Here is a 288,358-nt window from a genome sequence, read left to right as displayed (position 1 = left end):
AGTATCTATTCAATCTCTTCAGTTTCCTGCAATATCTCTTCAATGTACTTAAAATGGTGTACTTGAATGGTGTACTTGCAGCTAATTGAATTAGGCCAGCTAATTAGTATTTCTCTATATATACACACTCCTTCACAGCTCCTCCCCCAGCAACAATTCTAACACCTTAATGGGCTAGTCTCATTAGCAAATGCAAATAGCAAACACCTGACCAAATTCCTTTCCCCTTCTCAAGCAATAGCCAGCAAAAAATACAGATGAGTCAGTTGCAAACTCCAAGCCAATCTCTTGCAGTATCTATTCAATCTCTTCAGTTTCCTGCAATATCTCTTCAATGTACTTAAAATGGTGTACTTGAATGGTGTACTTGCAGCTAATTGAATTAGGCCAGCTAATTAGTATTTCTCTATATACACACTCCTTCACAGCTCCCTCCCCCACAACAATTCTAACACCTTAATGGGCTAGGTCTCATTAGCAAATGCAAATAGCAAACACCTGACCAAATTCCTTTCCCCTTCTCAAGCAATAGCCAGCAAAAAATACAGATGAGTCAGTTGCAAACTCCAAGCCAATCTCTTGCAGTATCTATTCAATCTCTTCAGTTTCCTGCAATATCTCTTCAATGTACTTAAAATGGTGTACTTGAATGGTGTACTTGCAGCTAATTGAATTAGGCCAGCTAATTAGTATTTCTCTATATATACACACTCCTTCACAGCTCCTCCCCCAGCAACAATTCTAACACCTTAATGGGCTAGTCTCATTAGCAAATGCAAATAGCAAACACCTGACCAAATTCCTTTCCCCTTCTCAAGCAATAGCCAGCAAAAAATACAGATGAGTCAGTTGCAAACTCCAAGCCAATCTCTTGCAGTATCTATTCAATCTCTTCAGTTTCCTGCAATATCTCTTCAATGTACTTAAAATGGTGTACTTGAATGGTGTACTTGCAGCTAATTGAATTAGGCCAGCTAATTAGTATTTCTCTATATATACACACTCCTTCACAGCTCCTCCCCCAGCAACAATTCTAACACCTTAATGGGCTAGTCTCATTAGCAAATGCAAATACAAACACCTGACCAAATTCCTTTCCCCCTTCTCAAGCAATAGCCAGCAAAAAAATACAGATTGAGTCAGTTGCAAAACTCCAAGCCCAATCTCTTGCAGTATCTATTCAATCTCTTCAGTTTCCTGCATATCTCTTCAATGTACTTAAAATGGTGTACTTGAATGGTGTACTTGCAGCTAATTGAATTAGGCCAGCTAATTAGTATTTCTCTATATATACACACTCCTTCACAGCTCCTCCCCCAGCAACAATTCTAACACCTAATGGGCTAGTCTCATTAGCAAATGCAAATAGCAAACACCTGACCAAATTCCTTTCCCCTTCTAAAGCAATAGCCAGCAAAAAATACAGATGAGTCAGTTTGCAAACTCCAAGCCAATCTCTTGCAGTATCTATCATCTCTTCAGTTTCCTGCAATATCTCTTCAATGTACTTAAAATGGTGTACTTGGAATGGTGTACTTGCAGCTAATTGAATTAGGGCCAGCTAATTAGTATTTCTCTATATATACACACTCCTTCACAGCTCCTCCCCCAGCAACAATTCTAACACCTTAATGGGCTAGTCTCATTAGCAAATGCAAATAGCAACACCTGACCAAATTCCTTTCCCCTTCTCAAGCAATAGCCAGCAAAAAATACAGATGAGTCAGTTGCAAACTCCAAGCCAATCTCTTGCAGTATCTATTCAATCTCTTCAGTTTCCTGCAATATCTCTTCAATGTACTTAAAATGGTGTACTTGAATGGTGTACTTGCAGCTAATTGAATTAGGCCAAGCTAATTAGTATTTCTCTATATATACACACTCCTTCACAGCTCCTCCCCCAGCAACAATTCTAACACCTTAATGGGCTAGTCTCATTAGCAAATGCAAATAGCAAACACCTGACCAAATTCCTTTCCCCTTCTCAAGCAATAGCCAGCAAAAAATACAGATGAGTCAGTTGCAAACTCCAAGCCAATCTCTTGCAGTATCTATTCATCTCTTCAGTTTCCTGCAATATCTCTTCAATGTACTTAAAATGGTGTACTTGAATGGTGTACTTGCAGCTAATTGAATTAGGCCAGCTAATTAGTATTTCTCTATATATACACACTCCTTCACAGCTCCTCCCCCAGCAACAATTCTAACACCTTAATGGGCTAGTCTCATTAGCAAATGCAAATAGCAAACACCTGACCAAATTCCTTTCCCCTTCTCAAGCAATAGCCAGCAAAAAATACAGATGAGTCAGTTGCAAACTCCAAGCCAATCTCTTGCAGTATCTATTCAATCTCTTCAGTTTCCTGCAATATCTCTTCAATGTACTTAAAATGGTGTACTTGAATGGTGTACTTGCAGCTAATTGAATTAGGCCAGCTAATTAGTATTTCTCTATATATACACACTCCTTCACAGCTCCTCCCCCAGCAACAATTCTAACACCTTAATGGGCTAGTCTCATTAGCAAATGCAAATAGCAAACACCTGACCAAATTCCTTCCCCTTCTCAAGCAATAGCCAGCAAAAAATACAGATGAGTCAGTTGCAAACTCCAAGCCAATCTCTTGCAGTATCTATTCAATCTCTTCAGTTTCCTGCAATATCTCTTCAATGTACTTAAAATGGTGTACTTGAATGGTGTACTTGCAGCTAATTGAATTAGGCCAGCTAATTAGTATTTCTCTATATATACACACTCCTTCACAGCTCCTCCCCCAGCAACAATTCTAACACCTTAATGGGCTAGTCTCATTAGCAAATGCAAATAGCAAACACCTGACCAAATTCCTTTCCCCTTCTCAAGCAATAGCCAGCAAAAAATACAGATGAGTCAGTTGCAAACTCCAAGCCAATCTCTTGCAGTATCTATTCAATCTCTTCAGTTTCCTGCAATATCTCTTCAATGTACTTAAAATGGTGTACTTGAATGGTGTACTTGCAGCTAATTGAATTAGGCCAGCTAATTAGTATTTCTCTATATATACACACTCCTTCACAGCTCCTCCCCCAGCAACAATTCTAACACCTTAATGGGCTAGTCTCATTAGCAAATGCAAATAGCAAACACCTGACCAAATTCCTTTCCCCTTCTCAAGCAATAGCCAGCAAAAAATACAGATGAGTCAGTTGCAAACTCCAAGCCAATCTCTTGCAGTATCTATTCAATCTCTTCAGTTTCCTGCAATATCTCTTCAATGTACTTAAAATGGTGTACTTGAATGGTGTACTTGCAGCTAATTGAATTAGGCCAGCTAATTAGTATTTCTCTATATATACACACTCCTTCACAGCTCCTCCCCCAGCAACAATTCTAACACCTTAATGGGCTAGTCTCATTAGCAAATGCAAATAGCAAACACCTGACCAAATTCCTTTCCCCTTCTCAAGCAATAGCCAGCAAAAAATACAGATGAGTCAGTTGCAAACTCCAAGCCAATCTCTTGCAGTATCTATTCAATCTCTTCAGTTTCCTGCAATATCTCTTCAATGTACTTAAAATGGTGTACTTGAATGGTGTACTTGCAGCTAATTGAATTAGGCCAGCTAATTAGTATTTCTCTATATATACACACTCCTTCACAGCTCCTCCCCCAGCAACAATTCTAACACCTTAATGGGCTAGTCTCATTAGCAAATGCAAATAGCAAACACCTGACCAAATTCCTTTCCCCTTCTCAAGCAATAGCCAGCAAAAATACAGATGAGTCAGTTGCAAACTCCAAGCCAATCTCTTGCAGTATCTATTCAATCTCTTCAGTTTCCTGCAATATCTCTTCAATGTACTTAAAATGGTGTACTTGAATGGTGTACTTGCAGCTAATTGAATTAGGCCAGCTAATTAGTATTTCTCTATATATACACACTCCTTCACAGCTCCTCCCCCAGCAACAATTCTAACACCTTAATGGGCTAGTCTCATTAGCAAATGCAAATAGCAAACACCTGACCAAATTCCTTTCCCCTTCTCAAGCAATAGCCAGCAAAAAATACAGATGAGTCAGTTGCAAACTCCAAGCCAATCTCTTGCAGTATCTATTCAATCTCTTCAGTTTCCTGCAATATCTCTTCAATGTACTTAAAATGGTGTACTTGAATGGTGTACTTGCAGCTAATTGAATTAGGCCAGCTAATTAGTATTTCTCTATATATACACACTCCTTCACAGCTCCTCCCCCAGCAACAATTCTAACACCTTAATGGGCTAGTCTCATTAGCAAATGCAAATAGCAAACACCTGACCAAATTCCTTTCCCCTTCTCAAGCAATAGCCAGCAAAAAATACAGATGAGTCAGTTGCAAACTCCAAGCCAATCTCTTGCAGTATCTATTCAATCTCTTCAGTTTCCTGCAATATCTCTTCAATGTACTTAAAATGGTGTACTTGAATGGTGTACTTGCAGCTAATTGAATTAGGCCAGCTAATTAGTATTTCTCTATATATACACACTCCTTCACAGCTCCTCCCCCAGCAACAATTCTAACACCTTAATGGGCTAGTCTCATTAGCAAATGCAAATAGCAAACACCTGACCAAATTCCTTTCCCCTTCTCAAGCAATAGCCAGCAAAAAATACAGATGAGTCAGTTGCAAACTCCAAGCCAATCTCTTGCAGTATCTATTCAATCTCTTCAGTTTCCTGCAATATCTCTTCAATGTACTTAAAATGGTGTACTTGAATGGTGTACTTGCAGCTAATTGAATTAGGCCAGCTAATTAGTATTTCTCTATATATACACACTCCTTCACAGCTCCTCCCCCAGCAACAATTCTAACACCTTAATGGGCTAGTCTCATTAGCAAATGCAAATAGCAAACACCTGACCAAATTCCTTTCCCCTTCTCAAGCAATAGCCAGCAAAAAATACAGATGAGTCAGTTGCAAACTCCAAGCCAATCTCTTGCAGTATCTATTCAATCTCTTCAGTTTCCTGCAATATCTCTTCAATGTACTTAAAATGGTGTACTTGAATGGTGTACTTGCAGCTAATTGAATTAGGCCAGCTAATTAGTATTTCTCTATATATACACACTCCTTCACAGCTCCTCCCCCAGCAACAATTCTAACACCTTAATGGGCTAGTCTCATTAGCAAATGCAAATAGCAAACACCTGACCAAATTCCTTTCCCCTTCTCAAGCAATAGCCAGCAAAAAATACAGATGAGTCAGTTGCAAACTCCAAGCCAATCTCTTGCAGTATCTATTCAATCTCTTCAGTTTCCTGCAATATCTCTTCAATGTACTTAAAATGGTGTACTTGAATGGTGTACTTGCAGCTAATTGAATTAGGCCAGCTAATTAGTATTTCTCTATATATACACACTCCTTCACAGCTCCTCCCCCAGCAACAATTCTAACACCTTAATGGGCTAGTCTCATTAGCAAATGCAAATAGCAAACACCTGACCAAATTCCTTTCCCCTTCTCAAGCAATAGCCAGCAAAAAATACAGATGAGTCAGTTGCAAACTCCAAGCCAATCTCTTGCAGTATCTATTCAATCTCTTCAGTTTCCTGCAATATCTCTTCAATGTACTTAAAATGGTGTACTTGAATGGTGTACTTGCAGCTAATTGAATTAGGCCAGCTAATTAGTATTTCTCTATATATACACACTCCTTCACAGCTCCTCCCCCAGCAACAATTCTAACACCTTAATGGGCTAGTCTCATTAGCAAATGCAAATAGCAAACACCTGACCAAATTCCTTTCCCCTTCTCAAGCAATAGCCAGCAAAAAATACAGATGAGTCAGTTGCAAACTCCAAGCCAATCTCTTGCAGTATCTATTCAATCTCTTCAGTTTCCTGCAATATCTCTTCAATGTACTTAAAATGGTGTACTTGAATGGTGTACTTGCAGCTAATTGAATTAGGCCAGCTAATTAGTATTTCTCTATATATACACACTCCTTCACAGCTCCTCCCCCAGCAACAATTCTAACACCTTAATGGGCTAGTCTCATTAGCAAATGCAAATAGCAAACACCTGACCAAATTCCTTTCCCCTTCTCAAGCAATAGCCAGCAAAAAATACAGATGAGTCAGTTGCAAACTCCAAGCCAATCTCTTGCAGTATCTATTCAATCTCTTCAGTTTCCTGCAATATCTCTTCAATGTACTTAAAATGGTGTACTTGAATGGTGTACTTGCAGCTAATTGAATTAGGCCAGCTAATTAGTATTTCTCTATATATACACACTCCTTCACAGCTCCTCCCCCAGCAACAATTCTAACACCTTAATGGGCTAGTCTCATTAGCAAATGCAAATAGCAAACACCTGACCAAATTCCTTTCCCCTTCTCAAGCAATAGCCAGCAAAAAATACAGATGAGTCAGTTGCAAACTCCAAGCCAATCTCTTGCAGTATCTATTCAATCTCTTCAGTTTCCTGCAATATCTCTTCAATGTACTTAAAATGGTGTACTTGAATGGTGTACTTGCAGCTAATTGAATTAGGCCAGCTAATTAGTATTTCTCTATATATACACACTCCTTCACAGCTCCTCCCCCAGCAACAATTCTAACACCTTAATGGGCTAGTCTCATTAGCAAATGCAAATAGCAAACACCTGACCAAATTCCTTTCCCCTTCTCAAGCAATAGCCAGCAAAAAATACAGATGAGTCAGTTGCAAACTCCAAGCCAATCTCTTGCAGTATCTATTCAATCTCTTCAGTTTCCTGCAATATCTCTTCAATGTACTTAAAATGGTGTACTTGAATGGTGTACTTGCAGCTAATTGAATTAGGCCAGCTAATTAGTATTTCTCTATATATACACACTCCTTCACAGCTCCTCCCCCAGCAACAATTCTAACACCTTAATGGGCTAGTCTCATTAGCAAATGCAAATAGCAAACACCTGACCAAATTCCTTTCCCCTTCTCAAGCAATAGCCAGCAAAAAATACAGATGAGTCAGTTGCAAACTCCAAGCCAATCTCTTGCAGTATCTATTCAATCTCTTCAGTTTCCTGCAATATCTCTTCAATGTACTTAAAATGGTGTACTTGAATGGTGTACTTGCAGCTAATTGAATTAGGCCAGCTAATTAGTATTTCTCTATATATACACACTCCTTCACAGCTCCTCCCCCAGCAACAATTCTAACACCTTAATGGGCTAGTCTCATTAGCAAATGCAAATAGCAAACACCTGACCAAATTCCTTTCCCCTTCTCAAGCAATAGCCAGCAAAAAATACAGATGAGTCAGTTGCAAACTCCAAGCCAATCTCTTGCAGTATCTATTCAATCTCTTCAGTTTCCTGCAATATCTCTTCAATGTACTTAAAATGGTGTACTTGAATGGTGTACTTGCAGCTAATTGAATTAGGCCAGCTAATTAGTATTTCTCTATATATACACACTCCTTCACAGCTCCTCCCCCAGCAACAATTCTAACACCTTAATGGGCTAGTCTCATTAGCAAATGCAAATAGCAAACACCTGACCAAATTCCTTTCCCCTTCTCAAGCAATAGCCAGCAAAAAATACAGATGAGTCAGTTGCAAACTCCAAGCCAATCTCTTGCAGTATCTATTCAATCTCTTCAGTTTCCTGCAATATCTCTTCAATGTACTTAAAATGGTGTACTTGAATGGTGTACTTGCAGCTAATTGAATTAGGCCAGCTAATTAGTATTTCTCTATATATACACACTCCTTCACAGCTCCTCCCCCAGCAACAATTCTAACACCTTAATGGGCTAGTCTCATTAGCAAATGCAAATAGCAAACACCTGACCAAATTCCTTTCCCCTTCTCAAGCAATAGCCAGCAAAAAATACAGATGAGTCAGTTGCAAACTCCAAGCCAATCTCTTGCAGTATCTATTCAATCTCTTCAGTTTCCTGCAATATCTCTTCAATGTACTTAAAATGGTGTACTTGAATGGTGTACTTGCAGCTAATTGAATTAGGCCAGCTAATTAGTATTTCTCTATATATACACACTCCTTCACAGCTCCTCCCCCAGCAACAATTCTAACACCTTAATGGGCTAGTCTCATTAGCAAATGCAAATAGCAAACACCTGACCAAATTCCTTTCCCCTTCTCAAGCAATAGCCAGCAAAAAATACAGATGAGTCAGTTGCAAACTCCAAGCCAATCTCTTGCAGTATCTATTCAATCTCTTCAGTTTCCTGCAATATCTCTTCAATGTACTTAAAATGGTGTACTTGAATGGTGTACTTGCAGCTAATTGAATTAGGCCAGCTAATTAGTATTTCTCTATATATACACACTCCTTCACAGCTCCTCCCCCAGCAACAATTCTAACACCTTAATGGGCTAGTCTCATTAGCAAATGCAAATAGCAAACACCTGACCAAATTCCTTTCCCCTTCTCAAGCAATAGCCAGCAAAAAATACAGATGAGTCAGTTGCAAACTCCAAGCCAATCTCTTGCAGTATCTATTCAATCTCTTCAGTTTCCTGCAATATCTCTTCAATGTACTTAAAATGGTGTACTTGAATGGTGTACTTGCAGCTAATTGAATTAGGCCAGCTAATTAGTATTTCTCTATATATACACACTCCTTCACAGCTCCTCCCCCAGCAACAATTCTAACACCTTAATGGGCTAGTCTCATTAGCAAATGCAAATAGCAAACACCTGACCAAATTCCTTTCCCCTTCTCAAGCAATAGCCAGCAAAAAATACAGATGAGTCAGTTGCAAACTCCAAGCCAATCTCTTGCAGTATCTATTCAATCTCTTCAGTTTCCTGCAATATCTCTTCAATGTACTTAAAATGGTGTACTTGAATGGTGTACTTGCAGCTAATTGAATTAGGCCAGCTAATTAGTATTTCTCTATATATACACACTCCTTCACAGCTCCTCCCCCAGCAACAATTCTAACACCTTAATGGGCTAGTCTCATTAGCAAATGCAAATAGCAAACACCTGACCAAATTCCTTTCCCCTTCTCAAGCAATAGCCAGCAAAAAATACAGATGAGTCAGTTGCAAACTCCAAGCCAATCTCTTGCAGTATCTATTCAATCTCTTCAGTTTCCTGCAATATCTCTTCAATGTACTTAAAATGGTGTACTTGAATGGTGTACTTGCAGCTAATTGAATTAGGCCAGCTAATTAGTATTTCTCTATATATACACACTCCTTCACAGCTCCTCCCCCAGCAACAATTCTAACACCTTAATGGGCTAGTCTCATTAGCAAATGCAAATAGCAAACACCTGACCAAATTCCTTTCCCCTTCTCAAGCAATAGCCAGCAAAAAATACAGATGAGTCAGTTGCAAACTCCAAGCCAATCTCTTGCAGTATCTATTCAATCTCTTCAGTTTCCTGCAATATCTCTTCAATGTACTTAAAATGGTGTACTTGAATGGTGTACTTGCAGCTAATTGAATTAGGCCAGCTAATTAGTATTTCTCTATATATACACACTCCTTCACAGCTCCTCCCCCAGCAACAATTCTAACACCTTAATGGGCTAGTCTCATTAGCAAATGCAAATAGCAAACACCTGACCAAATTCCTTTCCCCTTCTCAAGCAATAGCCAGCAAAAAATACAGATGAGTCAGTTGCAAACTCCAAGCCAATCTCTTGCAGTATCTATTCAATCTCTTCAGTTTCCTGCAATATCTCTTCAATGTACTTAAAATGGTGTACTTGAATGGTGTACTTGCAGCTAATTGAATTAGGCCAGCTAATTAGTATTTCTCTATATATACACACTCCTTCACAGCTCCTCCCCCAGCAACAATTCTAACACCTTAATGGGCTAGTCTCATTAGCAAATGCAAATAGCAAACACCTGACCAAATTCCTTTCCCCTTCTCAAGCAATAGCCAGCAAAAAATACAGATGAGTCAGTTGCAAACTCCAAGCCAATCTCTTGCAGTATCTATTCAATCTCTTCAGTTTCCTGCAATATCTCTTCAATGTACTTAAAATGGTGTACTTGAATGGTGTACTTGCAGCTAATTGAATTAGGCCAGCTAATTAGTATTTCTCTATATATACACACTCCTTCACAGCTCCTCCCCCAGCAACAATTCTAACACCTTAATGGGCTAGTCTCATTAGCAAATGCAAATAGCAAACACCTGACCAAATTCCTTTCCCCTTCTCAAGCAATAGCCAGCAAAAAATACAGATGAGTCAGTTGCAAACTCCAAGCCAATCTCTTGCAGTATCTATTCAATCTCTTCAGTTTCCTGCAATATCTCTTCAATGTACTTAAAATGGTGTACTTGAATGGTGTACTTGCAGCTAATTGAATTAGGCCAGCTAATTAGTATTTCTCTATATATACACACTCCTTCACAGCTCCTCCCCCAGCAACAATTCTAACACCTTAATGGGCTAGTCTCATTAGCAAATGCAAATAGCAAACACCTGACCAAATTCCTTTCCCCTTCTCAAGCAATAGCCAGCAAAAAATACAGATGAGTCAGTTGCAAACTCCAAGCCAATCTCTTGCAGTATCTATTCAATCTCTTCAGTTTCCTGCAATATCTCTTCAATGTACTTAAAATGGTGTACTTGAATGGTGTACTTGCAGCTAATTGAATTAGGCCAGCTAATTAGTATTTCTCTATATATACACACTCCTTCACAGCTCCTCCCCCAGCAACAATTCTAACACCTTAATGGGCTAGTCTCATTAGCAAATGCAAATAGCAAACACCTGACCAAATTCCTTTCCCCTTCTCAAGCAATAGCCAGCAAAAAATACAGATGAGTCAGTTGCAAACTCCAAGCCAATCTCTTGCAGTATCTATTCAATCTCTTCAGTTTCCTGCAATATCTCTTCAATGTACTTAAAATGGTGTACTTGAATGGTGTACTTGCAGCTAATTGAATTAGGCCAGCTAATTAGTATTTCTCTATATATACACACTCCTTCACAGCTCCTCCCCCAGCAACAATTCTAACACCTTAATGGGCTAGTCTCATTAGCAAATGCAAATAGCAAACACCTGACCAAATTCCTTTCCCCTTCTCAAGCAATAGCCAGCAAAAAATACAGATGAGTCAGTTGCAAACTCCAAGCCAATCTCTTGCAGTATCTATTCAATCTCTTCAGTTTCCTGCAATATCTCTTCAATGTACTTAAAATGGTGTACTTGAATGGTGTACTTGCAGCTAATTGAATTAGGCCAGCTAATTAGTATTTCTCTATATATACACACTCCTTCACAGCTCCTCCCCCAGCAACAATTCTAACACCTTAATGGGCTAGTCTCATTAGCAAATGCAAATAGCAAACACCTGACCAAATTCCTTTCCCCTTCTCAAGCAATAGCCAGCAAAAAATACAGATGAGTCAGTTGCAAACTCCAAGCCAATCTCTTGCAGTATCTATTCAATCTCTTCAGTTTCCTGCAATATCTCTTCAATGTACTTAAAATGGTGTACTTGAATGGTGTACTTGCAGCTAATTGAATTAGGCCAGCTAATTAGTATTTCTCTATATATACACACTCCTTCACAGCTCCTCCCCCAGCAACAATTCTAACACCTTAATGGGCTAGTCTCATTAGCAAATGCAAATAGCAAACACCTGACCAAATTCCTTTCCCCTTCTCAAGCAATAGCCAGCAAAAAATACAGATGAGTCAGTTGCAAACTCCAAGCCAATCTCTTGCAGTATCTATTCAATCTCTTCAGTTTCCTGCAATATCTCTTCAATGTACTTAAAATGGTGTACTTGAATGGTGTACTTGCAGCTAATTGAATTAGGCCAGCTAATTAGTATTTCTCTATATATACACACTCCTTCACAGCTCCTCCCCCAGCAACAATTCTAACACCTTAATGGGCTAGTCTCATTAGCAAATGCAAATAGCAAACACCTGACCAAATTCCTTTCCCCTTCTCAAGCAATAGCCAGCAAAAAATACAGATGAGTCAGTTGCAAACTCCAAGCCAATCTCTTGCAGTATCTATTCAATCTCTTCAGTTTCCTGCAATATCTCTTCAATGTACTTAAAATGGTGTACTTGAATGGTGTACTTGCAGCTAATTGAATTAGGCCAGCTAATTAGTATTTCTCTATATATACACACTCCTTCACAGCTCCTCCCCCAGCAACAATTCTAACACCTTAATGGGCTAGTCTCATTAGCAAATGCAAATAGCAAACACCTGACCAAATTCCTTTCCCCTTCTCAAGCAATAGCCAGCAAAAAATACAGATGAGTCAGTTGCAAACTCCAAGCCAATCTCTTGCAGTATCTATTCAATCTCTTCAGTTTCCTGCAATATCTCTTCAATGTACTTAAAATGGTGTACTTGAATGGTGTACTTGCAGCTAATTGAATTAGGCCAGCTAATTAGTATTTCTCTATATATACACACTCCTTCACAGCTCCTCCCCCAGCAACAATTCTAACACCTTAATGGGCTAGTCTCATTAGCAAATGCAAATAGCAAACACCTGACCAAATTCCTTTCCCCTTCTCAAGCAATAGCCAGCAAAAAATACAGATGAGTCAGTTGCAAACTCCAAGCCAATCTCTTGCAGTATCTATTCAATCTCTTCAGTTTCCTGCAATATCTCTTCAATGTACTTAAAATGGTGTACTTGAATGGTGTACTTGCAGCTAATTGAATTAGGCCAGCTAATTAGTATTTCTCTATATATACACACTCCTTCACAGCTCCTCCCCCAGCAACAATTCTAACACCTTAATGGGCTAGTCTCATTAGCAAATGCAAATAGCAAACACCTGACCAAATTCCTTTCCCCTTCTCAAGCAATAGCCAGCAAAAAATACAGATGAGTCAGTTGCAAACTCCAAGCCAATCTCTTGCAGTATCTATTCAATCTCTTCAGTTTCCTGCAATATCTCTTCAATGTACTTAAAATGGTGTACTTGAATGGTGTACTTGCAGCTAATTGAATTAGGCCAGCTAATTAGTATTTCTCTATATATACACACTCCTTCACAGCTCCTCCCCCAGCAACAATTCTAACACCTTAATGGGCTAGTCTCATTAGCAAATGCAAATAGCAAACACCTGACCAAATTCCTTTCCCCTTCTCAAGCAATAGCCAGCAAAAAATACAGATGAGTCAGTTGCAAACTCCAAGCCAATCTCTTGCAGTATCTATTCAATCTCTTCAGTTTCCTGCAATATCTCTTCAATGTACTTAAAATGGTGTACTTGAATGGTGTACTTGCAGCTAATTGAATTAGGCCAGCTAATTAGTATTTCTCTATATATACACACTCCTTCACAGCTCCTCCCCCAGCAACAATTCTAACACCTTAATGGGCTAGTCTCATTAGCAAATGCAAATAGCAAACACCTGACCAAATTCCTTTCCCCTTCTCAAGCAATAGCCAGCAAAAAATACAGATGAGTCAGTTGCAAACTCCAAGCCAATCTCTTGCAGTATCTATTCAATCTCTTCAGTTTCCTGCAATATCTCTTCAATGTACTTAAAATGGTGTACTTGAATGGTGTACTTGCAGCTAATTGAATTAGGCCAGCTAATTAGTATTTCTCTATATATACACACTCCTTCACAGCTCCTCCCCCAGCAACAATTCTAACACCTTAATGGGCTAGTCTCATTAGCAAATGCAAATAGCAAACACCTGACCAAATTCCTTTCCCCTTCTCAAGCAATAGCCAGCAAAAAATACAGATGAGTCAGTTGCAAACTCCAAGCCAATCTCTTGCAGTATCTATTCAATCTCTTCAGTTTCCTGCAATATCTCTTCAATGTACTTAAAATGGTGTACTTGAATGGTGTACTTGCAGCTAATTGAATTAGGCCAGCTAATTAGTATTTCTCTATATATACACACTCCTTCACAGCTCCTCCCCCAGCAACAATTCTAACACCTTAATGGGCTAGTCTCATTAGCAAATGCAAATAGCAAACACCTGACCAAATTCCTTTCCCCTTCTCAAGCAATAGCCAGCAAAAAATACAGATGAGTCAGTTGCAAACTCCAAGCCAATCTCTTGCAGTATCTATTCAATCTCTTCAGTTTCCTGCAATATCTCTTCAATGTACTTAAAATGGTGTACTTGAATGGTGTACTTGCAGCTAATTGAATTAGGCCAGCTAATTAGTATTTCTCTATATATACACACTCCTTCACAGCTCCTCCCCCAGCAACAATTCTAACACCTTAATGGGCTAGTCTCATTAGCAAATGCAAATAGCAAACACCTGACCAAATTCCTTTCCCCTTCTCAAGCAATAGCCAGCAAAAAATACAGATGAGTCAGTTGCAAACTCCAAGCCAATCTCTTGCAGTATCTATTCAATCTCTTCAGTTTCCTGCAATATCTCTTCAATGTACTTAAAATGGTGTACTTGAATGGTGTACTTGCAGCTAATTGAATTAGGCCAGCTAATTAGTATTTCTCTATATATACACACTCCTTCACAGCTCCTCCCCCAGCAACAATTCTAACACCTTAATGGGCTAGTCTCATTAGCAAATGCAAATAGCAAACACCTGACCAAATTCCTTTCCCCTTCTCAAGCAATAGCCAGCAAAAAATACAGATGAGTCAGTTGCAAACTCCAAGCCAATCTCTTGCAGTATCTATTCAATCTCTTCAGTTTCCTGCAATATCTCTTCAATGTACTTAAAATGGTGTACTTGAATGGTGTACTTGCAGCTAATTGAATTAGGCCAGCTAATTAGTATTTCTCTATATATACACACTCCTTCACAGCTCCTCCCCCAGCAACAATTCTAACACCTTAATGGGCTAGTCTCATTAGCAAATGCAAAAAAATGCAAATAGCAAACACCTGACCAAATTCCTTTCCCCTTCTCAAGCAATAGCCAGCAAAAAATACAGATGAGTCAGTTGCAAACTCCAAGCCAATCTCTTGCAGTATCTATTCAATCTCTTCAGTTTCCTGCAATATCTCTTCAATGTACTTAAAATGGTGTACTTGAATGGTGTACTTGCAGCTAATTGAACGCTAATTGACGCTCTTTTTTTGTTTATAGCGCATGATCAAAAAATCGCACAGGTGATCAAATACCACCAAAAGAAAGCTCTGTTTGTGGGAAAAAAAGGACGTCAAATTTGTTTAGGTACAGCGTCGCACGACTGCGCAATTGTCCGTTAAAGTCACGCAGTGCCGAATCGCAAAATACGCCCTGGTCAGGAAGGGGGTAAAATCTTCCTGGGCTTAAGTTGTTAAAGTGACCTGTTAGACATTTTAAAGCTCAATTGAACTTTCAGTTTAAATGAGCTAAATACTTTCAAGGTGCATCCAATTGCAAAGTCGTACAATTAGTTTCTTAAAAATTAGCTACAACCTGAATAGAAAAGCGTGTCCCCTGCCAGAAAGCTTGGCAGCCTTGCCAACTTTCAGTAAATTTAGGAACAGTTTGGAAAATCCGTTATTTTGCATCAAATTCAATTTTAACTCTTCAGAATCTAATTTAGATTTCTGATAAACTGTTTGTTTTACCTTCACAGACAACATCTACAGATTCATCAGGAACATCAAAGCCAAAGAAAAGGAAACAACCCTTCAAGACAGGATTTTTTGGCAAAAGAGGTGTGTTTGGAAAGTTATACGAATTATCAGCCAAATTTCACCTTATTTCACATTTATTTTAAATATATACTTTACAATAGAAGGGGTGAGGGGTTGACTAAACGTATTAAACTTTTCAGAGAACAAACTGTTTGCATTGCTTAGTTGTTCAGATGACTATAAATATTTTGTTCACATGACATTTCTGGGTAAAACTTCTTGAATGGGAACACTGCCTGTAAATACCTAAAACAAAAATATAATATATTGCAGCTTTCCAGTCCTTAGGTTTGGTGACTGCATTAGTTTTCATTTTTCAGACTTTTTTTTTCCACCTGGTAATGCTGCAAATAAAACACTTCCTGTCCTACAGTGGCTACGCTCGCTCCTCCATTGTATCTATGAAAGTGCTATGGTTGTCACCCAGGTTAAACTTCAAACATGTGTCTGCCTTTGTTCCTCTACATTTCATAGGGAATGATAGGATTAGCATTTCAGAAAAGAAAACCAAGATTGTTTTGCTTCCTGTAACGTTTACAGGAAGTGGCAAGACAGGTTTCTGTACTTGCTAAAAAAATGTTCTCAGCCAGAAAAAAGGAAACTAATTCTCCCACCACATCAAAGGACTGGTAAGCTGCAATATACTAATTTTTTGTTCTTGGGTTGAGTTATCTTTTAAAGAAAATTTTCCACAAATCAGAACATATAGGTGGGAAGTAGTAAAGAGGTGGGTGGGAAGTAGTAAAGAGCAGCAAGTGTGTAGGTGCAGCATGGTGCAGCGACAGAAAACACTCAGAGGACTCCAGGTGCAGAGAACAGAAATATATTGTGATTGAAAAATTCAGCAAAATACAACAAGCCGGACCGGAAGACAACTTGACGTGGGACACTCACAGGATGTAACATCGATGAGTAGTAGCAGGAGATCTTAAGTGTGCTGACAGCATCAGTATCGAGGGGCAAAATGCAGCCTGGCCGGTCTGTAACTAATGGGCCATACACACTATAAGATTTTCTGAAGACTTTTTCCTTTAGACTTATCAAAACCATATAATATGAGGTCAAACCTAAACACTTTCAATTTGTATGCGATCTGGAAGGCCCTTGCACTACATAGAAAAGGTAAATCTGAAGGAAATCTAACCACAAAAGTTGGATAGTGTGTATCCAGCTTAAGTGGGGAGGATTCAAGATAGGATGGTGTGTCCCTGAACTTCCCCTACTCCTCAGGAACCTCTCCCTGATGTTAAGCACTGTCCCTGACTTTAACTACCTCAATACTGGGCACTTAAACCCCCTTCCTTCCCAGACCCATTTTCAGCTTTTAGCGCTGTTGCATTTTGAATGACAATTGCGCGGTCATGCAACATTGTACCTACACCAAATTTGTGTCATTTTTTTCCCCACAAATAGAGCTTTCTTTTGGTGGTATTTGATCACCGCCAGGTTTTTTCTTTTTTGGTGCACAAATAAAAAAAGACCGAAAAGTTTGAAAAAAAAAAAAGTTTTTTTGTTTAGGTTATAAAATTTTGTAAACAGATACGTTTTTTCCTGCACCAATGAGCACTGATGACGCCGCACTGACAGGCACTGATGAGGAAACACTGATGGTGTGGCACTGATGGGGTGGCACTGATATGCAGCACTGATGGGCAATGATAGATAGCACTGATATGCAGCATTGGTGGGCACTGATAGGCAGCGCTGATAGGCAGCACTGATGGGGACTGATCGGCGGCACTGATGGGCACTGATAGGCGGCACTGATAGGCACTGATAGGTGGCACTGATGGGCGGCACTGATGGGCACTGATAGGCAGCACTGGTGGGCAATAATGGGCACTGGTGGGTGGCACTGATAGATGGCAATAACGGGCACTGGTGGGCAGCACTGATAGATGGCATTGGTGGGCAGCACTGATAGGGGGGCACCACTGGCAGGCTCTCTGAGCCCTGTTTGCCATCCCTGGTGGCCATGGTGGGCATCCCTGGTGGTCATGGGTGGGCATCCCTGGTGGCTCTAGTGGCACCCCCTCCCCCGCAGGGCTGCACTGGTAATCAATGTTCTGATTACCAGCACAGACCCCCCCTGTGATCAGTGAGTAATTAGAAATACTCACTGATCCCCCCGGCTGCAGCACCGATCCTCTCCTCTTCTCCTCACTGACAGGATCTGTCAGGAGGAGAAGAGATCGAAGCCGTTACAACGGCTGTATTTACATTACATGACGGCTGTGATTGGACACAGCCGTCATGTGATCAGGAGGGCCAATCACAGGGCCCTCCTGCCGCATCTTGTCGCTCTGTGTCCGAGGGACACCGGCACATCGAGATCGCGCCGCTGCGCGTGCCCACGGCGGCGCGATCTCGCTCCTTCTGAAGGACGTTCCGGAACGTCCGATCAGAAGGACGAGACTCCCACCCGGCCGTATATGTACAATGGCCCGGGTGGGAGGTGGTTAACCACAAGAAAAATGCATGCCAAGCCTGGGAGTCAGGGTCTTAAATAGACTCTGACTGATTAAAGATGGCCACCAAAGTCACAGGGGGTGCAAACATCCAATCAGATAGTGGCCCCCTTGTGACCCAGAAAAACATAGAGGAACTAGGTTCCTCTTGACTTCCTCACACTGCAATGCCGCTGTTGTTGAGTGCTACCTGAAGTGGAGAAAATAGACTGCACCTGCTTACATGCGAACCCAGGTTTGTATCCAATTTTTCTTGTCTGGATGTTCAGCAAACCTCCAGAGGCAGCAGGAAGTGCAACATGGCTAAATGTGACAGCTTCCCCTCAGGCTAGTAAGACGGCAGCCACCACATGACTCATCCTCGCCCAGGCCATTCAGTTGTCAGCTGGGGATTCCCAGGACATATGCCCATGTTGATGAGGGCAAGGGTCTCTTCCCCACAACCCTGGTGGTTGTGGTGGTGTGCAGGTGGGGTTATCGGAATCTGCAAGTTCTCTTATAATAATGAGTCCCCCAGATACATCCCCATGTGAATGAGTAAGTAGTACACATCCCTACTCATTAATGCTGAAAAATAAACACACTGAAAAGAACACAAAAAGAAAAGCAAAATAGTCCTCCAGTTGTACATCCACCATCAATTACATCATCCAGCAATGCAGATGCACATCAGTCAATATAAATGATGCCCACCAATCCCAGTGATACGAGTGACCAAATATAGTATTGCCCACCCTGCCCCTTTAGTGTCAATAGGGTTTGAATTTGGCACATGAACTTTAATTTTATACTAAACCCACATCCAACCAAACCCACGTACATTTGGCTGATCCTTATTGTGAAGCCTCAGATGGTTCCTAAGCCAACTTTCCAGGGAATTAAGTTCTGTTGTTCTGAAGGCTTATCTGCTCTAGAACCAATATGTGGCCCGAGGACACTGAGGAGAGCAAATTATCACACAGCTATTTTGCGTATGATAGGCTCTCTTTGATTGTATATTGTCAACTCTAAAATGTGAATATTTGTTTTGTTTCAGCTGTCTACCATCTCTACTCAACTCAAGATTCAACTGAAACATCTGGAAATTCATACTCGGTTCTCACATAAAAGACGACAGCTAGATAGTGCGATGATCTTGGGGAAGTGGATCATTGTTGTACTAATGAGTAAAAAAAGTCAAGACAGGGGTCCATTTATCAATTTATTCATGCCAGATTCCCACAGATTTTACAAACTTTCACACAAGATTCAATTAGAAAAATGTGGGTATCTTTGGTGAAAATAAATAGTCTCTCCAGATGGCAATGTTATGTTGTACACTGATCTACAATGTAATTTTTTTATAATTACCAAAAATGTGTGTATCTTAGTGTGTTCTTGGTAGAGGGGAAATAGCAGGCCAGTATGTGAAACATTTTATTGTGGGCTCTGACATTCTCCACTTTCATTTCAATTTTATTAATCCAAACATATATTTTAGGCTATTTCATACATAAAGTTGAATTTCTGTTACACTAAATAATGTTTCGTATTCCACCAATGTGTAGTGATACAACATGCCTGGAGTGCAATACAATGAAAAGTACAACATGCTAAGCTGAACTCTCAAAGAAAATTTAAAAAAATGAGAAAATAATGAAAATTAAAATTTACCATAACTATGGGTTCTGCTGGTGGCCAAAATGGTGTTTTTCATATTTTATGATTTTATGGCGAGGGGGTGTTGTTTCGTTTAGGTTGATATTTTCATTTTTGGTAGATGCTAAAACGACCTAAATGTTTTTTATATATTTTGCGGACTGTATTGGTGAATTGGAATGGTAATTTTTTAGTTCATGAGTTCATGAGTTCATGGATAGGAGTTGTTTCATACAGGTTGAAGTGTCCCAAAACTGATATTTCTATGTTTAGTAGATGCTAAAGAATAAAGCTACCCAACAGTTTGCTATATCTCTCAGGGACTACAGCGGTAGGCCAGAATGGTGTTTTTTATTGTTCATATATTATGGGGTGGGATTGCAGCTGTTTCATATAGCTTGAGGTGATCTAAAGCTGATATTTCTATGTTTGGTAGATTCTAAAGAGTAAAATTACCTAAACTTTCTATATACTTTACATTAAAGAGAACGTAATAGGAGGAGCTGGTGCATGGAAATACCCAAATCTCCCAGGTAGACAGGAAAAGAGTCATGAATTATAGCATGTAAAATTTGTTGGAGTATCCAATACCTAAAGGAAACCAGGGGCTTCTCCTGTATGTAAAGTATGACTTTTGGGTCACTTTAAGGTTAGCCCACCTACTTTTTGTTCTAATAATGTTTCACTTAACTTGTTTATTTTTGTATGATTTCATTAAAGTATGCTGTTTTAGTTTGCAGAACCAATAAAACACCTTTGCTGTTCTCTTTTCCTGAAATCCATTGTATATATTAATTCTGTATGAATGTAAAAGTCTCCATAAAGGGTGCAGATGAAAAGTCATAATTTGATAATGGAGCATTGCCCAGTTCAATTTCTTTTTGCAGTGACCAGTATCATTCTCACTACAATTTTGCTTCAGTCATGCATAGCTGGTAAATTGGTTTCTAGCACCAAGAACACATTGCTACTGTGGGTTCTTAGCTTCAGGTAAAAGAACATAATCTAACTCCGAAATGTAACCCTCAGAAAACACTTACCTGCATGTAAAACTTAATCCTAAAGCAGAACTATAGTTGTGCACCCTCCTTCTCTGGTAGACTCTTTCCTCACTAAGCATATATTTATAGTGAATCTGTTGCAGAAAAAAAATGTAAAAGAAGAGATGTTACAGTTAACTGTTCCATCACCTTTGCCTTCTATATATGCTCTCTGGAAGAGCTATGCAAATAATCTTGCAACACACATTGTCTAATTCCCTAACTGTACGCTGTGATTCCACCCACTGGCTGCTACTTTAATTCATGGCCGCCATATGACTTTATAGGTCCAAATAGAACATGCCCCTCTCTGCAAAATGTTAGTCTTGCAACAGAGAACTAGGATTGTGTAATTATGCCTGTTCCTAATTCCCAGATCTGATGTAAATCAGAAAATGTAGTCAGAGTTATTGTCAAGGTAATTTGAGGTAATTGTTTTTTGTTGTCAAGTTAATTGATGCATTGCCAATACCAAATCCAATTTCAAAAAACATTTCAATCCATTTTGCCCAAGGTGTTCCCAGTTTTAGTAACAATTTAGAAAGTCAAGGGTCCCCAAGTCCCCTTTAGGATTAGGTCATAGGGTACAGACATTGAAGACTAACTAAATTGTTTAGTAACCTGCTTCTCCTTAAATCGTCTTGTTTGCTCTTGCAAAGAGGCAATCTATTCCCAGAACAGGTGATGTTGCTTAGTGTGGGTAAGACCAAAGTGTATTTGGATAAACAGGCTGTGTGTAGTTAGCAAGTGGCATTGAAAAAGGTGGATCATTGCTACTTCTCAATGCTAGTCACAGGAGAGTTGGAGTGAAATTTGGTGATATAACTATTGCGCTGCTCACTGTTTTCTTTACCAGAGAAGAGAGACTATCTGAGAACCTTTTAGAAAGGATCTCCCTGTTTTAGCTTCATACATTCTGGGTCTTTATGCTTCCTGGATCCTTCATGCTGCTCTACCCTACCAGTCATCAAATCACCAGTCACCAGGGGCAGCTCTACCAAGTTGGCCACCTAAACACAAAGACACATTACAGAACAGGGCTTGGTAAGTAATTGGTAAAAGTTGAGCTGGACATAGACCACGACCACAACAACATGTGTGACTAGTCCTGTGCCCTCTGTTGACACTTTTCTGGACACATATTCTACAGTTCTTAAAAAAAGAAGAAACCAAAGTTAAAATTAAAGAGCCAGTGCTCTGCCACACCAGGCACTGCTAGGTGTCTGCACTTCAGTTTAGTTTTGCTACTGAGCATCCGAGGATCCCCAAAATCAACAAGGCTTTTGAATGAACATTTTAACTGTAGCTTCCATCTCTGCTTAACTACTGGACAAACAGGTGACCAATTACAGTGATAGAATGAGACTGGTGCACCTAATGTTGTGGGGGGGGGGGGGGGGCAGGCTGTCATCCAGAGGCATACACACATTATAAATAAACTGATATACAAGCACCTAAGTTCGCTATGGCATTGCACTGCCCATTACCTCACAGGGGTTGTAAAGACAGAAGGTTTTTTTTTAATCTTAATGCATTCAGATTAAAAAAAACTTCTGTGTGCAGCACCCCCCCCCCCAGCCTCCTAATACCTGAGCCCATCCTTATCCAGCGATGTTGCAGGAGTTTCTCAGCTGCCTGGGACTCCCCTTCTCATTGTAGGAGACAGCAGCATGGCACGATTGGGAGCTGTGACTCCCCTGCTTTCAATGGGGGCACTCAACAGGAGGGAGGGGCCAAGAGCACAGAAAGACCCAAGAAGAGGAGGATCTGGGCCACTGCACAGAGCAGGTAGGTATAACATGTTTTTTATTAAAAGAAAAAAAAAAAAAACTAGACATTACAGTCACTTTAACGTGACTTGGTCGCTTTTACAGTTATCCAGTTTGTGGATGTTTCCCACATAAATATACTTTGCTACTTTTACAGAGTCTGTTAAGTGACTTTTGGTGAACATGATATGTCACAATTCAATTTCCAAAGTTTTTGCAATATTCTTTTGGATACAAGTTGTGTGTTATGTCTGGTCAGATAATTAAAAAAATAACTTGATGATCAAGATGGACTGGAACTAAAAGAGGAATCAGTGGGGCTACTGTAGAGTGTGGAAGAGACAGGGCTGGCCCAAGATATTGTGCTGCCTGGGACCAAGAATTAAATGCTGCCCCCCCCCCAAAAAAAAACAATCATGCCCACCAAAAGGCCCCCCCATCCATTATTTTATATAAATATAAAAGGTAGAAAATATTATATACGTATACTGTTATCCTCTTCCATAACTCACCACCGGCCTGGTCCACCAAACACCCACTGTCTGTCCTCAGTCCTAATGTCCCTCCTGTGTCTGCCGCGCCCATCGCCCTAGAAGATCCAGCCTGCCCTGCGTGAGATGGAGTGCACTGATGTCTGAAGTCATTGCGTACACCACAATCATGCGAGAGACGTTCCCTGGAGGAGACACTCGGCCTCCTCATACTCATCAGTTTGCACTATGGGCCGCAGTATGAGATGGGAAAATACCGCCCATAACATGCCACAAACTGATGACAAACAAAACTGCTGGAAAAAAAAATCTTGGGAGTTAATTTGCTGCCCTTCTACAAGTGCTGCCTGGGTTCAATGGACCCAGCAAGACCCATGGTAGGGCCCTGGGTAGAGATTTAACATTTCTGTGAGGTTTGTTTTCTGTCTGTGACACCCTAAGGTGGATTTTCCTTTCTTTCTTCTCTGTGGCGCCCATTCAAAGAATGGGGAGTATGGTTGTCACTATGACATAAAGATACAAGCAACAATAAAAACACTAAAAAAGGTTCTGTGGGAAGCACACACTTGCTCAATTTGGGGCACAATGATTAAGCTAGGTGCATGTGTGAAGCGGAAAAGACAGACTGCACTGTCTTCCCTGTTAGACCAGGTAGGGGCCTTGGAAATATTGCACAAACAAACAATCCCTGGCCGCCCAGGCTGTTGTTGATCTCTGGATCGCGAGAAGTAAAATTCAGGCTTTGTTGATGGACAAAGCAAAATCTAAACTGCTCTATACTAGGAGTTTCTATGATGAATTTGCGAGCAAAGTGGGATGACCATTGGCAAAGTCTTTATGGAAGAGATTTTTTCTCGGTTTTATTTTCCTTGTATACTTTTGTTTAGAGCGGTGAAATGACACAAATCTCTAGACCTTGCTAATTGCTTTGATGAATATCATAGTAAACTATACAATCGGATAGGAACCATTGCATCCCTTCTGATCGATAGTCAGCAATCGAGGCCTTCTTGGCCCAATCGCATGCCTAAATTGTCCACATAGGTAAGGAAAGGTCTGTTATCCCTGCACTTCATGCAAGCCTATAATTTCCTTCTGAAGGATGTTCCTTTTCCCTGCAATTCTTTTTGGGCTCATATCTCACATATCCCCAAAGAGGGGAAGGGCCCCCTGAATTGTGATATCGCCCAACTCATTGCTAAACATAGACCTTAAATCTTTACCAGGATCCTAGCAAATCAGGCGGGATCTGTCCCCTTAAGGGATGCTAGGGACAATACCTTTAGGATATTGAACCTGCTCCACTTGGCCAGATTGAAAGACGTCTCAAAATTTCTGATTTTTACAGATGTGAAGAATGCTGTTTTTTATTTTTGTTTATTTATTTTTTTTATGCTTGAAATTTTCCTTTATTAATACATTTTTCTTTCTTACAGCAAAGACCAGTGTTATAATTTCTCTAAGCACTCTGTTCCAGGGAGAGACAGGAACAGTTTAGTAAACTGCAACAGTTCCTATTGCAACTATATAAGCATTTCCAACATTTAAAAATGTAACACCTTTTCCAATTGTTAAGGCACAATGCTGCTATATGCACTGACAATAAATAATTTATTCTGACTGAGGTAAGTAACCCAATTAACCAACCCTGGTTCAGAGATTTTTTTTCCATGGCAAGTACATGCATAGTAGGCCATTTGAGAGTTTAAAGCTTGAAATCTATTCTGACCTTCAGTCTTGCACAGTTGTACAACTTCCTCCCCTGCTTACTCTGATTTGATTTGACACTGCAAGCTTTTCACATTATATTGGGTGAAGTAACATTGCGGATCGGATGGACAGATTATTGGGTGGGGCTGGGGAAGACCCAGCTGTCATGGTACACGTGGGTACCAATGACATAGGCAGAGGAAGACGGAGAGTCCTAAACGATTTCAGGGACTTAGGCACTAAGTTGAGGACTAGGACCTCCAAGGTAGTATTTTCCGAAATACTACCTGTACCTCGAGCCACACCAGAGAGGCAGCGGGAGATTAGGGAAGTTAACGAGTGGCTAAGGAGCTGGTGTAGTAAGGAGGGTTTCGGGTTCCTGGAGAACTGGGCTGACTTCTCAGTCGGTCACCGGCTCTTTGGTAGGGACGGATTGCACCTAAATGGGGTGGGTGCAGCCGTACTGGGTGCGAGGATGGCCAAAAAGTTAGAGGGGCTTTTAAACTAGGGAATGGGGGGGAGGGTACAGATGTAGAATTAGCCAGTGGAAAGCAAGTTTCAGAGGGCAGAAATGGGGGCATTAGCGGTAGGGTGTTCGGAGCTCCTATACCCAGGGTGGGTATGGGGAAAAATCAAGAGAGCAGCCTAAAAACATCAAATGAGGATAAATGTAACCGATCAAAATTAAGAGGTTTGTATACCAATGCCAGAAGCCTGGCCAACAAGATGGGAGAACTGGAGCTGCTGATGTTTGAGGAGGACTTAGATTTTGTGGGGATAACTGAGACTTGGTTTGACAGCTCTCATGATTGGATGGCGACCATTCAGGGGTATTCCCTTTATCGCAGAGATAGAGAGGGTAAAAAAAGGGGGAGGGTTATGTCTGTATATTAAGAACAGCATACAGGTAAATATGAGGGATGATATTAATAATGGAGCTATGGATGAGGCAGAATCCCTATGGGTAGAGCTTCAAAGGGATGAAACGGTGGGGAAGTTAATATTGGGCGTATGCTATAGGCCCCCCAACCAGAGGGAGGAGGGTGAGGCAGCCCTCCTTTTACAGATAGGATTGGCAGCAAGGATGGGAAATGTCATTATAATGGGGGACTTTAATTATCCAGATATAGACTGGGCAGAAGGAACCGCACACTCAGCCAAGGCTAGGCAGTTCCTAAATGTTTTGCAGGACAATTTTATGGGTCAGATGGTGAATGCACCGACAAGAAACAATGCGGTACTTGACCTACTGATTACCAACGATACAGACCTGATCACGGATATAGAAATACGGGACAACTTAGGAAACAGTGACCATAGGTCAATAAGTTTCAGTATTAATTACAGTTATAGGAAGCAGAGGGGTAATATAAGGACACTGAATTTCAAAAGAGCCAATTTCCCTAAACTGCGCTCGCTGCTAGAAAATATCAATTGGGATAGAACCCTGGAAACAAAGAACACGGAGGAAAAAGGGGAGTGCTTCAAGAGCATACTTAACAAGGGGATTGGCCAGTGCATTCCAAAGGGAAATAAATTTAAAAGAGCAAAAATAAACCCTGGATGGCTAAACTCCAACATAAAAATGTATATTAGCGCTAAAGAAAAGGCCTTCAAAAAATACAAGACTGAGGGGTCATTGGCAGCATTTAAGCATTACAAAGAGTGTAATAAGAAATGTAAAGATGAAATCAGGGCGGCTAAAATAGAACACGAGAGACATATAGCGGAGGAGAGTAAAAAGAACCCCAAGAAGTTCTTTAAGTATATAAACAGTAAGAAAGCGAGGCCAGAACACATTGGCCCCATAAAAGATGATAAAGGAAATATGGCCACTGAGGACAGAGAAAAGGCGGAAGTGTTAAATAATTTCTTCTCTTCAGTCTTCACAAAAGAATCGGGGGGCTACACGAACCCAGCTTGTAAGGCCGATAATACACCTCAGGAAGTGCCGCCATGGTTAACAGAAGATAGACTTAGAGCTAAACTAGAAAAACTTAACATAAATAAATCCCCGGGACCGGATGGCTTGCACCCGAGGGTTCTTAATGAGCTCAGCCAGGTGATTGCCAGACCATTATTCTTGATCTTTAAGGATAGTTTACGGACGGGTATGGTGCCAGCTGATTGGAAAAAAGCCAACGTGGTACCAATATTTAAGAAGGGGCCGAGATATATCCCGGGTAACTATAGGCCGGTCAGCCTAACATCTGTAGTCTGCAAAATTTTGGAGGGGATGTTAAGGGACCACATACAAGATTTTAGTAATAAAAACGGTATTATAAGTAGTAATCAGCATGGATTCATGAAAAATCGTTCTTGCCAAACCAATCTATTAACCTTCTACGATGAAGTGAGCAGCCACCTAGATAAAGGTAAGCCTGTGGATGTGGTGTATCTGGACTTTGGAAAGGCCTTTGACACCGTTCCCCACAAACGATTACTGTACAAACTAAGGAAGGTAGGTATGGACCATAAGGTGAGTACCTGGATAGAGAACTGGCTCCAGGGGAGAGTACAGAGGGTGGTGATTAATGGGGAGTACTCGGATTGGGCGGGTGTGGAAAGTGGGGTCCCCCAGGGTTCTGTCCTGGGACCAATCCTGTTTAATTTGTTCATAAATGATCTAGAGGAGGGGATATTGAGTACAATCTCAGTATTTGCAGATGATACTAAACTAGGCATGCCAATATCTTCTATGCAGGATGTGCAAGCAGACCTGAACAAAATAACGGGGTGGGCAACTACATGGCAGATGAGATTTAATGTAGAAAAATGTAAAGTAATGCACTTGGGGGCCAGAAACCAGAAAGCAAGCTACTCACTAGGGGGGGAACCTCTGGGTGAGTCTAGGATGGAAAAGGACTTGGTGGTACTGGTAGACAACAAGCTTGGCAGTGGCATGCAATGCCAAGCCGCCGCAAGCAAAGCCAACAGATTACTGGGATGTATAAAAAAGGGGATTCACTCCAGAAATAAAGAGATTATTCTCCCACTCTACAAGACTCTGGTCCGACCACATCTGGAGTATGCTGTCCAGTTCTGGGCACCGGTCCTCAGGAAGGATGTGCTGGAATTAGAGAAAGTCCAGAGAAGGGCAACAAAAATAATTAGGGGAATGGAGGACATCAGCTATGAGGAAAGACTACAAGCACTGAACCTTTTCTCTCTGGAGAAAAGACGATTGAGGGGGGATATGATATCAATGTACAAATACTGTACTGGTGACCCGAGCATAAGGAACAAACTATTCAGAGAAAGGAGATACAATAAGACACGTGGCCACTCACTAAAACTAGAGGAAAGGCGGTTTAACCTTAAAGTGCGTAAGGGGTTCTTCACTGTAAGAGCGGTAAGGATGTGGAATTCTCTTCCACAAGCAGTCGTATCAGCAGGGAGCATCGATAATTTCAAAAAACTATTAGATGGACACCTTAAAGACCACAACATACAGGGGTATACAATGTACGGTTAAAAGCAAACACACACACGCATCATAGGTTGAACTGGATGGACTGATGTCTTTTTTCAACCTTACTAACTATGTAACAAGTTCACTTTATAGAAGGTTGTGTAGACAGGTGTAGTCTATTTTCTCCACTGCAGGGGGCACTCAACCACAGTGGCATTGCAAAGCGAGAAGGAAGTCAAGAGGAACATAGTTCCTCTATGTTTTCCTGAGTCACTGGAGCAGGGATTTGGTTGGATTCTGGCCACCCATGTGACTCTGGTGGCCATCCTAAGTAAGACAAAGTCTATTTAAAACCCTGGCTCCTAGGTTTGGCGTGCATTTTGCTTGTAGATAGTGTAGGGAGAGGTCACCGTCTGTCAGTGCAGAAGAAGAGGAAGTCAATAGGAACATGGTCCCTCTATGGTTTCCTGGGTCACTGGGGCAGCGATCTGATTGGATACTTGCCACCAATGTGACTCTGACTGCCATCTTAGGTCAGGCAATCTTTTAAGAAACTGGCTCCTGGGTTTGGTGAACATTTAGCATGTGGTTAGTGTTAGTTAGTGTAGGACAGGTCACCCGTTTGCCAGGGACAGTAACAGTGGCAGGGAAAAGTTCCAGACGAATAGGGAAAGTGTAGGGATCCACCATTCTTTCTGGAAACCTCCCTGCTTGGGCATAGACTGGCCAGGCTGCATTCTGCCCCTCAAGAGTGACACTGTCAGTTTTGCTGAGATTATCTCTCCTACGATCTGCTGTACATCCATGAGTGTTTCCAGTTGGGCTTCCTTCCCACAGGCTTTTTGTGAACTGTTATACTCTAACTACAATAAAAGCTTTTTCATTTGCATCTGGACTGTGTGTGTGTGTTACTGCTGCCACACCACGCTGCACCCACACACAGATGTACTTTCCTTTCCTGCCCTCTTTAATTGCCTTGTCCCACTCCCACTCCTATAACAGCCTGATATCCCTCTACAAACTTGCACAGGACTCAGTAAGCTTCTTCCTACCTACATGCGACATCTTTCAGGCCTGTGATTGGCCTCTAAGACACCCAGTACTGCCCTATGGAAATGCAGATGGGATGGGAGTTGTGAAATTACTAAATATTTGCTTGGAGTCATGTTGTGGTGGATCAGGAAGAAGTATGTGTAAGGCCCAGCCTGCCTATGATACTTTCTATAAAGTGAACCTAATGCCTAGTATTGAAGACTGCAGCCTTATTCTAAAGAGGAAGTAAACTCTTCCTTTTTTTTCTTTTTTCCCCCCTGCAAAGTAAATGCATAATGTGCTAGTATGCATCACATACTAGCACATTATGTGACACTTCTGCAACGAAGCCCGCGATGTCCTCACTGCCGGCTGCGCCCATCTTCTCCCGTCTTCCTTCCCGGTCTGCGGACTCTGGCTGTATTGCTAGCCGGAGCCGCGTGACGTCACTCCCGCGCATGCTCGAGGGAGCCGCCGGTCACGGCACATGACTCTGAAGAAATGGCACGAAAGGCCGTTTCTTCAGAGCGCATGCGCCAATTATGTCATCGGCTGCATGCAATGTAAATATCTCCTAAACAGTGAAGGTTTAGGAGATATTTACAGAACCTATAGGTAAGCCTTATTATAGGCTTACCTATAGGTAAAAGTAATCAAAGTGGGTTTACAACCACTTTAAGTTAACCATTCTGGCAAAATGAAACTCTTAATAACTGGCCTCCTTGTAAAAAGTGAAAAGTTATCACTGTTGCTGCCCGTGTCCTGTAGTAATGTCGATTTCAGCAGGAAGAAGCAGTGAGCACAGAGGGGGAATAGGAGGTGGATGCTCCCGAAGTGTTAGCTTCAGCCAACAAATTTCTCTTTAGTGATGTGGCAGTCAGTGACCTAGGCATGGTTTACTGACACTCTGATGAATCAACTCCATTGAGGTTAATAGAAGTAGAACAGGGTTGAGTGGAAGTAGTACTGTATCTTTGGAAGAGCAGTGTTGTAAAGTAAGTACAACAAGCAACACCCACTCTCCTGATTTTCATTACATATAGGGGAGCTGCTCTGTAGTTCACAGAAGATAACTAGAAAGGCAGATATAATTGTTTGAAATTGCACAAGGACCCAAGGAAAGCAAAAAAGGAACAAGGGAAGTAAAACAAATGCAGCCACCACATATAAGGACTTCTAAGCTGCAATATATTACATTTTTGTCCTTGGGTTCAGCTATTCTTTAACTTGCTACTATTCTGCTATCCAGCTCCAATGCATTTTATAATAAACAAAACCACATGGTAAAAAATGTATTCTGAGTCTGCAGCGTTTTCATTTGTTCTACTTACAATTAATAATGAATATATTTTTCATACAACTGTGCATTCCAATTTAATGTTTCCTACCTGTGTGGTATCGGTCCTCCCGTCTTCATTCTGGTGGGGTTGCTCTTGCAACTGTTTCCCTTAATTTTAAACCAGTGATAGACTAAAGTGTCCGTTCACGAAACATGGAGACAAAAAAATACACAAAGGTGAATTCTTTGTGTAAGTGAGGAATTCTCATTGTTTCTGGTATCCACATATTATTTCATAAATACAGTTTGGGGCAGCACTTGTGTGAGTGAGGAACTGCAGGAGACATGGTACATGAACATGTAAGTAGTGACTTATTAGAGATTTCCTATGGCAGATAGGGCAGATGGGAAAATAGTAACTAGTTCTGCTAGTATTATTAATATGGATTCCCCCTTAATGTACTGCAGCTCCTCCATCCATAGCATGAATATAAACTGATCATACCATAGCCACGAGACAATTCAGAGGGTGGTGACCTTAACATACATCAGTCCATTATTAAAGACCTGCCCAGACAATGTGCAATTTATAAATTGTAACCTTTTTTAAAACTTTAAGTCAGGCTAGCGAAATAACTTTAGAATAATGAAGCTCTTTTTTATTATTATAATTTTAAGCCAGGTACACATGGACAGAAAACTCCATGAGGAGGTTGCTTAGTTCTTGAAGCTTGCGATGATCTTTACTACCTATTTTTGGAAAGTTTTGCAGTCTCTTGAATAGAGCACTTTCTATGGCTTCAGAACTACCATAGGTTTGTTCCAGTCTTACCCATGCAGCAGCAAGACCTGCATCTGGGTAGTCAACATGTACTGCTCTCAGTCTTTTAACATGATTTGCAGATTCTGTCCCCAGCCACTTTATGAGCAAACCAAGTTCTTCCTTGGCAGTAAGGTTTAGATCAACAATAGCAGTGTTGAAGGTTGATCTCCAAGCCCTGTAGTTCTCTGAACAGTCACCTAACTTTGAGAGGCTAATGTTAATGAGTTCACTGCAAATCATATATCTGGCAAAGTCAGATAGGTCTGAGCTCTCACTCTTTGGTGCCAAAGTAACTTGTAGGACTCCTCAGGTGTGAAAGTTCTCTGGTGAATAAGGGTGAGGTTTACCAGGATACAATGAAGTTGCAAGAGCATTTGTCTTAGTCTCTAAGGCTTTTGCTGGCTGTTGCATGAACTGTGGCTTGTCGCTTGGAGTGACCTTGTCATTGACAGGAGGTGATGTGGTTTGCTGTGTATTAGATGCTTTGTGGACTTGAAGAGGCTCGGGCTTTTGTAGGTTGGAGATCTCTGTGCTAAGAGTCCGAACAGTAATGTTAGCAGGCGGTACAGGAGATGATTCTGTATCATTGCAAACACTATGTCTTAGTACGTATTCACTGGTGCGTTCAACTGGATCTTCCATTTCGGCGGGAATAGAACAGTCCAATTAGTACTCTCCCATCTCCCATTGCTTGTTCAAGGACTATTAGCCTTGCTAGGGCGGCTGCTTCTTCTCTTTCCATTTGCAGAAGATTCCACCTTCACTTGGCTAGCTGCCATGTCTGCTTGGTGAGCTTCTATCTCTGCTTCCTTTCTGGCAAATGAACTTTGCACTTTATTTGCTTCAAGACTTGTATAGGCCTCTATTAGCTTGTCACTGAATGTTGAGCTTCTAGAGCGAGAAGATCTAGAAGAACGTGCTGTAAGCTTTGTGGATGTGGATTTATGATATCTGGTCTCTTGCAGTTGAGCGATGCAGAGTTCTGCCTTATCCTTAGCATCTTGCACTAAGAGATCCCTTTGCTGGTTTAGTTCATCTGTCTTAGTCAGTTCTGCTAAAGAACCCTCTATATTAGAGTCCTTTAGGAAAGCTGTGCATTTAGCAGACAGTTGCTGGTAGCGTTGGTACGCTGTAGGTAGATGATCTATAGAGTCTCTTAATTTAGCCAGTTGATCATTAAAGCACGACAAAACTGACATGCGGTATATAGTTCTGTTCCACAGATCTGACAGATGGCTGGAGAACTCATCTCTAGTGGTTTCGTAGTTTTCTCTAAGTTTCTGTGTTGGTATTATTGTGCATTTGGGTCTTACACTTTGCTCTGCAATATCTGCAGAATCTTATCCCTGTACATCTGTGTGGTCAGAGGAATGATGTATCTGTGTTGATTCAGCGATAAAGGAGTGCTCAGAGCCTTGTGTAGACATTTTTCAAGTTTTGCAAAAAATGGTTACTGTCTCTTTAAGAAGACAGACAGCAGTTTAGACATGTGGTATAACACAACCAAAATGGTTATGGCCCCTGTGGGGAGCCTACAGTCATAGAATCACCAAGAAATGGGACTTTGAAGGCAGTGATTTATCTGGCAAAAATAGATAACAGAGACCAAAACAATTAAAAAAGTATACATTTTATTACATATCAAATTGATCAAACATTAAAGCCATAGATGCAAAGGGGCATCAGATAATAAAATAGTGTACATGGATTACACATAGTAGTAATCTGAACCAAGAGATACAATGTACAGTATCTCTTGGTTCAGATTACTACTATGTGTAATTCATGTACACCAGAGGCGTAACTAAAACCTTCAGGGCCCCGGTGCAAGAAACCATGAAGGGCCCCCCGGAACCCTGACCGGGGCCCTTCCCTTCAAGTCTGGGGCTCTTCCCACTGATCCCGTTACTCTCATTGCGAGGCCCCTTTATTACTGTCCCGCAGCGGGACCCTTTCACAAGTTCTGCAGTGGGCCCCTTTCCTGCCATCTTGGGGCCTCCCCACGGTGGTGGAATGCCCGGGCCTGGTTGCAAGTGTAAATTAAAATGTGACGATTGGAATTGGCGCTACCTTACGGTGATAAAATGTACAATGCCCAAAGGGGTGAGTGAAAATAATAAAACACACAAATGTCAGAGTGTCACCAATTATTGTGAGTGAACTCCATCAGACTTGCATCCTTCCTCTGTCTGTCTCCCAGCAGATCTCACAGAACAACTACAAAGCTCTTTCTTTAAAAACTTGGCACCTGTGGTCAGCCCCGCCCACCAGCACTTTCACCCTTGCATATATTACAGTCCATAGCGCTGGTCACCTTTCTTTACTATTCTGGTTGCAAGTGTGACCTTTGCGACCCTGGAAGTTCACCCACTGGTGTCAGTAGTTTTTATTTTTTGGTTATTTATAATAGTTTTTAATAGTTTTTAATTGTTATATAATTGTATTATTTTTTATCATTTTATTTAATTTTTTTTTACAATGTCACTGACTTTGACTCTTTCTATTCAGAAAAGGATGGAGCTGGTAAATTACATATTTACTGACCCCTTCCTGGTTCTCTATTGTGACACATCCCCTGCAGCAGCCAGCAGGAGAGGGGAAGGAGCACAGTGGGGGGGGGGGGGGCAGCACAGTGGGGGGGGGGGGCCAGGGGAGCACACAGGGGCCCAGAGACAGCAGAACACAAGTGAACTGGATAGGAGGAGAGGTGGGGGCAGCATACAGAGGACCCAATCTCCTCCATTTTCCTCCTGCAGCTACAGGAGGAAAAAGGAGGATAGTGATTTCTCTACATAATGCCCCCCGCCACCCCTCCTATCCAGGTGTACAGGGGAGCCGCACGGGCCCCCTGGAGCATAGGGCCCAGTTGCAATTGCAACCCCTAAAACCCCTGTAGTTACGCCCCTGATGTACACTATTAAGTACGATAAAACCTAATTATACTATCTGGTATAAATAGGTTTTATCATACTTATTTACACCTTGCACTTTATATTTACATATTACATTTTTTGTATGGTCACACCTGAGCACATTTGACACTTTATTATTATTATTATTATTCAGGATTTATATAGCGCCAGCAGTTTACACAGCGCTTTACAATATAAAAGGGAGACAGTACAGTTACAATACAATAAAATACAAGAGGATTAGGAGGGCCCTGCTCATAAGAGCTTACAATCTAATGGGGTGGGGCAGGTGTTACAAGAGGTTGTAACAGTAGGGAATGAGCTGATGGAAGATTAGTGATAGGCTTCCCTGAAGAGATGAGTTTTCGGGGATCGCCTGAAAGCAGCTAGAGTAGGAGATAGCCGTACAGGTTGAGGTAGAGCATTCCAGAGGATAGGAGAGGCCCTGAAGAAATCCTGGAGACGAGCATGGTGCAGGAGGTGCAGGGGCTATGGGCATGATGCAGGGGCTGCGGGCATGGTGCTGGAGATGCAGGGGCTGCAGGCATGGTGTAGGAGATGCAGGGCTGCGGGCATGATGCAGGGCTGCGGGCATGGTGCAGGAGAGGCAGTGCTGCGGGCATAGTAGAGAAGATTCAATGCTGTGGGCATGGTACAGGAGATTCTCCTGGAGAATCTCCTGTACCATGCAGGCAGCACTGCATCTCCTGAGGTGATGCAGGGGCTGTGGAGGGGTCTCACTTACCATTTGATGAGGTGCCTTGCATTTAAAAATGGTGCTGCCCAGTATCAACACGTCACCACGCATGCACCGTCTGCCGGAGAATAGCCCAGCGTGTACAGGCTTTCCCAAGCGGCGGTGGTGCATGTGCAGTGTACCTGTTGGGCCGGCCGCGGCCATTTTTTTTTCAGGTGCATTGATCTTCAGCTAGCCCCATCTTCAGACAATCCTGCTGTGACTCATCCTGGCTGTGAGTAATTGACTGCTGCGAGCTGTGATGGCCGCATGGCGCCCCTGTTGCCCATGGCGCCTTGTGCGGCTGCACAGCTCGCACACCCCAAAGCCCGGCCCTGCACACACACACACAAGGATGTGTACATATATTTATCTAGAGCTAGAAAACGTATATCTATGTATCAATTAACAGATGTAGAAAATTATATCTATAAAAAAACATTATTAATAGTAATAGTAGAGGTTGTAACAGTAGGGAATGAGCTGATGGAAGATTAGTGATAGGCTTCCCTGAAGAGATGAGTTTTCAGGGATCGCCTGAAAGCAGCTAGAGTAGGAGATAGCCGTACAGGTTGAGGTAGAGCATTCCAGAGGATGGGAGAGGCCCTGGAGAAATCCTGGAGACGAGCATGGGAGCAGGAGATAAGGGAGCTTGAGAGAAGGAGGTCCTGAGAGGAGCGGAGAGGACGGTTTGGGTGATATTTGGAGAAAAGATTGGAATGTAGCTCGGGGCAGAGTTGTGAATGGCTTTGTATGTTGTGGTTACTATTTTGAATTTATTCGCTGGGCAATCGGGAGCCAGTGTAGGGATTGGCAGAGAGGGGAGGCAGACACTGAGCGGTTGGTAAGGTGGACAAGCCTGGCAGCAGCATTCATGATAGACTGAAGAGGGGATAGCCAATGGAGTGGTAGGCCTATGAGAAGGGAGTTGCAATTATTGAGAAATAACAAGGGAGTGAATGAGTACCTTGGTAGTTTCAGTTGTTAAAAAGGGGTGAATTTTAGAGATTTTGCGGAGGTGAAATCTACAAGTTTTTGACAATGATTGGATTTGGGGCTGAAAGGACAGGTCAGAGTCTATTTTGTTCTATTCTACTTTATTCTCTTTACAAGAGACATAAAGACAATAGACAATACTTTACTGTCTATTCTACTTTATTCACATGTCTTTTAATTCAGCCCTCTGTAGGGTGATACTTCTTGTTTCCAACAAACAATGTGGCATCCTTTCCTTCCTAACCCATTACCCAGTCCATACCAGTATAGATCCTAACACACTACCCAGTCCATACCAGTATAGATCCTAACACATTACCCTGTCCATACCAGTATAGATATCCAGCATGAGATTCTCCCCATTGAGATCTGTTTTCAAACTGTTCCTTTTATTGTTTTGAGCAGTGTATATACTGTATATATATATATATATATATATATATATATATATATATATATATACACACACACACACACACACGCACAGGGCTGGCCTTAAGTGTTCAGGCGCCCTGTATGAGCTAATCTTGTGGCGCCCCCCATCCTCACCCCTTGCCCCTCGCCCCCTGGTCACCTAAACATACACAAAGAGGAAAAAAATATTTGTAACAAATGAGAGAGCGATGCAGGGGCTGCAGGCATGGTACAGGAGATGCAGGGGCCGCGAGCATGGTGCAGGAGATGCAGAGGCTGTGGGCATGATGCAGGGGCTGTGGGTACAAAGATGCACAAAGAGGAAAAAATATTTGTAACAAATAAGAGAGAGATGCAGGGACTGTGGGCATGGTACAGGAGATGCAGGGGCTGCGGGCATGGTACAGGAGATGCAGGGGCTGCGGACATGGTACAGGAGATGCAGGGGCTGCGGGCATGGCGCAGGAGATGCAGAGGCTGCGGGCATGATGCAGGGGCTGCGGGCATGGTGCAGGAGATGCAGGGGCTGCAGGCATGGTGTAGGAGATGCAGGGCTGTGGGCATGGTACATGCAGGGCTGTGGGCATGGTACAGGAGAGGCAGTGCTGCTGGCATAGTACATAAGATGCAGAGGCTGCGGGCATGGTGCAGGAGATGCAGGGGCTGCGGGCATGGTACAGGAGATGCAGAGGCTGCGGGCATGATGCAGGGGCTGCGGGCATGGTGCTGGAGATGCAGGGGCTGCAGGCATGTTGTAGGAGATGCAGGGCTGCGGGCATGATGCAGGGCTGTGGGCACATGGTGCAGGAGAGGCAGTGCTGCGGGCATGGTACAGGAGATTCTCTTGGAGAATCTCCTGTACCATGCCCGCAGCACTGCATCTCCTGAGGAGATGCAGGGGCTGTGGAGGGGTCTCATTTACACACTGCATGCCATGTAGAGAAGGAAGAGTCAGTATGAGAACAGCATATCATGCACCTCCAGCATAACAGCTCCCCTTCCTTTATCACTTTTCTCTTTGAGAACTGCTTGGATCTTGATGAAGGCGACATACCCCGAAAGCTTGTCCTGAAAAATGTTATGTTAGTGCAAATAAAAAAAGTATCACGGACAGTACTCAATTGTCTCTGTCGCAAGTGCACTAATACGGCTACAATGACCTCAAGCATTAATTTTCTCTTGTAATTTTGATTAAAAAAAAGGTAATAGTCATACCCTCACTTCGCTACAAGATGGCGCTCGGTTCCAGACCACAGGCACATAGAGGCTGTGGAGTGTGGGGCCTCCAGCTTGTTGGAAGGTGCTCTGCCTCCCCCTGCTGGCAGATTTTGGAAAGTGCGCCTTACTGACACCCTGCCAGCGATGACACATTAAATTTGCGACAGGTGGGAAGAGTGAGTGGGCACCGGGAGAGGGTAAGATGGGGAGGGGAGCACCGGGAGAGGGGGAGAGACAACCTGCTGCCAGAACTACAACTCCCAGCTGGGGTGAGAGCGACCCGAGGCATGCTACACTGTGTGGAACAAAATACAAAAAAAAAAAAAAACAGTAACGGCTCGGACAAAGTAAATTACCTGGGACAGGCTCCTATTTGCCGTAATTGTCCCGGGAAAAACGGGACAGTTGGCAGGTATGGGAAGGCTCCAGGAAACAGGTTTGCAACAGCTTTGCTGGAATCAGAAACAGAAGTACTCACACAACTTTCTAGGTGTTTTTTTATCTTTTCTTCCCAAGCAGCAGGCAGTGTGTTGTGGGACTACAGGTCTCAGCAGCTCCAGCCACATTGGCAGGCTCCTCAGGCAGACAATCTCCAGTGAGGACAGCCAGAATTATAAGTAAGCTGAAAGCAGAGAGGGACAGAGCCTATTGGTGGCTGCTGGATGATCAGGTTATATCTCAGCTGGTAGCCTTTCCTTCTCCCCATGTGGCTGGGACTAGTCCGGGTAGAGCTTTCTCTTGATTTTATATACAGAGGAAGGTAGGGCAGAGCCAGAAGCCCACCAAAAACAGACATACAGTCTGGGATGCAGCTAACTTGCGCTTTAATCTACTTACAGGCAGAACAAGGCGAATCGAATGCGCCAAATTCAAAATAAAATACAGACAGCTCATATCTTATGAAAGACTCAGTGCTGTATCTTGGCCTAAGCCAACAAGGCCCAGGCCTAGGGCAGCACTTTGCAGGGGGGGCAGCAAAAAAGCTGCACCCCGCACGAAAAAATAGTAGCCTCCTCCTGGCTCCCACACAAAAAGGGTCCCTGCACTACACTTTTAGTATAGTGCAGTACTATGGAGCGAATTGGGCCGGAGGGCAGGGTCCAGGAGGCAAATCAGTCTGGCATCCCCATAAAGCAGTCACACTGCTACCTGCCAGTATGATAATACTGGCCGGTGAGGACATTCGGCAGACCGCAGGCTGGCAACCACACTTAATACAACTGGACCGACGGCCGCCAATGCTAATAAGTGTGGCACTTAAGCCTAATGCTCCACCTGCCCTGCCGTGTTTTTCTTGCTGTGTGGCCCCATTTCAATTAAATATCTACCTTAAAGGCTAAGTTCACTTTTTTTTTGTAAAATCCAGCTCCCTTATGTACCATTACACCATTAATGTACCTCGGTTGCAGAAAAATAAAAGCTTTCTTTGATTTTGAGAACAAGGCCCTGCCTTAGCCTTGCTGTATTTCTTAGAAAGCTTTATCACTTGCTGATATGTAGATTTGAGACAGATAAATCAATAAGACACAGGAAGATGTTTGACCTCATTAGCACACACCCTTTGACTATTAACTATGTTTGCACAGCATCTCCTGCATCCCGCCATGCGTGCATTTGTCTGGCTTTCCTAGAATCCCTTCAGATGGGCTCAAGCTGCATACAGCATGACCGCATGCCATGTGGGCTGCATGCAGCCTACAGGACACCCCTAATGTACTGCAAGGGCTTGCCTGATTGGATACAGAGTGATTGGATAGATGGTGTGTCCTCCTATTATATAGTTTTTGGTAAATCTAAAGGAGATTGTACAATCAGATTGTATAGTGTATGGCCACAGTTATACACCTCTAATTATCTAGTTGCACTTTCAGTGTCATTAATTGTTAAGTAAATACACATTTTGCCACATGAAAAAAAATGAGTGACAAATGCAGCAAAGCACACAGTACACAACGTGCAACTCCTACCATGCCAAAATGTCTCATGAAATCAATGGTCTGCCCTATGTGTGTCACAGGAAAAACTAGCCAAAAAAACATGCGCTCCCACTACTATAGGTGTGAATAGGGTCTGAAAGTGAAATTGGTGCGTTTACAAAAAAGCAGTGATGCTCCATTCACATCTGTGTGTTCCCAACTGCATGGCAAACCGCACATAAAATGCACCCTTTGCCATGCAGTTCAGACATGCTGCAAATTTGTACCATGCTTGTGTTATCATCATTACATGTTACATTCTCCCCAAGTGCAAAAAGGCATCAAAAACTGCGGTAACGCACTCGGCTTTGCTCTAAAAAAAGTTATTGAGCTGCTCTGGGGAGATTGTTAAATGTAGGGCAGCCCATTCAGGTGAATGGGCTTCTCCATGCGTGATGAGTGAAAACGCTAAAAAACACACACAAAAAACGCATGCAGGAATGTGGGTTTTCGCTACATGGTGATGTGAACGAGGCCTGTCTCTCTCCACTCCCTCTAATGTACTTGTATAAAGATGGCCATACACTATGCAAGCTGATTGTATATACCCTGTACAATTTACTTTAGATTAACCAGAACTATGGAATAGGCTAAACCACCTAACCAATCCATTCAATTTGTATCAAACCAAGCAGGTCTTTGGACTACATAGCTGATGGGAGGTCTAAATGAGGTGTGGTCCAGAGTGGTAACACACCCTTTTATACCCTCTTCTGTGATGCAACAAGGAAGTGAAGGCTTCTGGGAGATGACGTACAGGAAGTGAATGCTGAAAGACGATTGTAACGGAACCGACCCACAGTGTGCTTGTGTGCCCCCATCAGTATACCACTTCCTCCAGTCTTGAACATAGGTTTCGGATATTCTAGCATTATACAAGCCTAGCCGAGAATATCTTGTATAAGATCTGGAACTGTTTATTGAACCAACTCTCACAGAGTATATACCCCACCAGGTCAGATGAGCCTGATTACATTATCATATGCAGATGAAATTGTATACAGAAATATCATTAACATAACTAAGGAACACCAACACAAACAGTATTCTACTTCCCCATTAGCAACTAATAGCTAAATGTGATTTAATTAACATGCTAATTAACTCAGCACTTAAACCAGCTTGGGTGACCAGTCTGGCCGGGAAAAAGGCTAAAACAAGGTACATTACACATTATCCTATGTATAAACACAGAACACCTTATTAAACAGACAATAGCAGGAGACCCCAGTAGCAGACTGTCCGGCTCCAACCTACTAATAGTCTGTGAGGCAAAGCTCATGCAATGTTCCATCATTCTGATACAGTGGAATTATTTGTATCATAGATTTCTTGAGGGATAAATATTACTGTCCCATCCAATCACATTCTCAGTGCCCATAAAGTAGCTGTCCATTATTTTCTCGGTCACCCTGTGCCCCTAATAGACACAGGATGACTTACACAAAAGAGGGGTCTGGGGAGCGGAAACTTACCTCTCTTAGGTAAGCTGGGTTCCATGGGCCCCTCAACCAAAGTGACTCCTATCACAACGATCTACAGGAAGTGATGGAATCTGAAAATCATTTTAAAAATTAAAATAAACTGACAAGATTTTAAATGTCCTGTAGATATGGTTTACAATTACAAAGAATTTAAATCTGACCTGCGTGTACCAAATACCTTGGCGAACTCAGTTATTACCTTTTAAAAGTAATGGTGACATCATCACTAGGCTGCACAAAGCCTGTACAGAGAGCAAAGCTGTGAGAGGGGCCCAGCAACTCCACCCACTACAGGCTGCCCGCAGAAAACTACAGGAGGGGCGGAGACAAGACCAGTCATCCTGCACATAGAGAGGAAGCATCAGTGACAGATCTCCAGCACAGCAGCAAAGTTTTACACTGGATTACTGCACATATCTGGAAGAAATATACAAAGCACACCAAGATTCAAATAGTAATACACATGCCTCTTGGATTTATACAATATTGGTTTATCCCTCCGTTCAGGTCTAAGTCTTCAGAATCATATTTAGATTTCTGCTAAACTACTTTACCTTCACAGACAACATCTACTGATTCATCAAGAACATCAAAGCTGAAGAAAAGGAAGAACCCCTTCAAGAAAAGATTCTTTGGCAAAATAGGTGTGTATGGGAAAATGTACAGAGATTTACAGCAACATTTCAACTTATTTCACATTTTCTTCTAATACTTAACTTTGTTTGTGTGGAGTAGATTTACTAAAACTGGAGAGGGCAAAATCAGGTGCAGCTATGCATAGAAACCAATCAGCTTCCAGCAGAGGCGTAACTAGAACCTTCAGGGCCCCAGTGCAAGAAACCATGAAGGGGCCCCCGGACCCCTAGCCGGGGCCCTTCCCTTCAAGCCTGGGGCTCTTCCCACTGATCCTGGGGCCCTTTACTCTCGTTGCGGGGCAGTTTATTATGGTCCCGCAGCGGGACCCTTTCACAAGTTCTGCAGTGGGCCCCCCTTCCTGCCATCTTGGGGCCTCCCCACAGTGGTGGAATGCCAAGTGTGACCTTTGCGATCCTGGAAGTTCACCCACTGGTGTCAGTAGTTTTTATTTTTTAATATTTTAGTATTCAATAGTTTTTATTGAGTTTTAAAAAAAACAGCAACATAGTAAAACCTAGAAAAGAGGGTAGCATACAGAAAAGTACCACGCACCACAACAGTGCTTGGCAGTATATGAAAAATAACATTATCGGCAACAAAGAATTCAATATTAAGATGTTTGACATTATGATATACCAAGTCCCAAAACTGAAGTTCTTCAAAAGGAGGTACAGCTAGAGTCCAAAGGACCAAACAAGCCGGAGAACAAACTGGCAAGCAGAGGCCCCGTCCCACCCCAGACACCCCAAATGGGCACAAACTGTGTCCACGAAAGGGCGTAGCCTCCCCCAACTCCCCCCCCCCCCAAGAAGAAGAAAGCAATGGGCTCCCTCCAATAGCCAATAATATATTAACCCAGACCCATATTTGGGAACCTAAACTAGAGTACCGCAATCAGAGCAGATGGTGTCTCTCCTGCAGCCAGACCCCCAAAAGAGCAAGCAAACAAAGGAAAGTAAGACAAGAGAAAAGAAAAGGAGAATAGCCCGCACCACGATGGGCAGAGAAAGAAAAGGAAGAAAAAAGAACAGAAGAAAAAAATAAAAAAGACCAGAACAAAAGCAATACAAAGTAAAGTAATCCTATGTCCTCCCGCGCCAGACCCCCATCCATCCGACCGCAACTACGGAGCCTGCAAATACGCAATCCAGGGGTTCCACACGCGGTCAAATCTATGTTGCCTATTCAAACGAATGCTAGCCAACTTCTCATTAAGCATAATCCACGACATTTTATGTTTCACCTGCAATATATTGAGTCCAGGCGTTTTCCAAGCAAGCGCTATAGTAATTTTTACCGCCAGGAGAATAAAAAATATAAGGGAACGGATATATTTGGGAATCTCAACTGGCAAGTCCGAAAACAGCACCATCTTGGCATCTCTATCAATCCTCTGACCCGTCGCCGAGTGTATCAGGTTAATCACCCGAATCCAGTATCGCCAAACCTTCGGACAGCTCCATCACACATGGTACATATCCCCGTGATGCCAACATTGTCGGAAACACAGGGAGGAGGTGCCTGGAAACAATTTAGCTAATCTCGTTGGCACCAAGTACCACCGGGATAGCACCTTATAATTCGCTTCAACTAAAGTGGTGTTGAGTATACCCCTTTGCACCATGGTCGACCACCTGTCCCAATCCTCCTCGTCAATAGTTAATCCCCAAGTCAGCCTCCCATGCCAGCTGATAGGAAGGTTTAGTAGTCAGGTTGGCAAATAGCCCGTACAGTTCAGTGATTCCCCCCCTTATCTCAGTTCTCCCCAAGCATCTATTCTCGTACAGAGTTCTAGTCGTGATGTCAGTGTGGTCATCCTTGAGGGTCCGAAGAAAATGGGTAATTTGGAGGAGGCGATAGGACTCCCCAGGAGGCATCTTAAGTGTCTCTCTGAAATAGGTAGAAGGCCGTACCCCCTTATGGTCTATAAAGTGACCTATTCTATAAAGTCCCTTGTCAATCCACCACTGAAATTGAGAAACCTGAAGCCCCGGGGGGAAGCGGGGATTATTAAAGAGGGGAGCCACCGGCATGTGAGGGGACCAAAGAGGATATATCTTACATGCCACGTCCCATAGTCGTAATGAATGGGACAGAGCAGGGCAAAACACTGCCCTCCTTTCCCTGGCGGGAAGCCACAGCAGAAGATCCAAAGGTACGGGCCGACAGATCCACCCAATGCGGCCTATTAACGGTAGAAAACACCTGATATAATTGTGCCAGCTGGGCCGCCCTGTATTATTGCAGGAAGTGGGGGACTCCCAGCCCCCCCCTTCCACTTAGATCTGTACATAGTGGAGTGGACCATTCGGCTCCCCCCTCTATGCTAAATAAATTTGTAAATAAGGGTCTGAAGCTGCCGCAAGAATGCCATTGGCAATGGGATCGGGAGAGTCCTAAAAAAATAGAGCACCTGCGGAAGGACCGTCATCTTGACGGCCGCTATTCTGCCCATCCAGGAGAGATCATGTCCCCGCCATTGTGTCAGATTTTGGGACATAGCATCAAAAATAGGTGTATAATTGATGCTGAACAGCGAGGTAATGTCGGGAGTCAGCCGAACCCCCAAATAGGGAAGCGCCCGCGAACTCCACTGAAAGGGGAAGGAAACCTGCAGAGCCTCCACAGTCGCGGCCTCCAGGTTGATATTTAATGCCTCCGACTTGAGTTGGTTAACCCTGAGGCTAGACACCCCCTCAAATCGCGATAAAAGCGCAAACAGATTGGGCAGGGTGGTGACGAGATAAAGAGCAATAAACCATCGGCAAACAAGCCGCACTTATGATGCCGACCAGAGCTCTCCACTCCGTGTATATTAGGATCAGATCTAATGGCTATCGCCAGTGTCTCAATAGCAACAACAAAGAGAAGCGACGATAGAGGGCAACCTTGCCTAGTTCCCCTCGCTATCTTCAATGGACCAGAGACACCACCATGCCCAACTATATTAGCCGACGGACTAGAATACAACGCCTCCAAAACATTGAGGAAAGACTGGCCACAATTCCACCGCGAAAGAACCCGAAAATAAACATCCAGGACAAAGAATCAAAGGCCTTATGAAGGTCCAATGATAATAGCATTCCCTTGCAGGGGGAGCCCCCATCCCAATTTGATCTGATCCACCGCTTGTCTCCCGGGTATAAAACCCACCTGATCAATATGAATATATTGTGGCAAGAAAGTATTAAACCTGTTAGCATAAATTTTCGTTAAAAATTTAAGATCAGTGTTGATCAGGGAGATGGGCCTATAATTAGTCGCGTTGGTATGATCCTTGCCCGGTTTAGGTATGAGACATATGTTCGCTCTGTTGGCATCTGCGTCAAGAGGCGTCCCCTCCCGCAATGCTTGGAAAAAAGTAAGTAAGTGTGGGGCCTATTTTTTAATATTTTAATTGTATTATTTTTTATCATTTTATTTTATTTTTTTTACAATGTCACTGACAATGACTCTGTCCATTCAGAAAAGGAAGGAGCTGGTAAATTACAAATTTACCGACCCCTTCCTGGTTCTCTATTGTGACACATCCCCTGCAGCAGCCGGCAGGTGAGGGAAGGGAGCACAGTGGGGGGGGGGCAGCACAGTGGGGGGGGGGCAGGGGAGCACACAGGGCACCAGAGACAGCTGAACACAAGTGAACTGGATAGGAGGAGGGGCGGGGGCAGCATACAGAGGAACCAATCTCCTCCATTTTCCTCCTGCAGCTACAGGAGGAAAAAGGAGGACAGCGATTTCTCTACATGCTGCCCCCGCCGCCTCTCCTATCCAGGTGTACAGGGAAGCCGTACAGGCCCCCTGGCATGGGGCCTGGGACCTGGTTGCAATTGCAACCCCTGCAACCCCTGTAGTTACGCCCCTGGCTTCCAGGTTTTAATCTTTCAGCATAAGTTAGAAGCTGATTGAATACCATGCACAGCTGCACCAGATTTTGCACTCTCCAGTTTTAGCCCCGGTTCACACTACCGCAACTTTTCATGCGACTTGAGAGTTCAAAGTTGCATAACAAGTCACGCGCCAATTAACTGCAATGAAACTGTTCTAATTGGTGCGACTCAGCTTGCTCTGACTTAGAAAAAGGTTTCTGCACTACTTTTGGTCCAACTTCAAAATGATTTGCATTGACTTCTGTTAAAGAAGTCGTATGCAAGCCGCGTTAAAATCACACAAAAATGTTGGATTCAAAATTGCAGCAGTGTGAAGTCAGGCTTAGTAAATCAACCCCTGTGTTCTTTGGACTTCAAGTGGACCTCCCTTCCCCCCCCCCCCAAAAAAAGTCTACCCCCTGAGATCTCACAAGATTCCATTACTGTAGACCATGGAAGAAATGGGTGCAAACATCCTTGGTGTGCTGTAAGTTTAGCCAGCCGGCGATACATTTTTTAAAAAGAGCAGTACTGGTTTCTAAACCAGCGAGAGGTCAGAGTGAAAAGACTGAGGAAATAGAGCAAGAAAGAGGCAGGTAAGTATTGCTAACTTCATTATTTTTAATAAATATTTCATATTGATGTAAAGTATTTATCAAATAGAGGGGTGAGGGGTCAGTTTTAACTGAACTTTCTAAGGCCACTTTCACACTTGTGCGACCTAAAAGTCACGATATTTTGTTGCATTTTCTGAAAGCAATTTTGCAGTTATTTTGCCGCTATTTTGACTGCACTTGAAGCAATGCCTATGTGTATGGACCTCAAAACGCATCAAAGTTGGACCAAAGTAGTGCAGGGGCTACTTTAAAGTCATTGCAACTTGAAGTCGCACAGATATGAATGGTACTCATTGGAAATCATGAAGTATGACTTGTCATGCGACTTACAGCCCCAAATCACAGAACAAGTCGCACAAGTGTGCAAGGGGCTTAAAACCTTTCAGAAAACAAACTGTATTGCTTAGATGTTCAGATGACTATAAATATTTTTGTTCACATGACATTTCAGGGTAAACGTTCTCAGATGGAAACACTGTCTTTAAGACCCCGTTCAGACAGGGGCGACACGACTTGGTGGGGCGACCTGTGAAGTCGCGGTGCACAGCGTGCACCGCGACCTCGGCGCGACTTGCACGGACTTCATATCATTGATCGCCCCAAAGTAGTACAGGACCCTTTTTCTAAGTCGGAGCGACTTGTGTCGCTCCTATTAGAACGTGTCCTGTACTATTCAATGGCGAGTGACCCACCGCGACTTGTCAGGCGACCAAGTCACCTGACAAGTCGCGCTAGTGTGAATGGGGTCTAAATCATACCTAAACTCAGAAAACAAAAATATAATATATTGCAGCTTTCCAGTCCTTAGGTTTGGTGCCTGCATTAGTTTTCTTCTTTTTTTTTTCCTGTCGATTTTTTCTGTATTTTAACCTGGTAATGCTGAGAATAACACACCTCCTGTCCTTGGGTGGCTACACTCACTCCTCACTGTATCTATGAAGGGGGCCATGGTTGTCACCCAGGTTGAACTTCAAACGTGTCTGCCTTTTTTCATCTACATTATATAGGAAATTACAGGATTAGCAGTTTACAAAAGAGAGCCAAGATTGTTTTTCTTCCTGTACAGCTCACAGGAAGTGACAAAAACTGCATTTCTGGCAACATCAACAGGTTTCTGTACTTGCTAAAAATGTTCTCAGCCTGAAAAAAGGAAACTAATTCTCCTACCACATCAAAGGTCTGATCATTTGTGAACTGCCGAAATCGCCGGGACCTGCGTCTTTGTATTGGTCTTATCCACAGGAGTAAGCTAGGCATAAGATTTGGTTAGAAAACATTCACAAAACCTTTGTATAGACACACCTACAGGGGGCCGTCCCTCTGGTCCAATACCCCCAGCTAGCTTCATTCCCAAATCAGTTTTGTCTATACAATTAGGGATCGGGTTCCACCTTTTCCCTGTCACAGCGCACTCTACCAGAGCGGTTAGTGCGTCTTGGGCCTTCCGCCATCAGGCGTCGGTGTCCCAGGTGTGCAAGGCGGGGACCTGGTCGTCCGTGCATACCTTTACTAAATTTTACAAACTTGATGTTCTGGCATCAGCGGATGCCTCTTTTGGCCGCAAAGTTCTGAGTGCGGCAGTGCCTTAGGGGAGACATGGCGGTTTTTAGCCTGTCTCCTCCTGTTGGGGTTTTTTCCCCCTTGGTTATTTTGCTTTCCTGGGTTTGTTTGCTCCTGTAGAGCTTTCCTGTTACCCAGTGTGTTACCTTTCTGGTTCAGATAAGGTTCTTTTCTCTGACCTGGGTGCTGCGTTGCCTTTTTTGACGGTTACGTTTCCCACCCCTCACATCTACACTGCTTTGGGACGTCCCAGAAGTGCAGATTGTATGAGTGGGCGGCGACTGTCAGAGGACGTAAGAGAAAATAGAATTTTTGTAAGAACTTACCGTAAAATTCTTTTCTCTGAGTCCTCTGACAGTCGCCGCCCCCACCCCTCTTTTGGGGTTCATGGATCTCTATACTGCTTGCTACCAAACTGATTTGGGAATGCTGCTAGCTAGGGGTATTGGACCAGAGGGACGGCCCCCTGTAGGTGTGTCTATACAAAGGTTTTGTGAATGTTTTCTAACAAAATCGTATGCCTAGCTTACTCCTGTGGATAAGACCAATACCTGGTATTAGTACATTACATTTTTGTTCTTGGGTTATCCGTTAAAGAAAAATTGTCACAAATCAGAACATATTGGTGGGAAGAGCTGGGAACTATTGATCGACCAATATTGTTTTTTTAGTGCCAATACCGATACTGATATTTTGGTCATCGGATATCGGTATCGGACGATATTTTCTGACATTTAAAAAAAAATTATTTTTTATTTTTCACAGGTACTCTGGTGGAGGGATCTGGGGGACCCCAAACCTCTCCTCTGCACTTAAAAGCATTTAAAATGCCAAGTTTGGCTGGTTTGAATGCTCACATTTTTTTTAATTAGGCTCCGAGTACCCGGAAGTGATGTCATGTCATTTTTTTACATGGAGAGCTAATGCGGCTTTGATCTGGTCTTCTCTTCGGCGGCCGTGCAGTTAGGATGCCCGGGCGAGCTGCGAAAGGCGGCGGGATAGGGGAGGGGGGAGACGTCCCCTCCCGCTCCTTGTAATGAGCTTCTCAGCCACATAGGTTGTCCTTACAAGACAGCCGACCGTTGGCTATGGACGCCGGTACCGGGGTGATACCTCTAGCTGCAGGCATCACTCCGGTACAAGCATAGTATCGGTAACCTCAGGGGCCGATTCCGATATATCGGGGAAAGTGCATATCGGCCTCCGATATAGTGGCATTGCTGATAATCGGTCGATCCCTACTGGGAACCCAGGTTTAGACCAAAATATTCTTGTCTGGAGGTTCGGCATCCCCACCTGCACCATACAGTTGTCAGCTGGGAATTCTGGAGGCTTATCTGCTCCAGAACCAATATGTGGCCCAGGATGCTGAGAAGAGCAAAGTCTCAGACAGTTAGTTTGCTGTATGATAGGCCCTCTTTGATTACAAAATATAGCGTTTACCATTGGAAAAAAAAAAACCCAGCTATCTAACATCTCCACAAAACTCAAGATTCAAGTGAAACATGGAAATTCATACTCAGTGCTGACATAAAAGACAACAGCTGGATAGTGTGATGACCTTGGAGTGTGGACCATTGTTGTACTAATGAGTAAAAATAAGCAATAGACAGGGCTCTACTTACCAATGTAATGGTGCAAGATTCCTGTAACTTTCACACATTTTTGTTCACATGACATTTCAGGGTAAACGTTCTCAGATGGAAACACTGTCTTTAAGACCCCGTTCAGACAGGGGCGACACGACTTGGACAGCTGTCCGTGGGGGTTGAGCTTCTCACTCCCCCCCCCCCCCTCTCTCCAGCCTCTCGTCTACATCTCAGGCATCGCCCAGCCCGGAGGCACAGCTGCAGAGAAGGTTCCCGGCTCGATTGAGGCTGCCAGTCCATCCACAAGTGTCATACCGTCCAGGTTCCACAGGTGGTAAGGCGTTGCTTCCCCGCTTCTGGGTCCTCCTTGCTTTGGAGTTGTCTCCTCCGGTATCACATCCATCTGCTGAGTGCTGCACTCTGAGCATACCACTGGCTTTTCCTGTCTAGGAGCTCACTCTCATTTTAATTGATTTTAATAAACAAGTCCAATGATTTAAGATCCCAAGCAGCATCCAAGTTATTTTTGTGCCATTTTGTCCGGGAGCGCCATCATACCCGTTTTTTGTGTTGCTACAAGAAAAATATAAGCAGCTTCACCCATATATATAATAGGAGCAAGAAAATCACTTATAAATAAGTAATAAAATCTCACTCACCCAGTGCTTATAAACAATATTCATATAAAACATATTCCATAAAGGCTGAAGCTGCTGCTATAGAACACAAATGTATAGAGAAAAGGTGTGACAGATCAAGCAGGGAATGTATTAATCTGTAACACTAGCAGCGCTAACAGATATCCAATAATCATATACTCATATAATTATCTTATAAAAATGTCCACTAAATATAGCATGCAATCGCTGGAAGTAGATAAAACACTACACCCAATGATACAGTCCAAATTTAGGTGCAAATGACGAAGATTGGTGAGAAAGAAGTGCAGCTATCTATATAATCAGTGCGCCTCCACCATCAAGCTGTGTCACCCCATCAAAATGGACACTCACCAAAAAGATGATCAGTAAAAGCTTGCATTTATCAGAAATGATCTCCACCAATGGACAAGTATGCACCCACAGCTTGGCTCTCAAAGGGACTCCGTATCTCGAACACCAAACAACTCATGAAAGTGGAAGCAAAAACGGGACACATAGTGTAATTCCGTACACTTTTTATTGTAAAATACAGTAAAACCTTGGTTTGAGAGTAACTTGGTTTAAGAGCGCTTTGCAAGACAAGCAAAATTTTCAAATAAATTTTGACTTGATATACAAGCGATGTCTTGATATACAAGTAGCCTCAAGTCACAGCTAAGTATAAAAGAGAAGAGAGGCGCCTCTAAGTGTAGCAATATGGTTACATTTAATGAAGGTACAACTTTTAGCAATTCACATGGTTGATGATTGGAACAGGCACATCTAAGGATTCAGGCATCCGGGGTAAAGCTGTCCACATAGGACCATCCTCCGCACCGCCATCTACGTCATCCCTTCCATGCTGCCCCTCGCTTTCAGATCTCTTTACTGCAGGGTGGTCTTCCCGGTCAGGATTACAGACTGTCAGCTGGCGGTGCAGAAAATAGTCTATGTGGACAGCTTTACCCTGGATGCCTGCATACTTAGATGTGCCTGGTTTATTCATCAACCATGTGAGTTGCTACTTGTTGTACCTTCATTAAATGGAACCATATTGCTACACTTAGAGGCACCTCTCTTCTCTTTGATACTCTATAGCTCCTGCTGGATTTTGCTTCTAATCCCCTTATGGAAGTGGCTATTTGTGGATGGACATTTTATGCAACCTATCGCAATGCTATAATCTTTTTATATGGACTATAAACTGAAGGACTTATTTATGAATAAATGGTTGTGGAACGAATCATTTGAGTTTCCATTATTTCTTATGGGGAAATTCGCTTTGATATAAGAGTGCTTTGGATTACAAGCATGCTTCCGGAACGAATTATGCTCGCAATCCAAGGTTTTACTGTACTAATAAAAACAAGTCCCCCATTCCCAACAGAGTGCTACTCACAAACTAGGAAGATATTCAAGCATTGCGAATGCATAGGAAGAAAGTGAAGCCCATCCACCTCTGTCCTCACGAGCCGACCGCTCGGTACCTAGCAAGCTGGAACTGACAGCGTGGTGTGGCGTCTCACGTTACTATGGCGACCGCGCACTAATGCTCTAACACGTTTCGTCATCACGGACTTCAACTGAGGGCGTGGGTGCGCGGCGCGGTCACCTTGTATTGTACTCCTCCGTGCGCAGGCGCAGCTGGTCGTGCTCTGCAATCAAGAGAACGGAGCACTGCCCTTACTTCCGCCCTTACTGCATGGGGAGAAACCACGTCTGCATGACACCACTATTTTAAAACGGCTATAAATTTAAAAAATGCATTAAAATAATACTATGCATTGACAAAATACCGGTATATACTAATGACAGTTATTACTGATAATTAAATTAACTGTACTACCTCATCAGAGAATATATATGAATGTATATTAAACATATATACAAACCATGTACATACACATAACATACACATAAAAATTATACATAAACAATAGGACACCAAATGTCTCTATATAATTAATACAATATGTGTATACAATAATGCATTAGCCTTATAAAAATAAAATACATATACATCAAAAATTGGCAATTGCAAGAAAGCTAGAATCAGAAATGAATTGAAAAATCTGATGACATACACCATATGTGGCAACACTAAAAGAATATATATACACAAATAATAACCATATGCATATATACAGTATATATGAACCAGAAATAAAATTAAATAAAAATTAACTCAGATACAAAAGAACACTCAATAATTGCTGATAAAACAATTTCCTGACAGACTCCATGGCAGCACACGTATGGGTAGGCTCCACCTCCTCTCCTACCCTATAGGACCCCACTCCCATAAATCTTTGCTCCATACCAGGAGCCGTGTTCCTTTTTCGTCCTCCTCCTGCGAGAAGGAAGTCTTACCTTATAGGACGTCTATCGGTTTCAGGCGAGCTGGTGGCGTGTGGACCTTGTTGATGTCGGATGCCTCCTGTTTTATGTCCAGCAATCTCGATATTTATCGGGTGGACCCGGGCAATATTATTTTAAAATTCTGAAGATGCCGTAAATCCTGAATGAGAGGTGGGCTGCATTGATGGCCAATACGTCCTTGCTATTGAGCGGATAGGCCCTGGTGCCCTGTCACACACGCATGATTTCATCCAGGCCTGAGACTGTTCGTGTATCGTCATGGTGGTAAAGTATAAAACTTTCTTTTGGTTTCATTGCATTTCCTGTTTGTGCGGTGGAGCGCTCCTGCGTTCCAGATCGTCGCTTAGGCTCCTCACCCTGCCTCGCTGGACCTTCAATTGGTTGTCCAGGATGAGGCTTGGCCCTGGTATCGTCTGCGCATGCGCGCGCATCGCTCCCGATCTCCTATGACGATAATGCGTCGTTTGGGGCGTGGCTTTGCGGTGCCCGGGAGATTTAAGCAGCTGTCATTCCTGTTTACAATGGGATGTCTGCGGGCGTTGCGGTGGCTTCCCCGTGCTGTTTCTCTGCTCTTCAGCGGTGAGTCATGCTTTGATCCAGGTGCCATTTGGGGTAAAAGGGTTGGTGTGGAGACGAAAGTCAGTACATGTATGCTTACTTTCTTCCTGTGCAGGCTTTTGCTTCTATCTGCAAATGGATGCTTCACCACCCCCCGGTGGCCAGTCCCTGCGCAACAGGTGAGCTAGTTTTTCTTAACCCTTACCTGCTTGCGTTGGCTGGTGGAATGGAGCCTAAGTGTGTTTTTCTTTCCCTATTTAGCCCTTTTAGGTCTGACCAACGCCCTATTTCTGGATCAAAGGATCGTTCTCCTTCAGCCCATCGGCATTCTTCATCAAAGTCTGGTCATAGGTCTAGCTCCAGGTCTAAACGACATGAGCACACTTCCAGTTCAGTCGCTCCGCGGCAATCCCGCCATTCTGACCGCAGTTCAGGGAAATCATGCTGGGGCTGTCGAGCCCATATCCCTGAGGATAGATCCCTATGTGATACCTGTTATTCCAGGGTTTTGAGGGAAAAGCAAGACACTGCACAACCAGTGGAGGCTATGGTCAGGCGGATTGTAAAAGAATCCCTTAGAGATTGGGATTCGAGCAGGCTTTCGGGTCACTCTTCAGAGGCTCCTGGTTTCCTCCCAAGGGATGAAGTGGAGCCAGGTACCTCACAACCAAGTCGTCTGTCAGAAGATTCTACAGACAGTGAAGATGATTTGGCAGACCAGAATGTAGGTTTTGAACTTGCTATGGTCCCACCGCTAGTTAAGGCGGTTAAGGAGGCATTAAAATGGGAAGATCCAGCTGAGTCCCCAGCTAAACAGAAGAAATACTTCAAACATCTCAAAAAAGAGCGTTCCCATTTTCCCCTCCTAGGGGAATTGGGAGAAATTATTACAGACGAGTGGCAGGGAGTTGAAAAGAGAAACTCTTTGTCATCTAAGGTCTCCAGAATGTATCCCTTTAAGGATGATAAGGTGAAACATCTAGACTCCGCTCCCACGGTGGATGCGGCCTTGATGAGGTTGGTGAAACACGTAACCTTACCATTGGAAGACTCAGTCTCATTCAAAGACGCTCTTGACAGGCGGATTGACACAGATCTTAAGAAGATTTATCTCTCCGCAGGTATGGCGTGTAAGCCGGCTCTGGCTTTGGCAGCCACATCCAAGGCAATGGAAGCCTGGGTAGACAGCGTGGAGGCTACACTTCAGAGTGTCTCCGAAGAGGTGGCCAGGAGTTCAGCCATTCAGGAGTTGAGACTGGCAACGGCTTTCTTGGGTGAGGCATCCATTGATATAATCCGCTTGGCGGCGCGGGTCATGCTGTCCTCTGTCACGGCCAAACGCGCCTTGTGGTTGCCGACCCTGCCTCTAAGCAGGCCTGGTGCAAAATTCCCTTTGAGGGTTCCTCCCTCTTTGGTAATAAACTGGACAGTGCTATTACCCGTGCCACTGGTGGTAAATCTGGTTTCCTTCCCCAGGATCGCCGGTTGATAGATCAGAGAAGACCTCAAAACAGACAAAATCCTGATCGTGCCAGAGAGGCCCGTTTTTACAGGCCCGGTCGTGAGTTCAGGAAGAACTGGAAGCGCCCTCAGTCTACAGGGCAGAAGTTCTCCAAAGGAAAATCTTCAGCAAGCCGAGAGGCGACGAAGTCTTTTTGACATCGAACCTGTCCAGACGGTGCGGGTAGGCGCACGCTTGCTTCAGTTTGCGCACGTCTGGGCAGCCTCGATCGAAGATCAATGGGCCGGCAGAACCGTATCACACGGACATGTGTGGATTTTTGACAGAAGCCCCATTCTTCGCTTTATTCCTACGGCCTTACCCCGTTCAGAAGAGAAGAAGTCAACTCTTCTTACATATGTAGAATCCCTGGTTGCCCAGGGTGCGGCAGTGCCTGTCCCAACCGAGGAACGGTTCCAAGGCATCTACTCTCCGCTCTTCATGGTCTTGAAGAAAAGCGGCTCTTGGAGGCCGGTTATAGACCTAACACACCTAAACACCTTCATCAAGAAAGAGAGGTTCAGGATGGAAACACTTTTTACAATTCGGCAAGTGGTACAGCCAGAGGATTGGATGATATCCATAGACTTGAAAGATGCCTACTTTCACGTCCCAGTCGCAGCAGAAATGCAAAAATTTCTCCGATTCGCAGTGGGTCAGGTGCATCTTCAATTTACCTGTCTCCCTTTCGGGCTTACCACATCACCTCGAATCTTTTCCAAAATCTTACTGGCTGTAGTAGCCCTGATCAGAGCAAAAGGGATTCGTCTTTACCATTACTTGGACGACTTGCTCCTTCTGTCAGAACATCAGGATCAAATTCTGCTTCACAGATCTCAAGTAATTTCCACCCTTCAAGAGTTCGGGTGGCTCCTGAATTTGGAAAAAAGTCATCTGGAACCCACGAAGTCGTTGGTCTTCCTAGGGGCCCTCTTCAACACTTCCAGAGGCACTATCTCCCTTCCATTAGAGAAGATTCCGACAATTCGCAACAGGATTCGTCCGGCATTATCAGCCTCTCATCTCCGGGCGTCCCAGTGCATGAAGATAATTGGGACCATGGTTTCCACGGCTCCCATGGTGAAGTGGGCACAGTGGAAGATGAGGCCCTTTCAGATGGGATTCCTCCAACAATGGAATTTCGAGAATCCAGAAGTCCTCATTCGGATAACTACGTCCATGAAGGACAGCTTAACCTGGTGGCTTCAGCGAAAGAATCTTTTAAACTGCCATTCAATCGTTCCAGCGTCCTGGTTGGTCATGACCTCGGACCCCAGCAGGACGGGATGGGGAGCGCATTGCCTGTCGGAGGTGGCCCAGGGCAGATGGGACTTCCCTACATACGGGGTGGTCTCGAATGTGCTGGAGCTTCGGGCAGCGTTCTGTGCTCTCCAGGCCTTTCAGCATCTGGCGACCGATGCCTCGGTCCTCCTAAGACTGGACAGTACGACAGCCGTCGCCTACATCAAGAGGCAAGGGGGCACCCGCAGTCCTTCTCTTCTGAAAGAAGTGAAAACTATTATGGATTGGGCTCAAAGACATCTGTCCAACTTGTCAGCCGCCTATCTTCCGGGTGCCCAGAACGTCCAGGCAGACTTCCTCTCGAGGTCTGCTCTGGACAACAACGAGTGGTCACTCCATCCAGAGACCTTCATATGGGTCATGTCTCTAGGTTACCATCCAGAGGTAGATCTTTTCGCATCTTCAAGCAATGCCAAACTGGAGAGATTCTACACGAGGTGGCGTTATCCCCAGGCCTACGGGGTAGACGCCCTGACGGATCATTGGAATTTTCAAACGGCCTATGCGTTTCCTCCAGTGCCAGTCATCTTCAAGTTTCTTCACAGACTCAGGACAGAGAGAGTGCAGATCATAGCGATTCTTCCCTTCTGGCCAAAGAGACCGTGGTTTCCTCTGTTGCTCCAGCTGAGCTGTCGGGACCCGATACCTCTGCCAGTCAGGCCGGACCTTCTGTCCCAAGGGCCTATTCTTCACCCCTGCCCAGCACAGCTTCATCTCATGGCATGGCTGTTGAGAGGGAAAGATTGAAAGCGCTCGGTTGTCCAAACGAGGCAATCGCTACAATGATGAGTGCCAGAAGACCCGGCACGAACAAGGTCTATGAAAAAATCTGGTCCAAGTTTAAGGATTATGTGGATAGCAGATCTAGCTCTGTCTCTGACCCAGGAATCCAGGATATTTTGGGCTTCCTCCAGTCCGGTCTGGACCTGTCATTAGCAGTAAGCTCCCTTCGGGTCCAAATTTCAGCCATTTCGGCCTTCACTGGGACTGCATGGGCGAAACACTCCCTGGTTCGCCAGTTCTTCAGAGGCGCTACTAGGTTAAGACCTCCTAGAAAGCCCAGGTCCCCTAAGTGGGATCTTCCTACGGTCTTGGAGTTTCTTTTCTCACTCACCTTGGATCAGAAGGATCCATTCTTCCTTAAAAACATCTCCATGAAAACAGCCTTTCTGGTGGCTATTACTTCGGCCAAAAGGGTTTCTGAACTCCGTGCCTTGGGTTACAAGGAACCATTCCTTACGTTTTTCCCTGATCGGGTAGTATTGGTTCCGATGCTTGGCTCCAATCCGAAAGTAATGTCGGTATTCCATGTCAACCAGGAAATTGTCCTACCCACGTTCAAATCTCAAGATGAAAATTCTGTCCATCCTTTGGACGTGGGGGAAACTCTTCGGCTATATCTGGAGACTACAGCTCCTTTCCGCCAGTCAGACCATCTTTTTGTCCTCATCTGTGGAAAAAACAAGGGCAAACAAGCTTCCTCAAGATCTATAGCAAGTTGGATAGTTCAGACCATCCAGTGGGCATATAAAGCCAAGGGACTGGCTCCTCCAGAGGTGGTGACAGCTCATTCCACTAGAGGGATCTCTACGTCGTGGGCAGCTTCTCTTCATGTAGCTCCTGACGTGATTTGCAAAGCGGCTTCTTGGTCATCAATTCATACCTTTATGTCGCATTACTGTGTTGATCCGGCTTCTTTATCTTCGGTCAACTTTGGTTTAAAAGTCTTGTCTGTTGACGGTGCAAATTAAACCTTTTTCTGTTAAACCAGCAGTTACCCGCCCGGGTGTGTATGGCTAGTTATTTCCCATACGTGTGCTGCCATGGAGTCTGTCAGGAAAACGGAAAATTTATATCAATACTTACCGTAATTTTCCTTTCCTGATGGACTCCATGGCAGCAGGAGTCCCCTCCCATCTGCTGGAGTAGTTCTAGTTATGGAACACGGCTCCTGGTATGGAGCAAAGATTTATGGGAGTGGGGTCCTATAGGGTAGGAGAGGAGGCGGAGCCTACCCATACGTGTGCTGCCATGGAGTCCATCAGGAAAGGAAAATTACGGTAAGTATTGATATAAATTTTCCGTTTTATGTCCAAGTTGATATTTAACCCTTTGGGGTGTAACAAGTCAGTTAGAAATATCCAATAAGTCTCTCGTTTGGAGAGTTCTCTAACTCTGTTAGACCCTCTCCAAACAAGGTCAACCCTCTCTATACCCCAAATTTTGAAGTGAGAGGGGTCCCTGTTATGATATTGGCGAAAATGCAGGGATACGTTATGATCTTTGAAACCCTTGCGAATATTCGCAATGTGCTCAGAAACCCGAATGGCTAATGTCCGTTTGGTCCTTCCAATATAAATTAAACCACATGGACATTGAAGGCCATAAACTACATGCGTACTATTACAGGATATAAAATCCTTTATATCAAAAGTCTGGCTATTCGCTGTGGATGTAAATTAAGTGAAATTCCTCAAGTGGGCGTGGACTTGTTTGCAAGACCTACACCTGCGGCAAGCAAAAAAACCAAAGGTGTTGTCCCAAAACATCTTTGGTTTAGTGTGGGGATCCAAGATTTTATGTACTATTTGGTCTCCAAATGTAGGGCCTCTTCTATAAATGAAGGATGGAGTGGGAGGTAATACTTTGCCCAGAATTTTGTCCATACATAGGACTGACCAATGTTTCTTGATCACCCCCTCCACTTCCTTAAACTGGGCATTATATTGGGTAATGAAACTGAACTCATGATCTTTATTGGGTTCCCTGATACGTTCTCTTAAACAATTGTCTTGGGACAGAGTATTGATTTCTGCTATGGACCTGTCGAGTACTTGGGAATCATAACCCTTTTCAACAAATCTATTTTTAATGACCTGTGCTTGAACTCGAAAATCCGTATCGGTGGTACAATTTCTCAGCCTTTAGAAACAACTAAAAGATTGGTTTAACATGGGGGTAAGGTATCTCCAGCTGAGCCATTTTGTGAAATCTCTACCACAACCGATAAGATCGGAAAAAACATTAAATACTATTGAAAAATTGTGTAATATAAAAACTAAATTAAAACATGGAATATCTCAAATATATAAGATGTTAACGGAGTGGCACTGTCTGGAGAGGCCTCCATTCATAGCAAAATGGGAAAAAGAAATTGGGTCACAATTGTCAAAACAAGAATCAGATGTTGTATTAAGGGCGGCAGGTTGCACGGCCATAGACGTGGGTACCATAGAACTAAATTACAAATGTTTGTTAAGATGGTACCTCACACCTGTATTAGCACATAAATATCAATTAGATAAAACAGATAAATGTTGGAGGGAATGTGGAGGTATTGGGTCGATGTACCATATCTGGTGGGACTGCCCCAAAATTAGAGATTTCTGGATAAAGGTGCGGCAAATCATTGGGGATATTACCGAAATAACGATTCCAATCGATCCATGGGTTTGTTTATTTTAACAAAACAAATACCTTTAAAACAATATAAAACAACTCTGGTCCCAACCTTGCTAAATGCAGCAAAGGGAACAATTCCGAGGAAGTGGTATGAAGCAGAAGGTCCAAATCTAAAAGAATGGTGTAGCAGAATTAACCATGTTTTTAATATGGAATATATTGGTATAAGTCAGGAGGAAAACCCAACATATATGAGAAATAAATGGGAAAAATTAGTTGACTTTAAAAATCAAGTAAGTACGCAGGAATTAATATTTAAATACCAATGAAGAAATAGGAACAAAGGATCCATAAAAGAGAAGGGCGTAAGATATAATAGGAGGAGAAATAGCGAGAGAGTGGGCCATAAATTTTAATAAATTTTCACGCTTTGTTAAGATTATAAATAAACAGAGGAAGGAAAGGCAGTAGAGTAAATCAAGAATAATGGAAGGAGATATATAGGGAGGGTCAGGGGGAAGAGGGGGGAGGGGGAGTGGGGAAATATGGGAAAAATGTTTTGTAATGTAATCATGGTTTTCTTTAACCACTTAAGCCCCGGAGGATTTGGCTGCTAAAAGACCAGGGGGTTTTTTGCGATTTTTTACTGCGTGACTTTAACGGACAATTGCGCGGTCGTGCGACGCTATACCTAAACGAATTTGACGTCCTTTTTTTCCCACAAACAGAGCTTTCTTTTGGTGGTATTTGATCACCTGTGCGATTTTTTGATCATGCGCTATAAACAAAAAAAGAGCGTCAATTTTGCAAAAATATCAATATTTTTCACATTTTTTTATATGAAATTCCCCCCAAAAAAAATGTCAAAATCAAAATTTTTTAACATTTTCGGCCAATTTGTTTTATGCTACATATGTTTGGTAAAAAAAAAAATCGCAAAAAGCGTATTTTGATTGGTTTGCGCAAAAGTTATCGCGTTTACTAACAAAGGAAAAGATTTTTGTCATTTTTGGTGGGTTTTTTTTAACGCGTAATGGCGGCGATCTGCGATTTTTTTTGCGCTACTGCGACATTGCGGTGGACAGATCGGACCCTTGACTGACATTTTTGACACTTTTGGGGTTACCAGTGACATTACTGCAGTAATCAGTGCTATACATATGCACTGTTTCTGCAAAAATTACACTGGCAGGGAAGGGGTTAACTGTATTGGAGAGGGAGGGGTTAAGTGTGTCCTAGGGGCGTGGTCCGCCGACATCGGGTCCGCCGGTCACACGCACTGACTTGTCAGTTAACGAGCCGCGGCGGGCACGCGCCTCGGCGGGCGCACTCCCGCCCGCAATTGGCTCTCAAGTCAGTGACAGGCGAGTGACGTACCCATACGTCACTCTGCCTGGCCGGGGCTGACCGCCGCAGTATATAGTCGTGCGGCGGTCGGCAACCGGTTAATTATCAAGGAACCTCTTCCTTTTTTCTTTTTTGAAATGTTTTGTAAAGTTTTTTCCTGATGGAAAATTTAATAAAAAAAATAAAAAAAAGAAACATGGGGGTAAGTGTTTTTTTAGGGGGTTACATTTCAGAGTTAGATTGTGTTTTTTGTGAAGCTGAGAAATGCTAGCAATGTGTTCTTGGCGCTAGAAAGCAATTTACCAGCTGTGCATGACTTAAGAAAAATGAAAAAGTGAAAGAAAAGTGAAAAATTATACGGGGTCACTGCAAAAAGAAACAAATAGAACTAGGCAATGCTCCTCTACCAAATTATGGCTTTTTATCTGCACCCTAAGGCTAGCCATACATGGGTTTTGAAATTTTGAAAGAATTTTACTTCAAAAATCATACATTTTGTGCGTTTTGTGATTTGATGATGCCACCATTGATTTCAAAATTCGACCAACCAAGCCTTCAATTTCACCTCATAATGCTACAGAAAAGAGCTTTCATGGCTGGGAATCTTTCTTTTCTTTCTGGGAATTTTCTTTTCTTTTCAGAAATTTTCTTTTCTTGTATTAATGAGAATTTCTTTTTTAACATATTTCTCACGCAATTCTCCCATCATTGATTAGAAAATCGTTCCTTTTTCAAAAAATTTCCAACATGCCTGATCACTAAAATTCAATGGCTACTCAAAAATCAGTCTTTGCTGCAGCTCAATAATGGTGCGAAATTCAAACAAAAATTCTTAGATAAGATTTTCGAAAGAAAATTCTTTCAAAATTCGTCCCATGTGTGGCCGGCCTTACACTGTTGTGATGTTAGGGTGTGCACTGAATTCTTTAAGGCTGGGTTCACACTGGATTGTGGAGCGGCTCCCAGCAGGAGGTCCAGTGCTTCTCGTTCGGTCCGAATTTTTGGCTGAATTTGGACCTAAACCGGACCAGAAGACGCACACTAATTTTCTGCAAACTGCTGTCCCGAAGCTGTGTGAACCAGTTCTATTGAGAGCCAGTCACAGTCTCCTGAGATACAAATTGGATGCGGAAAACCCACATCCAATTCGCACCAGTGTGAGCCCAGCCTCAATCAAGTTTTTCTACTTTCTATCAGCCTTAACATACCCTTAGAAAACATTGAAAAAATAAATAAAGAAATATTTTTTTCAATCTGTTTAAAGCCAAATTTTTTTCAAATTTTTTTTTTCAAAATTTAAAAGAAAAAGCAACACAAGGGACAGTACTTACAATCAATATGGTGTCCCTTGTACTTATGGCTGCAAATTTAGTTTACATTTTCCATCCTCTGACCCCCCAACCTGCAGCTGTAATCTACTGAGGCACTCCTCCATTCATAGAAGCTGTATAATAACCTCTTGGAAGTTGTAGACTGGCACACGCCAGTGGGATCACAATACTTCTTTATATAAGATAGGATTCCATCCTTCTTTGCTTACATGTTTCAGCCCTGTGTGGGCCATAATTAGAGCTATGATTACGGCCCACACAAGGCTTCAAACATGTTTCACTCCCTGGAACGCTGGCGGAGAAGGACACGTTCCCCATACTCCCACCCTATCCATAATACCCTGTGAACCTCATCAGATACTATCAGTATCCTTGCAATATAGACAGGTGTGTTGTCCCCACATGGTGAGCCCCAAGTGTGACTCCTTGCAGGCCGTTGTGCATTCTGCCTGCTCTTTGTGGGAGTATGGGAAACCCTTTCTCCTTTGGTAGGATCCGTCGAGCCATGGAAATGGCTTCTGGTTGCTAGCTACATATCACCCATAGGACATCACATACCCCCTGAGGAAGACCTTACCACAGAGGTCGAAACGCATTGGGGTTCCTTCCATTTGGATGTGATGATCGTGTGATATTGTCCTTCACTTGTAGCTATGTGTGGGAATTGATATGATTTTGTAACCAGAGCTCATATCTTACGCTTTTGTATTTTTAAGATTTTTATCATCACAAAACATTTTTCAATAAAGATTAATATTTTTATACATCTATAGTCACATTGATATTTGCTGCTAAAAACCCCCTGGGGGTTTCTTCCTTTTCTCAGGCTTCAAACATGTAAGCAAGGAAGGATATACGATTTAGTAAACCCGGGGCACTCAGAATCTGGTGCAGCTATGCATGGTAGTCATTGGTTTCTATACAGAAGTGAGCCTGATTTCGCACTCTCCAATCTTTAGTAAATAATCCCCGCGGCGTTTTAATGCTGTGTTAAATAAGAGAGTATTGTGATCCCACTAGCGTGTGCCAGTTTACAACTTCGTATTGCTATTGTGGCTCAGTAGCCTCCCGAGCACTGCATGCTTGCACCGGACCTGCATGGACCTTCAGGTTGAGCAGTGGCTGCTAATACGTAAGTTGTGTTACAATAGCTTCTATGAATGAAATAGAGGGGATGGACCTTCAATGAATCTACCTGCCCTCCATTCATAGATCATTTCCATTCATGGAAGCTATAGATATACTGTAGATATACTGTGCTTTAAAGTGGAACTGAACTCAAAAAGTAACGTTCATCTTGAAAAATTAGAGTGTACTTGCTGCTATGACTCCTGTGTGAGATCTATGGCACTGCTGCCTCTGACTGCTATTCTGGGGAGTGAGATTTCACTACTGTGCTACTCAATGTTTTTCTCGTTGGAGGCTCTGACAAGCCCTATTCCTACCTCTACCTTTGCCTCTACCCACACAGGGACACCATGCAGAACAAGACATAGTAAGCCAGTAATTTGGAAAGATCAGCTGCAGGAAGGCCACGGGCAATACTGCTGACTGGTCCTTTGCCCACTTGACTTCAACAAACTTCAGGAACAACTTCCTTAAAACAGTCTCTATATACAGCCTCCTTCTTCTTCAGCCTCCTGCACACACTTGATTTCAGCTGGCTCACTCATTTAGAGGAGCTGACATGGCCTAACTGTCAGCGTCAGTAATTGCCCATTACAGGTAGGAACTTGCAGTCCCTAGATGATAGCACTCAGGAGTGACACAGCTTTAGTCTTTCCACTACTTCCTCCAAGTGGTTACTGAGCGCAGAACCACATCCCCAGGCAATGCCAACCCACCTGGTTGCATCTACCCCTTTGCACCAGTCCCCCTGACTGACTCTTCAGCAGCCCATCCAGCAGACTCTCAGGAGATCTCCCAGGGAAGGAATAAAGACTTGGCACACTATGGTCTTCAGGGAGAACTGACTACATATGGCAGTCTACCCCCTTGTAATTCTCCAGTAGTGTTAGCTAGTAGGTAGCTATACTCACACTGTCCTCTCTCTTTCTCCTATGCTTCGAGGAATGGCTTCCTCCGTGTGTAATGGCAGGTTCCTTCCAGCACCCGGCCCAAGGGCACCCCCCTCCCCCAGACTAGAGGGCACCGCACAGGGCAACCGACAGTCTCCACAGCTCTCCATCTTCCACCCGACTGCCCCTGCTGGCGTGGCCCATGTCTATTTATGAGGTCATCGTAAATATGCATGGCAGCCCCTCCTTACTCCTACCCTTCAGTTCTGGAAGTTTCTACCATTTTACAGACAAGGGGAGCTGCCAGATGAGTCATCCAGCCCTGAGTCACTGAACCCTGACCCAGATGGGAGAGGGAGCAGCACGCTGTCACTTGTAGCACAGAAGCCGGGCTTCTGTTTTTAAAAGTGACAGAAAATAGCGGTGACAGTAAATCTGGCCAACCAGAGCCTATGTTATGGTAGGGGCCTGGTGCTGCAGCTCCAATAGCCCCTACATTAATCCGGCCCTGAAAAGGAGACTCATCAAAGTCATAGGCTGAACCTGATGCGCATAAAGTGGTAAAGAGGGAGAGGGCCAGGCTGTTGACCATAGCCATTCCAGACATCATAACTAAACTGACATACAGGCGCCTATACATGTCCACTAGAACATTGCACTGGCCATTACCTTAACCACTTCTGGACTGGAAAGTTTTACCCCCTTAATGACCATTTGCAATTTGGCACTGCGTGACTTTAACTGGTAATTGCGCACTCATGCAATGGTGTACCCAAACAAAATGTATGTCCTTTTTTCCCATGAATAGAGCTTTCTTTTGGTGGTATTTGATCACCTACTGTGCTTTTTTTGCGATTGAAATGAAAAAAGACCAAAACTTTTTAGAAAAAATTACATTTTCTACTTTTTCTTTCTATAAATATCCAATAAACTCAAAGTTTGTCATACATTTATTTAGGGCAAAATGTATTAAACGACATGCCTTTGATGAAAAAAAAAACTCAATAAGCATGTATTTATTGGTTTGTGCAAAAGTTATAGCGTCTACAAACTATGGTATATATATTGGAATTTACGCAGCTAACTGCCTATCTCATTTCTAAAAGTGATATAATGGTAGGGCAGCACAAAACCCCCCAAATTACCCCTTTTTGGAAAGTAGACACCCCAAGAAATTTCCCGAGAGGCATGTTGAGCCCATTGAATATCTAATTTTTTTGTCACAGGTGTTTAAAAAAGGAAAAAAACAAAGTTGTCATTGAAATGATAGATTGCTCACGTATGCCATGGGTATATATGGAATTACATGCCAAAATACATTCTGTTGCTTCTCCTGAGTATGGGGATACCACATGTGTGAGACTTATTGGCAGTCTAGCCGTGTACAGGACCCCAAAAATCAATCACCACCTTCAGGCTTTCTAAGGGCGTAAATTGTTGATTTCCCTCCTCACTACCTATCACAGTTTCAGAGGCCATGAAATGCCAAGATAGCACAACCCCCCAAATTACCTCTTTTCAGGAAAGTAGACACTCCAAGCTGTTTGCTGAGAGGCATGGTGAATCCATTAAATATTTTATATTTTGCCACAAGTTTTCTTTTACACGCAGTTGTCACTTATATAATATATTGCTCACACATGCCATGGGTATATGTGGGCTTAAACCCCAAAATACATTCTGCTGCTTCTCCTGAGGACGGGGATACCACATGTGCTTGCTTTTTGTCACAAAGTTTTGAAAATTGAAAAAAAAAAAAACATTTTCCTTTTCTTTCTTCATTTTCCAAACAAATGAGAGCTGCAATATGCTCACCATGCCTCTTAGCAAATACCTTGGGGTGTCTACTTTCTGAAAAGTTGTCATTTGGGGGGTTTTTACATTTCAGGGGCTCTGAAACTGTGATAGGTAGTGAGGAAGTAAAATAAGCAATTTACGCCATTAGAAAACCTGAAGGCGGTGATTGGTTTTCGGGGTCTCATATACAGCTAGGCTCCCAAAAAAGTCTCACACGTGGTATTCCTGTACTCAGGAGAAGCAGCAGAATGTATTTTTGGGTGTCATTCCACATATTTTTATGGCATGTGTGAACAATATATCATTTAGTGCCAACTTTGGGTAAAATAAATAAATAAATAAATAAATAAATTGTAATTTTCCCGAAACTTGTGGCAAAATAGGAAATATTCCCAGGACTCAACATGCCTCTCAGCAAATAGTTTAGGGATGTCTTCTTTCAAAAAAGGGATAATTTGGGGGGTATTTGAACTGTCCTGGCATTTTATGCCCAATATTAGAAGCTTATGCCACACATCACATACTCTTCTAACCACTTGAAGACCAAGCCTTTTCTGACATTTTTTGTTTACATGAAAAAAATTATTTTTTTTTTTTTACTAGAAAATTAGTTTTAACCCCCAAACATTATATATTTTTTAGAGGCCACACGGAACATAATTGTGGGTGTTGCAGTTTTTTATGTCACACGGTATTTGTGCAGAGATTTTCCAAATGCAATTTTGTGGGGGAAAAAAACATTTTTTTTTAAGTTTGAATACACTATATTATGTCCAATTGTTTGGTAAAATATAGAAGATGATCGTATGCTGAGTAAATAGATACCAGACATGACATGCTTTAAAATTGTGCACGCCCATGAAGCGGCAACAAACTACGTACATTTTTAAAAGCCTTTACAAGTTACCACTTTATATTTTCAGAGGAGGTCTACTGCAAGAATTACTGCCCTTGATCCAACGTTCGCGACAATACCTCACATGCATGCTGCAATTGCTGTTTACATACGACACCTGACCAAGCCTTCGTGTCCAAACATTTTGGGCAGGGGTGCTTGAATTTTTTTTTTTATCATTATCTATTTTTTGTATTTTATTTTGACACCTTCCCTTTCCTTTTTTTTTTTTTAATCATTTTTATTGCTATCACAGGGAATTTAAATATCCCCTATGATAGCAATAAGAAGTGACAGGTACTCTTAAAAAAAAAAAAAAAGGGGGGGGTCTATTAGACTCTAGATCTCTCCTCTGCCCTTAAAGCATCTGACCACACTAAGATTGGTGTGATAAGATGCTTTCCTAATTTCCTAATGGCACTGTTTATATCTGGCAAAACTGAAGTCATGAAATGCTGGTAGCTTCCAGCATCTTAGGCCATAGAGATGATTGGAGCCATTCTGGTCTCCAATCAGCTCTATGGTCACCTAATGGAACCACTAGCTTCAGTCTCAGGTTACCTGGTGGGACAGGTGAGCCTGAGAAAACCGTGGAAGGCAACGGAAGGGGGAGGGGGTGGTCCCTCCCACTGCTTGTAAAAGCAGTCTAGAAGTTAATTATGGGCTGAACGAAAAAAAATAACATAGCAGAATTCTCCATTCACATTGATCAATGTGGTGTGAGGGATTAGCTCGGTGGCGGGTGTGGATGACCCCTTGGGGGGTGCGTTTTCCCAGAGAGGTAGCCGACAAGTGCTTGCAAACAAACAGTGTGGTTTATTAAATGGTGTTTTCTTCACCAGGCTGTATGCAGCAAAACATCCAAAATAAAATAAAACAGAAAATAAATCCTTGCCTCTGTGGGCGGCTACCTTCTCACAACTGGAACCTGCCTAAGTGTCTGTCTCCAACCTACCGTCGGGCAGACTTCCTTGTCCTACAGCGGACACTCAATAGTCCTTTTATAATAGCTTCACAGGGCAACACAGTCCTTTTGTTTCTTTCACATCAACAGTTCGTCTTCTCACCTTTGAGACGTATTCACCCTTGGTTACCGTCCCGGGCACACATCACTCCGGGGGGTCTTCTCCCAGGCCCACACCTCCTGTCGGGAGGCACACGCTGACTGTCCTCCTGCTCCCAGCCCACATGGCTTCAGGATGCAGCTTCTGGAGGCAGCAAACAATAGGACTTTCTCTGAACAAATTATAGAGCCTTAACTCCCTCATTCTGAACAGGTGAAGGCCTTTCAACTTCCTGCTGGCTAGCTCTGTAGCCAACACCCTAAATTAATTAATGGACTTTCTAAATCAGGTGGAAATGTATCTCCTTCCTGTGACTACATTCCCAGATTTAGCTGACTTCCTGTCACATACCCCCCCCTCTTGTTTCAACCCTAGGGTTGGGACACATATTTCCAGGCACGCATGTGTCAGGCACTGCTGACTCACTGATAAGCCTCCTATTATCCTCAAGCTTCCGGATGAAACTGTTTTGTCATCTTCATTGACGGATTTCTCATAAATGCCACACAGTTTGTCTCTCATCTCATATACACATTCTTCAACTGCATTTTTGGCATCATTTTGCTCCTTCTCATTTCTGTCATCTTCATTGACAGCTTTCTCATAAATGTCAGACAGCTTGTCCCTCATAACCGTCTGTCCAATCCACCATGGAGGACCGTGATCCATAGGCAACTCAATTGGGCTAGTCTTAATGTCTTCAACATTCTTAAGGACGCCTCTCTCTGCAATCCATAAATGTTTTCCACAAAACTTTGAGAACCTTTGCTTCACTAAGCTTTGTTCCAAGTAGGGACTCTTGACATCCCTCTGTGACTTGAGTTGCCTCTCCATACATCTGTACACAATCATTGACTTTTTGTTGTAAAAGGGAATGATCTTCCTTCTTGAGCTTTGCTTGCTCTAAGATGCTGTGCAGAGGATTTTCCAATTGAGACAACAGGCTGTCACACATTTCTTCAAAGTGACCCCTGTTCCTTTTCCCAGAGATATCAATATCATTCACCAAACATTTCATATTCATAGGCAGATCTGAAGCATTTGCACTCATCAACTTCTTAAACTTTTCGCCCTCCTGAGCGAGTCGCAGTAAAGGCCTACTATTTGATTTGATATTCAGTTTATATTTCTTGCCAAACTCTTCACAGAAGAAGCCAACCAGAACATCATCAACTTTCCTTCCACCAACATAGGGGTCAAAGGCAACAACACAGTTGAACCCAGCGATCTGGGTGGTATCCATTATAGACCTCCTCTCTGCATCAGTGAAGAAGCATGGAACTGCAACACATTCTTTTACAGGTTTCTTCAATGCACTTTCTGCTGAACTATTTGACCGCTCAAGGTCACCTAGTTCTTTTTCTCTATCTGAATTCCACATGGAATGCATCTCAAGATCACGATCAAACTTCTGCCACCCGTCTTTCACCAGTTCCATTTTGGAAACACTCCCTGAAAGGCACTTATTCATTTGCTTCACGTTTTCACCAACAGCCTTAGTTTTCTCCACTAGGTTTTCAGCCTGAACTGAGAAATCACCACATTTCTTACTCAGCTCCTTTGTTTGCTGAAGTTCTAATGATACATTTTCCAATGCTTGAAGTTTTTGAAGGAACGGTTTATTCCAAAGGGGTGATTCAAGCCACATGTCGTCACATTTCTGAGGCTCACTCAGGACAGACCCCAAAACACTGATCCTTTTAAAAACTGCATCAGGCACACTATCCCCTCTTTGGGACAGATCCTCTGTTGCCTGGAATTCCTCTTCCAGTTCCTGCAACGGAATCTTCATCTCTTCTACTTGCTGTTCTAAGGCTCGCTTAGACTTTTCTAGCTCCTGAACGCTTTTCACAACATCATCCTTGGAGCTGACCAATTCTTCCATTTCTGTACGCAGCTGTTTAACACTTTCTAGTTCAGCCTTACCCTCTAGAGCTTCCTCCAAAGAGCGAGCCAAGAACAGGGCTTTGCTCTCGTTATCACGCACCTCCGTTTCTGCACGTGCGCGTTCTTCTGCATATTTTGCAGACACAGTCTTCTCTTCACCAAGCATCTGATCAAACTTCTTTTTCACATCTTCAACACACTGTAATGAACCAACGCTTTCTTCCATGCGTTTTTTCATATCCGCTATCTGAGCTTGCAATGTTGCGACTTGCTCTGATAGGTTTTTCTTTGCTTCCGCCTCCTCTTTTAATTGTTCCAGGAAGCCATTTTTCTCATCTTCCATTTGTTTGAGCTTTGTGCTAAAACTCAGCCTTTGACACCTCTCTTCCTGTAAGAGTTCCTGCGTGTCTTGCAGCTGCGATTCCAAGATAGAAAAATCTTCCGCAATTTCTCTAGATTTGCTGTCTGCTTGAGAAAGCTGATTTGTAACATTGTCCAACTCAACCTGCAGTCGGTTTGCCTTCTCTGACAGCTTAGCACACAATCGGTCACCTTCTGACACCTTGACTTGCGATTCCAGAAGCTGTGCCTCTACTTTTTCCCTCTTATGTTCACAATCTCCTTTTCCCTGCATAAGAGCCTTCACCTCATTGGCTAGCATCTGGGAATAAGAATGTAATTCTGCCACACAGGCTTCTTTCTCCTTTAACTGCTGCTGGACACGTTGGGCTTCCCCTTTCCAACTTTCACAGTCCGCACGCCATTCATTTACCACATTGCTCAAAGTAGTGAGCTCATACACAGTACTCAGTAATTTAGCCTCTCTTTCACTTTTCTCGTTGTCGCTGAGAGACAATGTCGTTTTCAGAGCGACATTCTGTTCCTGCGACTCCTGCAGGTCTATTTTTGTAACTTCCAAACACTGAAGACTTTTTTCCAGCTGATTACGCAACTCCAACATTTCACACATGCTTTGCTTCTGCAAAGTCTGAATTTCACTTTCCTTTTCCATGAGGATGGTATCTTTCTCCATTATAGTCTCTCTGCGTTTTTGCAACTCGACCAAAAGAAGAGCAGTGGATTCTTCCCACTGTGACACATGAGACTTGAGTAGTTCATTCGTTTCCTGCAAGTTTCTATGCTCCATTTTAAGCAATTCCAAGGCTTGTTCCTTTTCTTCCATTTTCCGTTGCAAGGCATCCAACTCAGCCCTGCACACATACTCGGTTTCTTCCAAACCGATGGCCTCCATTGGCTGCTGGCGTCTCTGTTTCCAGCCTGCCATGCTCTCTTGATGAGCCTTTTGTTGAGCTGCAAAGCTCTGCTGAAAATCCGCATTTGCCTGCTGTTGAGCTGCATTTGCTTGCTGTTGAGCTGCATTTGATATAATCAGATGTTTCAACATCTCCTCCATTTTGAGTTTACTTTTCATCTGAGCACACTGCGTCTCCATAGCGGTTTCATCAGTGTTGCTAGGGACAACAACCTTCCTCTTTAGTAGACTCTCTTTAGGCATGGATGGGGCTGGTTCAGACGGCAACATCCCCTCCATCCATAGAATCCGGTCTCTCATTTCATCTATCTTTGCATTCTTCAGGCGTTTTGAACGCCCCATCTTCAATAACTCCACAAACAAATTTTTCACAGTCCAGCAAAAATTTTTCAGACCACTGTCTCTTTAACACATGTAGTTTTTCTCTCTCTCTTGCAAGATCTCTTTTCCTGCACACACAGTTTGTGCAGTCACTTGCACCAGACACAACAAAGTTCATCAAATAATTTTGAGACCGCTGTCTCTTTAAAACACTTTTTTTTTTCTGTCAGGATCTTCTCTCCTGCACACATAGATTGTGCAATCTCATGCACCAGATAAAGTTCATCAAACATTTGCACTTCCTTGCAGGGATCTCTGCTTATGCCCACTGCATACCTCCACCATATGTGAGGGATTAGCTCGGTGGCGGGTGTGGATGACCCCTTGGGGGGTGCGTTTTCCCAGAGAGGTAGCCGACAAGTGCTTGCAAACAAACAGTGTGGTTTATTAAATGGTGTTTTCTTCACCAGGCTGTATGCAGCAAAACATCCAAAATAAAATAAAACAGAAAATAAATCCTTGCCTCTGTGGGCGGCTACCTTCTCACAACTGGAACCTGCCTAAGTGTCTGTCTCCAACCTACCGTCGGGCAGACTTCCTTGTCCTACAGCGGACACTCAATAGTCCTTTTATAATAGCTTCACAGGGCAACACAGTCCTTTTGTTTCTTTCACATCAACCGTTCGTCTTCTCACCTTTGAGACGTATTCACCCTTGGTTACCGTCCCGGGCACACATCACTCCGGGGGGTCTTCTCCCAGGCCCACACCTCCTGTCGGGAGGCACACGCTGACTGTCCTCCTGCTCCCAGCCCACATGGCTTCAGGATGCAGCTTCTGGAGGCAGCAAACAATAGGACTTTCTCTGAACAAATTATAGAGCCTTAACTCCCTCATTCTGAACAGGTGAAGGCCTTTCAACTTCCTGCTGGCTAGCTCTGTAGCCAACACCCTAAATTAATTAATGGACTTTCTAAATCAGGTGGAAATGTATCTCCTTCCTGTGACTACATTCCCATATTTAGCTGACTTCCTGTCACAGTGGATAAAGAAATCTCTGCCAAGAAAAGTGTTAAAAAAGTGTTAAAAAATATATGGCGAAGCATAGGTGAGAAGCATAGGTGAGATCCACCCTCTGTGTCCACCCCATCCCCTATGCTTCACCATATGCTCTTTTTTAACTGCGGTGGTGAAATCACCTTCTACAGCGTTGCAATGCTGGGGGCAAACGCTGTTGCAGTCAGAATGAACAAATCAGTGCTGCAGCTGATGGGCGTACATGCAAAGCCAACAATGGTTAACAATAAAACACAGTAACAATAAAACATTACAGTGCAATATAATAGTATACAGTGCAGTAAATCAGAAGAATGGAGTTATCTGCAAAGAAAACTATGTTTAACAATGAAAAACAGTAACAATAAAACATTACAGTGCAATATAATAGTATACAGTGCAGTAAAACAGTAAAATGGTGGTATCTGCAAAGAAAACTATGTTTAACAATAAAAAACAGTAACAATAAAGCATTACAGTATAGCAGTATATTATAAAGTACAGCAAAAGAGTAAGGGCTCTTTCACACGGTCCGCTCCGTAGGCGGATCCGTGTTGCTCAGCGGGGATCGATCCGCGATCCCCGCTGAGCCGGGCGGATGACAGCTCCGTCTCCGCTTGCAGAGCGGAGAGGGAGGTGTCTCAGCCCCCACTGCCCTCTATGGGGGATTGGATGAGAGCGGACCGCTTGTCCGCTCTCATCAGATCCGATCCGCTCCGATTACTGAACGGATGGAAAAATAGGGTTTCCATCCGTCTAGATTTCAAGCACAGGATCGGATGCGGATGGCAGCGGGTGTCAGCGGAGGTGTCTCCGATGACATCCGCTGCCCCATAGAGCTGCATGGAGGATCTGATCAGATCCGCCTAAAAAACTGACAGGCGGATCTGATCGGATCGCCCGTGTGAAAGAGCCCTTAGAACAGAAAATTAACTCAATAAAATGACAAATATTTTTTGGCTTGTTTATTTTAAAAAATTTTTAAACAATTTAAAAAAAATGTTTTTTTTACATTTTTTTTGTAACTGTAAAAAAACTTTCCAGGCTAGGGTCTCTCAAAATGTGATAGCCATCTAACATCTTTTGAGACCCTATGTGAAAGTGTGCTCTAGACTGTGCCATGCTGTACCCTATACTAATACTCCACCAGTGTGTGGTAGCGACAGAAACAGTCCCAGATGCAGAGACCAGGTTGTCCAGGACAGTAGGGACAAAAATAGCGGGTGTCACGCCTATATCCGCGTTTTCTACAGACACAAAATCTTCTTTGGGGTGCTCTTTGGGTAGGGGTACCAGGGAGGACATCCGGAAAATGCCTCCCATGCAGCCGGCTCACTGCCCCTGGATGTGAATTTGGGCCACAGCACCTCCTGGTTACAGAAAGACTGTGATAATCTTCCTGGAATTTTAGGAAGGATCCACTTCTTCCTTACACTTTGTATAGCACATAAGCGTTCAGCAGAGACAATGGGAATAAGTATACAGACACTTTCTTGTACCAGCATCTGGCCTTATGGGCAATTAAGTACTGCGCCATCATCTGGTCAATGAAGTCCACCCCTCCCATGTTAAGGTTGTATTCGTGGACACAGAGAGGCTTCTCAACAACACCAGTCGCGGTTGCAAATTGGACTGTCATATCAGCGTGAATGCAGGACAGAAGGAAAACATTCCGTGTGTCCCTCCACTTCACTGCAAGCCATTTATTACACTTCAAGCAGGCTCTATCACCCTGTCTATGCCGAGAATCTACAAGCCAGGGAAGGTGACTAAAAAGTGGCACGTTGTGTAATAATTGTCCACGTATAAATGGTACCTTTCGCGAAAAGGGTGACACCAAGTCCCAAACAATCTTGCCACTGCTCCCCATGTAGTCTGGGTAGTTGGGGGGCTCCACATTGCTAACTTTTCCCTCGTAAATCCAGAAACTACATGTATAGCCTGGGGCCCGGTCACAGAGCTTATACATTTTGACCCCATATCTGGCACGCTTTCTGGGGAGAAACTGTTTGAAAACAAGGCGGGCAGAAAATTAAATCAGGGGCTCATCAAAGCAGACAGCTTGTTGGGGTGTATGCAAGGCTGCAAACTTTTTTTTTTTAACAGAAAAGTTTTAGTGATAGAAAACAGCAAAATATCAAACACAACCATCAAGGTACATTTTTACGAGGGGCTGAATTTTTTGGAGCCGGTTCTATTCAGGGTCACCCCAAGAACAACAGAGTTCATTGTCACTGAAGTGCATGAACCGCAAGATTTGCTCATATCTGGTCCTGGCCATGGCAGCAGAGAACATGGGCATATGATGAATTGGGTCAGTGGACCAATGTGACCACAACTCCCTCTTTTTAGTAATGCCCATGAGGAGGGATTGGCCCAGAAAGGTTTTAAAATCAGAAACAGTGGTACGTTTCCATGCAAATTCTCTGGCAAGGGTCAAATATGTATTTGCGGCTATGAATTTATCGGCATATAAATCTATTTGGTTCACAATAGATCTGTACAGATCTGTGGAAAAACAGCTCATAAAACCAAGGGGAGTAAAATCAGCTTTTTCCACTCGAATTCCGGGTTGGCGAGTGAATGGGGGAAGTACGGGCGCTGCAGAAGTGGTGGGCTCCCAATTAGGATTTGCAAGCGCATCAGGAAGGACTCTATGGGTTCTACAGGCCTGTCTTCAAATTATTGGTGGCTGCAGGACTTGTGCTACCCACTGCACCAGCTTGAACTGCACTTGTGGGACTCACCACAACACTAAGTGCTACTGCAGTGCTGGTTTGACTATGATCAGGATTTACTAGGCCGCTGGTGCTTGCCAGTTTACCAGAAGGTTGAGCGGCACTAGTACCGACACAAGAACCCTGCAATTGTTGCACCTCAGCAAAAGAAGAATGGGGTTGGGTACTCCTGACCTTAGCAGGGACCACTACTCTGTCATCAGAGCTATCTGTCAGGGTGCCGCTGCTCTCTACAGGTTCGAATACTGAGCCTGATTCTGACAGTGAGGCTTCCCCATAGCTCTCATCGGTCATGCTCAGCATTGTGTAGGCCTCTTCACTAGTGTACATCTAATATAGTAAAAGCAGTGCCAATTTTTAAAAATATATGTAATATAAAAAAGTCCCAACAGGCAATGAACTTGCAGTCCAAAAATTCTTAACCAGAAGGAGGTAAATGAACACTTGAGATAGAGTCCCAATCACCGGTGACACAGCAGAAGATGGATGAGCACCCAAATGTGACAGCCAAAGGGAACTCTTACCAAACTGAATCAGGTAACACAGGATCATCCAAACCGCAGGGTAAATCCTCCTGAGCCAGTCATAGAATATCCTATAATCCCTCAGGCTGCATATCAGTGACACTGTACATCCTCCGTTTTCTCAGTCACCAATTACCTCAGAATAAAATGGACAAGCGATAGTGCAGATTGCATAGGACTTCAATATTTAATCATAAGTAAAAGTTGCACTTACATAAAAACAGCAAACAAACAGCATATAAGATTCAAAAGCAGCGGCATAGAGTGTGCTTAGGCGTCCGGTGTCTACTTCCACCTTACGCGTATCGTCACAGGAAATGACATCATCAGAGGCCTCTCTACCGTAGCTTTATCACCAATCTTTGTTTCCACCACAACCAAAATTTTTCAAAATCCAAATGTCACAGGGACAGAAAGTGAGGGAAAATCTTCTGAACAGGGGTACAGACAGCAAAACAAACATCCGTTCCACCTTACATACAAATTCAACTTAAGAACAAACCTACAGAACCTATCTTGTTTGTAACCCTGGAACTGCCTGTATACAGATTTCTACATACCACAATGTTAGTGGATATTATTTTTATTCACATTGAAATGTTATTCTACTACTGACGCATTCGTGCACTCTGTCTTTTTTCTCCTATAAAAATAAAAACACTATCAGATGTTCTAACCCTTCGTTGCTTTGCTATAAATGTTTTATCTGTGTCCTGTTCAGTAGGATTTCTCATCCCTTCCTGTTCTTACCGGAAGTAAGGGAAAAAGTCCCCAGTAGGGACACAAAAAGCAATGAAACCTGGAGGAGGCTCTGGCCCATTGATTCCCAACCCTAGCCCTCAAGTGCCCACAAGAGGTCATTTTTTTCAGGATTTCCTTCCCCTTCTACGTGTATTTAAATCAGTGCCAATGGCTTGGCATTTATCACAGCTATTTTATCTAAGGGAAATTCCCAAAACATGGCCTGTTGGGGGTAATTCAGGAATGAGGTTGGGAAACACTGCTCTAATCCTTCTCCAATCTACCCAAACTAAATAAAAATGTTTTGGGTGGGGTTGGCCTTTCACCCTGTAAGTCTTGACAGTTACCGTCCTCTTTTTCATGTTATCTGCCCAGATTGTGTAATTGTAAGAAGATGATTCACTTTTTAGTCACCAATTGGCACAAACAGTTATGTTTAAGGCTTGGTTCACACCTATGCAGGTTGCTTTTGATCTGTTTCTGCATTGCTTTTTGCTGTGCGTTTAACGTTATTGCACACACATTTTCCACTCGTTTTTTGATGCGTTTTTTTTTTCTTTTTTATTTTGTTTTCATGCAGGTTAAAAATGCACATTGCATCAAAAACTAGCTATATGTGTGTCCATTGAAGTCTATTGAATCAAAAATGCACCGTGTTGCATTTTTATAAAGTCCCTGACCCTTTTCAAAAATGCTGCGGCTGAAAAACACATAGATGTGAATGTAGATGTGAATGTAGATATAGGAAACAATAGTAAATGGACTGTAGTACCTTTTTTTCTTTTTTCTTTTTATGCAAAATGCAATAAAAATGCATAGGTATGAACCAGGCCAAAAGGAGAACTTCAAAGTACAAGAATAAGTGTATAATGTGATAACTGTCTTGCCAAAGTATTTATTTTCTCTTAGTCTTGTTCCACAAAGTTTGGGGCCTGCAATGAAAAACTTGCCGCAGAGCGCCCCAGGTTTTCGTGTGTGATCGGCGAACACCCGATGTTCGATTTGAACATACGTTCGACTCGAACATCCAGCCCATCCCTAGACACCTCTCATATTACCCCTTCACAGGAAGATAACACCTGTGAGAATTTTTAGAGGTAGGGGACTTTGCATTTAAACACGGCAGCTGCCAGTACATGAGACACGCTTCACTCATGGTTAGTGCCATCCCAGGTGCTATATTTCTAGATTGTAAGCTCTAACGAGCAGGGCCCTCTAGTTCCTCCTGTTTTGAACTGTATTGTAACTGTATTGTCTTCCTTCACATTGTAAAGCGCTGCGCAAACTGTTGGCGCTATATAAATCCTGTATAATAATAATAATAATATTTTAAAAAAAAATCATCAAACTTCAGCTTTAAGGGGGAAAAAAATAAGATTGAATAGAGTGTTGAGAAATTTGTGTATGATGAAACTCCTATTCAAAGAAAAAAGAAGGAAACAAATACTGGTGTGTCAGTAGACTAAAAGCCTGTGGAGTGGGTGGCAATGAACAGAAAACCCATCTTTACTAGAGGCTCCTTCAGTGGTAGTCTTACACACCTCTATCCTCATCAATACAAAAAAAAGCTGCAGTCCTTCCTGTGTTCTGGCATTCTTCTGTAACTCTTCACTGAAACTATTATATTGCCTTTGCCCTTGTCTTCACAGCTCCTTGAGCAGCTGCAGTTCCCCTTTTCAGCCCTTCCCTAGTTATGCCCTTGAACCAAATGAAGCAATGGTACACCCTGTTCTGAAATGTACAAACCACAAGGTAAATTCTTGATGCTGTGACGACAAAACATGTCAGTTGTCTAATTCTGATTGAAATAATTCAGGTCAGTCACAGTCACACTGAAACAATGTGAACGAAGAACAGTTGGAAGACGCTAAACAAGTGAGTACTATATTATTATATGGGTGGAAACATAAGCAATAGGAAAAAAAGAGCAGCCTGTGAAGTCAAGCTCAGGTAGTCAACATTCTCCTTTACATCATATTCCTTTGTCATTTGTAAGCTTATTTCTTTATGTATGTCCAGAATACTGATAAATCTACTTTATGGGGGGGTGGGGGGGGGGGGGACTAACTAAATACTGATTGTCATCATGTAGACTCAATGGATATGTAAAAGCTTGTACCTGCAATGGACGATCTGTAGACAGCTGTAGATGAATGTAGTTGTTGATATAATGCAGTTAAAGAATAAGTACATAGTTACATAGAAGTTGAGGTTGAATAAAGACAATAGTCCATCCAGTTCCACCTGTGTAGGTGTGTGTGGACGTGTAGAATATGTAAACCCAACATTTCATATTCCTGATATGTACCTGTTGTACCATGTATTTGTATGAAAAAGTTTCCTGTTTTCTTTGTGTTGCATTCTTTGTGTGAGATACCTTGTGTTCCTGCCAGTCCCTCTGCTCGCCTATTAAAAACTGACCACACTAGGCGTTTAAGCACAGGGTGGTTAGTTCTCTAGCTGTTCTGAGAATTCAGCCTGCTCTCCTCCAATGATCAGACTTGTCCTGACACCCCCTGTATTGCTGCTGTTTCTCCTACCCCAGGCAAATGTTTTTTGCCTTCTATTTCTACGAGGGGTGTTCAAGTCAAACCGGGACTTTTCAGTGTATATAAAAAAGAACCCATTTCAAGGAGTTGAAACTGCATTTTTTTCACCTACTCCCCTGCTACAGTTATACACTTATCTTAGCATTTAACTAATAAAATAAAGCAGAGATGGGGTGCTACTACCAAATAAGGTGAGAACATTTTCAGAGTGACCTGGGTTCGGAAAGGTAGTTGCACGGCTTTCAATCGTGAAAAGAGATAGCCCGTAACTCCTTGTTTGCTCTTTAAAGTCTTCAAACTTTATTTGTTCCCCATAAAAGACACAGTATTAGACAGCAAATGTAAACATGTTTCAGCCGTTTGGGCCTTGTTTACCAAATACATTTAACAAATGCCTGTAAAGCTTTGGCATTAAAAGATTTGTCAGTACGCCTGAACCACCCAAGGACACCTGCCTCACTTTGTCATCAGGGCTGAAATGCCCACCTCCGAGGAACTCATTTAGGGGTCCAAACAGGTGGAAATCACTAGGAGCGAGGTCCAGGCTACAAAGGGGATGTGGCAATACCTCCCAGACAAGTTGCTGTAATGTGCATTTAGTGCGGTGAGCAGTATGAGCTTTGCTTTGTCCTGGAGAAACAGAACCCCCCTTAGTGATCAAACCAGGCTGTTTTTTTCCACAGACGGTAATGAACATTAAGGATGATCGAACTTTTGAAAAGTTCGGTTCGACCAGAACACCCGAATTTTCCAAAAGTTCGGCCCGGATTTCAGAACCCCATTGAAATCAATGGGACCCGAACTTCGGTAATCAAAAAACACCATTTTGAAGCCCTAAAACCCAATAAATGCCCCTAAAAAGTGCCTAGGGTTCTGGGTCATGCCCCATTAACTGTTAATCACACAAAAAAAGTTCTTAAAAATTGTCATTTTTGATAAAAAAGCCAATTATTGAAAAAATTAAAAAGAGAGATTTTTTTATTTTTATTAAAATTTGGATTTAGTATCTGGGGGGTCTAAAAGGTGTGAATGTGAAGTTTTAGCTCTGTAGCATGTCCAGAACCATAAAAAAAAAAAGATAATTTTTCAGTACAACAGGGATGTGGGTCGGGACCCTCCTTTAACTTTAACACCTATATGATCTTTTTTTCTGGTTCTGGACATGCTACAGAGCTGAAACTTCACAGGTACACCTTTTAGACCCCCCAGACACAAAATCACACAAAAAAAGTTCTTAAAAATTGTCATTTTTGATAAAAAAGCCAATTATTGAAAAATTAAAAATAAAAAAGAGATTTTTTTTGATTTTTACTTTGGATTTAGTATCTGGGGGGTCTAAAAGGTGTGCATGTGAAGTTTCAGCTCTGTAGCATGTCCAGAACCATAACAAAAAAAAAGATATTTTTTCAGTAGAACAGGGATGTGGTTCGGGAGCCTCCTTTAACTTTAACACCTATATGATCTTTTTTTCTGGTTCTGGACATGCTACAGAGCTGAAACTTCAAAGGTACACCTTTTAGACCCCCCAGACACAAAATCACACAAAAAAAGTTCTTAAAAATTGTAATTTTTGATAAAAAAAAAGCCAATTATTGAAAAAATTAAAAAAAAAAGAGATTTTTTGATTTTGGCTTTGGATTTCAGATCTGGGGGGTCTAAAAGGTGTGCATGTGAAGTTTCAGCTCTGTAGCATGTCCAGAACCAGAAAAAAAAAAGATTGTTTGTATTAGAACACTTTCTGACAGGGGGTTAGCTTCGCTGCTGTAACACCTTGCCGGTTTAATAGAAGGCATTTTTTTGAGTTCTTTGCAGTCAGGAAAAACATCTGAACTTGTGTATAGTGGTACTGTGCACAAGTTCTGATGTTTTGCCTGCCTCCAAAAACCCCCCAAAAAATGCCAGCAAAAACACACCTGGGCATTTTTTTTTTTTAACGCTAGCGTTTTTTTTGGCATTTTTTGGGGTTCTTTTGAGGCAGGCAAAACATCTGAACTTGTGTATAGTGGTGTAAAAACACACATACATATATTTATATACACACCTAGACATATATAGGTGTGATAGTAGCAGAAATATATGCTTGCGCTAATGAAATCATTTACAGTAATATATATCTGCTACTATCACACCTATATATGGCTAGGTGTCTATATACATATATGGATGTGTGTTTGCTCTTTAAAAATAAATACTCAAAATAAGTATAATGACTAAGTCCCTCCCCTTCATGACATTGTTGAAAAGGGGTGGAACATGCGTGACCTTAAAAATATGCCCCCCCCCCCCCTGAAAAAAAGTTCTGCGGACACCCATGCTTGCCATCACTTCACCTGCATGTGCAATCGTTCAAACTGTTTTTGGTGGTGGTGAGTCTGTGGCAGAGCTATTCCATGCACGCAACATTTCTGCCATCTTGATTATTGGTCTCTGGACTAGCCCTCGACATGTACACAGCCTATCAGTAATAGGACACACTTGACACTTACTACTGCATGTAGTACCACCATGCTAGCATCCCTTTTTATACTTGTAAAGTTAAAAGTCCTGGTTTGACTTGAACGCCCCTCGTATTTTAAACTAAATGGGTTATTATACAAGATAAGGGACATGAGGCACACAACAGAAAAATTACAAACAGTTCAGGCATTACAAAAACACAAATTCTATCTACTAAAAAAGGAATAAAATTGCTACAACTAAATTATACTTGAAAAAAATATAATCTGCGTTAGTAAAATTCCTCAAAAATATGACATCATTAAAATAATTTAAAATGTCTTAGAAAAAGTGTTATAACATCCGATCCCCTGGGAACATGTATGCCCATAGAACTTCCTGCAAGGGGAGATCTCTCCTCAGTGGTCCAGACTGGGTTCTACAAAACTTAAAATTAAAAGTTGTTACAGCTAATAACAACAATCCATAACTACAAGAATCATTACCCAAACATAATAACTCTTTTGCTTAATGACAGTATAAAAAGCAGCTCATATAGTGATATATATATATATATATATAAACATGTACATATACAACATGGAATAATAAACAAGATCAAAGCAATCTAATAAATAGTTTATTTAAAAAAAAAAAGCATTCATATACAAAATGTTCTCCTCCCATAATGTCTCATAATTTATTCTTTAGGCTGCATTCACACTAGCACAACTCCAAAGTCACATCATTTCCAGTGCGACTATGGAGCGATATTTTGATGCGACTTTGAGTGTGACTTTGATCTGACTTTAAACTCTCTGGATCAAAGTCGCATCAAAGTAGTGCAGGCACTTTTTCAAAGTGCCGCTGGGGGGCTTTGTTCTAAGGTAAGTTTCACATAATATTCTAGTATAAATTTGCCTTGTAGGTTTGCAAAAACAAAACAAAAAAGAATCGCATTTAGAAATTGATGGCAGCAACACCTTTCAAAAAAGTTGGGACATGGCAACAAAAAGCTGGAAAGTAAGTGGTACGAACAAGGAAGAGCTGGAAGAACATTTTGCAACCAGTTAGGTTAAAGTGATTGTAAGGTCTCTTTTTTATTTTCTCCATAAAAATAAAAAACGTGGTATACTTACCTGCTCTGAGCAGTTGGTTTTGCAATGAGCAACCTGGATCCTCCTCTTCTCGTGTCCCTGGCTGCAGCTCCTGGCCCCACCCTTCTGTTGAATGCCCCCACAGCAAGAAACCTGCTATGGGGACACCAGAACCGAGCTGCAGCTCTGTGTATCAATTCAGAGATGGAGCTGCAGTTTGGTCCCGCCCCCTTTCTCCTGATTGGCTAACTGAGTTTGAGTCCCGGTTCACACTACCGCGACTTGTCAGGCGACTTGTCAGCCTGACATGTCGCGGTCCATTCTGTGCTACGGGAACCATTCTAATAGGAGCGACTCAAGTCGCTCCGACTTAGAAAATTGTTCTTGTACTACTTCGGGGCGACATCGGAGCGACTTGCATTGACTTCAATTATGTGAAGTCTGTGCAAGTCGCGCCGATGTCGCGGTGCACGCGACTTCACAGGTCGCCCCCGAAGTCGTGCCGTGGTAGAGTGAACGGACAGTGATTGTCTCAGCCAATCAGGAGAGAGAGTTCCGGACAGCTGAGGTACTTGTGGACATCGCTGGATAGCAAGGGGGCTCAGGTAAGTATTAGAGAGGCTAAGGGGGGTTGCTACACACAGAAGGCTTTTCATCTAAATGCATAGAATGCATTAAGATAAAAAAACCTTCTGACTTTACAACCCCTTTAATTGGCAACAGGTCAGTAAGAAGATTTGGTATAAAAAGAGCATTCTAAAGAGTCAGAGTGTCTTACAAGTAAAGATGATCAGAGGTTCACCAATCTGTGAAAAGCTGCATCTAAAAATTGTCAAACAATTTCAGATTAACTTCACTAGAATAAACTAAAATTGTTTTCTGTGTTGTTTCAGCAATCTTAATCGGAATGTCTGTGCTATCATCAATTTTGTACATTGTTATATGCCTCCCTTTGTGGCAAACATCCAGTAGTTTATCAGAAGAAGATTTTGAAGACAGTTTAACTCCATCTGTAAGTTAACAATGCAACTGAAATATTGTATGCTAGCAGACCTAACTCTTCTACCAAGAATAAGGTTCAAAGGAGGCGCTAAACCAGGATCCAGGAAGATGGATGAAATTTGATGACTGAAACTAGGCAGCTCTACCACAAATTAGGTTCCACCCAAATATTGGGAAAGAGCCTTCACTAGGAGATCCAATTGAGATAAACAAAAAGAGCGCCAATTGGTCACCTTAAGAATCCATACACATTTTATTGTTGTTACAAATCAAACCACTAGAAAAAAGCATCCAAACACGTTTCAGGAGCCAAACCATCCCTCTTCATCAGGGCTTAAATCTGCCTGCCTGTTATTTGGTACACATCCACTTAAATGCATTGGCTACCTTTTTCTTGTGATATGAATTATAACAAAAATAAGTAACTTCAAGGTGCCTAAGAATCTTTGACCAAGAACAGGAACTCTGACTTCAATTGCAGCATGCTTGTTCCAGTCAGAGACAGACAGACATCAATCATTTTTAAAACAATGTTGTCAGCAATAAAAATTCACAAGTTTGTCTCAGATCTCTTTTAAGATATTTATTTTAGAATGTTTTTAGATACAGAAATTGGATTTTGTAAGTTCCAGACAAAACTTTATACCAAGATATTTAACCACTTTACCACCGGAGGATTTTGCTGTCTTCCGTCCAGGCCACTTTTTGCGATTCGGCGCTGTGCGACTTTAACTGACAATTGCGCGGTCGTGCGACGCCGTACCCAAACGAAATTTACGTCCTTTTTTTCCCACAAACAGAGCTTTCTTTTAGGTGGTATTTGATCACCTGTGCGATTTTTACTTTTTGTGCTATAAACAAAAAAAGAGCGTTTATTTTGAAAAAATAACAATATTTTTCACATTTTTTTATATGAAATTCCCCCCCCAAAAAATGTAAAAATCTAATTTTTTTTAAATTTTTGGCCAATTTGTTTTCTGCTACCTATGTTTAGTAAAAAAAATCGCAATAAGCGTATTTTGATTGGTTTGTGCAAAAGTTATTGCGTTTACTAACTAAGGGAAAGATTTCTGTCATTTTTGGTGTTTTTTTTTTAACGAGTAATGACGGTGATCTGCGATTTTTTTTGCCGGACTGCGACATTGCGGCGGACAGATCAGACCCTTGACTGACATTTTTGACACTTTTGGGGGTACCAGTGACATTTCTACAGTAATCAGTGCTATATATATGCACTGTTACTGTAAAAATGACACTGGCAGGGAAGGGGTTAATTTTATTGGAGAGGGAGGGGTTAATGTATGCCTGGTGCTTACTGACGTGTGGGGGGGGAGGTGACTGTGTGACAGAAGGACAGATCGGATGTCCAGCTATGCTGAACACTCCGATCTGTCAGTCCCTGTCACTATGGAGATCCGCCCGCTGTGTTTACACACAGCGGGCGGATCTCCAGACTCGATCCCCGATGATCGGGGCAGAGCAGCGGCAATCACCGCTGCTCCTCCGCTAGCCCGACTCCCGCTGTGAATGAACACAGCGGGAGCGAGCCTCCGGCGGCGCGCGAGCGCCGCCCACAAGGGGCGGAGTCCAGCGACGTAGGTCTACGTCGCTGGACGGGATCGCGGCACTTTGCCGCAGTAGCCTCCATGTGAGCGGAGGTAAAGTGGTTAAATAATAAAAACACATAAATGTTATTGTACATATGTAAAGGTTCATAAAAACAATCATAATGAAAGTCATGCGGTCATAATATGTGTACAGTAGTTTCCGCTTAACATGTTTCACCATTCAATGGCTTCCTCAGGAGACTTGTGAAGCACTGGACAGAATATTATATCTTTATGCGTAAATAAGAAATATCACATTATAGACAACATGATTAACCCCTTGCCGACCACCCCGCGCAGATTTACTGCGGCAGGGTGGCTCGGCTGCGCAAAATCACGTAGATCTATGTGATTATGTGCATGCAGTCCTGCTGTGATTAGACACAGCGGGAGTTTGGCAGTGGAAGGAGAGTGTCGGCGATCGCCGTCAGCCTCCCGCAATCGTCACAGAAACTGACAGAAGACCCGTCTGCTTATGTAAACAAAGCAGGCAGCTCTTCTGTCACACAGGCAGAGAGAGATCATTAGTTTCAGACACCGATCTCTCTGTGCCTGTCACAGAGCCCCCCCCCACAGTCAGTAAGCATTGCTAGGCATACATTACCCCTTTGATCACCCACAGTGTTAACCCTTCCCTGCCAGTGTCATTTATACAGTACCAGGGAATAATATTTAGCATTGATTACTGTATTAGTGTAAAAAATGCCGTTCTGTCCGCCGTCCCGCTAAAAATCGTTGATCGCTGCCATTACTGATAAAAACGAAAAAAAAAAAATAAAAAGTCAAAAAATCTATCCCGTAGTTTGTAAATGCTATAACTTTTACGAAAACCAAATTAAATACGCTTTTTGGGATCTTTTTTTAACCTTAAATACATAGCAGAATACAAATTGGCCTAAACTGATAAAAAAGTTTGATATTTTAAAATTTTTTATTGGGAATGTTTTATAGCAGAAACTAAAAAAATATGGTGTTTTTTTTTTTTTTCAAAATTGTCGCTATTTTTTTGTTTATAGCGCAAAATGTAAAAAAGGCAGCGGTGATCAAAATCCACCAAAAAAAAGCTCTATTTGTGTCAGCCTGCCATGCGCACTACTGTAGATGGCTGTTGGCCTGTCTATCTTATGTGCCCAATGTCACAAAAGGCACAAGCGCCTGATCACATACATAAAGAAACATAGTCCCCTTTTGATCTAACTTCTAGTCCCTTAAAAGATATGATTCAGTATTAACAAGTAGATTCATCACTTTGTTCTGGCAACAAAATTATTATTTTAGTCACCAAGCTCTTCTTAACCACGCACTACCTTCAGGTCTTTTACTATGACATTCTATCTAATCTAGCTATCTGATTTCTAGACTAGATATAGTTAGTATGAGTGGTCAGTAAAACAAGTGACTTCCAAAGAGAGCAAATTGTTGGTGGCATTTCCTTGGGGCATCTGTAACTGTAACTGCAAAATTTGTGTTTCAGGAGCAACAGTCTCCACAGTTATGACTGCATACACAAAGCATGGAAAAAATGAATCAGCAAAAAATATTGACCAAAAACTAAATTTTGGCATTGTTACAGTGCCTTGCGAAAGTATTCGGCCCCCTTGAACTTTGCGACCTTTTGCTACATTTCAGGCTTCAAGCATAAAGATATAAAACTGTAATTTTTTGTGAAGAATCAACAACAAGTGGGACACATTCATGAAGTGGAACGAAATGTATTGGATATTTCAAACTTTGTTAACAAATAAAAAACGGAAAAATTGGGCGTGCAAAATTATTCAGCCCCTTTACTTTCAGTGCAGCAAACTCTCTCCAGAAGTTCAGTGAGGATCTCTGAATGATCCAATGTTGACCTAAATGACTAATGATGATAAATAGAATCCACCTGTGTGTAATCAAGTCTCCGTATAAATGCACCTGCACTGTGATAGTCTCAGAGATCAGTTTAAAGCGCAGAGAGCATCATGAAGAACAAGGAACACACCGGGCAGGTCCGAGATACTGTTGTGGAGAAGTTTAAAGCCGGATTTGGATACAAAAAGATTTCCCAAGCTTTAACCACTTAAGCTCCAGCCCTATTTCGGACACTTTTTGTTTAGAAGTTAAAACCAGTATTTTTTCCTAGAAAACTACTTAGAACCCCCAAACATTATATATATTTTTTTAGCAAAGACTCTGGAGAATAAAATGTCGGTCATTGCAAAATTTTTTGTCACGCGGTATTTGCGCAGCGGTCTTTAAAACGCCATTTTTTTGGAAAAAATTAGAAAAATCACATTTCACTGCATTTAAAAAATACTAAACAGTAAAGTTAGCCCATTTTTTAATATATATTGTGAAAGATGATGTCACGCCAAGTAAATAGATACCCAACATGTTACGGTTTAAAATTGTGCCCCCCCCCGTGGGATGGCGACAAACTACGGTCAATAGAGATCTCAATCGGCGACGCTTTACATTTATTTAACGGTTACCAGTTTAGAGTTAGAGTGTAGCTCTTTTTTAAATTATTGCCTACGCTCTGGCGATCGCGGCGATACCTCACATGTGTGGTTTGAACAGCGATTTCATTCACGGCTCGACTTGCGTATACGTTTTTTTTTGTGCGCGAGCTAACGGTGACGGGGGCGGCTAAATTTTTTTTAGATTTTTTAGACCCCTCCACTACACTTCCATGTATGCAAAACGCAGAAAACTGCGTTTTTGCATACAGCCGTTTTTTAAATTTACCGCCTTTTGCAGCACAGTAACCCGGAAGTGATGTCATGGACGCCGCCTCCGGGTTACGTCATTGGAGACCCGATTGATGCCGTTTCCGGCATTCATCGGGACTCCATCCAGCCGGCGGATGGGACGGGACGGGAGCCTCGAGCAAAGCCACGGAAGGCGGCGGGAGGGGGGGGATGTGCCCCCCCCGCTCATCCGGGTGACGATCGAGCAGCTCCCGAGCCGCGTCGGTCGTTACCGATGGAAAGCCGACCGTCGGCTTTAAACCACGGTACCGGGATGATGCCTCTAGCTAGAGGCATCATCCCGGTATAACCCCGCAAAGTCTGCCGACTTACGGGTACGTCAGTATGCGGTAAGTGGTTAAACATCCCAAGGAGCACTGTGCAAGCGATAATATTGAAATGGAAGGAGTATCAGACCACTGCAAATCTACGAAGACCTGGCCGTCCCTCTAAACTTTCAGCTCATACAAGGAGAAGACTGATCAGAAATGCAGCCAAGAGGCCCATGATCACTCTGGATGAACTGCAGAGATCTACAGCTGAGGTGGGAGACTCTGTCCATAGGACAACAATCAGTCGTATACTGCACAAATCTGGCCTTTATGGAAGAGTGGCAAGAAGAAAGCCATTTCTTAAAGATATCCATAAAAAGTGTCGTTTAAAGTTTGCTACAAGCCACCTGAGAGACACGCCAAACATGTGGAAGAAGGTGCTCTGGTCAGATGAAACCAAAATCAAACTTTTTGGCTGGGACGGAGATTTGTCTTCCAACAAGACAATGATCCAAAACATAAAGCAAAATATACAATGGAATGGTTCACAAATAAACATATCCAGGTGTTAGAATGGCCAAGTCAAAGTCCAGACCTGAATCCAATCGAGAATCTGTGGAAAGAACTGAAAACTGCTGTTCACAAACGCTCTCCATCCAACCTCACTGAGCTCGAGCTGTTTTGCAAGGAGGAATGGGCAAAAATTTCAGTCTCTCGATGTGCAAAACTGATAGAGACATACCCCAAGCAACTTACAGCTCTAATCGCAGCAAAATGTGGTGCTACAAAGTATTAACTTAAGGGGGCTGAATCATTTTGCATGCCCAATTTTTCAGTTTTTATATTTGTTAACAAAGTTTGAAATATCCAATACATTTTGTTCCACTTCATAATTGTGTCCCACTTGTTGTTGACTCTTCACAAAAAATGACAGTTTTATATCTTTATGTTTGAAGCATGAAATGCGGCAAAAGGTTGCAAAGTTCAAGGGGGCCGAATACTTTCGCAAGGCACTGTATAAGCACTTCTGTGGATATTGGTTTGTGAAGTTCTCTGTGGACTGCTGGGGTTTGGGTTTTGTGGTTAATAAATCCCAAACTTTTTTTTTTTTTTTTAACAAAATGGGGAAAGGGTTTTACTGCAATCAAATCTTTGTTAGAAAGATTTCCCCTCACTCTTTGAACTGGGGACTAACTTCTAGCAAACAGAAAGTGAGGGAAAATCTGCAATAAGGAAACAGGCAACTACAAAACACTAGCATTCCCCTGCTTAGATAGCAATTTTAGTTCTGCCTGTGTTGCTGATGTTCCCTCACTTCCTGTCCTGGGGGACAACCTTTTTACAAGACAGGAAATGAAGCAATCTCTATAAAGTACCTTTGGACTGCATTAAACCTGACAAAGTTTTAGTAAAAACTTAATCTGAGTTTTAATACTTCCACACTCTATCCAAAAGTAAATAGAGGTGGGAGAGGACTGGAGTCTGGTGGTAGTTTTCATTCTCTATGAGCAATAAAGCTTTTTCAGTTTGATGCAAGAAAAAAAGGACAAAGCAGTGAGCAGCTATTTTCAATTTGTTTTGGGAAATGGTCGAGTCTTCCTTGACCTCATACCTGAAGCTGGCAAAAGGAATCAGTAGGCACTCCTAAAGCAGTTCCACTTTTGGACATATTTCACTTTTGATACAGTCGTTTTTTTCTCTTTTCTCGTTCAATACTTTTATTGAGTTTTATAAAACAGCCATAAAGCAAGTTACAAAACAAAAACAGAAGTAGAAATACTGTTATTGTTACAGAAGTATTATAAATGTTATACTGTATAGTGAAGTTTGCACAAAAGGAAGGAACAAAAGAAAAAGGTAGAATTATTAATATGATATTTTGAGATATTAAGATTTTGAGAAGGTATTCAGAACATGGCTGTGGGGGAAAAAAAAAAAAAAGAAAAGGATGAAGTCAGCAGGGTGTGGGTAGGGTATAGTGGGTAAAGGAGAGGGCATCGAGAATAGAACTTGTACCACAAAAGTTAATACAAAGTAAATAAAATATAAGTCTTAACTAGCAAGCATTCAGAACCTGTTCCTCAAAACCCGGTGATAGGCCATGTTTAATCCAAGGGTCCCAAATGCTTATAAAAGTACTAAATTTATCGCCATCCATGGCTTCCATTTTTGCATGTAATAATGCATTATTCATCCTATGTTTAACTTCTACAAGATTAAAATTGGTAGTCTTCCAAGCTTTGGCTATGGTTTTTTAGAGGCATTAAGAAGCTGAAGGAATCATTTGAATTGTTTTCGCGTCAGGCATGCAGATTTTAAATTTAAAATGGCAATCACCAGATCTGGAGTAATATCTATTTCAAACATTTTAGATGCTAGAGAGAATATTTCTTTCCAAAAAACTGTAGCAATTGAGCAATTCCACCATATATGAACATGTGTACCTATTTCCGTACAACCTCTAAAACAAAAGGCCGGATAGTTTGGTGTAAACTTGGCGATTCTAGCTGGCACCAAGTACCATCGTGAAAGAATCTTGTATGATGATTCAATTGCGATAATATTTGAAGAAGAATATTTCGTTACAGACCAGATTTCAGACCATTCTGATTGGTTAAGTGTACGGCCAAGGTCTGTTTCCCATTTTCTGACATAGTTTGGTGTATCTACGTCTGGATTGTTAAGCAATTGAGAATATATGCTAGAAATTAGACCTCTGGAGTGTGGGTTCTTGATACAAATACGCTCAAATTGAGAGAGCTGATTCAGAATGGTACCATTTGTTATATATGGGGTATAGAAATGTTTAATTTGGAGATATCGAAAAAGTTCTGAATGTGGTAAATGATATGATTCACAAAGTACAGGAAAATTTAAGATAGAAGAGCTAGAGACCAGATTAAATAACATTGACAGGCCTGACCTGGACCATGCCCGAAATGAATTTGGGAATTCCCAAGCCGGATAAAAGGCTGGATTTCTCAGAAAAGATTGTAGTGGATTGTGTGTAGACTGTAAATTATAATTAGTCTTTAGTTTATCCCATAAAGAGAGAGAATGCTTGGTAATTGGGTTAGTAATATGTTTTCGATCTGATGGTTGTAACCATAAGAGAATGGAAATTGAGATGGGGTCACATTCAATAGATTCTATCGCAACCCATAAGGGAATTTCATTAGTGGCATGATACTTAGTTAATTGTGCCAATTGCGCAGCTTTGTAATATGTGGCAAAATTGGGGAGACCCAGTCCACCCCTTGTTTTGGGGAGAATCAATGTGGATTCGGGCAATCTAGGTTTGATTGGACCCCAGGTGAATTTAATTATTTTACGTTGTAAGATTCGAAGAAAATGTGCAGGTATATGAATTGGCAGGACCCTAAATAAATATAAAAATTTGGGTAGAATAACCATTTTGATTGTGTTTATCTTCCCAAACCACGACAATGGAAGTGTTGCCCATTTCTTCAATAGTTCAGTAACTTTTTTCAATAGTGGAGTAAAGTTGGCTGCATAAAGATCAGAATGGTTGGGAGTAAATTTTATACCCAAATATGGAATGCGCTTCAAAGACCATGAAAATGGTAACGCATTTTGCGCTAAATTTAACTCAGATTCACTCAATGAGATATTAAGGGCCGTGGATTTTTGAAAATTTATATTTAGTCCTGAAATAGCAGCACATTTATTAAGGGTAGCAATGATATTAGGGGCTGATATATGGGGAGATGATAGAAAAAGAAGAATGTCATCTGCAAATAAACACAACTTATGATGGTGACCACCTAGTTCTATGCCAGAAATTGAGGGATTACTTCTAATACTGTGTGCTAGAGGTTCTATGAGAAGGGCAAATAAGAGAGGGGAGAGAGGGCACCCCTGACGCGTGCCTCTCTCTATGTTAAACAAGTCTGATTTATAGCCTGCGTGTTTAATATATGCTTTAGGTTTGTTATAAAGCGCAGAGATCCATTTGAAAAAATTTGGGCCAAAACCCCATTTACTAAGAGTATATTGCAAATATGGCCAGAATATGGTATCAAAGGCTTTTTTAATTTCTAGTGATAGGAAGCACGAGGGGATGCAAGTTGCACGTTTAATGTTGTCAGTAGCTTGGCGAATAGGTATGAAACCTACTTGATCCCTATAAATGAGTTATCCTATGAAGTTATTTAGTCTGGAAGCTATAATTTTAGCTAGAATTTTAATATCTAAATTTAATAAGGAAATTGGTCGATAGTTCGGCCAAATCGTGTCATCAGTTTGAGGCTTCGGGAGCATACAGATGATTGCTGTTAAAGTTTCCTGTTTAAAGGATTGGCCATTAAGAAGTGTATTGAAAGCATTAGCTAGGATAGACGAAAGGGAATCGGAAAAAAAACGGTAGTATAATGCCGAAAAACCATCAGGGCCTGGTCTTTTATTTAATTTTAGTGATTTTATAACTTGGGACACTTCATCTGGTGTTATTGATTTTTCCATAAATTCCATCTGAGACTGAGAAAGAGTCGGTAGGGATAGTTGAGCAAAAAATTAATTTGCCGCAGAAAAATTCAAATTGTTTTCAGATGAATATAGAGTAGCTAGGTGTGTTTTAAATTTCTTAAGAATTTTTATAGGGTTGCTGGAAAATGTATCTCTCGAGATTTTAAGACATATGGGTTTAAATGGTTTATGGAGTGACGCGAGCATGCGGGCCATGGGTGAATCTGGTTTATGTGCTTTAATGTAAAAATTGTGACGCAATCTCTGAAGTGTCTTATCTGCAGACTCTGTAAGAAACAGATCAAATTCAAGCCTAGCTTTATCAAGATTATTTTTATTAGAAGAAGTAGGATTATTTTGATATACTGTGTAGCATGTATTAAAGTTTGTTTCCAATTTCTGGCTAAGTGTTTTACGTTCACGTCTAAAGAGTGCAGCCTGTCTCAAACAAATACCATGAATAACTGGTTTGTGTGCCTCCCATAAAGTAAGAGGAGACACATCTGGCGTTGAATTATGTAATAGATATTCAGAGAGAGCATTTTTAATATCCAGACAATGAGATGTATTTTTTAATAAAGAGTCATTAAGGCACCACATAGTGTCATGTGCTTTAGGAATAGTTGAAGCAATAACTGTGCATACTGCATTATGGTCAGACCATGTGATTGGTATGACCATAGATGCAATCGTTTCAGGTATGAGACCTATAGTGAGAAATATATGGTCTATGCGGGAGAAAGTTTTTTGAGGGTGCGAGTAATATGTGTATCTACGCTTGTTTGGATTCACCTCTCTCCAAGAATCTACCATATTATGTTTTGCAAGCAGTTGTGAGAATGAGAGTTTATTAGGGCTGCTCGAAGAAGATATAGGGGATTTATCCAGCAATGGTTAAATAACTTGATTTGAATCACCACAAAATTCAGAGGCGGCTCTAGGCTTTGTGAGGCCTAAGGCAAAACTTGGACATGAGGCCCCACTCACGCCCATAATGGGAAAAATAATTAAAGCGATAAAAATTAACTGTATAAATTGAATATATTTAGAGCCTTAACCTTTGTACTATGAATTCACAGTTTCTAGAATTTTCTCTAACCAATTCTTCTTTAATCAAAGATCATTAAACATCGGGTATATATATATGTCTGCTCTTACATCACAGTCCCCAGCATTTCCCTATAGGTCATGATTCCCTGAGGAGTCCCTCCTTACATCACAGTTCAGTGTCCCCCCTTACATAAGAGTTCGCCTTTAAATCAGATTACCCCCAGCATATCCTCCTTACATCTGAGTCCACAGAATTCCTCTTAACATTAGAGTCCCCCTCTTAAATCATATTTCACAGAGCCCCCTTTACATCAGAGTCTCCAGATTTCCCCCCTTACACTGTAAGAGGGAACTCTAAAGACTCTGATGTAAGAGGAGTTCTGGGAAACCTGATTTGAGGGGGAAAGATGGGGACTCTGGTGTAAAAGGGAACTCTGTGGTCACCAAAGCTCCCTCTTGCATCAGAGTTTCCAGAGACCCCCTTACACTTCCCTTCCTCAATCCGCCACAGTCTAGGGCACAACAAGTCCCACTGCAGAAGGCTGCCATACCTGAGTCCCCTCGGAGGGTACTGTAAATTCCAGTATAGTGCACTGCCATTCCTCCCTGAGTTAAACATCTAAAGGGCAACTCCAACCAAAACTACTAATAATGTACAGAGTCCATATGCTATATAATGTCACAGCCCCGCTACCCCTCACCTTCCACCCCGGGTGCTGTTATTGTGTAGGGCAAAGGGCTCCAGCTCCACCATGTTTGGCTTTGATGTCAGATATGCAGGACTGGCTCAGCTCCACTCTCTTCCCTGGCAACTGACTCTGGCATCACATCCTCCTCCCCCAGCCACCCAGAGGCCCTCTCCTTCTTCCCCAGCCACCAAGGGGCCCCTCTCCTCCTTCAGCCACCCAGGGTCCCTCTCCTTCTTCTCCTCCAGCCACCCAGGGTCCCTCTCCTTCTCCTCCTCCAGCCACCCAGGGTCCCTCTCCTCCTCCAGCCCCCCAGGGTCCCTCTCCTTCTCCTCCAGCCACCCAGGGGCCCTCTCCTTCTCCCCCAGCCATGCAGGGGCCCTCTCCTTCTCCCCCAGCCACCCAGGGGCCCTCTCCTTCTCCCCCAGCCACCCAAAGGCCATCTCCTTCTCCCCCAGCCACCCAGTGGCCATCTCCTCCTCCATCAGCCACCCGGGGCCCTCTCCTCCTCCCTCAGCCACCCAGGGGCCCTCTCCTTCTCCTTCAGCCACCCAGGGGCCCTCTCCTTCTCCTTCAGCCACCCAGGGGCCCTCTCATTTTCCCCTAGCCACTCAGGGACCCTCTCCTTTTCTCCTAGCCACCCAGGGACCCTCTCCTTCTCTTCCAGCCACCCTCTCATCCCCCAGCCACCCAGGACCTTCTTCTTCTCCTCCTCCTCCACCAACCATTCTAAGACTCTTTCAAATTCCCTGGGGCTACTCACCCCCTTTGCGTAGTAGACACCACAATTCTATGACCAGCCTGCAGAGTGACAAGTCTGGCCTGGTTACCTGTATGTTCCTGGGCCAGGGCAGAGCTCTCCTCCCAGAGCAACAAACGATGATAGCAGAGTGACCTGACCTGGCAGTCACTTCCTACTGATGCAGGTACACGCCCACCGATTCCTCCACATCTTAGGATTACATGATCAGACCGCCAATCCCCAGGCAGAGAAGGTGGGGTAAGTGTCAGCGGACAACAGACACCTGGCAGCCGCAGTGAAGGGACTGCAGCACAGTGCTGCAACTTTTATATCCGAGGATTTAAAACAATCTTTTACTTGGGAGATTTCCCTGACAGCACCCTTCCAAATGTTGTCACTCCGCCACTGGCCACGAGGCTCCTGTAGGTGCGAGGCCTTAGGCGACCGCCTAATTTGCCTAATTAGAGAGCCGCCTATGCCACAAATCAGAACTGCATCCATTCTATGAGAATCCACAACCTGAAAAAGATGCAAAAGAAATGGAATAGGATTTTTTTTGGGAGCATAATATGACACTATAGTGATAGCAGAGTCAATAAGGTATCCCGTGAGAATCAGATACCTGGCCTCAGGGTCCTTGATTTCATGTACAAGAGTAAATGGAGTAGACCGATGAAAGGCAGCTAGCACACCTCGTTGTATTGTAGACGCAGAGGCAGTGAAAATTTTAGGATATTTAGGACTAAAATATTTGGGAGTGGATTGTAAGGTGAAGTGTGTCTCTTGAAGACACAAAATGTGTGCTTTTAATGATGCAAAGTTGCGAAAAGCTTTAGTACGTTTGTTTGGGCTATTTAGTCCCTGAACATTCAAGGACATTATATTTAGGGGGGCCATAAGATTGTATATAAACGATGTCTAGCATACCATACCATTGTGGAATTTGTCGATTGTTTCATACTCGATGTGGGAAGGGGGAGGAAATGTGTAGAGAAAAGGGAAGAACTAAACAGAAGGGACAATTGTGTGCTTAGCATAGAAGGTAATATATAAAACAAATAATTAAGGCACAACCAATAGGAACGTATGGCCGTTGATGGGAGATGGAAATCCCCCAACAAAGGCTAAATCGCTACCGTCAGTAGTCTCTGAAAGGGAGAGGCCACCGAGGATAACAAAGTGAGGATGCACGGAACAACCTAGGAAGGTACAGAAAACCACAAGTTAATAATCACTAAAAAATATACAGTAGTATAAGCGACTTATGCCATAATAACGAGCAGAAATCACAGTACTCCTGCCAGTAGTAGCTGTGCAAGATACTGCGAATCTAAGAATTCATTTCATAGGAATGAGTATCAACTATAAAGAACTTTATAGAGCTCTAAAGGAAGTTATCCATGTCTTCTAGCTCATATTATAGATAGGAAAGGATGTAGCACAGTGAAACTGAATAATAACCATATTCAAAAAAAAGAAAGATTGGTTTGAACCAAGCAACAGGGATTGATCTACAATAAGTAGAACTAAATGGAATTCTGTGCCATAGTGTAGTTTGCTATAACATGTATGAGCTTGAGCATTTAGCTCAAAAAACAAATTAGAAGTATGTGGCAAAAAGGGATTAGATCCATGAAATATTATACTGGCAAGATAAAGAAAGACACTGAAGTCTTTTCTAGGAAAAATAAATTGGATGACCAAAATGGGACACATTGGCATAAGACAGAGGAGATAAAATAATTATCTGGTCCATCAGTCCATGGAATCTTCAGCAGATGGAGAAGGAGAGATGAAGTGACCACGTTTATGTGAATCACGACGATTTTGTTTCCCAGAGGATTTTGAAAAAGTGTGTGGTGAGCAAGAGGCAGATCTGCGTTGAGCATTTTCTGAGCCTTGCAAGTTCTGGTGTTCAGTTAGGTGAAGGTCTTGAAGGGTGTTTTGAAAATCTTCAGATGAATGACATTTGTATTTAGTACCTTGAAAAGTAAAACGCACCGAAAAAGGAAAACCCCACTGGTAGGGGATATGTTTTTTGCTGCAATATTTGTAATAATGGTTTAAGAGCTCTTCTTTTATTTATGGTGATAGGAGACAGAACCTCGAAGATTTGGTATTCGTGACCCTGAAAATTTAAGGATCCTTTTTCTCTAGCAGCTGATAAGAGCTGTTCCTTTGTATGGTAATAATGGAATTTAATGATGATGTCTCTGGGTGGACCCTCTGATTTTTTATGAGATAAGGCGCGATGGACTCTGTCCATTTCCAGGCGTTCGACTGGAATAGCAGGTTGTAATTCCTGAAACAAGGCTAACATTGTCGCTTGTAAGTCAGTTATGGATTCAGGAATGCCTCTTATGCGCATATTGGAGCGTCTTGCCCTGTTTTCAAAAACTTCTAGACGAGACTGAAGTATTAAGTTTTCCTCTTTAAGATTCTCAATTTCTGTATTTTGGTCCTGTGTAAAATTCTCAAAATCCTCTATCCTTGTTTCAAGATTAGCTATGTGTGTGCCCAGCTTCCTTATCTCTTTAGTCAGGCTATTAGTAATATGGTCAGAAGTCTGTTTAAGTGCCTTTTGAAACATATGTTCAATATGTGATAATATATTGGGAGAGACTGACTCAATGTACTTTTCATCCTGTGAAACTGAGGTACTGCGGACTGTTTCAGTTTGATATGTGAGGAGAGGAGGGAATAGTTTCACTGCTGTGTCAGCGCTGTGAGGTGATTCTGAGGCGGCTGAGGGAGAGGGAGCCGACGCCATTTTAATTGAGGCTCTGGACAGCACTTCCTTGCCACTTTTGGACTTAAATTTAGTCCAAGACCCGCTGAAAACCATACCCTTATGTACAGCACAGTTTCCTGTACTAATGCTGTAAAAACTGAGCGGATATTCGACGGGCAGCCGCTGCTGTATGTGGTTTTCTGTCCCCTTTGAGTGGAGCATCAGCCAGACATGTCTGCGCTTGAGGACTCCCGTTTTTTTCTCTTTTCAATATGTTTATTGAAAATCTTGATAAAAGGTACATACAGATAATAAATTAGTCTGCAAAGCCCAAAGGTGTAAATGAACAAGTACAGTAAAAGAAATCAAAACCTTTTAGAGTGGTTTGTGTAATTATATGGAGACAGAGAAAATATAAATCAAACAAAATGAATGACCACAACAAGTAGCCAAAGCTTCTTACACCCTCTAAGCTTCTAGTTGTAGAAGGACCAGGGGATTTTGGGCTAGGGGAAGGGAACATCGCCAGGGCCCCTCCATCTCGGTGGGGAACAGACACGCCACCCCCATGGGATCAAACTGTGGACATGGAGACCCCATCACGGGTATCTGGAGACCCGGAAGGCCCCCTCCATCCCCCGTCCAAAGCCACCGGTATAGCTAATGTCAGAGCCAGGGCCACTTGAATCATATAGAGAGGGATAACAGAAATGAAAGATCCACTCTTGTGTCCAGAAAAAAAGTAATAGTAACATGAGAAGCGGAAAAAGCGTTTCACAATTAGGGATAAAAAATAGATGAAAATTTAAGAGAGAGAAGAAAGGGGGGGAGAAGCCAAGTGGCTTTTAGAGAAAGAAAAGTCAATGAGAAAGAGGAGAGGAAGTAGGTCTGCCGGGAGGGTCCTTTTGGAGGAATACCATGCTTGGGTACAAGGGAACTCCAACATAAAGGTGTCCAGACTGCATCAAACTTTCGCACTCTATCTGGAAGTTTAGCAACAAGTTGTTCCTGGAACATGATCCAGGAGACCTTCCGTTTTGTTGCTGATATTGAGACTGAGGGTTTCTTCCAGGCTCCGGCTATCGTAATTGTAGCTCCCTGTGGTTCCAGAGGGCTAAAAATGGATCCTGAGGAACAACATCCCCAGTTACTTTCCGTATTAGGTGGAGATTTGTGTTCCAATAACCTCTAATATGGGGGCAAGACCAACATTGTGAAACATGGAGCCAACTAGATTACACCCTCTGAAGCACAGGGGAGAAGCATCTGGGCCGAATCTCAAAAAATGGCCTCATCATTAGGGGGGCAAATCCTTCCAGTCCAGAAGTGGTTAAAACATGGAAGGAGTAGGGCCTGAACAGTTGTCGCTAAGCTGCCCCCTATCCCCTGTCAAGCAATCAGACAGCGAAGATTTCTTTGTTACACACCGGGAGCATCAAGAAGCCATTTGCACAGGGTCAATCATAGTATTCCATAGAGCAATGTATCCAATGATTATAGCGAGTCCCCGAGTTTGCCCCACCAAAGGGGAGAACCCTAGGAGCCACCCTTTGATGACATCTCAGTTGTATCTTAACAACAAACATGCCTAAAGGAAGGTGTAGGAAAAACCTTGGAAAGTTTAAGACAATTTAGACTTTGAACTTGTCAAACATTGGGGAATAGGACTACCAGTCCCCTCTCCCCCCCCCCCCCCCCACCTTGGAGGAGTCCCCAGTAAACAAAGAAGTAAGCTCATGCTAAAAGCTAGCATGAATTGTGGGGAGAGGAAGGTGGTCTGAAAAATCAGTTCCAGAAAGTGCTAAAAAGGATACAGTTGTCCTGAGTTGTCACCTCCTGAGAATGATGAGAAGCTGTGGGCCTTCTCAGAATGATGAGAAGCCAGAACTTGAAGGAGGGGTTTCACAGAACGACGTCTTTGTACGGTAAAGGGAGAGAGGTCCGCAAAGTCCTAGACCTGATGTCCCTGAATATTGAGCCCATCTGAATTTCTGGACAATTTCATTGCCTCTTTCTTAACAGAGTAAAAGTGGGTTTTAACTATAATATCTCTGGATAGACCATCAGATCACATTGGTTGCAAGGCTCTGTGCACTCTGTCCAATTGCAAACGGTGTTCTGGGATGTCTGGGATTAAGTCCTTGATGAATGAGCGAATTGCATGGTTAACTTCTTTCACTGATTCAGGGAGTCCTCTGTCTCTGAAGTTGTATCGTCTTGAATGGTTTTCAAGGTCATCTATTTTGGACAATGCAGTTTGCAACTGATCCTGGATGTCCTGTATTCTGGAAGTGTTTTGGTTAATTCTGGCTACAGATTGATCAGTCTTCTTTTCCATGACTTCCATCCCTGATCCCAAATGCTGCAGTTCACCATGGATGAAGGAGGTGATCTGTGCAGCTGTTTGGGCCAGACCCCTGGACAGCATTGTGGAAAAAGCAGCTATCAGCGAAAGGAAATAAGTAGGAGTGATATGTGGATTGTAGGCCCCCTTCTCACATGCATCTGGGGTAGCCAGAAGGTCACTCATGGGTGTCAGGATAAGGTCTTCACATGTACTCCAAATCAATGATTCAGTAGATGCTAGGGAAGGGGCAGCATGGGGCTGATTACTCACTGTGACATGTTATATAGGAGTCATTGCAGGGCTACAGGTGTCTTGGTCAGCAATTGAATCCTCTGTATCACCGTCTGTGCCTCATGTGACGGACCGGCCGCGGGATGTGACTGGACAGATTTCTCCTGGCAGAGCCTCCGGACATCAGATTATTCCCTGGGTATTCCCAAGTCGATCGCTGGTGGACCGGGTCAGGAACGAGTGCTCTGAAGGCTGTGGTGGGGCTTAGAGGACCAGAGCGGTGCGGAACTCCAAAGCTAAGCTGCCATCTTGGAGTCCTCGGGGCATGCACCTTGCTGCTCCAGTCATTTTATGTTGTTTGGCCACAATCCTTATTAGAGTTCGGCAGTCTCTGTCAATCAGGTTTGGTTTTGGCCACTATTTTTCTTTGATGAATGAAGTCTTACCATGCTTTGTGTATGCAGTAATAACTATAGACACTCTTTGTCTTAAAATAATTTCCCTTTATGTGTAAAGATGCTCCAGCTACTCAGGAACTAATTGTTATTCCTCCTAAAAATCTGACAAGCCACCCATTTTACTCACCACTCTTACTAACCGCTGCTAAACACAATATTGTATAATACACTGGCATACAATCCATTGAGCGTAAAAAAGAGAAAATAAACAAAAGATATTGCAACTGTCAAGCGTCTGTGGTAGTGAGGCCTTGTAGCTTGCCAACTTGGAGTTCCCCAAGGCGTGGATTCTAAGCCCCAGCTTGCTTCTTCACCAGGGACCCTGATGGTGGGGATGGACTTGCAGCAAGCTGGAACCAGGTCGTGGCCCCCAAGTATGCCCAGCTGAGGATGCAGAGACCACTCGCTTGTGCAGAGTACAAACAGCAAGAGACAACAGGAAATCCATGGGACAAGCCAAGGTCAGGACAGGCAGTAAACAAGCACAGATGTTGGAAGATGCCGAGATTAGTACATAGGTGTTCAAGCAAAGTATACACAAGTAGCAAACAACCAGGAGCTCAGAGAACTGTGAAGTTGCTCAGGCAACGTGGGCTAAATTGAACATGTCTTAGGCTGGCCATGCATTATACAATTTTTTTGTTCAATGTCCTTTAGATTTACCTTCAATTATGTAGTGGAAGGGCCTGCCTGATTGCATACAAATTGAAAGTTTTTAGGTTTGACCTCATATTATATAGTTTTGGAAATCTAAATGAAAATTGTACAAGAAAATTGTATAATGTATGGCCAGCCATATATAGGCGTACAAGCTAGGAGGAAGACCAGGAAGTGATGGAAGGGAAGGAAAGGGCAGGGAAGGAAATTAAACCCACAAGGTGAGCACAGCAAAGTCACACATGTGAAAGGAATCAGGGTAGAAAAAGCATAACAGCAATTAGGTGAGAATACACAAGCAGGAAACTGCAGGCTAACTTGTTGACAGCAACTTTTGATTTTTTTTTAAGTGTAGCTTACCTATTCAAAGAAAATAAAGCTAGTCAGTGTGACCTGTTTCAGGTGACTTAATACATTTTACAGAGCCTCTGTTGGCTCTTAGAGCCTCTAAATATGGACTTCCTTTCTTTTGTTATTGTTAAAATACTTATGAGCAAAAAACTATTTACAAATAACAAATGTTGTTTCATATTTTCCAGTTGGATAACCAAGTTTACTTACACCGGGGGGGACGTGCAGGTAAATCATTTATTGCTCTTTATGTGGGTCATTTCTGTATATATTTGTGCTAGACTAGACATTCACCTCCATTCATATCTATGATAAACAGAGGTCTCACAGGACACACCGTATCAGTGAAAGTTTACAGACTTGAGGACTGGTCTGTCATGGTTCCCAGGTGTGGCTGTTGAGACTGGGGTGTCTCCCCACTGTGCTCAATGAGGGCTCTCTCATAAGGCAGTGGAGGAAACCCAGCCAATGGCTCACCCAGGCTTGTATCTACCCGAGAAAGGCAGATTCTGCCGCACAGCATTCTGGGAGTGGGTATAAGTTTGAGGGAAGCGCATGACGCAGCGTCTTTGGCGGGAAGCAGAGTCCCAGCAGGGAGAGGACGGCTGTCTCTCCTCCTGTCAAGAGGAATCAGGTGTCCCAGGCGGCTGGCCTGAGGGGACAGAGGGCTGAGCTGAGCTGCAGAGAGGATCTGGTGTTTAGAGGACCAGCGGAGCTGAGAGGGGTCGAGTTTCAGGAAAGCGTTCCCATTCGTGAGTAGTGCAAACTACCCCTGGGGGTCTGCCTAGTGAGAGGGGACCACTCTGGAGAAGGTCAGAGGGATCTGGGAGCTAGCTAGCCGGTGCAGGAGCAAAAGGAAAGGGGGTGCCAGTGTTGACCCTGAAGAGTAAAAGAGGGTGCCAGTGTGGACCCTGAAGAGTAGAGAGGGTGCCAGCAGGTGGGCCCTGAAGTGGTAAGTATACAGCGTGCAGTGTGCAGTGTTGAGAGTTGCAGCAAAAACAGTTTACAAAGGCTACCTCAGTCAGGAAGGACTGGAGGGAGCAGTGCTAGACTTTTGAGCTAACTAGAGTGTCAGAAGTCAGTCTTCAGTACAGTGCTTGACTTTTGAGCTAACCAGAAGTGTCAGAAGTTACACTCAAGTTCACAGACAGCAAGTCAGATTCACAAGCCTCAACGGACAGTTGACCGGCATTCAGCCAACGTCAAGGCAGCATCAGTAGGCATTTTTCTTCAAGAGTCCCAATTTGTACCTAGTTGAGCCAGAGGAGAATCCCACTCATTCCCTTCTCCCATCCTCATACAAAATAAACAAAACAAAATAAAGATGCCAGACTGTTCATTGTCTCAGATCTCACACGTGGGTGTTCAGCTTAAATGGGCTTCTGGCGTTACCGGTAACCATGGCAGACTCACATTAGGCCCAATGCCTGGAAATTCTGCTACATAAACTATCAGATTAATGGGAAAATTTGATGTTTATTTTGGGCCTCCTTCATCTAGTTGCTCACCTCCCCCTTGACCCCTTGTGGGATTTTGGCTCCACTGCCTTTATTTGGGACCCCTCTGTGATGGGCTGCAGTAACTGTATACACCACCTATCTGGTCTTTTAACTCATGTGAGTTCCACCTGATATTCCCTGAAAAAGATTGTTCACAATTGAAGCATGTCGGGAACAACCGGTGGCAACTAATCAGATTATTATGTATGGTATACAATTTCAGTAGCAATTGATTTATTCACTGATGCATGTTGTATACTATTTTTACTCCCGATGGGAGAATAATAGACTGTATTGTCAAACCAATAGACCACATCATTTTATGTTAATAAGGAATTTTAATCTTTTTTGTACAAATAAGCTTTTTTTCTTTTAAAAGTGTGTGTTATAGCTTTTTGGCTGCAGTAATGTCCCATGGGAGATGAATTATTTTGTATATTATTGAGGGACATGGGGCAGCCTCTAATCCATGATATACTCACCTAAACCCATTGTATCCCTGGGTAGAAGTCATAGTAAATTGTCAATCCTATGTGGTTGATATCAGGAGGACTAACTAAACACACCCACAGGGAAATGACATGTGTTTCATGATAATTGGTGAGTTCACTAATTTGTGCTGCCAAGGAATATTTAGAGATAGGGAACCACCAACCAACCATTTAACCAAGGGGGTTCCAAATCAAACAACTTATTTGGTTTTGTAGAATTAAGAGAGTGTAGCATGGGACACAATAGGAAATACTCTAAAGAGAGATTATATTTCCCTTACGTCATAAAGAGCTCTTAAAGAATTTGTCAGCTATGCACCAAAATAAGAAGAATTAACATCAACCCATTGGAATTCAAAATCATGTTTGAGTATGAGGTAGTATTGAAGGTGGGAGAGAAATGTTGATTGCTTTAGACCTGGCGTTGTTTAGAGACAGAGCAAAAAAATGTAACAGATAAGCAAGACAGGTGGTAGGATTTGTGAGAAACAGCAGAGCATCATTTGCAAAAAAATTCAAAACATCATATATCAAATAGTGACTGCGCCAGCAAGATAAAAAAAAAAAAACAGCTGATGATTCAGTCCATTGAATCTAATAGAGATAAACACAGTCTGGTCACAAGGGGTAAAAAAATCACTTTCTATAGAATTCAGCTCTTTCAATACCAGCGGGACCCCAAACATGACTTAATCATCATCAAAACCACATCTCAGTCTTTAACATCCACCTGGATGGAAATCCCACTCTGGATGTGATGATCCCTCTGAACAGTACTGAACTGGTGAAGCAAGCCTGACAGGGAAAGCAGCAGCTGCAGCTGTAACCGGTCACTTCCTATATCCTTCACATCACTGTCAGTTCCTCTTGGCATTCCCTAGTGAGCGGTGTGGGCTTGTGTTGAAGTTCTTGTGAATTCCTGATCCATCCGCCAGCCTGCTTGTGTGATACATGTGGCAGCTGCTGCTCTCCCTGTTAGGCTTGCTTCACCATCACCAGTCCCGCACTGTGCAGAGATCATCACATCCAAATTAATGTTAAAGACTGAAGTGTGGTTTTGATGAGCCTAGAGGCTGGTTACACACTAGTCGAATTGGATGCAGGTTTCCCTCATCCAATTCGCATGATAGGAGAGTGTGCCCAGCCCTCAATGGCGCCGGTTCACACATCTCCATGGCAGCTGTGGAGCGGACTGCACAGGGGCCCAGGATTAAGGTAAAGATTCAGACCTGATTCATCCCTAAAATGGAGAACAGGGACAGACTTGACCCCTGCTGTGAGCCAAATCAGTATTAAGTGTGAAACCCAGCCTTAAGCATCTTTTTTTTAACTTATTTATTGAAAGGATTAATTGCACTAGGGTGGTTTGTGCTCATTTGCAAGCAAGCATATTTTGTGTGCCGTTCTAGCCAATTTCAAGTCAGTAATGTTTGCATTGTCTCCTATCATTTGGACTAAAGGCTCTATAGCACCTTGTGCTGTATCATGTCATTATATCAAAGGAATCTCATTTAAAACCTAAATATCACACAAAAGCTTTCAGAAAGATGCTCCAGTTGAGAATATAGGGACCAAAACATCACCATCTTAGGGTATAAAATAAATAGGGTCATGAGATTGAATGGAAGGCTTTCTAAATATCTAAGGAAAGCAACATGGTAGGTATAATTCTATGCTTAGCCAAATTTTTCAGTAGTAGGGATGATCGAACTTTTGAAAAGTTCGGTTCGACCAGAACACCCGAACTTCCCAAAAGTTCGGCCCGGATTTCAGAACCCCATTGAAATCAATGGGACCCGAACTTCAGTAATCAAAAAACACCATTTTGAAGCCCTAAAACCCAATAAATGCCCCTAAAAAGTGCCTAGGGTTCTGGGTCATGCCCCAGGGACTATTAATCACACAAAAAAAAGTTCTTAAAAATTGTCATTTTTGATAGAGAGCCAATTGTTGAAAAAAATAAATAAATAAAAGAGATTTTTTGATTTTGACTTTGGATTTAGTGTCTGTGGGGTCTAAAAGGTGTACCTGTGAAGTTTCAGCTCTGTAGCATGTCCAGAACCATAAAAAAAAAAAGATTGTTTGTATTATGTCACTTATAGAACAGTGATATGGCTTCGCTATTTTCACACCTTGCCGGTTTTGTAGCAACGTTTTTTTTGGGCATTTTTTGGGGGTTATTGGAGGCAGGCATTACATCAGAACTTCTGTGTAGGGGTATATATACACACACACTTATATGTATATATACCCATACACATATATAGGTGTGAAAGTAGCAGAACACTATACTTGCGCTAATTAAATAATTAACACCAATATGGTTACGCTCCTATCACACCTATATATGTGTATGTGTAAACTACATATAAGTATGTGTGTATATATACCCCTATACAGAAGTTCAGATGTTTTGCCTGCCTCCAAAGAACCCAAAAAAATGCCCAAAAACCGCCTGCACCAAAAAAAAACGCCCAGGTGTGTTTTTGCAGCAGGCGTTTTTTTGGGCATTTTTTTGGGTTCTTTGGAGGCAGGCAAAACATCTGAACTTCTGTATAGGGGTATATATACACACACACTTATATGTATTTTACACTTACACATATATAGGTGTGATAGGAGCGGAGCCATATTGGTGTTAATTATTTCATTAGCGCAAGTATAGTGTTCTGCTACTTTCACACCTATATATGTGTATGGGTATATATACATATAAGTGTGTGTGTATATATACCCCTATACAGAAGTTGAGATGTCATGCCTGCCTCCAAAGAACCCAAAAAAATGCCCAAAAAAAACCCTGCAATAACACACCTGGGCGTTTTTTTTGGCGCAGGCGTTTTTTTGGGCATTTTTTTGGAGGCAGGCAAAACATCTAAACTTCTGTATAGGGGTATATATACAAACACACTTATATGTATATATACCCATACACATATATAGGTGTGAAAGTAGCAGAACACTATACTTGCGCTAATGAAATAATTAAAACCAATATGGCTCCGCTCCTATCACACCTATATATGTGTAAGTGTAAAATACATATAAGTGTGTGTGTATATATATATACCCCTATACAGAAGTTCAGATGTTTTGCCTACCACTGGAGTTAAGAAAGGCAAGAACAGAGGGCACCACATAGTCTCCTGAGAAGGGGCGGAAAAGTTGCAGAAAGCAATGGAATTGTTCCAACCGGTTGCTTTCTGCAACTTTGCAGCCCCTCCTCAGGAAACTCTGTGGTGCCCTCTGTTCTTGCCTTTCTTAACTCCAATAGAATTCCCTGAAGAAGCTGCAGAGTGAAATGCATAGCGATTCCTTGGGTATACCTGCATATAAGAACCCTATTGCTCCAGGCACAAGAGGTTGACCATAATTTTAGTCCCTAGATATAGACCCTGTGTATTGTTGGACCACACATGGGTTCTTTTGGTATAGGAGTATATCGTTGTACTGCTGTGTTTTCATCATCTGTGATGATTTTTATGTAATTTTATACTAATACATTTTTTATGTATTTACACTATCTAAGATTGTACATTTTTGTGAGATTATTAAGAGGTTGCGTATAAAGTCCTACTATCTTTGGGAGCTAGCGTCTCTTCTTCTCCCTTTCTTTTTGTGCATTTTTCTTATGGGATGTGGCACCACTATAGTTTGGATCACGTCTCAATTTTTGCATACATAAAATATTTAGGGATGATTAAAAAAGAGTGGGTTTCTTTGAGGCACAGTATATCAACATGAATCAACCTAGAATATCTCAATGCTTGAGTTGTTTTTTTTTTACCTGCATTGAGGCCCTGTAGATTTGAAGATACCAATCTAAGAGCCATACCTTATAGGAAAGGGTAAGCTGCTGGCTAAGTTTAAAACAGAACATGAGTGGAAAGGTAGCCTCTTAGGTATCTGTTTCTTAGCTATGGGCAGGGAAGGAGACAGAAACTTGCAGAAGGGAGTGCGAGAAGGTGTAGGAAAAGCAAACTGTAGAAACTAAAAAGGAACAGCAGGAAAACTCTTGACACATGCTGTAGAGTAGAGGGGTAGCAATGACTTTTTTGCCCCGGCAACCAGGCATACAATTTATAATAGTAACTTACCCATACAAGGGCATAGGATCAGTAAATAAAAAACATTTAGATTTGGGTGACAGGATGCATAGATATCTACGGATAGTTGTGTTGTATATATAAAGTTTGGGTATTTAGCACAGAGCTTACAATGGGAAATGTATTTAGTGATTGGGGTTCAATTAGGAAAAGGAAGCTTTTTGGCAAAATGGGATTAAGTATAACAGTCATTGATTTGAAGCTTTACCCAACAAGGTTTATACTATCATAGAAGAACAAAAAGTAAGCAGCATCCCATAAATAACACCGAAGAGACTGTCACACATGCACATCAAACAGCTTTTGGGCAAACAACAAGCAGGTAAAACAACTAAGTCAGATATGCAGAACCCCCCTTACTAATGAGAGGGCCAAGGATGGGAAATAGCAAAACTGATGTGTGGCCAGACTGAGATCAGGAGACGGAACACAGTACTCCAATTATGTGTACCAAAAGGCACACCCTTAAGAAATAGCAGCACCTCTTCTTTGTATATACAGATCAAGAATAGAGGTAGATTTATAAACAACCAAATAAGTAAAATTAGTACAGCATCTTAAGGCTGGGGTTAAACCATCCCATTGGAAAAAAAAGTGGAAACAGATTGGTCATTGAAAAAATTCCAATCCAGCATTCATAAAACATGACTGGCAGTCGATGAACCAACAGAGCCAACTATCTGTTGGTCATCCTTTATTTGGTGAGGCTTGATGTCACCCGGATTACATAAAGTGTTCGTTTTTCGTTCAGTGACCTTTTCGGTCCTCATACAAGACACTCGCTTCTACCATAGTCCTCCAGCTATCTCTCTATATATTTGGCGCAAATATTTTACCCTTGTGAAGGGGACTCAGCACCTCCCATTTTGAGGTACCTTGGAATTCCTGGGAATCCTCTGTCGTTGGTTGCCTGTGGTCACCTGCAGCAGTCCATTGGGGCGATCACTGGCCCGATCCGCATAAATGTGTCAGTTTGTTTATACAACATTGTTTTCTGGTCCTAAAAAAAGGGTCTCTGAGGAAGCAGAATTTGAACTCAAATGTTCAAGCGAAACACGTCAGACCTTTCACATCTTGGTTATATATTTACTGACCTTGTTTGCCTGTGGATCAGCTATCTGTATCAAGTATGATCGTACTATTGTATACATTGTTTGATCAATTGATCAATGAATTTTAATGTAAAAGCCAAAAATATTATATTTTTTTATATACATGTCCTGTTTTGGCTGCTAACTATTAATATTGCACCTTCACACCCTTTAAAGTCCATCACTTTTATTAGATGTTGTTGGGACCAACCAGTTTGGACCAATTCACATCTGTATTTTATTTATTCTGTAAGCAGAAATATATCTCCATATTTTGCATGTGACCCAGAAATAAGCATGATGTGCCGCTCAGGCTCTCTAAGCGGGGTACAAGTTCTGGACATCCACCACTGTAAGTGCTGGCATGGAAGGGAGTTCTTCCCAGCGACTGTGAAGAGTCGAGGTAGAGAAGATCTCTCTATGGCCGCATATCCATGTCATCCCTGAGTTGAGTGTGCGAGTGGCAACCTCAGCCTGGACTCTGACCAATTGGAGGGGCGGAGCAAAATGCATTGGGGGTGTGGCCTGGTCTGAGTCCAGGCTGAGGTTGCCACTCACACCTCAGGGATGAGACCTTCTTGACCTCCATATATTGCATAGTGCAGTACACTAGTGAACGAACAGTACAAACATTGGAGACATACACTATGGCAAAGTAGATAAGGGAGCCCTTTGTAAATTATAGACAATGAAAAGAAAAATGTCAACCTCCTAGACTGTATTTTTGTAATGGGTATTAGTAAGTTGTCAAATTAACAAAAAACAATTGCTGATATAGATAGGAAAGCACATGGAATTTGAAAAAAAAACATAATGGGTGTAGGAGGTCAACAATAGGTTTTAAACACAATAATAAACCATGTAGTGGGTATACCTTGGGTAATTTACTGGAACAAATTACACAATGTCAAAGTGTAAAGGAGCAGTAAACTTACTGGAGCCAGAAAGTTTTATAGAGAATGCGGAGTGTAAAAAGGAAATGATGCGCACTGACTCTACCTGACTTGGATGACAGAGCTCTCACACTTTGAGGGGCGCTTGCTGGGGCAGAAGAATTGTCATTAGAAGGATGGGAGAAAAGTAGGCCTGAGGTCTTTCTAGTCATGTAATTTATATGGATTAGTACAATCAGTATAAATTTGTTTGCCCAGAGAGTAAAGTACTTTTACAAATTGAATATCAGCTCTGTTAAAAAAAAAAGCCAGGTGATTATTTGCTTCCTGTCTCAATAAAGTTTTGGCTTTAGATACATTTTAACCAAATCAAAAGTGTAGCATAAAAGTTACAAATTAAAAAAAGTTTTTGTAATTTAAAACAAAAGATCATTGGAACCTGTATACTCATTCCATGATAGTTGCCCATTAAAGACCAGATACTATTTATCTTATTATCTTATCTTGCAGCCAGTGGTGATCTATCTAACTATGAAAGCAACATTGAGATAAGTTTCTCTGATCCTAATCTGGAAGCAGAAATCAGACGTTCTTTGGAGGATCTAAATATATATACCCCACTCTCGGCTACAACTACAGTAACCTATGGCAACCTTGCTCCGGGTAAGTGTACCATTATATTGCCACTGGCCACATGGAGAAGAAACCATTCATTTATTTGTTTCAACTTTTTTCTTTTTTTTTTTTATCTGAACTTTCGGGTATGATCTTGTCATATTCCGGGAATGATTGTCAGCTTCCATAGAAGTCCCCTAGGTATGAGATGTGCATACTAACATTGGTCCAAACTGGATCAATTTAAGTATGCAATTAATATTTTACCTCCTCCCCACTTCCCACCTGGCTTTTATGTTTCCTGAACTGTAAAGATCATTCTGACTCAATCTAAGAGTTCCTTTTGGCCACTTGGTCAGGGCAATGAAAGTTGGCAAGGTTTAGCTACAGTCAAGAAAAATCAGAAACCAGTAACAAACTGAAATTAAATCAGGGGGTACAGGGAAGGACTTTTCAGACTAGTTTGGGCTTGTGTTCATGGGTAGAGACAGCGTGCATTCAGATGCATGCCACTTAGATTTGAGATAAGTTTGAAATACTTAGATCATTCAGAGTTCATTGACAAGTTTATTTCACCTGCAGTTGACTTCTCTCTAAGCTGCATCAACCTGCTCCAAGCTGCTTTTGAATTTTTATTAACTTGTTCAGGGAGGGAAGCAGTTCTGATCTGAATAGAAACCCAAGCTCACAGGCACTAATAAAGGTAATAGTGGTGACTGATCTTAGAAAGTTGCTCTACAGTGTAAAACAGAGCACGGGTTTGTACTTTAAATCTCGACTCTCTGGTTCACCTTTTCCAGAAAAAAAGCAGCAGAGGCTACAAAATGTCTTTCTTTAGCCTGGAGCTGTCTCCCACAGTATATCTTCCTTACAACAAGATGAGGAAGACTGAGGATATACTGTGAGTAAAGGGCATCTTGGGCCCACCCCCTAAGGGGATGTCACCCCAGTGCCCATTCACAGTGTACTAATGCAGAAAATGACACTCTCTACATCAGTGAGAACTCCTCAGCCCTCAGAAGGTATGAAGGGAAACAGACCCTTTAGGGTCACATGACCAGCCTGCAGACATCCGGGAAAGGTAAGTATAAAATTTTTTTTTAAAAAGGGGCCAAAAAGAGTTTGGTCTTTTGTGGGAGAGGGGGAGCAAGAAATCTGGTGTTGAGCCTTAAGATCTTGCTTTGCCCAAACTGATCAGCCTTCTGAGACAAATAACTAAATTGGACATCTTTTAGAATACAATATTTAGGCAGACTATAATGTGTGGAAAATTATTATTTAAACCATTTTGACCCATGGCTTATTCGTAATCATTGCTTTTCTTTTAAGCTAACATTTGAAAATAGCAAACAGAATAATTTGAAGGTTAGATGGAAACCGACCTAAAAAAGGGACAAGGAGAGAAGACAGAGGGATTTGAGGGATTTGGTTCTAACAGAGGGAAAGTCTCCCCCAATTAGGGAAATTTGGGAGCTATGCTTCGATTTTAGTAGAAGAGAGTTGTTTAGGTTATTGGCAGGCAGAATTATTTTTTTTTCAAATATAAATTTTATTCAGGAATTCAAAAATATACTGTATACAATAACATTTTGATATAAAATACATCACCAACTTAACATTTATTATATCAACTCTTTTATACTTTACTTATCTTATATTGCTTCATTATTTTCTTTTTTATACCCCCCCTTTCCCCCTCCCCTCCACCCCTCTTTAACCCACCCTCCCCCCCCCAAAAAAAAAGGCAGAATTATAGGCCCAATGCAGAACACAGGGTGGATGACCAAATGACAGGTCTGTGAAATAAAATGCCTTAATGCATAGAAAAATCAAACCAGATGTATACTTCACATTTAGATGTTACAATATCTTGCCATCACTTTTTTTTTCATCTTTTAGTATGTCATCTAACTGAATCACAAGCAAAATGTTCCTGTTATAAGGATTACGACTGTCTAGGAACACTTGGACCATGTACCGATACAGGCTGCTTATGTATCACCAACCTTCCACTGCAAAAATACTGCGATTGTAAGTCAACCCCCCACCAAATTCACTGACATTTGTATCTTCTTGTCTATTTACTCTTCTGAGACTAGTTAGTCACAATCAGACTAGAGATGATGGTCACCCCATTATCATTACTATTTTTAAAAATGTGGTTCTTTTAGATTGCTGTTTTGTATGTGGTTTTTAACTATATATTATATTACTGATTTGGAAATAAATATTCAATACTTGATAAAGTATGCAAAGAACTATGGGTTAGCTAAGAGACAGCACAGCAACAATGCTTGCTTTGAGGCTCTATTTGTCTAACTAAAACCACAACTAAGCTGCCTGCAGGCTCCGGGCTATTTTTTTTTTTTTTTTTCAAATTGTCTCTCTGAAGATGTGAAAGAAATTGCAACTCAATGTCCTCAATCTTCCAGGTTCAATGACTCCCAGTATAATTCAACCCAGATGGTCAAGGACATCTTGTAAATGCAGGACATTATGGACCTTTTGGCCCTGCCCACCAAGGTGCCCTGCTTTCACATACAGTGTTGCAGGCTGTTGTACTGACATCATCACATCAGTGCCATTCTCTTCTTTAGGAGGAATATTTCCATTTGAGCTCTCAAGTGGAACAGGACCCTGCCTGCCAACATAAGTTGTCCCAAAGTCCTTAGGAAAAAATAAGTATGAATAAATAAATAAAAACAAAACACTGATTATAAAAAATAAAAAAAGTGACTCTTTTAATTTGTATCCAATCAGGCTGACTTTTCACTACAAAGTTGTAAATGGATCAAAGGGGGGTGCTACCATCAAACTGCCATGGTCAGCGACAGCTTTGTATGGTCAGCTTGATGCTCCTCATCAACCTCAAACCACTGCCCAGCAGATTCTCCCATCCTATCTCCTGCTACCAGCTTAGCTGGAACAAATTACTAAGATATAGTTAGCCCTCCTAGATCCTACCTCCTTGCCAAAGGGGTCCTGTCTCTACTTTACATAGCCACCTCTATGACTGTAATATAGGATGCACTGCAGCTGTTAATATTTCAGACAAATTTTCTACATAGTTGGTTTGACATCAGAGATAAGTAATATGCCTCTTGCCTTGATCCGCCCATCAGAAATATGATGTGTAACTGCATACCTAAGGAGCTGCATGACGGTTATTGATGTACACAGCATGAAAAGCCCTGGGGGATTTTGACCCAATTCACAAAAAAATAAACTAAAGTACAAATTTAATTCTACACCTGTATGATAATGTCTACTTGCAATTAAAGAAAAATGCTGGTGTCATAAAACCATACATTTTTTTTAGAATATTCCTAACAAAAAGGTATGAAAACTTGAATCTTGGGGAGATTTCCCTCACTTCCTGGTATGTCCACCAGTAGGACTTCCATGAGCTGAACTTCATATTTTTCTTCTCTAAAATGCATTCTTCATATGTTCTTTTGGAGAACCCAATGGGGGCTAGGGACATCAATAGAAACTTGACACATGATCCAAACTTTCCTTGCTCTATTCACAAAAACTAAAAAAAGTTTCACATTTAAGATAATTTTTAAGTACTTCTAATATGGACACATGCACTGAGATAACTATTATAAATTTATTTATTTATATGATGGGGTTTTTTCTCTGTTATATGCCATTATTGTGAGTGCAAGCCCATTAGCAACCCATTGGAATTTCTTTTATACTTTCTTCAAACTGTCTCTATTTTGTGTCTAGAGTCATAGAGGGGCAGTTCAGCCAAAAATAATAATCAATTGTAGGCGAACTTTGGGGAGGATGGATAGTCACTTGCATTTTTCTGCCATAATTCTGTATTAGGCTATCTTGAAGTCTCATTCTTCCTTCTAGCACAAGCTGTGTCCCTAATGTCACAACTTTGGTTATAAAGAATAAAGCGAGAACCAATGCGCTACTTCAGGGGTCTGACTCTAGAACCACTAAATGGTGTAGGGATGCGTAAATATGCAAGTCTGCAGTGCTGACTAAGATAAATAACTAAAAACCAGTGTAATCATAAAAAGTAGCCAATTCTATTCAGTGTCCCCACTGTGAAATGACAATGTATAAATAAGTTAAAAATCGGCGCTAATTCATGTAAGGTTTATCTTCCAGAATAATCCATAAGATCCAGGTGTAAAAAATGTGTTAAAATCTAAGATAAAAAGTGCTAAGCTAAAAAATGGTGCAGATGGATAAATATACACTTCCGTACAGATGGATGATTTATAAAAAGCGAATGGAGTGTATCTTCCAATAATTGAACCCTATGTGAAAGAAATGTGAAAAAAATGTTAATTCATATGAAGATATAGGTGAATGGTACAGATGGATAAATATGTGCAAGTCAGTGCGGGATGGATCAATGATGAAAGTAGAACGTCAGTATTATATAGTTGAACTGTGTTGTAAGGATCAATAGATAATATTCATCAAAAAAAGTAAAAATAATCACAGTGGTGTGTAGTACAGATGGAGACAAACGTCAATCACTCTTCTCATAAAAAATGCATAATAGTTCACATGATGTAACAAAAGAAATTATGTTACATCATTTCTTGTAAATGTAAAGTGGCAGAATCAGCAACAAATACAAATAAATATATAAAACTGAAATTAGTCCATATAGTGAATAATGTGAATCAATGGTGACTCCCAATAGGTAAAGTGACTTGAGCAAATAAAAACAATAAATCAAGTGACTTCCTTATGAATAAAACCAATAAAGTGCAGAAAGTGTTGTCTGATGACAGTGATGTGTCACTCCAGTGAAAAATATAAACTGTGTGCAATGGCCGCTCACCTCACTGCACACTCAAGCGAACGTGTTTGTGATCAATATCACTTGGATCTATGGTAATCTTTAGGGTGGGTGGATGGATGGATAGGCAATTTCCAAAACTCATCTATCTTCCCAATACACTCTTCAATGATAGATGCTGAAATAAATGCTAGCTGCCTCTCTCCTTTCTCCAAAAACAGTGAACACCCCGCTGATGGTGATCAACAGCCTCCCATCTCATGTGGATCAAAAATCGCCACTAACTCAGAAGTAGAATCCAATGTAGTTTATTCCAACTTTGAGGATTACAGAGGATGGTTTTCTTAGAGGTGAAAGGACATTCTTATTTGAAAGCCATGGGAGGCTGTTGATCACCATCAGCGGGGTGATCCTATTTTTCGGCACTGCGTGATTTTAACGGACAACTGCACGGTCGTGCGACACTGTACCCAAATGAAATTTTTTTCCCACAAACAGAGCTTTCTTTTGGTGGTATTTAATCACCTGTGCGATTTTTTGATCATATGCTATAAACAAAAAAAGAGTGACAATTTTGCAAAAATAACAATATTTTTCACATTTTTTTATATGAAATTCCCCCCAAAAAAATGTAAAAATCTAATTTTTTTCACATTTTAGGCCAATTTGTTTTGTGCTACATACTGTATGTTTGGTAAAAAAAGATTTTTGTAATTTTTGTTGTTTTTTTTTAACGCGTAATGGCGGTGATCTGCGATTTTTTTGCGGTACTGCAACATTGCGGTGGACAGATCGGACCCTTGACTGACATTTTTGACACTTTTGGGGTCACCAGTGACATTACTACAGTAATCAGTGCTATACATATGCACTGTTACTGTGAAATTACACTGGCAGTGAAGGGGTTAACTTTTTTGGAGAGGGAGGGGTTAAGTGTGTCCCTAGGGGCGTGCTTCTAACTGTGATTGGATGTAGCTTGAGGTGTAGGAACAGTGATCAACGGTCCTACATAGTAGAACCGTATGATCACTATTCTTACACAGGGGAGAATGACAGGCGGCTTGTTTACATTAGCCGCCTGCCTTTTTCCTGCTCTAATGGACGATCGCGAGTGACCGGTGGACATCGGGTCTGCCGGGCACACGCGCGGGGGGGTCCGTGACCGTGCGGAAGCGCGCCTCCGGCGGCGCACGCTCGCTCCCTAGACCCTCACAGGCTAGCGACGTAGCCCTACAGCCTTTGCCTGTGAGGGGCTGACTGCCGACGTAAATAGTCGTGCGGCGGTCAGCAATCGGTTAAGCAGTACTAGAAAGTGGAAGACCCCTAACCCTTCCACATTGCTAAATGTATTAGACCTGACTCAACTCCACTGTTCTTACAATGATGGCTTACTGCTCTGGAAGAGCAAACAACATGTCTCAATTGTGGCAACCTTAGAATAGATGGCTTTCCCCACATTTTTAATCCATATTTGCTTTTACCCAGCCTTTAATGTTTTTGGATTCCTCCCTTTACAACCATTAAGTGGAAATCGTTTCTTCTACAGACACTGAGTTCATATGCCTGATGATAAATCTATAGTTAATTTTTCTTTAGAGTGACAGCTGTACTGTGTACCTCATGTTCTCTTTGTATATTATGTCCTATATTGTTTATTTATACAGTAAAACTAAAAAATTATTGAAATGAGAATGTGGTGCAGCTGTGCATGGTAGCCAATCAGCTTCTACCTTCAACTTGTTCAATTAGGCTTCGACAAAAAATCCTTGAATATTGGCTTCTATGCAGAGCTGCACCAGATTTTGCATGATGGAGTTTTAGTAAATAACCCCAAGAGGTTTTGTTCACCACTTGTGAAAGCAATAAAGTTAATAAAAAAATAAATAAATAAAAAGTGTAAAAAAATAACAAAAAACATTCAAATAAAATAAATAAAAAAACATTTTAAAGCAACCCAGTCCCCCGACGCTCACACGCAAATGCAAACCCACACATAAAACCGGCACGCAAATATAAGAGATAATTGTACCACACATGTGGGGTATCGCAATGAATGTTAGAGTGAGAGCAATAATTCTAGTGCCATAGATCATGCTTAACTCTGAATGGTTAACCTGTAAAGACTTTTAAAATGTTGCCCATGGACAATTTAGGTACTGTAGTTTGTTGCCATTTCACAGGCATACACAATTTTAAATCTTGACATACTTGATACCTATTTACTCAACACAACATTGTCTTTTATATTTTACCAAAACAATAGGTATTACATTGTGCTTATACTGTATTGTGTGCATTAAAATTCATCTACGTGTATTTTTTTCCTGCAAATTTGCATTTAAATAATGGCTGCGCAAATATCGTGTGACCCACAAACTTTGCAACAGACACCATTTTATTCTCCAAGGCCTCTGCTTTCAGAAAATAAGTAATGTTTGGAGGTTCTAAGTAAATTTAGCTTAAAGTGGATGTAAACCCTCACATATACCCGGGGAAGTGAACCGCCTCAGATGATACACAGAGATGAGAAAAATCTCCCTACATACGTTTTACATGTATATCTGCTGTCTTCGCCTTTCTACACCCTTTCAGAAGGGCAGATTGTGTTCCAAATTTTGTTTTCTCATTCAGCAGTGGGAGGGGAGTCTAGGCATACACTGTGTGTGAACTGATTGAAGGAAAGGCACAAACCCCCTCCACATAGGCAGAGGAATGAAGAAACTTGCAGAGCTGTGCTGTGAATAGATAAGCTCTCTCTTACCTGTCTCTACGTTACCTCCCGACACAAATTTTCAGCTGCTTTTATCTCCTGTGTCGGAGAGCTTGTCAGAAGTTATCATGCTGAATGGAGGAATGGAGCAGTAGAAAGACATGGGACTTTTGGAGAGAGATGGGTAAACACTAGGGCTGCACGATATTGGGGAAAAAAGTACATTGCGATATTTCTCTGGGTGGAATGCAGAAGACACTGACAGTGTGGATTAGGCAGAGTCGGGACTCACAATGGTGATAGGAGGTAGAAGAAGTTAGAACACAGCCCGACATGAGTGGAGCAGCCACAGCTCCTCACTGTTGTCCTGTCTGGAGCTCAGGATCAGATGGTGACCCGTCAGACACAGGGTCCCGCCCACTGGCGGGTGGAAGGGTCAGTACAGGACCACCTTGTCCACCAGGGGGGGGTTTTGATTAGCTCTGCGAACTCCATAGCGGACACCGGAGGATCCCCGTCACCGTCCTCTCATCACCGGTACTACACCTGACACAGCGCTCCCCCTCCCTCAACGGAGACGAGTTTCCCCTTGCTTTCGGCTGTGTTCCCAGCTCTGCCTCTAGTCTCCAGCCGACCATTACTCTGCCCTGCTCCGCCCATTGTCTCTCCATTGACTCTATTTACAACACGTTACAGCCTGATCTCGCCCCCATGCGCGCCCCCGATGCAGCCAGGAGAGACAATGGGCGGAGCAGGGCAAAGTAATGGTCGGCTGGAGACTAGAGGCAGAGCTGGGAGGGCTGTATTGCATCGGGCTGGAGAGGCGGAGTTCCGATCACAGCCGAAAGCAAGGGGAAACTCGTTTGTGTCGGCTGCCTGCACAATATCGTGTCTTCGGTGATATGAATATCACCCACGCCGGCAGAATGATAGTCGATATCACATCGACTATCGTTCAGCCCTAGTAAACACTACAGATATATGTGCCCATGTGAGATTTCATGAATGGGGTTTACATCCACTTTAAAAATGCAGATTTTGAAAAATATCAAAACTGCTAAGTTAAAGGAGAGCAAAAAGTGTCAAATAACTTCTGAGGCTAAAGAAACACCTTTCCACTCTCCTGGACCTGATCTTGGACCAATAAATGGCTTCTCATTAGCTGAAAGCAGAATGTTAGATACTGAGGAACATAGAAACACCAACTCTATCCCAAACCCTAACCTTTTACTTTTTTCACTTTGTTTGAGATTTTCCTTCATTGATCACATTTTTTTTTTTTTTTTATACAGCTAAGACAAGAATAATAATTTCTCCGAGCACCCTTTTCCAAGGAGACACGGTAACAATTGATTGTCTGTTTAGAGAACTCGGCAACATTTCCTGGTATCGCAACTCCATAAAAATTTCAGACGTTCAAAAATATAACACCTCTTCCAACTGGCAAGGCACATCGGTACTATATACACTAACAATAAATAGCTTAACTAATTCTGATCAAGGTAAGTGAACCATGAAACCAAACCTGGTTTCCAGCTGTTTTTCCATGGTAATTACATGCATGATAAGCAATGTGTAAGTTTAAAGCTTGGACTCCAGTTGTACAGTTGGACAGTTGTACAGTCTTGCTTACTCTGCACACAGTGAGCTTTTTACTTTATAATGAGCAAAGTAACAAGTTTACTTTATAGAAGGGTGTACTTACCTTGCCTGCCCTCTTCCACGGTCCTGTCCCACTCCTGAAACATCCCTCTACCAACTTTTACTTTCTAAAAGTCAAAACATGCACAGGACTCAGTAAGCTCCTTCCTGCCCTCATGTGACATCATTGAGGCCTGTGATTGGCCACTAAGACACCCAATAATGTCTTATGGAGATGAAAATGGAATGGGGTGTCAAGTGTTACCCCATGAAATTACCAAATATTTGCTTGGAAACCGAAACTCCTAGAGAAAGGTCTCACTGTAAAAATATAAATACTTACCTCTCTTGCCTCCTGTGTCCTGTAGTGATGTGGATTTCAGCAGGAGGAAGCAGTGAGCATTGTGGGGGACCAGGAGATGGACACCCACAGAAGTGCCGGCTTCTGAAGAAACTTCAGCCGGCAAATTTCTCTTTAGTGATGTGGCAGTAAGGAGTTGTAATGTCAGAAGGTTTTTTATCTTAATGCATTAAGATAAAAAAACCTCTGGGTGTAGCAGCCTCCCCAGCACCCCCCCCCCCCAAAACGTACCTGAGCCCATCTCTGTCCAGTGATGTCCATGAGTCCCTCAGTATTCCGGGACTCTCCCTCCTGATTGGTGAGGCACACCAGTGGTGCCATTGGCTCCCGCGGCTGTCAATTAAAGTTAGTTAGCCAATCAGGAGAGAGAGGGGGCGGGGCCGAACTTTAGCTCTGTGTCTGAATGGACACACGGAGCTGCAGCTCGGCTCTGGTGCCCCCATAGAAAGCTGCTTGTTGTGGGGGCACTCGACTGGAGAGAGGGGATAGAAGCTGCAGCAAGGGACCCAAAAAGAGGAGGATCCAGACTGCCCTGTGTCCAACCAACTGCACAGAGCAGGGAAGTATGACATATTTGTTATTTTAAAAATATAGAAAACGAGATTTTGCAATCACTTTAAGTGACGTGGGCAGCAGGAGAGATGGAAATTGACTCTCTTCTTACAGAGAAACCTTAATTGGGAGTTAGTTTGTCAACAAGATCACTTTAAAGCAGAACTTTACCCACTTTTGGACACATTTATTGGGTGCTAGTAGCGGGTACCTAGTTTTGATAGGTACTTGTTCCCACTCCTGTTTGGATCGCCTTTGCGATCAGAGCGTTAATTTGGCCCCCCTCCCTTTGCCTGCAATCTTCTGGGACACGTCACAGTTCCTAGAAGGCTATGGAACCATCTGCACATGTGCAGTGGAAAGATGGCTGTGAAGTTGTAATGAGTTTGGGAAAGAACTCGGCCCAGGAGAGGATAGCACTGGATCCTTGGACAGGTACTGTAAGTGTTCTTTTATTAAAAGTCAGCAGCCACAGTATAAATAGCTGCTGACTTTAAAAAAAATTTTTTTTCGGGGGGGGGGGGGGGGACTAAATAACTTAGTGGGACTACACTGCATCTGAGCACCACTAACCAAAAATGCTGTTTAATTAATTTTTAATATTTAAAGCAAACTCCCCCATCCAACAGTGTCTCCATGCTTTATTTTGCTGAGAGATCACTTTGAAAAAACACCTCTGGCATTTATGGCAGTGGCCATCTTTAGTAAGGGCAGATGCATCATGTAGCATTTACTTCCTGGAATCCATCTTCCCTTAGCTCAGGCATGCAGGCAGGAAGGTGGACTTATCTGAGAAAACCCCTCCTCCCCACCTGAAGACTCCTGGGATGTATGACATTGTTTGCCTAGGCCTGGAAGCCAGGAAGTTACTGAATAAATGTAAAAAACATGTTTATAACAAGTAAATATAATATACCTCCCTATCTATTTAATAATGCTAGCAGCATAATCAAAAAAAAATAATGAATGAGAGGGTGACGTTCCACTTAAAGCTATCTGCCTCCTCACATGTAGAAAGAATGTAAACACAGGATGAAAGCTCAAAGAGACAAAGAGAGTGAATAAAATCTGTACCTGCATTATGTACAGTGCATTACCAATAATATTTATTTAACCAGAAAGATTAAAGCCTGTTTACATGGGATTTGGCTTGTATAAGAGCAGTGAGAACAGCAAGCATTGACAAAGCATTTGCAGAGCTTTTAGCAAGCTTTGTTGAAGCACTTAGGCCCCTTTCACACATGCAGACCATTCAGATCCGCCTGTCCGTATTTTTGGCGAATCTGAACGGATGCCCCATGCATCTCTATGGGGCATCGGATGTCAGCGGAGACATGTCCGCTGACATCCGATCCGTCAAATCTGGACAAATGGAAACCCTTTTTTCCATCCGTCCAGCCGATTGGATCGGATGGGATCGGATGAGAACGGACAGACGGTCAGTTCCCATACGATTCCCCCATAGAGAACAGCAGGGACCTGAAAGCTCTGTCTCCGCACGGAGACAGAGCTGCCATCCGCCTGCTTAGCGGGGGATTGACTGATGGATCCCCCCGCTGAGAAAAACAGAGTCCGTTGACGGACTCCCCTGTGTGAAAGGAGCCTTAAAGTACCATTCAGCTCCAGTGTGTAAATGTTGAACGCAGATCCTAATGGGAGTGCTGATTGCCACTTTAAACAAGCTGCTAGCTTGGAGCTTGTTGAAGCCTGCTAACAGCTTGCTTAAAGTGGCAATCAGCACTCTCATTAGGATCTGTGTTCAACATTTAATGTACAAACCTGAGATGAATGGCACTTTAACCACTTGCCGACCGTCGCACGACTATTTACTGCGGCGGTCAGCCCCTCACAGGCAAAGCGACGTAGTACTACGTCGCTAGCCTGTGAGGGTCTCGGGAGCGAAAGCGCGCCGCCCGGAGGAGCGCTCCCGCGCGGTCACGGACCCCCCCGCGCGTGTGACCGGTGGACCCGATTGTCCGCCCGGTCACTCGCAATCTTCGGTGGAGAGGGAGAAAGGCAGGCAGCTGATGTAAACAAGCCGCCTGTCATTCTCCCCTGTGTAGGAATAGTGATCATACGGTTCTACTATGTAGGACCGTTGATCACCGATCCTACACCTCAAGCCACAGCCAATCACAGTTAAAATCACGCCCCTAGGGACACACATAACCCCTCCCTCTAAAAAAAGTTAACCCCTTCACTGCCAGTGTAATTTTACAGTAACAGTGCATATTTATAGCACTGATTACTGTAGCAATGTCACTGGTAACCCCAAAAGTGTCAAAAATGTTAGTCAAGGGTCCGATCTGTCCACCGCAATGTCGCAGTACCGCAAAACGCAAAAAAATCGCAGATCGCCGCCATTACGCGTTAAAAAAAAACAACAAAAATGACAAAAATCTTTCCCTTTGTTAGTAAACGCGATAACTTTTGCGCAAACCAATCAAAATACGCTTTTTGCGATTTTTTTTACCAAACATATGTAGCAGAAAACAAATTGGCTGAAAATGTTAAAAAATTTTGATTTTTTCATTTTTTTGGGGGAATTTCATATAAAAAAATTTTAAAAATATTGCTATTTTTGCAAAATTGATGCTCTTTTTTTGTTTATAGCGCATGATCAAAAAATCGCACAGGTGATCAAATACCACCAAAAGAAAGCTCTGTTTGTGGGAAAAAAAGGACATCAAATTCGTTTAGGTACAGAGTCGCACGACCGCGCAATTGTCCAGTAAAGTCACGCAGTGCCGAATCGCAAAATAGGCCCTGGTGAGGAAAGGGGGTAAAATCTTCCGGGGCTTAAGTGGTTAAACACTACCACAAAGCTTGTTGAAAGCTCTGCAAATGCTTTTTCAAAGCTTGCTATTCACACTGCTCTTATACAAGTTGAAGCCTGTGGGAAACAGGCCTTAAGTGACATGTGCATTGTCTTTTGTACTGTTTGATTGGACAATCCCCAGCGATGGGGGTAGTGAGCACAGACTTGGAATTCTCCTTTCTGGTCCCTAATACTCCTTAACCTCTGGGCACATTCCTTTTCTAGGGAATTACACCTGCTCTCTGAACAGTAATGGAACACTGCAAGCTCAAAGCACAATCCTTGGTAATATTAAGACGCTACAGATCAGTTCATCAGATGATGTGGACTCATTCAGTGATGGCGCTGAATTTACCCTGACATGCTGTAGTCCTGATACTGGGGAATTTAATGTAACCTGGACTGCGAGTGGATCCGCAGGTAAGCTCCTTACATTGTTTTCATTTCAATGGGTCAGTAAAAACACAGCTGGACACCAGGCCGACATAAAAGGACCACTTAAAGCATTAAAAGGCTCATGCACATGGTCACATGTCCCTGTGTAATGTAATTTGCAGGTATATTTCCACATTTGGAATTCCCGCATACAGACCACCACCAGTAATGAATGACTGTATGAAGCTGTACGCGGGTAACCTGCACATGTGAACAATCCTGGACACAGACTTAAATACAGGACTACAGACTAAATGATAATAAAATATTAAAATATTAAACTCTTCTAGAGTCCACTAGCGGCGCTTGTCAGTCTATGTTCACCATATACTGTGTATAGGTAAATGCAAAGAAGAGAGTCCAACACCAGATGTGTAAGGGTAATCCAAATATTCACAGTCCAGACGACAGCCAGTTGCAGTATGACTGAACTCCTGAGGGGGATAAGATGACAAGACCTCCACCTCACCACGGTGCACACCCTGAAGGAAATGCACTTACCAGACGTGACTGAACAACAGGCTCGTAGTGATAAAACCCTGTCAGGTCCTCCTCAACCCGAGATCTCTCCGACTGATAAGTAGGCTGGTTCAACCACTCACAAGGTGTACATGCAAAAATAAAGCGTCATAGGCACATAGCGTAACCCCGTTTTCACTTTATTGTAAAGGTATGCATGACATCAAACTCTTAAGACTTGCACTCACATGTTAAAACTTAATCATACACATAATCATCATAGATGTGTGTCCGTTACCGTGCAGTCGTTCGTCCAGCACCGATCGTGGAAAAGCCGCCGGGTACCGAGGCGGGGAACTTCCGGGTGCGGCGTCTGACGTGTACTGGTAACTATGGAAACCGCATGCTCACAACCTAACGCGTTTCGTCATCACGCCCTCAGTTGAAGTCCGTGATGACAAAACGCGTTAGGTCGTGAGCACGCGGTTTCCATAGTTACCGGTACACGTCAGACGCCGCACCCGGAAGTTCCCCGCCTCGGTACCCGGCGGCTTTTCCACGATCGGTGCTGGACGAACGACTGCACGGTAACGGACACACATCTATGATGATTATGTGTATGATTAAGTTTTGACATGTGAGTGCAAGTCTTAAGAGTTTGATGTCATGCATACCATTACAATAAAGTGAAAACGGGGTTACGCTATGTGCCTATGACGCTTTATTTTTGCATGTACACCTTGTGAGTGGTTGAACCAGCCTACTTATCAGTCGGAGAGATCTCGGGTTGAGGAGGACCTGACAGGGTTTTATCACTACGAGCCTGTTGTTCAGTCACGTCTGGTAAGTGCATTTCCTTCAGGGTGTGCACCGTGGTGAGGTGGAGGTCTTGTCATCTTATCCCCCTCAGGAGTTCAGTCATACTGCAACTGGCTGTCGGCTGGACTGTGAATATTTGGATTACCCTTACACATCTGGTGTTGGACTCTCTTCTTTGCATTTACCTATACACAGTATATGGTGAACATAGACTGACAAGCGCCGCTAGTGGACTCTAGAAGAGTTTAATATTTTGATATTTTATTATCATTTTAATACTTTTAAAGACTGCACCTGATTTTTGATGTCAATACATTTATAGTGGCAGCTATTTGACATTTATTGTCTCGGAGTACACTTGAGTGTGTATTTTAGGGTATATGGTATGTACCCAGTGACAATTTATTTTATTCTGTTTTTATCTTTTTGTGCGCTGGGTGAGCAGAATTTTATTCTTCTCTTAGTATAGTAAGGACTACAGACTACCTCTCCCTCTCCTCTTTCCCATAATATATTCAGCTGAAACTTGGTGGAACTCAGTTCCACCACCTCTGGCTCAGGCCCTCTGCCCCCTGCTCACCATTATCACTTGTAAACACAGAGGTCTGGCTTCCTGTGATTTCCAAGTGCAGTATGGAGACAAAGGAGATGCCGGTTCCTGGGGTGCAGTGTGAATGCTGACACCCCCACTGGATGATCTCCCTGCAAGTGAGAGAGGCGAAGCCATCTACAGTGTGAGGGGAGGTACTAGAGAAGAAGAGGGGTAAAAGTGAGATGTGGATGGGGGATGACAAGCTATACAGCTGTGGAAGAAGGCTGAACTCTGCACTATGTGTGTAGCGCACCCCTGAACTCTGCACTATGTACACATAGCACACTCCCGAACTCTGCATGTAGCACACCCCTGAACCCTGCACTGTACACGTAGCACACTCCCGAACTCTGCATGTAGCACACCCCTGAACCCTGCACTGTACACATAGCACACTCCTGAACTCTGCATGTAGCACACCCCTGAACCCTGCACTGTACACGTAGCACACTGCCAAACTCTGCATGTAGCGCACCCTGAACCCTGCACTGTACACGTAGCACACTCCCAAACTCTGCATGTAGCACACCCCAGAACCCTGCACTGTACACATAGCACACTCCCGAACTCTGCATGTAGCACACCCCAGAACCCTGCACTGTACACGTAGCACACTCCCGAACTCTGCATGTAGCATACCCCTGACCCCTGCACTGTACACGTAGCACACTCCCGAACTCTGTATGTAGCACACCCCTGAACTATCCACTGTGTGTGTAACCCTGCCGAACTCTTCACTCTGTACATAATGCACTCCTGGTATTTGATGCCCCATTAAGACCCTCTTCTTGTTAGTGAAATTTTGACCAGTTTGGGGAGGGGGTTTTGGGGGGGGGGTTTGTGGTTGAGTTCCTGCACCCTTTTTCTGAGAAAAAAAAGCCCTGGAAAAACCTTTATTTAGTTTTGGATAGAGTGGAAAGGGATTAGAACTCCTGTCAGGTTTTTGTCCCGGTTCACACATATGCGATGTCAGACATCGCATGTGATTCGGAGCGCACTGCTCTGCAAGTCACATGGGATGTCTGTGCATTGCGAATTCAGCCATACAGATTGTATGGTCGCATTCGGACCAAAGTCGCACAGGACCCTTTTTTTGGTCAGCACCAGAATCAGATCGCATGGGTATTCACACCTATGCAATCCGATTCATGTCCGAACTGACAATTCGCACTGCGATATGCAAACTGATCTTCAGGGTTTCGTTAACTTTGTATTGACGCCCCCAGCAAATCGCATATGACAGTGTGGACTGCCTGCGAGTTGAGTGCAATGCGGGAATCTGCAGTGGATTTGCAGGGTTCCCGCATCGCATATGTGTGAACCAGCCCTCAATTGCTGTCTTTACCCCCATTAGGGAGAATCACCCTCTCTGTTTATCTTGTTTACCATTTTCATCAAACGATAAAGTAAAAGAAAATCCCAGATTTTGGGTTGTCCCCAGAACAGTAATAGAGGGGAAATCTTCCAATAGGGACACTAGTTCTAGTGGCAACAAGGAATTCCCTCTATTTACAGGGTATTTCTTTTACTTCCTGTATTGGCTATGGAACAGGAAGTGAAGGGAAATATCCCCAATGGGACACAGATGGCAAACATAACTCTGACAGGGGTTATAACCTTTACTTTATCCAAAATTACAAAAAAAAAAATGTTTTGCCTTTCTACTTTGAGAAGTGAAATCTAACATTTACATGGGGTTTTCTTCTTTTTTTTTTTTTTATTTCATTGCAGTGATCACTCAGAGGGAGGTGGGAGGGAGGTATGGCCGGTGGCTGACATCAATCCCGGAGTGTGGCTTTAACTACCATTAAGGGACGATGTATGGTTTGTTAATGTCTTCCAACACACCGCAAGGGGCAAACACTGCACAAGACCCTTTTTTTTTTTTACGGCAAGACTTTCATGGTATGTGCATTGTGGACTACTGCTTTGTGCATTGCACTCTACGTACAGTATGCTGCAATGCACTACACATAGACCAAATGTGTTTCTGTGCCCCACATTTTGCCATGTGTTACCCCAACACACAAGTGTGAACAGGATTTAAAGCATATCTATGGTCAAAATGTAAATTTGTATATTCATTTCCACATTATAATTCAATTGTTTCTAGCCTACTCCTATGAATCTGACCAATCTCTTGCTGAGAGGAGGAGTTTCAGGAGGCAAGGTTGTTTCCCTCCTCATTGGGCACTAAGCAAGGTCCACATGAGAGGCCTACCTCGGGGTGGGTTCTTCTGGGCTACGCTAGGCACTTGGATATGGTCCATATCTTACACAGGGGTTACCTTTACTTGAACAGATATCTGAACTCTAATAAACTCTCTTGATATAATGTACATCACCACAGTTACTTGTGCATTTAGGAGGGACACGCAGAGCCCTTGCCCTCTCCACTTGTCCAGCGTATCACCACTTCCCTTCTCTCAGTAATGGTTTGGAGCCCTGCCATGCACCTAGCGCTGACTCCATGCACACACTTCACCTAACTCTTCCTCTTCCATACCTGTGTACAGGTTGAGGGCCCCAGCGGTGTAGATCTGCTCCTGTTGCTATAGGAGACAGATAGCCACTGCAGGGATGCCGACACCATCTCCCTCATTGCAAGAGGCTATCTCACTTTCCACATGTACAAGCTTAATGATAGTCTGCTAGAGAAACTTTCATTACCCCTGGTAACCACTTGTATCTTCACACTGTATTAACTCTTGTACAGTACCTTTATCTTTATACACCGATGTGTTCAGGGACTTGAGCTGTAACTACATGTGTCGGTTACTTGCATTACACAGCTTTAGTAACTTCAGATCAAGCAAAGGCAACGTTTCAAAAGCTTTACTTGAATAAATTAACATGATCACACACATAGACAGACGATAGTTCAGAAAAAAGGAAAACATTTCCCTAACATTTCTAGTCCCTAGCTCAGATTTGTGGCTGCCCCAGCATACCTGCATAGAAAAAAGTCCATCTTTGGCAGAGTCCATAGTTGGTGGGGCAGGAGAGACTGAAAGCCCCAGCAATCCTCCTAGGCAGTGGAAACTCCAACTTTGGAAATCCAGACTCCGGCGACGGCAGAGAATGGGTCCAACCAAATTGAACTAGCCGGAACCAAACTAGCAGGACAGCAACAAGAACTCCCTAGGGCCCAAAGGTCTGGACCTTCATCCTTTTTATAGCTTACATACAGGACCAGGGAAGGGGGGAAGCAGAAAAACCTGCAATGAAAAAACTCAGGAAACCCAAGTAACTCCCAACTTATCTGCTGGGGCAGCGTTAACCACTACCTGCCTACAAGGTCAGTACAGGAATCACTGCTTGTAGGCAGCAAGGTACCATGGGATATTTAGTCCTTATAAATTAAAATAAACAGCAGAGGAGAAGTTGCAAAGGATGCACGGAATGCAGGAGGTTGTGTAAAAAGATGGTCAGCAGACAGACAGCACTTATAACATGAAAGGAGATTTTTCAAGTAACCTTATATTGGATTGCCAATCATAGGTATTGTTTGTATTGTTATTACTAGGGATAGACTGATACCGATATGGATATTTTGATCACAACGCATCGGTACTGGCCGATATGGGCCGATATTTTGTACATTTAAATTTTTGAAAAATAAAGACAATTTTTGGCACAAATCTGGTACTGAACATGTTCGTTTTTGTTCAATGCTTAATGGCTGGGTTGCTGGCACCCTGTGGTGGGTGGCTGGCTGTCTGGCATGCTGTGGTGGGTGGCTGGCACCCTGTGGTTGGTGGCTGGCTCGCTGGCACCCTGTGGTGGGTGGCTGGCTGGCTGGCACTCTGTGGTGGGTGGCTGGCTGTCTATCACCCTGTGGTGGGTGGCTGGCTGGCTGGCACCCTGTGGTGGGTGGCTGGCTGGCTGGCACCCTGTGGTAGGTGGGTGGCTGGCACAGGGGCTGTGGGTGGCTGGCTGGTACAGGGCCTGTGGGTGGCTGGCTAGTACAGCCTGTGGCTGGCTGGTACAGGGCCTGTGGGTGGTTGTCTGTCTGGCACCCTGTCTGTGGGTGGCTGGCTGGCACCCTGTGGTGGGTGGCTGGCACCCTGTGGTGGGTGGGTGGCGGGCACAGGGGCTGTGGGTGGCTGGCTGGTACAGGGCCTGTGGGTGGATGGCTGGCTGGTACATTGCCTGTGGCTGGCTGGTACAGGGCCTGTGGGTGACTGGTTGGTAAAGGGCCTGTGGGTGACTGGCTCACTGGTACAGTGCCTGTGGCTGGCTGGCTGGTACAGGGCCTATGGATGTGAGTGGCTGGCTGGCACAAAGCTGCTGTGGGTGGGCGTATGGCTGTGATACACTCCCGCGAGACTAGTCCAGACGAGGCTGTCCAAGGCAAGGGAGGCGGCCTAAGAAGGCAGAATGACATCACAAAAATATCGGCAATATCGGCCAGTTGTACAACAGTGTAGTACCAGTGTGAACCCAGGCTAAATGTACACATTCACTCTGCATTAGAGAAAACTCTATAAAAGTCTAAACTATGTAGCACTGTCCCCGTAGGGGTTGCTGTGTGATGGCTTCTTGGGCCTCCTCTGATTACCTTCAGACAGTCACTTAGGGACAGTTCATACACGCATCCTTACTCCAAATGGCTCGTTACTCGTTACTCAATAAACAGTCAAGGGGTTTTGGTTTTTGGTATTTATTGTGGAACTTGGATGGGAGAGGGGAATAGTGGGATACTCTAACTTGAACTATTTACAGTTGATAAGGACAACTCTCACTTGGCCTCACCAGGTTACATGTGGAAGCAGTCACACTGCTTTGACCATACTGCCACTTGTATGGAAGGGGTTAAGTCTTCTTGCTCTCTCCAGCAACAGACGTGATGAACTACATTATCTTCAGGACACTCTCTAGCATCCCCTTGACTGACACCCATCCACTGACTCTTCCACTGAAGGGATGCCCTCTCAGAACAGGTCCCTTGACACAGATCTGTACTCACTGTATGCAGAATCAGATCCTTTACAGGGTCTCCCTTCCGTTCAGCTCTGCAGGACCTCCGGGTTCAGCTCTTCTCTAACTCTCAGGCCCTCAGGTCGATCACCTGAGGTCTCATGGCAACTTCTACAGAGGAGGGGCAGCCACCCCCTCCCTCCGAGACTAGCTCTCCAGCTGAAAGACCCCAAGCACATGTGCCATTGGCATTTATACAGTATCCCAGCATGCACCAAAGCACTTTCATCTGCCAATTACCGAGATTGTTCTAAATGCCTGTGCACTCATTTGTCAAGTTTCCTCCCACTGTCCAATATGCCCCCCTATTGATGTCCAGTGTGAAACACTTCAGACAAACTGAGCTGCACCTGAGCACAATGAGCAGACCTCACTAGCAGATCCTGCTGTCTGGTAGGCAAAGAACAATATAGATTTACCTGGCAATCTTTCTGGTAAGCAGAAAATATCCAAATCTATACTCTCTCTCTAGCACTTGCCTAGGAGGGTGCTACAACTAGATGGCATTTTACACCATCTCAATTACATACCATGTTTTCTGAGACCTCTGATTGCTGTTTCATAAGCTGTAAAGTCACAGGGTCCTTTTTTCATACATTTTGGAGTTGAGAACAGCTACAACCAACATGGAAAACCTTGGCCTCTCAGTTATCCGCTAATTCTATGATTCTTACTCCACCTATGTGTTTATTTTTTGCTCTTATTCCCATTCATCCTTAGACTTGGTTCACACCAGTACGACTTGTCAGGCGACTTGTCAGCCTGACAAGTCGCGGACCGTCGCGGTCCATTTTGTAGTACAGGAACGGTTCTAATAGGAGGGACACAAGTCGCTCCGACTTAGAAAAAGGGTCCTGTACTACTTCGGGGGGTGACCTGGAGCGACTTGCATAGACATTCATTTTATGAAGTCTGTGCAAGTCGCGTCGAAGTCACGGTGCACGGGACTTCACAAGTCGCCCCTGAAGTCGTGCCACTGCAGTGTGAACCGGCACTTAGGAAAATGTATCCACACACTATCACGTGTAGCAAAACTTTCAGGTTGATTTACTAAAGGCAAATATACTGTGGACTGCAAGTGCATTTGTTCCAGATTGGAGGGGAAGCTCTGAAATTTAGGGAAGATCTGCTGATTTCTAGCATCCAATTACATACAAGCAAAAATGCTGTTTTTTATTTTCCTTGCATATGATTCAGTATTTTTAGCAAAGTGAAACTTTACCTGGAGCAGGTGCATCTGCATTGCATGGTATATTTGCCTTTAGTAAATCCAATCAATGCTATTCTGCTGACCGGAAGAATATTTCACACGCTTTCTGATTCCATGCATATCTTTCATGCAAAATGGAATATATGCTCTTCTATTTTTAGTACATTAGAAGACTCTAGAAGATAATTTTTTTCCTATAAATTTCCTATTATCGCAATGTTGGTATGAACATACAGTAACTGATATGTCTCATGTACCCTTATTTTTGTTTAGTGTTTTGTTTTTTTGTTTATTTATTCTTGTTTGTTATTTTATGAATACTGTATATTATAAAAAAATTACTCCATTTGATGTATGTTTATTATAACATTGTAAGCTAATCAGCCTTGGTGCCTACCAAAGTTATTCTATTTTTGTAAACCTGGATGTTTATATTTTGTAATATTATTAGACATATGATATTTCTAGATTTGTTCTAAAGCGGTTTGTAAGCAAACAAAAAAAATCAGTTTAGGCCTTAGGCTCCATTCACACTACCGCGACTTGTCAGGCGACTTGTCAGCCTGACAAGTCGCGGTCCATGCAGTGCTACAGGACCCGTTCTAATAGGAGCGACACAAGTCGCTCCGACTTAGAAAAAGGGTCCTGTACTACTTCGGGATGACCTCGTAGCGACTTGCATAGACATTCATTATATGAAGTCCGTGCAAGTCGCGCCGAAGTCGCGGTGCACGGGACTTCACAAGTCGCCCCCGAAGTAGTACAGAGTCGTGCTGCTTCAGTGTGAATGGGCTCTTAAGATTATTTAAAATCCCCAAAACATTTTATATTTTCTGAAAGCAGACAACCTACAGAATAAAATAGACATAGTTCCAATCTTTTATGTAACACGATATTAGTGCAGCGATTTTTGAAATGCAAAATGTCTGTAAAAAATACACTAAAGTTAATTTTAGGGCACACAAACAAAATATATTTCCACATATATTACCGTATTACCAAATTTTATGGTAAAATATAAAAGATAAGGTTGTGTTGAGTATATAGATACCCAACATGTAAAGGCTTGACATTGCGCGTGCCTGTGAAATGGCAATAAACTTCAGGACCCTATCTCTTCCATCAATAACAGTTTAACCCCATTGCCGACCAGCCACTGTAGTTATCCTGCGGCAGGTCGGCTCTGTTACGTGAAACGTTGTACAGGTATTTCACTTCATGTAGCAGATAGTGGGGGCATGCGTGAGCCACCGGAGGCATGTGCACGCGCCAATTGGCTAGAGGGGGAGCCAATCAGCGGGTCCGGCGGAGGCTATGTCCGCCAGGCACCAGTGATCGCTCCCCATTGAGACAGAACGCTGTTCTGTCAGTGATAAACACAGGGATCCTCTGTTCCTCCTATTTATTAACACAGGTCTCTGTGTTCATCCCTTGAGTAAATCTCCCACACAGTTAGAAAACACCCCCTAGGCTCACATTTAACCCTTTGATCGCTCCTGGTGTTAACCCCTTCCCTGCCGGTGTCATTAGTACAGTAACAGTGCATATTTTTAGCACTGATTACTGTAGTAATGTCACTGGTCCCCTCAAAAGTGTTGGTTAGGTGTCCGATCTGTCCGCTGCAATGTCACTTTCCCGCTAAAAATCACTGATCGCTGCCATTACTAGTAAAACATTTTTTAGAAAATAATAAAAATGACATAAATCTTTCCCCTAGTTTGTAGATGCGATAACATTTTTGCAAACCAATCAATATACACTTATTGGGATTTTTTTAACAAAAATATGTGACAGAATACAAATTGGCCTAAAAGGATGAAAAAAAAATAGATTTTTTGATTTTGTTTTTATTGGGAATCTTATATAGCAGAAAGTAAAAAATATTGTGTTTTTTTTTTTTTCCAAAAATTGTTGCTTTCTTTTTGTTTATAGCGCAAAAAAATAAAAAACGCAGAGGTGATCAAATACCACCAAAAGAAAGCTCTGTTTGTGGGACGAAAAAGAACATCAATTTTATTCGGTTACAGCTTCTAACAACGTAAAAACCTCCTGGTGCTTAAGTGGTTAAAACCCCTTACAGGTCATCAGTTTAGAGTCAAAGGGATTGTAAAGTCAGAAGGTTCTTGATCCTAATGCATTCTATGCATTAAATTCAAAAACCTTGTGTGTGCAGCAGCTCCCCTTAGCCCCCCTAATGCTTACCTGAGCCTCCTCTCGATCCAGTGATGTCCACGGCTGTCTCAGGCGTCCCCCTCCTCATTGGCTAAGACACAGCAGTGATGCCATTGGCTCACGCTGCTGTCAATCAAAGTCAGTTAGCCAAGGAGGAGAGAGAGGGGGCGGGCCCAAACGGCAGCTCCGTGTTTGAATGGACACAGGAAGCTGTGACTTGGCTCAGGTGCCCCCCTAGCAAGCTGCTTGCTGTGGGGGCACTCAAAGGGAGGGAGGGGTCAGGAGAGCCCAACAGGGAACCGGAAAGAGGAAGATCTGGGCTGCTCTGTGCAAAATCACTGCAACAGAGCAGGTAAGTATAACATGTTTATTATATTTATTGAAAGAAAAAAAAAACTGAGACTTTACAATCACTTTAAACGCGAATAATGGGGGTTTGTAGGGGTCAAATGCTTGGGTGTAACTTTGATTTTTTAAACATTTTTTAAATGTATTTTCTCTAAACCTTTTTTTCATCGCATACAGGACAAAATGTCCCCATAAGTGATGATTTATTTTGGTGACAGGTTCTCCTGGATGGGGCATGAGAGATCTAGAAGACCCCAGGGTGCTTTTTTTACCTCTAGTTTTCCTTTATATTGGCTTTTTAACCACTTTCCGACCGCCGCAAGTACATATACTGCGGCGGTCAGCCCCTCACAGGCAAAGTGACGTACCGATACGTCACTAGCCTGTGAGGCTCTGGGGAGCGAGCGCGCGCCGCCGGAGGCGCGCTCCCGCTCCCGCGCGGTCATGGACCCCCCCCCCGCGCGTGTGAGCGGCAGACCCGATGTCCGCTGCTCACTCACGATCGTCCGTGACAGTGGGAGAAAGGCAGGCGGCTAGTGTAAACAAGCCGCCTGTCATTCTCCCCTGTGTAGGAACAGTGATCATAGGGTTCTACTATGTAGGACTGTTGATCATTGTTCCTACACCTCAAGCCACAGCCAATCACAGTTAGAATCACGCCCCTAGGGACACACACAGCCCCTCCCTCTCAAATAAAGTTAACCCCTTCACTACCAGTGTCATTTTACAGAAACAGTGCATATATATAGCACTGATTGCTGCAGTAATGTCACTGGTAACCCCAAAAGTGTAAAAAATGTCAGTCAAGGGTCCGATCTGTCCGCCGCAATGTCGCAGTAGGGCAAAAAAAATCGCAGATCGCCGCCATTACGCGTTAAAAAAAAAAAACAACAAAAATGACAAAAATCTTTCCCTTAGTTAGTAAACGCGATAACTTTTGCGCAAACCAATCAAAATAAGCTTTTTGCGATTTTTTTTTTAACAATCATATGTAGCATAAAACAAATTGGCCGAGAATGTTAAAAAAATTGTATTTTTACATTTTTTTTTGGGAATTTCATATAAAAAAATGTGAAAAATATTGTTATTTTTGCAAAATTTTCGCTCTTTTTTGTTTATAGCACATGATTAAAATCTCACAGGTCACGCAGTGCCGAATCGCAAAATACCCCCTGGTCAGGAAGGGGGTAAAGTTTAGTGCAGCACGACGCTTTGGACAGTAAAGCGGTACATTTTGCATAAGGATGTTCACATCAGACCAAAGAGAAGGATACCTGAGGCTGAACAAGGGGATAAGAGTGTCAGTCCTTCAAAATGAGGGACAGTTGGGAGCTATGGCTTTGGTATACAAAAAAGTTGCTGTTTTGTAATGAAAATGTAACTCTACTAATTTCTATATAAATGATCTCAATCGAATCTCAATAGGAGGTACAGGGAACTCAACAAGCAACACAACATGCAGCATATACAATGTGGCACCCAATGCCATAGAATTCCGCCCATCGGTCACCAGCTATACATGTAGCTTTCAGCGAAATAAAGGGGCAACAATTTCGAAGACAATCAAAGTAACCTACTATAAAAAAGGTATGTTTTCTTTCTACATTTATCAGAGGTGGCTGCTCTCCTTAGTACCTTCTACACTCGGGTCTACTACCACTATTCCCCCAACCTTTCCAATACATCATCTCTGCAACCATGTCTACAGCTCAACCTTCAATCTCTTACCTCCACATTTTACATACTTGGACCCTGATTTTGGAAGCTGCCTTTCACATACTGCATGCTAAAAGCGCAATTTAAACCAATCACGTGATAATAACTTACCAGAGAAAAGTTTTGGACATTTTAAACCACTTAACACCCCATTATATATATCAGAGACCTTGTTGCTAGGCTATTCATTTCAACAACAATCTTTCCATAAGTTTATATGTGCATTTAACCAACTTTAAAAACATTATTTACCTGTAAAAGCCTGCTTTGTGCAGACATCCAAAAGACAAGATTGGTGCTGGGTGCCACCATCTTGGATGTGATGTCAGCAGTCCCAGCAGACTCACTGCTGTCACTCAGTGACACTTTAATGCATTCCAATTCACTCTTCCACCTACTGTACATAAAAGGTTATGTAGGTAGGTGACGGAAGTGGCAGAGGAGCTGGGCCAGCTCAGACAGTAATTAGACACTCCCAGAAGAGGAAAAGGCTTTGACATCCAATGAGGGTGAAGGCTGTGCTAGGGAATTCACAATGGAATTTTCTAGTAAGATCAAAGGCATATTGAAAGTAAATAAAAACTATGTATGGAAAGAAAAACACTGAGCATTTATTATATTTGACGGGATCTCTTCAAGTACAGTTACCCATGCCATGGAAATGTTAATTAAAGTGTAAAGCCAAAATTATTTATTTGAGTTGGATAAAAAGATGAGGAGTTAGAATCCCTGTCAGGTTGTTATTGCTGTCTGGGTTCCCAATGGGAAAATTCATCCTTACAATTTGTCTTGGTGATTATTGTCACTAAGAAAGAAAGTGATGGAAAATCCAAAATAAATTTTAGATTTAGAATTCATCAGAAGAAGAAGAGATGGTAAATATTCCAATGGGGGCACTTGTTTTGGTGTTAGCTTTCTGGAGTGGAATTCCCCTTGCTTTGTAGAGATTTCCTCCCACTTCCTGTTGTGGCTCTGGGACAGGAAATGGGGAAAGGGTGTACGGGGGGGCAGAGTATAGAGAGGGCCGGACAGTATGTACAGTGCTTGAATTTATTTTGGAATAATTCTCAGATTGTGCTTATTCGTTTTTCTAATCAGAATATTAAAGTAGTCATGCATTCTATGCATGAAGGTAAAAACCTTCTGTGTGCAGAAGACCCCCCCCCACCCCAATACTTACCTCAGCCCCATCTCAATCCAATGATGAGCATGAGAGCCTTGGCTCTCCCTCCTCATTGGCTGAGACAGCAGCAATATAGCAATATCAATTGGCTCCCGCTACTGTTAATTGCAATCAGTGAGCCAATGATGGGAAGAGAGTAGGAGTCGTGCCGAGCCGTGCTCCATGTGTGAATGGACACACAGAGCAGTGGCTCAGAAGCACGTCTGCTCGGGTGCCCCCATAGCAAGCTTCTAGGCAGAAGCCAGGGGCCAGGAGCACCAACGTGGAACCCGAGAAGAGGAGGATTAGGGCTGCTCTGTGCAAAATCATTGCACAGAGCCGGTGAATATAACATGCTTGTTATTAACCACTATAACCAAAAAACAGCTACAGCGCAGCTGGCTAGTTCTGGGAGGCTGTCTGAGGTGGCATGCTCTGTGATCACAGTGTCCTCCGAACACTGCTGATCACAGATTGAGGTAAAGATCCAACCAGCGGCTCTTTACCACGTAATTAGCTGTGTCCAATCACAGCTAATCACAGACGTAAACAGAAGCCGGTTATCGGCACTCCTTTCCTCACGCTGACAGCGTAAGGAGAGAAAAAGAGAGCCAATAACTGGCTTGTGTAAAAGGGACACGTACACTGATAAACAGGGCACTGACTTATCAGTGTCCTGATTATCAGTGCAGTCCCAACAGTGCCCATCAGTGCCTCCTCATCTATCTGTCACCTATCAATGCCCATCAGTGCCACCTATCGGTGCCCATCAGTGCCGCCTATCAGTGCCCTTCAGTGCAGCCTATCAGTGCCCATCCATACAGCCTCATCAGCGCACATCAGTAAAGGAGAAGAATTACCTGTTTGAAAATGTTATAACAAACTATGAGAAAGTTGTTTTTTTTTTTCAAAATTTTCAGTGTCTATTCGTTTATTTAGCCAAAAACTAAAAACCGAGTGGTGAATAAATAGCACCCAAAGCTCTATTTGTGTGAAATAAAATTATAAAAATGTTGTTTTGGTACAGTGTTGCATGACTGCGCAATTGTCAATTAAAACGAGACAGCGCTGAAAGCTGAAAATTGACCTGGGCAGGAAGAGGGTAAAAGTGCCCAGTAGGCAAGTGGTTAAAAAAAAAAGGCTTTACTATCAATTTAGGCCTCGCTCAATATTTACTGTTTTTTAACCCCACTCACTTTTTGCCCCAGTAGCCATCTACCCAGTGGCGTAGCGTGGGGGGTGCTGCCGGTGCGGGCCGCCCCGGGCGCAATGTTCAGGGGGGCGCAGTCACGGCGGCTGTGCTGTCCCTGAAATCTCAGTTACGGACATCCTTTCATGGAGAAGATTCAGAGTCTATAGCTGCTCCGCCCCTTCACTGCCTTCTCAGCCTATGGGATCACAGTGTGCACGCCCCCTTCCCCAGCGCGCCTTGTTTGATAAAGGAGCAGGAGATGTGGACAGCTGGAGAAGAGAGGAGAGGACGGGCTGCAGCCTCATAGAAGAAGGTGAGCTGGGGAAGATAAACCAAATGTATTCTTGTCAGTACTTACCCTGCTGAGGAGGGGGGAGGGGAGAGGGGAGAGGCTGTGTTTCCTCTTGCAGGGCTCCTCCTGTCTCTGAGGCTGATCGATAGATTTCATGTGAGGAGCAGTGCACTGCTTCTGGAGGAAGGACATGCCCTAATCTTCTCCCCCAATCTCTGCTACATCTCCCTACTCATTACCTGCCCACCCCCTCCTGTTCTACATTACCACATCCAATGTCTGTGAGCTGCTGGAGCACTACAAGTACCAGCATGCCAGGAAATGGGGGCAGCAGCAGTGTGTTCAATCAGGCTGATATTTAGATATTGTGTGTATACTTTATATATACTGTGTATATACTGTGTGTATGTGTATGCTGTATATATACTGTGTGTATGTGTATACTGTGTGTATACTTTGTGTATACTGTATATATACTGTGTGTATACTTTGTGTATACTGTATATATACTGTGTGTATAGTGTATGTATACTGTGTGTATAGTGTATGTATACTGTGTGTATAGTGTATGTGTATACTGTGTGTATAGTGTATGTGTATACTGGTGTATATACTGTGTGTATAGTGTGTATACTGTGTGTATAGTGTATGTGTATACTGTGTATATACTGTGTGTATAGTGTATGTGTATACTGTGTGCATACTGTATGTATACTGTGTGTATAGTGTATGTGTATACTGTGTGTATAGTGTGTGTATAGTGTATGTGTATACTGTATGTATACTGTGTGTATAGTGTATGTGTATACTGTATGTATAGTGTGTGTATAGTGTATGTGTATACTGTATGTATACTGTATGTATACTGTGTGTATAGTGTATGTATACTGTGTGTATAGTGTGTGTATACTGTATGTATACTGTGTGTATACTGTGTGTATACTGTGTGTATAGTGTATGTGTATACTGTATGTATACTGTGTGTATACTGTATGTATACTGTGTGTATAGTGTATGTGTATACTGTGTGTATGTGTATACTGTATGTATACTGTATGTATACTGTGTGTATAGTGTATGTGTATACTGTATGTATACTGTGTGTATAGTGTATGTGTATACTGTATGTATACTGTATGTATACTGTGTGTATAGTGTATGTGTATACTGTGTGTATAGTGTATGTGTATAGTGTATGTGTATACTGTATGTATACTGTGTGTATACTGTATGTATACTGTGTGTATAGTGTGTGTATACTGTGTGTATAGTGTATGTGTATACTGTATGTATACTGTGTGTATAGTGTATGTGTATACTGTATGTATACTGTGTGTATACTGTGTGTATAGTGTATGTGTATACTGTGTGTATACTGTGTGTATAGTGTATGTGTATACTGTATGTATACTGTGTGTATAGTGTGTGTATAGTGTATGTGTATACTGTATGTATACTATATGTATACTGTGTGTATACTGTGTGTATAGTGTGTGTATACTGTATGTATACTGTGTGTATAGTGTATGTGTATACTGTGTGTATAGTGTGTGTATAGTGTATGTGTATACTGTATGTATACTGTGTGTATAGTGTATGTGTATACTGTATGTATAGTGTGTGTATAGTGTATGTGTATACTGTATGTATACTGTATGTATACTGTGTGTATAGTGTATGTATACTGTGTGTATAGTGTGTGTATACTGTATGTATACTGTGTGTATACTGTGTGTATACTGTGTGTATAGTGTATGTGTATACTGTATGTATACTGTGTGTATACTGTATGTATACTGTGTGTATAGTGTATGTGTATACTGTGTGTATGTGTATACTGTATGTATACTGTATGTATACTGTGTGTATAGTGTATGTGTATACTGTATGTATACTGTGTGTATAGTGTATGTGTATACTGTATGTATACTGTATGTATACTGTGTGTATAGTGTATGTGTATACTGTGTGTATAGTGTATGTGTATAGTGTATGTGTATACTGTATGTATACTGTGTGTATACTGTATGTATACTGTGTGTATAGTGTGTGTATACTGTGTGTATAGTGTATGTGTATACTGTATGTATACTGTGTGTATAGTGTATGTGTATACTGTATGTATACTGTGTGTATACTGTGTGTATAGTGTATGTGTATACTGTGTGTATACTGTGTGTATAGTGTATGTGTATACTGTATGTATACTGTGTGTATAGTGTGTGTATAGTGTATGTGTATACTGTATGTATACTATATGTATACTGTGTGTATACTGTGTGTATAGTGTGTGTATACTGTATGTATAGTGTGTGTATAGTGTATGTGTATACTGTATGTATAGTGTGTGTATAGTGTATGTGTATACTGTATGTATAGTGTGTGTATACTGTATGTATAGTGTGTGTATAGTGTATGTGTATACTGTATGTGTATACTGTATGTATAGTGTGTGTATAGTGTGTGTATACTGTGTGTATAGTGTATGTGTATACTGTATGTATAGTGTGTGTATAGTGTGTGTATACTGTGTGTATAGTGTATGTGTATAGTGTGTGTATACTGTGTGTATACTGTGTGTATAGTGTATGTGTATACTGTGTGTATACTGTGTGTATAGTGTATGTGTATACTGTATGTATACTGTGTGTATAGTGTGTGTATAGTGTATGTGTATACTGTATGTATACTATATGTATACTGTGTGTATACTGTGTGTATAGTGTGTGTATACTGTATGTATAGTGTGTGTATAGTGTATGTGTATACTGTATGTATAGTGTGTGTATAGTGTATGTGTATACTGTATGTATAGTGTGTGTATACTGTATGTATAGTGTGTGTATAGTGTATGTGTATACTGTATGTGTATACTGTATGTATAGTGTGTGTATAGTGTGTGTATACTGTGTGTATAGTGTATGTGTATACTGTATGTATAGTGTGTGTATAGTGTGTGTATACTGTGTGTATAGTGTATGTGTATAGTGTGTGTATACTGTGTGTATACTGTGTGTATAGTGTATGTGTATACTGTGTGTATACTGTGTGTATAGTGTATGTGTATACTGTATGTATACTGTGTGTATAGTGTATTGACTGCGGGTGACGTCAGACTCTCCTCCCTCCCTTCCGCATGCGTTACGTCCCTCGGGGCGGGACTTCCACAGGTGGGGGGGGCGCAAATTACATGCCTTGCCCCGGGCGCTGACAACCCACGCTACGCCACTGCATCTACCTAATTTGTCCCTTATACTCAAGTCCAAAAGTTGGAAGGTATAAATTAGTGTCTTACAGTCAGGAGCTACTCTCACAGAATGCTGGGTCAGCTTAAGAGCTTGTTCACACCAGGGGTTGCCTAAGAATGGAGCCGCTGGAGTGCTGTAGGATAACAGCAGTGCAGATGTTCCAGTTGCGGCTCATCAAACTATTTACTTTTTTAATTACCTTTATTGAAATGTCACAAAGTGAGACTGTGCTGAAATAAGTACATAACCTTGCAGTCGTGTGAAGTAGCCAGGTATGAGACAAGGCATTTTGAATTGTCTTGTGGTGGGACTGCGCTTGAATAACTGCCCAACGCAGTCCTACTGCTACTGAATAAGCCCAAAGGTATATTTAACTGCAAAGACTATAATTACTTTTGTCCCCTTTTCTGGAGTTTGCCGAGTCCACGGGTGCCCTGTGCCCTCTTCCTCTCCCATTCCTCTCTATTTCAGAACTCTGCATGAGTTTTTACCAACTTCCATTTGCTTTGTATGGGTATTAACTAACTCTCTATTTCTGCTTCCTGCAGCTATTATCACAGTACCATCATCCTTGAAAATTTCAGCAAGCAAAAATCTCAATGTGAATTGCCAGACGAATATGAATGTTACTAAGATTGTATGGGCGAAAGACACCATCAGCAACATTGTGGCTAACAGTAGCATTTTACAGAAGAATAGGGTATCCCCTTCTTGGGCTGGTGGGTAAAACAATCCTATGTGACATAGGACATGAATAATTCTATATGATTACATAAATGTAATATGGATAAAACTTAGTTAGTTTACCTTTATCAAAAAACTGCCTATGCAGGTAGGGGGCACCAAATAGATAAAAAAAACCGTAAAGCTTTGTCCAAAATTGAATAATGGCTCTGATATTGATGTAAGCCATCTACATCCTTCTCCCGAAAAGCCTGGCCAAGATACTTTACAGAAATGGCATCATCCCATTCTAACTTGTTGCTAGGCTGTTGCTAAGACACTCACAGACTTCATGAGGGTGGCTTGAGGGCCTGTCATCCTCTAGAGGGCCCTGTGCTCACTGCCTGGCACCGTGGAGCTCGATTGGCAATTGCCGTTGAACACCAGAATTGCCAGGTCCACCACTGACGCCCTGTGCTTTTCACAGATAAGAGCAGGTTCATCCTGAGCACATGTGAAAGACATGAAAAGGTCTGGAGAAGCCATGGAGAATGTTATGCTGCCTGTAACATCATTCAGCATGACCGGTTTAATGGTGGGTCAGTGAAGTTCTAGGGAGGCAATCCATGGAGGGACACACAGGTCTCTACAGGCTAGACAATTGCACCCTGACTGCCATAAGTATCGGGTTGAAATCCTTGGACCCATTGTCAGACGCTTCACTGGTGCAGTGCAACCTGGGTTCCTTTCGGTGCACGACAATGCCCTGTCTCATGTGGTGAGAGTATGCAGCCAGTTCCTGGAGGATGAACTAATTGATACCATTGAAAGTGCCTCATGCTCACTTGACCTAAATCCAATAGAACACCTCTGGGACATTTTGTTTCGGTCTATACGACACCGCAAGGTGCACCTCAGTCTGTTTAAGAGCTCAGTAATGCCCTGGTCCAGATCTGGGAGGAAATGCCCCAGGACACCATATATTATCTCATTAGGAGAATGCTCTGCCATTCTCAGGCATGCATACAAGCACTTGAAGGCCAAACAAACTACTGAGTACCATTTTGAGTTACTGCAATTAACATTCAGCAAAATGGACTAGCCTGCTGCATTTTTTCACTTTGATTTTCAGGGTGTCTTTGAATACAGCCCTCTGTAGATTAATCATTTTCATTTTAATCAAACGATGTGGCATCCTTTCGTTCCTAACACATTACCCAGTTCATATCAATAAAGATATCCAGCATGATATTTTTCCCCATTGAGATCTGATGTGTTTTCAAAGTGTTCCTTTAATTTTTTTGAGCAGTGTATATAACCTAACTTTGGATTTTTTGTGTTTAGTGCTATGACCCTAGTGGGAGTAAAAGATGAGGGGAATTTGCACAGGTGTGATGCAGTCTGACCGTGCATGTCCTGATTGGTTAAGGTGCGATTTATATCCTAATATGGGGATTTCATGTTTGCATGTCCTGATACCATTTATATTGTAATTTTGGATTTTCATGTTTCATGTGTCTATAGCCGCAGTAGGGGAGGACTTTGCAAAGGTGGGGTATCGTATGACTCAGCATGTTCTAATTGGTTGAGGGGCTATTTATTTCTTAATTTTGGTAATAATTAGTTTAATTTATATCTGCCTGCAGTTTAGCTTTAAACTGTCCTGCCAGCAACCAGTTCTAGAGTAGCTGCGGTCTTTATGAACCAAACATGAGCATTGCCACTTTTATGACTCTTCTGGTCTTGATCAGTCATGACACTGAGAAATCAGGGTAGTTAGTGAGGAAACCCTGTACCAATCAGGTCATACAGGGTTGGGTGGAAGAAGCATGGGGTGGCAAGACATAACGTGAATTGAGTGGAGGAGTTATATATGTCCTAACTTTGGATTTTTTGTGTTGAGTGCTATGACCCTAGTGAGAGTAAAAGTTGGAGGGAATTTGCACAGGTGTGATGCAGTCTGACCCTGCATGTACTGATTGGTCAAGGTGCGATTTATATCCTAATATGGGGATTTGATGTGTCAGATGCTATGGTCCCAGTGGGGAGAGAGCAAGGACTTTGCGTAGGAGTGATGCAGCGTGACTCTACATGTTCTGATTGTTAATGGAGATATGTATATCTTGATTTTGGATTTTCATGTGTCAGGTGCTATGGTCCCAGTGGGGAGAAGGGGGTGGGGGGGGAACTTTGCACAGGTGTGATGCAGTATGACTCTACATGTTCTGATTGGTCATGGAGATATTTATATGTTATGTTTTGATTTTTATGTGTCAGGTGCTGTGGTCCCAGTGAGGAGAGTGGGGAACTTTGCGTAGGTGTTATGCAGTATTGACTGGATTGATTCTGGATTATCATTGTGACAGTACTCACCGTCACTGGGAGTGAAAGACAGATACTTAATGGTTTGGATTGCTGCAAATGGGTTCTGTGTTTACAATTATGATAATGTGTATTGAACTTCAATGTCAGAGACAGGCTCTCCCTATTGTCTGTCAATTGAGGTGGGGTGTGGATTCTGTTGAGCCTGTCTGTCCCATTGTTAATTGTTAATGAACTCACATGTTTCTGTCCAGATGGCTAGATAATTAGTTCAGGTTAATTCTATTTCTGTATACAATTTCATCTGCATATGATAATGTAATCAGGCAACCCCTGACCTGCGTGGGATAATCTGATCAGGAGGGGTATGTCCATGCTGTAAAAACTGTGTGACTGTTCAATAAAGAGGAGATTCCAGTACAAGCTAAGTTGTTGACTAGCTTTGTATGGGGGGTTTCTGGAAAATCTAATATCTATGTTCACGACTGGGAGGAAGCCGTATACTGACGGAAGTCCACAAGTACAGTGTGGTTTGCAGTTCCGTTACAATCATGTGTCAGGGACTGTAACCCCAGTGGTGGGTTGAAGGGAACTTTGCACAGGTGGAGTACAGTCTGACCTTGCATGTTCTGATTTGTCAAGATTCCATTTATATTCTAATTTTTATTTCTTCATTTTGGATGGTGTCGAGTGCTACGGTTCCAGTTTTGGGGGACTGTGGGTAGGTAGGGTGCAGGCTGACCCTGTATGTTCTGATTGGTCGAGAAGCTAGTTAGACCGATTAGCCATAACATTATGACCATCCAACATAACCCATCGAGGCATGGACTCCACTAGACCTCTGAGGGTATGCTGTTGTATCTGGTGCCAAGCTCTCAGTAGCAGATATTTTAAGTCCTGTAAGTTGTGAGATGGATCCTCTGTGTATCCTAATTTTTGTTGTCAAAGCATTACACAGATGCCCAATTGGATTGAAATCTTGAGAAGTTGAAAGTCAAGCCAACGCTTCAAAATCATTGTTGTCTTCCTCAAACCATTCTTGAATTCATCAGACTAGGCCACATTCTTCCATTGCTATTTCCATTTCTGATGCTCACATGCTCAATGTAGGTGCTTTTGGGTGTGAACATGGGTCAGCATGGGCACCCTGACCAGCCCCATAAGCAACAAACTGCGATACACTATGTGTCCCAACACCTTTCTTTCAGAACCAGCATAAACTTTTTTTAGCAATTTGGGCTACAGTATTTCTTCTGTTGGACTGGACTACACAGGACAGCCTACTCCCCACATGTGCATCAATAAGCCTTGAATGCCCATGGTTCACAGGTTTTCCTTCCTACCACTTATAGTAGATCCTAACCACTGCAGACAGGGCCTGCTGATAGGTGGGACCACCGGTCGTCTTGTAGGGGGCCCAAGCATACAGGGGGGCCCACACAGGGAGGGGGATCAGTGACAGACAACAACTGTGTCTCTCTTCCTCCAGCAGATCAAAGCTGGTCTCTCCCCTTCTCCCTGCTGCCTGATTTCAGCTTCTAGAGGAAGAGAGACACAATTGTTATCTGTCCCTAATCCCCCTCCTTGTGTGCCCCCCCCCCCCCCTCAGCGCTGGTTCTAATGTTAGCTCTGCTAGGTGAGTTTGTTATCTCTGTAACTTTGTTTCTATCCCTGCAGTTCTTCCTATACTCCTTGTCCCAGCCTGTATATTTTTTTCATCTCTCTCCCCCTTTGCTCTGTCTCCCTGACAAAGTCACAGCGGATTAGCTGCATTCCCATGGGGTGAGGACTTTACTGTTACACCGGTTCCATAGCTGCCTTTTATCTTGTCCTAGTGCACTTTAGTGTGCTTTATGTAGCTGGGCTTCCCACTCCCCCAGACTTCCTGACCTATGCAGCTTTGCTTCATCTTCTCTACACTGTCAGTTCCCTGTGCAAATCCATGTATCAACTCCTTCTATTTAACCATTTACTAACGGTCTGGCAGTAGTAAACTCCATTTTTTATCTTGTATCTACAGGTAAGCCTATAATAGGGCTTACATTTAGGTACAGTGAATATCTCCTAAACGTAGCAGCCAGTGATAGCACCGGTGCATGTGCACTGTGCTCCCAATGAAAGGCATACCATCCGTTGAGAGAGCTGCACTGTGACTATGACTCCCGCGTGCATGCGTGTGAGATACATCATCGCAGTTTTGCCAAACAACTGGAGCCCAGAAATAGAGAGAAGACCAGATGCAGATGGAATCCCTCTAAGTAGTGACAGCACACCGCTGGAGAAATCTGTTTTTTAAGGTAAGTCTGTCATAATAATATATCACCAAATATATCTATCAGCAGCTCTGACTGCAGACCTGGAACATCCCATAAGTACTGCCGTTTTGGAAATGCTCTGACCTGTTTATCTAGCCATTACAATTAGGCCTTTGTCAAAGTTGCTCAAATCATTACACTTGCCCAGTTTCACTGCTTTCAACACATCAACTTCAGGTACAACATGTTCACATGCTGCCTAATATATCCCACCGACTTTCAGATGCCATTGTAACAAGAAAATCCATGTGATTCGCTTTACCTGTCAGTGGTCATAATGTTATGGCTCATTGCTGTATATTTTATATCTGACTTGTGGATTTTCATGTTTTGGGTGATATAGCCTCAGTGTTGGGGGGATTGTGGGCAGGTGGGTGCAGTCTAACCCTACATAATTTGATTGGTCTTTTGTTCACAGGTAACTACTTTTGTGTCGTCTACCAGGGCAGCCTAAGTACATACGCCAGTCTCACTGTGATTTTTATAACTTTGCCTCTCACAGAAGAAATAACAGTTTTCCCTCTGCAAACATATCTGACATGTGAAAACACAGCAACGGTACCATTAACATGCTGTGTAAATGGCTCTGGCTACACTCGAAATTTCACAAATAGTTCTCCACCTATGCATGGTAAGTATGACCTTCATAACGAAGTAGAGGATTTGACCTTCTGTAAATCAGTTAATCAATATGCGAAATAACTTTAGGGATGGTTGAGTCAAGCAGTGCACATCATTTTAAAGAAAAATATAACTCCTTTAGCTTTTGCTTCCACCAGTATATGCATTCAGTGTTGAGTGTTGTAAAATAAGTGTTGTGGTAAAGCCAAATGAAGCCCTGGTATAACTGTAATTCAGTTGCATATGTCGCGCTACCTCCATAGGAGCAGCTAAATAGAATGTGTCCTCTGTTCCTTGCCTCGACCTTTTCAAGAACCTCAGCCCCTCTGACACACCAGGTTGAGTGTAAAAACATACAATATCACATGAAACCACTAAAAGGAATACTTAGTACCCAGTAGTGGAGCTATATCAAAGAAAACAGGCACTAAACCAGGTAGTAAAGGCAAACAACCATATATTGTAACCCAATATGGTTGGTAACTAGGCAATCATAAAATGGAAAAACAATGGTAATAACACAGTTTAGCATTCAGAGGTGATTAACATTAAGGACTAGGCATAAGATGACATTTGGCGTCCAGATCCGCATAAACAGTAGCAAGGCCACCTCAAGTGCAGAAGTGGGCAGTAGTAAATTTTTATCTACCGAGTGCTGGAACTATACCACCAGTGCCCATTTATGATGGCAATACTAGCCCTAGACCAACTGGGTATGCACTGTCCAGTAGAAAAGGTGGATGTAGAAGAGGGGGCAGGGGAACAAAGGGGCCTGCAAAACAATTATTACAGGAGGGGTAGTCCTTTGAGATGTACTTCTGCTGGCTATGGTCGAGGTCATTTAAGAGCATTGGTGCACTAAACGACCCAGTTAACCTACATATAGTATAGGTACAGTATAGGTACGGTACAGCCTTGGCCCAGGTGCAAGGTAGATGTGGTAAAGGTTTGATATAATGCAGTACAGGGTTTGTAAAGGCACAGTCTAGCTTTGGAATAACTGCAGTATCGGTGCAGTGTGGATTGAGTACACTTGGTGTCCTGCTCTGAGTGGCTCAGTCCCTAGTAGCAGTATCAGCAGTGGGCGAATAGTTCCCGGGATGTTGTGGTGACCTCTTGCTGTAGAAGGTAGTGATCATAAATGGGAAGCACAGTGGGCACTCCAGTTTCCCTATTACAGCGGTGCAGGTGCTGTGATGTGGGCAGTGCTTCACTGCCCCCTGGTGTCCTCACTCCCAATCTCAGGTTCAGATCACTGCTGTAAATGTACTCTCTCTATAACTCCCTCGGTGCCAAGAGGAAACACTTTTCCAGGCAGTTTAATAAAAAATAATTTCTTCATTCCTCCTACTGCACAGTGCATATTGGGATCTGTAGAGTAACCATTATAGTGTAGCCATTTTATGGCTGCCATCTAAAACTACAACTCTCAGGATTATCAGTGCTCTGCATAGAAGACTTTGAGCTTCCTTGGCTTTAGCTCTCCTCCTGCTGACCAGAGGAAGATGGTTCAGCATAACCTGATCAGTATCTCAGTAGAGAAAGAATGTCTCCAGGGCAATGTCTCCATCTCCAAATTGCTCCAGCACCTAGCTATATGTACATGAAAAATATAGAGCAAAAAAAATTGGCAGGACTTCAAATACCCCTCCAGTGAACACCAAAATACAAATATGTAAAAAAATACAAAATTGTATTATTTCCTAACAATAAAATGTATTAAAGCATACAAAATGTGGTAAAGCTTGCATATGAATCCCAACAAACATCAACCACTATAAGGAATACGTGGTTATTGGTCAAGATATCATTTTTTTGGTCTATGCATTTCGTGGAAAATTACCGCTTCTTCAGGACCTGTATCTTTCGGCTGACCATACAATTTGTTTCTAGAGACAACAAACGAAGTCAATAACTTACAACATATAACACAATCGTGTCAATTCACAATAATCATTCTTATGAAAAATTCACCAAAAGTCAGAGAAAAAATAACAAGTAAAAATACACAATATATGGATACATTGGGTAACTATCCCTTAAAATAGGGATGGAAGAGGAGAAGAATAAGGAGAGAAAAAAAAAAAAAACATATGTAATACCTTATCTGGGACAAATTTCAACCAAATATTGTGTGTAACAGTTGTCTCGGCTTGTTTATGACGATGCTGGGATAAGGGCACACCAAAATGGTCCCGCCTGTACATGAATAAGTCAAGGAGTTTTTGGGGAAGAATATATTGTCAGTGTGTATAATAGATTTATCATAGAAATGTTCTTCAGCCTATTGTCACTTTTAATTATCATCCAGCCCACTATGGCAGCTAATACAGAACAACAGAATGTCCAGATAAATGTTAAAAAATGTTCATCAGTTCATTTATATACATATTCTTATTACTGCTAGTGTAACTGCCGTTAAATCCCACGATACCATTCTGCCACAATCATTTTTACAGCAGAAATCGGCACAGGTTGTAAAGTACTGGGTAGCACAGTGGTGTAGTGATTAGCACTTCTGTCTGGGGTCACTGGTTCAAGCCACAGCACTACCTGCCTGGAGTTTGCATGTTTTCCCTATGCTCATGTGGGTTTCCTCCCACACTCCAAAGACATGCTGGTAGGTTAATTGGCTTGTATGAATGTGAATAAGGGAGCTTTGATTGTAAGCTCCTTGAGGCCAGGGACTGATGTGAATATACAATATGTGTAAGGCGCTGCGTAAATAGTTGGTGTTATATAAATACTACTATGAAGACAATTAGGAATATACTGCATTGTGTAATAATGTCAACCTGATGGTTTCAGACCCTGGAGGCAAAAGATGAGCTGTTTAACCAGTTCCAGCCAAACGTCACAATTCTCTCATACATGTAAAAATCAGATTTTTTTTTGTTTTTTCCTGCAGGAAAATTACTTAGGACCCCCCAAACATTATAGTTTTTTTCAAGCAGAGACCCTGTAGAATAAAACGGTTGTTGTTGCAATTTTTTATGTAGCACAGTAATTGCGCAGTGCTTTATTAAACACAAATTTTCAGGAAAAAAATACACTAATGAGTTTTAGTGAACACAAACACAATATATCACCCAATTATTTTTGAAAACATATAGGATGATTTTAGACAGAGTAAATAGATTTTAACAATAGTACAAGCTATGCACAAGGTAACAATATCTAACTGAAGAAGTATATAGATTTGAATGCTGTAACAATGCAATTCCTCTTATAAATGTATGAGAGTGACAATCAGACGTCTGATTCTATATTAATTTTAGATTAAACAATTAACTCTAACTAACTCAGCTGCATATATCTATATCTCAATGGAATACATTTCAATCTTAAATATAACCTGAAAGAGTGCACTCTGTCACCTATAGGGGAGGCCCCCTTATCCATGGATTAAATGAGTCTCTTACTGGCAAGGCCTTGCTAATCTTCGCCGGCAGTAGGGGCCCTAATCATTCCATGAATGATATTTGTAATCCAAAAAGAAAAGGACGGGGGTATTTGTAATCCAGATTCTGTCTAAGATGAAGTCAGTGTAAATCGCTGTATGAATACAAATGCAGCCTCCCGGATTGTTACACACTATATAAGATCTCAGAAGTGTCCTAAAGCACTTGCTCCGCTATATTGAGGTTCTTCCTGTGTCTGTACTGCGTCACAGGCCCTTTCACTCTGTCCGTGAGCCACTACGCTCACTATAAATCAGATGCCTCTCACCCAATCCTCCGGCCTCCTCTCCGGCAGTCCTCCGCACCAGGCTGGTCACTCCTCCGTGGTGTCCGCCACCTCAATAAAGTGTCTCGGCACTAGATCAGTCACTCCTCTGTGACATCCGCCACCTCTCCAAGGTGTCTCCGCAATAGGCCACAGCCTCTGCTCGCTCTGCTCTCTGCAGCCGTTCTCCCGCTCCTCCACACCTCACGCGGTCCCCCAGGCAAGAGAGCGAACATCTGGCCCTGCCCCAATTTATCCACTCTCCCATCAAAAAGAGAGCGAACATCCGGCCCTGCCCCAATTTATCCACTCTCCCATAATCCTCCGCGGAACCTGCAGCCCCCTGGGAGTATAGTTCAATCCAACCCACTTTCCACAATCTTCGTCCTCCTTTGGACCACATCTCCCACAATCTAACTCGTCACTTTCTCAGGAGAAACCGACAATAAGCAACAAACTTAAAGGAATAGTACGTCAGCCTTAACTATGCTGAAAGTGATTTCCTCATTTGACTGCATCCTCCCCCTACTTGAAAGTCTTTGGTCCCCAAAGATGATGAACAGTTGACTATAAAGACTACAAGAAAGGTCTGAGTCACTCTCACAATAGGCCAACAAGAAATCAGTGGACAACCTAATAGTGTCAGCGGGTGGAATACGATCATCTTCCTTGGGTATCCCAATAGAAGAAGTAGCTACTTGTGTGGGGCATTGAGTCGTTACAATTTGTTCTTCAGAACTCTCTCCTAAAGTACCATACGTCATTCTCTTTGGCGGATGTATTTCTCTCCGTAGCCTTAATAACACTGGGTTCAGATTCATTTTCTAACCCTGAGGAGCTACAACCTGGTTGAGACTCTCCATGTTCCTCAGAAGGGTCCATTAACTCTTATGTGTTTTGTACAATTGGACTTCTGTCTTCCACTGGCACCTCTGTATTCTCCACAGGGGAATGACTCAAATTCTCATCAGAAGGCTCCTCCAGCTCAGGAGATGGAGAATCAATTGGGACGTCTTCACACGGCAGAGTATCCACAGGAACATCTAGCACATTCTCTTTCTCTGTGAGGTTGACTACTGATGGGACCTCAGATGAATCTAGCACCGGAGGCCTCCTTCTCTCAGGAAGTGGTATAGAGGGCCAATCAAGGGCTGATGAGTGACCTCCTTGAACAGGATTCTTTACAGGTGATGGCCATCACCAATCAAAAATGTTTTTTTCATAATCACTTCCCTCCTCTCTCTCAGGCAAATTGGAACTCTGAGAACCTTGTAAAGGTCGAGGCCGCAAAATTGGAAGTCTAGGAGTGTCTTCTTCTTCATCACACCCCGCTGGGATTCTAACTGCCCCAGCAATGGGCAACAGATGATTCCGGTGCCAAACTTTTAAAGACCCAACTTTCCCTTCAGGGTGAATTTGGTATACAGGCAAACCCGGCAGCTTCTTATGAACATTGAATGGCTGTGAACGCCAACGATCCGCTAACTTATGTTTTCCAGGCACTCCCAAATTCCGCAGAAGTACTCTGCCTCCAGGCTGTAAGTCCTGAATTCTCACTTTCAGGTCAAAACTTCTTTTGTTTCACTGCTTCCTAGCAGCAGAGGCTTCAAGAGCCTTTTCATAGGCTAACTTTAAATTTCTATCGACATAACCTTTGTATGAGCTCTGTGAGGTATGATCAGGTGAAGTCCCGAAGGCCAAGTCTACCGGTAACCGAGCTTCTCTTCCAAACATTAGCCAATAGGGAGAATATCCAGTGGAATCATTAACGGTACTGTTATAAGCATGTACTAAAGCTGAGACATATTCACTCCATCGCTGTCTCTTTTCAAAGGGTAATGTTCCCAGCATGTTCAGCAAAGTGCGCTTAAACCTCTCAGGCTGAGGGTCTCCCTGGGCATGATATGGAGCAGCCCTTGACTTTTGGCTCTTCACACAATCTTCTAATCAGTCCACTTTCAAAGTCTCAGCCCTGATCCGAGTGCAACCGCTGAGGTAAGCCATAATGAACAAAGAACTTCTCAACTAGGATCTTGGCCACAGTGCTAGCCTTCTGATCCAGAGTAGGGAAAGCTGAGCATACCTAGTGAAATGGTCCGTCACAACCAGAATATTACTACACCCATCCAAGTCAGGTTCGAGACACAGAAAGTCAATACACGGCAACTCCATAGGTCCTTGGCTTTGTAGATGACCCATGGCAGCAGCTCTGTCTGGGACTCAGAAGCCGCTGTGCAACCAACGATCCATCTAGGCGGTGCGCATGCGCGGGAGCGCAGGTGCGCGTGCATTTAGACGTGCCAGAGCAGCGCGCGTGCATCATGAACCACATTGTACCAACCCAGCCTCCTCTTAAGGATCGCTCACCCTGTCATCCGGTGCTGGATTATCGTCAGCTTCCTGTACCTTTGACCTGAGTTCTGTTCCTGCTTCCTGTTTGCTTGTGTACCGACCCCGGCTTGCTCCACGGACTTGTCTCTGCTTGATAACCTGTGTACTGACCCCGGCTTGCTCCACGGACTTGTCTCTGCCTGATAACCTGTGTACCGACCCCGGCTTGCTCCACAGACTTGTCTCTGCTTGATAACCTGTGTACCGACCCGGCTTGCTCCATGGACTTGTCTCTGCCTTGCTGTTACTTGGACTGACCACACGTGTATGACCCTCGGCCTGGCATTTACTACTGCACTGCTTGCTTTCACTGGAGCCTCTCAGAAGGAACCCGGATATCCCTCTCAGCCATCCACTTGCACCACCACAAGCATCCAGTGCTACTTGGGTCGCGTCACCTCCTGTCTCACTATCAGGGGTGATTCGCACCGAGCTGCAAGGGAAGCCCTCTCAGCACTTCGGCCTCCACCTAGTGATCTGACAAGCTCTTTGTGGTAAAGTCTTCCTTTGGATACACCAAATACAGGAATCGACCTCCTTCCTCATGAAGGGCCAGTAGAATCGGTCTCTTACCAATTGAAAGGTTTGGTCAGGTCCCAGATGCCCATGAGAATCATGGAGGGCAGCTAACACAGTCAACCGATATTTTTCAGGTAACAGTAGTTGACAAAACCCATCAGAATCTTCTACTGGGTTTATAGGGTAAACTATCCCATCCTTTATCTTCATCTTTTCCCAGTCTCGATGGACCACCTTGGCCCCTATGATGGAGCTCTCCAAAAGAGTTTTGGGACTGTCCATCTTCAAAGCTTTCTTCACCAAAGCTCCCAAAGGATCTTCCACTTCCTTATGTCCTCTCGGGTCAACTGAGGGAGCTCCGAACTTCTTACTTGAGTTAAATCACAATAGCATCAGGGCACCCCTGAGGGAGGAACCCCCGTCATCTCAGCTCCCAAAGCTCCCTTCAAGTTATATTCTACTCCCTGACAGGTAGCTTGCACTCCCTCGGAAGTCAGATGTACCCATTCATGTCCTCCCTTGTCCGCAGCATGTGGTCGCCTGGACAATGCATCAGCATCCAAATTTCCTTTCCCAGGTCGATGCTTCAGACTGCATTGAAACTCCGATAATGCCCCCAACCATCTGTGCCCAGTGGCATCCAGCTTAGCTGTGGTTAACAGATAGGTCAGAGGATTATTATCAGCCTTGGCCATGAAATAAGCTCCATAAAGATAGTCCCTCAATGTGTCTACTACAGACCACTTGAGGGCCAAAAATTCCAGCTTGTGAATAGGGTAATTCTTCTCTGAAGGGGACAGACTGCGACTGACATATGCTATAGGACGCAACCTCCCTTCAATCTTTTGATACAACACTCTGCCCAGTCCATCCTGACAGGCATCTACATGTAATTCATAAGGCTTTGCTGGGTGCGCATAGGCTAGCACAGGGGTTTTAGTAAGACTTTCCTTTAACTTTCAAAAAGCCTGTTCGCACTTAGTACTCCACTGAGCTTGGATGGACTCTTTAGACCCCCGAGGCCCCTTCCTGGGCATCTCAGGGTCCTTGCCTGATGAATCCTCTCCTTCTACTTCCTTCCTCAGTAACTCATTCAATGGTTTGGCTATTTGAGCAAAGTTCTTGACGAATCTTCTGTAGAAGGAGCAAAATCCCAAGAAAGACCTCAATTCTGTAACGGTAGTGGGCCTTGGCCAAGTAGTTACAGCCTCCAGCTTCTTGGGGTCGGTGGATACCCCCGCAGCAGATACCACATGCCCCATGTAGGTAACAGGCTTCTGATAGAACTGGCATTTCTCTAGAGACAGCTTCAATCCTTCTTCGTAAAGTCTCCGGAAAACCTTTTCCAGACGAGCCTCATGCTCCTCCAGTGTCCTTCCAAAAACAATGATGTCATCTAAGTATACCAGGACTTCAATCAAATTCATGTCGCCCACTGTGTTTTCCATTAGGCGCTGAAAAGTTGCCAGGGCCCCAGCCAATCCTTGAGGCATCCAATCAAATTCATAAAATCCCAATGGGCAGATGAAAGCATCCGTCTCTCGATCATCTGGGTGCATTGGTATCTGATAGTATCCGCTCTTCAAATCTAATACACTGAACCACTTGGCTCCAAACAAACATTGTAACGCATCCTCTATCCGGGGGGTGTTATATTGATCTGGAATGGTCTTAAGATTCAAAGTGCGATAATCAATGCACATTCGAATGGTTCCATTCTTCTTGCGAACCACCACTATGGGGGAGGCATAACGACTGCGAGACTCCCGAATAACCCCAGACTTCTTCAATTCCGCCAATTGCTCCTGAAGGTCCTCAAGATCACTCCTAGCCCTTTCTCTGAAGGGTCTATCCTCACTGAGGCGGATCCGGTGTTGAGCACTCTTGGCACATCCAACATCATAATCGTTTTTCGAGAATCATTTCTCCCATCTGGATAACTGGGTCTTCAACTGCTCCCCCCACTTGATTGGGACAGCCGGGCGCCGGGTCGGAATGTCTTCTGACTCATTTTCCTTGTCCCCTTCCTCCTCCAACTCAGAAGGAGTCAGGGGCATGACAGCACTCACTCGCCCCATCGCCATCCAGGGCTTCAAACTAACTGGCTGCTTTGTGACATTCCGAACGCTGACAGGGATCTTCCCTCCACTTCCCCACAAGGCCTTAGCTGGGACTATTTCAGGGACTAACTCTTACCCACTGTCTTCTCCCAGCAGATCTCCTTCCAACATCACGAAAGGACCCGGCTGATCCCAAGACAGCTTCACCACGGCTTTCATACAAGCTCTCTCTCCTGTCTGCAACACCCGTTCTTTAGTGTCTAGCCGCCACAGCTTCCCCACTCCTTCCACAGGGGTCTTCTGTTCCTTCACCACTCGCTGAAAGGCCTGTCTTAGTTGTGAATGCACTTCTTCTTCTTGCAAAATCAAATGTATAATAATAGCCCAATCTGTGCGTCTCAGTTCGTTATATCATACATTCAGCGGCGCTTCAGCACACACAATGTATGTGTGCAAGTATATTAGTCAGTTCCTGCAGTGCTTCAGAGCCTGCAATTGCAAACTAGTCCCAACTCCACAGGATGAGCAGTCACAGCCAGCAAAAAGATTTCTCCTCTGATGTTCAGCACCAGTGATTGTACACACAGTAACACTAATCCTTCACCACACCGACTGTGCACCCCTATGAAGTGGCCACTCACCAAATTGCCCTTGAAATATCGCCTTTATGCATAAGCTGCATGAGCCCTTGCTTCTGGTCGGTCTGTCGTCTCTTGAGCACGTCCAGATCCTATCCGTCCACCAAGGGTCACTATCAGGCTGTATATCTCCTCAGTGCAATTTGTAAGCAAACGACATGAAGCAAGAGAGTAGTGTAATACTGTTTCGACTTTATTAATTAAATAAATAAAACTTCCCTCCCCTTGAAATGTAAGCATATACGCTGAAGGGGAGGGAAGTTTTATTTATTTAATTAATAAAGTCGAAACAGTATTACACTACTCTCTTGCTTCATGTCGTTTGCTTACAAATTGCACTGCGGGTGGTTGACGTTTTTTAGCATCAGTTACCTTTTACAATAGCACTTCTTCTTCTGGCGAGCCATTTAAAGCTAAAGGAATGAGCATTCTTCGGAAGTCAATATTGATCCCAATAATCAAAGAGTTCTGCTTGGCACCAGGAGGTCATGGGCACACCACAGCTAGCGTGTCAAACACCTCCATCTTCACCCCTGCTGCCGGTTGAAACAAAATCTTCATGGGGATATACCCATCATAGGGGAACTTTTGGGGTCCCAAGCCCTAAATCTCCAATTCTTCCAAATTGCAAAGGGCAATATGCTTCAAGTGTTTATAATAAAAGTCCCGATAGTCCCGGTATCCAACAGACCCTTGGTGTAGATACCTTCCACTTGAAGTGGCACTATGGGAGATGGCCCCACTAATTTTTTTGGCATCAGTCCCTTCACAGGCTCAAACAACTTTCATCGAACTTTAGGCACTGTTTTTTTTTTTTTCTACTCTGATTAACCTTCTGTGGGAGTTCAGCAGTCTGCACTTCTACTGACTTCATCCTGGGGATCCATGTTCTCTTTTCCCGGAGTGGAGTGGAGGTACTGACCCCCTGCGTCTCTCTCCCCAACCCAGGCGACCCCCATAGACTAACTGAGATATCGGGGGAGGGTGGAGGGGCAAACCCCACCCTGCAGTGACTATGACCATTTTCACTACTGCTGGAGCTCACATTTGTCGAGGGACTCTCAATTGGCTCCTTCACTGAGGTCACCTGAAGTTTTCCGCCTTCTTTGAGAAAACAGTACTTCTGCAGTGCTTCAACAGTTCTTTCAACACTTCAGGGCTCAAGCCTCTCTTCGGACATGTAGCTCGGAAGTGTCCCCTCTCTCCACACCCGAAACATCCCCTTTCCCGAAGGGGGGGGGGGGGGGGAGGTTGGATCCTTTGAAACTCTTCCTGGCCTCTGGCATCTTGCCTTGAGCTTCCATGACCTGCATCAACGTTTGACATATTTGGGTCTGGGCCTGTGCCATGTGAAGCATCAAGTCAGTAGAATGTAGGTTATCATATGATTTCCTTTTCTCCCCTAATTCTTCCTGAGGATTCTCTTCCAGTTCCACTTCACTTTCATCTTCGGAGAGATTGTTTTCAACTCTGACCAGTCAGGCTGCAGCTCTCTCCCTTCTCCCCTCATTATTCAGCAGGTCTCTTACTCCTTGGCTCTTTTCTTCCAAGAGGGCCTCCTCCTCTCTTACTTCTCTCATGCGTTCAGGATAGGTGGGGGTGTCCTGGACCTTTTTTAGCAATAGCTTCAGAACAATAGGGTGATTGGGTCGGGCCCCTTGCAATACTCTATCCAGTCGTACCCGATCAGCATCCTTTGGGTCAATGCCCTTCTTCAGCAGGATCTGATACTTTCACAAGCTGCTAATGGCTTGTTTACATCAGACCATAACCGGAAGTGACTAAATCCTTGTTGCTTACGGTTTCTGATGTCACACAGTGGGAGGAGCAAAGTCAGTTCCTCTCACTGTATCTGGTGAAGCTGTTGCCACTGGCCGCATCCTTACTAGGCTTCCCGATGGGAGGGGACCCCTTTTACCACCTGTAAAAGTGATTCAGTTGCCTCTATAGCTCAGATCACTTTTACCTAAAAGAGGATCGCCTGCTGAAAAGAATAATGCCAGGATCATCACTGGAACTGAAGTTGTGATCCTAGTATTATCACTTCAACCCAAGGCCATTTATAAATGGCCTAAACCCAGGTACACACATGCTGAATGTCAGGAGACATTTGCCGGTTAAAAAAAAAAGTCAGACATTCGGCCCGTGTGTATGTCGGTCTGTTCGACAGAAGCCGCCGTTTGGCAGGCTTCTGCCAGACGAGCATGCTTGCTGGATAACCGCCAGCCAACGACTCCCAATCAGCGCCCTCAGCCAATGGCAGGGAGTGCTGAATGGAGTGTTCTGGTGGGGGAGGGGCTGTCCCCCTCTCAGAACACAATAGCCCAGCAGGGAAGATCGCTATACTAACTTTGCATAGTTAGCATAGTGGCTCCGCCTGGAGCTGACAGCTTTTTTGCATTCAACCCCCTGGGTTGAACGGAAAAAAAATAATAGTGTGCATCAGGCTTAAGGATGAGCAGTGGTTAAAAGGGTACCTGTCAGGATAGTGTTATTTGCTTATTTATTTATAATAGTAAATCCTATTTAGGACTCATTGAGATCTATTTTTGTGTGTTGGGTAGATACACTGTAATGCATCAATGTGCATTTCATTTGTGCGCTGACATGTATTTTTCATAGTAATGTATGTTTTTTGTGCTTTTTCAAATTTAGGATTTGAAGTGGATAGAACCAGTTGCCAACATATCAAATCTCATATTACCATTAACTTTTATTGTCCTCCCAACTAACTAAAACGTTAAAAAAAGGACATGCTGTATTTTACAAAGCCAACTGCAGCACACCGATGGGAACCGACACTATTATTATAATGGGGTGCCTGGACACTTTCTTTAGCATATTGTACTGTCTGAACAATGTAAATGGGCTCTCAAAAATTACTTTAATGGTTTATTTTATTGCAGATACAAAACTGAATTGTTCTTACAGCAACATAAACTTTGATTGTAATACTAAAACACCGGTCAGTGTCGCTTGTGTGATTTTCAACAGCCTGAATGATAGTGTCACTAGCAAAGCAATGACCATCAGCTATGTTCAAGGTAAGGCAAAGTAGGCTTTTGTCTTGTTAACACAACCCTATAGAGACTATAAATGCTATAATTCTGTTTTTGATAAAAGGATAATTCCCGCACAGAATACATAGTTCATAATTATGTTAGCTTGTGTTTACCAATTCCACCAACAGGGCACATTTTACAGGTAACCTCACATTATCGGTGGAGTTTCCGTTGTCTCAGCAATGTGGTTTATGTACCTCTCTGCATATACAGTACCTAACAGAAACTGTTAGCAATTACAGTTAGCAATCCCTTGGTAGCCAATGTCTTTTCTGTGGGGTTGCGCACCCACTTCCCTGAAGAAAGCATACCACAGGCTGAGGATGCTTGAGACTGTGAATGAGGAAGTTTGCTTGCCTGCCAGAGTTGAATGCTGAGCTGGTTCTCCCTTCCATAGACTTAGAGGTCTTTTTCTGTATCCTCGGCACACACAAATCCTTTCATCCACTATGAGTTGCTGCTAGCTCTGCACCCCTTATTAACACTAGCACTGCAGTCAGGGAATGTTTTTCCCGAGAGCTCTGCTCCCACCACTTAGTAGCTGTGTTTTTTCGGTGTGCAAAAAGCATTGCTGCTAATACTCAGGGTACCAAGGCCCTCCAAGGGGCCCCTTGGGGGAACGAATGAAAGATTTTGAAAAATAATCCTTTGTGATAAGGTTTATGTGTGTCTGTAAGACTCTTTATTTGTTCCACAGTAATTGGGGAAAATTTTGGGAGTACTGCGCTATACATGTGCGGTGTACATGTGCAGAGGATCACACTCTATGAAGCCATGTAAAAAGGTTCAACATAATTTAACCATGCATAATTTATGCTGAGACACACCAATCCTGATCTCCTGTTGGTGTCCTTCTTTAGTTCTAAAGTCGGGAGTTATAATGGGTGTCTGGAAAGCTGTAGGACAAGGGATAATGATTTCTCATGGCAACCCTGTCTGGCACTTCTAATTAAATGTTTTATAAACATTTTTTGATACACTTGTTTTAAAAGGTTGCTTACCGCTGCTCTAGGGCTACACTAGTGATTTTTAGCAGCTTAATCATATTAAGCCAAATCAAACATAGATCTCCCGTAATTGCACAGTGCCACAATGGAAATGCATATTCCCCTCTCCACTCCCTCTACAGCTGACCATACACTGTGATTGTACAATCTTCTTACGATCTAACAGGAAATGTAATGTGCAAGTAGTATGCCTCAGACCAGGCGGTCATAGGTGGATAAAATCTTGGCCGGTTCAGCAGAGACCAGCTGTGATTTGATCCATCTATGGGCAGGCTGGTTGTACTCAAGTCGGTCCATCGATCGACTTGAGTACAACCAGCCTGTTGGATTTTTTGCCTGCGATGACTGTTGGTGTTTATAGCAGTTGGCAGTGATCATCATGTTCTGCCGCCAGGGAAGCATCCCCGCTGGCAGAACACAATAGTGCTGCGGGAGGGATTCAATCAGTGTTGATGGGGGAATCGAAAGAAAAGAAAATGGTATAATCTATGGCTTGCTTAATTAAGAGCAACAATGGGGAAATCCGGGAACCTTCTAGATGTGCATTTTGCTTTCCAATATTGATTCATTAAATAAAACAGGTAGCTGCTGTCCTCACATTCTTGCTTACCAGTGCAGACTACAGACATTCTTAATAGAAGCAGTGCAATGTTTGCACTGGCCTGGGTCATCAGCTTTCAAAGCACAGAAAGAAAAGTCAGAGGTTATATTTTGGTTGTTGTGCTAGATTCTTTAAATGAAAAAAAGAACTCCAATTATTGTTTTAAGATAGCTGACAGAATTACTTGATCCACAAGGAAAATATTTCTAATTTAGTGACTGCAGATCAACAAAACTGCAAGACGCAAGACGGACGTCCTGAAACTCCCAGCAATAAAACATATGTAGTTCCTTGTCAGACGTTTGATACAACATTGCTGGGTACCAAAACCTTCATCTGCAATAATGGAAGCTGGTCAGTGCTGAGTGATGACTGCTATTCTGCAAGGATTTTCCAGGAACTACTGAATGTTCAGGTATCTTCCCTTTGGACTGGGATGCTAGTGTAGCGATGACTCCCAAAGGAACCACTGGCTTATAGGGCTCATTCAGACAGGCTCTGACACCCATACTGTGTTTTGAGTTAAAAATGCAGCCATTGCATCTGCATCCACTTCTGTAGGCTGCCTGCATGCAGCTCCGAGGTGGATGCAGACGTGTCATTGCTCATTTCAATGAGCTGTCCTAGCCTCCTGCTAATGATTTGCCTTGTAGCTGCACCCAGGCGCTCATTGACCCACATACAGGGAAAGATACAGACTGACAGACTGCCACTCTGTCAGTTCTGTCAGTATTTTTTTTTTTTTTTTGCTATTTTATTGGCTCAATTGTCCATGAACTAATAGGTTGGGGATGCATGATGCCCAAAAACAGCATCAAAAATGTCCTCTGCTTAGTATGTTCTAGTATCTGTAACCTCTGGCACAGGCTAAGGTAGATTCAGTAGACCACCTTCTTCAGTCCCTCTCACAGGCTAGTTGTGAACCCTTAAGTCCAGATGGGCAATTGTTTTATGTGAACCCTTAAGCCAAGATGGGCAATTTGTTGCATGAGCCTCTAAAGGAGAACTAAAGTTCTAAGGCTTTAGAGCTGGCCATGCATTAATCAAAATTTGGCCAGATCAACAGGGACCACGTATGGGCAGGCTGATCCATCATTCAACTTGGGTACAATCAGCCTGTCAGATTTTTTACATTTGATTACTGCTGGCAGCTATAGTCGCTAGCATTAATGATTGTGTTTTGTCAACAAAGGCTTCCCATGCCCCCACACTGGCAGAAGACAATAACTCTGCAATAGGCATTCCCTCAACAATGCAGTCATGGTGGAAAGAGAGAAAAACAAGTAATCTATGGGATGCAAGCAGGAAGGCTATTTATTTCAGAAGAGATATGCAACATCTCTTCTGCAATAAAACAAACGTAACTGCCTGCTCGCAGTCAACTTTAAAATGTACACTGAGTTGCACATGCACAAGGATAGAGTTTTCTTGTGAACAAGCCCATTGGGGTGAAACGCATTAAGGAAGTATGGTTACGTTGGGTAGAGACAATATGCATGTAGCTGTTTTGTTGATAATGGAATAAACCATTGAACATGAACAGCCGAGTTTGACAGGTACACTGGAATGGGTGCACAGTCACCAATGCAGAGCCTGTGCATTCAGCCCCTTGCACCCATCCCTGCATACCTGTCAAATTGGGCTGTGCAGGTGAGTCCAGCTGATTCATGTCCATTCACTAATATTGGCTGTTATCATGCAGCTCAGAGCTAGGACAGAAAAGTAAACAAAGGGTTCTTCACGTTGTACAGGACTGAGCTCCCATGTTGGTGAGCCCTTAGACAACTAGCTGTTTGTTTATTTTATACATCTTGTCATTATAGGACGTGGTCAATGGCCCCCAGGTACTGGAATCCTTGCCAAAATTACTTAAAAATATCACCGTTATAGCCACCAGTGAGAAAGAAACTATTCTAAACTCTTCAAAAACATTAGAGTTGATGGTCCAGATCATAACTTTATTGGCAAACACTGATATTCCAGTCAACCAGTCGATGATGCAGGTATGTCTGTATGTATGAGCCAGACAAGTGAAATGTATTTACATGTATTTACATTTGTTTATTAGAGTTTAAAGTGATTTTTTAAAAGATGTTTTAAAAGACAATGACGTAAAAGCAAATGGACAGCTGTACCTTTAGTCAAGCTGTCCTTTAATGACTTCCCAGCCCCCCTGAGTGCAACTTGCCTAGTAAATCATTTTACCTTTTTTGGCATTTTAGTGGTCAAGCCTTCCATGGCATAGCACAGCCTTTGATGCCTGGCTGAACCATGTGTTTTTACTGTCCTCCAACCACATATGTAAACAAAGCCATAGACAGTTCTTATTGAAATAATCTAATAAATAGATCGGGGAGATATACAGAGCACCCCGTCCTGGAATAATTTTATGAACAATGGGATGGACACATGGGCTTTATGTGGTGCTCAAGGATCTACTACACAACTTTATATTAAAATATACAATTTTCTTTATTTATAGAACATCATAAAAACATTGACAATTTAAAAGAGCTTTTGTGTTTGGCATTACATAACTGTCTAATTCCCTCAATAGCTCAAGCTCCTTGGAGCCCAAAATACAAAGTGAAGAACATGGAGGTAAATATTGAAAGACTTTACATATAGAAGAATATGGTATCCAAGGGGGAGAACTTCTATTTCCCAATGTATTTTGCTGATATATAATGGCTTTATCAGGATCTGTGAAACACGTTGAGAAGTAGAAGTTCTCTCATTGGATAACTCCTTTAACCACTTGCCAACTGCCAACAGTAATTCTACTGTGGCAGTGCGGCTCCCCTGGGTCCAGCGACATGGACCTATGTCAATGGACTTCTAGTGATTCCGGCGGCGCGCGTGCACCGCTGGAGGCGCACTACCGCTGTGTTTAGACACAACGGGAGTCAGGGCGGAGGAGGAGAGGCGGCGATTGCCACCTCCCTTCCCTGATTGTCGGGGAAACTGTGAGAAGACCCGCCTGCTTTGTTTACAGTGACAGACAGGAAGAGAATACTAGATTCAGCATAGCTAAACCTGCGATCTCTGTGTCTGTCACAGAACCCCCCCACACACACACACAGATTAGTAAGCATGAGGCATACATTTAACCCATTGATCACCCATAGGGTTAACCCCTTCCTACCAGTGTTATTATTACAGTAACAGTGCATATTTTTAGCACTGATTACTGTAGTAATGTCACTGGTCCCCCCAAAAGTGTAAAAAATGTCAGTTAGGGGTCCGATCTGTCCGCCGCAATGTCACAGTTCCGCAAAAAATTGCAGATCGCCGCCATTACTAGTAAAAAATAACAATAAAAATGACATAAATCTTTCCCATAGTTAGTAAACGCAATAACTTTTGCGCAAACCAATCAAAATACGCCTATTGCAATTTTTTTTTACCAAAAATATGTAGCAGAAAACAAATTGGCCTAAAATGTTAAAAAATTTTGATTTTTAATTCTTTTTTTTTGGGGAATTTCATATAGCAAAATGTGAAAAATATTTTTTTTCAAAATTGTCGCTATCTTTTAGTTTATAGCGCAAAAATTAAAAATTGCACAGGTGATAAAATACCACCAAAAGAAAGCTCTAGTTGTGGGGAAAAAAGGACATACATTTCATTTGGGTACAGCGTTGCACAACTGCGCAATTGTCCATTAAAATAACGCAGTGCCGAATCGCAAAATAGGGCCTGGTCAGAAAGGGGGCAAATCCTTCCGGGGCTGAAGTGGTTAAATTGTCAATGTTTGTTTTTTGAGGTTCTATAAATTAAAAAAAAAAGTATTTTTGTAATATAAAGTTGTACAGTAGATCCTTGAGCACTGTAAAGTCCATTTGTCCATCCTATTTTTTATAGTTCTCACTGGAATAAATGTCCCCTCTCATTCACACCAGCAGCTGCACTGAATACAGGGCTGTTGATGTGCTTTGGGAGGAACAGTGCTGATGCGATGATCTTCGCAGCACGCAATACGTTCCATTGGCCACAGTGAGCTGTGATGCAGTGGATTGCGTTGCACTATTCTGCACTGATAAAATACTGCATTCCATACTATGTATGTGTATCTATACTCATAACTTTTTTTTTCAGTTTTGCATAGAGTGGGGAAAGATTGGAATTCCTGTCAGGTGCTAGGCCCTGTTCATGTCTGACATTTTGGGATCTTGCAGCGATTCTGCCCATGAACCCTAACCACACTGTAATAGTGTCAAAACTCACCACGCCGGTTCTGAAGTCATTCGATTTCTCCTAAACGCGGAGCAGTTTTGCTGCAATTGTGATGAGTGCAGCAGTCGCCGCAAACCACATCATGCACTGCTTGTTGCCCAAAAAGCAGCAGGAGTTTCTTCTGGGTGACAAGCTTCATGTGCTGCAGTTTGCTGTGATTGCAGTGAGATTTCTCACATTTTAGGTGCCATTAAAAATGACTGGCACCTGAACACTCGGGGTGTGTTTCGCCCATATTGTAGTGCGAATTGTGATTGTGGGCAGAATCACTGCAAGATCCCAAAATGCCAGATGTGAGTTCTAATCTTTCCCTACTCCATGCAAAACTAAAAAAAAGTTATGAGTGTAGATTTCTCACACGAAAATCACCATAAAACCAGGCCGCATTAAGGTGCTATTGAAAATGAACAATTCTGCCCAAGATCCCAAAACGCCAGATGTGAATGGGGCAGATAGAGACTCCATTGGAAAGATTCCCTCACTTCCTGTTTGCTAAAAACTATAGTCCCCAGGACAGTCAGTCTTAGTTATTATTCGTGGTTAGGAGGGGCAGTAAAAATAGGCAGTTGTATTTCAGTTTTACCTACCCTGAACCCCCCCCCAAAAAAAAACTCACATCCCCTCAAGCTGCAAAGGCAGTCAGACCAGGTTGTACACATGCTTTGGGATGCAGCGAAAAAATATCTCCCCAGTTGCCTTTGTCAAGTTATAGGATCCACACTGCGCTCATGGTTGCGCCATAGTATTCCCATTCAAAAACCTTGTTCAGCTGTAAACAGAAAAAAGGCATTTAAGAGGTGGGAGTATCTCCCCCTCGATGCCTGTCACGGCAATTTTGGCACCGATTCCAAATTGCCAAGTGTGAATGGGGCTTTAATTTTACAGCTATTTGAATGATTTTTTTTTTTTATGATTTATTAAAACATATATCTTTAATAAGATATATATGTGTGTGTATATATATATATATATATATACATTTTAGAATTGGTGTATAGCTGCATAAGAGATGTACATTCAACCATTTCACAATAACCATTAACACTAAAAAGCCCATGTCTGATTATTGCTTAAATAATAATAATGTTTTATAATTGGGAGGGGGGGGGGGTGTCTATTTTGTGAATTGAAGACTTTAACTGTAATATTTTATTTTTATTAGTAAGTGTATTATTTTCTTTCACTTTTACATTCATAAAACGATAGTCCTTTTATTTCTCACGAGGTTACAGCCTACATTCACAGTTCTCCTGTGTTCTCAACGTTTGTAGATTGCTTCTCTTCTTCTTAGGAGAAGCAATCTACAATTCTTCATAAACCGTCATTAAGTGGAGAAATTGTTACTCCGAGAATGCCAGCAATGTTAAAGAGGTTGTAAACCTCAGAATTTTTTTTTTTTAAAAATAAACACCTGAAAGACAAACACATAATGAGCTAGTAAGCATCACATACTAGCTCATTATGAAATACTTACCTTAGAACGAAGCTCCGCAGTGCCGTTCACTCACCTCTCTCACGGGCGAGATGTTCGGCCGCTCTTCTTCCGGGTTTGCGGCATCCGACCATCTGATTGGCCGGAGCCGCGGTGACGTCACTCCCGCGCATCCGCGTGGGAGCTGACTTTCATGGCACTGGGCTCTGAAGGAACGGCACGAGCAGCCGTTCCTTCAGAGCGCAGTCACCAGTGATGTCACTGGCTGCATGCAAGCTAAATATCTCCTAAACTGTACATGTTTATGAGATATTTACAGTACCTATAGGTAAGCCTTATCATAGGCTTACCTATAGGTACAAGTTGCAGAGGAGGGTTTACTTCCTCTTTAACAGCAAGGATTTCCTGCTGCTTAATTAACATATACCAAAGTGAGGAGAAATCTCTCAAGCAAAGCCATGGATAAAATTAAAAGATATACAAATGTTGTGCTGCGTTACTAAATTAAATGTGTCTTAGTTATATGTGTCAAAATACAAAGGATCATAATATTCATTGAACCCTACAAATCTTAACAATCTACGCCCTATCTCCTTGCTCCCCTTTTCCTCTAAACTCCTTGAACGCCTGGTCTACAACCAACTGACTGACAACCTCATTAAGAATAACTTCTTGATCAGCTTCAGTTTGGATTTCACCATCAACACTCCACAGAAACTGCTCTTTTAAAACTCACAAATGACTTACTAACAGAAAAACAACAATGTACACTATTCTTTACTCCTACTTCTGGACCTTTCAGCTGCCTTTGATACGGTTGAACACCCCCTCCTCCTCAAAAAATGTTACTCCTTTGGTCCCTGTGAATGTGCTCTTTGCTGGCTCTCATCCTGCCTATCCCACCGCACCTTCAGGGTCACTTACAATTCTGTTTCCCTCTCTGCTCTTCCTTTCTCTGTTGGGGTCCCCCAAGGTTCTGTTCCTGGACCTCTCCTATTTTCAATCTACACATCCTCCCTGGGTCAGCACCTCCCATGGCTTTCAATATCATTTCTACGTTGACGGCACCCAAATCTATCTCTCCACCCCTCAACTCATTCCATCAGTCTCCTTACACATCACTCCTTTACTAACAGACATAGAGGTCTGGATGTCATACCACTTCCTCAAACTCAACTTGACCAAAACCGAGCTCATATTCTTTCCTCCCTCACGTGCCTGTTACCCTGACTTCTCTGTCAAGAGCAATGGCACAACCATCCAGCCGTCCCCATATGCCAGGTTGCTAGGTGTTATCCTGGACTCTGAACTCTCCTTTCAGCCCCACATCTAATCACTTTCCCAAGCTTGCGACCTCAACCTCTGCAACATCTCCAAAATACGTCCCTTTTTAACCAATGAAACCATAAAGCTCCTGATTCAATCCCTGGTTATCTCTTGACTGGACTACTGTAACTCCCTCTTCACTGGCTTACCTTTAACCACTTAAGCCCCAGCCCTATTTCGGACACTTTTTGTTCACAAGTTAAAACCAGTATTTTTTCCTAGAAAACTACTTAGAACCCCCAAACATTATTTATATTTTTTTAGCAAAGACTCTGGAAAATAAAATGTCGGTCATTGCAATATTTTTTATCACGCGGTATTTGCGCAGCGGTCTTTAAAACGCCATTTTTTTGGAAACATTTTGAAAATCACATTTCACTGCATTTAAAAATTACTAAACAGTAAAGTTAGCCCATTTTTTGTATATTGTGAAAGATGATGTCACGCTGAGTAAATAGATACCCAACATGTTATGGTTTAAAATTTGCCCCCCCCCCTCGTGGGATGGCGACAAACTACGGTCAATAGAGATCTCAATAGGAGACGCTTTAAATTTATTTAACGGTTACCAGTTTAGAGTTAGAGTGTAGCTCTTTTTTTTAAATTATTGCCCATGCTCTGGCGATCGCGGCGATACCTCACATGTGTGGTTTGAACAGCGATTTCATTCGCGGCTCGACTTCGTATACGTTTTTTTTTTGTGCGCGAGCTAACGGTGACGGGGGTGGCTAAAAAATGTTTTTTCCTATTTATTTTTTTTTTTTTTTTAACTTTATTACAGTTTTTTAAAAAAAAAAAATCTGATCACTTTTATTGCTGTCACAAGCAATGTAAACATCCCTTGTGACACCAATATGTAGTGACAGGTATACTTTATGGAGGGATCGAGGGTCTAAAAGACCCTAGACCCCTCCACTACACTTCCATGTATGCAAAATGCCGAAAACGGCGTTTTTGCATACAGCCGTTTTTTAAATTTGCCGCTTTTTGCAGCACAGTAACCTGGAAGTGACGTCATGGACACCGCCTCCGTGTTACGTCATCGGAGACCCGATCAAAGCCGTTTCCAGCATTTATCGGGACTCCATCCAGCCGGCGGAAATGCCGGCTGGGTGCTCGGGGCTCCCGGTGGGACGGGAGCTCCGAGCAAAGTCACGGAAGGCGGCGGGAGGGGGGGGGGACGTCCCCTCCCGCTCACCCGGGTAACGATCGAGCGGCTCCCGAGCCGCATCGGTCGTTACCGACGGAAAGCTGACCGTTGGCTGTTAACCACGGTACCGGGATGATGCCTCTAGCTAGAGGCATCATCCCGGTATACCCCCGCAAAGTCTGCCGACGTAAATATACGTCGATATGCGGTAAGTGGTTAAATGGGTTATCCCCCCTTCAGTACATCATGCATGCTGCTGCCAGACTCATCCACCTTACAAACCGCTCAGCGTCTGTTACCCCTCTCTGCCAATCCCTCCATTGGCTGCCACTCACCCAACAAATTAAATTCAAAATACTAACAATAACTTACAAAGCCATCCACAACTCTGCCCCCAGCTACATCACTAATCTAGTCTCAAAATACCAACCAAATCTTCCTCTTCGTTCTTCCCAAGACCTCCTACTCTCTAGCTTCCTTGTCACCTCCTCCTATACTCGCCCCAAGGACTTCTTTCAAGCCTCTCCCATCCTTTGGAATTCCCTACCCCAATCTGTCGGACTTTCTCCAACTTTACCCACTTTTAGGTGATCCCTGAAAACTTTTCTCTTCAGAGAAGCCTATCCTGCCTCCACCTAACAACTGTACTTTCATTTTCTTCATCAGCTCATCCCCCACAGCTATTTATCACTTGACCCTTCCTTCTATATTGTAAGCTCTAACGAGCAGGGCCCTCTGATTCCTCCTGTAATAAATTGTATTGTAACTGTACTCTTTGCCCTAACGTTGTAATGTTTTGCGCAAACTGTTTGCGCTATATAAATCCTGTATAACTAATAATATTGTGGTCCAACATCATAAATCCAATTACAAAAAAAAAGAAAAAATGCAAATTCAAAGGATGACACCACTATTCCACAGTGACACAAAAAATAAAAAATACCAATTAAAAAATCAAGGAACATAGATCCTGATGGAAGTCCAGCACCTACTGTATATGAAAATGTCCAATTAAACAAGTAGTTATGTGTAGGAGGCTTGTGAATGACAATAAGCTGCCTTGTGAATTCAACACCACCACCAATTGCAGTCTCTTACCAAGTGATAACACCCCAAATTATAAGTGGTCTTATAACAGCATGCTATTAGTAATAATCCATCAACAGCCTTGGAACCATATGGAATATCATTATATTTTCACAGCAACAGGTTGTTCAATGACACTTCAGGAACTCCAGCGAATATCAGCAGGGATTCACTGTTTGTACCATGTACATTAACCAGTTTCCTCCTATAGCATAATGATGGCCAGACGGGACTTTCGTTAATCCAGGTGGATGTTATATGACGCCCCCCTGGATTGCGCCTTGCGGGGCCACTCTGCGGCACAATCTGGTATCCGCTGTGTCCATCAGCCGATGACTGATCAGTGTACAGGGTCACTGTTGGTACCATGTGACCACTGTGACCAATCACAGAGGGTCACATGACAGGTGTAAACAATGGATGGCTTCCTTTAATGCCATCCACTGTGTACAATCGTGTTGCTAGCTGTGATTGGTCAATGGGATTCCATGGTACAGATAGGGTAAATCACAGCCCATCTGTACCATGTGATTAGCTCTGGCCAATCACAATTAATCACAACAAAGCAAACTGAATGAATCAAATTATTTTATTAAAATACTTGCTTATAGCAATGAAATTCACTGCTATAAGCAATCATAATGTATTAAAAAAAATAAAAAACCTGAACCTGATCACTTCCTAAGAGTGGTACAATGTTACTATGGTAACATTATATGGTAACATTATATTGCTCTGGTCACAGTGTGTTAAAAAAAAAAGTCGTAAATTACAAAAAAAAATGTAATCATAAAGAAAAGAAAATTGAATTTTTTTTTTTTTTTTACTGTCACCAGTCAGGTTCCCTGATCACCACCACACCAGTTAAATGATGACACTGTACTGCACTGTTTTTTAATTTCTTAATTTTCCAAACAATTTTGACAAAAAAATGAAAACTTCAAAAAAACTCCCCATGCCTCTTACTAAATATCTTTTGACTATCTACTTTCCAAAAAGGGTTCATTTAGAGGATATTTGTACTGTCCTAACATTTTTGGGCCTCAAGAAATAAGAGGTCGCCAGCAAATCAGGATTGATCAATTTTCAGATATATGTCATAGTTTTGTGGACTCTTTCCTACAGACTAAATAATATACACTGATTTGGATTATTTTCACCAAAGAAATGTAGCAGAATGCATTTTGGCCTAAATTTATAAAGAATTATTTACTTGCAAAGTTTTATAAGAGAATAGTTTTTGGTCTTTTTTTCGTTTATTTAGCAAAAAATAAAAAAACCCAGTGGTGAATAAATACCATCAAAAGAAAACTCTATTTGTGTGAACAAAAATGATAAAAATGTCATATGGGTACCGCGTTGCATGACTGCGCAGTTGTCATTCAAAGTGTGACAGCGCTGAAAGCTGAAAATTGGCCTGGGCAGGAAGAGGGTAAAAGTGCCTGGTATTGAAGCAGTTAAGCCACGTAAGAGATAAGCATGCATTCCATAGTGCAACCCACAGATTTATTGTAATAGGTATTTGTGCATCTACTTACATAGGTACAAGGATAAATCGCATGTAAATACAACCATCACCACTGCTAGCTACACATAACTACTTGTTTCATTTGTACATTTGCATATAGGTGGTGGACTTCCATCAGGATCTATGTTTATTGATTTCTTAGGTAGGCAGGACAAGCGGCTCACCATCGTCCCCGAAGGTCTGGGTCTATGATCCGGCGACACTAGATCATAATGATGAAGGATATTTACTAGAGACCTTCTTATGTCTTGTCTCCATATTCCTCCTCAGACCACACTAGAGCACATTATTGCACTGAGTGGCATCGCTTGGGAAAGGTTTATCCACTAAAGTTGGAGTCCAAAGATTGGGCGAGAATAATTATGCCTTTGATATTGTGCAAAAAAGTAAATCAGCGCAATTAAATATAAAGTGGTGTAGTGTTAAGACCCAATAATTTGGGACACATAAAGAAAATACAGCAGCTATATAAAACCTCCTTCACAAACGGGAGAAATGAACTATAAACAGATATGTATACAGCGCTATATAAAATCAAATAAAGTGAAAATGTGCATCATATAAATCAATAAACTCGCTTAAAGTGCAATATATATTCCTCTTAAGTGCAATAAATAATGTCCATAAGGTGCATTCAAAGTAAAGTGCATAAGAGTCCACTAAAATATAAATATAACCGTGGATTAAAATTCAATAAAGTGCTTGATAGATGTTTCATATAAAAGTGCAAGTGACACCACCACCGTTTAGCCACCAGATGGCCTCTCACCTCACTGAAGCATTAAACCAGCATTGAATCCTCAATTTGACCAGTATAAGAAATGCCACTTCCTGAATCGATCTCACTGAAGCATTAAACTTAACCAAGTCTTAAAACATTCACCAAGGAAGGGGATACCTTGGTGTGGTGTATGATGTGCTGTGCTGCTCCATCCACCAGAGGGATAACTGATAACTGCAAAAACATAAATAGAATAGACAAAGTGCACCGGCTCCTAGTGCAACACTGTTTATTGTTTAAAATTAAAAGATAACAAAGTAACACTAAACACTCACATTGTGTTCAGAGAACAAGCGCGTCTATATGAAACTGTAGTGGCTCTCCCATGTGTAGGCCTCCAGGCTGGATCCAGGGTAAGCTGACAGCCAAAGTTCTCAGTGTAAGCCGCCTGCACACAACGAGGATCCTCCAATCACCAGGAGACTCGATCCAGAGACACATCCAAGTTATCCTCGAGCAGTGCCAGCTGATATCTGACGCTAAGGTTGCTATGACAACGCGTTTCAGAGAGCATAGCCTCCTTCTTCAGGTCTGCCCAATGTTCTCAAGGGGGGCCCTTAATTAGTGTCATTCATATGGTTATTAATCCATTCCATGTCAGACAATAGGCTTCTCCAAGGAACATATCGCTTCTAATTAATTATCAAGGCAACTCAGTGTGCAATCGTGGCATGCATTCAAGTATCATTAACATTAACCCATTCTATGTTATGTGCTACCAACGGTCACCTTGCTATCAAACCTATCCTCTAAACTGACTGTATTGTAACAGAACATACATTTAAAACATTTAAATAAAATAATCACTTTCTACAAGCATCTATTTAGAATCATCTATTAAAATTCCCTCTAACAGAGGGACGTGCATATTATGTATGAAGGAAAACAAAAGCTTATAACTATCCAACAGCATGCTTCTTTCATTTAAAATACATAAATAATATAATGGATATATGTAAATTCATTAATATAATTCCTATGTTGTGGTGAAAAACACATAAATACATTTGAACAAGCAGTAAGATCGCAATAGACTGGAAGGCTACTGACCCAATGTGTTTACCTATATGACACTGAGTTGGGTCATTACAACCACTACAGTATTATTTAATAACAATATGTTATATGTTATAAATACAATATGAGTAAATATTATATGATTTCTATAGTTTCTGATACACCCTGCACATCCAGCTCATATGGTATACTACCCAACTTAAACCATGTGCATATGCATTGGAAATAGTTCAATATAGTCACACAATAAATGTCTCTAAGCATGGGGACCCTGGTTGGCAACATGTGCATGTGTAAGAGGTGCAAAAGAGCACGCGTAAGAAATAGAAAATTCTACAAAATTAAACAGTTTTATCACATCTGGCACCCAATATGTTGTCTACGGATTGAGGTGTCAATGTGGTCTTTATTATGTGGGTCACACCATCCGTACCATACGTAAGCGGTTCAATGAACATAGGAGGCTCATAGAGGCAGGTAGTCCGAATCATAGTGTACCGTGCCACGTTAGTGCGTATCATAATGAAAGCTCAAGTGGCTTCAAATTATTTGGAGTTGAAACTATCTCTATGCAGTTGCCAGAGGGTGAAAGATACTCTAGATCAGGGGTAATGAATTAAAATTCAAGGAGGTCCGGTCGCTAAAATTTTCTTTGGGCCGAGGTCCGAATCTGAAGTCTGTGCTATGACTCAGAAAGATGGGCAAAACAAAACGTGTCCATCAGCGTTGCTCTTAACATAAAATGTGCCCATTAGGGTGCCCCTAACATAAAATATGCCTATCAGAGCGCCCCTTAACATAAAATATGCCCATTAGAGTGCCCCTTAATATAAAATGTGCCCATCAGCGTGACCTTTAGCATAAAATTTGCCCATCAGCGTGACCCTTAACATAAAATAAGGGGCACGCTGATGGGCACATTTTATGTTAGGGGGCACTCAGATGGACACATTTTATGTTAGGGGGCACTCTGATGGGCACATTTTATGTTAGGGGGCACTCTGATGGGCATCTTTTATGTTAGGGGGCACTCTGATGGGCACAATTTATGTTAGGGGGCACTCTGATGGGCACATTTTATGTTAAGGGGCACGCTGATGATGGGCAAAACAAAACGTGTCCATCAGCGTTGCTCTTAACATAAAATATGTCCATTAGATTTCCCCTTAATATAAAATGTGCCCATCAGCATGACCCTTAACATAAAATATGCCCATTAGAGTGCACCTTAACATAAAATATGCCCATCAGCGTGACCCTTAAAATAAAATAAGGGGCAAGCTGATGGGCACATTTTATGTTAGGGGCACTCTGATGGGCAGAACAAAATGTGTCCACCAGCGTGACCCTTAACATAAAATATGCCCATTAGCGTGACCCTTAGCATCAAATTTGCCCATAAGCGTGTCCCTTAACATAAAATGAGGGGCACGCTGATGCGCACATTTTATGTTATGGGGCACTCTGATGGGCACATTTTATGTTAGGGGGCACACTGATGGGCAAAACAAAACGTGTAAATCAGCATTGCTCTTAAAGCGGAGTTCCGGCCACAAAATTGACAGTCGATTTTGGGCCACCCGCTTGCTCACCTGAAAAAGAAATGGGTAGTTAAAAATTTTTTTTTTTTTTACTTACCTTGTAATTGCAGAAAAATATACTCACCTTTCTTCCACTTCCTCCCACTGCGGCCGCGGCCCGCGCCGTCACTTTCGCTTTGCAATGATTCCTGGGAGCTGAACGTCATAGCTCCCAGGAATCAATGCGCCTGCACCGGCCCCGAAGTCAGTTCCGGTGCAGGCGCGTCATACCTTGCTAAACAGCTTCTGGTACATGCCCAGAAGCTTTGCAGGGATGACGCTGCAGACCCGGAAGTGACGGCGGGGCCGGCGCAGTGCATCGTGGGACCGAAGAGGACGGAAGAGGACGCAGAAGAGGATCGCGCTTGCTTCAAGCTGCCCACACCTGAGATGGCAGCGCTGGAGAAGAAATTTTAAAAGTGAGTATTTCTTCTAAAAGGTAAGTGCGAACCGGGACAGATCAGAGGCTAGCCATTGTGGAATGTACTAGCCCTGACTGTCCCGGGGGTATGTTCATTGAATTTTTGTTTTTGTGGCCGGAAACTCCGCTTTAACATAAAATATGCCCATTAGAGTGCCCCTTAACATAAAATATGCTCATCTGTGTGCCCCATAGCATAAATATGTCCATCAGAGTGTCCTTTAACATAAAATATGCCCATCAGTGTGTCCCTTAGCATAAAATAAGGGGCACGCAGATGGGCGCATTTTATGTTAGGGGCACTCTGATGGGCACTTTTTTTTTTTTTTTTTATGGGGCACTCTAATGAGCACAACAAAATATGCCCATCAGTCTCCCCTTAAAAATGTGCTCCACATACCTGGAGCCAGGAGCCGAGCCAGAAGCCGCGAGCAGGGGTGCGGGGCGCACACATAATGTCACGCCCCAACTCGCTGCCTGGCTGAATGGGAGCCGCAGTCAGAAGCAGGGGGCGGGGCGTGCCCCTACTCGTGGCCCGACAGGACACCGGCTGGGAGCTGAAGTAAGGAGGGGGTGTGGCGCACACACAGCACGTCACTGGTTGCTGGGACACCCGCGGTCCCAGCAAACCAATGACTGAATACAGGTAGCGGCCTCGCATTCTGGGCGAAAGCATAATGCGGTCCGCCAATGGACCGCTGGCCGCCATTTTGTAACGGATGCTCTAGATAATGTCACAGAGAAACTTTCTGGATCCTTATTCTTAATCTCATGAGCCCTGGGGGGCTCAATGAAGACTTAGAATATAGTACCATAATTTAAATTTCTTTGTGTACCAGTTTTCTTGTTTTCCCTTTCTTTCTTTTTTTATTTTTATTTTCCAGTAGGGTGACATTTGGCACGCTACACCATAGTGGGCAAGTTCACTGTGGGTGTTGCAGGTTCATGTGGGCTTGTGTGGGGGGCCGCATGCGTGGGGAGGCTGTGTCTCCTTACGCGTGCTCTTTTGCACCTCTTACACATGCACATGTTGCCAACCAGTGTCCCCATGCTTAGAGACATTTATTGTGTGACTATATTGAGCTATTTCCAATGCATATGCACTTGGTTTAAGTTGGGTAGTATACCACATGAGCTGGATGTGCAGGGGGTATCAGAAACATAGAAATCATATAAGATTTACTAATATTGTAATTATAACATATTGTTATTCAATGACACTGTAGTGGTTGTAATGACCCAACTCAGTGTCATATAGGTAAACACATTGGGTCGGTAGCCTTCCAGTCTATTGCGATCCTACTGTGAGTTCAAATGTATTTATGTGTTTTTCACCACAACATAGCAATTATTTTCATGAATTTACATATATCCATTATACTATTGCGTAGATTTTTTATGATAGAAGCATGCTGTTGGATAGTTATAAGCTTTTGTTTTCCTTCATACATAATATGCACCCCCCTCTGTTAGAGGGAATTTAATAGATGCTTCTAAATATAGATGCTTGCAAAAAGTGAGTCTTTTATTTAAATGTTTTAAATGTATGTTCTGTTACAATACAGTCAGTTTTAAAGGTTTGGTTTGATAGCAAAGTGACCGTTTGTAGCACATAACATAGAAGGGGTTAATGTTAATGATACTTGAATGCATGCCACGATTGCACACTGAGTTGCCTTGATAATTAATTAGAAGCGATATGTTCCTTGGAGAAGCCTATTGTCTGACATGGAATGGGCTAAAAACCATATGAATGACACTAATTAAGGGCCTCCTTGAGAACATTGGGCAGACCTGAAGAAGGAGGCTATGCCCTCTGAAACGCGTTGTCATAGCAACCTTAGCGTCAGATATCAGCTGGCACTGCTTGAGGATCACTTGGATGTGTATCCTGGTGATTGGAGGATCCTCGCTGTGTGCGGGTGGCTTACACTGAGAACTTTGGCTGTCAGCCTACCCTGGATCCAGCCTTGAGCCCTACACATGGGAGAGCCACTACAGTTTCACATAGACACACTTGTTCTCTGAACACAATGTGAGTGTTTAGTGTTACTTTGTTATCTTTTAATTTTAAACAATAAACAGTGTTGCACTAGGAGCCGGTGCACTCTGTCTTTTTTATTTATGTTTTTGCTGGATAGCAATAAAACCTTTCTTCCTATTATAGCCAAGACTAAAAATTGAGTTATAGATGCACTTTAGTGGAGATATTTACAAGTATCTAATACTGTATAAACTGCTAAATATAGTTCAAAAGTGCATTTTTGCTGTTTTAACTTCCAAAAGGTTTGTAAATATGTTCAGCCAGTCCTGTGATTTAGAAATTTGCAACTCTGAAGGCAGGCAAAATACACATTTCTTAGTTCAGCAATACCGTTTCCAGTGTCAGCTCTCCACTTTCAGCCTGCTCATTGGGCAGTAAATGAGCATCCAACTAGGAGGTAAGTGATCCAGAAAGCTGTAAAGCTGAACCAGGAAGAAGTAGTGTGATCCTTTCAGTTTTATAATGTGGCAGAGGTGTGTAAATCACAAGAAAATAATAATAATTATTATTATTATTATTATAGAGGATTTGTATAGCACCAACAGCTTGCACAGCACTTTACAATGTAAGAGAAACAGTACAGTTATAATACAATTCAGTACAAGAGGGTTAGGAGGGTCCTGCTCATGAAGATGAACAGAATTAAAAAGGCGGGTCAAATAGTGGCCATACATTATGTATTAAGTGCATTTATAGGTGTTTACCTAGAGTTTTGCTATAACAATAGTATTAATACCAGACTTTTTTTTTTCCCAGGACTTTATCACAACAGTTGATATTATGGTGGAAAAGCCCAGCGCTTGGGATAGGGTGACTAATCAAAGTGTGACCCTTCTAAATGATGTAGAGACTTTTGCAAAAAATCTAAACTTCAATGGCAGTATCAGCTTGCAAAATAAATCCAAAAACAATAACATTCAGCTTTTTGGACAAAGCATAGACAAAGCCACTGACTACAAGGGGGGTTTCTCCTTGTTAAATTTAACAGGCAACGTGTTTATCGATAAGAGCAAATGGCCGGACAACTCTAGCAGGGTGATCACTGTCGCTTATGGTACAATAAAGGACATTTTGACAAAGCCAAAGGACACAAAAAAGGTTGTCAATGGGCTGGTTATGTCGACAGTCATTGGTAAGAACTCCATTACAGACATCAATAGCAGCACATTTGAAATAACAATGTCCTTTTCTAAGAGTAATATGTCTTTGGTAAAGCCAGAATGTGTCTGGTATGACTTGGTTCAGGATGTTTGGAATAGCAGCGGCTGTAGCACCAAAGAGGAAAATGGTCTGATATTATGCTCATGTGACCACTTGACTTCCTTCTCAATCCTGATGGTACCAGTAAAAAATAAATGGTTGGACATCATTAGTTACGCCGGAGTCGGAATATCTCTCGCCTGCTTGGTGATTACTCTGCTCATCGAGGCCTTAGTGTGGGCCTCAGTAATCAAAAACAAGACCGCCTACATACGTCACGTCTGCCTGGTAAATATTGCCGTTACGCTTCTGGTAGCCGATATCTGGTTTATCATTGGCGCAGCACTACAAAACGATGAGGATAAAAATTTAGCTGCCTGCAAAACTGTTGCCTTCTTTAGCTTCTTCTTCTACTTGTCTTTGTTTTTCTGGATGCTGACCACAGGACTTATCCTCTTTTATCGCATGGTCTACATCTTGCATGATATGAGTAGGAAGACCATGATGATTATAGCTTTCCTTCTGGGTTACGGATGTCCTCTTCTGATAACCATTGTCACTGTGGCTTCAACTGAACCCAGAAATAAATTTATAAGCAAGGAATTTTGCTGGCTTGACTATGGAGAAGGCTCCGGATCATTCCTTGCCTTTGTGGTGCCCGCTTTATCTATTGTGTTTATCAATATGTTGATCTTGATAGTGGTCATCTTCAAGTTGATGAGGCCTACTGTTGGAGAAAAACCTGGGAAAGAGGACAGGAAAACGGTGATTGTAATTGCTAAAACTATGGCAGTCCTCACTCCTCTTCTAGGAACCACCTGGGGATTGGGGCTCGGACTTGTATCTGATCCTACAAATGTGGTGATCCATGGTATATTTGCAGCACTCAACTCTTTTCAGGTAAGTATAGTATACACTTCCAATATGTTTAATGATTAGTTTATTAGAAAACATTTGCAGGATAATTTATAAACCAGAATACATGTAGCTTTACAGCACAATAAAAGGCTTGTAAAGTTAAATCAATCATTGGCTTTTATAAAAGAGCTTTTAAGACAATTACAGAAAGTTATTAGGAATTTATCAGAAGAGAAGATATTTGTACTAATGATTCAGTAATGTAACAAACAGGGGTGTTTATAGTAGGGATCGACCGATTATTGGCAAAGTCGATCTGCACTTTCCCTGATATATCGGAATCGGCCCCGGAGGTTACCGATATTGCCGATATTTCAGGAAAGTGCTGTACCGGAGTGATGCCTGCAGCTAGAGGCATCACCCCGGTACCGGCACCCATAGCCAACGGTCGGCTGTCTTGTAATGACAACCGATGCTGCTGAGAAGCCGCTCGGCTGTCATTACAAGGAGGGGGAGGGGACATCCCCCCTGCCGCCTTTCGCAGCCTGCCCGGGTCTCCCGCCCCACCGGGAGACCCGGCAACCAGCCTGCACGGCCGCCGAAGAGAAGACCCGATCAAAGCCACATTTGGCTCTGATCAGGTCTCCATGTAAAAACCCAGAACTGATGTCATGACATCACTTCTGGGTACTCTGCGCCAAATTCAAAAAAATTACAGCATTCAAAACAGCCAAACTTGTCGTTTTGAATGCTTTTAAGTGCAGAGGAGGGGTTTGGGGTCTTTTAGACCCCCAGATCCCTCCACAAGAGTACCTGTCAAAAAAAGAAAAATATCGGCCGATACCGATATGCGATGACCAAAATATCAGTATCGGTATCGGCAATAAAAAAACAATATCGGTCGATCACTAGTTTCTAGACCTGGGCATGAGCTCAAGGAACTCTGCTTAACGGCCCAGGTCTTTTGTGCAGTAGTTGTTGCTGTTAAGGGTAAAACTGTGTAACTTGTTTAATAAAGATTTATCTTCACCCCTTATTTAGTTTTTACATACCTTTTATAAGGATATAAAATTTATAAGGCTTGATAATCACTGGCATGCGACATATAACAATTGCAGTCTTTCAACCCCTCAGTGTGTGTAAAGCAATAGCAAATAAAATATCTATATACAGTAAAGTGAACTATAAACAGCTCTAGTGCTCTGTTGTTTCATACTGTTTTGTACACGTAGCTAAAAGACAGCACTGGGTCTATTTATAAAAAAAAAAAAAGACGTTGGAAAAATCAGACATCAAGGAGCCCATCAATGACGTATTCTAACTGTAGTTTGCTAAATATAGTGATTCCCATAATTGTCTGCGCCACCTAGTGGTCATATTTTATACTTATTTAATACTTTTTTTTTATATGTTTATTGTTATGAAAATTAAATATTTCAAGCAAGCATTGGAATCGCACAAGCAGCGGTTAAATCATGGTTAATTATTACAAATAGTGGTAAAGAGTATAGTCATGTCAATTAACCACTTCAATACTTGACACTTTTATTTCCTTCTTGCCCAGGCCAATTTTCAGATTGCAGTCGCACTTTGAATGACAATTGTGCGGTCATGCAACACTGTACCTACATGAAACTTTTATCATTTTTTTCACACAAGTAGAGCTTTCCTTTTGTGACATTTAATAACCAATGGGTTTTTTTATTTTTTGCTAAATAAACAAAAAAAAACGCCAAAAATGTTTTCCAAATTTCTGTTAAAATTTTACAAACATATAATCTTTCTTCATAAATTTAGACTAAATTGTATTTTGCTACATTTCTTTGTTGAAAATAACCCAAATCAGTGTATATTATTTAGTCTGTAGCAAAGTTATAGAGTCCACAAACTATGGTATATATCTGAAAAATTGATCAATCCGGATGTACTGTCGGCCTATATCATTTCATGAGGCCCGAAAACACCAGAGCAGTACAAATACCACCAAATGTCCTCCTTTTGGAAAGTAGACAGTGTGAGGTATTTACTAAGAGGCATAGTGAGTTTTTTAAAGTTGTAATATTTTTGTCACAATTTTTTAGAAAATGAAGAAATTAAAAAAAAAAAGGTTTATCACATTTATTTATTTTACGTACTGTCACCAGTGCAGTACAGTGCCAATATATAACTGGTGTGGCAGTGACTAGGGATACTGACTGGTGACAGTATGTTAAAAAAAAAAAAAAAAAACATTTTTAATATTTTATATACTGTGACCAGCGCAATATAGTGTTACCATAGTAACACTGTACTAATCTGGGGAGTTGATCAGGTTTTTTTTTTTACATACTATACTTCATTATAGCAGTAAATTAACAATACATTTTTACTATTAAACATTTTACTATTAAACTAGTAAACAATTATTTTTACTAAATGAAAATGTGTAGACACTGTCTATTGTTGAGTTTAACTGTGATTGGTCACAGCTAATCACATGGTACAAATCGGCTGTGATTGGCCCTGTGTGTAATATGTGATTACTGTGACCAATCACAGCTAGCAACACAATCGTATACAATGAATAGCATAAAAGGAAGCCATTCATTGTTTAATCTCTTTCCGACCAGCCGCCACAGATATACTGCGGCAGGCTGGCTCCCACAGGCAAATCACAGGCAACGGGGAAGCTAGGGGGCAAGCGTGCGCCACCGGCGGCACGCTCCCGCCCCCGCTCGTCAGCCGGGAAGCCAGTGCGTGTGTCAGGACGCTCCGAATGCTGCCTGACACCGGCGATCTCTCCCCGCTGACAGAGAATAACGGTTTGCTGATGTAAACACAGCCGTCCGTCCTTCTCCCTCGGATGATCACAGGGACTATGTGATCCTGCTATATAGGATCACATGTCTCTATTATCATCTCACAAGCCCAACCCCCCCACAGTTAGAATCACTCCCCTAGGCTTACATTTAACCTCTTGATCACCAACAGTATTAACCCCTTTCCTGCCAATGGCATTATTACAGTAACCGTGCATATTTTTAGCACTGATTACTGTAGTAATGACACTGGTACCCCCAAAAGTGTCAAAAATGTCAGTTAGGGGTCCGATCTGTCCACCGCAATGTCGCAGTCCCGCTAAAAATCCCAGATCGCCGCCATTACTAGTAAAAAAGAAAAAAAAAACAATAAAAATGACATAAATCTTTCCTGTAGCTAGTAGACGCAATAACTTTTGCACAGACCAATCAAAATACACTTATTGCGATTTTTTTTTTTTTACCAAAAATATGTAGTAGAAAACAAATTGGCCAAAAATGTTAAAAAATTTAGATTTTTAAATTTATCTTAAATGTCATATAGCGGAATGTCAAACATATTGTTTTTTTTTTTCAGAATTGTCGCTATTTTTTTGTTTATAGCTCAAAAAATAAAAATCGCACAGGTGATCAAATACCACCAAAAGAAAGCTCTATTTGTGGGGAAAAAAGGGCATGAATTTGGTTTGGGTACAGCGTCGCACAACCGCGCAATTGTCCCTTAAAATAACGCAGTGCCGAAATGCAAAATAGGGCCTGGTCATTAAGGGGGCAAATCCCTCTGGGGCTAAAGTGGTTAAAACTGTCATGTGATCTGCTGTAATTGGTCACAGCGATCACATGACACTGACAGCGGGCTGGTAAAGTTATCAGTCATCCGCTGTGTCCTGTGAACGCAGCGGGTAGCAGATCATGCCAGAACGCAACCTGTTCAGGGGAGGACGTCATATGATGCCCTCCCAGAACATTAGGATTCCCGCCCATCTGTCATTTTACAATGACGCGGATAGGAAACAGTTAAGATAAAGGGATTCTGGAACATAGGGATGATGTCAAAACACCAAAAATGCCAAGTCCCCAAAGTCTGACCGCAGTCACCTGAGGGGAGGCTCTTCTCCTGCAACCAACCCCGCAAGATGGAGATTCCTGAAATATTTAAATCAGGAATTATGCCAAAAATTGTGTGAGAAGACACTGGGCAACCATGTTCAGAATTATTAGACAATGTTTAGAATAGAAGACAGTGCTGCTGTAACCCCCTCTTTCGGAACATATAGGAGCTATAATCCCAGGAGTGTATCTCCATAGCTGTTTAACACTGAACATTTCTAAAAGGATCTGGAAAGTTCAAAAGAACTGCTATCCCAACTCCTGCTCCCGCGTGGTCACGGACCCCCCGCGCGTGTGACCGGCGTACCCGATGTCCGCCGGTTACTGAGCGATTGTCGGGGGAGAGGGAGAAAGTCTAGCTAGTGTAAACAAGCCGCCTGTCATTCTCCCCTGTGTAGAAACTGTGATCACACGGTTCTACTATGTAGGACCGTTGATCACTGTTTCTACAGCTCAAGCCACAGCCAATCACAGTTAGAATCACGTCCCTAGGGACACACACAGCCCCTCCCTCTCAAATAAAGTTAACCCCTTCACTGCCAGTGTATTTTTACAGTAACAGTGCATATGTATAGCACTGATTACTGTAGAAATGTCACTGGTAACCCCAAAAGTGTCAAAAATGTCAGTCAAGGGTCCGATCTGTCCGCCGCAATGTCGCAGTACCGCAAAAAAAAATCGCAGATCGCCCCCATTATGCGTTAAAAAAAAAAACAGCAAAAATTACAAAAATCTTTCCCTTTGTTAGTAAACGCGATAAAACTAATCAAAATACGCTTTTTGCGATTTTTTTTACCAAACATATGTAGCATAAAACAAATTGGCCGAAAATGTTAAAAAATTTTGATTTTTACATTTTTTTTGGGGGGAATTTCATATAAAAAATGTGAAAAATATTGTTATTTTTGCAAAATTGACGCTCTTTTTTTGTTTATAGCGCATGATCAAAAAATCGCACAGGTGATCAAATACCACCAAAAGAAAGCTCTGTTTGTGGGAAAAAAAGGACGTCAAATTCGTTTAGGTACAGCGTTGCACGACCGCGCAATTGTCCGTTAAATTCACGCAGTGCCGAATCACAAAATAACCCCTGGTCTTTTAGCAGCCAAATCCTCCGGGGCTTAAGTGGTTAAAGACCTGAACATAATAAATTCAATATACTGTATACAAACTGCTATATATTTGACTTTTTTTATTTATTTTTTTATTTAAACACACAATAAGGAATGCTGACATGTATTATTTTTGATCTAGGGTTTATTTATTTTGATATCAACTGTACTGCTGGACCAAAAGGTAAGTGATATCTTATTATCATACATAGGATTTCAGGGAGTTACTAGCATTTTATAGCAAACCTGCAGTGAGAGAATATCTACTATATGGCCAAAATGATCTGGACACCCCTTTAAATGATAGAGTTCAGGTGTTTCCAGTGAAGGGTACTGTTATTGCTACAGCATACAAAGTCACTTTAGACAGTTTTGAGCTTTAATCCTTCAAAAGTGTAGTCTTTTTTGTTCCAGCATGACTGTGCCCCTGTGTACAAAGCCAGCTCAATAAACACATGGATTGATTGGTCTGGTGTGGAGAAACTTGAGTGACCTGCGCAGAGCCCCTGGCAGGTCCGAACACAAGTGGGGAGGCTTCCAGGAAGGATGGTGTGTCCCTGCACTTTACCTACTCGCCTGGAACCTTTCCCTGACACTAAGCATTGTCCCTGAGATATGGATGACATGTCTCTACTCAAACCACACGTGAAATATGCGCCAAACCCAGGAGGTAGGGTCTTGAATAGACTCTTCATGACCAAAAAAGGCATGGGGTGCTAGCACCCAATCAGATGCCTCCTCTCCGGAGTCCATAAAGGAACTAGGTTCCTCTTAACTTCCTCCTCCACCTGCAGTGGAGAAGTTAGACTGCACCTGACTACAGGTAGATGTATATTAAGAATAAATGGCATTCCAATGATGCAATAACCGCCCAATTTAATTTATTTAAGCTAGTGTGTTTTAGAGACATCCTGTGACCTGGCGGATGTATCTAGGTGGAGATTTCTGCATTTCACTAGTGCTTTATTTCACATAGACATCTTGCATCATGACACATTCTATTTAACCTGTAGACATTACCAGCTGAGCCAAGTCCATCAGCAGTAATAACCAACAATATGTACAGCATTGTTGCGGGTTTTGAGTTCATTCTCAGCTCTGCCTTCTTTGGTTGATAAAATTGTACAAAAATGTTAGCACATTGCTGCTCTGATGTAAAATAAAGCTCCATTCTACCTAGGTACGGAAAGCAGTACGTAGCAGCATATCTTCTTCCCACTGGAGAACTCTCAGGTCCAGGGTGCGGGTGAGTGAATCCTATAATACATGTTAAGAGTGAACCAAAAAGTCAGGTTGAAACCCATGTTGTGGCCTTACAGCACATGTAAAAAAATACTTTCTAACAATGTAATGTACATTTCTTGTTCTGTATTGCAATGTGTCATAATATTACCAGGCTTATGTTCTGGGATGAAGACTTTGGTCCCTCTCTTTGCAATTTGTTAGCAGCAGTTCAGCAAGTGTCAGTAAAACAACCAGGGTTTACTGATCTGCTAGTTATGTTTTCTCAGTTAAGCACAAAGGTCTCACAAAAATTTAGGGACAGTGAGAAAAAGATAAAACTGGAAAGTCCATCCTGATCATAGGCCACGCCAAAAGAATGAAGGACACATAGAGACCTTGCATAGACCAGAAAGTGGTATTGGCAACATTGACATGTAACTATTTTACATTTGTGATGTAATGCTTGGCTGCATGCCCCCCTTGAGCCTCTCTCATGTCCTAAGGCTAAGAGGTGGGGGAGCACCATCACTAGTTATCCAATAAGCTTCCTGACCTTCCTGCTAGTATCCAGCCTGCTGGGATTCCATAGCATAGTGGTCTCCAAACTGTGGTCCGTGGGTCGAATGCGGTCATTTGCTTGCCTTTTTCTGGCCCACGGGGAAATATTCCTCCCACTGACACCAAAGGTGGAGAACCATTCTTCTCACTGACACCAACAATGGGGCATTTTTCCTTCCACTGACACCATTGATGTGACATTTTTCTTCTTACTGACACTAGCAATGGGGCATAATTTCTCCCACTAATTTAAACAATTAGGCACTATTCCTCCCACCAATACCAATGATGGGCACTATCCCTCCTTCTACTGACTACAGGCACTATGTCATTTTTTTTACTCCCACTGACGCTTGGGCATTTTCAGTTTCCACTGGCAACTCTGCCCCCCCCCCCCTAAAGTCTGAAGGACAGTAAACCTGCCCTTTGTTTAGAAGGTTTGGAGACCCCTGCTCTAGCATAAGGCTGGCTGTGTTGATAGCATATATTGCCTGTCAGAGGAAACCTGGCACCCAGCTTGGCCTATCCAGTATCTCTATAGCTGTACAATCCATATCTCATAAATGTTGCAGATATTGGACCCCATTGCAACCCATCATGCACAAGTCAGCTTCCAGAAGATGTCGCTATTAATGCGGTCAGCAATAAAGGAATGTCCATGCCATAGATGCCTTTGGTCTTTGCTTTACTAAGTAAAACAGAACAATACATACAATCAGTTCATTTGGCCTTTCAGATAAAGGCAACTCATTCTTGATAGATTCAAAGCTGTTAAACCACTTCCGCCCCGCCCACCGTACATTTACTGCGGCACTCTGCCGCTTACATGCAAAGCGACGTAGCCCTATGTCCCTCGCCCACAAGAATGTAGGGGGCGAGCGCGCCCCGCCGGCGGCGCTCTCCCATCCCCGCCCATTCCCTGGGAAGCCAGCGCGTGTGAACAGCGGCTCCGACGTCAGCCGGCCACTTGCAATCTCCCGCAGCAGAGGGAGAAAGACAGACGGCTGATGTAAACACAGCCGTCTGTCATTCTCCCTGAAGTAATGACAGAGGCTATACGATCCTGCTATATAGGACCGCATGTCTCTGTGGTTACTTCACTAGCCATGCCCCCTGACAGTTAGAATCATGCCCCTAGGGACACACTTAACCCCTTGATCACCAGTAAAGTTAACCCCTTCCCTGCCAGTGTCATTTTTACAGTAACAATGCATATTTATAGCACTGATTACTGTAGTAATGTCACTGGTACCCCCAAAAGTGTAAAAAATGTCAGTTAGGGGTCCGATCTGTCCGCCACAATGTCGCAGTCCCGCAAGAAAAATCACAGATCGCCGCCATTATTAGTTAAAAAAAAAAGAAAAACAATAAAAATGACATAAATCTTTCCCATAGTTATTAAACGCAATAACTTTTGTGCAAACCAATCAAAATACGCTTATTGCAAATTTTGTTTTTACCAAAAATATGTAGCAGAAAACAAATTGGCCTAAAATGTTAAAAAATTTAGATTTTTACATTTTTTTTTTTTTTGAGAATTTCATAAAAAAAGTGTGCAAAATATTGTTATTTTTTTCAAAATTGTCGCTCTTTTTTTGTTTATAGCGCAAAAAATTAAAATCACACCACCAAAAGACCACCAAAAGAAAGCTCTGTTTGTGGGGGAAAAAAGAACGTCGATTTCATTTGGGTACAGCGTCGCATGTCCGCGCAACTGTCCGCTAAATTCACGCAGTGCCGAATCGCAAAATAGGGCCTGGCCATTGAGCAGCCAAATCCTCTGGGGCTAAAGTGGTTAAAAAGAGTAGAGAGTGTTGTGACACTTTATCACTCTGGAGGACCATTCCTGAGTCCTGTCAGCGATGAGAGTAGTCTCAAAACAAAAGTCCTTCATGTGTGACATCCTGACTGGCTGATCCTTGCTTCCCCCTATGTGGGAAGTACACTTTCTTGGCCTTCTGCTTACATGGTAAATCACTTATCAGTTACTTCTGAAAATCCAAATCCTTCTTCTGAGTTACCAGAACCCCCAGGGAGCATTCTGCCTAAACATTATATAGGGTGTTCCTCCTCTGGCAGGGGCAAAGTATTAGCTTCCTCAACCCCTAAGAAGCCCAGATCCAGTCTCACTGCCTCCTTCAGTGACACCTAGTGGGCAGCATGGGAACTGCAATGGGGCATGTCCCTACACTACACGTTTATACTTGTGTAAATTCCTAGTTGCTTACACAGGCTTGGAGACCCCCTCCTCCAAGCTCCATGTGTCCCCACTGGGCCAATCACTAGGCAATGTTGTTTGTGGCAGATGATTGAAGTGTTGGAGGAAGTACGTGTTGCTGGAGAGGAGGGCACTTAAGAAAACCTAACGCTTCACCCTGCATAGCTCCTGGTTCTGTTACCTTCACCAGGAAGAGTGCCACAGTCAACACTCCTGGGGGCATTTTTCATAGGCCTCATTCACATGGTCGTACCAATCAGACTGTGTTCTGATCAATGCATGGGACTTGTACAGATGTACCCTCCAGGATGCTCAAGAAGATTCATGCAGGTCTCTACAGCCGGAAGCCTGTCATTCGAGTATACAGATCAGTACACCTGTGTGCATGAGGCCTAAAGCAGTGTATCTGACTTTTGGCAAACATTCACTGCAGGGGAAACTTCCTGGTGCATGTGTTTTAAATGACAATAATTGATTCACCACCAGAAAATGTTTGTAGGGTGTGAAAGGTATAATGGTGGGCAGTATGTGCAGGGGAGGTTGTTGGCAGAGCCTGTATCATAAAGTCAAGGAACAGTGAAGGTGGGCTGGGGCTCAAGCAGATTAAACCCTTGGTAACAAGGATAAAACCAGGATCACGAGGGGGCATAGAGGAGAATTGTCAGGCTAACGGAGGTAATAGCAGGTTCTTGCTGCTAAGCACTGAATGGGTAACTAGGTTACAATCACTACTTGTTGTACTAAAAGGCCCCATGCACACGGGGCGTTTTTAACGCCGCTGTAAGTAGCGTCAGGCGTTTTATTTTTGCAGCCTAAAAACACACCTCCATGTTATTCTATGGCCTCATGCACACAAAGACGTTTTTGAGCTGTAAGTGGCCTAGGCGTTTTTAAGCTGCAACAAGAACCCACGACCTGCGCGTTCTGAGGACCAGCGTTACAGCTGTAAAAACGTCTGACGCTGCTAAAGGCTGAATAACGTTGCTATCACGTTGCTTAACGTGCGTTAAGCCACGTTATGCGTTTTTTTTTCTTCCATTCAAAATCAATGGTTCCCTATGGGAGCCTATTGATTTGAATGGAAGTCGCACCGCAAGTCGGATCAGGATGATGCGACTTGCGCTGTGAGAATCTTGAGGGGGAACTCCACGCCAAAATTGGAAAAAACGGCGCGGGGTCCCCCCAAAATCCATACCAGACCCTTATCCGAGCATGCAGCCCGGCAGACCAGGAAAGGGGAGGGGACGAGCGAGCGGCCCCCACCCCCCCTGGACCACACCAGGCCACATGCCCTCAACATGGGGGGGTGTTGGTGCTTTGGGGCAGGGGGGCTCTGCACCCCCCACCTCAAAGCACCTTGCCCCCATGTTGATGAGGACAAGGGCCTCATCCCCACAACCCTGGCCGGTGGTTGTGGGGGTCTGCGGGCAGGGGGCTCATCGGAATCTGGAAGCCCCCTTTAACAAGGGGGGCCCCCCAGATCCTGGACCCCCTCCCTATGTGAATGGGTATGGGGTACACTGTACCCCTACCCATTCACCCCATAAAAGGCAGTGTGTGTAAATAACGACAGGAGACGTTTTGAAAAGTTTATCTAAAATCTTCATACGGTCTTCTCCACTCTGCTCTTCTGATCTTCTCCTCTCCGCTCTTCTGCTGTCCAATCTTCTGCTCTTTTGCTGTCCGCTCTTCTGCTCTTTTGCTCTTGGCTCTTCTCTTCTTCTTCTGCCTCCGGTCCTCCTCCGACGATGTCTCCGATGATTATGCTGGTCTCCGGTCTCTGCAGCTTGTATTTTTAATAAACTTTTCAAAATGTCTCCTGTCGTTATTTACACACACTGCCGTTTATGGGAGGAATGGGTAGGGGTACAGTGTACCCCATACCCATTCACATAGGGAGGGGGTCCGGGATCTGGGGGCCCCCCCTTGTTAAAGGGGGCTTCCAGATTCCGATGAGCCCCCTGCCCGCAGACCCCCACAACCACTGGCCAGGGTTGTGGGGATGAGGCCCTTGTCCTCATCAACATGGTTGCAGAGCCCGCTCGTCCCCTCCCCTTTCCTGGCCTGCCGGGCTGCATGCTCGGATAAGGGTCTAGTATGGATTTTGGGGGGACCCCACGCTGTTTTTTCGGCGTGGGGCTACCCTCAAATTCCATACCAGACCCGAAGGGCCTGGTTTGGAACCTGGGGGGGACCCCCACAGCGTTTTTTTTCCCATTTTGGCGTGGAGTTCCCCCTCAAGATTCTCACAGAGCAAGTCGCGCCGCAAGTTGGATCATCCTGATCCGACTTGCGGTGCGACTTCCATTCAAATCAATAGGCTCCCATAGGGAACCATTGATTTTGAATGGAGGCGGAAAAAAACACTGCTAAAAGCAACGTGGCAAAACGTGCAATAACGCCAATGGAAAAAGCTACTGAAAGCACGTTTTTACAGCTGCTTTTTCCGGCGTCAGAACTAACTTTGACGCACGTTTTTTCTAACGCCCCGTGTGCATGGGGCCTAGCAATTTTTTATACCTGTACATTGGAATGTTTAAAAGAACTCACGGTCACATAATACAACCTCATTCTAGTTTTATTTAGTAAAAAAAAAAAAACAATTCCTTGTTTAAAATTGGTTAGCGTGTCCTAATGCTTCTAACTAGCAAACAATCACTTTTATATCTTTTGCCACAACTACAGCTAGCAGCACCTAGTACGTAACCTAGTACTGTAAAATGGTTTGGAATGTTCAAAATCATGAGCAAATAATTTTACATTCACAGACAACATCTACAGATTCATCAGGACCATCAAGGTCAAGGCCAAGAGAAAACCACGCCCGGAAAAAGCTTCATGGCAAAAGAGGTGTGTATGGGGTAATATATGGTGTGAAAGCATTCATGCCCTTTCGGTAGGGTTTGTAAGTCACCAGCTTGGGTGAAATCTAGGTTCCTATAGCTTTTAGTGAAATAATCATTTTGTACCCCCTTATCATTTCACTAGGACTCTGAAGATATGATATACTTTCTAAAAAGCATATCATAGGCATTCAAAACCTGCTGAAAATATGACTCTTACCAGTTGGAATGTTGCTGGACACATGACTGAGCTTTTCCTGATTTTTTGGAAAACAACAGGAACACAGAGACAGGAAATTACATCATAGCCATATACAGTAGTTTCACTGGAAAGAACATCACCACCTAGTAGTACCAAATATATGAGAATGGTGGTTGCATCTATGTTACATAGTTACATAGTTTGTGAGGTCGAAAAAAGACATCAGTCCATCCAGTTCAACCTATGATGTGTGTGTGTTTGCTGTTAACCGTACATTGTATACCCCCTTATGTTGTGGTCTTTAAGGTGCCCATCTAATAGTTTTTTGAAACTATCGATGCTCCCTGCTGATACGACTGCTAGTGGAAGAGAATTCCACATCCTTACTGCTCTGAGAGTAAAGAACCCCCTACGTATTTTAAGGTTAAACCGTTTTTCCTCAAGTTTTAGTGAGTGGCCACGTGTCTTATTGTATTCCCTTACTCTGAAAAGTTTGTTCTTTATGCTAGAGTCTCCAGTACAATATTTGTACATTGATATCATATCCCCCCTCAATCGTCTCTTCTCCAGAGAGAATAAAGCCCCGTACACACGTACCGATCGTCGGCATACAAATGTTCCTCTTTTCTCCCCGGGATGTCGGTGTCTGTTGAAAAGTGCAAAGACAGCACAAGGACAGCACAAGAATTTTGTCTGCAGACTTCAGCTGACTGCAGAAGTGATGTCATGTAATGGTTAACTTTCCCTGTGTTTTTAATTTTCTGAGCATGCCCAGTCTTGCAAATCTGCGGTCTGTCGGCCGAATTCTGTACTGACAGGCGAACAATCGTCCGTTCTGGTGTCCGCAGACAAAAATTTTCATGTTTGCAAGAAAGACTTTTGTCCGCGGATTGTGCGCAGACATCTGTCGGAGGCACCATACTAACACGCGTACAATCGGCAGATCTTTCGTCCGCCGACGTTTGTATGCCGACGATCGGTACGTGTGTACGGGCCTTAAGTTCAGTGCTTGTAGTCTTTCCTCATAGCTGATGTCCTCCATTCCCCTAATTATTTTTGTTGCCCTTCTCTGGACTCTCTCCAGTTCCAGCACATCCTTCCTGAGGACCGGTGCCCAGAACTGGACAGCATACTCCATATGTGGCCGGACCAGAGTCTTTTAGCGTGGGATAATAATCTCTTTATTTCTGGAGTGAATCCCCTTTTTTATGCCAGTATTCTGTTGGCTTTGCTTGGCTATGTCTGTATAAACAACAAGCTAACACTTTACTACAATCTCACTGTCTGGAGGGCCTTTCTGTATGGCCTGCCCATCAGAACACAGCCCCTGGCTGAAATCTTCCAAGCTGCACTGGGGCATATACCCTATGCATGCCTTTATCCACTAAAAACGAGAACTATCCTGCCAGCTGGGAGAGAAAAGAAAGCCAGTTGATTCCTTCTAGTATTACATTAAGCAGGGTTCTTTTTTTTGCAGCTCAAGTTTCCTCTGATTCTTCTTTCCAGCAGTATTGTAGCAGCTCAGCTCCCTCTGCTTTCACATTCCAGCTGTAACTCCTCAGCTCTGCTCCTTCTGCCCTATCATACCAGCAGTAATTTAGCTGCTCAGCTCCATCTACTTTCCCATCCCATCAGTAACTCAGCACCTCAGTGTCCTCTGCCCCCCCCCTCCCAGCAGTAACTCAGCACCTCAGCTCTCTCTGCTCCTCCTCCCAGCAGCAACTCAACAGCTTAAAGAGGAAGTAAACCCTCCTCTGCAACTTTTACCTATAGGTAAGCCTATGATAAGTCTTACCTATAGGCAGGGGCGTTGCTAGGTGAAAAAAAGACCAGGGGCTTCAGCCCGAAGGTAAATTTGATAACCCCTCCCACATTTTAAAGTAAGTCCCGCCCAAGCTCCACCCAATACCCCCCCCCACCCCTGCCCAATGCCCAGGAACTCAGCACAGGGATGGTGGGAACCCCTCATAATTGGCACAGCAGGTGTGCAGACCTGGGAACTCAGCACAGGGATGGTGCAGGTATCCCAATCAGAGTCCCTTTTTACATCAGATGTCCCCATCACAGTGTCCCATCACATTGTCCTCCTCACAGTGTCCTCCTCACAGTGTCCCCATCACATTGTCCCCATCACAGTGTCCCCATCACAGTGCCCCATCACATTCTCCCATCACAGTGTCCCCAACACAGTGCCCCATCACATTCTCCCATCACATCGTCCCCACCCATGTCCCTCCCCCCCCAGTTGTACTCACATCTCTCTTGAATGAAGGCAAATTCTCCTTCCTCTCTGCAGTCACGTGATAAATGAAATGACACGGAGAGAGAGGAGGGAAAGTCTGCCAGCTTCCTATCTCCCCCTACAGGCTGGAGGGAGGAGAAAGCCTAATCCTCCCTCCAACAAGTGTCCCAGCTGCAGGAGTGAAATCACGATCACTCCTGTCATGGAGGAGCGGCACCAGGAGTCCGCCCCCCCCCCCCCCCTCCACTTGTGGTTGAATAGACTCCTGTCCTGTGGTAACACTGGTAAGTAACTTACCTTTTGCAGGTGCTGGCAGGTGGAGTCGTTATGGAGTGGACACCCGGCTGGCTAGCCTGTCACTGTCTGTGCCGCCGCCCAGAGAGGAGAGAGGTGGGTGGAGGCGGAGCTAATTCTAGGCGCGGAGGAGGAATTTGAAATCCTTCTCCGCTCTGAACACAGGGAGCCTCTCCTGCTGCTGTCACGTGACGAGTGACATCACTGGTTGCTAGACGCCAAGCGGCAGGCTATAGTAGCAACCAGTGTGACGGGGCCAGGCCAGGAAGTAGAGGCTCAAGGAAGAGAAGGAGGAGGGACCAGTGACACTCGGGGCTAATAATAATAAATAATCCACACGAGACTCGGGGCTTTTTGGGGGCCCACTCGGGGCTATAGCCCCTGTCAGCCCCCCCCTGCCGACGCCACTGCCTATAGGTACTGTAAATATCTCCAAAACATGCACCGTTTAGGAGACATTTACCTTACATGCAGCCAGTGACATCACTGGCGCATACGCTCTGAAGGAATGGCCGCTGGTGCCGTTCCTTCAGAGCCCCGTGCCGTGACCGTCGGCTCCCGCATGCTTGCGCGACGTCAGCATGGCTCCGGCCAATCAGATGGCCGGATGCCGCGATCCCGGAAGACGGGCGACTGAACATGTCGCCCGTCATAGAGGTAAGTGGGCGGCATGGCGGGGGCTCATTCTAAGGTAAGTATTTCATAATCAGCTAGTATGCGATGCATACTAGCTCATTATGTGTTTCTCTTTCAGGTTGAAAAAAAAAAAAGAGTTTTTGCGTTTACAACCTCTTTAATGCCTCTGCTCCTCATCCCAGCAGTAACCCAGCACCTCAGCGTCCTCTACTCCCCCTCCCAGCAGTAACTCAGCACCTCAGCTCCCTCTGCTCCTCCTCCCAGCAGTAACTCAGCACCTCAGCTCCCTCTGCTCCATCACCCAGCGGTAACTCAACAGCTCAGGTCCTTTGATCCCCATCCCATCAGTAAATCAGCAACACATCTCCCTCAATTTCCCATCCCAGCAGTAACTCAGCCCTTTAGCTTAATCTGTTCCCTTCCCTTCCCAGCAGTGACTCAGGGCAGAAAAAAAAAATTGGGGCACATAAAACAGCCAGTAAGTCATGCCAGTAATTACTTCATTATCAGCCACCACTGCCACATTCCACAGCCATTGCTCTCCTTAACAGACTCCCACCACTTCCCTCCAAAGACACAGGAAAGATAGTAAGACCAAAATGCCAAGTTTAGGTGGAGCTGAGTTACAGCTGATGTTTAATCTGGTAATGTTTTGCTTTCCCAGGTTTACCCTTTCCCCCTCATCAGCATACTAATGACATTTTGAAATAAACCTTTCCATCTTCATTGATGTTATCGCTGGATCTCTGTGTTTCTCCATGCGGTGCAGGCAAATTATGGATGGTGGGAGGGGCTTTACGTAGCTTCCTGAAAACAGCAAACTGCCCTGGTAATGATGCTGAGCCTCCATACAGTATAATAAAAAAACCCAATGAATGAAAGGGGTGGGCCAAGGACAATTAGGCTGGGGGAAGAAAGCACTAGATGATTTTGGATATTCACCAGCCTGGAATTCAGGTTGGCTCAATATGACTTGCTGCACTTTCTAATACACACTGTGAGAAACTCACAGTGTGCATTAAATTTAAATGAAGCATTTTCAATACAGGAGAGGAGCAGTGCAGTTCAGCTTCAACTAAGTTCGTTTTGAGAGAATGCAAGTTTGGTATGAGGCTTCTCCCCTTTTTGATGATATATTTGATGCTTTAACATTCTAATTTTTGTCTTTGTTTTAGCTGCCTACAATTTGTTTGCAGCTCCAGATTCAAGTGAAGCTACAGGAAGTTCATACTCTGCACTCACATGAAAAATGGCTGTACAGTGTGACGTTATGGAGACCGGGACATGAAATCTTTGTACATTCGAGGAACCAAACGTTTTTCAACCTTTCATTATGTGGAAAGCCTTTACACTGATATACTTTGTAATTAAATTGTGTAAATGGGTGTATTTAGGCTGTTTTGGGTAAATATGCCAGGAGTACAAAAAAAGAATATATTAATTGTCTCAGTATTTTCCCAGGAACACTGCATAGCACTTGAAGCCAAATTCAGCTATCTCTTGCATTATGTGCTTCATTGCTAAGAAGATTTCTAAATGACTCATAGAATCATAGATTAAAAGTATAGTGAGGCTGTTTCTCGTCATATTACAACACTGAGACTGCTAAGGTGACAATAAGGAAAATAATTATTTTACAGGTGTTACGGGAAAGGGATTTTTTTTTATTTTTTTGCAATAAAACTTGAGTTATAATTTTAATACCAGCCACAGGTTCAGTCCTCTCCCTCTGTTGATCTTTTCCCTCCAACTGAGGAACCACTGTATTTTTTTTTTATACTTGCCATTATTTTAGGACCGCACGTGACACGCAGGATCCTCTTCTTCTTTTTTAAATTTTCTACCGGCACTGAGCTGTCCTCAATTTTTATTTTTTTAATTAATTCAGAAACAGTTACCAAGGACTAAAAATAACATTTTAGCTTTGAAGGGCAGAGTTCCTTTTTAAGGAACCCCCCCAAATTTAAATAATACTCTTTTGTATAGGGCATTTAAATTTATAGTTGCAAAATTACTTTGGCTTTTGTATTAGCTGCTCTTCCATTGCATGGAAAGTATGTCAGTTTGTCAGCATCCCCTTCCACACTTCACTTTTTTTCTTTTTTTTTTTTTCTTTCTCTCAATTATCTCTTTGTCTTTCCTCTCTCCCATTCCCCTTCTACTTGGAATCCTCCAACCCCATCTCTAAATTTAAAAACTGTATGCCTTTACCATTAACATTGCTCAGTGTTCTGATGACATAGGAAAATCCTTATATGTATTGATATACAGCATCTGTTGAACCTTCCCAAGGGTCTGTTTCATGTTTATTCTGTTCTAATCACCTGCCAAATAGTTTGCATGTCCATTACCTACTTTGTTAAGTATATCTGAAGCCCAACCTTTTTATCTTTAAAGGATAAGTTCACCTTTGGAACATGTTACATGTACCAACTCCTGCCTGCCTTCTCTCCCCCCGATCCCCCCCTCCCTGTGACAGCGGTCTGGGGATCCTCTCCCCGCACCAGCTGTCAGAATGTAAATACAGCGCAGCATGCGGGGCTCCGCTCCCACAGACGCTTCATTCATTCACAGAGTTCCCATAGAGGAGAGGGGGGATCTGACATGTCTGTCTCTGCAAAGTAAGCAGAGACGGACCTCTCATCCACCTGCTCAGCGGGGATCGGCGGATCGATCCCTGCTGAGCAAAATGGAGTCCACCGGGCGGAAAGCCTTTGTGAAAGGACCCTATTACTGCCCCTGTGTCCAAAGAATGGCTGTTGTTTAACCCCCTATGCTAAATGTCCAAGGCAGAGCTAGTAAGCTTACACCCCTTTTCAGGACTGGACAACTTCCCACTTATACAGTATCTCCCACTTTATCTGTTGCTACTCCAGTTTTTTCATTGATCGCTAAAACCTTATTTAACCACCGCAATACCATGCAAAAAATTAGATGATCTAGGGGTATCTACTTTCAAAAAAGGGGTAATTTCTGGGTGATTGCACTGTCCTGTCGTTTTTATTTGAAACAGTTTTTTGTTTTTGTTTTTAAATTGTCGGTCTCTCTTTCCTTAGTATAACTATAGTAGTGTAGCACTCGGAAAGGGCCTGCTGAGTGTTCCCAAGGTTCTTTCCCAAACTAGTATATTTTCAGCCATGCTCACAGTCTCAGCCACACTTCTGGTTCAATGATTATTTTAGGGGTATCCTTTTTTTTGATGCTTTATTAAACTCAAACTTGAAATGGTGCAGGGTAACCATGGGTCAGTATCATCCAGAGATGTCTCCTGTGGGCTCTTCAGACCAGATCCCTAGGTAAATCCCTCGGTCAGCTCCAGCAAAATTCAGTAGATTAGGTCCCCCAGCCCTGTCACAGTTGGGACTTCAATGAGCAAATGGAGAAGGCTGGGAACTTCTCCTCCTGGACAAGAACCCCTCTGCCCTAGGCCTCAAACTATTTATGCACTCTCTCAGACACCTACTGGGCACTATCTCCCAGGGATTGGTTGGGACCATTTAAATGTTCTAACTGTAGATTTCACTCTCCCAGCCTACTACTTTCCAGAACTCTACAGAAAACAGGGTAGAGCAGTCCAACCCACAACTAGTGAAACTCAGCAGACCAAAGCAATTACATGCTGCTCCACTGTATACAGAGGAGCTAAAGAACTAAATGTACCTAATATAGCTAGCACCTAACTAGGAGGGTGCTACATCAGTTATTAATAAAAAATGTATTTGGGTACACTGTATGAAAAGTATTTTTGTATCTATCTATATGTAAGTGTTCCTAATTTTAAATAAATGCCGGTTTTGTATGGTTTTATGTGAAGTTCTTTTGTCTTTTGATTGAGCCTCTCTTGAGACAATTTCCATCCACACCTCACAGTGATTGGTTGGTCCTTTGCCTTGAGGTGTTCCTATCAACTGAAATATACAGGCTTATGGTCAGCGAAGTGTAAAGTGGTGTCAAGGATCCAATTACCCTTCTAGATGGTTATACATCTAATATTGCCTTTACTGACCCATTAGGCGTATGCCAAACTGGGTCTACACCTTCTGGTAAGCCCCCCTCTGTTGTCGGTAATGGTTATTCTACGCACAGTGTTTTTGAATATTCACGTAGATTATATACTGAGGATGTATTTCTTCACAACACATTGGACTTTTTTCTACTTGTTATTCATCTATGTATATATTATTATCGGAAATGTTTTTCTCTTATCACGTTTAATATTTTTTCACTTTGTTATTCATCTATTCATAAAGGATTATTCACATTGCATGGTTTAGCTCTGCACTTTTTTGCTATGAATTTATATGGATTGTCTTCTGTTGTGTTGTCTGCTTTTACTATTGTCACACATTAGCGCGGTATTGTTTGGATTTTCATTACACTGTAGCATGACTGAGTAATTGTCAGTAAAACTATCATAGCACTAAAAAATGGCCTGGAAAGGAAGTGGATGTGACATGCTGGTATTAAGGTGGTTAAAGTGACCCTGTCATCAGACCACTAATTTCAACAACAATTTTTTATAATTATTATGTGTGTATTTAATATATTTTATTCATGTTATTTACCTATAAGAGCGTCCCTTGTGTAGACATCAAAAGCTCTCAGACTCCTGCTGTTTACCACCATCTTGGATGTGATGTCAGCAATCAGACTCAGAAATGTAACTCAAGTAACACTGTTGTTTTTTCAGTCGTTTCCCCCAGCATGCTGCATAAAAGTTTATGTAGAGCGCTAAGGGGAGGAATGAAGAAGCTGGTCCAGCATAGACAGTAATTATACACTCCCAGGAGAGGAGAAGCTATGATTGTAAAGAGGAAGTGTTAGGGTATTGATACTTTCTGAAGTTGTCAAATTTGCTTGCAAATGCAAAGGCATTTTTTTAGTAGGTGATAAAAGTAGGCGCTGGTAACGGTGGGCGTGTGGGTTTATTTAGGTGAGCGTTATGATTTTGTTGTGGATTGTGTGCTATCAGGTCTGTCTATCTTCTGTGTAGACTTTTTACTCTGATATATATTGTGATAATCCTATCCAGCAAAAGTAAAATCAGTGTATAAATGTGAGTTTAAGCTCCAACCATATATAATAATTTTTGCATGTGAGATGTTATGGTATAAGATTCAAATTAAAAACCCAAAGATAAAATAGTAGTAAATAATCTATCACAATATATGTGCAAACTTGGTGACTATTGTGATAGCTAATAATACCATTTGTGACAGTTGTGATTGTTGTTAAAAAATGTAATTAAAAAATTAAAATATAATTATTGTGCTGAATAATAATATTATCAATTCAAATCAATATATCTGACAGAAATATCAATAATTCAAAAAATTATTTGTGCAACTGGTGAAAAAAAGTCTGTGCAATAGTAATACAAATAAAAATTCTTCAGTGTGATTTGTGCTCCAATTTGTGCTCTCGTGAGATAAGCAATCTTTGCTTCTTACCAGAAGGCCTTAGGTCGCAAATACCTAAATCGCTTTTTATCCCTTTAAAGGATGGATCGGTCCTGCACCGAACTCCTCCACATCAGAAATAATGCAGGTCTTTTAATGGGGCTGAATGTTGGTATGCATAGGATTCCTTCAACCTCCTTTTCCTTATTCAAAGCCTTAGGACGTGGGTCTCAGGCAGGTGTATATGGAAAAATAGTGGGAAGCCAAAATATAGTATAATACCATTTTTATTAGGGTGATAAAAATAAAATAAGAAATGGCTGCTTACAATCAATAGTGCCTCCCTGGCACTAGGTGAATACGCTGTTTGCTATTGAGGGTCTGTAGTGGTTGGGTGATAACACTCTGTCTTGAAACAGAGTTTCATATACAGCCCTTGTAGCGTGGCAGCGGTCGGCGTGCGTTCCAGACAGGGCGGAAGTGACGTCACTGGCTCTCTGTGTTTCCGGGGTCACTGTAGACCACTTTTATTGTGGTCTACAGTGACCCTTGAAACACAGAGAGCCAGCGACGTCACTTCCGCCCTGTCTGGAACGCACGCCGACCGCTGCCACGCTACAAGGGCTGTATATGAAACTCTGTTTCAAGACCGAGTGTTATCACCCAACCACTACAGACCCTCAATAGCAAACAGCGTATTCACCTAGTGCCAGGGAGGCACTATTGATTGTAAGCAGCCATTTCTTATTTTATTTTTATCACCCCAATAAAAATGGTATTATACTATATTTTGGCTTCCCACTATTTTTCCATATACACCTGCCTGAGACCCACGTCCTAAGGCTTTGAATAAGGAAAAGGAGGTTGAAGGAATCCTATGCATACCAACATTCAGCCCCATTAAAAGACCTGCATTATTTCTGATGTGGAGGAGTTCGGTGCAGGACCGATCCATCCTTTAAAGGGATAAAAAGCGATTTAGGTATTTGCGACCTAAGGCCTTCTGGTAAGAAGCAAAGATTGCTTATCTCACGAGAGCACAAATTGGAGCACAAATCACACTGAAGAATTTTTATTTGTATTACTATTGCACAGACTTTTTTTCACCAGTTGCACAAATAATTTTTTGAATTATTGATATTTCTGTCAGATATATTGATTTGAATTGATAATATTATTATTCAGCACAATAATTATATTTTAATTTTTTTATTTAATTTTTTAACAACAATCGTGATTGTCATAAAATGGTATTATTAGCTATCACAATAGTCACCAAGTTTGCACATATATTGTGATAGATTATTTACTACTATTTTATCTTTGGGTTTTTAATTTGAATCTTATACCATAACATCTCACATGCAAAAATTATTATATATGGTTGGAGCTTAAACTCACATTTATACACTGATTTTACTTTTGCTGGATAGGATTATCACAATATATATCAGAGTAAAAAGTCTACACAGAAGATAGACAAACCTGATAGCACACTATCCACAACAAAATCATAACGTTCACCTAAATAAACCCACACGCCCACCGTTACCAGCGCCTACTTTTATCGTTTACCTACTAAAAAATGTTTTTGGTACCATTACCATTGAAATAAAGGGGCAGCAGGTATCCTTATATATAGGGCCATATAAAAAACCAGGCGCCTTCACCTTTATAATATACAAATTCAAAGGCATATTGCAAGTCACTAAAAAATAGTGAATCAAAAACAAAAATGCTGCAAGAAAACATTGAAACTATTCTTTTTCCCTTTAAAGGGACCCTGTTGCTAAAAAATCACGGGAAAGCATTTTTATGGAACGAGGTAACAAAATACTTACCTTTCCTGCTGCTTGCATCATTGAGCACCGCTCTGATGCATAGAATCTTCCCCCAAGGTCTCTACAGAATCTGACACTTCTGGGAGTGTCATTCGCCTGTCTCCAATGCTGAGCACTGCGGTTTCTCCTGCTGACTCCTATGTCACTACTGTGTGTTGTAGTCTTCCTGGGATTTATATTTTGGGAGAGGGGCACTTTAATCATCTAGGAACCATTAGTGGAACAAAATCCACAAATTGTGGTGAATAATCATGCTGCAAAGTGGATCACAGGGGGATCAGACCAGTGAGAACTTTGACTTAGTTCCAGTGGAGATGGTTTTTGACATTCAAATCCACATGGAAATGTTTGTATACAGCTGTATTTTAAGCCTAAATGTAAAGAAAGCAGCACGATAGAACCCATTGCCAGCACACTAAGAGCCTTACTGTGTTTGACATAGAGTTAGCACTGATTTGCATCCAATAATTATTAAAATAAGTGTGGTGTCACTGTGATGCCTTCTGTACTCTCCTCTTTGTAGAACTGTATTGAGATAATCGTGTCAATCCCTACTAAGACATCCAAATCCTCATACATGGAACACAGACCTAACTAAAAGGTAAGATCTAGAAGGGGGGCCCCATCTTGTCTTTATCATGATGATCCAGATGCCAATAAGACATATACATATTTAAAGGAAACCTGTACTGATAAAATAGGTAAAATTGCAGAACTTTTCTTTAGAAAATACTAGATGCCTAAGTGATATTGGAATCTAAAGGCTTTGTGTTTATCTAAACCCAAGAACAAAAAGGTAGCATAATGCATCCTAGATGTGATTGGACAGCATTGTGGCTTAATGGTTAGTACTTATGCTTTTTAGCACTGGGCTCCTTGGTTTAAAACTTAGCTAGGATACTAGATGCATGGAGTTTGCATTTGCTCCCTGTGCTTGCATTGGTTTCCTCTCACACTCCAAAGACATGCTGGTAGTTAAATTGTCCCTAACATATGTGTACAAATTGTTTTGCACGTGTTTTATCACATTTTCCACGCTAATCCCAAGCCCTTGCAAATGAAAAAAAGGAGAATTGATGAAAGACCTACTGATTTGCAACTTCTCACAGTAGTTCTTTCTGCATAACAAAGTCAATCCACATTTAAATTACACAATGACCTCTTATCTCTGAACTAAGTGTCCCTCCTATTGGTAATATCAATCAATTCTAACAGGGTGCACATTCCCACGCACCCAAAAACCTACGGACGGCGTCTAAGAATGTTAGGACTTTAATAAATTAATTTATTAGATGTGTGTTTTATCACTTATAGGAAGGGGTACGATCAAAAGATTCCTCCCTAACTCATTTTCATCAATCTCTACTCTCAGTAGTGGCCCTGTCTATTGCAGCAAATGAAGGGAGTGCACCAAGGAAGCATCAGAGTTCTATATCACTGAGGAGTTTCTTCCCTGCTCAAATGTTCCTAAAACTCATCCTATTGCACCCAATCTATCTGGACTCTAAATGGATCTTATGCTGCAGTATGCTGCTATCTACTAGCCACTAATCTCTAGGAGATATGAGAAATAAAACAAACTGATGTCTAAAAGTGATCGTGCACCAAAAGCTATTGTAGAAAATGAAAATACCCCGCCTGCGCAGTGACGTCACGACGCAAACAATGCTACTGCATCATCGCGCATTAGCGTGCACTTATGCACTATTTATAGACAAGCACCATCTAGCGAATTTATACCTTCTCTTACTAAAGCGATCAAAAATGTGCACACTTTCTGTTCTAAATGCCTCCTCTGAAGAGCAATTCCTTCTTGCTTGCAGAAAATGGCCAGTAGGTATACATCTCTTCAGTGGGGCTGGATGATGACCTTTCCAATGAAGTGGGCTGTTAGTCTTGTTCTGTAAATCCAGGAAATTAATGTAGTCCTCTTGAATTTCACTGGTGAAGAACATCCCAATGTTGTTTAAACACATCACAAATTCCATGAAAGCTGTTTTAGGGCCCTGCCACAAGATGAACATATAATCTATGAATCTTGCCCACATTAAAATGTGTAATGTTTATATCTTCTTGGAACACTATAGTTTGCTCCCACCACCCCAAAAATAATTTGGCATAGGTGGGAGCACCTGCAGTTCCCATAGCTGTGCCCTCTTTTGTTGGAATGTTTTGCCATTAAAAAGGAAAAAGTTATGTTCCAACAAATTGTGCAAGTTGTTGGAATGCAATACATCGAGTGTTAAGGAAGTATTCAAATGCCTCAAGCCCAGATTATGATTGATATTATTATGCAATGCCTCAACAGCTAGACTTGCCAGTAGAATATTTTCAGTCAATATCACCCCTTCTTATTTGTTGACAAAATCCCTGGTGTCTTCAATATATGACGATAAGCCAGGTACATAAGGGTATATGACAAAGTCAAAATATTTACTGGCTTTCTCAGTTAAATTATTGTTTCCAGAGACTATTGGATGTCCTGGAGGTTAGAAAAATTGCTAGATGGCGCTTGTCTGTAAAAAGCGCATGCACATGCGCTGATGTGCGATAATGCTGTAGTGCGTTGTGACGTCACCGTGTAGGTGGGGTATTTTGATTTTCTACAGTAGATTTTTGTGCAAGATCACTTTTAGACATGGGAATTTGTTTGGTGGGGAGGGGTTTTGATCAGTTAGTTTCATTTCTCATATCTCCTAGAGATTAGTGGCTAGTAGACAGCAGCATACTGCAGCATAGAGTCCAGATACATTGGGAGCAATAGGATGAGTTTTTGGATCATTTGAGCAGGGAAGAAACTCCTCAGTGATATAGAACCCTGATGCTTCCTCGGTGCACTCCTTTTATTTGCTGCAATATAGGCAGAGACACTACTGGAAGTAGAGATTGATTAAAATGAGTTAGAGAGGAATCTTTTGATCATACCCCTTCCAGTAATTGATAAAACACACATCTAATAAATCAATCTAATAAAGTCCTTACATTCTTAGGCACCGTCTCTAGGTTTTTTGGTGTGTGGGCATGTGCATCCTGTAAGAAGTGAGAGTCAATCCACATATCATCTTGTGCTCTTTGGCTGACCTGATTTGGGTCCACTGACCACATGAGGGACATCTTCATGTCAGTCTATTACTACTCTGGTTCTCCAACTATCCTCGTTCCATTCCCTTGGGGACAAAAATCCTTGCTTTTCCCTGAAGAGAAAGCTGTGGTGTATTTCCTTCACATTTTCGCAGAAGAGGCTCTCCTTTCCCACTGGTGGAATAAAACTTCCCAGTCTTGGGGTGCTCCTTAGTTACCAACAAATTATCTAATGGGGTTAGCACGTCTTCCACTCTTCATCTCCATTACATGGAAGGTGGGGGGATTAGTAGTTTAACCACTTGCCTACTGGGTACTTTTACTTCCTTCCTGACCATGCTAATTTTTAGCTTTCAGTGCTGTCGCACTTTGAAAATTACACGGTCTTGCTGCCCTGTACCCATATTAGATTTGTAGCATTTTTTGAGACAGATAGAGCTTTTCTTTTGGTGGTAAATATTTACAAATGGTGATAAATAAAATTGGTGCGCTTTTCAAATTCTATTGTACATCCACTTGATGACAAATAGATAGTGATGAAGAAATAACCAATCAAGGGGTTAAAAAATATACCTAAATTGGTGCAAGTGACTTAGGTTCAGGGACCAAAAAGCAACAGTATTTAAGGTATACAAATAAATACAAAGTGTGAATGAGTAAATATAATCCGACAGTCCAAAATGCAGAGAGGATATATCCTCTTCAATGGTGTTCAGATTGGTGATAAATATAGGTGGTGAAAAGGTCCATAAAACAATTAAATGGAAATAACTGGAATATCCCTCCACCTGGTGAAATTCCCCGGCGGAAATAGGCAAGTGCAATAAGTGTGATTCCTGTGTTACGACATAAGTGCTTCATATGATGTTCACCTCCAAACGTGCACGGACCACCAGTGCAAAAACTATATTGGCCTCTTACCAGAAATGTATAAACAGTGGGCTTGAAAATCACTAGTATTGGATTTTAGCGCTGATCCCTTCTCCTCCAATGGGTAGTGATGGCACGCCTCCCTGCTGACGCGTTTCCTCCAATAGGACTTCGACAGAGAATGGGAGATGAACGCGCGCCGTCACGTCTGCCTTTTTATATAGGAAGGAAAGTATTTCTCTTCCAGTGTCTGCATGGAAAAGCCCGAGACCGGAAATGGCTCTGTATTTAACAAATGCCCTTTATTTAAAAACAAATTTCATATTGAAACTACATTCTGAAGATTAGAAACGTTAAAAAGTAGGTTTTATTCATGAAGAACGAACCAAATTTATATTGTGAAGACTTTTAAAAACCATATGACACCGGAAATAGAATTTTACCAACTTCCTGCTTGGGTGCTTAGAAAAGCACCACTAAGAGAAGAGTGCATATAATTATTATATGGTTTAGATAACTTATAAAAACATACAATAGACAGACATTCCTACCAATATAATATTGTGGGGAAAATATTACAGATTTAATGTTAAATGCATACAATCATTCCAATAAAAATGTATAAAAAGTATGTAAAGTATGTAAATATTAAAACTTCAGGGAATTAGCTATTATTTATATGGGAGTTGATGTCCCATTCAATGTTGTGGCCTCGAGGCCGGGAACATTTTAATTCAAATATCCAGAAAGTTTCCCTTCTGGATATTGATCTTTTCATTATTTACATATGGCTTTATTTATTTTTTACTAAACAAATGAAAAAATATCGAAACGTTTGAAAAAAAAAAAAACCTTTTTCTTAATTTTTGTTAAAAAAAAATTAAAATAAGTAATTTTTCTTCTTCACTGATTTGCACTGATGAGGCCGCACTGATAGGCATGAATACCCTGCACTGACTGGCACTGATGACGCAGCAATGATGGGCACTGATAAGCTGCACTGATGGGCACTGACGAGGAGGCATTGATATGGCTGCACTGATGGGCACTAATAAGCTGCACTGATGGGCACTGATGGGGCTGCAGTGATAGTCAGGGCACTGATGATCAGTGCCCTGATTATCAGTGTACATGTGTGATGTCATTGGATTGTCGGTATTTGCTTTCCTTTCCCCATTCAGTGACATGCTGAGGAAAGGAAATGCCGATAACCGGAATTCCTTTACATGGGATCAGCTGTGATCGGACTCAGCTAATCACATGGTAAAGGGCAGCCTTTAATTCGATCTGTGATCAACTGTGTCCCAAGGATACAGCAATCACATGGCGCACGGGGGGCTGAGTTCTTGGAGGATGTCAATAGATGCCCTTCAAGAAATGGGAGTTGTTAAAAAAAAAGGAAACATTACTTGTGCTTTAAGTTTAGCTCCCATGGAGCAACAAGGACACAGCATTTTGCAAGATCAACTGGTATTTTTCATATTTGCTGAAAATTTTCTTAGCCTGAAAGAAGAAAACTCATGCAGCCACCACATCTAAGGACTGGTAAGCGGCAATATAGAGTACAGTATTACATTTGTGTTCTTGGGTTTAGATATGTTTTAATATGTGTAATATGAAGCTCTTGCACTCAGGGTTTTACAAAGCTCTAACATGTGTATCTAGATGGGACTGAAGCACCTTTTTACATGATTCTTTGCTGCAAATATGCTTTTCCTACCGTTAAAAGACTACTAAAAGCCTATAAAACCTGCAGTCAGACGTATCCATTCTAAATAACTGCCTGGCTCCAGCAGTTGAAATTCCCAAAACACACAAGTGACCTGACAGCTATTGTTCTTGTAATTGTGTGTCCGGTTTCTGACTATAGGATCACATCATAGACTCTTGAGCCTAAGTGTGCTCTATTGTATAATCCTGGGTCACAGATTTTGTAAGGGGGCTTGTGATTGGCTGGTTGTTGGCACTAGATTGTACAATTCCCCAACCTGCTTCTACTTGGATAGGACAACAACCCACCTTCTGGTAGATGAAAGCCTTCACCATATTGTGCCCAACTCCTGGCTAATGGCCCACTCATGACATCCCGGGCCTTAGGCCTTAATAATAAAGAACAAAGGAATGTCCACACAAGTAATGCATTTAACACATTTTACTGGAACTTCCCAAATATGACTGTAACATCGAACATCACATTGACATACTGATAGAACTCTTTTGTGCGGAACGCCATATACAGGAGCTAATGTCCTGTAGCAGTCATTTGGGCACAGAAGTTCAGCACAAAATGTATAAGACATCTTCCCTTTGAATCTCTTCTCTCCTTGTTGGGACCAATCTCCCTGTACACTAAGTTCACAGCTTCTGTCACCAAGGTTTACAAGGTGCTTTTCTTTACTATATCAGTCTCTCTCTGTCCCATTCTATAGCTGTCCCCTACAGCGCACACTCCCAGATTTTGCACTTGGTCCCGGGTATACTAGTACTCACATCAAAGGTATTTTGCATTCCGCTCACAGTCCTTTTCGGATCGTAAAGGAGTCAGGAAGACTACAGTTTCTGGGTTTTGAACTATTTCACCCGATGCTTCAGCCCTGTTAAGGGCCCTTGCCAATAGCTGACTACATCACTATAGCTCTGGGGTGTTTACCTCCCATGCCCCAACTCTGTAGGCTCCTCCCTTTCTGGCATTTATATGGGGACTAACTCCATCTACTACATCACTACAGGAAGGTTTCCTCTTAAGGGGCCTAACACCCATTTACATAATCCCCTCTACCACACTGTATTGGGAACAGAGCCACCTAATGGCAGAGTAGCTAACTGTACCTGCTAACAGATTTAATGCAGAAAAAGTGGATAGCCAGCCTTGTTGGAAGTAAGATATACACTGACTAAAATAGTTGGGCTTACAGTATATGGAGTTTCTGGACATAACCTTTAAATGTCATCCTCTATTGTTGCACAATCAGCCTCATTGTCAGAAACATGTGAGTGTGTTTGGTTAATTTGAGATTTTACACTGATAACTTTCCCCTGCACTTTAGGATGGGAGCCACTGTTGATGTGATGATATTCCTGTATCTGGTGATGTCTTTATCCTGCTATCTGCATTCTTCTGTAACCAATGGCCAGGTAAGGGAGACATAGTAGACATGATAATAATTATAATGAATACATATCAGGATTAGGTCAGGTAGCTGACGGTTAAGTGTTGGGGGAGAGCTTTAGTATAGGGCAGTGGTTCTCAACCACCAGGCCATGGCCCACTGCAGCTACTTTCATAAACCTCATCCCCACACAGCGACACCTAGCCCCATCTAGAACCAGTAAAACTTTTTTCCACTGTTGGGGCATAGAAGGTTTTCGAAAAACTTACTGGGCCCTGGTCTCAAAAAGGTTGAAAGGCTGACAACCATTAGTATAGGGGATACCTTGTTATTGCTGTTAAAGGAGCTGCAGTTTTTTACTGTATTGTTCTGTGTAAAAGTTGGAATTGCAACCGGGCTCCATGCTCCAGGGGGCCTGTGTGGCTCCCCAGTACACCTGGATAGGAGGGGGGTGGGGCAGCAAGTAGAGAAATCACTGTCCTCCTTTTTCCTCCTGTAGCTGCAGAAGGAAAATGGAGGAGATTGGTTCCTCTGTATGCTGCCCCCGCCACTCCTCCTATCCAGTTCACTTGTGTTCTGCTGTCTCTGGGCTCTGTGTGGTCCCCTAGTCCCCCCCTTCTGTGCTCCTTTCCTTCTCCTGCCAGCTGCTGCAGGTGATGTGTCACAATAGAGAACCAGGAAGGGGGTTGGTAAATATGTAATTTACCAGCTGCTTCCTTTTCTGAATGGACAGAGTCATAGTCAGTAAAATTGTAAAAAAATTAAATAAAATGATAAAAAAAATAATACAATTAAAATACCAAAAAACTTGACACCAGTGGGTGAACTTCCAGGATCACAAAGGTCACACTTGCGACCGGGCCCTGGCATTCCACCACCGTGGGGAGGCCTCAAGATGGCAGGAAGGGAGCACACTGCAGAACTGGGGAAATGGTCCGGCAACGAGAGTAAAGGGCTCCAGGATCAGTGGGAAGAGCCCCAGGCTTGAAGGGAAGGGGGTTCTTCATGGTTTTTTGCACCAGGGTCCTGAAGGTTCTAGTTACGCCTCTGGTATAAGACGCTACTTTTTTTCTAAAATCGTTAGACTGAAAATTGAGGGGCATCTTATACACGGACAGTCAGCCGAGGAGAAAGCCGCGCGTGTGCGTAGCTGCCCATACCCTGTCAAAGAGGCTTCCTCCAATCACAAGCCTTACAGATGTCAGCTGATGCTGTAATTGGGGGTAGAGGTGGAGGTGGAGAGTGCGCAGATGCAATCCCGTCAGATGCAACAGGGACTGGAGCGTTTTGACCCCAGATGTCAGAAAATAGAAAAATGAATACTGGTAAGCAATTGTCTTACTCTGCAAATTCAAACTGAATGTAATCAGCTATGCAAAAGAGCATGGGAATAGAGCTGCGGAAAGACAGTTTGGACCTCCTCCCACTGAGTGTATGATCAAACAGTGCAGAAAACAGGAAGAACAACTCTTTAAGATGCCAGAAAAGAAGAAGGCCTTAAGAGGAAAACCAGCAAAATGGCCAAACTTGGAGCCGAGGCTTAAGACTTGGATTATGGATCAGCGCCAGAGTAGCTTATGTGTGTTAACCAGGCTTATTCAATGTCAGAATGTTTGCAAATGAAATGAACATGATTGATTTTACAGGAAAGGCAAAATGGCGCTTCGACAAGTGAAGGGTTGGCCATGAGAACACAAGCAAAGTTAGCTCAGAAAATGCAATCAGTTTATGAGGATAAAATTCAACAATTTCACTCCTGTCATATAACTTAGGAAAACATATGATTTTGAACCAAATCAGATTGCAAACATGGATGGGGTGCCTCTCAATATTGATGTGCCTTCCAACAGAACTGTTGATGTGAAAGGAATCAAAATAGTGGCAATCAAAACAACTGGCCATGAAAAGACACACTACACTGCTGTGCTTTCATGCTGTGCAGATGGTACCAAACTGCCTCCTATGCTTATTTTTAAGAGGAAAACATATCCTAAAGAGACCATACCACTTGGCATTATTGTGCAAGTTCAAGAGAAGGCATGGATGAATGAAGACATTATGGCCATTAGGTTTGCAATGGTTTGGTCCAGAAGACCTGGAGGGCTCTTAACCTCCCCGGCGGTATGATTCTTTTGGACTTTAGGTGCTGAAAGCGGTACCATTATTTTGCATGTAATTCTTGTGAATGAGCAGCCCAAACCAAGTGTATACATTTATTATATATATTATATATATATATATATATATATATATGTATGTATACATATATTATGTATACATATATTATATATATATATATATATATATATATATATATATATACATATACATATATATATATATATATATATATATATATATATATATATATATATATATATATAATGTATACAGTTGGTTTGGGCTGCTCATTCACAAGAATTACGTATACAGTGGGTACGGAAAGTATTCAAACCCCCTTAAATTTTTCACTCTTTGTTATATTGCAGCCATTTGCTAAAATAATTTAAGTTCATTCTTCTTCCTCATGAATGTACACATAGCACCCCATACTGGCAGAAAAACACAGAATTGTTGACATTGTTGCAGATTTATTAAAAAAGAAAAACTGAAATATCACATGGTCCTAAGTATTCAGACCCTTTGCTGTGACACTCATATATTTAACTCAGGTGCTTTCCATTTCTTCTGATCATCCTTGAGATGGTTCTACACCTTCATTTGAGTCCAGCTGTGTTTGATTGTACTGATTGGACTTGATTAGGAAAGCCACACACCTGTCTATATAAGACCTTCCAGATCACAATGCATGTCAGAGCAAATGAGAATCATGAGGTCAAAGGAACTGCCTAAAAGAGCTCAGAGACAGAATTGTGGCAAGGCACAGATCTGGCCAAAGTTACAAAAAGATTTCTGCTGCACGTAAGGTTCCTAAGAGCACAGTGGCCTCCATAATCCTCAAATGGAAGATGTTTGGGACGACCAGAACCCTTCCTAGAGCTGGCCGTCCGGCCAAACTGAGCTATCGGGGGAGAAGAGCCTTGGTGAGAGAGGTAAAGAAGAACCCAAAGATCACTGTGGCTGAGCTCCAGAGATGCAGTCAGGAGATGGGAGAAAGTTGTAAAAAGTCAACCATCACTGCAGCCCTCCACCAGTCGGGGCTTTATGGCAGAGTGGCCCGACGGAAGCCTCTCCTCAGTGTAAGACACATGAAAGCCCGCATGGAGTTTGCTAAAAAACACCTGAAGGAATCCAAGATGGTGAGAAATAAGATTCTCTGGTCTGATGAGACCAAAATAGAACTTTTTGGCCTTAATTCTAAGCGGTATGTGTGGAGAAAACCAGGCACTGCTCATCACCTGTCCAATACAGTCCCAACAGTGAAGCATGGTGGTGGCAGCATCATGCTGTGGGGGTGTTTTTCAGCTGCAGGGACAGGACGACTGGTTGCAATCGAGGGAAAGATGAATGCGGCCAAGTACAGGGATATCCTGGACAAAAACCTTCTCCAGAGTTCTCTGGGCCGAAGGTTTACCTTCCAACAAGACAATGACCCTAAGCACACAGCTAAAATAACGAAGGATTGGCTTCACAACAACTCTGTGACTATTCTTGAATGGCCCAGCCAGAGCCCTGACTTAAACCCAATTGAGCATCTCTGGAAAGACCTAAAAATGGCTGTCGACCAACGTTTACCATCCAACCTGACAGAACTGGAGAGGATCTGCAAGGAGGAATGGCAGAGGATCCCCAAATCCAGGTGTGAAAGACTTGTTGCATCTTTCCCAAAAAGACTCCTGGCTGTATTAGATCAAAAGGGGGCTTCTACTAAATACTGAGCAAAGGGTCTGAATACTTAGGACCATGTGATATTTCAGTTTTTCTTTTTTAATAAATCTGTAACAATGTCAACAATTCTGTGTTTTTCTGTCAGTATGGGGTGCTATGTGTACATTCATGAGGAAGAAGAATGAACTTAAATGATTTTAGCAAATGGCTGCAATATAACAAAGAGTGAAACATTTAAGGGGGTCTGAATACTTTCCGTACCCACTGTATATATGTATATATATATGTATGTATATATATATATATATATATATATATATATATATATGTATATATATATATATATATATATATATATATATATATATATATATATATATATATATATACATATATTTACATAAAAAGTACAGTAAAACTGCAGGAAAGGGCACTGGGGGGCAATGTAATGTGAATTTTTTTTTTTTTTGCATTGTATCAGTGTGTTTGGTGTGTTTTACATTTGAATTTGCCGCCGGTTCCACCCCCGGAGATGGAAGCCGGGGCTCGCAGACGATCAGGAGGAAGCTCCGCCGCCGCATACCGCCCGCATTCTTCGCTGGATCCCGGAGAAAAGGTAAGTAAAACCTCTACCAGGATCCAGCGATCTTCCTAGCGGTACCCCGAGTGTGGCTAGGGGGTTACCGCTTTTGGCTCTAAAATCTAACCCCGAGTCACGCTCGGGAATACCGCTAGGAAGGTTAAAGAAGCCAGCTCTGCTTGTCTTTGATCAGTTCCGAAAACATTTAACAGAAAAGACCAAAAGGGTTGCATCAGATTTGCAAACACACCTAGCAGTTATTCCTGGTGGACTTACAGGTGAGCTACAGCCACTAGATGTTTCAATCAACAAACCATTTAAAGCACTAATGAGAGAAGAATGGAGTAGATGGATGCAAAAAGCAGGTGATAACTTGACACTGACATGAAGAGTGAAAAAACCAACCATTACTGAGCTCTGCAATTGGGTCCTAAACTCATGGTATGGTGTCAAACAAGAGGTGATTGTGAAATCCTTCAAGAAATGTGGAATCAGCAATGCAATCAACGGAACTAAGGATGATCTCACATATAAAAACAGTGACTCAGAAGACAGCAGTGATGCAATAGAAGTTGAAGAAATTGAAACTTATAGTGATGAAGAAGAGAGCAGTGATGCAACAGAGGCTTAATAAAGTGATATGATGCATAATATCATAGTACGGGTATTTAAGCGTTATCTGCAGTACCGGTAATTACTAAATAAAAATGTGTTCTGTTTTATGTTTAAAATATTGATTTCTTAAGTTTTGGGTTGGAAAAGGGGGGGTCATCTTATGCATGGGGGCCTCTTATACACGAAAAAATACGGTACTTCTTTCCTGTGCTGGAAGCCCTGCATTAAAAACACTGTGTTATATGTATTTTGCACTATGTTTCACAAATGTATCACTGAGATCCATTCACACAAGACTTTTCTAATTATTTTTTTAAAGGCCATAGAATAATATGAAACATTAAATGTATGATGATTTCACCATCCTGCAATATTATCATTATAAAGTGTTTGCCTACTTACCAACCATATGGTCTCACTTTGTTAACTCTGCCCACAGTCTGCATTTTGTCAACCCAGTTATGCACAACCAGATCATGCCACTTTATGCGTGAATCCCAACAGACCATGCCTCTAAGTATGCAGGGTCCTCCCGTCATGCCCACTTTGCAGTTGGTCCTGTCCAAGCCCTGTCTGCATATATGCGGAGACTGCACAATCACAGCCCTGCATTCACATATGTGGCAGTGCTTGCTGCTTCTGTGAAAAGCAATTCTCGTGGATTGCTTTTCAGACACATTAATCAGGTGGTGAGGAAGTGATATGCTACCCCCTCGCTGTCTGCTTAAGGTAGAAGCCCAGGCTAGAACGAATTAACTCTAAAAGAGCTTCCACCTAACTTCTAACTCCTATACTAACTTCCATGAAAAAAGAAAATGCATATACTTACCTATTCTCAGAGCCCACCAGTCCAGTCATGTTATCTGGGAGTGGAGAGAGTGCCCATCAACAGTTGGAATATGTGGGCAGTGACATCACCCATAGGCTTATTATGGGCCATCTTTTGTAGGCTGTCCCTCCTCTCCCCTGAAGCTGGCCGCTGGGAGCCAATCATGTGACTGGACCAGAGTGCCCTGAGAATAGGTAAGTATAAGCCTCTTCCTTCCGCATGGTACTTAGTATAGGTGTTAGTAAAGGGGTGGGAGCAGATTTAAGCTTAGTTAGTTCTAGCCCAGGCTTCTCATTTAAACCCTTAAAATGCCAACTCACCGCACACCAGGCAGTTGCAGAAAGGTCCCATTCACTTGAACAGATTACATTAGGTGGCGGTTCCAATTGTCAATTGCATCACATTGTTTAATGTTTAGGGGGTTTTTTATGCTTTGCTTTGTGGCTTGGGTATAACACTGAGCACTTGTATTTCTGTGTTTGGGTGGGCGATCGGGGAGCAGGAAAACCATGACTCCGTCGCCTACTTTTAAAGCATTGGCCGCCCAAGTGACCAAGCCCTTACTACCCATGTTGGCGTGTGTCTTGCTATTTAAGCAATGCAGCTTGGATGTCAGGCAAAGAACACTGCAGGATCACATTTTTCCTAAGAAGAGCACTCATATCCTCATATTGGGCATCCGCCATGGAATAAACAGAAAAACCTACACTCCTGGTTATGTGACACATCACATGATCACAGGACCATAACACATGGCAAGGGAGGATTTTTTTTGGTGGAAGTGCTTAGATAGCAAGCAGCCAACTTGAGGATGCTCTGGTGGGCCACTGAACTTGTGGACCCAAGAAAGCCGCCCTTTTTAATGCTAATGGGGCCCTGAGGCCCCAGAGAGAGACAGGTCATTAATAGCATCCATTATGATTTTTTTTTTTGAACACATTTCATTTAATACATCTAGACAGGTTCTTTAGTGAGTGGGACTTTAGGTTGGGGACTATTCAAAAGAAATGGGCTGTGGTAACGCAGCGTAACTCAACACACAACAAGGTACATGTGCTTTTACTGCACAGTATAGCACGCAAAGCAGTCACATTTTAGGCCCATGTGAGTACTGAAATATATTCATAACACCTTTTCTACCCTTGGAATTAGGGGGTCACTCATCGGTGATATAAGAAAAGTGATTCATGTCTGTATTGGGCCTAGGACACAATGGTAGTTATAAACTCATACGGAATATTTACTATCCATATGGATACATTTACATTTTGCAGTACATCTGTGACTAATGTAGTGAGTTTTAAATCTGTATTTGTATGCATCTCTTTCTATACCAGGAAAAGGAATTACATGATCCGAGAGTCAGAAGGCATCTAGAAAGTAAGTATTTTTGAGCTCAGCTATAACTAGTATGGGGTTGAAAACTTTAAAGTGATTCAAAACCTTACTTTTTTTTTCAAATAATAAGCATACTCACCTGCTCTATGTAATGGTTTTGCCCAGAGCAGCCCCGATCCTCCTTTTTTGGAGTCCCCTGCTGGCGATCCTGGCTCATCCTCTCTGGCAAGTGCCCTCATAGGAAATCACTTCAAAGGTGAGCGCTCTTGTGGGCACAAAGCCAAGCCGCTCTCCATAGACAAAAACAGCGGGGCTCAGCCCTGCCCCCTGCTCCGTCATCACAGGATTTGATTGACACCAACAGGAGCTAATAGCTCCTGTTACCATTAATCTGGAGAAAGTGGAAAGAGATTCTGCTCTCAGGCACAGCACTGGATCGAAATTGGGCTCAGGTAAGTATAAGAAGGGGAGGGGGGAGGTATGGCACAGAAGATTTTTTATCCTAATGCAGAGAATGCATTATTGTAAAAAAAAAAAAAAACCTTAAGACTTTAGTACCACTAGTATACTGAGCACAGGCTCTTATCAAAGTTCTCAAAGTAGATGTAATCTCAATCACATCATATTACCTTCAACATGTAAATATAATTTTAACCTTTTTAAATCTGCAGTTTTCATTAAAATAACAGTAGGTGATTGTGCCATGATGGTCCTTGTTGGGGCACTTCCTATAATGGGATGTCTCCCAATCCTGCTTCTGTGTTGTCACTGTTACATGTACCCCTCTCGTGGAGACTGCAAGCGACCAAGCCAGCACAGGCATGGATGGTCCACCACAAATCCCAGTGACTGTGCTGTGCTTGCTCTGTTCACAAATTACACACACAATTCAGTCTCTACAAAGTTACAATACTACAGTCTAATAGCTGGTACAGAGGAGACTGAGGAAATGCTTCCTTCTGCCTGCAGCAGACTGATCACAATATCTCAGCCTAGGCAAAGTCACTCGACTGGACTGTCAGGACTGCTTTGTTCAAAAATACAACTTTTTTTCCTTTTCAAATCATACTGTTACTAGCATTTGTGAGGTATCAGATATTTATCCATACAAACATGTAAAAATAAAGGTACTCTTTACCACTGTTTGTTTTATTTTGAAGATAAATATTTTGATGAGGATCAATTTGAAGCGTTTGTTACCCCCAACATTTCATATTCCTGATATGCGCTTGCTGTATCATGTACTTGTATGCACTTGGGGGCTAAGAATATGCATGCATCATACATACTAGGTGGAGTAGAACTGGGGGAATCCATAGCGGAGAAGGATCTGGGTGTTCTGGTAGATCATAAGCTTAATAATAGCATTCAATGCCAAGCTGCTGTTTCCAAATCAAGCAAAGTCCTTTCTTGTATTAACAGAGGCATGGACTCCAGAGAGAGAGATATCATTTTACCCCTGTACAAATCATTAGTAAGACCTCATCTGGAATATGCAGTTCAGTTTTGGGCACCAGTTCTTAAAAAGGATACTGGGGAACTGGAGAAAGTGCAGAGAAGGGCGACCAAACTGATAAGAGGCATGGAGGAGCTCAGCTATGAGAAAAGATTAGAGGAACTGAATTAATTTTCTCTTGAGAAGAGGAGATTAAGGGGGGATATGATCAACATGTATAAATACATAAGGGGTCCAAATAGTGAACTTGGTGTTGAGTTGTTAAATTTATTGACAACACAGAGGACAAGGGGGCACTTTTTACATCTAGAGAAAAACAGATTTTGTCTCCAAATACGGAAAAGTTTCTTCACCTTAAGAGCTGTGAAAATGTGGAATAGACTCTCTCCAGAGGTGGTTCTGCCTAGCTCACTAGATTGCTTTAAGAAAGGCCTGGATTCTTTCCTGGGTGTACTTAATATAAATGAGTACTAAAATTTTTAGGTAAAGTTGATTCAGGGAATATCCGATTGCCTCTCGGGGGATCAGGAAGGAATTTTTTTCCCCTGCTGTAGCAAATTGGATCATGCTTTGCTGGTGTTTTTTCACCTTCCTCTGGATCAACTGAGGGTATAGGATTGCGTATATGGGATTGTATGGTTGGGTTTTCAATACTGTTTGTTTTTTTTTTTTGTTTTTTGGTTGAACCAGATTGACTTGTGTCTTTTTTAAACCTGACTAACTATGTAACTATGTAACTAAGAAGGCATCCTGTTTTTTTTTGTATTGCTTCCTATGTGTGTAATCCCTGGTGTTCCTGCCAGTCCCACTGCTTTCCTATTAAAAACTGATCACACTAAGCTTGAGAGCACACTGTGTTCAGTTCTCTAGCCATGCTAGGAACTCAGTGTACTCTCCTCCAATGATCAGACTTGTCCTGACACGCCTCTGCTGCACAGCCTGTCACTGGGAAGCTCTGTCACTGGGAAGTGTGCTGCTGCTTCTCCTCCCCCTAGAACTTATGCAGCTGAGAACAGAGGGAATGTGATCACTTATTAAAAAAAAGGCGAAAAAAAGGCGTTCATAATGTTTTTTTATATCTATACAAAAATGTTTTGCCTTTCATTTCTATTTTAAACTGAATGGGCTGTTTTACAAGGGGATCGTTTCCAATCACTTTAATGCTAAAGGAAATCTGTCAAAGCAAAATGCCTGTGCAGGAATATCATTACTGAATAAGAATAAATAATAAATAATTGCTTTTTCACAGTTAGCTGGAGTGCGTTTCAGTACACGTACTACACGGACATCCTTATTGAAGGCTATGGAAGCAGTCTTGCTGAGATTTACTTAACAAACACATCAATATTACCATACACGCTGTTCATGAATTCCTCGATCTATGTCAGCGTGGTGCAGATAGAAATGACGGCAGGTAAGACTCATGAGAACTGGAAAACTATGGTTTATACCCATCCACATATCCTGAACCTTTCTAATTCTTTCTTCTGATTGGTGGGGGTCATAAACCACCCAGTGTGGGAAAAACATTTCCTTTTTTAATGGATTTATGAAACCAGTTGTGACAACAATGGAAAATGCTTTGGGAATTGAAACACCACAATTACAAGCAAACATAAGGCAAATGGTATAGAAACAGGCCAACAAGTATTTCAAGTGTATTTCCGGGAAATGAAAAAATATTCAGTACATTCATGCAATACGTAGAAAAAAATAGTGATCCTGCCAGAAATCCTGTGAACCCAGGGCCAGGACAAAAGGTGGGCAGGAGGGACAGCTGCCCTGGGTGCAAAGTTAGGGAGGGCACCATCTCACAGCACACATGCTTCATACCAGTGGCTGACAACCAGAAGGCCATAGTTTCATGTTTGCTTTGACAGCTACTGCTCTCACATTGTTCTCCAACGTGCTCACTTTCAACCCCATTCACCCAAAAACACTTTGTTTATGCGCAACTACCTTCTAGCTGCTAGAAAGCAAGCAATTGACCAGGAATGTGCAGTGTTAAACCAAGGGCAACTGGAGCAAGGGGGCAGAGAATGGATGCAGGATGGTACACCCATTCCATGTTATCTATTAGCAGCAGGGTAGGGGGGAGCAGTCCTGCATCCTTGCTCTGGGCACTGGACAAACCTGTCCCGGTATTGTGTGAGATCCTATACTATTTCCCATGGCCGACAATGCTGAACCTGCTGCAATGTAATAACAAGTAGTCTTAACAGCCCTGCTTGTGTTCTCCTCTGAGACTACACAAGACTACAGAACTCTGCTTATCTCTGTCCCTCTTTGTCCCCATTTACATACATACAGCGAGTTCTTTCCCATTTATACAATTCTGCTGCCTTAAAGCAGTAGTAAACAGCATTTTTTTTCCTTGTAAGGCAATGGCATAATGTGCTAGTATGCATCACATACTAGCACATTATGAAATACTCACCTTAGAATGAAATCTATGATGTTGAGCCTAAGAAGCATAAGAAGAGTGGAAGATTGATGACAGAAATAGGCTAAATGATCCTTTGAGTGGAAGAGCCTGGTCACACACCATGTGTAGGAAAAGGCTCTTGGGAGATGTAACTCTGAAGGGGTGCCTACATCTATAGGAACTGAACTCACAGCATCCTCTATATTTTTGCAAAGCAGAGTGTGAAAGTGTATGACTGATATAGACCAGATTTAAAGCAGTATTTTAACTGTGTCTTGTTGTAGAATGTAACGTTACTGGGAATAGTACAGAGAAGATGTGTTCTTGTAACCCCGGATACAGTTGGAACATCACTGCGTGTTACACCTATCCTCCTTGTAGTAACTCCTCCAATTTCTGCTCCTGCCTGTTCATTCAAGATGATAATATTCCAGTTTGTGAGGTCCCAAAAAATATCTCAGGCCAGACTGGTAAGTTTAAAATTTTCCATTGTAAAAACTGCTTTATAAAGATACTGTATATCACATATGTCAAACACAAGGCCCACCAGGCCTTGTCATGTGGCCCTCGCACCCAGCTTTGCAGCTGTAACGTGGCGGAACTCCATTCCACCACATCCGGATCTCACCCTCCGCTGCCGCTCCCTGCTCTCACTTTTAAACACAGAAACCTTTTGTGTTTACAAGGGACAACTTTTCTCTCAGCCGCTCCCAGATCTTACAGATCCCTGCATGCGCTCATCGCAGGGCACGGCAGGGACAGCTCTCTAGAATCTGAGGAAGAGAACATCTCCCTGCAAGGCGAGGCAGAGCTGCCTACACAGAGAGATACTAAAGCCGGGCCATAATCTTGATTTCTGTACATAATACATTCCTGAACTCTGCACTCTGTATGTAACACACACCTGAACTCTGCACTCTGTACATAATACACTCCTGAATTCTGCATTATGTACATAATACACTCCTGAACTCTGCACTCTGTACATAATACACTCCTGAATTCTGCACTGTGTACGTAACACACACCTGAACTCTGCACTCTGTACATAATACACCCCTGAACTCTGCACTCTGTACATAATACACTCCTGACCTCTGCACTCTGTACATAATACACCCCTGAATTCTGCACTGTGTACGTAACACACACCTGTATGGGGTATGGGTTGGTTTCTCAAGCCAAGGAGTGGGACTTTTACGGGCAAGTGAAAGAATACACGGTTTATATAAAATAAAATAAATGATTGAAATTTATTGCGAATACAAGGGTATATTCAGCAAAAGAGAAAATATTTATAACTAGACAGTTATTGTGATATGAAGTGTTGGGTTACAGACCCAAGGTGCATAGAAGAATGCTACGTTTTGGAAAAAGAGTTTCCGTGACAGTGGTGTAATATATGTGACTTGGTTATTTTGATGAAAAAAAACTCTGTTTCTCCAGGCTGGATTGCTTGGATGTTCACAGAGAGATCATCAAATGTTGACCCGACGCGTTTCGGCTAACAAAGTAGCCTTTGTCAAGGGTTTTGTGTCACCAAGTCTGTAGAGATAGTGACGGGTTTTTTTAGTCATTTGTATACGTCATAATATTTGGTTACATAATATCGGTGAAGAAAAACAATGGGAGTACATACATTTGACCTGTTTTGGTGAGATTTATTCAAGTCTGGAGAAGATCCGCAATGAGAACCAAATGGGAGCAACCTGAAGGTATATGTGGGTGGTGAGTAGCAAGAAATGAATAAAAAGATTTTTTTAAAAAAATTATGAAAATATAATGGTGGCGTCAACTCACTAGATATTGGTTGGATTGTCTGTTCATGCCTAGATCTGGCAGATAAATTTTGGCGACAGAAAAATATCTGTACGTCCTTATATTGTAGACGGTCTGTAGGTGTATAAAATTGATGTCAATACTTATTTGACGAAGGTATATGAGAAGGTAATTAAGTGTTGAGTACTTACAGGGTGTGCTGCAAGTTCACAGTTTCTGGGCAGCTCAGGATAACTTAAAAGTTATTTTTTCGGCTGAGGGTTGGAAAATAAGCATATCTGTGTTTAGTTCGATACAACAAGACATCATACACAGTGAATTCAAAGAAAACATCAGGAAAGATCCTTGTAAAACCAAAGGAACGTACCCCTGTGGAAGCTGTGCCCAATGCAACGTCATTAAAAAATGTGTGGAAACTATACTACCAAACGGGAAAAATTCATACCAAGACACTTTGCAAACTGCAAGACGAAGGGAGTGATTTACCTGATGAGATGCGACTGTGGAGCATACTACGTTGGGAAAACCAAACAGGAAATGGGAAAAAGAATTGGGAAACACGTAAACAACATGGAACTATGTAATTTTGACCTACCACTAGGAAGACATGTAGCATATCAACATGGCTACAAAATGCCCAAAATAACTTTTATGGCTCTAGACAGGATACACATTCCACAGAGAGGGGGGGATTGGAATAAACGCCTCCTCCAGATAGAACTACAGTGGATACAACGTCTAAAAGCCACCATACCCCCGGGCTTAAACGAAATAGCAAGTTATCGCCCTTTTTTGGAGGGTTTTGTATCAGGCAAAACGGACTAAATACAAACCTCTCCAAGGGCTTAACATTAGGAAGAATAGACTAACATAAACTCACTTTTACGTCAAACCCCCCCCCCCCCTTCCCCCATTCAAAACATCATATTTATGATTATGTATAATTCCCATATATACAAAAAACTCTGACAAAAGACCCCCCTACCCTTCCCCTTCCCCCCCCCCTCCCCCCCCCCTTCATTCCCACGGGACCTCCAGACATGATTGTTCTCCAATTTTATTCACCTACAGACCGTCTACAATATAAGGACGTACAGATATTTTTCTGTCGCCAAAATTTATCTGCCAGATCTAGGCATGAACAGACAATCCAACCAATATCTAGTGAGTTGACGCCACCATTATATTTTCATTATTTTTTTAAAAAAATCTTTTTATTCATTTCTTGCTACTCACCACCCACATATACCTTCAGGTTGCTCCCATTTGGTTCTCATTGCGGATCTTCTCCAGACTTGAATAAATCTCACCAAAACAGGTCAAATGTATGTACTCCCATTGTTTTTCTTCACCGATATTATGTAACCAAATATTATGACTTATACAAATGACTAAAAAAAACCCGTCACTATCTCTACAGACTTGGTGACACAAAACCCTTGACAAAGGCTACTTTGTTAGCCGAAACGCGTCGGGTCAACATTTGATGATCTCTCTGTGAACATCCAAGCAATCCAGCCTGGAGAAACAGAGTTTTTTTTTCATCAAAATAACCAAGTCACATATATTACACCACTGTCACGGAAACTCTTTTTCCAAAACGTAGCATTCTTCTATGCACCTTGGGTCTGTAACCCAACACTTCATATTAAAATAACTGTCTAGTTATAAATATTTTCTCTTTTGCTGAATATACCCTTGTATTCGCAATAAATTTCAATCTTTTATTTTATTTTATATAAACCGTGTATTCTTTCACTTGCCCGTAAAAGTCCCACTCCTTGGCTTGAGAAACCAACCCATACCCCATACTAGACTTTAAGGGACGGAGGCAAAACACAACTATAACTCTCCAGAGATCAACCCAAAAACCTCTCTACAGACCATTGGATGGATAACACATCCACCTTCTCACGATCTCTAGAAAGCAAAACATCTCAAAAATACTCTACTATATACTTCTATAAGGTCGCTCAGCAGGACCTTAACATATACTTATTTTAAGCAAGCTAGGAGATCTATACAACTCCGCCATCCTAGGCATAGAGCCTTTAGGAGGAAAGGGGAATCGCATCTCCATAGCCAAACCCTTTATTGTTCCAACAATAGCCGAGTTAGGTGAAAAAAAACCCTCATCGACAACCATGGAGGATAAACAAGATGGAGACCTGATGGGAACTGAATGGGAAAACCTAATGTCAGCCATTCATAAAAGTTTCCAAGGAAACGAACAACAAGACTCAGACATTACATCACTATTTAATAATCTCAAAAAACATCTTGAGAGAAAAGCAGCCCTACATTGGCACATAAGATCATTCGAGAGATACATAACAGAGGAAATCAACCCTGCTGGTTTGAGAATACAAATATTCCCAACCATGGACAACATCACAAACCAGATGAAAAAAGATTGGGAAAATGCCTTGAACGAGTGCTCAAAGAATTTAATGATACTACTTCAACAAGAATATCTACGCCAAATCAAAAGCCTGGAAAACGATATCAAACTTATCTACGAAAAACTAACACCACTAATAAAGATTTCCCTCTATAGCGAACAAGAAAAGAAGCTAAAACAACATCTAGAGGAGTACAGTAAGGAAATATTAAAAAAGAAGGAACAAAAATACTGGAGGGACAAAAACGCATTCAGTCAAAACCGAGCCTACAAATGGTCAAATCCTAGGCTAAATAGAAGAACAAATTATAGACAAGCCAGGAATGCCGGACAACACTACTCATCAGACTCCTCCTCCTACGCATCAGGAACAGAACAAAGAATGGTAAGAAGGAGGGACGTACAAAACCCCCCACAAAATTACGAGACCGAAGACAGGGAAGAAGAACCATACACGCTTGAACCTACCCCAACAAATGAAGGAGAAACATCAGCACCCCAAAAAAATCATCAAATGTTTACAAGGTCATATAAGCCAAAGGAAAACCCACCAAAAAAACAGAAAAGTTTTTTAGGGCAACCAGACCCGAAAACCCAGACGAAAACACACAAACAAACAAAACCATAAAGATGGAAGGTCTAACTATCATAAATTTATCTCCACATACGTTAACTAAAGATCAAACAGAAGTCCTGACATTAGGCTTATCGTTTTGCCCCAACAAAACATCGGACACTTTTGAAATCATAAAAGATGTCAACTTATTCGCTAGGAAATTACTCTTCAAAGCCATGTACCAAAAAACCCCCACGATAGAACAACCATCCAATTTGACGGCAGCTGAGTTCAGAGCGATTAGAGACTTGAACTTACTCTTGGAAGAAGGAGGCCTTGAGGATTGGTCTGATGAAGACAACCAATCAGAAGGAGACGAAGATGAGGAGGAGGATCACACCAACCAAGAAAAAACAGTACCAGAATTTAAAAAGAGATCTCAAAAATTCCCTCCACTCAATCTGAATCCGGCGATTGCTTTATTTGTTCGCGAAACGACCAAAGACATAGAAAATCTAAAAATCAAAAAAGATCACAAGACAAACAATCTTACCAGAAGACAAAAATCAGCGATTAAAGAACTACAGAACCTTGAAGGTATCACAATAAAACCAGCCGACAAAGGGGGCAACATTGTACTCATGAGTAACGAAAAATATAAACAAATGTGTTTAAATATTCTGAACAACCCCATCTGTTATAAACAAATATCACCAGTGATGATCAACTCCTTCAAAGAAGATTTTTACCAAAGACTAGATAGAGCCCTAAGAGAAGGGACAATCACGCAAACACTTTGGACCTTTATGAGAACTAAGCATCCTAGAACACCGACATTTTATGCACTCCCAAAGGTGCATAAAAACAAACAAAACCCACCTGGGAGACCTATCATTTCAGGAAACGGCAACATCACGGAAGCCACAAGTCAGGTCATCGACGCACACCTCAGACCGTATGTCACAACCTTACCTTCATATATCAGAGATACCGTACACCTTCTACAAACATTAGAAGGCATGACCATACCAGAAGATGCCTTCCTCATCACGGTGGATGTGGAATCTTTGTATAACAATATTCCCCACAAAAAAGGCATAGAAATTATCAAAAGAACACTGAGCCAAGGAAGTGAGCATGAAAAAAAGTTTAACAATTTTATTACTCAAATGCTTGAATACATTCTCCACCATAACTTCTTCACGTTTGATGGGGTATACTATTTACAAACATGTGGCGTAGCGATGGGCACAAGTTGTGCCCCATCCTACGCCAACATATACCTAGGAGTATGGGAACGGGACTTCCTAACAAAGGAGGAGAACAGCCTATATACCGACCACATCACATTATGGTAACGATATATAGACGATATTTTGATTGTATGGGACGGACCGGAAGATCTAATTGAGGGATGCCTGAAAGCAATGAACACAAACAATTATAACATGTTTTTTACACTCAATTACAGCAACCACAAAGTTCCCTTCCTGGATACTTGGATCATAAAAGACAAAGAAGGCACTATACGAACAACACTATATAGAAAAGAGACAGCAGGAAATACGATTCTACATGCTACCAGCTTTCACCCGACCCCCCTCAAGAGAGCCATCCCATACAGTCTATATTTACGACTCAAACGGAATTGTAGCTCGGATAAAGATTTTCAACAAGAAGCAAGACTCCTGACGAACAGACTACTCCAAAGAGGCTACACAAAGACCACACTTAGAAAAGCCTATAATAAAGCGAACCAACAAGAAAGACAACATATCTTATTTCCAACCAAAAAAACAGGTGGCAAAAAACGCAAAGAAAAAGAACAAGAAAAAGACAGCATACGGATCATAATGAGATACACCAACGAACATCCTACCATAAAAAACATTATTCAAAAACATTGGCCCATCCTAAAAGAGGACCCCAAAATAAAACATCTGGTTTCTGACAACCCACTAATAACATACCGGAAAGCAGGTTCGATACAACAAGACCTCATACACAGTGAATTCAAAGAAAACATCAGGAAAGATCCTTGTAAAACCAAAGGAACGTACCCCTGTGGAAGCTGTGCCCAATGCAACGTCATTAAAAAATGTGTGGAAACTATACTACCAAACGGGGAAAAATTCATACCAAGACACTTTGCAAACTGCAAGACGAAGGGAGTGATTTACCTGATGAGATGCGACTGTGGAGCATACTACGTTGGGAAAACCAAACAGGAAATGGGAAAAAGAATTGGGAAACACGTAAACAACATGGAACTATGTAATTTTGACCTACCACTAGGAAGACATGTAGCATATCAACATGGCTACAAAATGCCCAAAATAACTTTTATGGCTCTAGACAGGATACACATTCCACAGAGAGGGGGGGATTGGAATAAACGCCTCCTCCAGATAGAACTACGGTGGATACAACGTCTAAAAGCCACCATACCCCCGGGCTTAAAAGAAATAGCAAGTTATCGCCCTTTTTTGGAGGGTTTTGTATCAGGCAAAACGGACTAAATACAAACCTCTCCAAGGGCTTAACATTAGGAAAAATAGACTAACATAAACTCACTTTTACGTCAAAACCCCCCCCCCCTTCCCCCATTCAAAACATCATATTTATGATTATATATAATTCCCATATATACAAAAAACTCTGACAAAAGACCCCCCTACCCTTCCCCTTCCCCCCCCTCCCCCCCCTTCATTCCCACGGGACCTCCAGACATGATTGTTCTCCAGGGTCCGATGAGCTTCTTCTTTTTCTGCTGTTAAAACTAATTATAAAATGATTATACAAGACCATATACTCTGCATTTATTTACTGTATAATTTTTGTATTTTTTTGTAATATATTTTGTATCACAATATTTTCTTGACCTCCGGTGAAATTTCTCAGTCAGGAAGAACGCACCCGACACGGAAAGCCCCTGGACAAGCCAGGGGTTAAATTAGGCACCTCGGAACATACCATCTTCCACAAGATCCCCCTCCCGAGATCTTGGTTCCTTCCTCCCGTGTCGGCGGCCAATAATGTGCTACCAGTCTCCCGATGCGCACGCACCCCACAGGCGCATGCGCAGATACAGGGAATGACGTCAGCCGCACACTAAGCCCGGTATGTGCGGCTCTCAATGCGCACGCGCAACGGGCTTTAAAAAGGCCGGGGAATCAGCGTCTCCTCACATCACCCTCACACTGAGGGAAACGAGGAGATAGAGTGGACGCAACCCGCAGCAAACCCCCAAACAATTGTAAGTGTTACCTTTCATTGACAAGTCACCACTTCTCAATAAAAGCACCATACTTGGCTCTATTGCCTGCTTTTTTCCGGATCAATAACCACAGTAGGTCATATGTAATTCCAGCATTTGGACACTTGCATAAGACCTAACAAATATTGAGCGGACATTTTGAGGACGGCTGCACCAGTGCAGTAAGTACTTACTAGTCACTCCTTTCTAAACATATTATATACACTGTGTTTATTTATACTAAACACAGATATGCTTATTTTTCCAACCCTCAGCCGAAAAAATAACTTTTAAGTTATCCTGAGCTGCCCAGAAACTGTGAACTTGCAGCACACCCTGTAAGTACTCAACACTTAATTACCTTCTCATATACCTTCGTCAAATAACTATTGACACCAATTTTATACACCTACAGACCGTCTACAATATAAGGACGTACAGATATTTTTCTGTCGCCAAAATTTATCTGCCAGATCTAGGCATGAACAGACAATCCAACCAATATCTAGTAAGTTGACGCCACCATTATATTTTCATTATTTTTAAAAAAAAATCTTTTTATTCATTTCTTGCTACTCACCACCCACATATACCTTCAGGTTGCTCCCATTTGGTTCTCGTTGCGGATCTTCTCCAGACTTGAATAAATCTCATCAAAACAGGTCAAATGTATGTACTCCCATTGTTTTTCTTCACCGATATTATGTAACCAAATATTATGACGTATACAAATGACTAAAAAAACCCGTCACTATCTCTACAGACTTGGTGACACAAAACCCTTGACAAAGGCTACTTTGTTAGCCGAAACGCGTCGGGTCAACATTTGATGATCTCTCTGTGAACATCCAAGCAATCCAGCCTGGAGAAACAGAGTTTTTTTTCATCAAAATAACCAAGTCACATATATTACACCACTGTCACGGAAACTCTTTTTCCAAAACGTAGCATTCTTCTATGCACCTTGGGTCTGTAACCCAACACTTCATATCACAATAACTGTCTAGTTATAAATATTTTCTCTTTTGCTGAATATACCCTTGTATTCGCAATAAATTTCAATCTTTAATTTTATTTTATATAAACCGTGTATTCTTTCACTTGCCCGTAAAAGTCCCACTCCTTGGCTTGAGAAACCAACCCATACCCCATACTAGACTTTAAGGGACGGAGGCAAAACACAACTATAACTCTCCAGAGATCAACCCAAAAACCTCTCTACGTAACACACACCTGAACTCTGCACTTTGTACATAATACACCCCTGAACTCTGCACTCTGTACATAATACACTCCTGAATTCTGCTCTCTGTACATAATACACTCCTGAACTCTGCACTCTGTACATAATACACTCCTGACCTCTGCACTCTGTACATAATACACCCCTGAATTCTGCACTGTGTACGTAACACACACCTGAACTCTGCACTCTGTACCTAATACACCCCTGAACTCTGCACTCTGTACCTAATACACTCCTGAACTCTGCACTCTGTACATAATACACTCCTGAACTCTGCACTCTGTACATAATACACTCCTGAATTCTGCACTCTGTACATAATACACTCCTGAATTCTGCACTCTGTACATAATACACTCCTGAACTCTGCACTCTGTACATAATACACTCCTGAATTCTGCACTGTGTACGTAACACACACCTGAACTCTGCACTCTGTACATAATACACTCCTGAATTCTGCACTCTGTATCTAACACACACCTGAACCCTGCATACCCCAGATATAACCGGCCCTTTGAGGGCAACCATACTGTGGATGCAGCCTATAAAGAAATTGAGTTTGACATCCTTGTTGTATATATTAAACAAACAAGAAGACTCTGCACCTCGCTTGGGACCTTTGCGACACCTCTTCCATTATATGTATCTTCCAGTTAGCCAATACAACCTGACTTGCTCAATGCAGTGAAATCACGTGCTCCTATATAGGTGTTATCAGACTTAAAAAGAAGGTGTTGCCAACACATATATTATTTCATGGTAGGCCAAAGCTCAAATTTAAACATTTTCATGGCTGCCTCTGGAGTTCCATAACAGACCTGACTGTCATTAAAGGGTAACTCCACTTTCCTGGGGAATAAAAAATAGCAAATAAAGAAAAAACAATATAGCGTATAATTGCAACACAAGTCATACTGTAATTAAAATTGCTTTTCCTCTTCAATCTGCAGCTGTTGTAATTTTCTGAAATTGCAATGCAATATGGCTACCTGGAGCTGTTCTGTACACAGAATGTATACTGACCACACCCCAGAAACATAATTTCCTGCTTGTGTGATTGGCTCACCAATTTTCCCAGAAGGCTGCTTAAGATACAAGTCAGATTTCCGGCATTCCCTATAATAAAAATGTAATTTTTGGTGAGATTCTCCCAATAGGAGAACGTCTAAAGGGATGCAGGCCAAGCAGATTTCCTCATTAGAGCCCTGCAGCTGCCACAGCTGATAGATAATTATGAAACCACTCCCATTTGACCCACTCAGCACAGAGGGACAAACAATGATTTCTTCAGAATAACAAAAGTTAGGAATCTGCAACAAAGTTTCGTAAAATCCTTGTAATGTACAGAGATCACCCAGAGGGGAATGTTTTTTGCTCAACAAAAGTGGAGTTATGCTTTAAGCTTCTCAGTACATCTCTGCAAGTTACACAAATTCTAATACAACCTACTTACAAAAGGCCAATTGCAAAGGAGCGATGGGTTAACAATAAGATGCAGGGTTTCTTCTGGATCAAAGGGGGGGCTAGAATGTATGGGAGATGTAATATCACCATTCTCAAATACATTAAGAGTTTGTTTCCCACTCTTTCCAGTTTACCTTAAAGGATCTCTTACCACGAATGAAACATTTACATCAGATCTACTAGATTCAAGCTCAAAACAGTACAAAGCCAAGGAGTCCAATTTAACACTGGCTGTAAGTATCAACCTAAGTTCTAACATGGGAAATAAGGCAAAAAATGTAAAATAGCAAAAGAATATTGTACTGTGGGCAAACAGCTACATTTGAAATACATTTAAACAATACAAAGAGGTGCGCTCAGCTGCAAAAATGTGGAATAAAAAAACTTCTGCAATCAAATACTCCTTGAATAGTGAGGAGAAAAAACATTGTGAAATAAATAGGACGCGCTGTTTTTGTTTTTTATCACTAGATAGTGAATTACATCAAAAATCATTTTTTTGTGAATAAGTAGCCTTGATCTGTTCACAAAAAATGACAAATAAAATATGGTGCAAAAAGTTCATAAATAGTCCAGTGCTCCACACTTCAACGTGTTTAGTGATAAGATAATGCTCCAACTTTCCCACATGCAAATACAACAAACAGTTTGTAGTGCAGCTGAAATAATCCACAAGGGAAATGTGTCACTGCTGTGCTCTATATGTGAAAATTGTCTACTTACCAAATCAAATGATCCCACCAAGAGATCATATGTGTGAGTGGAAGCCCCTCTGAAGACAAGTGGTCAGCCAGCTCCAGGGAATGTATCCAGGCTTTTGGTGCTACTTAACCACTTGCCGAATGCCCGCCGCATATATACTGCGGCAGGCTGGCTCAGCTGCGCTAATGGACGTATGGGTACGTTGGTTCGCAGGAGTGATGCTGGGGGGCAAACACCGGCGGCGCGCTCCCACCCCCACTAGGCAGCAGGGACCGGTGGCCAAGATTGCCGCCGGGCACCCGCAATCGCTACCCGCTGAGAGAGAAGGACGGTCAGATGTTGTAAACACAGCCAACTGTTGTTCTCTCTGAAATGATCATAGAGTTCCTGTGATCGTTCTATACATATCCCCTTCCCTTCCAGTGTCATTATTACAGTAGCAGTGCATATTTTTGGCACTGATTACAGGCTCCACACACCCCCTACCAGCTTGGCGGATTCAACCCGGTATAGGGGAGGGAACAAAATGAACATCCATTTTCTGTCCTCTCTTTCCTCTACCGTCACTTCCTCGTCACTTTGCCTTACTAATATGACTGGAGAAGAAGCTGATGGAACCATATCTTTACTCTATCAGCTTCATTGGAGGACATGTGAGATATCCGGTCTTTTAGACCCCGGATGTCCCCGGATGTCTCATTAAAGAGAACATGTCACCATTAAATTATCACATAAGGGAACGTATAACCCCTATGTGATAAAAAAAATGAAGAAAAAAACATTTTTTAAAATGTAAGTTTCACTCAAGCACTTAAAATCACCCCCCCCCCCCCCAAAACAAATTTAAATCCCCCCACCCCTACATACAGTACATGCACATACAAATGTAAATGCACGCGTCAGGGGTGCTTACACAAAAACATTATTGTGCTACACTTTTATATGCTACTTATCAGTGTACACGCCGAAGGGGGAGCAGTAATTCTGGGCCCAGTTACCACTAAACTGATAACCGGTAGGGATTTTTAAAGCTTTGCCTTTGGAAAATATAGTGTATTAAAGTTTGTCAAAGTTTTACAGGCGTGCGCAATTTTAGGGTTTGACATGTTGGATATCTATTTACTCGGTGCAACCTCATCTTTTATATTTTACCAAAAAATTGGGTAATTTATTGTGTTTGTGTGCCCTAAAACTAACATGTATTATTTATTGAAATCTTGTGTTTCCTAAACTATTTCGCTAATATCATGTGACATAAAAAATTGGAACTACAACTATTTTATTTTCTAGGGCCTTTGCTTTCAGAAAATACACGTTTGAGGGTTTTATGTAATCTTCAGGCCTAAAATTATTTTTCAAACATGTGTGCACAAAATGCAAAAACAGCACTGGTAGTAAAAGGGTTAATGATGTTTTAAAAATTAAAGTCATTGGTGTTTTAAGTGTTTAGGTGTTTATCCTCCTGGAGTTTAGCTATAACCACATCCCTACCGGGGTAATTTTCAAAATTGTCACATACATGTTAAAATCTACATTGTTTGCTACACAATTACTGAGAACCACCAAACATTATATATATTTCATTAGTAGTTTAGGTAATTTACATCATATAATCAGCACCACATCCCCAATAACAGAAATTTTCTCACGAAAAATGGATAGGGGATTTTTAAGGTGCTAACAAATAATCTTATGATTCCATACACTGTTAAAATTACTTTGAACGTTTATTGGATTGCACAATTAAAATATATAATTAAAAACGAGCATTGCTAACATGGTCTTGTTGTCCTCATTTTATTCCAGCGTTACATAAGATAACAGTCCCAACATGTTTCACCCAGAGGGGCTTCTTCAGGGGTAAACAACTGCTTAATACTTTAAGACACAAATTTTATGATTCATCTATTAAATAGGAAATTTATGCCTCATATTGGTGTCAGGCACAGAATTCCTTTGTGACCACAGGAGGTACAACAGGACCAGAAATTGTGTTATCCTTAAAGACCACAAGAGGGCGCCCACATGATAGAAAAATTGATAAGCAGTTTCTGGGACATCTGATAACTGGATATAACATAGAGCTTGGCTGCCCACCCTGTTTTAGACCCCTGATATCTCCCCTGCCCTTTAAAGCATCTGATCAAACACAGACCAGTTTGAACAGATGCTTCCCTGGTTGTGAAAAGGACGGTATTGGTGTTAAGCACCAATAGTACCCGCGCAGTGGAACAAAGATAAGTGAATATAAATGGATATATGCAAAAGGTACAGAGTGTAAGGAGATTACTCCTGATAGGGAGCCGCAACGTAAGCGTGGTTGTACCAGTAAGGGGAGCCTGGGTGGCAGCGGGAGGGGTAGTTGTAAAATTGATTGAGCGGCTGTATAGACACCCTCTGGCAGACACCAAAACTGCACCTTTCGTAACTGCGGTCCACAATGCCCACAGCAGGTGATCTAGTTCCTAACATTTTTTGCTGCTATTATTTCTAATAGCATTAATACTAAGGCTCCCATAGGATCTAAAGCTGGAATCATTTGAGGCGAAGTATAAACTGCCAACAAAGCTTTAACTAATCGGGAGGGCGGACAGAAACTTACTTGATGGCTGGTTGGCTCCCAAAAGTTCAGTGATTCCCCCCTTGCACATTTTAAGCAATTCTTATCTTTTCCCACCCTCTCCTGTATTGGCCAATAATTCACTATTTTTTTAGGGGCCTGGGTAGTCCATTGGTGGAAAAGGCATTTAACCAATGCCTGCAATGGATCAAGTTTCCAGTAGCCAGGGCTCCCTTTCCCAAAGGCCAAAAGGCCTTCACTAAAGTGTTGGATTCTCAGCATAGTTCATGCTGGAACATTATATTAGACGCTGGGAACTGTATTAATTCAGCTATAGGTTCTCCAACATGAACATTACAACATGGAAGAAAGATGATAAAAGAGTAGATGGAGACAGGAAATCAACAAACATGAGATACTTTTAGTAGTACACAACAAATATTAACAGTACATGAGAAACACTGCTGTGTTGAATGCATGAGGAACGTTCGTTACATGCAGGGATTGTGTGACCATTCATAGACCTAGAAAAACTGCACTGTCACTGGGGCCAGTTCACACTACCCACAGAGAAAAAATGTAGATTTTAATATTCATTATTATCTGCCGGTAGTGATCGCAGCTGGGGAGCGGTCCTTGCATTTTTCCCCGCTTCGCCTTTTTTTCTAAACTTTAATGGAATGTTACAAACATATTTTTCTGTGGGTAGTGTGAATCCACCCTTGCCATTCCTGCCTAGAGGGAAGAGAAGTTTAACCAGAAAAGTGATCACACATTACCTGTTTATACATAAAACTAGCATAAAGGGATAGCACTTTTTAACCAAAAATCTGGGCATGCTAGCAAAAGTTCCACTTTAAATTCTTAACTTTCCCTGATAAAGAAACCTTACATAAATGCTACTTAAACCAATTTTTTTTTGCAATAATTAACAGCTAGCACAGCACTCAACAAAATCAATCGCAGTAAGGACTTCAAGGGAAGAAGGGTAAAGCCCATTTAGGATACCCCAAAATTGCTGCAGCAGTTGTCTCACGGTTTTCAAAATGATTCTCCTGCTCAATGTCCTAGCTCTATCTCAGGGTTTCTCAATCACGGTTACATAGAATCCTAGGGTTTCTCCAGAGGTTGCTGGGGTCTGCTTAAGCAATAAGTAATTTCAACAAATAAATTAAATATACTCCCACACTACCACTAATATGTGTCTAGTGTGTATACAAACAATCAGTTACCATGTGATAGCTGAGGCAAGCACCAAATAGTGTTCCCATTCATAATTTCTGCCTCTCAGGTAAGTTCCCATTGACACCATTGATCTTTTTAGCTATCTGTAAGGGGGTAATTCTTCCCAATGACCACAAACCTCAACAGCATTCTTCCCACTGACATCGCACTAATGTATCACAAGTAATTTTTAGTAAGGGTTTCCTGAGACTGGAATGTTATTTCAAGGTGTGACAGACCCAACCAGGACAGGGGCTTCTGGAGAGGACTTGGGGATTGCCTCCTAACCACTGATTATGGCCCATAGAGAGCAGATCATTCTCCAATGATAGACAAAAATGTGACGAACGCTGAGAGCAAGGCTTGGATTAATTCCCTGAATAAGGACAATAAAGATTCCCTCCTGGAGTGGATGGAAAGGTGTAATATTAATCTTGTACAGGGTAATGATCAGAGGGAATATGGTGGCCCTGCTGCAGACTGGGTTGGAGAGGCTCCTTCACTTGGGACAGAAATATTTATCAATAAGATCCAATTAAAATTATTTGCCTTTATAATTATTAATTTTTACATGTGTTCTTTTTATCAGCTTCTAAATGCTTACACAAAGAATTGCAATCCATTGTCTGTGGCAGTTCTTGGATTCAGGTAATAAACAATAAATTTAAAACAATTCTGATGTAAAAAAAAATGGGTAAAAATACACCTGCATGCTAAAGACATCTGTGCTTATATCAAGTCCAGGAAGTGTGATAGCCAGTTACAGGATGTTGCTGGCGGGTCCAGTTTCCTCCACGCAACTTGCATCCAGCAATGCTCTGGTGTCTCAGTCTCTCTCCAGTGTCATATCATCACAGCTATCAACATCAGGTAATCACTTCACACTGACTATTTTTAAAAGAATGTATATATATATATATATATATATATATATATATACATATATACAGTATATATATATATATATATATACAATTTATTCATTTATTTCATTTTTTTTTCCTATGGAAAGCTTCGCCTTAGCTCCTATCTTTCATATTTGCACACTTTCCAAAGTCATATTACTGTAATTGTTTGCAGTTTACTTCTTTCTAGTAAAAATCGTGTTGTCTAGTCGGTTCAAACTGCTGTCTTCTATTGAATTATGTATTTACTGTATTTTTGAGACCTTTAAAGTAAATGTTAACATGACAAAATCAAGGTTTTTAAGGTAACAACAGTCCTTAAGTGCAGACACATTGGGGTTGATTTAAAAAAACTGGAGAGTGCAAAATCTGGTGCAGCCAACCAGCTTCTAATTTCAGCTTGTTCAGTTAAGCCAGGGGTTGGCAACCAGTCAATCGCGATCTACCAGTTGACTGTTGGCAGGAGACAGGTAGATCCAATTCTTGTCCCCACCTTGCTGACCCCAACTGACAGAGCTGTACAGCAAAGTGCAGACATGCCATAGCTAATCCTAGCCAAAGGTATTCCTGCTCTGCAACACTGCCTTTGCTTATGTGCTGCTGCGGGGCGTGGACTGCCTCTGCCTCCTTTGACAGCTGCAGGATAGCTTGATGGGTTTGGGCTCTTGTGCCTGAGCTTCTCCCAGGAGTGGCCTGTGCATATTCCAACTGACCCTCCTCTTTAGTTCATCCAGGCACTTGTGAATGCCATTACGTAGATGGACGAGAGAGGAGGGCCGGCTGGGATCAGCACAGAACAGAGAATGTAGAACAATGCACTGACTCCATTGTTGTGCCTTCCTAATCCCCCCAGTGGTGTACTTCCCTAACCCCCCCCCCCCAATAGAGTAGCCACTTGATTCCCTCCAGTGGTGTTCCCTCCTGACCCCCTCCTTGGTGTGCCCTCCTGACCACTCCAGTGGTGTTCCCTGCTGACCCCCCTGTAGCATTTATTATTGATTCCCCTGTACTGTGCCCTCCCGACCCCCCAGTGGTGTGCCCTCCTGACCACTCTGTACTATGTCCCCCTGACCCCCAGGACCTTTTTTTTTTTTTTTTGTTTTTTGATCAAATCGGTTTTTATTGACATTTTGTTATTTTTTACAAAAACAAAACAAAGAAAAAAAAACACACACACACAATAAAAAAGAGAAAAGGGTAGTAAAGGTACATTAAAGAATCTGTAGTATACACTTCCGCCACCAACCTAACATGAGCAGCACACACAAACGAAATAACAGTAGCTTATCAAATACCTATATTTGCATAAAAAATAAGATAGCATCGATTATTAATGGCTTGTAGTTCCAGAAGAAAAAACATTTAAAAATTGCGCCACTCACTCCCATCTATGAGAGAGATCCGCAGGGGAAGTACAGCATCTAGGACAATCCAGACTCTCCCTACACCTTTTTTTTCTTTTTTACTTTAGAAATATTTAAGGCCAGGTTAGCTTCCCTTTAATCCTCATTCCTATTCAGAAGGCTACTATCAAATAAAATATTACATCCTGATAACTGTCTATGATTAATAACTATATTAAAGCCCAACTCTGGGCTCAGAATTACTCCAATTACTCACCCCCCTTCCCCCCACCTTCTCCACCATCACCACCAGAGTGGGTTTTGAGCCTTTTCCTAATGTATGAATGCTTTCTTTATTAGATTATTAGAGAGGAATGATTTTGGTGCATTAACAAACTGCTGAGAAAAAAAAAAAAGGAAGGTAAAGAGAGAAAACATGAAAATAGACCTAACATATTGGCTTGCTCTTACAATTTGCAGGAATGGTGACTATTGAGCCCACGCAATTGGAAGTGAAATTCGGTGACCCCATCCAGCTGGTCTGCCAGATAAACGAAACCATGCCATCTGTGAACTGGACACTCACTGTTAATAATGTCACCAATACAGTGTTTCCTGGTGGAGAAAATGTGCATGTGTCAACTCAGCAACTGGCCGGTTCAACTGTCTCTGTCCTTACAATCGCTAATGCCAGTCAGTGGTGGGAAGGTCAGTTTGATTGAAGCCTAATGTTCAAGCACACAAAGAATCGAAGGCAGGGATGTGGGAAAAGAGGCTGTGGAGTTTTCAGCCATATGAAAATTAAGCGTATCTTAACCTTTTTTTTTTTAAATACCAAACATGTTCCACTTACCTGTTGTGCAAGTGGTTTTGCACAGAGTGGCCTGGATCCTCCTCTTCTTAGGTCCCTCTTCTGTGCTCCTGGTCCCTCCCTACTGTTAAGTGCCCCCACAGCAAGCAGCTTGCTGTGGGGGCACCCAAGCTAAGCCATTGCTCCCTGTGTCCATTCAGACAAAGAGCTGCAACCTGGCGCCGCCCACTCTATCTCCTGATTGGCAGACTGCAGGAGCCAATCACGTTGCGCTGCTGTCTCAGCCAATGAAGAGGGGAGTCCCGGGCAGCTGAGACACTCCTGCAACATTGCTGCATGAAGATGGGCTCAGGTAAGTATTAGGGGGGCTGAGGGGGCTGCAGCACACAGGTTTTTTTAATCTTAATGCATAGAAATCATTAAAATAGCAATAAAAAAATAACTTTCTGCCTTTACAATCTCCGTAAAAACAAATATTTTAATATATTCTTGTCGGTCCTTAGATGTAGTGCTGTCATTAGCTTTTTTTCCTTTATTCCTGAAATTTACACACTTTTTGTCTCATCATATCTAGGTTTTTATTTCCCCATTATATCTATGGAGAGCCATGGTTGTCAAAAAGATGGACTTCAAACATGTCTGCCTTTGTTAATATCCAGAACATGGTGAATTGATGAAACATAGGGGTCGATTTACTAAAGGTAAATAGACTGTGCACTTTGTAAAGTGCCGTTGCACTCTGCAAATGCAGTTGCTCCTGAGCTTAGTAAATTAGGTAAAACTTCACTTTGCAAAAAAAATCCATGCACATGCAAGGAAGATAAAAACAATAGAATTTTTTCTTGTACATAACTGGATGATGAAAGTCAGCGGAGCTTCTACCCATTTACTATGCTCAGGAGCAACTTCTCTTGCACAGTGCAACTGCACTTTGCAAAGTGCACATTTGCCTTTAGTAAATCAACCCCTATCAGTTTACATAATATGATCGATGAAGATAGGACTCTTTGAGGTTTCTTTTAAGATCCTAAGAAGTTACAAGGTCACTGCATGCCTGGAAAGATTACCATGTATTTTCTGTACTTGCTGATAAGGTAAATAGCCTGAAAAGTGAATAACTGTGAAAAACTGTTATACAAAAATTTCCAGCTCACTTAGCAGCTAGCCTGCAGCAAAACCAAAGTGACCCTGTCTAACAATTCACATTAAAATAAGGGGCTTAGTCGCACACATTTGCAAAAAAATGTGTTTGTCAATTTGGTTTTGTTGCAGGCTAGCTGGTAAGCGAATGGGAATTCTTGTTTGTTTTTGATGCACGTTGCCCTTCCATGTGCTGCTTGTTGCAAAGGCTAGTTATAGGTTTGGGTGATTGCCATTTGTTTGTATGGTGAATTGGTGAGAGGGACGTACTAGATACCTTCAGCTGACATTGTGCCCTTGCTGGGTGTCCCGTGTGTCCCTATACCTTTAAGGAGGGGTGGGCTTCCTCTAGGCAAACCTGCCCTTAGGCCCCTTTCACACATTCCGGTCCGTCGGTGGACTCCATTTATCTCAGCGGGGGATCGATCCGCTGTGTGTGGAGACAGAGCTGTCAGGTTCCGCTTATCTCTATGGGGGAATCGGATGGGAATGGACCATCTGTCCGTTCTCATCCGATCCCATCCGATCTACTGGACAGATGGAAAATAGGGTTTCCATCCGTCCAGATTTTACGGATCAGATCAGATGTCAGCGGACATGTCTCTGCTGACATCTGATGACCCATAGAGATGCATGGGGCATCCGTTCAGATCCGCCAAAAAAACGTACAGGCGGATCTGAACAGTCCGCCTGTGTGAAAGGGGCCTTAATCTATTAACTGCTATATATGTGCTCCAGTTTGGGACACTCTCAGAATTATAGAGTTAGGACCACAGTACGCAGGGTGCCTTGACATGGCCACTGCGGCTTACACATATGTTTGCAAATGTGTGCAACTAAACCCCTTGTTTTTAACATGAACTATTAGAAAGGGTCAATTTGGTTTGTTTTGTTGCAGGCTAAATGGTAAGTGAGCTGGGACTTTTTGTTTGTTTTTGATGTGAACAGCCCATGGTGCACCTCAGATACACTTGGCACACCAAACATGCACCACAATTCACTCAGCCCATTCACGCTTATCTTGTCATACTCCCCTCAGAGCTGCCATTAGTGTATCAAAAGGCTGTCTTATGTTAGACAACATGCATACAGTATCGGCAGTTCTGCCAGCAGCTTATAATGTTTCTGGGCTTCTGACTACCTCCACATTCATTCTCCCTCCTATTGCAAAGAAACACGCCAAAAGAAGAAAGCCTCTGTTAAAACAAAAACAAGGGCAGCGGACCACAAAACCAAAAGTCAGAAAAAACAAGAAAGTGGGAGGGAGGGTGGGAAATATTCTCCAATGCAGCTTTCCTCCGACTGAAGACTTCCTGAGGCCCCTAGCTTGACCTCTCCCTGTAGCTCCACCCCTTCCTGGCCAAAACACCAATTAAAAGTCCCACCACTTATATTTACTATAGTACTGGGCTAAAAACTCCTCCTTGTCCCAAACCCCTTTAACCCCTGTCCTGCCGGCCCTCCGTCCATGTCTCTTCTCTCCTTTACGCCGGGCCTCTCTTTCCAGTTCTAGTAGATGCTACCAGAATTACTGAGAGGGAAGGTGGAGTAGACCTCCAACCACAGTACCATGCACCCCTGGACAATTCTCCAATTTTTCCCTTTCATACTGAAGTCTGACCCTAAGGAGAAAGCTCAATCACACTATACAATTGAATTTACCACAGGAATATGTTCGTGTTTTTTTTTTAGTTATTTTTTTTTAGACCAAGATCTTGGGGGCTAGATGGAATGCTAATAGCAGATAGTAGCTAATGCTAAACGCTTAAATATAAAATTAAAAAACAGGCCCTGTCATTTAGTTTCAAAATTTACAACAAAAAAAAAAGGAGCAATCACTGGAAGTTATGCCTGACTTTTGTATTGTGAGGTATGTTTCTGTACATAGGGCACTGATTCACCACCAGCAACAGTTATGCTGGCCAAGAGCCCTTCCCACCATCCTCCTGCAATAGTATCCTGATAGGGCACCACACACCAGCAACGTGGGGAAACTCTGCAGTCTTGGTTTGCCTCTCCTCTTTACCCTCAGCATCAGTAGCACTGTATAGTTCATGCTTAACTTCAACATAGGGTTGCTGACCAGCACTTTCAGTTCCTCAATGTAGGACCCCTTAGGTGAGTACTCAAACAGAGCTTAAAGCGGACCTACCAAAGGGTTCACTTTCTGAGGCTACAAGCTTGCATAGCATACCAGGGATAGCTTCTTCCCATCAACCGCTGCCCCAATGTCCCTGGCTCTAGAATATAAAGGATTAATCCATCCCTACCCACAGTATCTGTCCAATGGAGGGATCCTAACCCCTGCTTATATGCCATTAAGGTGAAGGGTTTGATAAATTTGTACCTGCAGTATGAAGTGGCAGCAAATGAAATACCAGTCAGAATACACAAAATACATTATGATCCACTGTCAAAATTGAGAAACTCAAAAACATGCTGTATGATGCACACCTCACAAAGCTATAATAATAGTTCTTGCTAAGACTTACAAGTAATGGTCACTTCACCAGAATATCTCAAGGTGCCAGGATAAGGAAGCTTGCGGTTTCAGAATGTACTTGACATGCATTTAAATTTAGTCTTATATAGTATACAGACCTAATTTATAAAAGCTAGTTTTTCTCTGCCTAATAGCTTTACCACTGATTGCATATTATGGTTACTGTAGTGCTGTATATGTTGTGCATGCATGCTGCTTCTTGCACATAGTAAACAATGGAACAGTGGTACATTCAGGGTCTCCCTCAGCTGAATGTGTTGTACATGAACAGATAGATGTCAATGCATGCTCAGACAATCAATTATGTGGAAAATTCATATTGGGTTACAAAACATAATCCTTTTAGGAAAAGCCTATTTCTCATGATAGTTTAATTTTCATCACAAGAAATTTAATAGAATCTCCAAAACATTTATTTTATATGTAAACACCTAGGTGGTGACTTAATTCTCACTTTCAGATAATGAATGATAAGTCGTTAGCAGATGCTAATGGTTTTTGTTTGTTCCAGGGAAATATTCCTGCCAATACTCTATTGATGGCCTGGAAGTCAAAGCAAAGGCAGTAGTCAACGTCACTCTCCTCCCATTGGAGATCACCGTCAACCCACTACAGAAGAGCCTAACCTCCAAGGACACCTCCAAGTTACAATTAGAGTGTTGTGTGCCCTATGATGAAGAGAATTATAATGTCACCTGGACGTATGACAACCTAACATTGGCTGCACTACCTGGTTAGTGATCTATCTAATATTCACTTTTACCCAAAACTTCACACCATATAGGAATGTGCGCAAAGACTCCCAGTGCATAGTTCATAGCATTATGGGTGGAGAATGACAACATCATCATTCTGCACCCATGATTAATCAGCTCTACATCCATTTCTGGAAAGTACACTGTAGCCCGAAGCCTGGAGGAAGTAAAATATATGATTAAGATAGCCTACCTGACTTCTGTTTCAAAAGACCTGATTCTTCAAAAATAAAACCTATGTGGCTCATGTTCAATGTTAAAAAAGCTATAAATAGTAAGAAAAGAGCTTTTAAAAAATATAAAAATAAAGAAACACTATCATTGTTTAAATGTTACAAAGAATATAGCAGAATATGTCAAAAGGAAATCAAGGCCGCAAAAAATTTAAAACCAACAACAGATTGCAAAAGATAGTAGGACAAACCCCCCCCCCCCCCCCCCCCACAAATTTCTTCAAATATATTAATAGTAAAAAATTTAGGTCTGAGCATGGCTGCCCTTTACAAAATAATTTAGAGTGGGTGACTGGAAACAAAGAGAAGGTAAATGTATTAAATACCTTCTTCAAATCTGTGTATACAAAGGAGCATGGGGGAGCTCATGTCCATGATGGGGGTGGTATTGACACAGCCCCAAATGATCCACAATGGCTCAAAATTGATATGGTCCAGAAATCTTTAGACAGAATAAAGGTGAATAAAGCGCCTGGACCAGATAGCATATACCCACATGTCCTAAAAGAATTGAGCTCTGTCATTTCAAAGCCATTGCTTCTAATTTTTAGGGACTCCTTAATAACTGGAATAGTACTACTGAACTGGCGTATGGCCAATGTGGTGCCTAAATTTAAAAAAGGACCAAAGTCTTTACCAAGTAACTATAGAGCTGTTAGTTTAGCTTCTATAGTTGGGAAGATACTGGAGAGTTTAATAAAAGACCAAATAGATGAGTTCTTGCTGGAAAAAATATTTTGAGCAACAAACAGTATGGATTCATGAAAGACAGAAGTTGTCAAACAAACCTGATTTCTTTTTATGAAGAGGTAAGTAAAACCTTAGAAAGAGGGGTGGCTGTGGACTTGGTATACTTGGATTTTGCAAAAGTGTTTAGTGGTTAGTGATTAATGATTCTTACTCTGAATGGTCTAAAGTTACCAGAGGTGTACCCCAAAATTCAGAATTGGGCCCCTTACTTTTTAATATATTTATAAATGAAATAGGTTCTGGGATTAAAAATACACTTTCAGTCTTTGCAGATGACACCAAGCTATGCAGTGGAATAACTTCTTTACAGGATGTCTCCAGCTTACAAGCCAACCTCAATGCACTGTTTAACCACTTCTGCCCCAGAAGGTTTCACCCCCTTAATCACCAGGCCATTTTTTGCGATACGGCACTGCATTATTTTAACTGACTATTGCGCGGTCGTGCGACACTGTACACCAATAAAATTGATGTCATTTTTTTCTCACAAATAGAGATTTTTTTTGGTGGTATTTGATCACCTCTGCGGTTTTTATTTTTTGCGCTATAAACAAAAAAACAAACAGTTTTGAAAAAAATATATATATTTTTTTTTCTTTCTGCTATAAAACATATCCAATAAAAAAATGTAAAAAAATCGAATTTCTTCATAAATTTAGGCCAATATGTGTTCTACATATTTTTGGTAAAAAAAAAAAATTGCAATAAGCGTATATTGATTGGTTTGCGCAAAAGTTATCGCGTCTACAAACTATGATATATTTTTATGGCATTTTATTTTATTTTTTACTAGTAATGGTGGCGATCGACAAAATTTAGTGGGACTGCGACATTGCGGCGGATAAATTCAACACCTAACTGACCCTTTTGACACTTTTTTGGGAACCAGTGACAATACTGTATTACAATTATCAGTGCTAAAAATATGCACTGTTACTGTACCAATGACACTGGCAGGGAAGGAGTTAACATCAGGGGTGATCAAAGGGTTAAGTGTGCTCCAAGCTGGTGTTTGCTAACTGTGTGGGGGATGATCTGCCTGGATGAAGACAGAGATCGGTGTTCCTGCTTAACAGACACACAAGATTTCTCCATCTTCTTCCCTGTCAGAACGGTGATCTGGTTTGTTTACATAGGCAGATCGCCGTTCGGTCTCTCTGGGGAACAATCACAGTTGGTCGCCGGACCCGTTGATTGACTTCCCTGTTAGCCAATCACGGTATGATCGGGACTCCGGTGTTGTAATGGTGCCATCTAGTGGCTTTTGCACAAAATGACGTACGGGTACGTGATTTTGCTCAATAGAGCTGACCTGCCACAGTAAATGTACATTAGGCAGTCGGCAAGTGGTTAATTGGGCAACTATATGGCAAATGAGGTTTAACCACTTAAGCCCCGGAGGATTTGGCTGCTAAAGGACCAGACCCCTTTTTTCAACTTGGCACTTCGTGACTTTAACTGATAATTGCTCGGTCATGCAATGCTGTACCTAAACGAAATTTACGTCCTTTTTTTCCCACAAACAGAGCTTTCTTTTGGTGGCATTTGATCACCTCTGCGCTTTTTATTTTTTGCGATATTAATAAAAAAAGAGCGAAAATTTTGCAAAAAAATGACATTTTCAACTTTGTCTTTTAAAAAATATCCAATATACTCAATTTATGTCATTTTTTTTGGCCAAAATATATTTAGCTACATGTCTTTGACAAAAAAAAAATCAATGAGCGTATTTTTATTGGTTTGCGCAAAAGTTATAGCGTCTACAAACTATGGTGTAAATACTGAAATTTACGAAGCTTTAATTTCTGACTGCCTATCTCATTTCATGAAGTGCTAAAATGGCGGGGCAGTACAAAACCCCCCCAAACTACCACTTTTTGGAAAGTAGACATCCTAAGGAATGTTCTGAGAGGCATGTTGAGCTCATTGAATATTTTATTTTTTTGTCACAGGTGTTTGAAAAATGACTAAAAAAATTTTTTTTTTTTTTTTTACACAAAGTTGTCATTGAAATGATATATTGCTCACACATGCCATGGGTATATGTGTAATTACACCCCAAAATATATTCTGCTGCTTCTCCTGAGTACAGGGATACCACATATGTGAGACTTTTTGGGAGCGTAGCTGTGTACGGGAGCCGGAAAACAAATCACCACCATCAGAATTTCAAAGGGCGTACATTTTTCATTGCATTTTCTCACTACCTATAACGGTTTAGGAGGCCCTGAAATGTCAAGATGCCACAAAACTCCCCCAAATGACCCCATTTTGGAAAGTAGACACCCCAAGCTGTTTGCTGAGAGGCATGGTGAGTCCATGGAATATTTTATATTTTGCCACAAGTTTCGGGAAAATTACAATTTTTTTTTTTAATTTTTTTTTTTTACACAACGTTGTCACTAAAAGATAAATTTCTCACACATGACATGGGTATATGTGGAATGACACCCCAAAATACATTCTGCCGCTTCTCCTGAGTATGGGGATGCCCCATGTGTGAGACTTTTTGGGAGCCTAGCTGTGTACAGGACCGCGAAAACCAATCAACACTCTCAGGTTTTCTAATGGCGTAAATTGTTCATGTCACCTCTGCACTACCTGTCGCAGTTTCGGAGGCCCTAAAATTCCAAGATAGCACAAAACCCCCCCAAATGACCCCATTTTGGAAAGTAGACACCCCAAGCTGTTTGCTGAGAGGCATGGTGAGTCCATGGAATATTTTATATTTTGCCACAAGTTCCGGGAAATATATATATATATATATATTTTTTTTTTTTTTACACAAAGCTGTCAGTAAATGATATATTGCTCACACATGCCATGGGTATATGTGAAATGACACCCCAAAATACATTCTGCTGCTTCTCCTGAGTACAGGGATACCCCATGTGTGAGACTTTTTTGCAGTCTAGCCGAGTACAGGACCCCGAAAACCAACCTCCACTTTCAGGCTTTCCAAAGGCGTAAATTGTTGATTTCACTCCTGACTTCCTATCACAGTTTCGGAGGCCCTAAAATTCCAAGATAGCACAAAACCCCCCCAAATGACCCCATTTTGGAAAGTAGACACCCCAAGCTGTTTGCTGAGAGGCATGGTGAGTCCATGGAATATTTTATATTTTGCCACAAGTTCCGGGAAATATATATATATATATATTTTTTTTTTACACAAAGCTGTCAGTAAATGATATATTGCTCACACATGCCATGGGTATATGTGAAATGACACCCCAAAATACATTCTGCTGCTTCTCCTGAGTACAGGGATACCCCATGTGTGAGACTTTTTTGCAGTCTAGCCGAGTACAGGACCCCGAAAACCAACCTCCACTTTCAGGCTTTCCAAGGGCGTAAATTGTTGATTTCACTCCTGACTACCTATCACAGTTTCGGAGGCCCTAAAATTCCAAGATAGCACAAAACCCCCCCAAATGACCCCATTTTGGAAAGTAGACACCCTGAGCTATTTGCAGAGAGGCATGTTGAGTGTTTTGCAGATCTCACTTTTTGTCACAAAGTTTTGGAAATTGAAAAAAGAGGAAAAAAAATGCATTTTCCTGTTTTTTCTTCATTTTCCAAAAAAAATGAGAGCTGCAAAATACTCACCATGCCTCTCAGCAAATAGATTGGAGTGTCTACTTTGTAAAATTGGGTCATTTGGGGGGGTTTTGTGCTATCTTGGAATTTTAGGGCCTCCGAAACTGTGATAGGTAGTCAGGAGTGAAATCAACAATTTACGCCCTTGGAAAGCCTGAAAGTGGAGGTTGGTTTTCGGGGTCCTGTACTCGGCTAGACTGCAAAAAAGTCTCACACATGGGGTATCCCTGTACTCAGGAGAAGCAGCATAATGTATTTTGGGGTGTCATTTCACATATACCCATGGCATGCGTGAGCATTATATCATTTACTGACAACTTTGTGTTAAAAAAAAAAAAAAAATTATTTTCCCGAAACTTGTGGCAAAATATAAACTATTCCATGGACTCACCATGCTTCTCAGCCAATAGCTTGGAGTGTCTACTTTGCAAAATGGGGTCATTTGGGGGGGTTTTGTGCTATCTTGAAATTTCAGGGCCTCTGAAACTGTGACAGGTAGTCAGGGGTAAAATCAGCAATTTACGCCATTAGAAAACCTGAAGATGTGGATTGGTTTTCGGGGGCGCGTACACAGCTACGCTGCCAAAAAGTCTCACACATGGGGTATCCCTGTACTCAGGAGAAGCAGCAGAATGTATTTTGGGGTGTCATTTCACATATACACATGGCATGTGTGAGCAATATATCATTTAGTGACAACTTTCTGTAAAAAAACAACAAAAAAAAAAGAAATAATAATTTTCCCGACACTTGTAGCAAAATATAAAATATTCCATGGACTCACCATGCCTCTCAGCAAATAGCTTTGGGTGTCTACTTTTCAAAAAGGGGTCATTTGGGGGGTGTTTGAACTGTCCCGGCATTTTATGCTCAATCTTATCCACACATCACCCACTCTTCTAACCACTTGAAAACCAAGCCTTTTCTGTGCCTTTTTGTTTACATGAAAAAATATTTTTTTTTTACTAGAAAATTACTTTGAACCCCCAAACATTATATATTTCTTTAAAGCAGAGGCCCTATAGAATAAAATGGGGGATGTTGCAAATTTTTTTGTCACACGGTATTTGCGCACAGATTTTCCAAACGCAATTTTTGCGAAAAAAATACATTTTTTTTTAATTTATTTCACAAATACACTATATAATTCCAATTTTTTTGGTAAAATTTAAAAGATGATCTTATGCCGAGTTCATAGACACCTGACATGACATGCTTTAAAAATTGCGCACGCCTGCGCAGCGGCAACAACGTACGTACATTTTTAAAAACTTTAAAAGTCTCTACAGGTTACCACTTTAGACTTACAGAGGAGGTCTACTGCAAAAATTACTGCACTCGATCTGGCGATCGCGGCGATACCTCACATGCATGCTGAAATTGCGGTTTACATATGACACTAGACCAACGCTTGCGTGTGCCATTGCGTGTAAGCACGGGGGGAAAGGGGGGGGGCTCAATTTTTTTTTTTTTTTTTTTTTGCTTTTTTATGTTATTTTGACACCTTTCCTTTAATTTTTTTTTTTTAAATCATTTTTATTGTTATCACAGTGAATTTAGATATCCCCTATGATAGCAATCGGTAGTGACAGGTACTCTTTTTTAAAAAAATTGGGGTCTTTTATACTCTAGATCTCTCCTCTGACCTTAATGTATCTGACCACGCCAAAATTGGTGTGATAAAATACTTTCCCAATTTCCCAATGGCCCTGTTTATTTCTGGCGAAAAAGAAGTCATGAAATGCTCGTAGCCTCCGGCATCTTAGGCCATAGAGATGATTGGAGCCATTCTAATCTTCAATTAGCTCTATGGTTAGATAACTGAACCACCGGCTGCACTCTCGGGTTAACCGGTGGGACAGGAGAGCCCGAGAAAAACCACGGAAGGCTTCGGAAGGCGGCGGTGGGGGGGGGGGAGACCCCTCCCACTGCATGTAAAAGCAGTCTAGCGGCCAATTACCTGCTAGGATTGCTTTTACATGTTAGCCGACCGCTGGCTGTAAAAAACGATACCAAGATGATGCCTAAATCTGCAGGCATCATCCTGGTACAACCACTCAAAGTCCAGCAACGTACCAGTACATTGCTGGTCCTTGTTTGGCATATAGGTTTTTTTTTTTTCATGCAGCCTGTGGGCTGAACGGAAAAAAAGAGAACCTATCAGAAATCAGCACAGGAATAATGCGTAGTATTACTCATCATTAACCGCCCAAACAACCACCCACTGAATTTAATGATGGGTATACACGACACTATCCACGTATACCAAAATAGGATTTTAACTGCAGTGCTGAAATCAGAAAATCACCACAGCTGCTATCAGCAAAGGTATCCATATATGCTGAGCGCAAACACTGTTTGTGTCAGAATATATAAAATCAATGCGTGGTAGCCGACGAGGGACCTGCAAGAGAAACAGGTCACAAAAGAATGAAAAAACAAACAAAGTACATTAAAAAAAGTACATTAGGAAGAGTAGGACATATAAAATGACTGACACAACAAAAGTTTTTGGATTCTCATCATTAACCGCCCAAACAACCACCCACTGAATTTAATGATGGGTATACACGGCGCTATCCACGTATACCAAAATAAGATTTTAACTGCAGTGCTGAAATCAGAAAATCACCACAGCTGCTATCAGCAAAGGTATCCATATATGCTGAGCGCAAACGCTGTTTGTGTCAGAATATATAAAATCAATGCGTGGTAGCCGACAATTACCTGCAAGAGAAACAGGTCACAAAAGAATGAAAAAACAAACAAAGTACATTAAAAAAAAGTACATTAGGAAGAGTAGGACATATAAAATGACTGACACAACAAAAGTTTTTGGATTCTCATCATTAACCGCCCAAACAACCACCCACTGAATTTAATGATGGATATACACGGCGCTATCCACGTATACCAAAATAAGATTTTAACTGCAGTGCTGAAATCAGAAAATCACCACAGCTGCTATCAGCAAAGGTATCCATATATGCTGAGCGCAAACGCTGTTTGTGTCAGAATATATAAAATCAATGCGTGGTAGCCGACAATTACCTGCAAGAGAAACAGGTCACAAAAGAATGAAAAAACAAACAAAGGACATTGAAAAAAGTATAGTAGGAAGGAGTAGAAGGACATATAAAATTACTGACACCACAACAGTTTTTGGATCCTTTTATTTTACTTTCTAACTGTTCCTTTATTTCTTGATTTGGGAGGGAGTGCGATCTTCTGCGATCTTCTCTTCCAGCTTGGGTCTCTCAAAATGTCGATGGACATCCAACATCCTTCGAGACCCTGTGTTTATGTGCCCTACACTGTGTCGTGCTGTACCCTACACTAATACTCCACTAGTGTATGGTAGCGCTCAAAACATTCCCCGATGCAGAGACCAGGATGGTCAGGACATTTGGGACAATAATAATGGGTGTCACGCCTAAATCCGCGCCTGCTACAGACACGACATCGTCTTTGGGGTCGTATTTGGGTAGGGGTACTCGGGAGGGCATAAGGAAAATGCCTCTCATGCAGCCGGCTCACTGCATCTGGAAGGGGAAGTTGGGCAGGCATGCCTCCTGGGTACAGGTAGGCAAGGATGACCGCTTCCTGGAATTCCCGGAAGGGTCCAGTTCGTCCTGACGCCTTGTATAGGACAAAGGCGTTCAGCATAGCCAATTGGAAAAGGTAAACAGACACTTTTTTGTACCAGCGTCTGGCTTTACGGGCAACTAAATACGGCGCCAAAAGCTGGTCGTTAAGGTCCACCCCTCCCATGTTAAGGTTATATTCGTGGACACAGAGGGGTTTCTCCATAACGCCAGTTGCCGTAGGGATTTGGACTGTCGTGTCTGCGTGAAGGGAGGACAGAACATAAACATCCCGTGTATCCTTCCACTTCACCGCAAGTAATTTGTCCGTTTTCAAGCAGGCTCTCGCCCCCCGACTAAGACGGGAATTAACAAGCCGTTGGGGGAAGCCCCGGCGATTAGGTCGCACGGTGCCACATGCGCCAATTTGTAAATCAAGCAGGTGACTAAATAGTGGCACGCTTGTGTAAAAATTGTCCACGTACAAATGGTACCCCTTTCCGGATAAGGGTGACACCAAGTCCCAAACAATCTTACCGCTGCTCCCTATGTAGTCTGGGCAGTTCGGGGGCTCCACAGTGCTATCTTTTCCCTCATAGACACGGAAATTAACTGTATAGCCTGTGGCCCTGTCACAGAGCTTATACAACTTGACCCCGTATCTGGCACGCTTGCTGGGGAGGTACTGTTTGATAGCAAGACGGCCAGTAAATTTAATCAGGGACTCGTCAATGCAGACAACTTGTTCGGGGGTAAACAAGGCTGCAAACCGCTGATTGAAGTGGTCTATGAGGGGCCGAATTTTGTGGAGCCGATCGTATGCAGGGTCTCCCCGAGGACGACAGATTTCATTGTCGCTGAAATGCATAAATCGCAGAATTTGCTCGTATCTCCCCCTGGACATGGAGGCAGAGTACATGCGCATATGGTGAGCTGGGCTAGTGGACCAATATAGCCGCAATTCACTTTGTTTAGTTATGCCCATGTGGAGGGAAAGGCCCAGAAAGATCTTAAATTCGGAAACCGTTATAGGATTCCAGCCGAATCGTCTGGCAAGGTGCGAATTTGGGTTGGCGGCGATAAATTGTTGAGCATATAAATTTGATTGATCCACAATAGATCTGAAAAGATCTTCCGTGAAGAACAGCTCAAAAAAGTTCAGGGGCGTAAAACCAGCTGTCTCCACGTGGATTCCAGGTTGGGCGGTGAATGGGGGAAGTACTGGCGCTGTAGAATCAGTGGGTTGCCAATTGGGATATGCCAGCGCATCAGGGAGGGCACTATGGGCTCTACGGGCCTGTCTTCGAATACGCGGTGGCTGCGGGCCACTACTTGTGCTAGCCACCGCACCAGCTTCAACTGCACTTAGGGGACTCGCCACGTCACCAGGTCTTACTGCAGTGCTGGTTGTACTAGGTCCAGGTTGTACTAGGCCGCTGGCGCTTGCCAGGTCGCCAGAAGGATGAGCGGCACTAGTACCCACACTCTGCTCCATACGAGCACCCTGCGATTCCTGCATTTCAACAACACCAGAATGGGGTCGGGTACGCCTGGGTCTAACAGGGACCCATCTGTCGTCGGAGCTGTCTGTCAGGGAGCCGCTGCTGTCATCTGGTTCGTATAATGACCCTGATTCTGCCGGTGAGGCTTCCCCATCGCTCTCACCTGACATGGACATTATACTGTAAATAGCTTCATCACTGTACGAACGTTTAGACATTTTGGTAACTAAATTTACCCGTACAGTGATGCGACTCACAGGTAATAAAAGCACCTGGTTGTCGAAGACTATTTCAAGCGCTACCAAAAAAACTGCTAATGCTAGCAGGGATCAGGCCTGACTCTGCTAACACAGCGGTTTTGTGTCTTGTGTTTTTTGTAAGTGACAGTAATCTATTGATTACTACACTTACCTGGGTGAAAGGGTTAAACGCAGGTGCTGGCCGGAATCAGTGCTGATCGTGCAAACACCGCGTTTTGGGAACCCTAAACTATGGGGGCGCTAGTATAGCTCTGATCAGATCAGATATTGATCTGTTCAAACACTATACTAGAAATGGAAGTGTAGGTGCGTGCGTGCGTGTGTGGTGATCAAGGGGTTACTTCTAAACTATGCGCCGGGGATCTGGGGGGGGGGTGGCGGGGACCCTAAACCTCCTTTGGGAAAGAAACTAGCTAGCTAGAGCAACCTCAAGTCACAATGACACCAATACAAAAATACAGTAAAAACAGTATATTATGTGTGTATTAGTGCTAATGTGACAGAGGGTGTAGGGGTTAACGGGATGTGATCAGGGGGGGATCAGGGGTTTAAATCTTTATTGGAAGGGGCTGGCGGGTATCCTAAGGATAAAAGGAACGGTGGCAAGCGCTAAACCTGGTCACAAGTCACACTTATACGGGTATATAGAAAATGCTATATACTGTATACAGTGTGCGTTGTGGCAGGGGGTGTAGGGGTGATCAGGAGGGGATCAGGGGATTAAATCTTTATTGGGCGGGTGGGGGGGACCCTAAACCTGCTTGGGACACAAACTTAGTCGCCTGCGCTAATTCTGATCACAATGACACTAATACAAAAATACAAAAACACAGTATATTACGTTTGTATTAGTGCTGATGTGACAGAGGGTGTAGGGGTTAACTAGCGGTGATCAGGGGGGGATCAGGTGGGATCAGGGGCTTAAATCTTTATTAGGGGGGGTGGCGGGTAATTCAAGTGGAAAAAGGGGGGTCGCAAGCGCTAGACCTGACCACAAATCACACTTATACGGGTATATAGCAAAATGCTATATACTGTATACGGTGTGTGTTATGGCAGGGGGTGTAGGGGTGATCAGGGGGGGGTCAGGGGCTTAAATCTTTATTGGGCGGGTGGCGGGGACCCTAAACCTTCTTGGGACAGAAACTTAGTCGCCTGCGCTAATTCTGATCACAATGACACTAATACAAAAATACAATAACACCGTATATTGCGTTTGTATTAGTGCTGATGTGACAGAGGGTGTAGGGGTTAACGGCGGTGATCAGGGGGGGTTCAGGGGGGATCAGTGGGTTAAATCTTTATTAGGGGGGGGTGGGGGGTAATTTGAGTGGAAAAGGGGGGGTCGCAAGGGCTACACCTGTTCACAAATCACACTTATACAGGTATATAGGTATATGCTATATGCTGTATATAGTGTGTGTTGTGTCAGGTGCTGTAGGGGTTAATTGGGGGGGCGATCGGGGGTGAAATGTGCCTATCTAACTGTGTGTGGGTGTGCTTGGTGCTGTACTTACAATTAGATGTGCTCTCCTCTCACGCTGGATCCAAAAAGACCGTTGGGAGGGGAGGGCACATCTCCTCTAAGCCTGTGTTTACATTTCACAGGCTTAGAGGGAGATCTGATTGGGCAGGACCGATCAACAGGTCCAGACCAAAAATGATTGGCCTGGACCTGATGACTGATCGGTTCTGAACCCAATCGAGTCATCGGCGGGACCGCGGGTGCGCGCGCGCGCGCGCCAGAGCGGCGAAGGCTAGTGACGTACCGCTACGTCACTCTGCCTGGCCGGGGCTGACCGCCGCAGTATATAGTCGTGCGGCGGTCGGCAACCGGTTAATGTTGTTAAATGTAAAGTTATGCACAGAAGGGGCTAAGAATATGCATGCATCATACATACTAAGGGGGGAAGGATCTGGGTGTTCTGGTAGATCATAAGTTGAATAATGGCATGCAATGCCAAGCTGCAGTTTCCAAAGCAAGCAAAATACTTTCTTGTGTTAAGAGAGGTGTAAACTGCAGAGAGCGAGATATCATTTTGCCCCTATACAAATCATTAGTAAGACCTCATCTGAAATATGAAGTTCAGTTTTGGGCACCAGTTAACAAAAAGGATATTGGGGAACTGAAGAAGGTTCAGAGAAGGGCAACCAAACTGATAAGAAACATGGAGGAGCTCAGCTATGAGGAAAGATTAGGACTGAATTTATTCTCTCTTGAGGAGAGGAGATTAAGGGGGGGGGGGAGGGATATGATCAACATGTATAAATACATAAGGGGTCCATATAGGGAACTTGGTGTTAAGTTATTCACTTTAAGGTCATCACAGAGGACAAGGGGGCACTCTTTACGTCTAGAGGAAAAGAGAATTTCCAAATTACAGTAAGAGCTGTAAAAATGTGGAATAGACTCTCTTCAGAGGTAGTTCTGGCCAGCTCAGTAGATTGCTTTAAAAAAAGGCCTGGATTTTTTTATAAATGTACATAATATAACTGGATACTAACATTTATAGGTAAAGTTGATCCAGGGAAAATCCAATTGCCTCTCGGGGGATCAGGAAGGAATTTTTTCCCCTGCTGGAGTTAATTGATTCATGCTTTACCGGGGTTGTTTGCCTTCCTCTGGATCAACTGTGGGTATAGGATTGTGTATATATAAGATTCTATTTTTTTTTTTTTTTTTAGGATATTTTTTTCCCCCCACTTTTATTGGTTGAACTATATGAACTTGTGTCTTTTTTTCAACCAGGCTAACTATGTAACTATGTAACTGTTTAGGTTAACAAATCTAGAGACAATTAAAAAGTCCAGGAGAATATAGCCATGGGCCAACATTGTATCTGATTGGCAATGACAGGTCATGACTGGAAGGGATCAATTTTGATCAGTCACAATAAACACCAGGAAAAATATTGATTTGAGCCAGCATTGATCCGGTGTACATGAGTCTTTAATGAACAGCAATAATAAATTCAAAACAACAAGCTGTCCTGGTCATCTTTTATTTATTGGTTGAGTAGTTCTTTATTATTCAATATTTTAGCTACTTTCTTTTGGCCACCTTAAGTCAAAAAATTGCATCCCCCATCATTGCTGTATTACTGATCCTTGGCCTTAGTTACTGATTCAGTTATGTGTAAATTTAGAGAAAAGTATTTCTATACTTTCTAATAAGGAAAGAAGAGGGAACCCCCCAATTTTGTGGGACTATAAATGCGACTGAACACTAGGAGACTAATAAGTGAAAAACATCAAAACTTTATTATTGTACATAAACAAAAAGAAAAAATAAACAAAATTGACAATAACAATAACAATAACGATATGCTAAAATTGCATGCAATGACAGTTCACACCCAGTACAGAAAACTCCAGGGTACAAGTGGTGAGGTGAACCGGAGAGACCCTACGCATTTCGGGTGAAAACCCTTCTTCAGGGGTCAACCAAAATTCAAATCACGTAATGTACCTATACAGGTAAAAAGTTAGTGCTATAAATTGGAAATATATATAGGAAGAATACACTTCTATTGGGATATCTCAATAGTAGATACGTACCACTTGGGTCTTCTAACTTTCTACTTTCTAATGAGTTTTCTTTTATTATTTTAATTATAATTGATTATAATTTGTTTCTCAGTTTTTGGAGCTGGGAGGATTGATCATAGCAGGTTTGTCTGTAACCAGCCAACCTTAAGATCTTGGTTAAGTGGCTGTGCTAAGGAGGAGTGGTGGGCACATAAAGATCTTCATTTTATGTATACCTTTACCGTGTCAGAAAGTATTCCTCAAACAGGAAGTATTGTGAGATATGACTGTCCAGAATTTAAATAGGGTCTCGTGATACAATCATTTCAGGGGTAAGCAGCATTATTCTTTATGTGCCCCTAAGGCCTTGTGATGCAGGTTGGTATGAAGTTTTTTCTAGTTAATGTGAGTCTAAAGAATGCCTTCAATTCCAAATTAATTCACATTTATGGGTGTTATGGCGGAGAAAGGTTTTTCTTGTACAGAAATATGTACTTATTGAATAATATAATAAACTACATGCTACACAGTTTGTTTCCATGTTGCCAAGATTTTGGGCCCTTTATCAAGAGAAGCTTGATAAATTGCCTATATGGAACTATTAGAAACATTGATCATTGCTTCATAATCAATTGGTTGAACATATTAATTTCAAATGTTCCAACCGTTATTTGACTTATTAATGTACATTTTCTGAGGTTATTTTAAACTTTTTTCTTTTTGACAGCTGGAAGGACAGACTTGAACTGTTACACATTGACTCCTCCCCGCCCTACTAATGACACTAACTTCACCTGTACGTTTATGAATAAGGCTGGCCAGCAAAAATCAAATATGATTCCTGTAACTGTAATACAAGGTATGTACACTAAATGGATGTGGAGCAACGCAATGCACCATATTGACAGATCGGTGTAGAAATAGGCTTAACTACCCCACAATTACTAAGACAGCACAAGGAGATCAAATACATCCGGTACTGACAAACAAATACACAAAATACAAAATCATTTTTCTGTTTTAATGGGGTTTTTTTTGCAGTTTTCGAAGTAAATATAAAGCAGATCATGTAATAACAAAACAGTAAATCCAGATGCTGCGTAAATGTCTTTGGAAAGCTTGTGTTCCGAATTATAAATAGGCTTCAGCTAGACATGTTTATAAGTCCTTATCTATAGTTGGGTGAATATATTGTACCCAGGGTTTCAAAATATGGAAGTATTTAGAATAGTAATCTTTCCAAATATTTGCCAGCTTTTCATAGGAAATGTGTCTGCAAAGAGCAAAGAATTGTTTTCTTTCTGTTCTGGAACAATTCTGGAACAGAGTACTGTGTATGTTAATTTTATTTGTTATTTGCACCAACATACAATTTTGTAGGATAAGCCTTTAGGGTCTGTCCCCTTCCCCAAGGTCCAAGCAGTACTAATTTAGTACTACTTGGACCTTGCAGAAGGGGATACACCCCAAAAGCTTGTTGTTCCAGAACAGAAAGAAAACAATTCTTTGTAAATAATGGAGCTGGCACTAGAGGAAGTGGAGCCTATGCTTCCTGTATACATGTATTCCTGTCACAGGCAGAGTGATACCAAATGCACTCCGCCTCCACCTGTGAATGGAGCCGGCACTATACAGGAAGAATCAGCTCTGGAATGGTGGGTTGGGAACCCACCAACAGTACCCACCAGTAATAACAGCCAGCAATACCCACTAACAGTACCAGCCAGCAGTAACATCCAGCAATACCCACCAACAGTATCAGCTAGCAGTAACAGCCAGCAATACCCACCAACAGTACCAGCCAGCAGTAACAGCCAGCAATACCCACCAACAGTACCAGCCACCAGTACCCACCAGCAGTACCCACCAGTACCAGCCAGCAGTACCCGCCAGTAGTACCCACCTGTACCAGCCAGCAGTATCCACCAGCAGTACCAGCCAGCAGTACCCACCAGCACCAGCCAGCAGAACCCACCAGCAGTACCCGCTAGCAGCACTCGCCAGCAGTACCCGCTAGCAGTACCGGTCAGCAGTACCCACCAGCACCAGCCAGCAGAACCCACTAGCAGTACCTGCCAGCAGTACCCACCAGCAGTACCAGCCAGAAGTACCCACCAGCAGTACCGGCCAGCAGTACTTACCAGCACCAGCCATCAGTACCAAACAGCAGTACCAGCCAGCAGAACCCACCAGCATTATCAGCCAGCAGTACCCACCAGCACCAGCCAGCAGTACCAGCCAGCAGAACCCACTAGCAGTACCAGCCAGCAAAACCCACCAGCAGTACCAGCCAGAAGAACCCACCAGCAGTACCCACCAGCAGTACTGGTCAGCAGTACCGGCCAGCAGTACCCACCAGCTAGCAGTACCCACCAGCAGTACAGCTAACAGTACCCACCAGCAGTACCAGCCATCAGAACCCACTAGCAGTACCAGCCAGCAGAACCCACAAACAGTACTAGCCAGTAGTACCTATCAGCAGTACCAGCCAGCAGAACCCACCAGCAGCACCAGCCAGCAGAACCCACCAGCAGTATCCACCAGCAGTACCAGCCAGCAGTACCCACCAGCAGTACCAGCCCTGTAGGACAGCCAGCAGCAGCCATCCCCTTTGGGACAACAGCAGCCAGCGATACCTGCAGTAATCCTGAGGAAAAAGTGAAGATTGAGGTCATTTGAGGTGCAGGTAAACAACATCCGTGTGAAATCAGCCTTTAGGCCCCTTTCACACAATCTATCTAATCGGGTCCGCCTGTCTGTTTTTCATGTGGACCCATTTGGACCCTCCATTCACCTCTATAGAGTGGCAGATGTAAACTGACTTGTGTCCATTTACACCAGTCTATCTCCAATCCGATCCAATTAAAAAAACAGAAGGGAATCTGTCCCCTTCTGTTTGGGCAGATCAGAGGGCCCAGAGAGTAGATAGGGCTTTGTTTGATTCTGCTCTGCATATGCTGTGTGGACATTGACCTGTCTTCTTCCCGCTCCGCTCATTGTGGCCCGCGACCTGTTACCAAGTCGCTAAAGTGTTTCTCTCTCCTCAAAAGGTTGGGCACCCCTGCTGTAGGGGCATGTGTCCTGAATGGAGAGGTGCGCTGTAGCAGCCTTCCCCCTTAGTTTTGCCGCGGTGTGTGGCGGAGGGAAGGAACTACAGTGTAGCGCATCAGGGGACCCGCGGGGAAATCATAAAGATCTCCCGTGAAGTTGATAAGCATTAAGACTGCAGCCACTGTTGCAGGTGGCCTTAACATTTTAATCACTGTGGTTGGCAGGTATCGCTATTATTCCCTACCTCCTCCGTGCTGAGAGAAAGTGGCATCATTTATTAGTGTCACTGTTTTAAACAAGGTTAGGACTGTATGATACGTTAAAAACAGTTCTGTAAGCAACACCTTATTTTCTGCCAGTGCCCCTCTCTAGACTAGACTCTGGATCCACCCCTGGTTGCAAGTGCGCTAATATGGCTACAATCACCTCAACTCTCTATTCTGCAATCTGTCACCCTTACAGAAAATGAGAGGAAATTAACCTAATGGGGACAAGGACAGAAATACTTTCCTGGCAAAGGATCTAAATCTTTCTCGCTGTACTGTATAAACTATTTTTATTGCTCCTTGCAAAATGTTAGGTAAATACCCGAGTGAAAACCCCAGTATCCTACAATGACGGTCTATACCGGCCACAGAGAGGAGACAAGTTGTATTTTTTACTAAACAAATGTAAAATAGTTCAAAAAATATTTTTTTGCCACAGCAGGAGAGAAGAAATAGTGCAGAAGAGATACAGACTGTAAAATCAATGAATATAGTTAGAATGATACAATTCATGCAGTAGTTTGATATGGTGTTGTCTGTATGGTAACACGGTACACTGTAAAGACAACACCATATCATACCACTGCATGAATTGTATCGTTCCAACTATATACATTGATTTTACAGTTTGTATCTCTTATCAGGGCCATACATAGAACTTTGGAGGAGCAGGTGCTCAAAGTATAAAAGGGGCACATGGAACAGGGCTTTAAATAGGGCTGTGCTCAAAATATCAATACAGCAATGTATCGTGACGCATTCCTTCCTGATACTTGTATTGATATGGATGATTCTGTATTGATAGGGCAGAAAAATGCTATGATGCAGCTTTGAAAAAGAAACAGAAGAGAAAAGACTATTTTAAGTTTAAAAGTAAAAAAAATATTTTTTGCCTTAAGTTGTGCCAACCTGAAGACTTTTTCTTCTCTGTTATACAGAATAATAGAGAAGGTACTGCTGGCTGGTACTGCTGGTGGGTACTGCTGGCAGGTACTGCTGGCTGGTACTGCTGGTGGGTACTGCTGGAGGGTACTGATGGCAGGTACTGATGGCGGGTACTGCTGGCTGATACTGCTGGTGGGTACTGCTGGCGGGAAGCATGCAGAGCCAATGTCTCTCCATTTGATATCACTCTGCCTGTGACAGAATGGAGCCGAAACTATACAGTAAGCATGGGCTTCATTCTGACTCGGGGATACGCTTACAGCTGACAACCGGGACATTGCACGGCACTTGCAGGTGTCAGGGAGCCACAGCCCAAATGCAGTAGACTCCCACACCTCACGGGAGACTTGGGATGTCTGCCTTGACAAAAGGGCACTTTGGGCATCAAGGGGCAAAAGGGGCAGGTGCTCAAGCACCCGCCCCGCTCTCCTGCACGTGCCTGTCTCTTATGCACTACTTCTTCTCCCCTGCTGGGGCAAAAAATATTTTTAAAAATATTTTAAATTGTTTAATAAAAAATTCAATGATTTAATTCAACTTAATTCAACTTGTCTCCTCTCTATGGCCGGTATAGTCTGTCATTGTAGGATACTGGAGTTTTCACCTGGGTTTTCACCTGGGTATTTAGCTAACATTTAGTACCTATCCCATTTAGTACCTATCCCATTGGATGAGGCCCAAGTCCACTCTATCTTTCTAATTTGTTGCTCCTTGTTTTCCCATTGGGGATTTAGTATTTACTTCTGGTGCTGCTTGAAACTTGTGAAATATACAGTAATTGGGGAGAGTTGCCATTATTCCTGGTTAATCTGACACCCATCAAATAGACAGAAAGTAAAAAGAAATACTTTAAATATCCACAGGTAGGGTAAGGGTTGACAGAGGTTCTAAACCTACTTTGCTCTATCCAAAATTTTAAAAAATATATATATTTATATTTATTTTCTATTCTCATGCATCATCAACATGTTAGTCAACACTTTATAGACCACTGAATCACTCACAGTTTCTGTCCCTGAGGTCTTATGCCACTACTGTCTCTGTACAAGCACACACATACACTATATAATCAAAAGTATTGGAACGCCTGCATTAGCACACACATGAACTTAATGGTATCCGAGTCTTAGTCCGTAGGGTTCAATACTGTGTTGGCCCATCCTTTGTAGCTATAACAGCTTCAACTCTTCTGGGAAGGCTGTCCACAAGGTTTAGTAGTTTGTTCATGGGAATATTTGACCATTCCTCCAGACACGCATTTGTGAAGTCAGGCACTGATGTTGGACAAGAGGCTTGGCTCGCAGTTGCTACACTAATTTATCCCAAAGGTGCTCTATTGGGTTGAGGTCAGGACTCTGTGCTTTATGTCTTTATGGACCTTGATTTGTGTACTGTTCGCAGCGCAGTCATGTTGGAACAAGAAGGGGCCATGCCCAAACAAGTTCCATAAAGACATGAATGAGCGAGTTTGAGGTGGAGGAACTTGACTGGCCTTCACAGAGTCCAGACCTCACCCCGATAGAACACCTTTGGGATGAATTAAAGAGAAGACTGCCATCCCTGGACACCGCCAAAGCTTTCAACTCCATTGAGTGGAGGTTTCTTTGGAGATGCCTGGAGGGGTTTGGCTTTGGCCCGCATTTTGTCCGCTGGGTGCAGGTTCTGTACCAGGCCCCGGTGGCCAGAGTGTTGGCCAACGGCTGGACATCTGATGCCTTCCCTCTTAGTAGAGGGACGCGGCAGGGTTGTCCGTTGTCCCCACTGTTATACGCTTTAATGGCGGAACCCCTGGCCATTGCTATTAGGACCCACCCGGATATAGGTGGCCTACGCGTAGGGCCCTTGGAGGAGAAGATTAGCATGTACGCGGACGACACACTGCTGTTTCTTGCGGACCCAGAGGCCTCTCTCCATACAGCGCTGTCCCTGATTGGCCGCTATGGCCAATTCTCGGGCTTAAAAATTAACTGGGATAAGTCCCAAATCCTGCCCATTGACGATATCTCGTCAGTCCCCCACAGCCTGGAGTTCCCCTTGTGTAGGGTGGACCGCATTAAATACTTGGGAGTTCAAGTCACGAAGAGAGCGTCTGATTACGTCCCGGACAACTTACTACCTCTCCTCACTATGGTCAAAACACGGACTCAGACTTGGGCTGGACTGCCGTTGGGGGTCATGGGACGCATCAATCTGATAAAGATGGTGTTACTCCCAAAACTGCTCTATGTCTTGTGGCATTCCCCGATATATCTCCCACTCCGGTATTTTCTTCAATTGGAATCTCTTCTTAAACCGTTTGCCTGGGGATCCTCCAGGCACAAATTGTCCTGGCGGAAACTGAAGAATGCTACCAATCTAGGGGGGGTGGCTCTCCCTGATTTTAATTTATACTATATTGCAGCGCAGTTGTCTCATTTTTTCCATTTTAATTCCTCTGATAGGGATAGATTCCTAGCGCTCCTTGCACCGTCTCGGACCCATGCACTCACAGATCCACTGTCTCTCATTGTCTCTGGTATACGGGGGGCGGATAACAGGGACAGCAGAACTTCAATGTTGTATCACTATCGGAGGCTGTGGGACGTGGTCTCGAGCAAGCTTGCCCTCCGGACCTTCACGAATACACCCCTTTGTGGTGTAATGCCTCCCTTCCTGAGTTCCAGACTATACCAGATGTGCATGTATGGGTCCGACACGGAATCATATTCTTGTCTAGTCTCCTCACAAATGGTAATATTAGGAACTTTGAGTCCCTCTCCAACAGGTTCCATCTTCCCCCTCATATGCATTATCGATACCTTCAACTGAGACACGCTTTCCAGACACAATTCCCTCAACCTCTGCCTGCCCTTCCTCCAGTTCCTGTGCTGGAAGTGGTTAGCTGCTCAGACCCTAGTCACCTCATTTCTATTTTATATACTATGTTGCACGAGCCGGCGTCCACGGTCCTTGCTTATGTCCCTAAAGCTAGATGGGAGGAGGATGTGGGAGACCTGGAAGATGACGAGTGGAGCTACGCCCTGGATACTTGTAAACTGGCTTCCCCTAAATTGTCCGACCGCCTTACGCAAATATATATCCTTCACCGTGCATATCTTACCCCCGTTCTGACAGCCAAATACAGACGTGACACCTCAGACACCTGCCCTATGTGTAAACGGGAGCGGGGAACTTTTTATCACTTGTTGTGGAGCTGCCCAGAGATTCAGGGCTACTGGGCACAGATAGTTAAATTCCTTCATGACACCATGGGCTCTCCTCTCTCACTGTTTCCTGACACCAGCATGAATAAGTTTACCACTATCTTTCTACATGAGACCCTGTTCTCTGCCCGAAAGCTGATTGCGAGAAGTTGGATGCAAGATAGACCTCCTACTTTTCATGACTGGCTAAGGGAAGTTAATGCCACTATTCCATACAAGATTCTTCTGTATACTCATCGTGGATGCCCCACGAAATTTACTAAGATATGGGACAGGTGGATCCAGGCCCCGGAGACGTGTGTTGGACCCGGTGCCCCGTCCCCCTCCCCTACATAGTTCCCTGGTCCGCAGGCCATTCACAGTGTTCCTCGGTCCTCATGCCTCACGCTGTCATGTAGTTGTTCCATGCCATTGATACTTGTCCGGGTTACTTTCATGTGTATGTACTCGCAACTATGTCCTTCTGATACTCATACCCTGTTGTTCTGGTCACTGCTTGGCTAATTATTTGTGGATTACTGTATTACCCTGTTACTGTTATTTGCACTCTTTTGTTCAATAAAGAACCGTTTGATTTAAAAAAAAAAAAAAAAAGAGAAGACTGCCAGCCAGGCCTTCTTTTGCAACATCAGTGCCTGACCTCACAAATGCGCTTATGGAAGAATGGTCAAACATTCCCATAGACACACTCCTAAACCTTGTGGACAGCCTTCCCAGAAGATTTAAAGCTGTTATAGCTGCAAAGGGTGGGCCAACTCAATATTGAATCCTACGGACCAAGACTGGGATGCCATTAAAGTTCAGAGTTGTATAAAGTACTCGAAACCCATACTTGAGTAAAAGTACAAGTGCTCGATCAAAAAGGCACTTGAGTAGAAGTGGAAGTGCTCGATCAAAAAGTGACTTGAGTAGAAGTACTAAAGTATTCAACATTTTTTGTACTTAAGTATTGCAAGTAGTTTTTTAAAAAATGTTGCTACTCAAGTACTGAAAGTAAAAGTACCAGTAGTTTTGAAAAGAAAAATTGCTACTCAAGTACTGAAAGTAAAAGTACAAGTACTGTGTTATGTAGTTATTAAAGAAAGAAGTCAAAAGTTTGAACCTCATATTGTTTTTTATTATTTCAAATGCAGCTTTTATTTATGCATACAGTAGCATTTATTTTTGTATGCGCTGATAATACACATGTTTTGAGCTTTATGAAACCTGCCATCTACTGTTCTGGCAGTGGTAATTTTTATAACTGTAACGAGTAACTATGCAGCACAAAAAAAAAAAATATATCGGAGTAGAAATATTGAAATCATCGAAAAAATGTCGTGAAGTAAAAGTGGAAGTAGGAGAAAAAAATTCTACTCCAGGAAAGTACAGATACCGCCTTTCGGTACTTAAGTACAGTAGTGAAGTAGTTCTACTTAGTTACTATACATCTCTGTGTGCATATAAATGCAGCCATCCCAATACTTTTGACAATATAGTGTACATAGTTCAATTAATGACAAAGCAACACATTTTTTGGAGGCTTCAGGTGGAAACTCACTCAAACATGGGAAAACATCTTCATGCAAATATTCTAGCTGGTGGGAACTGCAACATGGATGTGAAAACCACTTAGCCAACATGCTGATATGGGATAACACTTTAAAAGTATAGGAGTTAAGCAGTGATGAATATGTTTTTTCTACCCTAGCAACAGATATATATTGCAGCGTCAATGTGAGCAATGGTGTTACATGGAACGTGACAAAAGCAGGAATGTCTGCCTCTGCTATCTGTCCTCTGGGAAAATCAGGATATATGACCAGAGACTGCTCGGCAGTTGGAGTGTGGCTCGATGTGCAGGATAACTGTATTAGCCAGCAACTACAGTCTGCGCTAAGCAGTGTTCAGGTAACATGACCTAGTGAGCTGGCCTACAGCTGTGTACATAAAATGGGATTAAGAAATATATGACATACTGTACCTAGTAGGAATAGGCTGAAATATTTTGGCAAATTTTATTTGGTCGTGGAAGCAGAAAGTCCTACTTTTGCTGCTCTACATTTTATTTATACTGGTGTTCTGTAAGGTGGTATATTTTAAATATATATTTAGTGGTTTTTTTTTTTTTTCTGCAGTAATGAGAAATTAGTTTGTGTACTGTCACTTTAACGGTTTTACCCAAAAAAATTTAAGCTGTCTTTTTTTTTTCCTTTCCTTAAGAAACATGAGTTCCACAGCGCTATGCGATCCAAACACTTCATGATCTGACGGGTAGCGGTAATCTGATAGAACACACATGCAGACATCTTACCACAACCATCTACCTCCTGAATTTCAGAGTAATTTTAGCAATAAAGTGAGCATATATAAATAAATATAGCATATCGACATCTGTAATTCTGTTTTTATGTTACATTTTGAAAGAAATTGAACGCTAGCAGTAGGAAGGTGGCGGAGGCCATGTTGGTACACCCTGCACTGCTCAGCGCTAAACCTTTACGCTTTCAAAATTAAACATCCAAACAGCATCACAGAAGTCAATATACACTCACTTTATTGCTAAAATTACTCTGAAATTCAGGCTGTAGCTGGGTGTAGTAAGATGTCCGCAAATTACCACTACCGGTTAGATCATGAAGTGTTTGTAACGCATGTTGGAATGCATAGCAGTAAGTATTTTTTGGTCGGAACGTCACTTCCATTACGTGATCTGACGGTTAGCGGTAATCTGATAGAACACCGGCCTTGGCCTTTCACACAGAAGTGATTTGGTGGCTTTAAAGTGCTGGTAGTAGTGCAAACATGTAACGTGCAAATAGTAACATAACAAATTGCAACTCGCAACATTTTATTCTACAGGGCTTCTGTTTTTAGAAAATATGCAATGTTTTGGGGGATAAAGTGTTTTATTTGTAAAAAACATGAATATTTCAGTAAGCAACAGTGGTAAACATCATGAAAATTTTTTTTAATAATTATTTTTTCTTGCACTTTACAGGCCCTGGAACAAGGTCTAGGAATTGCTCAAGTTAAAGTTCCAGATATTATTCAGCAGATGTCCAATAGCAGTGGGACTATTGTTAACAATGTAGCAGAGGTGTCAGCAGCAGTAAAAATCTTGGGATCCATATCCAGTATGGCAGCTGCCCAGAACAGCATGTTTGACCCAATTGTTGTCACGGTAATTGGTCCATTTTACTATCATGCATGTGTGACATTAGGAGACATGACTGTGCAGTAGGAGGAATCAGGGCATTTTTTTCCTTGATGGTCTTAATGCATTTTTTGAAGGATTATAAACTCAATGGGGTTGATTTACTAAACTGGAGAGAACAAAATCTGGTGCAGCTGTACATGGTAGTCAAGCAGCTTGTAAATTCAGCTTGTGCATCTAGGCTTTGACCAAAAAAACCTGGAAGCGGATTGGTTACTATGCAGAGCTGCACTAGATTTTGCACTCTCCAGTTTTAGTAAATCAACCCCAATATGATACTGCTGTGCCTACCTCGCTACCAACTATTGCCTCCAAGCGCAATGTATAACACCTATATGTGAATCTAAACTATAATAATACCAGAATATATACTCCAGCTTAATAATGTGGAAAATTCACAGTTCACATACTTATTGAGGGATTGTAGTGGATAATGGGGGGTGTTTTAGTAGGCTGAAAGCTTTGAGTAGGTAACAATACAGTAACATAAAATGTAATCAGAGAGAATACTTAAAAACTACAATGTAATATTAAGGTGATATGCTGGTGGATACAGTAGAAGATACATTTGTATTGCCCTAGGAGAACCACAGTGACCACAATTTTTGAAACTTTTTGGGATATTCCCTATGCTGATATGTCAATCTCTCTCTTTCAAGAATATTGTTAACTGTTTTTCTATTGCGCGGATGATGGAGGAGTGGGATACATCCTTTGTAGTGCCATTCATTTTCTAGCTAGAAAAAGTAGTCTCATAAGTAGTATTTGTAGTGTTTAGCTCAATACACCATCTAGGATTACTTTCATTTTAAAGAGGAACTGAAAGTGGTTCTGAAGCTAAAACATTCTCTGCATCAAGGTAAAAAACTTTTTGCAGATGCTGTGACCAACCTCTATCCAAAACACTTACCGGAGTCCTGCATTGATCCATCACTGTGCCCATTTGCTGTTTTGCTCCCCTGTCTCTCTCTTCTCACAGAAGGATCCGGCAGCAGCAGGAGCCGTTGGCTCCTTCTGCTGTCAGTCATATCCTGTGAGCAGAGAATGGGGGGCGAGGCCGAGCTGTCTGTGTCTACAGACAAACACAGCCCGGCTCAGGAGCTAGCCTGCACTTCTGCCCCCATCTTGCTTGCTTGCTTATGGGGGTAGACACAGAATAGGAGGAGCCAAGATTGCTGGCAGGGCAAGGGCCACTGATAGGGGGGGACCACCAGACAATTAAAAAGGGCTAATTCACACGGGTTCTCTGTTATTTTTGTGTCCGCTAATAATGATATTAGTGTATTTTTTGTGAAAATATTGTCTTGACATATTCCGGGGGCCCTGCCAGAAGAGGAGGTTCAGGGCTGCTCTGTGCAATACCGAAATCTCACTCCAAATCTCAGTACCTTAGATCTCACACTGCCAATATACCGCTATGTGGCAGGAGGGAACGCACTGTTTTTCAGAGGAAACTGAAGACAAAATTGACATTTTCAGTGCACTGCTTAGGCAAATTTAACATTTCTAACTGCTCCTTATACCATAGTAAAACTTTACTTTTTGGGTTCAGGTCCACTTTAAAGCTTAAAGCGGAACTTTACCCAAAAGGATAGTTTTTGGAGGACATGTCATTTTTTTGTTTGGAGGGGGGGTACCTAGTTCTGACAGGTACCCTCTCCCACTTCCGTTTGGATCGCGTAGGTCAGTGGTCCTCAACCCTGCCCTACAGGGCCCACTAACAGGCCAGATTTGCAAGATAACTGAAATACATCCCAGGTGATATACTTTGCTGCTCAGTGATTGCAGTACTCTAGTCTGCATCTCCCCAAGGTAATACTTAAAATCTGGCCTGTTAGTGGGCCCTGAGGACCGGATAGCTTCAGACAAAAAAGGAATGACCGCACTTCTGATGAATTTTCAAAGAAAGGAGTATCTTTATTCCACATCAATCAAATGGCAGGTACAGGTACACACTGTGAATGCAGGACAATCGGTGGACGCGTTTCACGACTGGATATGTCGCTTATTCATCAGGTGATGAATAAGCGACATATCCAGTCGTGAAACGCGTCCACCGATTGTCCTGCATTCACAGTGTGTACCTGTACCTGCCATTTGATTGATGTGGAATAAAGATACTCCTTTCTTTGAAAATTCATCAGAAGTGCGGTCATTCCTTTTTTGTCTGAAGCTATCCTGGATTGCGGATCCGACCAGCACCTGATCCTAGCCTCACCTGGAGCGGTCTACCCTGTTTGGACTTTGCCCTGAGGACCGGAGTTGAGGACCACTGGCGTAGGTGATCTATGTGGAAGTTTGTCCCCGCCCCCTTCACCCACAGCATTCTGGTACACGTCACAAGTTCCAGAAGGCTGTGGGACTATTCACAAAGTGTAGTGTGGCTCACACATGTGCAGTAGGAAGCCAGTTGTAAAGCCACAAGGCTTCCCACACTAAAGATGCCGGTGCCCGGAGACTAGTAAAGAGCTAGCCTGGGTGATAATGGCTTTTGATCCCTGGAGAGGCAAGTGTCCTTTTATTAAAAGTAAGCAGGCACAGGATTTGTAGCTGCTGACTTTTCTTTTTTTTTTTCCTAGAGTGAAGAACTGCTTTAACTACAGGAAGATATTAAAAGACACAAATTACTACAACTTTGTAATCATTAATACATCATTAAATGTATTTTTTCTAATGTAAGCAGTGTAAAAACCTGTATCTGACTTGATATCAACCTCTTGCAGTCTCTGTACAACAGAGCTCTGACTGAAAGAGGGAGGGGCAGCACAAAGATCTAATCAGTTGTGCTGTAGTCTTTGGGTGCTAACAAGAAACATGCTGCTAGGAGGGAAGAGCAAAGTGAAAGAGAGATTAGTGTATTATTGTTCTGCTTTGCAAGTCTAGTCATAGGCTAGGGCAAGATCTGTAAAGCCCCAAACACTCGGGGAAAATACCTACTGGTTCAACAGAAACCGGCTGACATTCGACTCATGTGTACAGAAGCCTGTCCAACAGAAACCAGCCAAACATCCAGCTTCTGTCGAATGGATGTGCCAATCGGCATCCGATTAACGCTCTCAGCCAATGTGAGTGCTGACTGATATGTTTTGGTGGGGGGGGGGCAGTCACCCTGTCAGAACACAATAGCTCTGCGGAGAGATCACTGTACTAACATTGGATAGTTAGTACAGAAAGCTCCTCTCGAGCTCCTCTTTTTTTTCCTTCAGCCCAGTGGCGGTTTTAGGCATGGGCGAACGGGGCAGCCGCCCAGGGCGGCATTTTTTCATGACACTTGGGGGGCGGCATGACAGTGTTCCCCAACCCCCGGGCCGCAGACCGGTACCGGTCCATGGATAAAATGGTACCAGGCCGCCCGAGGAACTTTGAATAATTTCACTGTGGCAGCCGAGCCGAGGCGCAGAGCATTGCTCCCCCCCCCCCGAGCCCGCCCATTGTGTGACAATAGCGAATGAAAATTCGCTATTGTCACACTGATCCTCCTCCTGGCCAATCAGGGAGCGGGTCCTCCCACTTCCTGATTGGCCAAAAGGCAAACCCCATGCCATTGGCCGAGGAGGAGGCGCCACGGGAGGACTGAGGAGACGCGGGGAATCCGGGGACTGAACTGAAGAGAAGTGAGGTAAGTGCACGGACGGGTCTCGCGGGGGGAACGCTGGCGCTCTGCATTGAAAGGTGGCACGCTGGCATCTCTACATTGAAAGGGGGCAATGCTGTGGCACTCTGCATTTATTGGGGGCATTGCTGTGGCACTCTGCATTTATTGGGGGCAATGCTGTGGCACTCTGCATTTATTGGGGGCATTGCTGTGGCACTCTGCATTTATTGGGGGCAATGCTGTGGCACTCTGCATTTATTGGGGGCAATGCTGTGGCACTCTGCATTTATTGGGGGCAATGCTGTGGCACTCTGCATTTATTGGGGGTAATGCTTTGGCACTCTGCATTTATTGGGGGTAATGCTTTGGCACTCTGCATTTATTGGGGGCAATGCTGTGGCACTCTGCATTTATTGTTATGTTGTCATGTTATTTTTTTTTTTGGGGGGGGGGGGGTGACGGGAGGGAGTCTTGCCCGGGGAGCAATTTAATGTAGAACCGCCACTGCTTCAGCCCGCTGGGTTGAATGAAATAAAAAACTAATAGTGTGTGTCTATCTTCCGTGTTACACCAGAAAATATCAGTTATTCTGCCCTGCCAGACAGGGTGTTGATGTGTGGTAGGGTTGTTTAAATCTCTAGATAGGGAGAAATGTAACTCCTTTGACAGCTAAAACGGTGCCCTTATATAGTATCTTTATCTGTGTATGTATCTGTTTGCCTTGGAGTGCAGCTTTAAAATTTTGTGTTTCTTTGCAGAAATTCCTCACTCTTGCCAGCAACCTAATCGATCCTGGCTTTTCCCCATTGTGGAGAAGCTCCACAAGTCCACCAGCTTCAAAAATGCTACAGTCTGTAGAATACTTCTGCCAGCTCCTGCAGACAGGAAATCAAAGTTTTGAGATTGACCTTGAAAATATCCAAATAAAGGGCGAATCTTACGAGCAAGGCAGTGTGGGAGAAGATTATGAAAAGAAATTTGCCACAGTGAGCGTATCAATAGATAAGCAGACAATATCATCACTCCTTCAACAAAACAATGTCAAGATCACTAGCGTGGTGTTCAGCACCATCGGGAACCTTTTACCAACTACGTTTGAGAACAGCAATGATTCACAGCTAAACAGCATTGTGCAATCTACCTCAATAAAGCTGTCAGATTCAAGCTATGCTTCAACCAATATCCAAATGTCATTTGTGGTGAATACATCACAAATAAAGTATTCCCAGCACTGTGTGTTCTGGGACTTCTCTCTGCCAGGCTTCGGTGGGTCTTGGTCAGATGCTGGATGTACATCAATGTTGGGGACTAATATGACGTTCTGCAGTTGTAGCCACTTAACCTCCTTTGCCGTACTTATGTCAATAGATGTAGGTTCTTTGGCGCTAATTGATGAAATTACTTATGCTGGTCTTGGGGTTTCCATATTGTCTCTTTGCATCTGTGTCTTTATAGAGAGCTTTGTGTGGAAGACAGTCACGAGGACCAACATCTCATATTTCCGACACATCTCTCTGGTCAACATTACAGTGTCCTTGCTATGTGCAGATGTGTTCTTCTTGTCATCTGCCTTTCCTTCCATAATTGCAAAGCAATTGATCTGCCTGTCAATAACCTTCCTAAACCACTTTTTCTACCTGGCCCTTTTTTTCTGGACCTTTGCTCAAAGTGTAATGCTCCTCCACCAGCTCCTTTTTGTGTTCCACCATCTACGAAAAAGGATATTTATCTCCCTTTCATTTACTGCTGGATATTTCTTCCCAGCCGTTATTGCTGCTGGCACTTTCTTGTATTATTATCCAAAGGACACATACCGCCATGAAAAAGTCTGTTGGTTGAACCCAGAAAGCGGAGCTATCTATGCGTTTGCGGTCCCAGCTGGATCCATTATTGTGTTTAACTTCCTTACACTGCTGGTAGTAATAGCCAAGTTATCCCGACCATCAGTTTCTGATGCCAACCAACCAGATGATATGGAGACTGCTAAGAACATCTTAAAGGCCATTGTGGTTTTAACACCTGTGTTTGGGTTAACTTGGTCCTTTGGCTTCGCCTTGTTAACGAATCTTGACGATCTAACAAGACAAGTTTTTACCTATGGATTTGCTGGGATGAATGCTTTTCAGGTAATACACAACTCAAGAAAAATAGCTATTGTAATTATTGTTTATTGCATGACATTAGATATTAAAGCAAATGTAAACCCTAACTGAATGACATTTGCTAAAACTCTGATTATTTTAATAATAACCTAGACAAAATACAATTTTTACATTATTGGTTTATCCTTTTCTGTATCTCAGTGCTACTGATCTCGTTCATCCTCTTTCAGCCACTTCATGTCCTGCTCTAGCATTGGCTCTCTCTCATTGCTTTGGAACTGCTCCATGATAGTGACAATATTGGACCATGCCTACACAACGTGTCAACACAGTCACTTGTAGTTGGTACCAGGCTTGAATGTGACAGAGTATGAATGCAACTCTGAGACGATTGTCACCTTATATTAGGAAATACCTGAACAAAGACCAACAGGATAGCCATGTGCAATTTTAATATAAGCTGCAGATTTAGAAAGTTACATTAATTTATTAAAGCTTATTTGAGGTTTTAGTGATTGGGTTTAGAGTCATAATTCTAAAATAAAAATGTTATGTTATGTAAAAGAAATATGAAAATCATTCATGTAAAAGGTATCATTCCTGAAGATGGCATAGGTCAATGCACATAACTAGAAAAAAGTAGAGAGTCTGCCCATAGTGACAGTCATGTTTCATCTTTCATTGCTGGGAACATTAAAAAGAGGATTGATTGGCCATCGTGAACAAATTGTGTAGTTTTTTGGAGAACTTATTTCTTTTTTTTTTTCTTTTTTATCGGCTATATATTCGATAAATCTGTGGTAAAGCCTATCGTTCTATATTAACTACAATTACAGTCTAAACATAGCTTAGAAATCAAAAATAAATAACCCTGACGTCTAGATCATCTATTTTAAATAACCTAAATTCTACTACAAAGCTATAACATTTGTCACAGCAGATGTTACGAATTCTCTTCTACATAAACCTTTGTATATTGTACGTTCATTGTTAATTTGTATACAGATTAACATGACATCACCATTGTAGTCCATGATGATGTTAGAAGTTCAGTAGGAAACCTAAAACTCTGTCAGAACAAGGGACACCAGAATTACTCCTTTTTACAGGCCACAAAGCTACGAGTGGGAATCTTTAAGCCCAGATTTATGCTCCCTTCCCTTCCTTCCCTCCCAGGCCAACCATCATTTTCTGAACTCCTCCTGTGCCAGTCAGCTTATATTATCTATGCAGAAATCTGGTCTTTGTGTCTTTATAAACTATTGTAGGGGGTGTATTGTTCTGTATAATCCATAGATTTCATAAGCTGCATATTGACAGAGTGTAATGTCTAGAGACACACCTGGGTGAATTTTTATTTAAGATTGGTTCTGCCTGTGATACAGCAGGCTACACCAATATTGAATGCTCTGGTTTCACAAGTTTTTTTTTTTTTTTTTTACTGTGTAAGCAAAGCTTGCTGACATGGTGAATGAGTAAATTAAATACAGTAGTACACCCCATTCTTAGATCATAACATGCTATTTTTAAATTATATTTTATATAAATTGCAGAAGGCACTTTATTTGGGATATTCATTATTTGTACACTATTGGGAGGTCATATTATGTTGTTGCAAACATTACTAAGTGCATTCAAACCATAAGGTAACTGAAATACACGGGTTAAGCTAAAACAGAAAAAGTTTGCAAGTTTGCATTTACTGTATTTGCAGAGTGTAACTACACAGTCTATTTGACTTTAGTAAATCAACCCCTTTCTGTCAAGTGAACAGCACCACAGGAAGTAAGGAAACAACTTTTCAATGGGGAGAACAGGTAATGTTCAAATCCTTTGTTAGGTTTAGTTGGCCTTTCTGTTTCCAAAAAGTTTGGTTAATTGGTCAAGAAGTAAGATTACATTTTCCTTATAAGCTCAGATGTGTCAGCATGCCCAGATAAGGAAATATGAAGGAAATATGATGGAAAGTTTACTAAAATCTATTTATCTTGTAAAGGGTCGGTCCACCTAAAGATGATATGTAATTTTAAGAGTCTGGCGGGATGAGTCACTCCCTGGATCCTTATCTTCTGTTATATGTCAAAAGTGAGATCTCATTGCCTTATTTCCCAACTATGTGAAAGCCTCTCATAACGGGTACAGTCCTGGCAACTTAGAGTAGAGATCGTACCATTAGAGTTCCCAAGATAGTTAAGAAACTCGCAGATGGTGTAATTCTCCATCCTCAAGAAAAACCTTAATTATCTGTTTTGGGTGCACTAGCCTTGTAATTTACTAACATTTAGTTGATTTTAAACTTTTCACAGGGTTTCTTCATTTTGCTGACTTGACCTGGATCCTTATCTTCTGTTATATGTCAAAAGTGAGATCTCATTGCCTTATTTTCCAACTATGTGAAAGCCTCTCATAACGGGTACAGTCCTGGCAAGTTAGAGTAGAGATCGTACCATTAGAGTTCCCAAGATAGTTAAGAAACTCTCATGGTGTAATTCTCCATCCTCAAGAAAAACCCTAATTATCTGTTTTGGGTGCACTAGCCTTGTAATTTACTAACATTTAGTTGATTTTCAACTTTTCACAGGGTTTCTTCATTTTGCTGACTTGCATCACAGAAAAAAAGGTAAGATTGACCTATACACTGGTTAAAGAAATAAAAATATTTATGTGTAAATATAATGTATCATGTTTTTGGAAATGCTGTTTTACCATTTTACTGTTGTCCCACTGTACTTCTTCCCATGAATCAGGTGACTTATGTATACAGAGTTAAATGATAGATCCCTTTGATCTGGGTAACAAGAGAGAAAAGAAAGCAGCGCCATCTAAGTGCAGTATAAAAGATGTGTAACAACAGACAAATGCAAACTCACAAGATGGGCATGATAAACCGACATGTAAAGGGTTCATCCACTCTAATGGGAGGAGGAGCAGCAGGGATCCGGGGAGTCTTCGCTGGTTCCAGCTGTACTGGTGGTTACCAGCACTTCCCAGTACGCGGTGTCCCTCAGAAGAGCCGCTAACTTTACTTCCAGGTAGAAGGTGGAGTGGGAGGTGCACGCTTTCGAAGCATGCCGGAGGAAGAAGCATCTTGTGAGTTTGCATTTGTCTGTTGTTATTAAACGCATTTTTTATACTTAGATGGCACTGATCTCTTTTCTCTCGTGATGTACATTTCCACAGAGTTCCTTCTAGCTCTCATCAGAGCCTGCAGCCTTCTACAGCCAGTATTTCTCCATTGTCCAGCAATCAGCCCATGCTTGAACTTTAAAGACATTTCAACCAGAACTTACTCCTGCAAATGCCCTCCTCTTCTCAGCCTATAGAGCACTTATGTTTTTGTTGTTTGTGCCCTTTAATCTGGGTAAAGTGAAATAATGTTTGAAGAACTCTATAAAAAAAAAAAGTAATTTCACTTTCAAAATTAAAGTAGTAAATATGAGTTTGGAGTAGGGTTGTTTGTACAGAATTTGAAGGTTAGGTTGCAAATACAAGCAGGTTGAAGAACAGTTTGTTTATAGGATTGGAGGTTGGGAATGTGAGTCTACAGAAACAGGCTAACTCAGATCTCTAATGTTGGGACTAATTGAGCAAATACTAAAGACCAGTGGAGGACTAGAAGGTACTTTTTGTTTTTACACAATGCTTAGCTGATTACAAAAACTCAATATAATTTAAAGCTTTCCAAAGTCAGAGGTGCATCTCACCTAAAATTCAATAGGCCTCTATTCCTTTGGTTGACTTCTCTAAAACACCTCTGAAATGACTAAGCAGGTTTAAGGGACTCAACAAGATAGAAAAGTGTCAATTCTCTAAGTCTCTTGAGGTTGATCTCAAAACAATAATTTAACAATATCCTGAAATGTTTCTCTGCCTATATCTTGTTTGCTTTGTATGCTTTGGCATATTGATTGTCTTCATATCAATAATCATCTGTAAATCACAATTAGTATTAATACTGTAATGTAACTGTTCTATCTACATTTAGGTGCGGGACGCACTCTTCAACAAGGGGTCCTCAGCTGTAAGTTTCATACGTGAAGTTTAATTCGATTTCGGTTCAAAGGCTAGACATCAGTGTTTAGATTGCCAGTGAACTTTTACTCCATAATATTCCCTGAGGTTTCCAGGAGACGTGAGCTCACTATGAATTGCCATAACAGAGCTTCACATAGTGTCTCACTCAGGGCTGCTGTTCGAAAAACCATGAGGCCTCATATAGACAACCGGACATGGGGCCCCATACAGACAATGCTTCAGTTATAAATGAACACAGTAAGTGATTGGTACTGATCACTCATTGTGTTCATTCAGGAAAGGAAGGGGCTGGTAAATATGACATACAGTATTTACCTAGCCCTTCCCCCATTCTTAATCTTGAAGGATCCTTTTATGTGCTTGTAGCTGCCAGCAGAAGGAAGAGGAGGGGAGTCAGCAGTGCTCTGGGGGCACACTTGGGGGCTTGGGAAGCAAAGGGAAACGTATGGTGCACAGGTAGGGTGATCGATGTGGCGGGGGGCAAAAACTGGAACCAATCCTTTGTATGGCTCACTCCCCGTTGTAAGCCAACAGGAGGGAGAGGAGAAGAAGCCAGCTTCCAGCTGCTTCAGAGAGCCATGCAAGGGATTGGTTTCAATAATTGCCCATATCTGATTCACCCTATTGCCTGGGCCCCCTTGCTGGCCCCGTCCCCGTACAAGAAGACTGGTAGTACCCCCTTATCTATGGCCCTGGTCTCACTGCTTTGAGTGAAAAACTGCTGGGATTCAGAAAGGTGAACAACAGAACAGAATAAGAGACACCTGGTGTAGTTTGGTGTAGTTTATTAAGCATGACAGCCCTCAAAAATGCACACTGATGCAGCCCCCTGAATTGTGATATGAATGGACTTATCATGACTATTTTTTTGATGTTGAGGAAAGTTGGCAGCTCATTCATAATGAACGGAATTTGACAGAAAGAACCTTAAAGCATCTGAAAGGGATTGCGAGACTGTGAACAGGCACTCAAAGTCTAGCTCAAGGCAAAACTTTTTGTAAAAAAAATGTGGCTGGGTTAGACTTTAAGTTATACTGGCCATACACGGCTCAAATTTCCTGCTGAATCATTCAAAACTGGAGTTGTGGGTGGCCCTGTCCGGACCACCCAGCTTAAAAAACTTTGTTTGAAAAATCAAAGACGCTAGATGGAATATTGTTGGCTGAACAGCGATTGCATCCTTTCAGATGGAATCACTGTTCAAATATTCAGACAGTCACCATAGCTGTAGCTGCTGAATACAAAAACTTTCACAAGAGATGCTTCCATCTACCCTGTATGAGGAGTCTGTTAGATTTCTCTTCATCATCCCATGGGCTTCTTCATACCTTGGCCAACATAGCACTCACCACTTCCTCCTGACCCAGTATATAATAGAGACAACCAAATACATATGATAAATGTCATTGATACAAAAACTGATACCTGGTTGATATTTCTATCATACTAATAGAAAGCATTTTTTTTTATTTCCCAGAAAACCTCCACAGCCACAACAATGTCCACTTCTGAGTCTTCCAGTGACCACATAAAGAAGTGAGGGGCCAGAGTACTGTAATCTCATTGAATGTATTTTGCTAGATTCATCAAGACTAAAGGAAAGTTTATGTTTTGCCTATATAAATTGATCAGATTATCTTTCACCGGTATGTTCAAAAGCTAAAATATTGGTGTTTATATGTTTGTGTCATCATACATGTACCTGTAAACTTAAAGGGAATGAAATGTGTTTTCAATGATTAATATTGTACATGTAAAAGATCATCTTGATGTAAATAATTTGATCAATATGTAACTTGTATGTCTGGATGTACTAGGCGGCAAGCATATTTGCTCAATAATAAATATTAGTTTTTTGAACTCAGTTAATATTACTTAATATTACTTAAGCTCCCTTCCTTAAGCCGCTACACACTTCCTATATACATTATATTACCAAAAGTATCGGGACTCCTGCCTTTACACGCACATGAACTTTAATGGCATCCCAGTCTTAGTCTGTAGGGTTCAATATTGAGTTGGCCCACCCTTTGCAGCTTCAACTCTCATGGGAAGGCTGTCCACAAGGTTTAGGAGTGTGTCTATGGGAATGTTTGACCATTCTTCTATTAGAGCGGAGACTGTGAGCCAGGACTTGTCTGTCTGTGACTTGGTATAAATTATTTTTATTTTGTTCAATGATCATTTCATTTCAATTGGGCTAATATAACATATTGCTGATGACTATACTATATAACAGTATCCAGCCAACAGATGGAGCAGAAGACCCTGATGACTGCAAGTCTTCTGCAGTTCCTTTTCATCTGGTCTTCAATGGTGTAATGTGATCGCCTACAGACCAGGAGGACAACAGTGCACTCCATGTCTGTATTTTATATGGCTACATGTGGAGTCTCAGAGAAAAAAGCTATATGAGGTGGCTATACTGTATGTGAAGTCCCATAGAGATAGGCAGCCTGCAATACTTCTGCTTATTAGTAGGGATGAGAAAAACTGAGAGAATTTCCCCAAATTGTCAATGAAAACAAGGATAGTAGGGTGAAATTCATTATTTTGGCAAAAAGCATTGGCGTTAATGGAAAATATGAAATTTAGGTGGTTTTTAAGGGTGCAAAGGACTCTGAAAGGGTCCTAAGCATTACATAGGTACCTTTCAACTATCCTGAAAAAACTCTAAATACACTCAAAAAAGCCCACCCTCTAAATCTGTTGTCAGATCGTCCACAGCAGGAGGAGAGGAGGGCAGGTTGGACCTCATAACTAGGGTTAGAAAGCACTTAACAACATGGGACAAAGTGATCTGTTTGATTGCTTTTGGCGCCGCTAAAAGAAGTGGTAAAGGCAAATCCCTTTGTCCCAGAACATGGGTTGCAGGCTTGCTCTGACACCAATCCAGGAGGTTAGCAAATGTAAAGAGGAAAGGATTGCTGCTGCTCCCAACCAGCCCAGGTGAAAAAAAACGATAAAGAGCGGCCTCAGGCTACATGTCTCCACGAAACCACACACCCAGATGCATTACGCCCCACCCATTGGGGGCTTTATCATAGGGTTAACCCCTTAACGCTGACCCTCCTGGCTCTTTAAGAGGTTTCTGATCATGTGACCGCCATGACTGGCAGTCACAGTGGTCACACGATTGGAAAGCTCCCGAACACAAGTAGAGATCGGGACTTTTTCGTTAGCTGCCGGTAACTGTACGGGGAGCACGCAGGGAGCGAGCTCTCAACTCAGCTCTGTTTACATTCTGGTACGCATACATGCGACCTCTCGGTAATGAGGCCCACCTGCCGAGAGACCACATTTACGCGTACTGATGGCGCACATCGGTTAAGCCTCGGTGGGTGAGGCAAAATGCATCAGGGTGAGTGGTTTGGTGGAGACATGTAGGCTGAAGCCCTTCTTTATCATTTATTTACCTGGGCTGGTCGGGAGTAGCCGCGATCCTTTCCTCTTAACATGGAACAAAGTACTACATATATTCATGGGGACATAACTGTAAAAAAAAAATTTAAATATTAGATCTTCTTTAAATAAAAAGACCAAATGTTATAGTCTTCATATCACTGACCTTGGGAGTTGTTTTTTTAAAAAGCAAAGAGCAGGCCTAATAAGTTAGAGTAACCCGACAAAAACATTTTACTGTTCACTCTATTAAAATCTTAATATGAAAACTGAAATGTACTTGCATACCATTATTGTTTTTGGTTAAACTGAACAAGTTTGTGTAAGAATATTTAATAATAATATCTCGCGCTCGTACTTCATTATGTCAGAAATTTATACTGCTCTGAATATAACAGTGTTTATTTATGGTTAATAAGCAAAGATCTATGCGGTAGGAGAGTCTTCACCTATTGCACAAATAATATGTCGAGAATTCTTTTTAATTGATTAATTTCTTTTTAAAAGCATATACCAATCTTAGTGAATACAGTCTACAGTATGGAATATATATAAAAATATTTATTCTCAAGACATGTAATCACGATATATGATCAAACAAAAAATGACACAAAAAGATAACTCTACAGAAAAAATACTAACTTCAAACAATCAGTGCAATGTGATGTTTAGCTCAATAATGAAAGTGAAACTGAAATAAAGTGAAAGTGAAACGAAAACAAGATTACCATTTCTTCCCAGGTATAGCATAAGCCATATGTAACTGTTCTATATAAACAGACCATAATTGTCTGCGAATCACACGGCCGAAAGTCATTCCACTGCAGATGGAGTGAGAATAAGCCATGCAAAACGGAAGACTAAAATTGCAAATAATGCACTAAATCTGATATTAATAAAAATGTATAAAAACAAAAATCAGCTTTTTAGAGAAAAATCTACTATGGTTTATACGGCTGGGATTGTAATCTTAGTACCCTTAAATTTGCAATATAAAACATATAAGGAAGGAATAAACAATTGTTAAATAAAATCAAATAACATAACAAGGCATATTTACCACACTTAAGATGGCCGCTAGCTTCAAATGGTCGGTACCAGAGTCCTAAGATGGATGCCTTTCTTAAGATGGTGGCTTCCCTTCAAGTTTTAGATGATGGACCAAGATGGAGTATGTCTGGATGAGTCTATCGAGGAATGTAGTAGTGTGTGTGATGTATGTGTATTGTATGATGGGCAGTGTAATGTGTCTCTCTTCTGGGTTGTCTTTTATATGGTAAGAACAAAGGGCTATTAAAATTACCATAAGATAAACACAGAGGGATGAAACATTATCTCCATTGGCTGGGATATTCTATACCTAAACTGGTGAGGTCAGAGTCCCACCTCTTTAAATAATTAACCCTATACCTTGGATAATAAAGTTAAATAATGATTTCTCTATATGTAAGAGTAATCACAAAACACAACATAAAACTTTGTCCAGACTCCCAGTACATACATAAATGTCCATCTGTATCTCCATCATTCTCTGGCAATTATTGGATCTGGTAAACCACTTCAATAATAATTATTTTTAATACAATATAATATTTCTATATGGGAATATCAGAATTATCTCAAGACTGCATTTGGTATTTTGTCTACAGGAGGCAGTATTGCACTGTTCATTAGATTTTGTAGTTAAATAATAATTAGAAACAATTACCATTCTTCTTATCAGATGATCTTTGACCTCTGGCTAGTGAAAGTCCATTACTTATTTGACCATGCCAAAGGCTGTCAGACATCTAGTGTAGAATTGGAAGATCTATTACTTAGTCTATTCTAAAGCAATTCTTATATAAACACTCCTACCACATACCTTAAAATGAAGTAATTAGTATTCACTCTAGTCTTAAGTCTAAGTAAGATTACTACTGTAAGAATATAAACCCAAAATGTGATATAACATTCCTAAATATATATGTATATGCCTTACATAATATAATGACATAATTATGGCTAATATCTTCTCACATATAATAATGTATCTATAAAAACTTATATGGTTCATCTTTAAATGTCGAGTATACTGGGGTATTGTCCATTGTTAAATACTTATAGACAGACTGGCACTACCATTATGTCTTATCTGAAAGATGTCTATGTAAATCTTATTTACGATCGAAGACTCACAAGGATTTTCTGTAGAACTTAAGACTATGTAAAGGCATCTTGTAAAAGAACATGAACTTCCCATGAACTCCTAACAAAATGGATCCTGTCCTGTTCAGAATCTTATATGACTGAATATACATGGCTTTTAAAATCATTTTTATTTTATTATTATTTTAATAAATCCCCAATAATCCTAACATTTGATTGCAATGCCAGCTCTAAAATTATTATACTTTTAACATTGTTTATCTTTATAGATTAATACTTTCATCTTCTCACTAACCAAAAAAATAAAAGTATACATATACACTATAATGCCAAAAGTATTGGGACACCTGCCATTACAAGCACATGAATTTTAGTTTAGTAATCCCAGTCTTAGTCTGAAGGGTTCAATATTGAGTTGGCCCACCCTTTGCAGCTATAACAGCTTCAACTCTTCTAGGAAGGCTGTCCACAAGGTTTAGGAGGGTGTCTATGGGAGTGTTTGACAATTCTTCCAGAAGCGCATTTGTGAATTCAGGAACTGATGTTGGACAAGAAGGCCTGGCTCGCAGTCTCCACTCGATATCATCCCAAAGGTGTTCTATAGGGTTGAGGTCAGCACTCGGTGAAGGCCAGTCAAGTTCCTCCACCTCAAACTCGCTCATCTATATCCATACCTTGCTTTTTGCACTCTCCATTTTGTGGAGGGGGGATTATGGTATGGGATTGTTTTTCAGGGGTTGGGCTTCCCAGTGAAGGGAACTCTTAAGGCATCAGCATACCAAGACATTTTGGACAATTTCATGCTCCCAATTTTTTGGGAACAGTTTGGGGAAGGCCCCTTCCTGTTCCAAAATGACTGCACACCAGTGCACACAGCAAGGTCCATAAAGACATGGATGAGCGAGTTTGGGGTGGAGGAACTGACCTCAACCCGCTAGAACACATTTGGGATGAATTAGAGTGGAGACTGCGAGCCGGGCCTTCTCGTCCAACATCAGTGCCAGACCTCACAAATGCGCTTCTAGAAAAATGGTCAAACAATCCCATAGACACACTCTTAAACCTTGTGGACAACCTTCTCAGAAGAGTTGAAGCTGTTATAGCTGCAAAGGGTAGGCCAACTCAATATTGAACCCTAGGGATTAAGACTGGGAAGCCATTAAAGTTCATGTGCGTGTAAAGGCAGGAGTCTCAATACTTTTGGTAAAATAGTGTATCTGGAGAGAAATAGTGTTACCAATTACACATAAATATGGTGCAGCGCTATATCAAAATGTGTACAGAGTGACTAAAGTGCTTAAGCGCTAGTGCTATAAACCATATAGTACATTCAGTATGCTATGCAAATAATATTATGCATATCAAAACCCAAATCCAATAAACGAAAACCAAAAAATAAAATGGCAGTCCTTCCAATTCCAAATGCACATAAAGGGTCAGTGTTGTAAAATGTAAAGTGTCTGCTCTAAGCGTAAATATTGAATAAAGTGCATTGCTCAAAAAAGAGCGTATTGTTCTTTCCTTATTCACACCTATGCTCCACATCCACCTCAATGTGCATGTGCTTCTCCCCTCACCCGGATATTAATGATGCCTTATGATTAATAAGAAGGTCAGTATCATTTTAAGAAATGTTCTTCCTCCTGGAAGTCTCCTGCTTGATCCACTAGAAATCTCCTCACCGCTTTTTTCCACCTTCACACTCGGTTAACAGACCAGAGAAAAAAACGCAGTAGTGTAATACCTTTTATTTAAATGACATAAACCAAAATGCTGCGTGAGAAGTGACGTCACCAGATATTCAATTGTGTGACTCCACCCTAACATGTTTTGTTCGTGTGACGTCTACACTATTGCTATCTTTTCTCTGGTTTGTAACACAAGTGAGAAAGTGAAAAAGAGTGGTGAGGAGGTTTCCTATGGACCAAGCAGGAGAGTTCCAGGAGGAAGAAAAGCTCTTAAAATGCTACTGACCTTCTTATTACTCATAAGAGATCATTAATATCTGGTGAGTGTCACTCACAAAGGGTGAGGGGAGAAGCACAAACACTGTGGATGTGGAGCATAGCTGTGGACACGCAGAGTCTTTTTCAGCAAAGCACTTTGTTCAATATTTGCAATTTTGGCAGATGCTTTAAATTTTACAGCCCTGGCACTTTATGTGCATTTGTTATTGGAAGCGTAGCACCCTCCTAGATAGGTGATAGAGAGTAAGTATAGTTTTTGGCTCTGTCTGCCTATCAGAGGAGCAGCAGGTAAATTCTATATTCTCTCTGCTTAACAAGGAGCAGGATCTGCGAGTTAGGTCTGCTCAATGTGCTCAGAGGGAGCGTCCCCACTGGTCCAATGGGGAGGCACATTGCACAGTGGAGGAAACCTGACCAATTTAATACAGCCCCAGTGATTGGCACAGACTGCTGTCTCTGTGCATTGTGGGGTGTAGTATATAAAGGCGGGGGCACATGTGCTCAAGGTCTTTGGCTAGTGAGCAGAGTCCTGGATGGAGGGTGGCGGGTGCCTCCTCTTCTGCGGCAGTTGGTGTATGGGCACAGGCAGTCAGCCTGGTGAGCCAGAAGTGTGGAGCTGAACCCAGAGGTCCAGAAGAGCTGACTGAAGCAGTTGAGGCACTGGAGAATCTGGAAAGCAGTATCGTGAGTACAGAGGATCGTGCCTAAGTGCCTGACCAGGAAGGGGGCCACTCCGGAGTAGGGTAGTCAGTGGACGGGTGTCAGCTGGTGGATAGAAAGGGGGTACTAGGTGTGCGCCCTGAAGATAAGTACTAAAAGGAACATTACCTCATATTCATCTAGTGGCAGGATGAAGCTGCGGCCTTGCCGCATTCTCAGATAGAAGTCCTCAGCATTGTGAATAGTTCAAGTGTTGGAATATCCCACTCATCCCTTCTCCCATCCTTATATCAAATAAAACAACAAACACAACAACCCCTAGACTGTTCATTGACTGAGCCAAGTAAGTAAAATGTTAAGATTCTGCATGCAGTTGCTACGGGTAACCCAGGGGAATCCAAAAGTGTGAAAAAACAGCAGTCCTTTAGGGGGCAGTGCTACAGAAGGATTATCATTTTATTGTTGGTTTTGATTTATTGGATTTGGGTTTAGATATGCATAATATTTGTAGCACCCTCCTAAATAGGTGCTAGGCAGGGAGAATAGTTTGCTCTGCCTGCTTAACAGGGGAGTAGCAGGTAAACCATAGTCTGCTCCATCTGTTATCAGGGGAGCCTGATCAGTAGTTATGCCTGTTACATGTGCTCAGGGTGTGATTAATCTGGGCTGAGGGAGTGTCCCCACTGTATCCAATAGGGCAGTGATGGTGAACCTATGGCACGCGTGCCACCGCTGGCACGCAGAGCCCTCTCCAAGGGCACGCGAGCTATAGTTCTCTGAGCAGCTCGGGGCACACAAAAGCTCCACACACTTCACTGAGAGGAAATCACACCCAGTGTCCATGCACTGTCCCAGCACTGCCCTTCCTCCTCCAGATCACTCACAGCACTTTTACTCAGAGAACAACTCTTTGGAGAAAACGCTGCGGGACCAAATCACAGACCCAGCAGGAAGTGCGGCCAATCACCTCCCCCAGCCGTGGGATGAACAGCTAATCGACTGGGCAGCCAATCACCTCCCTCATCCAGGGAATAAACAGCCAATCAACTAGCGTGGGAGGAGAAGTGGGTGTTTGTTTGCCCGGAGGTTGCCGAATGCACCCGCTTCAATCCATTGGGGAGAAAGCCCAGAGATGAGTTCAGAGCGGCTGGTAATGAGCTGCGCCATGTGACCGTGTTCTGTGCTATGGGCGTTTGCTATGGGTGTGTGGGCAGAGGGAGCATGATGGGCTACATGAGTGTCACTGCACCACTGCCGTATCCCAGCAGAGGGGGAAGGGGGTGGTGAGCTGCAGAGCGGGGACCAGATGTGTGATGGAGAGGAAAGTGTGCCATGTGCTGTATGGAGGGTGGGATGCATTGTGGTGTGCTACGAGTTACATGATGATGTGTAATGTGTAGGTCACTGATGTGATGTAGCCGGACAACAGAGTTGTAAACTGAAGGGCAATACATATTATGTACTAGAAGTTTACAGTGTGATGGAGTTGTGCGATGTGCTGTATGGCGGTGTGCTGCATGGCGATGGATCTTGGCACTTTGAAATAAATAAGTTGGTTTTGTGTCGCAGTTTGGGCACTCGGGCTCAAAAAGGTTCGCCATCACTGCAATAGGGGATCCTGTTGGACAGTGGAGGAAACCCAGCCAGTGACACACAAGCTTTTGTTACTATCCCAATGGGTTGGCACAAACAGTGGTGCATCCTGGGATATGTTATAAAAGCCAAGGGCACATGTAACAGGGTGTCTTTGGGCAGAAAACCAGGTCCCAGGAGGAGGGTGAGGGCTGTCTCTCCTCCTGTCTGTAGTGGAAGGTGGTCATGGGCAGTCAGCCTAGTGAGCCAAGAGTGTGGTGCTAAGTCAGGAGGTCCAGGAAGCTGACAAGTAGAATTGGAGGCAGAATTGGAGGCAGAGCAACCTTGGGAAAAACAGTGTCCGTGAGTATCGGGAAGCTTGCCAGGGATCTGCCCAGGAAAGGGGACCGCTTCAGTGGAGAGTCAGTGGACAGGTGTCAGTGCACACAGCAAGTGAGAAAGGGGGTGCCAAGTTAGAACCCTGAAGAATAACTCAAACAGGATGACATGATCTATCTTCACTTTTGTGGCAAGGTGAAGCAGCGGCCTTGCCGAACACTACAGCTAGTTGTCCTCAAGATTGTGCATAGTTCAAAGATAGAGTATCCCACTCATCCCTTCTCCTATCTCAGTTCTAAATAAAAACACAAAACCAACATCCCCTGGATTGATTATTGACTGAGCCAAGGACTTTTAATGCTATTTGTCTGCTATCAGTTGCTAAGGGTAACCCAGGGGAATCCAGAACGTGCAATTCTCAGAAGTCCTCTAGGGGGGCAGCCATATTGTTTTCACAGCATATTAAATGTACTATATTTGCTCATTACTTATGCAGTTCATGCTTCCTGGTTTGTAGAGATACACAATATCCACTTTTATTGCTGCTAGCCTATGAATCGGCCAAATACATACTCCTAGCCTATGAATCGGCCTCTAAATCGGCCAAATAATTGAAAAGGGTGCACTACCTGTACAGCTGATAATTTTATATTGACAGTTGTTATTGTGCATGTCTGGGCAAAATAAGAAGAAACATATTCAGGACATCTCTGCAATAGATGCACATCTTGCCATATTTTGGCTCTTTAGAAACACCATCAGAATAAAGAAATACCTGGTGATCTGCCAAAAATCTAGTAAATTTCTAACTTCCTGTAGTATATTATGAGTAATCCACAAATCAATATATTTAATAAAATTACAAAAAGATTGACGTAAGCTTGTAAAAATATGAAAATCATATAAAAAATTCATTTAAAATTAAAGTTGAAAACTTTTGCCTTCTCTTTAAAACTTATCTCAAGTTGTTGTTTTTTTTTTTTTTTTTGGCATCGTACTTCCTTTTTTT

At 42.3% G+C, this 288,358-nt stretch overlaps 3 protein-coding genes across 3 annotated transcripts in view; all 3 read left to right on the top strand.

Annotated features, from left to right (window-relative positions):
- The window catches only part of LOC309550105 (adhesion G protein-coupled receptor F5-like), a gene marked incomplete at its 5' end in the record, with an annotated part of 389,437 nt that extends 369,711 nt beyond the window's left edge, over positions 1-19,726 (top strand). The window contains 2 exons of the mRNA XM_082250562.1: positions 15,500-15,581; positions 19,065-19,726. Of these exons, the coding sequence (XP_082106688.1) occupies positions 15,500-15,581; positions 19,065-19,135 (153 nt within the window). The 3' untranslated portion in view covers positions 19,136-19,726. The remainder of the gene's footprint in view (positions 1-15,499; positions 15,582-19,064) is intronic.
- Positions 19,727-82,978: 63,252 nt separating this feature from the next.
- LOC309550104 (adhesion G protein-coupled receptor F5-like) lies at positions 82,979-196,676 on the top strand (the record flags this gene model as incomplete). The annotated part of the gene is made up of 17 exons (XM_082250561.1): positions 82,979-83,094; positions 101,619-101,658; positions 110,021-110,173; positions 112,025-112,156; positions 118,905-119,114; positions 123,210-123,404; positions 135,425-135,586; positions 142,158-142,328; positions 147,328-147,540; positions 159,771-159,908; positions 161,750-161,949; positions 163,358-163,537; positions 178,892-180,235; positions 185,356-185,397; positions 186,394-186,459; positions 191,982-192,063; positions 196,606-196,676. The coding sequence occupies exons 1-17, from the start codon at positions 82,990-82,992 to the stop codon at positions 196,674-196,676; spliced, it is 3,504 nt and encodes a 1,167-aa protein (XP_082106687.1). The 5' UTR covers positions 82,979-82,989.
- A 1,994-nt stretch (positions 196,677-198,670) lies between these two features.
- LOC309550103 (adhesion G-protein coupled receptor F3-like) lies at positions 198,671-278,916 on the top strand (the record flags this gene model as incomplete). The annotated part of the gene is made up of 17 exons (XM_082250560.1): positions 198,671-198,726; positions 211,504-211,810; positions 216,882-216,924; positions 219,588-219,752; positions 221,048-221,233; positions 231,598-231,701; positions 236,544-236,602; positions 236,694-236,824; positions 238,683-238,910; positions 243,168-243,389; positions 257,596-257,727; positions 266,024-266,223; positions 267,314-267,496; positions 271,883-273,250; positions 275,808-275,846; positions 277,212-277,247; positions 278,739-278,916. 17 exons carry the CDS (start codon positions 198,671-198,673, stop codon positions 278,799-278,801), a joined length of 3,522 nt encoding a protein of 1,173 aa, XP_082106686.1. The 3' UTR covers positions 278,802-278,916.
- Positions 278,917-288,358: the final 9,442 nt, after the last annotated feature.

The sequence above is a fragment of the Pelophylax lessonae genome (assembly GCF_965119305.1).
Source record: "Pelophylax lessonae genome assembly, chromosome: 3".
NCBI lineage: Eukaryota > Metazoa > Chordata > Amphibia > Anura > Ranidae > Pelophylax > Pelophylax lessonae.
The sequence above is the reverse complement of the archived record's forward strand: the minus strand, read 5'-3'. Positions and strand labels throughout refer to the sequence as shown.